This window comes from Peromyscus maniculatus, chromosome 15, assembly GCF_049852395.1.
Source record: "Peromyscus maniculatus bairdii isolate BWxNUB_F1_BW_parent chromosome 15, HU_Pman_BW_mat_3.1, whole genome shotgun sequence".
Lineage (NCBI taxonomy): Eukaryota > Metazoa > Chordata > Mammalia > Rodentia > Cricetidae > Peromyscus > Peromyscus maniculatus.
In genome coordinates this window covers 50,204,141-50,461,457 of record NC_134866.1, presented here as the reverse complement: position 1 = coordinate 50,461,457, position 257,317 = coordinate 50,204,141, and the positions used below count along the sequence as shown (strand labels likewise).

Here is a 257,317-nt window from a genome sequence, read left to right as displayed (position 1 = left end):
CAAGAAAAGATTATCTCCAGAAAGACGTGGGGTTAGGTCCTCAGCCAATCTGTTTTTCCCTGACCACTGACTTTGAAACAGTCCTCTTGGAAGGAAGAGGGAGTGGCAAGGTCCTTCAATTCTGATGCCCTGAACACTTGCTCCCAGGAGAGGAGGGCTAAGTGAACTTGTGATCCAGGGGAAGTAGTTATGTACTGAACAAACCTTGAAGAATGAATCAGAGGTTCCTGGTGACTATCTTAGGTGAATGCGGACAGTACACAAAGAGAGAAACTGGAAATGGCCAGGGAGGTGATATCGTAAATGGATCTTTGAAATACCTCCAAACTTTTTTCTTTAATTTTTTTTGAAATTAAAACATAATAACATCATTTTCATCCTTCCCTTTATTCCTTCCACCTCTTCCGATGCACACACCCCTCACCCTTAAATTCATGGCCTCTCTCTATTTTTCTTTTAATGGTCAGATTAACACATTGAGCTGGTGTGGGATAATAAAGAAGCATGTTTGGCTTTTGTCTCTGGTCCTGACACAGTGCTCCTAAAACCATTGTACTGTCTGAGTGAAAAGGGGTAGCAGGAATGTCTTGTTGCAAGGAAGACCAATCCTTAAGTAGCTCAGGACTTTCAACCCTATTCCCAGCTTCCAGAGAAGGAAGAGTGGTAAAGAGAGTTCACCATCAATGACCACTTCTTTATGTAGTCTTATAAAGAAACCTGTGAGAAACCCTTCACCCAGATGGCACTGGGAACTGCCATGTTGGGAACAACACCTAGGTGCTAGGAGGATGGCATGCCCAGCACAGATGTAAAAACAGCATCCTATACCTTGCCCTTCTAAAAATTATATATATATTATGTGTGTGTGTGTGTGTGTGCGCGCGCGCGTGCGTGCGTGCATGCATGTGTGTGTGTGTGTGTATGTATTTCAGAATTTCATATGTGCACAAAATGTTCCTCTATTACCTCATCTCTAGTTCCTCCCCATCCCCCCACTACTATTCCCTCTCACAAGTTCATGTGTTCTCTTTTTCTTTTTAAACCCAGAGTCCACTTGCTACTATCAGTATGTGTATGGGTATTAGAGCCATCTTCTGGATCATGGGTAGCCTCCTGGGGGCTACATCTTTGACAAAACTTACCCTCCCTTTTCCAGAAGCCATCAAGTGTCAATAGCTCTTGAGCTAGGGGTAGGGCTTCAGGACCCCTTTCTTGTCCACAAAGAGTTTTTTTTTTTTTTTTTAAATCTAGGCTGCTCTTGCTTGGGTCTTGGTCATGCCACTGCAATTGCTGTGAGTTTATATGTAGAATTGTCCTGTTGTTTCTGGAAGACACTGCTTCTCTGAAGTCATCTACTGTCTCTGCCTCTTATAATGTTTTCATTCCCTTCTTCCATGATGATCCCTTAGCCTTGGAGAGGAGAGTATGTGATATAGATGTCCCATTTAGAATTAAACACTCTGTGGTCTCTTATTCTTTGCCCATTGGCCAATGGTAGGTCTCTGTGTTAATTGAAGAAGGGATGAGCCAACCTGCCTCCATCTTAGATTTGAAAGCCATGTTGTAGTAAAGACAAACTAGGTTCATTCCTGTTTATGATTAAATATGTTTCTCAAGGATCAGGCTGTGCCCACCTGTAACCTTCTCTACAAATGGTTCTGTACCACATATTCCAGGATTTGGCAGCCATAACTGTGTCTCAAAAGGTGATTATGGTCACCTGCTGTTATGACCACCTTGTTATGACTACCTTGTTAGCACTACTCTGTTTTGACCACCTTGCAACCATGTCTTTCAGCCTTTCAGGAGGAGGATGTTATGACCAACTTGTTATGATTATGGTTTACTTCTGTAACCCCACCTATTTGCCTGCCAAATCTCACATTGGAAACCCCCTACTCCTGTTCTATAAAAGCCCTTATCTTAACCTATGTCCAATTCTGATCTCTTGAGCCCCATTTTTAAGGAGAGACAGCCCATGTACATGAATTTTAAAAAAAAAAACATGCTTTAACTAATTGGTTGCTTTAACTAATCTGGCTATGATGTGAGACAGTGGCCTTTGTCCTCAAATCTGTGGAGTTAACAGAAGTGTCTCTAATGAGCCTGAAAAATGCACTTATTTATGACTATAATGATAAGTCGTAAGCAGTTGGTTTAACACAATGTCCATTTGGCAAAATAATTGTAGTAGGTCCTTCCCTAGGGCCTATGACCTACTTAGCCATGGAATCTTGGCCTTTTAAATATCCAACATGAGTTCCATCTTGTGAAATTGTTGTAAAGTCCAATCAGAAAATGGCTGATTATTCCTATTACATTTACCCACTGTTACATATCTTACCAGGCTAGTCTTTATTATAGCTCATAAGGTTCACAGATAGTTAAGAATAATGATTATGTATCTTCTTTGGTACTTTGGATAGCGTCTTCCAGTACTATGAAGCTAGTTAGTAGGAATGAAGCTTCCAAGTAGGACACTAGTTTGATTTCACCATGTCTTATGACTCAAGAAGAGGTGTCATCTGCAATAGGCCCTTATGATCAAGTTCTGGAGGATAACCAAAATCAATGACAATAGCCTGCAGTGTTTGTGGGTCTAGGGGATCCCATTGACTAACAACTCTAAACGAAATAAGCCATTCCTAACACTGGGCATTTTATTTTATAGTCTATGCTATTTAGGAGAGGTACCCTATCCCATTTTAGGATGACTCCATTTAAACTCTTTTTATATATCTATGTGCATATAATATGGAAAACTTATACATCAGTAAGATTCCATATGGAGTTTTCTAAGGTCTCAGGTTACCTTGAATAACACTTAAGACTGTCAAAATTTAAAAAATTTATTTTATTTATTTATGAAGGGAGTGGGGTGCATGATACATGTGGAAGTCACAGGACAACATTTGTAGGAGTCATTTCTTCTCTTCTTCCACCATGTGGGTCCCAAGGATGGAAATCAGGTACTCAGGCATGATGACAGGTATCCATACTATACTTTCTGAGCCATCTTACTGACTCCAAATGTGTCCCTCTTCTATTTGATGTTCCAGGATGACATGCATGTTTCAGTAATAACTGGAAATCATTCCTGAGTTCTGTGAGTTCTTGCTGTGAATATAGGGTCAACTCTAGGTATTGAGTGCTATAATGATTTGAAAAGTATGGTACCTCATTGTTCTCAGTGGGAGTGGGATTGGAAAAGACATTATTTATTTGGTTGTGGAGGAAAACCAAAACCTAGCAGTTGGCTATCTGAATGAATACCCAGGTTCATTTTCATATTATTCCACAGAAGACAATCAGTTTTGCCACCGACACTAGAGAAAGGAGGTCTCAGTGATTCTTCCCCATCTCTGTGTACAGCTACCTCTAGGCACATCAGCGTATGTAAAAGGGCTCACTTGTCTCCAGTCTTTCCCCCAATACAAGAAGATATGTAAGGTTAACCTTCAGCCAGCCCCTGGACTTTTTCTCTAGCTGAAGTCTCAGTGTGCTGTCTGCTTCATGTGTGTAGGGAGGAAGGGCTGAAGAATTGACAAATCACATAATTGGGATTTGGTGGGTGATGAGGCTGAAGGTGGCGAGGGATAAGGCAACAGAGGGACCATGGAACTCTAAAAAGCCTCGGGCAATGCCCATTTGTTCATTCTTTAAGTAAACCCTACTTGTTACCATTAACTTATCATCATACAATCCCTCCACACACCGAAGAGACCCCGCTGTAGCCCAAGGTTGATAGGGTTGAGGAAAATAAAAGGAATGGAGGCGGCCTTTTCTGGCATGTGGCAAGAGGATGGAGAGCAGGGCACTGGCACTCAGTGTGCTGGTAGTCTTGCCACTCTTCTGGAATTTCACCCCCCTCTCTTTGCAGGAAAATAGTGACTTCCACCAGATTTGAGTACTTCAAGCTCCTCAGTAGTGTCTTTCTACTCCAGCTACAGCCATCTGGTTTTTACCCTCCCCATTCTGCCTAGAGATAATTTCAGCAGATTAAAAGGAAAAAAATAGGCAACATAATTGCATTACCCTGTTTCCATGCAGGAGGTGGGAAAAGGGGGGAAATGAGACGTTAAGGAGTCAAATGCAGTTGCCATATCTTAAGGATGGCAGACTTGCGCACCTGCTGAGGATTAGGCAGAAATTGTCACTTGCATGTGCCCTTTGCCTTTCCCTGATACAAGCCATTTTCCTAAAAGGGGGAAAAACAGCATCAATTCCAGAGCTGTCTCTCCCAGCTACAAATGCTGTAATCAGAATAGCAGCAGGCAGGCTTAGTTCCCTCACCTTCCCCCACACTCCAAACAGCAGGAATTTACATTCCTGGGGCTGTCTGACTTCCAAGCAGAAGGATAAAGTACAGTTGAAAATCTCAGTAAGAAGGACATGCTTTTCTAGTTACCTAAACCTAGGTTGGAAGGCTGTCTGATCACGAGTTCCCTACAGGTCATAAGGCTTTGACAAAGGTCACATCATAGAATCAAACAGCAAATGTCAATATAACAGACATTATATTTCATGTCCTCTCTATTGGAGTTTAAGGGGATTCATTTTGACTTGGGAGCCAGAAAAAAAGAGTATCAGAGAACATCAGCCTAGAGTAAATACGAACAACAGGTACATGTCTTCTGATTGATGCTTTAGGGAAACATGGATGGAGCTAGCTATGAATGGGCCTGGGCTTTCATGGAAGGAGATACTGAAGGCAGGTTTTACCTGGAAGTCAAAGGAAGTACAAAAGAGGTGAAGGGGAAAGCTTGTTTATCTGAGAGGGTCTGTGACAGAGACAGAGAAAAAGCACCAAGATGCGGATTCTAGGGGTTGGAAAGATATGGAGGGGATAATCATGTTATTATTATATTTTTTTTGGTAGTGCCCAATGATCTGATATTATCATTATGCTGAAAGTAATGAGTAAGTTACATGACAAATGGTTTATTTCTATGAAAAATAGGACTAACACAAAATAGTTGAGACATTTATCTATTGGTTTTATAAAATTTGTTTTTGACAGGGCAGATACAGATTTTCTTGGACCAGAAGCTTATAGGACCCCAGTTATTTTTTAACGTTTTAAAGAGAGAAAAAAAACCCTCAGAATTTGAATACAAAAATCACATGTCTGATCCTACAAGGAACTTTATGGTTAATTCCCATCTTTGGTGCATCTCATGTGCATAAAGGACATGCAGTGTTTGGCTTGTTGGTATAGTTGTTGCTTTCTCTTTTCTGATGGTAAAACCTTAAATTTCCATTGCACAACCTGTCTTCTCTTAATGTCCCCGTATGGCTTTGAGTGTGAACCCACATTTTCAGCTTGATCAACAAGAGTACTATATCCTAATGGCCACAGTGATTGGTTTAATGATAGGAGTGAGATTTCAGTTGAACCAATGAACTTGAGCCTTAAGGTCTCTTCTGTTCACTTTGGTTGACACACATGAAGTTGCAATTTGAAAACTGTTTTGGTGGGCTGGAGGATGGCCCGGTGGTTAAGAGAGAGGATTGCTTCTGCAGAGGACCTGAGTTTGGTTGCCAGCACCCACATTGGGAGGCTCATGATTACTGTATCAGCGCCAAGGGATTGGAATTCTCTTCTGGATTCCATGGATGTCTGTGCTCATGTGCACACATTCACAAATAGCTATATGAGTATCTGTATAATTAAAAATAAAAATTTGAAGATCCCATGTTTGGTTTATGTACGTGACAGCTTTATGTTTTTATTTTCCGTTGGAGTGGTTCACTGCCGAGTTGAAAGCTACAATTGCTGGTGGCTGCCTTTGTCATTCATGGTCCCACACTGCCTCATATTTAACCCAGGGGATCAAAGTGGAGAAATAGACAAAGACATCATGCTAAAATGTAATCTAACTGTGTAGCTCCAGCACCTTAGAGTTCAAATTGCACTTACAACCTCAGCTAGTTGAACAACAACATTTTAAATGAAGTTAGTTGGGTGTGAGATACTATCATGGACAATCAAAAGAGTCTGGGTTAATACAATATCTAAAGAACCATTAATCAAAGATATGGGATACCTCTGACTAACCCACTATAAAATACTTACTGAATGTTCAATGTGAGCAAGGAATGGTAGACATACAAAAGCAGGTCAAGTGAGAACAAGATAGAATTCTTCCTTGCAAGGAACATATACTTGAAAGAGAAAACAAATCCACAAGGCCATCAAGAGCAGGGAAATGTATAATAACATTACTCTGTGTTATGTATAAATACTACAGACATTTAGAGATGAGATAGATCTCTGGATGATGTCATTAAAAAAGACAACCCAAGATAGTTATCAAAGAAGAGGCAGATGAGGAGAGTTGCAGCCCTTAGAGAGCACATCTAATAGCAGAGAGTGGCTTAGAATAAGAAGAGCAATCTGAATAGAGATATAAAAGCTCATGTGGTAGCATTGTGAGCGAGGTAGCCCGAGCAGGATAGACTCTCTGGCTCCTACGCTTTGAGCAGCAGAGAAACTGTAATGATTTACTTTGGATGACAAAACACACATGATTTGAGGCCACACTGGGAAATTGACATACCCAAAGGACTAATCTTTCTTCCACCATTGACTTCCCACATGTCTGCAGAAGGGGTCTTGAAGGCTGAGCGATCAAGGACAGGACTTACACATAGATGGGAGTTGATGGCAGCTAAGAATGGAATAGTTCACAGTAGAACGTTCAGATCTGAACAGTTGGATCCTGACACTGGGTTGGGAAAGGTCATGAGCAAAAGAGGACTGTTGCCATTTTTCAACTAAGTGAATTAATAAGAGGCCGGTGTTATTTAGAGAAAATTAATTTGGCAGTGAGGGGTATCATACATCAGAAAAAAAAAAAAAAAAAAAACAAAACACCAGTGAAGCCAGTTATTAAGCTATATAATAACCCAAGTGGAGGAGATACCCAGCTGTGTTGAATAAGAGCCACTAAGAAATTAAGAGTTTTAAGGTCAGAGTATCATTTTGCATACAGAACTGACTAGAAAAAATATGAACTATCCAAGGTAACAGAAATTTCATTCTTTCTTTTTTTTTTGTTTTTACATTTTTTTATTTTTTGTATTTTATAATTTAATTTAATTTTACATATCAGAGAACACGGATTCCCTTGTCGTCCCCCCCCCTTCCCCCCAGCCCACTCCCCATTCCCATCTCCTTCAGGGCAAAGACTCCTCTGGGGATTGAGTTCAACCTGGTAGACTCAGTCCAGGCAGGTCCAGTCCCCTCCTCCCAGGCTGAACCAAGTGTCCCTGTATAAGCCCCAGGTTTCAAACAGCCAGCTCATGCAGTGAGGACAGGACCTGGACCCACTGCCTGGATGCCTCCCAAACAGATCAAGCCAATCAACTGTCTCACTTATCCAGAGGGCCTGATCCAGCTGGGGGCTCCTCAGCTATTGGTTCATAGTTCATGTGTTTCCATTCGTTTGGCTATTTGTCCCACGGAAACAGAAAAAGCCCACTGGCCATTCTCCCTGAGATTTGCATCTAGCTCTGGCTCTACAGAGCCTTTCCTGTTTGAAACGGACCCTGGATGTGTATCCATTAGTCAGCGTCTCCAGGATGCTTTGTCTGTGGGTTCTACTGAAACCTCCAATCCATTTGACTAAATGTTTTCTAGCCAACCGCAGCTCTGGCCTACGCCTTGTCTGCACCACACCGCGCTGGCCGTTTGTCAGCCACTACTTTGCTGATGCTCTTTTCTTCTCCTGGCCTCACTAACCTTGTCTGGAACAGCCACTTCTCCAACAAAACTGGGTTCCTTTAAGGACACTTCTGGGCCTGCCAAGTATGCTAACACATACTGGAGTAGTCCTGTAGGGGACAGGATGTCTACACCTCAGCCTCAGTTGTCCTTTGACCCATGTGTGTGCACCAACTCATGCTGGCTACCTGGCGATTTTGTTTACTACCCATATGCTATTCATCTCTCTTTCTCTCTCTCTCTCTCTCTCTCTCTCTCTCTCTCTCTCTCTCTCTCTCTCTCTCTCTCTCTCTCTCCTCTCTCTTCCTTTTTCATAGCCCACACAATAAGTCCTTACCATCCCAGACTCGATCTTGCATGTTTGATGCTTAGTCTTGTACATCTCCTGATAGGTAACTGTATACACGGACCTTCCCGAGAAACCACACAGTGCCTGGGTGTTTATGTGTATGTAGTTTTACATGGAAATGAGAGGCTGTTTATTATTCTGCAAACTGACTTTTTGCTTTCTCAACACTGTGTTCAAAGAAGCATCAGCATCAGTGTCCATCTCTCTCCATATTGTGATTCTGCATGATATTCTAGAGTAATAGACATAGTTATCTAAACCGTTTCCCCAATTGGGGTATTTAGATTATTTCTAGTGTTTTAAAACTATATTAATAATGCTTCAATGAAAATTTTAAGATGGTCTTCTTCATATGAGAACACATACAAAACTTTAGAAAGTTATAGGAAGAAATGAAGTTGCTGGTTGTAAAGTAGGTGGATTTACATTATTTATTTTTAATTTGAAATGCTGTGGATAGAACCTAGGGCCTTGCACATACTAAGCAAGCACTGCTCTTTATCACAGAGCTTCATTCCCAGCCCAAACTTACATATTAAAGATGCTTCAGAATGTCTGTCTGGAGTGGCTTTACCAAATTACACGCAGGCTGACTATTTATGAAAGTGCTTGTTTACCTAGGTCCTGGTCATTTTGACATCATTATGCATTTGGCTGTGTTCCAACATGACTTTCCCATTTCACTTCGGTATTCTTACTTTTCAGTCTTCAGTTTCTCTTTTCAGGCCTCAGACGGTTTTAACAGAGAATCTCTATGGATGAATATGTGCTAGACAGACAGACAGAGACAGACAGACAGATAGACAGACACACACACACACACACACACACACACACACACACACACACACACACCTCAGCTCTTGTGGTTCCAATACTTTGCTCAAGTTCATCATGAGTGGACGTAGCCCCTTTCTAAAAGAGCAGGCTTCTGATTGCTTACAGTGGGGCAGGAGAAAAATGGGGAGGATGATTCAAAGCTGGACCTGGTGGCTTAGGAGGCTGAGGCAGGAGAATTACAGGTTCAAGTGAATTCAAAGTCCCTGAGCAGCTTATTGAGCCCTTGTCTCAAACTAAAGAGTGAAAAAAGGATTAGAGATACAGCTCAGTGTTGAAACACTGCCAAGTGTGTGTTAAGTCCTTCCTTGTAGGTTCAGTTCCCAGTACCACAAAAGAAGAAAGAAAAAAAGAAAGATAGAAAAGCAGACAAGAAATGAAAGAAAGTGATGAATCCTAATTTATAAATCTGAGAGGTTTTTTTTTTAAATTTACCTTTCCCTGATAGAATTTAACCATTAGAAATATTAGACTAGTGATAGATCAGGGATAGAAGGAAAAATTTAGAAAGTTAGAAGTGAAAAATTGTTAATAAAGCCCTGAGAATGTACGAGTACCCAGGCAGGAGTAAGTGAACAGAAGACAAACACAGGAGAATGCAAACGACATGCTAATGCATGTTGGCAAATAAGGGGTGGGCTGGGGTGAAGTGAGCAGAGACATGGAGAGGGGCTTGTCAGAGGGCAGGAGGATGGCGGGGTATGTACTGCCTCAGAAGGGAAGGGCATGGTGACTTCTGGGGAGTGACCTGTGTGTTGTCTTTGAGGTATGAAGAGCGAAAGTACACATTTGCATTAAAAGCACTCATTGTGGAGTGTCATGTATTTATACTGCCAAGGTGCAAAACCTAAGTTATAAGTAGGCCGTAAGATGAAGCAGTACAAGGAGGGGCAAGGACCAAGTCTGAGGGCAAGGAGAGACTGAGTGAGAGCCATTGGAAGGAACTTCTCATCAATTATTTTTTTAAAAAAAGAACATGCTTGGCAAAGAAGGGAAGAGTTAAAGAAAAAGCTAAGACAAATGCCACTTTTATAAGAACTTATAATCATAGGAGAAAAGAAACATTAGAGATGAGGTAATGCGATCCCATGCACCAATGAGTGGAAATGTACTGATTTTTCCCCCCAAGCAGAAAAGTCTTGAATAACCTTCACAAGAATTATTTAAAGGAACACTGTCAATAAAATCTAGAGTTAATACGTTTAGGTCTTAGCAGACATTGTGGTGTAACCACAGCACTTAGGAGGCTAAGGCAGGAGGATTGCCAGTTCAGTGTTAATCTCTTCTTCAAACAGATTTTAAATGTCTAGGTCTTTAGAACATGCAAACAAAAGCATTATTGACTAAATAAAGGGGTAAAATGATAGCAGCAACTGACACTGAATTGAGGTGTAACTCTCAAACTTCTATTGAGTTATTGAAATCCTGATGCAGAGGGTGGTTTAGCAAGAATCTCTAAAGGTCTCATTATTAAAAACAAACCTGAAGCCAGGTATTGGGGTGAATGCTGGAAGATCAGAGAAGCAGAACAAGCCACAGCCACCTCACCTCGCCAATTCCTCAGCTGATCCTGTTTCCTAGACTGGAAGCCTCTGAGTCCTCATCAAAATGGATCTCAGCTGAACTGCTGCTAGAAGCCTAAAAGCTGAACCAGGCCAAAAACTTCTAGTTTCTGGTCTTTACACTTTATATACCTTTCTGCTTCCTGCCATCACTTCCTGGGATTAAAGGTGTGTGTCACCATGCCTGGCTCTTTCCAGTGTGGCTTTGAACTCACAGAGATCCAGATAGATCTCTGCCTTCGGAATGCTAGGATTAAAGGTGTGTGTGTGCCATCATCTTCTGGCCTCTATGTCTATCTAGTGGCTGTTCTGTTCTCTGACCCCAGATAAGTTTATTAGGGTGCACAGTATTTTGGGGAAACACAGTATCACCACAGGTGGTGAGAAAGGTTCTGAATCAGCCGGATGGTGCTGCTCCAAAACTGGCTTGTGCTGTTTCTTTGAAGTTGTTTCTAAGTAGCGATTCTACAACTTTTCTTGCTAACCTGTTGTAGCATCAAGAAAATGTAGCCAGTGAATTCACCTTTATGTATATTTAAAAGACTTGAAGAGAGGTAAGTTAAAAAAGTAAACTTTTTTTTTTTTTTTTTCCAAAATAGAAGTGTTGTATCTTAAACTCTGACAACAAAAAACAGACGAGAGTGGGAGAGTCCTCTTAACTCCATGGTAGGAAGGACTTTTGGCTTCTGTCTGAGGGAACTGGAAAACAAAAGGACCCTTCTTAGAGACTTCGAGATGCAGGGTTTGATACCAGAGTAGGATATGGTCCAAACGCTTCTCTTGGCTTGCTCTGGCCTCTCACCACTTCTGTGGAAGTTGGAAGGCATTATGGGATACCTAAGTTCCGGTAGTCTGGCAGAAGCAGAGGATGTCTACTTCCTCTTTGGCAACAAATGCAGCCTCAGGACTTCTTACTTTTTCAGATGCCACAGCGGAGTCCACCACCAGCCCCTCCGATTTGTTATATGTGACACAGTCATGGAGGCCCTGTCCTCATCATGTCATTTCTTGCATCTTCAAGTGTTCATATCAAGTCAGGTTTCTGATTTCAGCAGAGTGAACTCAGTACCTTTGTCCTTCTTCAAAGATGTGCAAAATACTTTCTGTCCTTTCCATACACCTGAGGGTCAATCTCCATGACAGGGTCTCTGATATTAACCCAGATGAAGTAAACGTGACTTTAGTGTACCTTCATAGCATATATAACTTACACCTCTAGTGTCTAATTTAAAGTCAAATGGCTGCTCTAATAATCAATTTTGCTTTTATTATCTGACTGAAGGAAACAAAATATTCTTTACACAGCAACATCAACAAGAGAAATGATGTAATAATATGCCTTTGATCAAGTCTAAGAAGAAATGCAAAATGGATAAGACAGAGTAAAAACTGAGGAACAGAAATGCTCAAAAGGAAATGCCTCTGGGGTATCAATACTTGACTACATTTTGTGTATGTTTAATGGAATAACTCTTCCTTTTTATACATTTAAGTCTTCAAGCGACTCTATACTTATAAATGCATGAAAATTATGAAAAATAACCTTGTTCATGTAAACTGAGAACTCTACACAGCTAGAAGAAATAACTGAATCTGACTCAATCCATGAACATGTTGAAGAACCACTTATTAATATTGGTAGCAAATAGATAATTCTTTGCTGTAAGGCTAAAGTAGATTACAGTGAATTTCAGTGCTGAAAGGTAATTTTTTTTTGTAACGAAGATAGGTTGTCATTGGTAAATCTTAACTGATAGCTGGCACTCTCTGGAGACTAGCTTATCTGATATAAACAAGCCCAAGAATTAGACTTGTTCTCCACTTGTGTAGATAAGGAAAATGCCAAACTAAGAGGGCAGTGTCATAATAAAGTAGGACTAGGGTGAGAAGAACTGACTCTCTTCATGGCAAACTGGCTACCTGCGATGCTTCTTGTGAAGAGACCAGGCACATTTTGACAGGTTTAGATTGGTCCAGATGCCCAAGGAGGCCTTATCATGTTTTGGGTTGTTTTGTTTGGGAGTTCCAAAAACATTGCTTCTGTTTTCAGGGGCTAAGTATTTGGCAAATGCTGGTCAAAGGATTCAAAATTTAGTTACACAGTAGAAGTAAATCCAAGAGATCCATTTACACTTATGTTGACTACAATTAATAACAATGTATTATATTTTTAAAGAAAGGATATTTTTAATAAATTTTTATTCCTTTAAACTTCTTATATATTTTACTCAGATGCACTCTCCACTGCTCTCAGATCCACTCCCACCTCCTCCCCTTCCCGTACTTCATGTCCTGTTTTGTTTTGTTTTTAATTACTCAGTTCAGTGGGTGCTGGCCATATATACTCATGGGTGTGGGACCATTACATGAGTGAGATCAACCATCCAGGGACCAGACCCTTAAAGAAAAGTGACACTCCCTCCCACAGAAGGCATCAACTGTCAATAACTCCTCAGTTAGAGGTGGGGGCTCATGAGCTCTTCTCTGCTTCAGGTTAGAATGTCATTTGTCTTGATTTTTGCAAGTCTTGTGTAGGCAACCATAGCTGCTCTGAGCTCATGACTGCAGTGCTTCTGCCATGTCCAGAATGCTGCTTGAGTACACTTCTCCCTGACTCTGACTCTTACAGCCTTTCTCCTTCCCCTTTCTTGATGGTCTCTGAGCCTTGTGTGTATGTGTAGGGTGATACAGATGTTCCATTTGTGGCTGAGGACTCCACTTATACTTATTCTCTGCCCTTTGATCTGTTGTTTCTTTTCTAACAGCTATCCATTACACAAAGAAAATTCTTTAATGAGGTCTGAGACCTCCACTAATCTGTGAGCACAAAGATATTAATTTAGAGGGCAACTTCAAACCATGTACATTTAGCAGAATAATAGTGGTAGGTTCACCTCTGGGGCCTGTGAGCTCCCAACTATAGTTCTTAAGCAGATTAACAGGACAAGGCATATATTTTCTCCTTTGGAGCCAGCCATAAATCTAATCAGAAAGCAGTTGGCTACCCTGTAATATTCTTGTCACTATTGTACCCATGGGCAGTTCTTGCCACACTGGTCATTATTGTAGTTCACAGGGGTCACAGTGGATAAGACTGTTGGTGACTCCTTTGACCTTCCGTAGCCTACATAGCACTTTTTGGTACTAAAAAAGAAAGCAGATTTTTAAGTGTTCTCACCATACAACAATAATAAAAATCTGAGATAATAATTTATGTTAATTAGCTTGGTTTAGGCATTTTGCAATGTTAAAAACATTATGTTAAACCGATAGAAATATACAACTTTTTGTTTTGTTTTGTTTTTTCGAGACAGGATTTCCCTGTGAAGCCTTGGCCATCCTGGAACTCACTATGTAGTCCAGGCTAGTCTTGAATTAAGATTCACCTGCCTCTGCCTCCTGAGGAAATATACAACTTTTATGCTGGGGGAGGGAGAGGAATTGTCTTCAGTAGTATAGCCACTGGTAAGTTGCCTATATTCCTATAAATAATGCTCCCATAAGTCCTAGTTAAACTCATATATACACAGAGAGAGAGGGGGAAGAGAGAGAGAGAGAGAGAGAGAGAGAGAGAGAGAGAGAGAGAGAGAGAGAGAGAGGAGAGAGAGAGAGAGAATCAAAAAAAGAAATAAAAATAAGAGGACTACTTGGAAAGAGGAAGGGGATCAGTGGAAATGGAAGAGGGACAAGAGACAGTAACAAGGGTCGAATGTGATTGAAATAAAGAATGCATACGTGAAAATGTCATAATGGAACCAATCATTATATGTAATTAGCATATGTCAATAGAAAACTTAAGAAAAGAAGTACAACTTCTATTTGTCAACAAAGAAAAATAGGAGAAGAAAAAAATATTAGACAAAACTAAGCTTAAGGAGCATTCTGCAAAATCCTTATTGATTTTCTTCCAAAATTCTGGAAAAGCAAGGAAAGACTGACAAACTATGAAGACCTATGGAGGCTACTGAGACACATCAATTGGACCCAGTGCAGCACTTCTGGATGAATCCTAGCTCAGAAAAGGAACCCGTCTGAATGATCTGTGAATTCCAAGTCTGCACTATTTGAATACTATTTTTTTTTCATTTAAACAAGACCACTATGGCTGTGTGAGAGGGTTGGACCAGGGCAAAAGGTTTACAAGGACTTTCTGTGCTATTATTATAAACTCTCTACTCATTTAAAGTTATTCGAAAATAAAAAGCTCTTTGCAAAACAAACAAACAAAAATCTGGCATGATTCATTTACCTACTATGTGCTAAGTGCTGAGGATGGAAAGACAAATAAAACAGGTCCTTGCTGAAGAGGACTCCAGTCCCAAAGTAGAAATAGCAACCAACATCATACACTATCTGTGAGAGAAGTCTATTGGGAGTGAATCTCCCAGCAGCCAGAAGACAGGGAAGCAGGCTGAGAAGAGCTCAAAAAGGTTCTGAGGTCAGAGAGGAGTTGATTACAATTTGAAGTGGGGCTTCATTTTCTAGAAGGATCTAAAGATCTGAAAAAACAAAAAACAAAAAACAAAAACAAAGACACAAGTTCAGTGACACAGACCATGCCAATTACTTTTGGGAACAGAGAACAGTTGCAATTCAATGACCTCATTGGTGTACAATTTTATCCACTCGAGGCTCGTGGTTTTGGGCAACAAGAGAGGTTTTAGGTCTGGAGTTCTTTGTGTGCTACGTCCTTTAGAGGATAGTGTCTAGGGAGGAATGAGTAAGAGTTGGGTTGGCTTGCAGCATGCACACTGACGTACTTGACTATGGATAGAAGAGAAAGGCGCATATTTTGCTACTGAATGAGTAGTGGATCAAAGTGATGTGAAGGCTTCAAAGGAGAGAGGTACCAAGTTGTTGAAGGTATAAAAATAAAATAGGGAAAGTTTAAGTGTTCTGGAGAATGGAGATTGGGCTCAGATAAGGAGAAAAGAATAAAGAAAACATTCAAGGTAAAAAAATTGGAAAGTACCACAGCACAAGAAGAGGGCTCAAACACACACACACACACACACACACTATGTATGGGGAATGGCAAATGTATTGTTTGTCTAGATAAGAGGCTTTACATAATCAAAGAATAATCAAGGAGATTGTAAAAGTGTTTTGGAGCCAGTTTGTAATTGATGTTGAAATATCAGGCCAAGTGTTTTGGATGACTGCCTTCCATAAACAATAGAGATAATTGATTGGAAATTTTAGAAGTGAAAATTTAGCAATATTTTGAGAAGGACCGTGTATAGAATGGATAGAGTAGAGTTTAAAATGGGAAGGATTGTTATCTTAGCACAAAGGAGTCTGGAATTAAAAAAATAATAATAACGGAAATGTATGTGGTAGGTGGTGGAGACTTTACAAAGGAAGACTTGATAGGGCTTTGATGGGGAAAAAGGATGTGTGAAGGTCTATGGAGTTCTATATTTAGGAGAGTGAATTTCATCTACAATATCTAAATCCAGAGAGGCTGGTTTAGTAGGAAAAATTAGCTGAGTGTAGATGTATCAATATGATATGATAATGAGACTTGAAGTTATACGAGACACATCTGAAATCTAGGGACGTGATGGGCTCAAACTGTATATCTGGGAATCTTCTTGGTGAAAGTACAGCTTCAGCTCCTTTAGGAGAGTGTATAGAGCAAGAATTCTCTGAGGAGTCTGTGCATCTCTGACCCAACATAACGATGGCTTTGCTTTTTCCGGCCTTCCCTCTTGCTGTAGGAACTGTCTTTCTTCCTCTTCATGGGATTCTGGTTAGAGGGAATAAAGTGATGGAGTGCCACTTTGCATATGATGGAGAAAGGTCTGAACACAGTCTGGACAATCAAGGCTTCCATCCCTTAGATATGGGGAGCAAGATGATTAAGCATCTTAACTCCTTACTCTAGAATTAATGACGAGGTAGGTGGGGGGAGCCAGAAAGGGCCTCATGTCCACAATATAGAGACAGCCTGCCTGACAATGAAGCCAAATGAAGTAGTGAAAGGATTCCAGTGATGTTAGCATTGTTTAAAGTGTTAGGATTGGACATTCCTGGATTTAGTCCTTCCATATAGCTGCCATGTACCATCAAGCCATACTAGGGTTGAGCTGGGGGAGGGAAGAGCTATGACTATTGCTGCCTGGCAAAATCAGCCTGAGTCATCATGTTCATCCAGATATTTAGATGATTTTTAAAGAAAAAGATTGATTCATTTTTATTTTATGTGTATAGGTGTTTTTGCCTGCATGTATGTATATGCACCATGTGCATGCAGTGCCCGTGGAGGCCAGAAGAGGGTGATGAATCCCCTGGAGCTGCCATGTGGGTGTTGGGAACCAAACCTGGTCCTCTGCAAGAGCAGAAAGTACTCTTAACTGCTGGGCTCTCTCTGGCCCAGGCTGTTTAGATCTTATACTGATGGTTACTGATGGGATTGTTTAGTTCCTTGAGTAAAGTATTGGCTACGTAGACTGCATGTGTGATAAAGTGACACCAGGCAGTAATTAACACAGTGAAAAGCAAACTAGCACTAGAAAGATAAATAAAGCAACGTTGTTGGGTTCTACATTCTTTATTGGTGTGTTTCATCACACACAGTTGGGTTTTATAATTAGGTGCACTTATTTCAAAACATCAAATAGGAAAAAGATGTTAATTTTTTTCACAAAGAGAAAAACTACAGATAAACCCTGATCTATTAACTAAAATATTTTATAGTGTAAAGCGATAGAAAAAGTTTAATTTTGTTTAAAAAAAAGCCTAAGAAAGTATAATTGTAGTTTGACATCACTTTTAAGCATATATACAAAACCCCTAAAAAACATGAACAAGGAAAATCTATATAGGGAAATACTGCTATGGCATTACCAATCTGGGTTTGTACCTTGTGTGAGAGGTAGCTTGTTTTGGAGCCATGGTCTTATTTGTAGTCCTGGCTGGCCTAGAACTAACCATACAGACCAGGCTTGCCTTGAAATTATTCTGAGATTACAAATACACACCACCATGTCTGGCATCTTTCTTTTATTTCCTTCCTTCCTTTATTTTATTCTTTTTTACAGAAACAGTGTGTATCACCTTGAAATTTATGTTCCCAGGTCAGACTTGAACTTGTAATCCTCCTGCGAAATCTTCCAGTGTGTCGATATTACAGACATGTATCATAATGCCTAGCTTTAAAGGTTGAGTTAATATAAGAAAGAAATCATTTTTCATATTATCAGCTGAAATATGTCAAGAATTGCATGGCAGAAAACTACAGTAAATACATTCAGAACGTGTTACTTTTTATTCTGTACTTCTGTGCTTTTCAACACACTTTTACATTTTGTTTCAAAGGTACTGGGAAACATTAAACTGTCACACGAATGCAGTGAGAGAAAAGCAATGATGGTGAGTGGAATCAGTGTGGCTCTTTTAGGATGCTAGCCCAGATGATGAAGATGTCCACATCTTCATCAATGTAGTGTGGTCATTACAAATGGAAGTGACCAATTAAGTGTCCCATCCCTCTGCCTTATCAATGGAACAGTCACTTTCCTGAGTGTGATATGGAGAGTGATACACATGAAGGAAGGGGGAACACCTTTTTTTTTTTTCTTTAGGAACCAAAATTCACATAAAGTAACAATTATTCTTGCAATGAATCAGCCTTAAAACAGTTTTTGTATACCAAAGGCAAGAATTTCTGTCATTTAGAGACAGAGGTAAAAGGAGTGTCAGATAATTCCCACCCACAACTTCAAGCAAGTTATTGTACCACCAAAGTCTTAGGAATTTCTTTAGTACAGGACTCTCAAAGCTGTCACCTACGCATGTGTATTGGAAAGGTCATCACATCCCAGGTAAATAAGATTGAACAGAATTCTATACCCACTCACATGCTGGCAAAATTGTTCAAATATTAGGATTATAAGAAAGACAGAAACCCTGTAAGCCCAACTATGGGAAAATTAGGCCAATTGCAAAATAACAAAAATATGGCTTTAGATTTCTCTCTTGCAACATAGAACACCAAAGGACAAGAGAAGTTATTGAGCCAAAATTTCAAATTTATCCTCATTTAAGCTGTCTTTTATATATGAAATAAAAGTCATTTAAATATAGTAACATATTCTTATTAATAAATTTTTTGATAAGCAAAGGAAGCATGAATTAGTGCAAAGATATGGAAAATATATCAAGAAGAAAGTGTATGTTTTAAAAATATGATCAGTAACAGAATTTAAAAGAACTTCCAGCTATGGGAAATTTTGAAGAAGAGGCCAAATTTCTAGTAAAATAGTTATATGACTCATATAATAAATGGTAATTAGAACTGGTCATTTTTAAATGCAATAAATTGAAAATATCAGAAAGCACTTGAAATAGAAAATAGAGGCAAGGTTTTTTTCCTTGAAAAAATATGTCAGGAAGGACTAAAGACTGTAAGATTGTGGCTTAATTTGAGAAGGGGGTTGGCCTGATGGGTTTCTCCAGATGCAGGGTCATTTAATTAGAAAGCCATAACTATAAGCCACAGCTTTATCAATTCAAGGTACCATATCACTTCATGGCTGCAAATGCAGTGGGAAATTTAAGAAGAAAGTTCTTATAAAGAGTAATATCCCAAGACTCCATATAAAGTGTTCTTAAATTTCTGAATTCCTCATATGTGGGAAAATTGTAATGGATAAGATAGGCAGTGTCTGAGGAGGATGGAGGATCTGGAAATCGATGATGTGTTCTTAGAGAAAGTCCAGTCTAGGATGGATCCTCGTGTATTAGTATAATGACTGCCCAAATCTTTAGATGACCTCTCTACCACACAGGTACAGGGTATGCACCAATACCAAGGCTAATGACTTGGTGGTAATCGCAAACCATAAAATTATGCACCAATAGTTATGTAACAGAGGGAAGATAGACTTTGCGATTTGAGCCCGAACAAATGGACTAGCCAATAAAACCAAAGGGCAATATTCACATAAACAGGGTGATTCTAAGTCACTGCAACACATAATAAAATCTCTAGTCCAGTCAAATATTATTAGACATGCAAAGCAACAGGAATGGACCATTTCTCTGGAAAAGATGGGAGTCAACCATAATACGACCCCAAGTGAGGTCAGGTGTTGATTATCAGAGATCAAGACTTTACAGAATTAGAGAAAATATGTCCAATGAACTAAAAGAAAAATGGTCTTGTTATTTTTTTTTCCAATTCTGGCCCTTTCTTAGAATCAGCTTTCCAATTTCTGCAAAAAGGCTTGCATCAGTCGATAGAGATAACATTGAATTTATAGGTCAGTTTAGATAAACTCTTAATAATAAATTATAATAAATAATACAATAATAAATAATAATAAATCTTTAAGTCCATCACACACGTGGACTAGCTCTCCTTTTACTTACAACTTCATTGTTTCTCAGCAGCAATACCCTGCAAATTTTGGCGTACAAAGCAGCCGCTTCTTTTAAAGTTATTTGTATATACTTTCGTTCTTTTGAATACTATGTTGACTTGAATTTTATTGCTCTGATTTTCAGGTTGACGGTGGGTAGTGTAAAGAACTGTGATAGGCCTCTGCAAACTGGTCTTGTATACTGTATACTTTACTAAACTACTCTATAAATTCAAACACATATAAGTATTTACTTTTCAAAACAAACTTTTAATTTAAAAGAATTTAGATTTGTAGAATTCGTATGAAGATAGAAAAGGGCCTTTCTACACACACCATTCATGTAGTTTATTTATTTGTACTTGGATACCCCAGACTTTTCTACATATGGAATTATACCATACTCAAACAACAAGAGTATTAATTCATTATGTTTTCAAAATCTGCACCGCACTATAGTCTCAGCAATAGTGTGTAAGAGTTACTTCCCCCACCTCAGCGACACTTGCTATCATTTGTTTCATGATGACAGTCCGGGGATGATAAGGAATTTAAAAATAGTTTTAATTTGTATTTCTTTTTATGTTGAACACTTTAAAAATGTTTATCGGCTATTTGAACTCTAGGTGAGGATTTAGCTTAATTAAAGTGATCGGTTTTCTTTTGACAACTTGGTTTAGTTCATTAGCCCCGTTTTTTGACAAGTTTCTTCTTTCTTTCTTTCTTTCTTTCTTTCTTTCTTTCTTTCTTTCTTTCTTTCTTTCTTTCTTTCTTTCTCTCTTTCTTTTTTTTTTGAGAATCTATGTTTGTGAATTCTAGATATCAACCCTTTGTTGGATATATAGATGGCAAAAGTTTTTTTCCATTCACTTAATTGTTTTTTTTTTTTTAAACCAACTATCTGTTAAAACAGTGGTGGTGATAAGGCCAGGCTTATTAATTTATTTCTGGTTTTATAGCGAATATATTTAAAGTTAGTTTAGTAGAATTTGTCTGTTGGCTTGTCAAAATAAGAAAGGTTCTTTCATTCCTTAGATAGTTACAAATTTTTAAATAATAACTGATTAACTTCATCAAATATTTCTTACACAATTTGCCACTAATAACTTGATTTTCTATTTTAAGATGTTTTATGCTGAATCACATTGATAGATTTTTGTTGTAAATCCTTATGATTTTGAGGTAAACTAAGCAATACCATTTTGACATGTACTGTTAGATTTAGTTTTTAAAAATTTTTTTTATACCCACGTTTATCATAAGTTTATAGGTTTATCTTTTCTGTTGCTTGGCTTTTGAATTTTGTTTATGCAAACTTTCCAGAAGACTGACCTGCTCTGTACAAATATTGCTGGCCTCTAGGTTTATAGGAGGGGTTGTAGCCACTTCCCCAATCTTTAATTTTATTTATTCGTTCAAGTTTTATTTTTCAAAGTTGGCACTTTGTATTCTAGATGTATCCATTTAATTCAAGTTCAATTGAGCAAATGTCTGGCTGGCAATATTCCAAGAGGTTGCCGCACTCTGGGGTACCTCATTGATCGCCTGGATGGACTCCATCAGGCCACAATAACTGCGTAAAATGTAATTCAATAAAAGCATTAGTTTTCGCTTGCTCTGTTTTTTCTCTCTCTCTCTCACACACACAGACACACAAAATGTCAGATCCCACAGAACAGTACTTCAGGGTCAGAATGTTAGATGTGTTAAAGAAAAGCTACAGATGAAGAATCTCGTGGTAAGTCAGAAAACTGGTTTGTGAAAATTGCCTGGATCTTAAATAAAACTGAAAAAAAGGAAATGGCATTTGGATTATGGGAGGCAGAAAAGGCCTCCAAAGATTCCCACAAGGTCTGGAAAGAACAGGGTAAGGGTAAGGTGAAATTATGCAGAGTCCCCCCCCAGGATGAGGACCGGGTTTGTTTTGCTGTTTTTGGAATCCGCACCAACCAGCATCAGTCTGGGATCAGTTATTAAATCAATGGATACCCAGGACCCCTCAGGCAGATAGAAATCAAAAATTTGGGTGTAGAAAAAAATGTATTTGAGGTCTTTAATAATTGTCCTATTTTCCTGTAAAAAAAAAGCGGGGGGGGGAAACGGACAGACGTGCATTTGAAAAATATTTACTCAGCAAGATGCAAAAGAAACGAGCGTTGACTATTTTCCTACAACTATGACCTCATTCTGCCAAAGAAGCAGCAAGAGGCATCAGGGCTTCCGTTGGGCTCTTAACGGCTGTCAGGTACAGGGCGGCCACCTCTTCTTGCCTTAGACACAGCCAGGCAAGTACAGAAGCCCGGGTCAGGAGCAGCACCGGCCTCAAACCCATGATCCAGGCCCAGCAAGCGCTGCTGCGCATGCTCCAGCTGCTATCCTGCGCATGCGTACAGGGTCGCTGTGCCTGGGAGATGGAGGCCTTGGAGGAGGAGGCGTCCACGCTGGCACCGTCTCAGCCCGCAGATGAAGAGCTCTGTCCTGGTACTCGGGGGAACCAGTCAGGAGGCATGGACTCCTATGACTTGACCATCCTTCATTTCAACGATGTGTACGATGTGGACCCGAGTGTTGAAGAGCCTGTAGGAGGCGCTGCTAGGTGTGGGCCGCCATCTTCCTTGTCTGACCCTGGACGAGGGGGAGTGGAGGGTGGTGACCCTGGAAACCTGCAAAAGAAGGCTTGGAAGCTGGCAGGGAGTCTTCTTGCATGCCAACCCTTTGGGGCCACTGTTTAAACTCCCTTCTGGATGTAGTTAGTAATGCCAGTAGTTTTAGGGGAAGAAAAACTGGGCCCGGAATCTGCACAAAAGGGGACTGGAAACTTTAGTGTGATTGTGGGGAATACTCTCGCAACACAAACCTGTATTCAGACTCAGCCATTTTTCCTAACCATTGTATGATCTTATCAAAGACTTAACCCTTCTTAACCCTCTTTAGGTAGTTTTTAAGTAGAGTTGGTCTGTCTCTTCCCCCCCCTCCCCCCCGCTATGAAATTTTAAATTTGCAGTGAGACATCTGTAACTATTAATTGTCAGCACTTAAATACTTTTTTTTAGGTTAGGAAGTTGTGCTCAATGCATCTGATTGCTCCCAGTTACTCAAGGTGGAAAATGTTTGGAAATGTGGAAATACAGCGGTGCAAAGGCAGGGTAATACGATGCCAGTGTAAAATATTAATTGGATATTAAGCCTGGTGTGCTGGAGTACATTGAATGCTTGTCTAGGAGTTACAGAAGTAGAATAAATTACTGCAGACTGTCAAAAAGGTGTCTGTGACATGACCCAAGAGGTGTTTGAGGAAAAGGTGGTTTTCAATAGAAGAGATTATAAATCAGAAGCAGAAATCAGTTGGAGACTCTTTGTATAAGTATAATTATAAGTTAATAGCATGGTGGAATAAGAACAGAAAGAACAACTAGATTCAGAAAACGAAATAATGTTTAAGAATTGGTTATTCAGTAGCATGTGAGAGAGTGTGTATGTACCTGTATATACAGGCTAAAAGGAAACATGGGGGGGGGGGGCAGGCAACTAGAAGATAAAGGACCTATAGTTGTTCTATTGCTTAATACTAAGGAGCAAGAGTTTTGAAGTGATCTCTGAAGGTGTAGTTGGTTTGGGGAATTGATGCTAGAAACACTATGTTAAGAAGGTTGATGCCTGTGTAGGTAGAAGTGACTATCAAATACTCGAGTGAATAACATCTCCCAGGTATTCTTTCATTTTCCAATATTTTAGTTCTTTTCCTCCTCTAAAATGTTTTGTACATAGATAGCTCTTCCCTAATTTTGGAAGAAAATCTCATTCTTTAAGTCCTGTGACTTCTTAGCAAAGCTCCTTGGTTATGGTAGTGGTCACTGGGGTAGATAGTTACTAAGTAGCACCTCATAGGTGTAGGCTACCATATACCTATGCTTATAATCTGCCCATATGTGTTCACTGACAAGTGTTTAAGTCCAAGATGCTGTGGGGTGTATAATTGATAACTGTGTGCAAAAGATCATGTCAGAAGTTTTGAAAACATCTGTGATGGTTATTTTCTATTGGTTTTTGCCATTTCTATGGTTATTGCCAGATTGACTGGATTCAGGAACACTCTGGGACATTAATGAAACATATTCGTGAGTGTCTGTGAGGGTTCTTCCAGGGAAATTTAACAGAGAAGGAAGGTTCCCACCGTGAGTGTGAGCAGCACTGTACCATGGGCTGGGGTTCTTGAATTAGTTAAAATGGGAAGAAGGACATACCAAGTTAAGCAATGGCTTTTCCATTTCCCTGCTTCTTGGTTGGCATCATGGACCAACTTGTTACCGCCATTCTTTCTTGGCCAAGATGAGCTATTTCTATGAACTGAAAGTCAAAATAACCCCCCCTTTAAGTTGTGTTTGGACAGATATTTGGTCATAGCAATGAGAAAAGAAACACATTTACATCAGAATAAAAAGTCACTAGGAACTTCATGTTTATTACCACTCTAAGCCCCTGTAATTGTGTGTGGTACAAAGTGGATGGTGAAAAGAAACACTCTGAAGAATGACTATGATAAACGGTATAATCTGAACTGATAGGATGGTCTTGAATGGGGATTTAACAACATGATCTGACTACAGTGGGAGTTGGGTTTTGGTCTTGATTTATTTTGAGTGAACTTTCAAGCGTATTTTAGACTTACATAAAGATGTGAAATACTGCAAAGGATTCACATATTCCCCCCATTATTTACATTAGTGTTGGAGTATTTATTACAATTAATAAACAGAAATGTGTACATTATTAGTCAACATCTGGATTCCACTTAGATACCCTTAGTATGTTCTTAGATTTTCTTTTTGTGTTTTAGGATTCCATGTAGGAGACTGCACTACATTTGGTCTTTTTCATTCCTTAGACTGCTTTTAATTATGGCATTTTCTCTAGATAACTCTTTGTTTTTAATTATCTTGATATTTAAAAAATCACATCTTTGCAGGTCTGCATATTGTCAAAACTGCAGACATTGACTTTTGTTAAATTTCTCCACTCTGAATTATGCTCCCCATCCTTCTTCACCCCCATCATGGCAAAGTAACTTCACAAATTTTTTGGATTATTCCCTGGTGGAAGATATGTCTTTCCTCATTTTATTTATTTCTTTGTTTATTTATTTATATCACTATTGCATTAGTTTTCCAGGATTGACAAAAGTATTGTAAAATGGGTGGCTTAAGTCAGTAAAAGAAAAGGTTTGTCTTGAAGGCCAGCAAATCAAAGGCCTGGCAGAGTTGGTTCTTTTGTGTCTCTCCAGGTTTCTGGTGAGGACAGCAGTCCCTGAAAATATGTATAAATGCATAACTCTAATTTATGGTTCTACTTCACATGGTGATTACTCTCCTCTCCTCCCTCTCCCTTTCCTTTCCCTGCCTTCCCACTCCTCCTGTGCCCTACAAGGATATAAGTCCCTGAATTATGGTCCACTCTGATCATCTCATTTAACTAAGCTTAGTTACATTTCCATTGAGCCTCTTTCCAAATAAGGCCATGCTCATAGGTACAGGGGGTGGAAAGAGTTAAAACTCAACAAAGATGGATTCATGGATTTCATTGCTTTTTGGTAGATTGCCTTTCAGAATTTTGTAAAATACCAAGGGAAAGCCGTGTGTTGGAGGATTTAAAACAGTATGTGTTGGACAGCAGGATGGTATTTGGGAAATGTAATTTTTTTTTTTTATGGATTGTGCAGCTTGATGGAGGCTCTTAGTGACTTTCCTGCAGCATTTCATCTTCTCGTGTTTCTTTTCAAACATACCACCCATATGCCTATCAGCCAGGTTAATGAAAATGCTCGTATTTTGGGGGAAGCTCCGGGGATTACCGAATTCTAATGCCATTGAAATGTTAGTTAATCTCAGATGGACAAGGTCAAGGAACACTAGTGACAGACCTTTGAAGGAGCAATGTATACCCATCTGATTTCTGGACTATTAAGGTGGTGGAGAAACACACACACAAAGAAAAAACCACTGACTGTTCTGTGATTGGCACCTCTGGGAATATATCCATTTAAAATGTTGCTCCTAGAAAGGTTGCTCAAATAATGATTATTTACGTCAGTGACAGCTCTAGATTACTTGAATATAAGATTCCTAAGAGAATATCTGGTTTGAAGAGGTCCTATTTCCTTTGTCCCTTAAATGTTATATTCTGAAGTTCATTGTCGACCCTGTGTTTGCATCTTTGCTTACTGGAGCAGATATGTACTCAGTACTCATGTGGTTCAACAAATACCATTTCTAAGCTGTGGAGTGCCTGGCATATAGTGTTCAATAAAAAACATGTGAATTATTAATGTAACCCATCTAAAACATGCCAAGTACAACACTAAACCCTGTTCTGAGCAGCAGGGGTGTAGTTGGGAATAGCAAAGGAAAAAAAAAAGGCCTTACCCTCAGGGGAGCTTGTGTTTTAGATAGAAAAACAGACTGTAAACAAAAAGGAAATACGTCATATGCTGGATGGTAACAAACACCGTGGAGAAAGATAATGCAGAATAAGGAGAGTAAAAGTGTTGAGAGTTGAAGTTGCGGTGCTTGTCATTTTCAAAGACGTTACTTGAATCAAACCTTACTTGGGCTGGTGAGAGGGCTCAGTGGGTAACAGGACTTGCTGCCAAGCCTGACAACCCGAGTTCATTCCGAGACTGGGGTGATGAAGAAGAGAATCCACTCCTGCAGTAGTCCCTCAGCTGTGCATGTGCCCTGCGGCATGGGCACCCCCATATGGACACACAAATAAAACATAATAAGAATAATAAGGCCCCAAGATCAAGTGATATTTGAGGAGACAGGAGAGAAATGAGGTGTAGTATGAGACATTTGACTGTTTTAGGCTGAGGAAGTCGCAAGAGCAGAGATTAGGAGGTGAAAATATGCACAGTGAGTTTCGTGGACACCAAGTAGCAAAATGGCTAATAGGGTTATGTCCTTAGTTGGCAGGGTCATAGGACTGAGTCTCTGGGGGGTGGGGGAGGGGAGGGGATAACTGTGGTGCAGATCAATGAATGGGCAAGAACAAATTAGACAAAATGTGTGCAGTGTGGGGTACATGCTTGTTTAGTTTTGGGGTTTGAACTATTGCCCTATTGCCTGTGTTGCAGATAAAAATTAGCAGTTTTCAAACCATAGCCTTAGCCCCTTAGAGATTTCCATAAGATCCCTATCTGTGATACCAATAGTCCCAGCCATTTTCCTTGCGGGCTTACTAGTTGTCAGTTGCTTTGTTCATTTTTAGTTTGTTATGTGTGTATAGAGTTTGATAAGTTAATTTGTATGCCTTTGAGATATCACGTTGAAAATCATTTTGCGAAACTGTCTTCCAGAGTTTTGGTATAGTAGCAAAGAAAAATATTCGCAATTTTCTAGAAAGTTTATTGAAATGTTTTTCTAGTTACTAACCTGTGAAAGACCAGATTTTAAAAATAAGTGTCATACAAAGCAGCCTATTCCAGTGAATTGTATGAAACGGGAGATAATATCTCACCATTCTTTGCTTAGCTAGGCATGAGGTTTGTACAAGTATGCCATCTGTGTTTGCAAATATATTCTTTATAAAAATACATGTACTCAGTCTTTGTTGCTTTTTAGTTAGTAGGTTCATATGTTAATTTCTTAGCTTTTAGGGGACTGGGAAAGGGAATCTTGAGATTGAAAATTTGAGACTGTCTCATCTATATTATAATTTTTTGATGCTAATATCAAACTTTGTTTTCATATATCTTTGTTTCTCTAAGACCTAGTAGTATAAAGCAGTTTGTAGATTCATTTGGCTTTAACTACTTTGTCTGTTCTATTTGTGGATCTATAATTTGGATCTAACCTCCTTTTTAGACCTATATTTCCATCTGCCTACTGAGGATATTCACTTTGATGTCTCCTTGAATAGGCCTAAAATCAGCTTACCGGCTTTTTCCTCAAGCAGCTCTTATAACTTTGATCCCTCATTTGATAGAATGACTTTTATTTCAGTGATTTATAAGACCTTTACAATGAATAAAATTGTAGTAATGGTATACATTTATAGACTCAAAATCTTCTACTTTCTTTTATAAAGTTGTTTCTCAAATATGTTTAATTAATTAATTAAATGTATATGGGTGTTTTATCTACACGTATGCTTATGTACCACATGCCAGAAGATGGTGCCAGATGCCCTAGGACTTGAGTTAGGCTGTTGTAAGACACCATGTGGGTGCTAGCAATCAAACCCAAGCCCTTTGAAAGAGCAGCCAGTGCTTTTAACTGCTGAGCCATCTCTCCAGTCTATTTCTCAAACTTTGTATGTATCAGAATTGTCCAAGGAGTTGTTAAACACAGATTTTTTTTTTTTTTGCCTTACCTTAGTGTTTCAGATTATGAAAGTCTCGGGTAGGACATGGGAAAAAATGAATTTCTACTAGACTGCTGCTGCTTCTAGTCTGAAAAAACGTTAGCAAGTGCTGATTCACACCATGTTAACAGGAATGCATGTCAATCATCACATCCACTTGGCAGGTTTTTAAAACTCTGTAGTTTTGCTCCTAAACTTTTTCTTGTTTGTTTACTTCCCCAAACTCAGATCAAATCTTGTGACATTTACTTTTTTTTTCTAGATACAGCTGTCATTTCACAGAATCCTTTGATCTCATATATTGCTTAGTTTTTGTATTTATAGGGTTACTGCCTATGCCTTGTCTTGCATAAGCATATGTATTATTTCCAGTTAAAAAAGGAAGTTATTAACCAAATGTACTGATGTATACAATTTTGATGTCTAGAGTTCTATATGATTTTTAAATAATCAAAATATGAACTATTTCTGGCACATTATAGGACCCTCATTCTCACCCCAATCGCTTACCCTGGCTTTCATCCATCACTCCCAATCATATAGCATGTACTCATTTGTGTGGGCTTTTTTTCCTTCACATATTTGAGATTCACTCAAATTGTTGTATGTAGCAATAATGTGTTATTTTTCTTACTTAATTGTGTTCTAATGTGTGACCTATAATAAAATTTGTTTATTCTAATGTTCAAGGACACTTCAATGGTTTCTAATATTTGTTATTATGAAATCACTATTAGCATTCTTACATAATTCTTTTGGTAGTTAGAAGTAATCATTTTTCTTGAGTGCATGCCCAGAAGTGAAATTTCTGTGTCATATACAGACATATGTGTAGCTTGACTAGGTGCTGCCAAACATTTTCTCAAAATAGTTGTACCAGCTATATATCCGTCAGAGTATATGAAAATGTTGATTATTCTGTTTTCTTGCTGCTCAGCACTATTTTTATCATACTGGTAGGTGTGTAGTAACATACCGTTGTAGGTTTAATTTGTATTTCTTGTTGAGTAATGATATTGAACATTTTCATATAATTATTGGCCAGTTGTATTTATTCTTCAGTTGATGTTCTTTCTATTTTACATTTAGATTTAATTTTTATTTCATTTGAGTCTCACTGAATTGCATAGGCTTATCTCAGTTTTCCTTACTGCTTGGATTACAGTGTGAACCACCATACCCAAGTCCATGGTATTTTTCCCCAACTAAAATTTTGAATTGTCTGTCTTTGTGAAATTGATTTGTAAGGGTTGTTAGCTAGTTTCAGATCCAATTCCACTGTTGAATATATGCCTTCCAGATATTTTATCTAGTCATTGTTTTTTTTTTCCTACTAGTATATTTTGATCAGTGGGAGATTTTAATTTAAACTAAGTTTAGTTGACCAGTTTTTTTTTTTCTTCGTGATTTGTACTTTTGCTGGTCTGCTTAAGAAGTCTTTGCTTCAAAGTCATGAAAATGTCCTTGTATGATTTCTTCTAAATTATTTATTATTTTAGTTTTTAAATTATATCTGTGATTCATATTAATTTTTATTGCATTCATGTATCATGTGTTTGTCCATGTGTGTATGTGTACGTGTGTGTGTGTGTGTACGTGTGTGTGTGTGTGTACGTGTGTGTGTGTGTGTGTGTGTGTGTGTGTGTGTTGTAGGTCAGAGGACAACTTGGGGAAGTAGTTTTTTACCTCCACCATGGAGGTAAAACAATTGAACTCAGATTGTTAGGCTTGGCAGCAAGCACTTTGACCTACTTGCCCCATTATTTTACTAATCCTTAAATGTCGGAATAAGGTCTAAAATGGAGTCATCATGTGAAAGGAATTCTGAATGCTTGTGAGGAAACTCCAAGAAAACAAGACTAGAGTTTTGTGATCTCAGTTTCTTCAAAAACACAGAATTGTTCTTGGAATGTGCTTCACGCCCTTGCCAGGTGCAGGAGTTAAAGAGTGAGTTTACTCTAGATTATTCGTTACAACTGTTTATTGTTGTTTGTTTAAATGCCTCCATGGAAAGAACATGTTTTTGCCCCATGTGGCTTGTCCTTGTGATAATACACTGTACTCATGTGATTCTTCTTAGCCCTCAGAATATAGATTGTCCAATGAATAAAGTTGGCTATTGCATGAGACTCTAGTCCACTTCATTTTTAGGTTCCATTCTCTAAGGTTCTACTACCTTTAGATTAGTAAACACTTAAATTAATTTTCATGTATGATTATGAAAGTATTCATCTTTTAATCTTGTATCACTTGTATAATTACATTAAAACTTATATATTTACATTTAGTGGCATCATTTAGTATATTTATCTAGTTCCATTGAAAAAGATTCCCTTTTTAATACAGAATTGCAGGTATGCATGTTAATTAATCAAGTGACTATGTATGTATGTGTTTGTTTCTGGATTATGCTTCCCCACTAATCTAAGAAAATCCTATACTATATTATTTTCCATAGTTTTATCATAAGTCTTGATGTTTAAAAATGAAAATCTTTTAATTGTTCTTCAGCATTTTATGTCTTCACATAAATTTTATATAGAAATCCATGTGGTTAATTTCTTACCTTAAGGTTTTCTAGACTAAAACATTACATTCCTAGTTTGTATATAATTTCAAAAATATGACTAGATGTTGAAAATTATCTGCACAATTTAAAAAAGAGCTATAGGACATCATAGTTTTTCTCTTTTATCTATATATTAATATAATAAATTTATATTTATGGTTGGCTGTTAAATAATTCTTGTTGTCATTGAATAAATCCTGTTTGTTCATGTGTCTTAATCTTTTTATATGTTACTAAATTTAATTTGTTATATTAAGTTTAAGAATTATGCCTGTATGTTTGTACAGAATATTGGCCTATAATTTCCTTTTAATGTCTTTCAGTTTTTGATGTGAAGATAATGCTGATATAATATGAATTGGAAGATACTGCTTTCTCTCTCTCTGAAAGAGTTTGTATAAGAGTAGCTTTATTTCTTTAAAAATCTTTGAGAGAACATCTAGGATTTAAATTTTTGTTGAAATGTTCTCAAGTATGGTTCAGTTTCTTTAATAGTGATAGGAAAAGTTTTTAAAGAATATTTCATGTCAGTTTTGGTAAGTTGCATTTTTTCAGATTTATTTTCAGAAAAGTATAATATATAGGCTCTGTAGTGGTGCTTCCCTTCTGTTTGGCTGTTGATAACTTATGATTTTTATCAACCAATCTTGCTAGGGTATATCAACTTCGTAAATTTTGCAGTAAATGAAAATGTAGCTTATTTGGCTTTACTTGTATATATTTTTTTTAATTTCTGCTTTATTTCAGTTTAGCTGCCATTTATTTTCTAACTTTCTACAAAATAGAAGCTTGAATGCATCATATAAATATGTCATTTTAAGTGATGTCGCTGGGTCTTTTATTTTCATTCTTTAAAACTGATTTATTGAAACTATCTTGCTGTGTAGCCCTGGCTGACATGAGACTTGTTATTTAAACCAGGCTGGTCTCAGACTCACAGAGGTCTTCTTGATTCTGCCTTCTGAGTACTGGGATTAAAGCCATGTGCTACCACAGCTTGGTTAAAAATTTTTTTTTGAGATTTTATTTGTTTAATTAACTTATTATTTTATGTGTATAGATGTTTTGCCTACATGTATATCTGTATACTGTAAGTGTTTAGCACCTTCAGAAGCTTGAAGAGGCTGTGAGATTCCCTAGAACTGGAGTTACATATGGTTATTAGCCACTTTGTGGGGTCTAGGAACTGAACCTGGGTCCTCTGAAAGAGTAGCCAGTGCTCTTAACTGCTTAGCCATTCTTCCATCTGCTTTTTAATAAAAAAATTATATACAAATATATAAAATAAAATATGGTAATATCTATCTTTCATTTTCTCCCTCCACCTCTACCCATCCATCAACATGTCCCCTCCCAACTTTGTCTTTTTAAAACATCTTTTTTCTTCTTTTTGAAATGGCCTTTTTTCTTTAATTGTACATACATAAAACTGATATGTATGTATGTTCTTAAATATATAAATATAGCCAGTTATTTATGTTTTCAGGACTGACCACTTGGTGATGGATAACAAATTCAAAAGTGCTCAATAAAATAATTGTAAACCCAATAGACAGACATCAGACAGATTATTCACAATGACCAAGTTGGCTTTATCTCTGAGATGCAGGGATGGTTCAACATATGCAAGTCAATAAATGTAATAAATGGTATAGACGGGCTTACTTAAAAAAATCACATGTCATCTCAATAGATGCAGAAAATGCCTTTAAACAACAACAACAACAACATGAATTTATGATAAAGTCCACGAGAAAGTAGGACTAGGAGGAACATACCTTAACATATTAGAAGCTATATCTGGGAAGACAACAGTCAGCATCATAAGTGGAGAAAAACTTGCAACAATCACACCAAAATCAGGAATGAGACAGGGCTGTCCATTATTACCAATTTTTTCCAATGGTGTGTTTGAAGCACTATTTGGAACAATAAGGCAAGAGAAGGAAATTAAAGGGATACAAATAGGGAAGAAAATTAACCTATTCCTATTTACAGATGGCATGATAGTATGCATAAAAGATCCTAAAAATTGTGCCAGAAAACTAGAAATGATAAATTCAGCAACATGGCAGGAAACAGAATCAACTTGCACAAATCAATAGCTTTTCTATACACTACCAACAAACGTACAGAGAAGGAAATCATGGACACACTCCTATTAATAAGAACCTCAACAAAAATAATTTGTAATAAGCCTAACCCAATGAGGCAAAAGACCTCTACAATCAAATCTTAAACCCCTGAAGAAAAAAATAAAGACACTAGAAAATGGAAAGGCATCTCATGCTCATGGGTTGGTAGAATAATATTGTGAAAATGATCATGCTACAAAAAGCCATTTACAGATTCTGTACAATCCCAATTAAAACCCCATCTCAGTTTTCATGGAAATAGATACTGTCCTAAAATTCATATGGAACCACAAAAGACCCTGCAGAGCCAAAACAATCTGGGACAAAAACAACAGTGTCACCATTCCAGATCTCAAGATAAATTATGAAGCCATAGTAATAAAAATAATATGATACTGGCAGAGAAGCAGAAAGCACTTCCTCTAAATTCAGGACTGAGTTGATACGCATAACAGCTATGTCATGTCCAGATACAGCCTTTCACAGAGGGCCTCTCTCATGGCTGATCATTGCCCAAAGGCCCTGATGTTAACAATCACTTGTACCCCCCAGTCTCGGTCTCTTACGTTCTTTATGCTTGCATCCCCGGTACGAAACCAAGTTGATTATGGTATCTATTGCTTCTTTAATGTGCTGTTGAACTAGACCTGCAGGTAATTTGAATTCTTTTTCATCTGTAGTTATCAGGAAAATTTTAGTGTATGCCTTTCTGTTTCTGTGGACTTCCTAGGTTTTGGTAGGCGACACTGGCTTTGTGGAGTAAAGCTCACAAGAATTCACTTAATATTTGGTAGAAGAATTTGAGGAGCTCTCGACATTCTTCTTTAAATGTCTGACAGAATTCAGCAGTCTATCCACCCTGTCCTTGGTTTTTGGTTTTATGTTTTAGATAAACTTGATCACTGCCATTGGTCTCACTGCTCACTATAGATCTGTCTTGCTTCTGCCTGCTTGGCTTGACTTCAGTAGGTCATCTACGTCTAAAAAAATTATCCATTTCCTCTAGGTTTTCCAATTTCTTTGAGCATGTCTTCATCACAGTCCCCAGTGATTTCTATATTTCGGTGGTATCTGTTGTAAATCCCCTCTTTCATCTCTGGTTTTATTAATTTGGATCCTCCATACTCTTTTCACTGGAGGCTTGACCTTTTTGTTCTTAAAGACCCTACTTTGTCTCACCTGTCCTTTGTAGTCTTGATATCTTCAGCAACCTCTCCACCACTCCAAAGTGCATCATTCAGTGCATAGTGTTTTTGACTTTTCTTGCTACTGATTTCTAATTTAATTTTGATATGATACAAGGGATTATTTTTTTTTGATTTGTTAAGACTTGCTTTATGGCATAAAATGTTATTTATTTTAGAGAGTTCCATGGGCTGTTGGTAAGAATCTGTAATAGTTGGAGGGTTCTATAGATACCTCTTATGTCCCTTTGATTTGTGATGAGGTTTTAACTCTGTAGTTTTTATTTCACTTTTAATACATTGTGTGTGTGGTTGTGTTCATGTATGCACATGTGTGTGTGGGTGGATGTATGCATCCATGCATGCCAGAGGTAGAGTTGCTGTCATTTTTGACCACTCGCCACCTCAGTTTTTCAGACAGTGTCTCTTACTAAACATTTCAGCTGTCCTGTCATTCAGACTGCCTGGCCAGCCAACTCCCAGGATCACCATTTCTGTACCTCCAGTTCTGGGGTTACAGATGTATACTGCCATGCTTGGCTTTCAGTGGGTGCTAGGGAACCCAACTAAGGTCAAGTGCAGCAAGCACTTTACCCACTGAGTTATCTCCTCACCCTCTTTATTTTATTTGTGTCTGGATGATCTATAAATGGGAGTAAACATTGAAGTCATTTACCATACTGTATCTGGATCTGTCCATTTCTATCCAGTAGTGTTTGTTTTATAAAATCAGTTAGAGCAACACTCAGTGCATAACATGTTTATAATTGTTATATCTCCTTGATGTATTCAGAGTTCCCCTTATTGATGGATGAGTAGTGACCGTATTTAGTCCTTTTGACTAAGTCTGGCTCACAGTCTGCTTTGCCAGATCCCAATGGTGCTCCCCTTACCTGCTTTAGATTCTATTTATCGGAATATTGTTTTCTCGCCTTTCACTGTCACTCTCTTTCCGTGTTTTGCCTATGAAAGGCATTTCTTTGTAGACAAGAAATGGTTGGTTGTATCTTATTTTAAACTTACTGGTACAGTCGGAATCTTACCTGGAGAGAGTTAAGACTGATAATATTTAATATTGGTAAATAACTAGTAACTTTATCTTTCATCTCAAAGATTTCGTAATTTACTGAGATAATAATTTTATTCTTTCCACTTATTTATCTTCTTCCTTATATGATATATTCTGTTTCACGATCTCATGGTTGTGGTATATCTTTCTTCTCTTCTGTGTCTAGGATTTTTTTTTTGGGAATGCTGTGCAGTCCAGGCTTAGGGTTCACGGATTATTTTAGTTTATGTCTATTGTGGAAGTTCTTTATTTCTCCTTCAGTATTAAAGGATATTTTTAATACAGTAACCTTTGTAGGTAGTTATTTTATTTTAGAGTTTGAAATACCACAGCCCATGATTTCTTGGTCTTTAATGTTTCTTCTGATTGATCTGTTGGTATTCTGATTGGTTTGTGAATTTGTAAGAAACTTGGCCCTTCCGTTTTAAGCTTTTAATATCATTTCTTTGTTCTGTACTTTTGGCACTTAGGTATGATAGCACATGGAACACTTCTGTTCTGAGCCTGCCTGTTTTCCTCGTGTACTTGAGTGTCCATTTGATTACCTAGAGCTGGAAAATGTTCTGTTCTGATTTCATCCAGTAAGTTTTTTAGCATTTACTCTCTATTTTATGACCATTTCTAACATTACATATTTTTGTTTGGTCTCTTAATTTCTCCTAAATGTAGGAAACCTTTAACTTATCCTCATTCTGATTTTAATTTTGTCCTATGTCTTTGTTGAATTTCTTATGCAAGTTGTTGAGTAGCTCATCTAACTTGTTGATGTTCTCAGCTCTTCTTCCTCTTCTTCTTCTTCTTTTTTTAAAATAGACTTGTTTGCTTTACCAGCTTATTTTAATCCTCATTGAGGCCAGTTATCATTTTTAAAACTAGGCTTTTGGATTCTTTGGTGCATTAGTCATTATTCTATGTTTGGATTCAGTTAATTGAAGAACTGAGATATTTTGGAAGAGTCATGTTGCTGCTTTGCCATATTTCTTGTGTTCTGAAGTAGTAATTTGTACATCTTTTGGAATGACTATCTCCTCCAGCTTTCTGTGAAGGGCTCAGTCTTGAGTACTGCTCAGGAGAAAACAAGCTGCCATAACAATAATGCTGAAACAAAGCAGATATAGAAACAGGACTAATTAAAACCAACTGCTATACCATCAATAACTGCAGAAAATAAAATTGCAAGAATACTATAAAATAAACTATGAAGTTAAAAATTAGGGAAAATGAATGAAATAAAGATGGGACAAAAACAGGACAAAGGAAAGTATGGTTAAGTAAAAAAGGAGGGAAAAAGAGAGTAATGTGACAGAGGAAAAGAGGAAGTGACAAACTGGAAAAAACCTGTAAGTTAGGTCACACCAAGAAGAGAGAAGACAAAACAAAAAACCAACTACAACTGAAAGTCAAGGGAACATAGAAGAGTAGAAGAGACTGTAGGGGGCTGAGAGGATTTGCTTAATATCAGACACTTAGTTAGAAGGCTGCAAAGAAGCATTATTGTACACCAGACTTAATGCAGTAAATTTACATAAAACAACTTAGTTCAACCTCATACATGTCCTTTCTTGATGCTCACAGAGCATCATTTTCTTGTATTTAAGAAATGGTTTCCCCTTTCCTGGGAGATCCAAGTGTCCCCCCTTGAGCCCTCCACGTTACCTAGGCTCTCTGGATCTGTGGATTGTAGCATGGTTATCCTTTACTTTACAGCTAATATATTCACTTATGAGTGAGTACAGACCATGTTTGTCTTTCTGGGTCTGGATTATCTCACCCAGCGTGGTTTTTTTTTTTGTTTTTTTGTTTGTTTGTTTGTTTTTTTGTAGTTCCATCCATTTGTCTGTTAATTTCATCATGTCATTTTCTCTGCCTACAAGATGTGCTAGGATAAAGGTGGCACAGAAATTGTGAGAATGGTCAACCAATGACTGGTTCAGCCTGAGACCCATGCCAGGAGAGGGTGCTCACCCTTGACATTGTTTGGAGCACCAGGACCCAGAGGATGGATAGTTCAGAGACCTAGGATAGAACCCAATGCAGCTAGCAAAAAAAAATCACTGTAATGATTCCTAATGATATTCTGCTGTACTCATAGACTGGTGCCTAGTCCAGTTGTCATCAGAGAGGCTTTACCCAGCAAACTGATGCAAACAAATGCAGACCCACAGCCAAACATTAGGAGTTCAGGGAATCCTGTGGAAGAGGAGGAGAAAGGATTGTAGGAGCCAGAAGGGTCAAGGACACCCCATGAAAATTCACAGAATCAACTCACTGAGACTCACAGAGACTGAACTGATAACCAGGGAACCTGCATGTTACTCTTGTGTAGCTTGTTTTTTCATGTGGGATTCCTAACTGTGGGTGCAGGGGCTGTCTCTGACTCTTTTGCTGACTGTTGGGACCCTATTCCTCATACTTGGTTGCCTTGACCAGCCTTAATACAAGGAGAGGTGCCTAGTCTTAGTGCAGCCTGGCTTATTTTTTTCAGAATGCAAATGTGCTAGTAAGATGTGTTGGCTATGGAAAGTGATCTTATTAAAAACATCTTTCTGGGCTTTCATATATTAGTTTTTCTGATTTTAAGGAAAAGTCATATTGCTATTTAAGACATTTCCTTTGTGTTTCATAAAGGCATTCAATGATAACACAGGATACTGTTCCCTTAGGTTTGCCACAGCTGTGAAAAAGTTCAGCCTCCTGAATCCACTCTTGATTTTCAGTGGTGACTGCTTAAATCCTTCAGTTCTAAGTACAATAACAAAAGGAAAGCATATGATTTCTATATTAAATGAATTGGGAGTACATTTTGCAGTTTTTGGTAAGTCATACTTTTTATCATATGTTTATAAAGCAATTTACATAAAACTAGAATATTTGATTTAAAATAATAATAGTCAAATAATTCTATTTATCAGCTATAGGTAACTCAGAAGCAATTATCAGGATTGTACAATGAACTTGAAAATTTGTACTCAACTAAACTTCATATAGTACTCAACTTGACTTCATATAGTAAGGTTTTTAGTTATGCCTGTGCAAAAGTAAGACATGTCAAAAGTAAGAGGAATTAAGACCATGGCTTTGAAGTTACCTGAGCCTGGGTCTGAACTGTGGTTCTCTAACATTGTCGTTGAGTGATGAAAAAGAAAGTGACTTCTGGGTTTAGTGGTTTACTCCTGTAATCCCATGACTCAGGAGGCTGAGGCAGGAGGATCACTCTAAGTCTGAGGCCAGTTGGGGCTACATAGTTGAGTTCCTAGTCATTCTGGGTTGTGGAGTGAGTCCCTATCTCACTACCACATACCCCCAAAGGCCCCCAAATTAAAAACAGCATGGCAACAATATTAACAAAATGAAGTGACTGATCTCTGAGTTGTTTTGTGATATAAAATTGGGAAAATAATGGCATACCATCCCAGAACATCTGTGAAGGCTGAAGAAGATAGTAACCATGTGCATGAGGCCCACAGTAAGCATTTTAGCTGTTTCGTTCTTAAGATAGACAGATCCTAGGTATTTTAGTTAGGGTTTCTATTGCTGTGAAGAGACACCATGACCACGGTGACTCTTATAAAGGAAAAAAATTGGGGTGGCGGCTCACTTATAGTTCGGAGATTCATTCTATTATCATCATGGTGGGGAGCATGGTGTTATGCAGGCAGACATGGTACTGAGAAGAAGCTGAAGTAGAGAAGTCCTACGTTTTGCAGGCAATAGGAAGTCACCTGAGACACTGGGCAGTATCCTGAGCATAGGAAACCTCAAAGCTCACCTCTACACTTCCTTTAACAAGGCCATACCCACTCTAACAAAGCCACACCTCCTAATAGTGCCACTCCCTGTGAGCTTATGGGGGCCAATTACATTCAAACTACTATACTAGGTAAGGAAAACAAGGTGTTCTGTTAGTAAAGTGTGAGGGTGTCTCACTTTACAATATAATATTGGCCATTTGATAATATTTTGGACATTAGTTGCTCATGCTCGCAAGATAATTAAAGAGTTGAAACTTACGGGATTCTGTCTATATATCTAACTACCATCCCATTTGGGGGATATTCAGTAGATATAGTGATTCTATTTGGATGTTTGGATAGTAGAAGAGAACTTTTTCTTTTGTATGTGAGTTTTTCTAGATTTTATACAGTGAATCATGGAAATTATTGATTCACAGCTTTTAAGCACCCCCCCCACTGGTTTGTCACACTGTAACATTTTTAACTTTTAAAAGTAAAGAATGCATTATGAACATTTTCTCATGTCTTTTTATCATAATAAATTTGTCATTTTACCATTTAAATGTTCAGTTCAGGGTCACTAATGTAATTCATTTACATTGCTGTGAATGAGATTTTAATTTTGTAACATCAGTAGTTACAAAGTGTTCTATTTAATGGATATTGCTTTATTTAACACATTTATTATTATATGTTTAGGTGGTTTCAATTAGTTTTTTTTACAGTAAAACTATGAGTGTGGAGAGGTTGACCTAGGAATTAGAACATTTTAGGTGGGTATATTGTGGATATTTATTGTGAACTACACCACACATTCTAACTTTTTCTCATTACTTTGTTAGAAAATAAGGAACTGTTGATAAAAAATTACAGCAGCGCCCTTTAACTGAGGACTATGGAGATTTCCTGGTTATGGTTTAACATGTAATGTCCTCTCCAGGCTCATGTATCTAAGTGCTTAGTTACTAGCTGCTGGTGGTATTTTGGAAGGTTCTGGAACCTTTTGTATGTCTTGCCACTCTTGATTCTCGAAAGAACCCTCTGCATCCTGATTGACTGTTTCTGCCATCACAGCTGGAACCCTGGCTGCAGTTTCTCGCCTGCTATTAAATTATGAACCAATAAATCAGTTGATTTGCCACTCTGTTTAGAGCAAAAAATCCTCCATTTGGTTGACTTCACATTTTCTTTTGAGTTTCTTCTCCCTTTCAACTCTACTGCAAGTGGGTTTCTGTTCTAAGAAAGTGAGAAGAAGTGGCCAATACCTGTTGGTTATATTAGACTTATCAGTTTTGCTCTTATATTGCATTTTTGTCATTTTGACATTTTAAAAGTCTTTTAAAGTAATTTAATGCAATTTCAGAAGTACAAAAATATGTAAAGAAATAGAAAGTAATCATAATGCCATTTATTGTAGTTTCTTTCTGTTGCTGTAATAAAATATTGACCAAAAGCAACATGGAGAGGAAAGGATTTACTTGTTTATACTTCCAGGTTACAGTCCATCATTGGGGGGAAGACATGGCAGGAACTCAGACAGGAATATGGAGCAGAGATGATGGAGAAACACTGCATTCTGGCTTTCTCACAGACTCATTATTTAGCTAACTTTGTTATACAACCGAAGACCCAGGGAATGGTGCTTCCCATGGTGGGCTGGATCCTTCTAGGGAACGGTGCTTCCCACAGTAGGCTGGATCCTTCTGTATTGATTAGCAATGAAAACAGTTCCCCACAGTCGTGCCTACCAGCCAATCTGATCTTCACAATCCCTCAGTTGGACTTTGAGACTCTCTTCTTAGGTGACATTAGGCTGTGACAAGTTGATAATTAAAACTAAATCAGACATCATCATTTAGGTTCACCTCTTGTGTTATTTCTTTCTCATTTCTTCCATGTACATTTCTTTATGTAGTTGGGATCACATAGTGACTATACCACTTTGTGTTCTGCTTTTTCTTGATCATTCTATAAAGCAATTCCCTTAGTATGTGAGTTTTATTCTTACACAAAATAGATTAGACATTCGTGTGAGAAATTTAGGGATAGTATAATAAAAAGACTTTAAAGATATGGGGGAAAGAAGAAAATACTTAAGAGGGGAATAAGATAGCTTTGAGCAGTTAAAAAGTGACTACTTTAAACTGAGATGTGCTATAAATTCCATATAGAGACTGGAATTTTAATACAGTATGAAAACAAGAATGTAAATTTCTTTTCGAAATGTGGTTCTATAAATATTAAAGTTATATGTGTTTCTGTATACTATTTCTATTAGCATTATTATGAGGATGGTGTAATGAGGCCTGAAAAGGTAAGGGAGGAATCCCATGGGAAGGTCAGCTGGTAGGATGGATACATGGTTTTCAGCACAGCACACAGCCAATCTACAATGACCTTTAAGAAGGGAGGAATCTGAATAATAAATACCTTTACCTTCTCCTTCATAACAACCAGTTCTCTTGCTTCCTGCCTATATGTACCATTGGCTTAGCCCAACAGGAAGCCAGCAGAACGAGTCAGCTAATGCAGTCCACTGAACTTGAAATATCCAAAGCCAGAGCAGCACAGACAAAGATGAGAGTGAGCTGGGGGGGAGGTCTACAAGGGTGCTTGGCAGACTATCTCATTAAAATGCGCCATAATAAAGTTAGGATATTTATAAATATGTGTTCAGATGATACAGTCATCAGGCTTAGTAACCAAAACATTTCATTGTAGAGCCAAACATTTTTTCTGTGTGTGGCCCTTTTCTGCCTGGTTCCCATACCCCTTAGTAATCTTAACTTTCTAGGGTTTTATCCAAAGTTATGTTGTATGTCCAAACAAATATGAATGTTGGTCATTGTTTCTTTCATTTCTTCCTGTTTCATCACCATCTCACCTTACATTTTTAAGAAAATCAGTTTACTTTGTTGAAATGGAGCAGGTTGTATTCATACATTTAGGAAAAAATATACATGAATATATGTATATACATATATGTATACATATATATTCCTAATATATATAACAATAACTAGAAAGAGACCATGAACTTGAGAGAGAACAAGGGAGTACATGGGAGGGTTTGCAAAGAAGAAAGGGAAGGGGAAATGATGGAATTATAATCTCAAAAGATAAAAAACTATATTAAAAGTTTTGAGTCTATTGCTCCTGGACTGGAAGTTTTGCTGCTTTTAAGAATATTCCTTTTGTTGGGGATGGAGGACACCAGGAGAAGAGGGCCCTCTGAGTCAACTCAGCAAGGCCCATATGAACTCAGAGACTATAGCAACCGGTAAGGACCTACAAGGGTGTGCACCAGGTTTTCTGTGTATATATCACAGCTATTAGCTTAGGGTTTTTTGTTGTTGTTGTTTTTTTTTTTTTTAAATGAAACTCCTATGTGAACAAGTGGGTCTCTGATTCTTGTGCCTGCTCTCGGGACTCTTTTTCTTCTGTTGGTTTGCCTTGTCCCACTTCGCTATGATGGCTTTTGCTTTATCTTATTATATTTTATCTTGTCATATTTGTTATCTCTTGGAAGCCTGTTTTTTTTTTTTTTGATTTTTTTTTTTTTAATGAGAGACAGAAAGGAAGTGGATCTGGAGTGGAGGAGAGATGGAGAGTAGAGGGAGGGGAAACTATAGTCAGGGCATATTGTATGAGAAAAGAATCTATTTTTCAATGAAAGGGAAAAATAAAGAACCTTTCTTTTTTGGTCTGTAGCATACTGTGTGTGACTCAGGGCAAGCTGATGATGGGGAGTTGTGGTTGGACCTGTTTTCTGGCTTGTGAGTTCCCAGGAAACTGAGTCATCCTCTGGGAAGCTAAAAGTATTTGTCATCACAGCATGTGTCTGTGGTCTGATGTGGTTTGTCCAAGCACCTATCACAGCATGTGTCTGTGGACTGATGCGGGTTTGTCTTCTTGTAGCAGGTTGCTCCAGAGTTGGCTTTGGTCTCATCCTCCTTTGGTCCAGTCAGATGTAGTTCTGGGTTTTAATGGCTACACAGAGGAATAAACTTCCGAGGTACAAATGGAAGAGTTGATCAAGTGTTTAGGAGCCTGGTCAGCTTATAAGAAATACTTTTAAAAGAAACCTCCAGGGTCTGGAGAGATGGCTTAACAGCTAAACATGTTCTGCACAAATGTGAGGACCAGAGTTCGGATCCCAGAACCCATGTAGCAAGTCTATAGCTCAGCCTCAGGTATCATGCACCCTCTTCTGGCCTTTGGGGTGCAAACATACATATACACATGCATAAATGAAATTAAAAAACCAAACAAAAGTAAGCAAAACAGAAAACAAACAGGTGAAAGCAGCTACTATCTTTTAAAAATGTAGCTAAAGTCATATTCATGAATCTCAGTTATGACCTTGGTATATGAATTCATGATGGCTGAATACTGATGTGTAGTCTTTAGCTTCATTATTAGTCTAATGTACAAATTAAAGGTAAAACAATTACATGCTAAATCTAGTTAGTTTTAGTGTTCTCATCATACAAGCCAAGTGTTTTTAATGCATATTTTGAGTAAAAATTACTATGTGTTTTATTTTTAAATTAGTATTTTAATTGGTGTTATTACTTACAAATATGAGTATGTGATGTTATAATTATACAATGAGGCATAAATTTACAATCTAGAATAAAAGTTAAAATGAACTGATGTATTCTTTACTTCACTCAGTACTTTTGGTGACATTTGATCTGAATTACTCTCCTGTCAGTCACTTGGGCTATCACATCATTATGGACTAGTGTTCACATGTGGCACAGCTCTCCTGTTCAGCTGTAACTTGGCTCTCTTGTTTTTGACAACTCCCTGTTCTATAGACTTTCCTTACTCCAGTCTCTGGTCTAACCATCATTCTATTCAATGCTCAAATAAATCCAGCTCTTTAAATACCTCACCTATAAGTAAGTGTATGCATAGTCTTTCTGAAAGGATATTCTAAATAGAGTGTGCTTTCTGGAATCATAGAATTTCATTCCTTTTAAAGACTGAGTAATAGTCCATTGTGCATATATACACTCAAGGAAGATTTCCATTGATGAACATGAGGTTGACTCCAAGTCTTTGCCATTGTGACTAACACTGCAATGAACACTGGGGAACAGGGATTGCTTTCACATACTGTTTTCAGTGTCTTTGGACAAATTCTTAGAAGTGGAATTTCTGGGTCTTATAATCGTTCTATTTTTAAGTTTCTTGATGAACCTTTTTACTGCTTTCCATAATAACTGTGCTAATTTACATTGTAACGGACAGCATGCAAAGCTCCCTCTTCGCCATATCCTTGAAAGTCATGCCAATACCCGAGAGGATGTACTTCATCTATTATCTTTCTCCCCCTCATTCTACAAGAACAGAAAGTCTCAGTCTGTTTTGTATCTGTGTATGTTTAAGTCCAAGAACAGTGTTGGACACAGAAAGGATGCTCTGTAGCATTTACATCTGTTGATAATATTTCAGTTACTTTTCTTCCGGTCATGACCAAATACTTGGACCAGAAGCCACACAGGGATGGAGGATTTACCTTGACTTCTGGTTTGAGGGGATATAGTCTGTAGCTAGAGTTTTCCTGCCTTGCCCACAGTCAGGACAAATCTTTGTCACCCGCCAGTCCCACAGCCGCTCAGACCCAACAAAGTAAACACAGAGACTTATATTGCATACAAACTGTATGGCCGTGGCAGGCTTCTTGCTAACTGTTCTTATAGCTTAAATTAATCCATTTCCATAAATCTATACCTTGCCACGTGGCTGGTGGCTTACCGGCGTCTTCACATGCTGCTGGTCATGGCGGCAGCTGGCAGTGTCTCTCCGCCTCAGCCTTCCACTTCCCAGAATTCTCCTCTCTCCTTGTCCCAGCTACTTCCTGCTTGGCCACCTACTTCCTGCCTGGCCACTGGCCAATCAGTGTTTTATTTATTGACCAATCAGAACAATTTGACATACAGACCATCCCACAGCAATAGTCCTTTATGGCAGAAAGGCATGGTGGCGGGCAGCTCCATGGCAACAGGAGTGTGCAGCCAATTGTTTGCATCTAGATGGATGAGGAAGAAGTGAAAGGGGGACCTTCAGCACTTTACCCCTACACCCTGTTTAGGTACCCAGCACATGATGTGATATACTCATATTTATGGTGTGACTTCCCCATTTGTAAATTATTTCTAGAAACAGCTTTATAGACATGCACAGAGGTGTATCTAACCATCGCCTAAAATGTTCCAAATCCAGTCAGGTTGACAACAGAGATTATCAATCACAGTAGTGGTTTGCCTGGTAATGTTTTTTAGATTACAAGATTTCCTGAATTGTTTTACAAAACATATGGTCTTTGTGTAGGTTCACTATTCAAGCCTCCAGGATGCCTTTGGAATGATGTGTAGGTTGCCAGGGTCGCTCAGTCAAGCCTAGAGGTCACCAGTATTGCCTAGTCTTTCTAGATTCATTTTTTAAAAATGTGGATATGAAGTTAAAACAACTTTGAGTACCATTTGGAGGAGATAATCTTTCTCCATTGGATTTTTAATTCTTAGTCAAAGATCAGACTGTGTAATTATGTGGATTTTCTTGAGAACTCTCCATCCTTCTGGTCGACTGATTTGGTCAGTTTGTCTGTTACTTCATTGCTGCTCCCCTGTCGTGAGCACTGTCCATTTTAGTAAGTCTTCAAGTTGAGTAACAGCCCTCTTATTTTTCTTCTCCGTGAACATCGTTATGTATTCTGGCTTTCCGTGTAAATCAGTCTGCTGATACCCATGAAATGACTTTCTTTAAATTAAGATCTTGGTTAGAAGGGGATTTGATCTGTACATCAGTTGAGAAGAATTAACTTTGAAAGTACTGAGTCTTTTTTTTTTTTTTTTTTTTTTTTTTTTTTTGGTCCATGAACATTTGTTCTCTTTCCATTTATTCAATTCTTTGATTTTTTTTCATAAGACTTCACTGTACTTTCCTGTGTGTGTGTATGTGTGTGTGTGTGTGTGTGTGTGTGTGTGTGTGTGTGTTCACAAGCTTCACTCCATTAAAACTGAACATTTCTGCTACTAAAGGAACATTTGTTACATTTATTCCTAGGTATTTTATTTAGAGAGGTACCAGTGTATATGGCAGATTGTTTTAAATTTCAAGTTCCTGGTGTTCATCCTAGTTTATAGAAAAAAAATGATTTCAGTATATTTTCTATATTATAACTTTATTATAATAACTTATTAATTTTATTGTCATAACATAGCTTCATAAGACTTGTGAGATCAAAAGTGTTACTGTAGGGAAATATACATGGTTATTTAGCTAATAGAGGTTGAACAGTTCATATTCAAAATGTTTGACACTGGAAGTGATTTGAATCACAGAGTTTTTTTTTTATTTTATAGTATTTACATTTTAATACAGAGATACCTTGGACATAGAATGTAAGTCCAAACAGAAATCATTTATATTTTGTGTATGCTTGATAATTGTCTGAAGGCAATTTTATGCAATGTTTTGCTTCTCTTTATTTTGAAAGTAACCTGTTACATAAAATCTGGTATGGAGTCATCTACCTACTTGTGATACATACTTTGGTGCTCAAAACTTTCAGATCTGGGAGTTTTAGATTAAGAATGCATGGTCTGTATCTGATCATTATCTATGAGAATTACAGCAAAGTAGTTCTCCAGAAATCATGTAGGAAGTAGATATGCCAGGGTTTCCAATTATAAAAACCTCCAACTAATTATAAAAGTCTCTAAAAGTATAAAAGGAAAATAAAACTGACATTGACCTATGATTTTTTTTCAAGGACAGATAAATTGCCATCAACTGTCAACATATTTTCCAGAGGAAAGGAGCCAGCTTGCATCTGAATTTTCTATTGAATTGTTAATTTCACATATCATACTGATTAATTCTATGCTATAGATACTTTACTGTATTCCTAAAATATCCTGCTTTATGTAAATCTGTTGCTTTTAAATATGAAATGATAAAATATAATCCGATGGAAAATTTTGTTACTTGAATTTTCCCTTACGAAGGGGTCTGCCACGGGGCTGATTTCAGGAGTAACTCCTGGTTACTACCTAAAGGGTCACTATGTTGAATTTTCCTTCGGTGTGCTGGACAGGTGCTGCACTGCTGTGCTGTATCCCGGCTAGCTTTTTGCTTCTTGAGACAGGGCATTCCTAAATTGCCCAGACTAGCGAGGAACTTTCTTTATAGCACAGTTAGGCTTTGAACTTGTGATTCTCCTGACTCAGCCTCTCACATAGCTGGGCCTGCAGCCCTGTACCACCAATCCTGGCTTTTATTTTCATAACGACTACTTCTTTACCCTTGTGACAGATACAGTGATTTTAGATAATACAGTAGAGATGTACCAGGACTTTCCTCCTTTCATAGTGTGGTTGAATTTTACGAAATTTTCAGTCAGGAATAAGAATGGGTATTTTTATAAAGTGTGGCTGCATGCACTAAAAGTGATCTTTAAATTAGTGTGTTATTCAGCAGCCATTAATCATGTCACTGCATTCCCCCATATTGTAAGGCTTCTATTCCAAACTTACGACTTTCTTTGAATTACAACACTATCTGAAGTGCTAGGAGACATTCTATGGCTAAAGGCTTCTAAAAAATCACTGTATTTCTAATTGAAAGTTGGGCTAATTAAACATATATGTGTTAGAAATGCTTGCTCTTAACATGCAGCCTTGCACCTATTGGAAGCTACCACATGGAGAACTGCAATGTTTGGGGCTGGAAAAATATTCTTGTGATTTAAACTTAAACTTTTATGATTTTTTATTTTATTTTAGGAAACCATGAGTTTGACTTTGGTGTTGATATTTTGGAAGACTACATGAAACAAATGCACTTCACGTGGTTTCTCAGTAATGTCCACGACCGATTTACTTCTGAGCCTCTTGGCCATGGTACAGTAAAGAAGATAGTTAGTTGGAACAACCTGAAGATTGGCTTAATGGGGCTAGTTGAAGAAGACTGGCTTGATACTCTGGCTACCGTGAACAAGTCTAACGTAAGCTATAAAGATTACGTCGAAGCGGCTAATGAGCTGGCAGTGGAGCTGAGAGAGGAAGGAGCCGACCTTGTGATTGCGATGACGCATATGAAGTGGGGGAACGACACAAGGCTCGCCCAGCGAGCAGAAGGGCTCGACTTGATTCTGGGAGGCCATGACCACGAATATGGGATCAGGAAAGTGAATGAGACTTGGATTGTCAAAAGTGGATCTGATTTTAAAAATCTGACCAAAATAAATATACGGCTATTTGATGCCTCTTTCCAATATGTGTTTGAGAAAGTGGATGTCGTGAGTTATTTGGAAGAAGATTCCTATATTAAAGCAATAGTAAGAGATTTTACTCAAAACATACAGGTGGGTGAGTATTCCATGTGTTCCTCAGCAAAATGTGGGGTGATCACATTTTAGACAGCGTTGTAGACCGCATCATAGCCCGTGATCGTGAATAAGCAACACCAAAAATATCATCTCCAATCACAATAAAATCATGGGAATTTGTGATAGTTTTCTATTTTTTAAATTTACATATCCCATTTATATTTTATTTTGACTTTGCAAATAAAAGGAATTTAGACCCACTGTAACATTTCTGTTTATTTTAACTGATATTATTAAAATGTTTTTCTATAATCAAATTCTGCAAGAATTTATGCCTTTAGTAAAGAGATTGATATTTACATTAAGCACTAGCTTAATACAAAAGCACAGGTGAATTTTACGTCAGTTTGTAATGAAAATATGGTTTTCCTCCCTTTCTTCTACATATATATGTTTCAAACCTTCAGTGATTTGTCGCCAGGCCACTTAGACTCTCACATGAATTTGAAAACTTAAGGACTGTCTTTTTACCAGGCCCTTAAGCATTTTGGGCAAAATGTAGTTGCTTAAAGGTTATGCATGTATGTTACTTTTATGAGAGATTTATGAAGTATAAGCCATGTTCTTTTGATATCGATGTATGTATTGTTTAATATAACTTTTGGCACCTGAGCTAATTCTATGGGAATAGAAGTTTCTATTCTGCTTCAGTTGGAAGTAATTAATTGTTTAATGTTGGATCAGTTTGATACCATGACTATGACATATTTTTATAACATGTTTCTGGCTCTAGAAGACTAGGATGAAGGCTTCAAAACTGTGTGATAACATGGCGTATTTCTTAGCTTTTAAAGTCAGTGGCTGTTGAGTGTTCAGGGTTTTGGTATCCTTTTAGTACTAATACAGAAAAAAAGAACTCCAGTAAATTCTTTGAATTTTTAACTTGAAGTGAAAATAAATGATCAAGTGGAGAAAATTAATTTAAGAAATCAATAGAAACACAAGGAATTTTGATTTTAGATAGCTATTTTTTCTTCTTTTAGTATATGTTAAAAGAAGTTCTCTGCCCAATCGATATGGAATTAGATGGCCGTGAAATTACAGTAAGAAGATGTGAGAGCAATCTTGGAAATCTGGTGACGAATGCCATGTTAGAGGCCACACGAGCTGATGTGGCACTGCTTAATTCAGGTGACTTCAGTGTTAAAAGGAACACGAAATGACTAAGTTCAGTTTGCCAGAACTTGTAGTAATAGTAGTTATTTTTAAGATTTGTGAAGTCCCACTTAGAAACTTGATTAATTCCATGAGTTCAGTTACCCATTTCCTGTCAGAATTAGGTATTTGGAAGCAGATTCTGGAGTTCAGTTTATCTGAGACTTAAAACATCTGGTTTGTAGAGTTTTGATTTGCCAATGAGATTTCTGTGAATAGATCGCTGTCTCTCATCTGTCTCAACACTGTGCTATTCTGTTCTGATGAAATAAAAAGCAAGAGATTGAAGTCTCTGGGCTGAAGTTCTTGCTCTGCCCAGTCTTGTCTTCTTACCTCTTTAATAAGGAGCTGGTAAGAGCTTCCTTCAGGACAGACAGCGACCAGCTCTTAGTCTTACTGCTTTTGTTGGAAGTTGGTAGACTTAGAGTTTAAAAATTTTAAGACAATAAAAAACAATCCTCCCCTAAAAACAACTTTAGGTAATATGCCGTTACCGACAGCTTCAGGTGTTGTCTGGGCACAGAGACTTGGTCTCGACTGCTTCCTGAGCTTAGACTGTGGGGTCGAGATGTCACGCAGTGAAAGAATTCTGGCCTGGTGTGTGCCAGGCCTTGGACTTGATCCCCAGTTCCAGCTTCTGTCTTCTGCTCTCCAAAATTTATGATGTAATACTGCTTAGCGTCCAAATGATAAACTTCTTAGAATTCTGTTTTTCATGGACGATACAAAAGCTCTTAACCTTACATCTGAGTGGTTTAGAATTGTCCATGAAAACATTTTCCAAGAATGAAATTTTTTGTAGTTGCTGCCTGTGAAGATCTGTTCTGGAATTCGTGGGCCTGGTTCTGCAGATGTAGGGGAGAGTAATGCTTTCCAGTTGTAATGTTACAACTTAATACTTAAGAAGAACATGGGAGTTGACATGAAATTAAGTCTTCTAAAATGAATATATTACATATAAGATTAAGCTGGAAGTAAATATGAGGAAGACATTAGAGGCCTGATTAGGGCCTTTTGTCCTAGGGATGGAAGGTTCTGAGTTAAAATGTAACTTTGAGTCATCAAAGTACTGTTTTATGGAGAAAACTAAAACACATTTTTCCCTCATTTTAAATCATTGTAGGCACTCTCAGATCTGATAGGATACACCCGCCAGGGAATTTCACTCTGTATGATCTTTTGGCTGTACTTCCCATAGTGGACCCAGTTTTGGTTATTAGAGTAACGGGGTCACAGCTACTTGAAGCACTGGAAAATGGGGTTTACAAGTACCCAGCTCTAGACGGGAGGTATGTTCATACGTTTCTACTAACTGATGTACTTAATTTTAAAATGGGACTGAAAAAAGACACATTTAAATATAGCTTATCATTATAAATTTTAAAATTAAAGTCTTAAAATATTAATGTTAATATGTAAGTATAGTTTAAAAAATCTCTAATTCTTATTTTTACTAAATAATGTTGAGAGTGACAAAATATTGGTATGTGAAAAATAAGTTGTTACTAAAATCAGTGTATTTTTAGCTATATGTAGGTATATTTTATGTAGGTATTGAATTTCAATATTTAAGTATGTAAACCCAGTTTTTCATTTCCTTTAAAATTTTTGAAAAATAAAGTACTGCTTTTCTGTCTAATTTTTATATCCAGCTTTCACTGGAATTTTTAGGTAGATGATGCTAAGATAGCACCCTTAGATGATGTAGATGTGTGGATGCTTCTCCTTTGTGTTCTAGCCTCAAATCAAATATCTGAAAATGTTATAAGGTATCATCATATTGTACCTGTAATAGGGCACCATAGTGACAAGAATTAGAAGCTGAAAAAAATATGAAAGAAATCCCCTGGAGAAAGAATTCAGCCGGGCGGTGGTGGCACACACCTTTAATCCCAGCACTCAGGAGGCAGAGGCAGGTGGATCTCTGTGAGTTCGAGGTCAGCCTGGTCTCCAAAGCGAGTTCCAGGAAAGGTGCAAAGCTACACAGAGACACCCTGTCTCAAAAAACCAAAAAAAAAAAAAAAAAAAAAAAAGAATTCAGAGAAATATTTTATGCTTTCATAAATTACTGTTTCAAATTGGGTTAAATATGTATAGAAATTGCATTAACATACTATATGATTCATCCATTTCTGTACAGTTGAGTGTTTTCTAGTTTTGCAGAGTTGTAAAGTTATCGTCAGAATCAATTCAAGAACAATTCTTCACTCTGCAAAGAAGCTGGGCATTGCCAGTCACTTCGCATTTCCTCCCAAACCCTCAGCTCTAGGCAAACAGAACCTGCTTTTAGTCTGTAGGTTTACCTGGTTTTTCAGTTGTAGGAGTCAATCCTGTAATGTGACCCCTTTCCTAGCTTCTTTCACTTAGCATGTTTTCAAGGTTCACCCATGTTATAGGGTGCGTCAGTACTTACTTTTTATTGGCGAGTACCACAACACTTATGGATAATGACACATTTATCTGTCCATCAGTTGATGGACATTTGGACAGTTTCCACCTTTCCACCATTATAAACAATGCTGCTGTGAAAATACATGTGCTGAGTGTTTTATTGGACTCTTGGACACAGTGCATACAGGATTTGAGGTGCTGACTCATGAAGAAACTGACTGCACTGCTTTCACATTCATCCAGCAGCAAGTCACCTAGAAGCTTCTCTGCCATCATGCGTTACCTTCCCCACCAGCTGTCCTCGTTAATGGGAATCAGCATCGTGTGATGCTGGTTGGCATCTCCTAGTGGCTATTGATGTTGAGCATCTCTTCATGTGCTTTTTGGCCACTTGTATATTTCCTTTTGAGATGTGTCTACGTCTTTATCCCTTTGAAAAGGTTGAGTTATATAGGAGTTCTTGTCTTCTAGCTAAGTCTCATGAGATTTATGATCGGCAAACGTTTTCCCCCATACTGACACCATTGTACTGTGCTGATGGCATTTGAAGATTGAGTTTAACTATTGAAAATAATCTATTTAGTTTCTTTTTGCGTGTGCTTTCATTGCCATTTCTGTGAAGCCAATGTCTAACAAGCTGTCATTGAGATTTATATTGGTTTATTTCAATAGTTACATAATTGCTAGTTTACCTTTATGCCTTGGTCTACTTTGAATTAATTTTCTGTGTGTGGCATATGATGGTGGTCCAACTTAACTTTTTCAATACTCTGTTGTTGGAGACCATTTATTGCAAAAAACCTTTTCCCCACTAGGTTGTCTTGGTACTCTAGCCACACATCATTTTTAGCACAAGTGTACAGGCTTATTCTAACTGTTCCCTCAAGTTCTGTTGAGCTGTGCATGTCTGTCCACACCATGTTGATTGCTCCACCTTTGTAGGAAGCTTTGAAACAACTTAGTCAATTTATTTAAGAATTGCTTTGGCTATTTGGGGGTCCTTATAGTTCAAAAATGAATGTTAGAATCAGGTTAATAATTTTTGCAGAAAGGCAGGATTTTTATGTGTATTGTGCTGAAATCTATGTACCAATTTGGCTAGAATTGCCATCTTAACTCTTTTATATATTCCAATCCAACAACATGGGGCACCATTCAATTAGTTCTTCTGTAATATTAACTGCTGATAAAGATGTAGAGAATATTTATGAATTATACATAGGGATATAAATTAGTATAGCCAATATGGAAAACACAATGGAAATTCCCAAATACATGAAAATAGACTTACTCTATAGTTCAACAGTGCCATTATTGGAATATATGCCCAAAGCAGTGAGTTCAGTATGTTAACGGGATATATGCATGCTCACACTCACTGCAACACTACCTACAGTACAGAAGATTGAGATCAATGAGGGATGGGTGGACAATGATGTATTCAGGGTGGAATGCTGTCAAGCCATCCAAGGGAAGGTCATCTTGTCATTTGAGACTGTGAATGAACCTGGGGACAGATATCATCTAAGTTAAATAAGCCAGGGACAAGAAGACAAGTACCACATGGTCTTACAAATGGAGCCCCAAAAGCTTATTTTATTTACAGAATAGAATGGAGATTACCAAAGCTGGAGTGCAGAAATGTTGCTCCAAAGATATAAAATTACAGTTGATAGGAGGAATAGTTCCTGAGATTTATTATCTAGCATGATGATTACAGTTTATTGGGACACATCATATTCTAAAAAAGTGGTGAGAGTTAGGTGTGCTTACTGCACAGTGATGTGTGTTAAATCTCCATGTTCTACAAAGGGCATTTACTTTAAAATATATAGTACATGATTAATATTTACACTTATTTTTATAATTTATTTTACAATAATTTTATAAATTATTAAAGTTTTATATATAAAACTTTAAACTATAAAATTTCAAGTTGAGCTATATTAATAAGAGGATAATTAGCATTATTAGAAAAGTTAATACAACTTTTTACTTACCTTCCTTCATCCTAACAATGCCCTTCCAGTGTTTCCTTTCTCAATTCAAGGCAGTTTAATTTACCCCCAAATTTGTCTTCAACTCCACCATGATTCTTACAATTGATATGTGTGTTAGAATTTCTTTTACCATGATAAAACATCATAACCAAAAGCAACTTGGGAAGGAAAGACTTCATTCATCTTATAGCCTTCCATCAATGAGGGAAGTCAGGGCAGGAACTCTAGGCAGGAACCAGAAGACAAACTATGGAGGAATACTGCTTACTGGCTTGCTCCTCAAGGCTTGCTTAGCCTACCTTCTTCTAGCACCCCTAGACACCAACTCAGAAGTGTTACTGTTCAAAGTAAGTTGGGTCCTCCCACACCCAACCATCAATCGAAAAAAAAAAAATGCCCTACATACTTGCTCACAGACCAATCTGGTGGGGACATTTTTTCAGTTGAGGTTCCCTCTTCCCAAATGACTGTGGTTTGTGTCAAGGTAACAAAAAATTAACCAGGACAGTGTGATAAAGCCTTGTCTAGGTGTGTGTGAATTTAGTGATGGAAACAATGATTTTTAGCCTGGTTATAAACAGAATTAGAGGTAGAAAAATGACTTTTCAGGGAAATAATTATATATAGAGATGACTATTAGGCCCAGGACAGGAAATCAATGTGAGCAGATAAGGCATGTAGAATAAGCAATACTAGTCAGTCTGTTGAGCCTGAATACATAATTAGGAGAGTGGTTTAATTAGTCCCAACTATCAGTATTTTTTCTCAATGCAATTTGAAGATATTTGAGAATACCTTTGCATCTATTTTTAATCAAATTTCTGACAATACCTCTGCATACAAACTAATCAACTTCCACCTGAAACTTGATTAGCTGATTATACTGTAGGAACATCTCTTGTGTCTCCAGCAGACCATCTACAGGACAGTATTTTCCACACATCACTTCACCAGTTATTTTTCTAAAACATAAATAGTTCATGTAATGCTTCTGTTTGAAATTACATAACAGTTCCCTTTAGCCCACAGCAAATGATCTCAAGTACTCTGGAGGCATATTCCCAAATTGGCTCAACATTGCCTTTTCAAACTCCAGCCACCTGTCATATGTGAACTGTACTTTTGCCATCTCACTCAATAAGAAATCCTCTCAACTCCTGATGCACAGGCTGTCTCCTGCCTGTGTCCCTAGCAGTCTGTGCCATCTGCCTAGAATGCCCTTTCCTTTCTCTGTTGCCTCAGATCAATTACCCCTTTTCTGTTGTTCTTGTGGTAGGAGCTTCAATTGCATTTTTGAGGTCATTCTTTTCTCATATAAACATTATATGTTACTTTAGTGGCATCATACACATTTTGATGTATTATGTTTATGTTACCTTTATTACCATGTTTATCTCAGAACACTTAAATTATTTTTGAGATGTTCTCCTTTATCTGTGGATTATTTATGAATAGATATTTCAGTTTCCAAGATTTCCTTGTTACCTTTGCCATTGGTTTCTAGATTCTACTCAGAAATCACATTTTGTAGGATTTCCATTCTTTAATATTGGAATATTTGTTTCATGTCCTGGCTATATATAGTCTACATTGATTAAATTTCAATGTATACACACACACACACACACACACACACACACACACACACACACACACACATATATATATATAATACACATACAGACACACATGTATATTTTATTGGTGGTTTTGTTCCTGTTCTTCTAAATCCTTACAACTTTTCTACCAACTGTAATATTTAGCAAGGAATGTTGAATCCTTCAGTTGGTTGAGATTTTTGTTTTCTCTTTCAGTTTGATTAGGTTTTGGTTGATGTATTTGAAGCTTTGTTGTTAGGTACATATATATTCAATGTTGTGCCATATTGACTAGTTGGCCATTTTATTATATAAGGTAAAGAGATTAAAAAGTTATCACTTTTTTATATAATTTGGTTGTTTATTATTATAAATAAAATTTGTTTCTTTTTAACCAAGCTTATTTATTTAGGTATTCTCCATAACTTAATTTATAATGAGTTAGAATTGTGTAACAAAGGCAGTATGATTTGTGAAGCCTAAAATTCTTATCTGCCTAAATTAAGAAAAAATATTGTTCCCTTTTGTCCTTTGTCTCTATCTTTTTGCTCTGTGGGCTTAATATACCCAGCCCAGTTTCCTTTTGATTTGGCTTTGCATTGTTTATTTTTGTCCATTCACTTTTTAAAAACTATTCATATCATTTTTTTTTAAATTAGAGACTTTTAAGACAGAATACAGTTGTATTTGTGGTTTATATTTAGTTTCATAATTTCTCTCTTTTTATTTGTGAGCTGAAAACTTTTGACTTATAAATTATTTTTTGTTCTGGCATGTTTAACTTTTAGTATTGATATTGTATTTGCTCTGTTTTTCATTCCTTAATTTTTCCTACCTCTTTCTGAGTTGCTCAACAAATGTTTAGTGTGACATGTATAGATTTTGAAACTATATGTGATTTCAAAATATAAATATATGTAGGACATTTAACTTACCATAGATGGCTTTCCGAAAAATACTTAGATTTTTTTTTTTTTTAATGTATGGCTGTGTGGATGTCTGTGCACCTCATGTATGCAGTGCTCACAGAGGCCAGAAGAGGGAGTTAGATCCTCTGGAACTGGCATTGTAGACAGTTGTTGGCTGATATGTGGGTGCTGGGAATAGAATCCAAGTCTTTTGGAAGAACTGTTAGTGCTTTTAACCACAGAGCTGCTTGTCACTCTAAGTACAATGTAGAGACTCATCGCTATGGTGCTCAGTGTTCTTTCTACCCTTTTTATGGTGTGGTTGTTTTATATAACACACCTCCCAATGTTATAAATTGCATATAGTAGTTTAAACTTTGCTTTCAAACATTAAAGAATTCAAGAGAATGGTTTATTTATCCAGATATTTTCTATTTCTATTGCTTTCTTTACATTTCTGTTTTTCCAAATTTATTTTTTGGTATCATTTCCCTTTGGTCTGAATAAATTCTGTCAAAATGTTTTTGAAAGCATTTCTGCTGGCAAAGAATTACCTTACTTTTATTCCAAGAACGCCTGTATTCCTGGAGGATATTTCAGCTGGATATGTAATTCATGGGATGGTTCTTTTCTTTTAGCTTTCTGAGTCATTTTTCTACCACCATTTGACTCCAAGAACTATGATGAAAAATTTCAGTCTTTCACATTATTTTTTGTTTATTCACAAAGCATTGTTTTTCTCTGCTTACTTACTTATTTATTTTTTATATTCAGAGGTGTGTTTCTGATGTGTCTGGTTCTGTGTTTCTCAGATTTTGTTCTCAGTGTTTATGTTTGCTTTTGCTTAGATTTTGTCTATATCTTTAATTGAATTTGTGAGACTTTCACTGTTTCATTAAATTTTATTTAATAGTATATCTTTACTTATGTTTTTCTGAAATTTAGATGACATAGTTAGACCTTGGGTTCTACTCTCATAGGTCCCTGAAGCTCAGTTTATTATTATTATTTTTTATTTTTTCTCTCGTATAAAGATTAAAATTTTTATTATATTTTTTTCTAGTTCATGACCTTTTTTTGAACATGTAATCCACATTCTGCTATAGAGGCCATCTAATGAATTTTACTTTTATTTTCAAGTCAAAATTAAGTAAGATTTATCCCCCTCAAGGTCGTGTGTGTGTGTGTGTGTGTGTGTGTGTGTGTGTGTGTGTGTGTCTGTGTGTGGGTATTTTGAACACATGTATGAATGCAGAAGCCAAAGGTCAATGCTGGATGTCTATCTTGGTCATTCTCCATCTCATTTTTTGAGGCAGGTTCACTCATTGATCAGTCAGTGAACTCTTGGGAATCTTATCTATCTCATCTCCCCAGTACTGGATTACGGATACCTGCTGCTCTGCCTGAATTTATTTTACATGGATTTTGAAGTTCTGAGGATAGAATTCAGGTCCTCAAGAGTGTGTGGCCCGAGTCACCCCCTCTGTTCCTTGATTCTCTTTTATATTATATTTCAGTGCAGGCACGTTCTACAATTCCATTGGATTCCAGAATGATTTTATTGCTGTCTACTTTTCTAATGGCTGCTTTCTATTTTTTGAAAATTTGATTTTCTGTGTCATCCCAGCTTTGGCTTTCTTCCTCACCACCCTCCCCCTCGAGCTTTGGTGTTTTTCTGGTTTGTCTTCTTTTCCTGAACATTTTTGGATTTTCTTCTGGGCATTTTGAATATTATTGTGTGAGTCTCTGATCCCGCTTTAGTTCCCTGACGAGTGTTACCAGTGTTGCTTCAGTAGGCAGTAACCTGCTTAGCCTCCGGCTGGTTCCAGCTCCTGTATAGCTGTGGTTTAGATGCTGGGCCTGTTTGTAGTCTTGTAGCCCTATGCATCTTTCCTCCGTGGTGCCTCCTGGCAGCCAGTCCTTGACTCTGGCTGAGGTCTGTCTGTTCCGGTTTTAGAATGGTTCTCACGTTAATTATTAATATAGGTAAAGGGGAGCATAGTTCGTCAGTGGCATTATGGGATTGCTTTCTTGAGCTTTAACAGTTTTGCTTCTCTTCTCTTTCCAGCTTCTCATATCCTTGGGCATCATCTTTCTGGTCATCTTGATGAAAAGGGCTTTAGTTACCATGCACTCCTATGGCCTTGTTAAAGTGCCCTGTGTTGAGGGTCAGGTGGGAGTTGGCAATGGACAGACCAAGCAATTCAACTCTGTTTCATTGTGGTTCTTCAGGGGCAAGTTGCCACCCCCACCATAGTGCCCTAGTGGAGAATAAGGCCCTTCCTTGACCTTCTGTGGTTACCTTTCCCTTCGTGGCACCCAGAAAAGGAGGACTTTTGAAGTTTCCTGCCTATATGATCCTTCCTACATCTGTTAGGATGGGTAGATGCCAGACTTCAAAAGATTAGTAAACATACTATCAGCTTAGTGATATCTTAAATTCTGATCCTTTTCTGGAACCCACATACAAAAGGTTCACTTTTCAAAAGCCTCACTCATTGTTTCCTTCATCCTGCCCAGGAGTAATTGAGTTCCTGGAATGGATGGGATGTGGTGTGCTTGTATCTGACCTATAACAGGCAGTTCCTCCCGTGGTGTGCAAACTGTGATTGTGTAAAGATCTATAGTGAACCTAAGGTGGTTTAGACTTTCTTTCTCTCCCTTCCTCCTGCCTTCCTTTCCTCTACTTCTTCCCCTCTTCCTTTTCCCCTCTTCTCCTTTCTTGCCCCTGTTTGCATCTTAAACTGATAGAAGATGGAAACAGATGTTTGGCTTTGTTTCTGATTCTTTGATCTCTTATCAAACTTGTATTCTTCTTTGCATCATTGGCCTCTTTCTGTTCAGCCAAACCTGTTCCTTGTCATCATCTGTCACCAGTACTGATTATAATGTCATATGCTGTGATCCAATACTATTTGGTTTTTTATAAAATTTGTTCTTTTTTCCATCTACTAATCACTTTTCTCACATTTCTCTGATTTTGTGAAAATCAATTTAGTTTTTCTTTTCTGCCAGTTAAACTATGAGGCTTTTTTTCTTCTCATTTTCTTTGTTGTTTTTCTGTAATCAGGGCATCTTGTGGTTTGGTGAGCCATGGATGTAGGTGGCAGTAAGATTATATTAGTTATTTAGAAACATAATGGAAGCCTGAGGTTTTTGTTTTTCAACCAAAAGTTTCTTTAACTGAAAATAAAAGATCCATAATAATGTTTTACTCGGCAACATTTTAAAGTACTGTAGTTGAGGAATTGAGAACCATAGTAAAAATACTCACCTGGCAGGTTTATAACTCTGATTTTTTTATTGTTTAATAGTCTTGATGCTTTGTTTAGCCATTTTCCACTAAGAGAACAGAAGGAAGAGTATTAGGGGATTTCTATCGAACTGTAATTCTCATCCTAGCAAGGCAATATTGAGTATTAACTGTGCTAATTCATTGTATTTTATATTTGAAGTGATGGCTGCCTAGAACCTGGTACAGATTGGTATGCCAGAACAGTCCAGGGGGTGCTTTTTAGTATGACACTTACAAGGAATGGTTAGATGCAGCAGGAGAAAGAGAGCAGGGGTAGGCCAGGCCAGGCAGGGGGACTGAATGTCACCAATGTTACCTCTGAGTTACCAGGAGGCAGAAGGGAGCAGCGGGACAGCTGTGGAGAAAGGTGGCCAAGGGTTGCTGAGGTTTCCTCTTGGGGCAGGGGCTTTGTTTCCCTCAGCATCTTTTTTTCCCAGAAAAATGCTCTCACAGCTAGTGGTTGCCTTTTTCTAAATTATCTGCTGGGTGAATCATGTTTCCGACTTATAACCATTTTGTAAACTAGAGGACAGTATTCTTCACTTGATCTTAGCCCAAAGGCTGATATGTAATAGATGACAGTATTCTCATTGGCAGGATTTGTATTAGAAAGAAAGATCTCATTAGCCCCATCTATTTAAGAAGAACAGTTTCGGCCGGGCGGTGGTGGCGCACGCCTTTAATCCCAGCACTCGGGAGGCAGAGCCAGGCGGATCTCTGTGAGTTCGAGGCCAGCCTGGGCTACCAAGTGAGTTCCAGGAAAGGCGCAAAGCTACACAGAGAAACCCTGTCTCGAAAAACCAAAAAAAAAAAAAAAAAAAAAAAACAAAAAAAACAAAAAAAAAAAAAAAAGAAGAACAGTTTCGCACTGAGTTATAGCCCCAGCTGCCCTCCTCATCTTTATTCTCACTGAGTTGCCCAGGATGACCTTAGATTCACTTTGTAATCCATGCTGAATCTGTGATCCTCTTGCCTTAGTCTCTCAAACAGCCAGAGCTGCAGGGCTGCATTACCAAGCCCAGCAAGTAGTAACATGGGAGCAATAATAAATATTAATAGGAGTCAGGCATTCCTAAAGTTTGTAAGGGGCTGTATAGGTACATATATATTGGTACATATATATTGTCTCTTTAATCATTGTATTCCTTTAGTAACTGGAAATTGAGACATCTTACAGTAGTTCAGTTGTAGAAGAGAAATTCTTTAAGTTTCTCTTTTCATAGAAGGAAATAAGGATAGAATTATTCAGAGTTGCTTTTATTAACTTTTGAAATCAAAGGTCACATGACAGCTTCTGTTCAGATGCACCCAGCTTGTGTGCACCTTGCCTATCAAGTAGCATAAAGAGATGTGCTCACTTCATTTCTAATATTTTCTCATTTATGATTAGTATTCTGCAGAATTATCTGACAGTATGTTTTTACATTTCAGATTTCCTCAAGTTGCTGGGATAGAATTTGGATTTGATCCAGATGCAGAACCAGGACACCGAGTCATAAGAGACACTGTGAAAGTTCAAGGACAGTACTTGCGGAGAAAAAAGGCCTATCTTCTGGCCATTAAGGAGTACATTGCAAATGTGAGATCAGTTTCTTTTGAAATGTTTTAAGCAAATTCCCTGATGCTATTCACATGCTCATGCCAACACATATTTGAGTTTCTTTTGATGATTTCAGACCCTCAGAAAATAATAAATGTTTTCACTGTTGTTTTGTGATTCATGAATTGAAATTAATTTTAACTCTCGGTATCCAAGCACAATTTCATTGTTTTGTACTGTCAGATTTAAAAATACAGGCCACCTAAAATCCATGCATACCTAAACAACAGGCAAATGTTGCCAGAAATGTGTAGCCCAAAGTGCTATAATGGATTTCTAAATTCAAATTTAGTGATCAACAGTCCTAAAACATGTAATATTTCTATTTTAGATATATTTTTCATTTATATCATATTTTGTTATCTAGAATGAAACAGATGACTGGGTTTTAAGGACTTTACATATGAATTTAGTGGGTTCTCCACTATATGATACAGAGTACAAGAGGCAAGGACACTTGATCGATGCATAGATTGTGTGCTCTAATGCTGAGAGCCCTTTAGTAAATTTCAGATTATATTCTACAATATTATTATAAACAGCCTCTCTTAGTTAACTTTATTTTACAACCCTCTTTAGAGATTGTCTGTGGCTTATTCTCAAGGCTGTTGAATAATAATAGAGCTGGGACAACAGGGTCACAGCTACCATTCTAGATCTATGGAGGAGGACAATAATTTAAAGTATAATAATTTAGATTTAGAAAATAATGTCTTTTTGCACATATAAAGGAATTACTTTAAATACAGGAGTAAATTTAAAATATATTTAATGTATCCATTATTTTTGGCTTGAAAAACGGAATTACATTTTGGCATTTCAGGGCAAAGATGGCTACAGTATGTTTAAAAGTTGCCCTCGAATGTTTGACACCGAAACCGCACAGGTGCTGTCTACAGTCGTCATGAATCACTTTGAATCAATCAAAATTTTGCAAGGAAGGAAGAAGTGTGTTTCAGGCCATCGAATGAGTTTGATTATGACAACGGACAAATCCCCGTCACTGACAGGTGACAGTATGGTTTTTGTTTCATGTGCTTCCTTTGGACTAACTTTGTCTTTGACTCTGCTCTCTAGGTGGGCATTCTGGTGTCGGAGGAAGTGTGAAGAAACTAGACTGAGCTTTATTTTGCAAGTGAAAGGCAGGCACAAGGGACTACAGCCACAAGGAGTGCAGAGGCGTCCAAAGCTAAGGAGAACAGAGGTGTTCTAGGAAATCATGTCCTTTTGAGCTTTTCTGCTTCACAATCTTCAACTGCTTCTACGATATTTATCTTCTAGTCTAGATGGAAAATTATAACCTGTCAAATTAGCTTACTTCTGTCCAATTAAACATTTTGTCTTTTCCTACCTGATAAACACTGGGCCTTGGCATATAGATCCCATTTATTGATTGAGTTTAGAAGCTTAATTCTTTTTATAACATTACTTTAACCACAATCCAAGGCCAAATGTGATCAAATTATAATTAGGTTTATAATTGGCTGATTCTTTGATAAATAATTATATTCCTAAATATATCCAAATTTTGATAGCTATAATTACACCTTTTGGAAGAAATTGAATTATCTTTTTTTAACCAAGAAAGTAGAGTTTTTAATGCACTGACTATACTTTTTGTCTAATTTTTTTCAAAAGTTAAAGTGGAAAACAAGACGACAGCTATCACATATGATCACGACTCAGTGGGCTGTATTTACACACACACACACACACACGCACACACACAGCAATAATTAAAAGGCATCATGAATTTGAGAGGGAATGGAAGGAATTGCAAGGGGGAAAGAGAAGAGTAGAAATGATGTAATTATGTAAATTTTATTTGTATAAAATCCTGAAAACATTAAAATATATAATCAAATTCTCTTGAGGTAATATGTAGTAATAGTTTAAAGGTTCTAAAAAATTGTCACATAAAATTGTATTGTGCTGTTATCGTGTGATGTTTCTATATGTGCATACATTGTACTATGTTCAAATCAAGGTAAGTATATCTATTTCTTTTAACATTGTTTGTTTAAGTATACAATACCTTAAAACCAAAATGAATTGATGCATTTTTGATTATCTATAAATTTCATAGTATTTTCAATGGAGTTTTACTCGTGGTTGAATAGTTGATTGTGAAGATGAAGAAATTCTGGTTAACATTTCATCATCAATTATAAATTTCAACTCATGTATCCTAATAAAGCTTTAGTTATGATCTTAGAATATTTGTTTTGGAGACCATCTATAGTTTAACTGGTTCTGTTGCATTTCTAGCCTTTGAGGAAGAAGCTGATGAACCATCAGGAGTAATTGCAGTGCCTGGCATAGAAGGAAGAATCTGTCATATTTCTCCAGACATGAAAGAACATTTGCACCAACTTAGAACTGCGAGGAAGCAAGGTCTAAGGACTTTCCCCACCATTAGTGATAATGCATCTGAAAATTCCGATTCTGACTAAATGTAATATTGTCAGTATGTTTTGTTAGTGCGCTAATGAGTTGGACCACTTTTAGCAGTGTTGAGCATAGTTACAGAATCTTGGTTATTTGTATCATTCTAGAATTGATGTTAATTCTAAGGATATTGTTCTAAATGTTCTTTTCATTTAATTTTTACCAAGTCATGTAACTTTTGACTCTTCATTGTCTTGTGCTAGAAACATTAGCAAACATTTGTGATTTAAGTATAGACAGTATGCTGTTTATTGTTAAATGAAATCCATGCTCACCTTTTCATAGTATTTATTTGTATATCAATTTTTCTCTTAATATTGCTTATTTTTTCTGTCCAAATGAAATATATATGCACATATTTCCTCTCATTATTGGTTTAATTATAATTCTTTCAACCTTGTTGGAACTCCATGATACAGCACATGAATCTATTTTCTTGTGAGGAGTCCTGAGCTTTCATGTTAGTGACTGGGAAGCATGGGCTTTATGGAGTATAGTTGCTATTATCATTTTTACTAAGTATGGTAGCTTTTCTTACCACAGTGAAACAAGGGTATTAGTACTCTAGTATTTACCAATAAACTGTGTTAAAAATTAGTTAAAACCAGACTGGACCAAATTCACAGTTGGTTTGTTATTGGTTAACTGGTGATAATTCCCAAATTTACTTTTCCTTTGGCAGTTTTAAAAATTATGTTTGTAAGGAAAAAGTTCCAACCCTTAAGTCTTCTGTCGTTTCCTCACTTAAGAGCTGCACACAATGCAACTAGGACAAAAATCACTTCCGGTTTTGGAAGACCATGTGTGCCTTCCTTTAATTTGTGGGAAACAAAAGGCATGTCCTGTTAGTGTTTCTTTCAGTGAACAGTGGTGAGCACAGGAGCTGTGCTCACTAACCTGGCTAAGGTAAGTGGACGTTTATCTAACAGAAGGAACTGGAACTCAGTGGTGTGGCTTTCATCTCATCTGCTTTACTATAACTGTCTTCAGAAGTGGATTTGCAGACATAATGCTGTTTTCTGAGTTATCATGGATGATAGAAGACAAAAGTAGAAAACTTTGCTTCCAATACAATGTATTAAATTATTTGCCTCATTTCGGTGATATAATACCCTGACAAAATTGGCTTAGGAAGGAAGGGTTTATTTGGGCTGATGGTTCCAGGGAACAGTTCATCATAGCAAAGGAGACGTGGGACAGGAGTTTGAGGTGGTTGTTGGTCACATTACTGCCACAGTCAGGAGGGAGGGAGGGAGGGAGGGAGGGAGGGAGGGAGGGAGGGAGGGAGAGAGAGAGAGAGAGAGAGAGAGAGAGAGAGAGAGAGAGAGAGAGAGAGAGAGAGATATGCTGTTTTGACCTTTTTCTCCTTTTTATTTTGTTTTGGAACTCCAGCCCATGGAATCATGCCACCTACATTTAGGGCAGATCTTCCCACTTCAGTAATCTAATATAGAAAATCCCTCATAGATAAGTCAAGAGATTTGCTTCTGTTGTGGTTTTAAATCCCATGTAATTGACAATGAAGATTAATTAATCATCACAGGTCATTTCAGTTTCACTTAAACAATAAGATACCAAGAAAATTTCTGAAATTGAACCTACTACTATTATCTATGAAATGGATTATCTATGGAGTATTAAACCACCTCCTAAGTACTTCCTTTATGATTAGATTAGTACATATCTCAACCTTCATCTGAGAAACTTCTTTTTGCAGTAGATAGTGCTTAATACTGAAACCTTCAAATGGTCAATTGTTGTGGAATATTATTTTAATGTGTTACATTCATTAATGATCTGGAATATTTGTTTATTGATGCAAAGATGTATTGCATTATTTTATGTTGCATTTGTTTAACTCTGTGAAGCTGTGTTACTTTGCTTGCCTAAAACACCTGATTGGTCTAATAAAGAGCTGAACGGCCAATAGCTGGTCAGGAGAAAGGATAGGTGGGGCTGCCAAGCAGGGAGAATAAATAGGAGGAGAAACCTGGGAAGAGAAGATTGAGTATTGAGAAGAGGAAAAGAGGACATAAGGGGCCAACTGCCCAGCTACACAGCAAACCACGTAGTAAGAAGTAAAGAAAGATATATAGAATAGAGAAAGATAAAAGCCCAGAGACAAAAGGTAGATAGAACAATTTAAGTTAATAAAAGTTGGCTAGAAACAAGCCAAGCTAAGGCCGGGCATTTATAAGTAATATTAAGTCTCTCTGTGTATTTATTTGTGTATGTATTTGGGCCCCCCCAAAAGAGCCAAAGAGGAAAAAAAAAACTATAGTTGATGTTCAGAGAGTAAGAGACCGCAGAGTGCTTAGTCCAAAGTGGGACATCTGTATCATACCCCTTCCTGTCGAGGCTCGGGCATCATCATAGAAGAGATGGTTGAAAGACTGGAAGGGACAGAGGTAGTGCATGTGTTCAGTGAAATGGTATTTTCCTGACAGGATGGGTCAGTTGCACATGTGAACTCACAGAGGCCATGACTGCACCAGTCCCATACTGAACTATTAAAACGCAATGTTGGCATTCTTACCCTAACTGAGGAAGTGCCGGCAATTAATGGCTTCTGGAAGAGAAGACTCAGTTTTCTTCAATGCAGGCCCCAAGAAGCTAGACACCATGCAGTACATGATGGCCCTACATTCATGCACATATAGGTGACACTAAATGGACTTGGTGTACTTAAAAAAAAATAAACACATGAAACTGGGATGGAAAAGCATTGAAGGGATGGAGGAAGAACTGGAAGAGGGGAGTGGGGATTAGAGTTGAACAAAATGCATTATATGTGTATAAGAAATTCCCAAAAGTTAAATTATTCAATTATAAGTATTTAGAAGTGTTGCTCAGTTCAAGTGTTTTTATGAATATCTAAACATGTTTAAAATTAATTTTGCACTATTAAGTTCTATAGAAACAAATTATTGTTAGTGATAGATCATAAAATTTAACTTTCAAAATAATATTACTGGGGACAAATACTGTATTTCATTAGATTTAGGATTTTTCCTCCCTTTGGTTCTTTATTGGAAAATGATTTTTTTTTGCAATTATATAAATGATGCTGAAGAGGCACACAATGACTTTTTGTGTTACTTTAAACTCATGGAGCTGAGCTGTTACGAGTACTTGCTGATCTTCCCAAGGACTGGAGTTTGATTCCCAGGACTGTGTCTTCCCAGCAGACACTGCCTCTGACTTCAGCTCCGTGGAATCCAATGCCCTCTTCTCCTTCCTCAGGCACACACATGCATGTGAGACAGACAGACACACATATACAAGCGCATACACACACTCCTACATATTAGAATATACTTTAAAGTTAATTCATGAATTTAAATATTACCTAGTTTCTGGTTACTGTGTGCTAGAATGCAGAAGGAAAATCATTTTATTACTGGATATGGAGTCACCTGGCCAAAGGTGTGGGATATAAGCTAGGCTTTAAGTGGGGCTGCTGGGGATGAAAAGGGAGCAAACACTGACCAAAGGGGAGCCTGGCGGCTCTCCCTCTAGACAAAGGGAAAGGCAGAAGTTGGGTGATTTCTGGGATGGATTAAGTGCCCATCATCTTGCCTGAAAGACTTCAGGGGCTCTGTCTTCTGTAGATGCTAAAATGCTTGAGCTGGGATAGAATGAAACACATGCCATGCTTTTATTTTTGTTTGTGTTCTCGTTCTCTCTCTCTCTCTCTCTCTCTCTCTCTCTCTCTCTCTCTCTCTCTCTCTCTCTCTCTCTCTCTCTCTCTCTCTCTGTCTCTCTCTCTCTGTCTCTCTCTCTCTCTCTCTCTTTCTCGACAGGGTTTCTCTGTGTAGCCTCGGCTGTCCTGGAACTCACTCTGTAGTCCAGGCTGGCCTTGAATTCACAAAGATCTGCCTGCCTCTGCTTCTGGAGTGCTGGGATTAAAGATGTGCACCACCACTGCCAGGCACAGGCCATGCTTTTAAAAGACAAACTAAAGACCCGGGAACATGTTTACATTCTGTCCTCTTGTGGCCCTTACCTGTCTCAATGTCTGGGCATCACAGATTTTGTTGGCTTCCTAGAAAGTGGTAGCTCTCAGAAAAAGTCCACTTAGTATTTTGTAGCTTTTAGCTCCAGTAGTATAAAATGTATATTTTGAAATAGAATTAGAGCTTTATAATTGCTTTCTAAATTTCACTGCTTTAGTGGTCTGATGGGTATATAGATGTTTGTTTTTAGGTTACAGGTACAGACAAATAACTAATATGTGCCAAAGATGAAATGAAGAATGTTTTCCATGAAATACATATCTACATTATTGTTTCTTGTTTCCTTAATTTACATATGATAAAAAACTTCTAAAGCAATTTAGGGACAAGTCAAGATATATTTTCTATGGCATATAAGCCAGGAATTGCCTGGAAAATGGCTGTAATTGGTTTCAAGGTTCTTTAAATATTGTCCTTGTTTAAGTTCTAATTGTTTGATCTGTACATGTATTGCGGGAGGACTAATGTTTTCCCTTTATTCACATCATTTTTATCCAGAACATAAGTTAATGGCTATAAATATTAATTTATAAACACAAATAGATATCTCTTTGTAAACTGCATTTAATTTTTTGTTTTCTGGATTTGATGAGTCTGATATATATGATTATATTTTTCACAGCTATAACTGTGAAAACAATAAGAATAGTATTAGAAAACATATTACCACCTCCATATCTCTTTGAAAATCACATAAATTCAACCTAATGTTTGTATTTGATATAGTCAGCAATTATGCTAAATATTAACTATTTACAGTCTAGATTGGTCCAGTATATCTGTTTTGAATGCTTGTAGATTAGAATGCTTGTGATAAGTCATACATTTTTTAAAACAGGTTATAACATGATAGGCCAAAAGATTAGATTAGTAGTTCATTACCAAAACTGGTTCTAGCTCTCACAAAACTTCCTAGTAAATACATAAGCTTATGTCTCTTTTTGTTTAGGTTTCTTTCACCTTTGAATCAGACTACCTTCTCCATTTCCTGCTCACATTGTAATGATTCAGATATTTTCTTCTTTTAAAGTGGAAAAACTAAACTATAAAAATTATTGTAATATAATTAAACACCAATCTTTATATCAATCCATAATCCTATTTTAGCAACTCTTTATTCCACATATTAAGTCAAATAACAACAGTAAAAAATGTAAAAGCCACTTTTTATTGCACATTGACAATCTTCTATTTAAATGAATCACCAGATTAATTACAGTTTGGACATGCATTGGTCATTTAGGTCACTAAAAGTCAGATTTGTCATTTCTCGAGTGATTCATTCTGAAATTGGAAAGTGTTAATATGGCTCTCTAACATAGCTATTGGATGTTAGTCTGACTGCATGTGATATCTTGTTCTTATCACAGTTAAAAATGTTGCACCAAAGCTATGAAGTCTGTACAAAAAGGATAGTCAGAGTTTTTGGTACTAGAAGGAGACAGAAGTAGAGATATTCAGAAATCAAAATGCAATATACCCTGCTTGATTAGTTCCCAGAGAATATGATTTGTCTTTAATGCACATCATTTGCCTAAGAATACATAGTGCTTGACTGAACATCTTAGTAATAATGATGCTATCCATTCAGATTATTCATTTCATATTTTTACTACTTTTAAATGGAGGTAAAACCTCAGTCTTTACAATCATAATAAGTATAAAAATGACATTGTAAAATTAGAACCCCAAGTCCTAAAGTAAAATCCATGGAATTAATAGTGCACTGTTCCTAATGGCTGGTAGATCTGCTCTCGAATAAAGTTTAGGTTGTTACATGAAAGACATGAATAAATAAATCCATTATTCTCAGAATTTCTATAAACACTAACAATTTTTATAATGCAACATTATAAAAACTAAAAAGCACACTCTCAAAATGTTTAAGTCATTGTTGTTCATATTTATGATAGTTCAATTATAGTGGAGTATGACGATTCCTAAAACGGAAAGAAAAAATAGCAAAGAAAGCAGAAAACAATGAATCCGATGACCCAGTTCACTGAATAAATGTAGATGATCACCATATCCATGTCAAACCACCATCCACGGCTGTCGTCCTCGAAGTGGAGGTAGTCCATCCTGTGTGCACCGTGTGGGAACTGCCTCCGTGTCACGGGAGCCGCGTGCCTGTGGAATCCTAGAAGATACAGGGGTCAGTTACTTTCCAGCCCTCTGAAGTCAGACAGACGATTATAACGGAAGCTGTATTATTATCACAGTGCCTTGAGCAAAGCTGACCTTGGCTCCACTGAGTGGTGTACGGTCGTGTCTAAGAGTTGCCTTTTCAATGATGAGCCATGTTGAGAAGTTCCAGTTTGGGATATAAAGGGAAGGGCAGCAGGTAAAGCTGGCTCGGTGACTTGAACCACATTATTGATGACTTCATTGGCATCATCTGACATGACTTCGGAAGACTCTTTTCACCTACACATTTTCCTAAGTTTAAATCCTAGTCATCACAACTGCAGCTAGAAGGACTCTGTGACCTTGGAACATCCACTGACCTTTTTATCTTTCACCTTGACAATTTTATTCAGTGCAGTTAATCGAGCAACATTCCACAAGAATGTATTTCTTGTTTTAGTCCTGAGTGAGTTGGACAGACATAATAGTAGTACTACAAAGAATATTACCTTTAATTTTCATGTTCTTCAAAGCCTGGGCCTACTTAGGGGACTGGCTGGTGGAGAAAAGCAAATCTCGGAAGCATAATCCCTTGTTATGTTTCTGAGGAATACTGCATTTTATAAAATTCTGGGTATACTTACTACCTGAGTGTCTGGAGCCTGAGTATAACTTGATCAACAGAAATGTGTTTTGTTGGTTGGCCAACGTGACGGCTAACTTTGGTTGGCAACCTGACACACCTGGGAAGAGGGACCCTCCATTGAGAACTGCCTACATCAATTGGTCTGTGGCCATCACTGGGAGGTATTTTCTTAATTGATAAAACTGATGTAGTAAGGTCCAACCCACGGTGGGTGGCATCACTTCTAGGCGGGTCCATCTAAGCTTTATAAGAAGGTAGCTGAGCAAGCCAGAGGGAGCAAGCCAGCAAATAGCATTCATCCATGATCTCTGCTTCAGTTCTAGCCTTCAGGTTCCTATTGGAGTTCCTGTCTGGGCTTCCCTCAGTGAGAGACTGTAATCTTAAGTCAATACAGCTTTTCCCTATCCATGTTGCTTTTGGTTACAGTGTTTACCACAGCAACAGAGATGCAAACTCAAACAGCCAATATGTAATATTTAAGGCTCATAAAAAACATTTTAAAAGATCTCTATATAGCCTCATTATTAACTTTATTTTTGCTTCTCTACTGCAAACTTTATTTATTTATTTTTTGCTTATTAGTGTGAGATGGCAGTAAAATATAGTATTTATTTGAACAGGAAAAAAAAAATGCTGGCACTCGCTAGTAGTGACTGGCGATAAAGGTCAGACAAGGCTCCAGCTCAAAGCAAATTCTGCTTCATCATCTGTAGCAACTGAGTGATGTGAAGTGGCCTGCTCCAGATTTGGCTGCCAATCCAGACAGCAAGGGTGAATTCACCTGGCTCTTGGCGTGGCTATTTAAAGCCCAACCTCTTCAGTAGCTTGCTGTTTGTGTTATATTTATTTGTATTAAGCAGGCTGAAAACACGAAGGGCGGGTTAAAAGGAAAATAGGGTGTGTTTCAGAGTAAGATGCAGAGCTATGTCTCAGGTAGGCTTTAGATAATTTGAAATTGTCTTTATCCAACCTCCTATCATTACATTTGATATTTTGATTATTAACTTTTGTAGATTACAAGGAGCTTAATTAGGATGATTTGTCAGGGTTTTGTTTTGTTTTGTTGTTGTTCATTTGCATTGCTAGTATTCCAACAGGCTTTTTAAAAATAGGACTCTGCTTTAAGTCCCTGTTTGCTACATGTTTAGCTGATATAATCTGATTAACTAGGCATTTGTCACATACCGTGTGCAGGTATTGGTTAAGTCCTTATTAAATATTAGTAACCTATTTTTTTCTCTACCAGCAACTCCTAGCTGATGGGAGAGGGAGAATCAATCTTCTTCCTCTTTTTTTTTGGGGGGGGGAGTTCAAGACAGGGTTTCTCTGTGTAGTTTTGGTGTCTGTCCTGGCTCTTGCTCTATAGACCAGGCTGGCCTTGAACTCACAGAGATCTGCCTGGCTCTGCCTCCCGAGTTCTGGGATCAAAGGCGTGCGCCACCACTGCCCGGCATCAATCTTCTTTAAGTGTAGTGATTTAGTCGGTCAGTCATGCTCCAGGAGGAGGCCCCATCCCCAGAATTATTTGGGCAAATGAATTGGAATTTACAGACTTCAAAAGAAAACAAACAACAACAACAACAACAAAAACAAGTGGTTGAGTGATTAGGGATGTGGGGGTGGGTCTATGAGGAGTTGGAGGTGACTATAATCAAACAACATTGTATGAAGTTCTCAAAGAATAAAATTTTCTAAACTTTTAAAAAATTTATTCTTTGTGTCTTTTATATCATGCATCCCAGCCCCACCCATCTCCAGTCCACTTGAATCTGCCTTCTGCCTCTGTACCCCACCCCCAGATAAAACAAAATAAAATTAAAAAGGAAAAGAAAAAGGAAGGGGAAATCTCTTCATGGAAGCTGCAGTGTGACACAGTGAATCATGCAGTGAACCCTTTATCCATACATCTTTTCATGCAGGTGTTAATCTCAAAGAATCATTGGTTTTGTTGCTCCTGGTCTCTGCTACACTATTGTCACTAGGCTCTCACTGGGACTTTCCCTGGACATCCCATTGCTGCCCTGTGTCATGAAGATCCTGTAGCCCTGGGTCCACAGGACAGCCCCCTCCTACCTGTGCTCCAACAGATCACAGGTGGGGTGGGCCAACACTTAACTCTGGTTCTGGGCCTAGGTAGTTGCAAGGTTGGTCAGCCTGCCAGCTCTCCCTGGTCTTCACCACCAGGGTGAGTTCTCTTGCACTACCCTGGCTAGTTCACCCCTTGCAGCGATGAGCAAGGTGTGGGGTCAATTCTTGTGCCTTCACATCCTCAGGGTCGGTTCTCCCACACCTACACCTTTAGGGGCAGTTCTACTGTGTTGCCCAGTCAAGGTGTAGGGGCCACTCTCCTGAGTTCTGCAGCTGATGAGGGGCAGGGACAGCTCTCCTGCTCTTTTGACCTCAGGGCCAGCTTTCCCACCCGAGGCTGGTGGCGGGGAGACTCTCTTTCCCACCCATGCTGCCGTGTGACAGATAATGGGGACAGCTCTCCCACCTACCTCAGGCATGGGGGGGTGGGGGCAATCTCTCCCCTGCAAATGCTACATGACAGAAGAGTGAAGGGGACAGCTCTCCCATGCTCACAACTTTGGGGCCTGCTCACCCACACCTCCGCCAATAGGGTTGGCTCTACTGTGCTCCCTGGCAAGGTGCAGGGCCTGTTCTCCCAAGTCTTGCAGCTGGTGGGAGGCAGGGGCAGCTCTCCTGCTCTTATGCCCACAGGGCCATTTCTCCCATCTGCCTCAGGTGTTAATGGGGGTGGGGAGAGGGCATCTTTCCCCTGCCCATGCCTCCATATGGCAGATGAAGGATGGGCCAGGTCTCCCACACTCACATTCTCAGCTCACCTGTGCCCTTGTCAACAGGGTCAGCTCCACTGTGCTGCCCGACAAGGCGCAGGGCCTGCTTTCCCAAATGTTGACGCTGGTAAAGGGATCACCTCCCTCACCAGCTGGAAGTGGTAAGGCAAGGGGGCCCTCTTCCCCTCACCCCCCCACCACAGTACAGACAAGGGAGGCGGTACCAGGCATGCCCTTCTTGAACTCTCAGGGCTGACCTACCCAAGTCGCTGTCTACTGGGTCAACTACTATGCTACCCAGAAGAGACACAGGGCCTCTTCTCCCAAGTGCTGCAGCTAGTGAGGGGTTGTTGGGTCAGGTCTCCTATGTGCTGCAGGTGTCCAGGAGTGAGGGTTTTGAGGGTCTCCTTCTCTCATCCATGCTATCACATGGGAGATGAGAGGGGTGTGACCCGCTCTCCCACCCTCACACCCCCAGCGCCAGCTCGCCTATGCCCCTGTGAACAGGATCAGTGAGGTGTAGGGCTATCTCTCCTGAGTGCTTCAGCTGGTGAGGGGCGGGACCAGTTCTCCCTAGTGTTGCAGCCAGTGAGGGGCAGGATCAACTCCGCACAGCCCTATCTTCTTAGCCTTTGGTGATATCAAGGACATTAGACATCAACACCGACTATGGCTGCATCAGGGCCACTGACCTAGGCATGGGTCTTGGCAGCAGCCCAGGCCCAGATATCACCATGTCACTGAGTGGCGATCAAGTCACCCACCCCAGCCCTCTGCTCACCACTTTCACCTCTTTAGATAGGCCTCTGTCCATAGTAAATGAACCATTCTGTCTGTTTCTCTCTCCCATAACACACCTTCCCCCACCTCACTATAACTGTGCCCAATCTGCCCATGTTTTCTCCTTGAAGCCCAGGTAGGCCTGAGAGGGGGTCTCCTTGTCCTGCTCAGTCTGTCATGGCACTGGGCAGGAACATGCTTCTTCCTAAAATATTATTTTTAAATGTATTTTTTTCTTTTCTTCAGATAAGCACAAATATGTTATCTTTCTTCATTCTGATGAGTTGGACTACTGTGAACTCAGCCTGTGGGCCTTCTCAATGTGAAGGCATCAGATAGGAGAGCCTCAATCTCAGCAGCTGCTTTCAAAACTGAAGTCATTACAGTCTTGGAGAAAGAGGACACGGGGAACATTTTTCTTCCACACTTAAATATTATCCAAATGCATCAAGAGAAACAATCTCAAAGTAGTTTACACACCTTAAAAATCTTCTTCACCCATGCAGGCTAGAGTTGATGGAACACTGCTGTTAGAAATTACTGTTAGTATTAAAAACATGGTTTTTCCTGGTTCAAAAGAATGATGTATAGGCTGGGATTACTCAGATTCCATGTAGATGGGTCAAAAGTAAAATCCATGGGTCCGGTAACTAATAGTATTAATATGCATTGCATTAGGGATATTCATGCCAGAAATAAGAGAGTTGATACAGAATAAGAGAACAAGAAATGATGCACTGTGAGTAGCGGTCCATGTTCTAGACTCCTAGAAAGCCTCGATCCACTCTTGGGCTGTAATAATGTATCCCACCCTGTCAGTATCACTATATAGTTGTGTACCTACGTCCTGTACTGGTGAAAGGTAACAAAGGGAGGCAGTGAGGGAGATACAGTTCATGATACCGGAGTGAAGGAAACAATTTTTTTATGTGTGAGGTAGATAATTATCATTGGCTGGCTTTTTTCACTTTCTCTGAATGCTTTTTAGGCAAGAGGGGAGTGAACAGGGATTTACAGAAAGCTTTGGGATTTCTAATGATATAAAATGCATAGGATAAAGGCAGTTTCTAAATTGAAGTTGGCCTAAAGACCACTTCACAAATAGTTATTTGGTAGGAATAAGTAAACCATGACATTGTATTAGAAAACACCAGAATACAAACTTCAGTGTTTACTGCAGACTCCACTGGAAGATGATGGCCATGCAAATACAAATTCTATGTCTAGTGTGAGGATGAAATAAATCAGCACATACAAAGCATAGGGCTGGCCTACAGAGAGCATCCAGTAAAAGTTAAATTCGCATGATTTTATTAGCGGAGAAACTTGTGTTGCCTTTCATATATCATTTTTTTTTCTGAATTAATCAGCAAGCTCACTATTCTTAGCTCAAATGGCTTCTACTTTCCTTCAGCCTCATTGATTTTTTTTAAGTCAGTTGCTGACCTTAAATAGATTGTCAGAACATCACACGGTAAAACTAATTTATTTTATCTTATGGAGAATATATGAACTATAATTTAGTAAAGATCTAAAGATACTTTGACATGGTGCCTGCCATAAAGAAATACAGTCTAGAACACTGTCAATTTCTTAAAAATTATCATCCTCATAGGAGACAGGTTTTATTTATTTTGCATTAATTTAATCAGTAAATTAAATTAATTTAAATTTAACTTAATCTTAGTTTCTTTTTAGCAAGATGAATTAAACAGTAAGGCTGATGAGTTCATCTGATGAGGTTTGGTTTCTGAGGGCCACTAAACCACGGTAATAGCTACAAGTCCTTTCTGATCCCCAGGAGCCATGCTTTGTCCCCATAGAAACTACATCATCTGGGAGTCAGTGTATCTAAGAGCATGATGATGGCAACATTTTACTATCTGCAACCCTGTTGTTCTAGAAATAGATCTGGATTGGTGTCAGTGGAGTGAGAATATCCTGAACCTGGAGTTCACTTTTATAAACAACACAAATTTGTTCACTAATTTGTGAGACACATGGATGAGAATTACTTGGTCCTAATGCATGGTTTGCACTAGGATCCAATATGTGTAGTGTGTTTCAACCACGCTGTATTAAAGTGTAAACACAATGGAAACATGTACTCCATGCATTCTGGAGGGCTTTAGCCGTCTATTCTAGCCAGGGAGGATGAGACACTGTATTAGAGTGAAAACTATACTCTTCAAAGAACCTCAAATTCTGCATTTTACACCAATATTCTGCATACTCTATCAACTCAGAATAACTTCTCTATGTCTATTAGGATGTCTACATAGTACCCCGCTCCCCCTCCCTGACTCTCACTCTGCTAGATTTGTCTAATGTGGAATAATTTTGAAAGCATTTAATGTCTGTATATATTGCAAATGGGTTTCACTGTGGCATTTTCATACACTGTGTTTTCATCAAATCTTCCTCCTTCACTCTCCCCCCACAAGCTTTGGGCCCCCTTCAGTGGTTCCCTTCCTTCTGCCCACAGCCCGCTCTGTTTGCATGTTACTCATATTCTATTACCCTCCTCTTCACTTCTCTCAGTTAAGACTTCTTTGAATGTTGACCATATTCTTTCATGTGTATGTATGAGTGCATGTCTGCGTGTGTGTGGGCACACATGTGCGGGTAGGCAAGTGAGTGACTGTGGAAGACTAAGGTTGCTGTTTAATATTTTCCCTGATGGCTCTCCTCTTCATTGGCTGAGTGAGTCAAGGTCTCTCCCTGAGCAGAGCAGGATACTTTTTTTGGGGGGGGGGGCTGCTATTCTGTTTGCACCAAGGACCCCGTCTCCTCCTCCCACGCACTGTGTATACAGTTGGTGCTGGGGACCAGAACTCTGATCCTTACACTTGTGTGGCAAGCGCTTTATCCACTAAGGCATCTCCCCAGCCTTAAGATCTTTTTCTCCTCTCATGGTCCTTTTTCTTGTTTCATTACTCACATCCCCCCATATATAAAAATCAAAACACAGGAGAATCATATGAAAAAAAAAAAAACATGGTATTTTGTCTTTCTGTGCCTGGGTTATTTTACTTACCAAGGCAATAGATCCCCCATTTTTAAAAATCACATCTTCCTACACAGTATAAATCTCACATGAATGTACTGACTTGTTTACAGGATCACATTGTTACTATTTCATATGACATTTTCTTCACGTTAAAGAGGGGGCAGGCCCGCTGGTTCTGCTTTACTCTGTCTTTGCCTGATTAGTGTATCATGTCTTCATTGATGTTTGCTGTTCGGTGAGATTTCTCCATCCATCTTTGTATGTCAACGAATTTTGAAAGCAGTGGTATTGTCTGCATTCTGGACTATCTCTTCAATGATGTTTGTATAGTAAACAGTTGTGGAAGATAAAGTGTTCCCACTGCAGCAGAGAGCTGGCTTGCACAGTTTGGGAACATAGTACACTTAGTGCTTTTAATCAAAGATAGTTTCATAAGCTCAGTGCTGTCCCATGTATCTCACCTCATGATATGTATAGACAATATCTGCTCCCATGTGAGATATCCTATGGGCAAGCGGCTCAGACAGCCATCACAAAGGCTGCCACTCTGGTTACCACTGTCACCATTCCAGAAATCTTGTATACTTCACGTTTACCCATGAGGCTAAATAACTTGTTAACTTGCAAATGGGTGAAATCTCTAAGGCTTAACAGTTCTGGCCACTGGAAAACGTGTAATATTTTTGCAGCTTCAGGAACAGTTTGCATAAAATTAGAATCCTTAAAGTTTAATAAATGGATTCCATAAAACTACTTGAGTCTGCAGTCTGCCCAGGTACAAATTAATGTCTTAATTTACTCTTTGAGAATTTCACACAACGTATTTTGATCGCATTCTCCCCCGCCCCCCGAACTCTTCCTAGGTTCTCCCCCACTGGACTACCCACTCAACTAATATTATTTCTCTCAACAAAATGGAGTCCGATTTGTGTTGGCCAACCCCTCCTGAGCACGAGGCCTGTGCTGCAGTGTGGCTGATGTCCCCAGTGTCACTGCATTGAAGACGGATGTTCTCTCTCCTAGCAGCTGTCGATTGCAGGTAACTTCTTGTGTTGGCCTGAGATGTCACACTTCTCTTCTTCTGTCCTGAGGCTTTAGAAACCATTTAATACCAGGTGACTTAACATCATGGTTTCTATCTAGTCGAGTCATATTTGTAATAATATTATTCTATATATATATATATGATTCAAATGAACTTAACTAAAATTCTCACGGCTATGCTACATCTTGGATCCTTCATGAATATTCCAGTCTTGTTCTGAGTTCGGGATTTGTTTGTACTTCCCTGCCACTGGAAGCCAGGCACCACTATGATACTTGACTTCTAAAATTACTTCAGTGAACAAATGTGTGCTTCTAGGTGGATTTTTTTTTATCAGTTTGAGATGCTGCAGGGATCTTTTCTTACATTACAGCAGCCAGTAAGTAATGTGCCAGGCAGAGGTTACTCTGTTGGGTCCATATGATCAGGCTGATGTGGAGCAGATAGGTTTGCAGTCTAGGGACAGGTGTTTTAGAGTTAATATGAATTTTAATAAAAAATAATGAACTAACCTATCAAAGTATTCAAGGGACAGGTGAATAAAGATGAAACTAGAATCTGACTAGTTTTATCTTGTGAGACAATCTCTTAATGAAATTAACTGCAGTGAAATCAAGGAGCAAGAAAGACGTTTAAAAATGTTCCCAAGTTGCTATTAGATTTAGAAGGAGTGTAAAAACTATTAGAATTCCAGAAGCCAAAGTGACTGTTTCTTCTAAAACTCTATTTTGTAAAAAGAATTTTAACCTGTGAATGATGACTTTCATATCTTACATAACAGGGCTGTGACCTTTTCCCATAGAAAATATGGTTCAATTTCATCTATTCCATCATGGGTTGTAGAAAGCTCTGCTATGTGAAGCTCATTTCAAGGCATTTCTGCAGTCTCAGCGGCCTGCAGAGAGTCAGTGACTTTCTGTACAGTGTGTTTGCTGTGTGAATGGGTGGGTGCCTGCCCATGAGCACAGATCTCAGAGAACAGGGAAGCAATTAGCACACCCCTGGAACATGTCCCAAATCAAGTCTTTCAAATGTATGTTCAGCAGAGATGGAATCTTACCATGAATAGACATTTTGTAGTTCTCACGAAAAATACTCTTTATAGAGCTCTCAAATTAGCATCCAGAAGGAGACACGCCCTCTTTTTCATATGTGAAGGGTCAGGCGAAAGGACAAAGTGCTGTGATTTCCCTGTTTTGCATTCTTCACATTATGTAAGAAGTTTCGTGTGTGGAAAGTTGACTGATATAAGTAGGTCTGAGTGGAGGTGGAGTGTGATATTTATAGTCACAAATAGGTATAGACTTGCCTGGCTAATACACTTGAAAAGTTAGTGCAGATGGATTTTAAATGCCATCTTCATCGTCAGTGTCTTTAGTCTTTAGGTCCCCAGAGTTAAATGTATTAACCCTGCAAAAGTTGGCATTTTATATTCGAGAAGTTAAATGTGATGACTTATCACTCTAGAAGAGCTAAAATATTTTCGACACTATCAGTTACCAGGTTGAATTATGCATTAAAAATGTTTTGGATCTATAACCAAGTAGGAAGTACTGTCCTAAAATAAAAGAAAATACAGGCTTGTCATTAACCATTTTAACAGTTCAGTTAATGATATTTGATGCACAAGGCTGTGTAACCATTACCACAGTATTCCACCATCCACATAACTCTGAAACAAAAATAGAGCCAATAAGCAGTAGTAGCTCTTTCTCCCCTTTCCCAGACTCTGTTAATCTCTAATCTACATTCCATTGCTATAACTTTGCCTATTTCTGGCATAACAGTGGGATCATAAGATATTTGTGCCTTAATTATCTTGGTGTGTCCACATGATGGTGGGTGCTGCCATGGATTTTATTTCTTTTTATCTGTTCTATGAGCATGCTATTTTTTGTTTACCCATTTAAGTGCAGATGGATACTTGGTTTGTTCCTATGATTTGGCTATCGGGGAAAATGGAATAATAAACACTGGCATTCAGCTATCCTCTGTTAGCTCTCTTGTTTTGAATCCTTTTGGTTGTATATACCCAGTATATACAGAAGTAGAACGGTAGAGTCATATGGTAATCCTATATTAAGTCTTCTGAGGATCCTCCAAACTGTTTTCATGGTGGGCTGCATCGTTTTATATTTTGCAAGCAAATTACAAGAATTTCAATTCTTCCTTGCCAAGGTTTCCTATTTTCTGTTATTGAAGTTGCCATCCTAGTATGCCCAAATCATCTTGTAATGTTAAATTTCATAATAATGAATTATTTTGAGAAGCTTTAAATGTCTTAGTCACTTGCATATCTCTGTTTGAAGAAATGTCTATTCAAATCCTTGGCCCATTTAAAAAGCTGGTTTTCTTACCTTCTTGTTACTGAGTTATACGTTTCTTTATACATTATGGATATTATCTGCTTGTGAGGTATGCAGATATTTTCTCTTATATTGCCTTTATTATTTTCTTGGTGTGCTTTGCACAGAATTTTAATTGTAACAAAGTCCAATTTACTTATTTTATTTTTTGCTGATTGTTTTTTGGTATATATCTAAGGAAACTATTGATCTTCAAGATCTACCCTTATCTTTATTTATAGAATTTTATGGTGTTTAGATCTTGTACTCGGGCCATTGTTGCACTTGAAGTTAAATTTTATTATGTTTAATATGTTTTTAATGGTCACACAGTAATTGTTCACACTTATTGGGTATTGGTGGTAACTCAAACACAATGCATAGTTGACTTTTTAAAATGTAGTATGATAGGGGTGATCTTGCATTCTTTTGCATTATTTGCCCAAAGGTTATTCTTCACTGAATGGCCTTACTCAGCACCCAGGCAAAACTAACTGTCCATAGATATATGTGTGTTTTGGGATGCTCTAATCCATTGGTGTATTTATCTTTACTTATGACCATACTGTACTGTTTCAATTACTATTCCTGTATAGTAAATGTTGAAATTGCTAATGTTGTATTTATTTACTTAAAATTTCTTATTTATTTATTTACTTACTTACTTATTTGTGTGTGTGTGTGTGTGTGTGTGTGTGTGTGTGTGTGTGTGTGTGTGAACACACGACCCTTAGCACTCCTGTGGAAGGCAGAGATAACTTGTGGGGCTTGGTTCTCTCCTTCCATCCTCTGGGTCCAGGGAATTGAACTCTGAATTGAGGTCATCAGGCTTGGCACCATGCACCCTTCTCTCTGAATCATTTCACCAGCTGAAGACTTTTTTCCTCTAATTTTATTATTCATGATTCCTTAAAATTTTGTGAATTTGTCTTTCAGTTCTTGAAAAAAGAGCTATTAATATTCTGATATACATTGCATTGAAATGGTAACTAGTTTTGGGTAGTATTTATATCTTACAATTGTTAAAATATTTAACCCATTTACCTGAGGGTTTTTTTTATTAATTTGTATTTTTCCCTTTCCTTTTTTTATGTGCATTGGTGTTTTACCACGGGTGTCGGGTCCCCTGGAACTGGAGTTACAGACAGTTGTGAGCTGCCCTGTGGGTGCTGGGAGTTGAACCTGGGTCCTCTGGGAGAACAGTCAGTGCTCTCAACCACTGAGCTTTTTCTCCAGCCCTAATTTGTATTTTTAATGTCTTTCAACAGCCTTGTAATTTTTATGTATTTTATTATTTTAGATACTATTGTAAACAGTATCTAAACTTCTTTTTAAATAATCTTTTTGGATTGCTCACACCTGGTTAGTTTTGGAGTAATATGATTCTTGTTCCCCTAGGTCACATAGCATGACAATATGTTTATATTTCTACCTAATAGGTTTAGATGATCTGTACAAAATTTACCTCAATTAGGCTTACCATAATTTATTTTATTTCTGTCTGTAAGAAATATTTTATGCCAGAAGTATAGAAAACAAGTGGAAATTATGAAAGCATTTAAGTGTCATGGTTCTCACCCTGTGGGTCATGACCCCTTTGGGGTCAAATGTCCTTTTTACAGGGACCACCTAAGACCATCAGAAATATCAGATATTTACATTACAAATCATAACAGTAGAAAAATTACAGTTATGAAGTAGTTACAAAGCAGCAACAAAAATAATCTTGTGGTTGAGAGAGCACTCATATACATAAAATAAATAACTGAATCTTTTTTTTAAAAAAATCAAGGTCTTAGGCTTCAGTCTGGCTAGCTTGCCATTGGTTATCTCCGAACTGTAGACCAGATGAACCAAAACTACAAAAAAGATATCAGTATTGTGTATTGTGGCATCTCATGCAAAAATAGGCCAAACATTGCTCTTTGGGAAAATAATTATTAATTATTTTTCAAATCATTATGTTTATCCTGTGTGTGTGCTCACACACGTGCATGCACACACACACACACACACACACACACACACACACACACACACTCAGGCTATATTTAAAAGTCCTTGTGGCATTTAAAGAACAAGCAATCTTAGTTCATACTCTAACCTATCTGTGGCCTTAGCTGCTCCCAAAGGTGTTGCCACAAACGTCTGGGACTACCCTGCGTGCTTCTGTGTGGTCGGATGTGTCAGTGTTCAGCAGTGCTGGCACCTCAGCAGCACTGGTGAGCAGTGACGATGAATAAGCAGACCTCTGGAAACACTGGAGTGGTCAGCTGTCTGCCAGTCCTTCCTCAACGAGATGAATAAATGGACGGAAAATGGCTCATGGGAGGTTAAATTATCACTAATGCTCCTCATTGGACAAAACCATCTTAGAGATCACGGCTTACAGAAGGCATCATCAAAGCAGTGAGATCTACTTTAAATAAAAATAATTTATGTAATCCTTCGTATATAAAATACTAGAACGGTGGAAAATTCACCCCAAGCATTACCATGTAACACATGGCTTTATAATCTACGTAGTTGGTCAGAAACAGTAAAGGAATATATTTTCAATTTTTTTGATGTGTGTAGTAATTTTTGGATACTAGTTCAGTGTTGTAAATTCCACACTAACAGGAAATATCAAGGAAAGTCAGACTCTGCTAATCAATGGTAACTTGGTCTATGAGGCCACATTTCCACTTGTGTGAGAGGTTGCTTTTCTTTTCATAGTTTGGGTAAAAGCTCTATTGCTTCGTTATGTCCTTGAGTTCTTGACAGAGTAGTGCTCAGTTGACAGATGTATCACCAACGGAAGCTTGAAAACCTCATACAGAGCTACTGGGTTTTGTATATAATTTTCTTTTAAAGTTAATTTACTTACCTACTGTCTTTTGACGTGTGTGAACTCCTAGGGCATACTATATAAAGATTATGGACTAAAATAAATAAAATAATAGCTATTCCAGAATGAATTCAAGATTTCAAGTAATTTCAATTCTTTGTGGAACATTTTGAGAAATTAGTCTTTTTTAGATTAGAAAAATTAATAAAAGAAAACCAGTCTTAATGGACTCTATCAATCTTTTCTTTGGTCAGGATGTGGTGTGTTTAAAGGTAGGATTGCAGATGAGATGGTACGTAAAGTAAATATTTTCAAATCATAACATAAAAAGCCAGGCGGTGGCGGCGCACGCCTTTAATCTCGGCACTTGGGAGGCAGAGGAAGGTGGATCTCTGTGAGTTCCAGGGCAGCCAGGGCTACACAGAGAAACTATGTCTTGAAAAATTTTTTAAAATTATAACATGAAACCTGTATTTACCCATAACCTTGCATTCTGCTCAGTCTACTTCTAAAATATTTCAGCACAACAGAAATGCAGAATATATACTTTAATTGGTAGCAGTACTGTAGCTTTTATATTACCCAAACAGTCATTTTCTCCAAATCATGCTATTTATTACTTGTTAATCTAATCATTGTTACAGTACAACCTTAGGAAACTTAAAAGCATAATGTAAGGGAATACTTTGCTAATAAAAAACCATTTTACTTCCAGAAAATCTGCAAAGACTTTCTGCACCTAACATTTTATTTTTGTGTGAATTAAACTGTAAGCTGTTAACACAAGGTAGATATAGGGCCAGGCAAAGAGTTTCAAAGTGTTTAGCTGTTTGAGTTTCACTGAGAAATTCCACTATGAATTTTAAAACATTTCCATACTATCCTGCACAATGTAATAAACTCGTACCCTAATAGGTGTTAAAATGTGTGAGTGTATGCCTCCTTTAGCATTCTGCTGTAGTCCAGAAGTCAGTGTCGCCGGCACTGTGGGATCAAGAGGAACAGCTGTAGCACAGCAGTGTAAAGCACGTTAGCAGCTCCATTAGCTGCACAGTGAGCTGAAATGCGCAAGCATCTGCAGCTGTGTGCATCTCTCACATCTGCAGAGGAAAAGAGTTGAGATTTCCCTTCCTCGAGACACTTGTGACTTTTCTTTTGGGCATTCTTTTTCTCTTCTGTGATTACCTTAATAGCATTTAACACACTTAGTTCCTTACTACAGATTTCAAAAGTGCAGTGTCTGCACCGAAGACAGCATTTCACACGCGTCCTCCTATCATCTGGCTCGTATGTAGGTCTTTCTACCTCCTTTTCTGCTATCTTCTGGACATGACATGGCGAATGCAGTCATGGACTCATAGCAGCTGGGCTGCTGGGCTTACTTAATACAAGGCCTGCCTTCATTCTGTGAACATGGTGGGCCGGGAGATCACGGGGAACTGTTGGGTGTGGGTGGATGCTGGAGGAGGAGTCAGGACTTTCCATGGTGGGGCCACTGGTGAGTCTCCTATGCCCCAGTGCAAGGCTCCATCCCAGGCTTATGTGGATGTCGCTGGTTAAAGTCAGTGGATCACAAAACAAGCAGAAAGTGGGAGAGAGATTTATGGAGAGATAGAAGGGCTGACGGGGGAGAAAGGTATGAGGGGATGGGGAGACAAAGCAATTAGAGGGCATTGCATACATACATGTAAGAAATGATCAAAGATTATGTTTAATAAAAATGCAAAAAATTCAAAACTTAAAAATACACAAAACATGATGTTTCATACAAAAAAGAAAAAGTAAAATTAATAACTTATAATAAGTTATAATATTAATAACATAATAATAATCATATAATGAACTTATATTTCTCAAATACCATGAAATTTTCTCTCAGTGTGATGTTTTCAGTATACACACTAAACTGTAATTTGGGAATTTACAAATTTCTCAAATTTGTACTGCAGTTTTAATTAAATTCCTGTTTTCTAATCAAAACAAATAGAAAACTCTCATATACTATAAAGTGCACCTACAGTGTGCCTCTTACAGCAGTCTAGAGTTAGCAACATCTTCATGTAAGATCAGTCGCTGATGACCTCTTTATAAATAACATCGCATTCCTGCTGATGAATTTCATCCTTCATAATAACTCACATGTTACCACCTGAAAGTCAGAGGATTAAAAAAGGATCTTCAAGGTCCTTTTCCACTCTGACTGCACAGTTCTGTTCTGTCTTACAGTCCCAAGTCCTGCATGCTTGGAGAGTAGTGTATACCAACCCTGCTGCGCTGCCTGACCCCTGGAGTCACTCAGGGAGCTTTAAACAATACTGATTTGGGGACCCGTGCTGGCTAGTGTTTTCTCAGCTTGACACAAGCTAGAGTCATCTGAGAGGTAGTAAACCTCAACTAAGAAAAAGCCTTCATAAGATGGCTGGTGAACAATCCTGTGGGATATTTTCTTGATTGATGATTGATGTGAAAAGGCTCTGCTCACTGTGGGGTGGTTCTATCCCTAGGGGGGTAGGTGTCCTAGACTGCATAAGAAAGCAGGCTGAGCAAGTCATGCAAACAGGCCAGTAAGAAGCACCCTTCCATTGCCTCTGTATCAGTTCCTGTCTCCAAGTTTCTGCCTTGCTTATGTTTTTGCCCTGATTTCCCCTCCAGGGATGAACTGTTACCTGGAAGTATAATAAACCATTTCTTCCCCAAGTTGCTTTAGATCATGCTGCTTTGCAACAGCAACAGGAACCTAATGAAGATGGGATTCATCTCCAGAGATTTTAAGTTAATTGGCCTGAGATATACCTAAGGCACTAGGATTCATTTAAAGTCTAAGGATGAAAGAATAAAAACACATCAGAGTTATTTTTTTCTTCAAAAAAGAAAACAATGAAACATTTAGCTTTTCAGTTCCTTTATGTGAAAAATAAAGTCTTTGGGGAAATAGGTCAGTTGTTGAGCTGCTGCATAAGCTTGAGTTCAGGAGTTTGAGCTCCATGTAGAGAGCTGGTTACAGTGCTGTAAACGCTATCACCATGGAGGCAGAGACAAGTGTCCACCTGGGGGCTTGCTGGCCAGGCAGCCTAGCCTAATGGGTAGCTCCAGTGAGACCCTGTCTCAAAAGGACAAGAAGGATGGTGCCTAGAAAAGGACCCTTGAGGTTGGCCTCCACATGTGCACACACACGGGAACCTGCATAAATGCAAACACACAAAGAAAACTTTCATTTTTCAAATAAAGGTAGTTGAGGATTCTGGAATTTTCCAAGGTGAGATTAAAAGTTCTGTTTCATATTAAGTCTTATTTTATGGCTGTTTTGTTTTGGGAAGCACAATTCCTGAGGTTCTGGCTTAATGCCGATGACTTTGTATCCTGGGAGGTTTTGTTTTTTTTAATCTGTGTCATTAAGCTAAATGCTCTCTATATTGATTTAAATGAGGCCAACTTTTTACTTTTCCTAAGGAATAAATGGCTGCAAACTGATTTCTTAGGAGCTGATTGTTTTATGGTATTTGAAAAATATTTTAACTATACAAATATAATCACACCCTACCTGAAAAAAATAGTAAAAATTCTCTTTAGATTTTATTGGCTCTCAAATTTATAACACATACATACATACACACATTCAAATATATCAAAAATGATGGCTCATGAACAGAAGTTGGCTTTTGGCAATAACATGAGTGGTATATCAAATAACAGCTCAAACTTTCACTTTGAAAGAAGAGAGCAAATTGTTTACAATGTGCTCTTTTCTTATTTTTTTGCATGTGTCATAAGAGGTCTCAGGAGTGTTTCAGGTTGAAAGTGTCCCAGGCTTTAAAAAGCAATTCTAATTTTCAAGTCATTAATTACATTTGTGAGTAGATTTTCCACTGATAAATAGCTTAAGAAATAGCAGGCTGCATCTTTTCCATCTATCTATAATAAACACATTTAAAATTCATTTTATTTAGCAGTTAGCTCGCAATTGCTTTACTTTCTCTTTACAGAAATGTTCAGGTTATCAGGATGCTTTGTGATATAACAGTGCATGGAGGCCCAGGAACACCCCTGTCGAAGGCACTTACCTTCCCTATTGGGGAGGCTTTCCTCAGGAACAAGGAGCTAATATGTAAGTATTATCAGAGAAAAGACAAAATAGACAGTGGCCATGTATGGAGAGTTCTGCAAGTGCCCCGACGTATTCTACACATCACCATCACAAAGACCACTGTCAAGAGTATCCCTGGAGATGGGCTGCGTGGTATGCCTGATGGCAAAACTCTCACTGCTTTGCTAACTTGAAAATGAGGCAGGCAAGCTCAGATAATTCTTTATGAAGACGCATCTTGATGCTTCTAGGCAGAGAACCAGTGTGGATTCCTTTCTTTTTTTCCCCTTTGTGTTTATTATTTTGGCAAACTACCAGAAGATGGCAGAAGGGAGGGTTATTTTCCCAGTAGTTATCTTAAAGTACTGGTTGGCTAGTTCCAACAAAGATGTAATCTAGGGATTTTTTTTTCTATTTTGTGCCTTCTGGTTTCTTAGTCATTTTCTCCCAACTCTTTTCTTGTTTTACTTATTGTAATAGGGACACCACGGTGATTGAAATTAGGATTATTTTTTTCCCCCAGAGAGGCCTGTACCTTTCTTCTGTCAGGCAGACGCAATGGAAGGACTCAACACTCTGGTTCAGTAGTTAATGAGCCAAGGTGTGTTTGAAGTTGGGATGCTTCGTAGGACTCAGGCAGCACCTGACTTCAAGTACCCCAAGGGCATGACCTTCACTGTGTTTCCTGTTGTTTCCCGGCTTTAATGTAGTTTTCTCCCGAGAGCACTGTATAACTCCTTGTGGGACAGCAGGGAATCTTCAGTTATGTTGTGCTTCACTGTTTTCTATGTTCTGTTTTGGTGTCCTGACCTCTTCCTGAGCATGGGTCTCTGGGCTGTTGAGTGACAGCTTAGGGGAAACTTTAAGGAGGATTCACACTGTGTTGCAGGTCCTTCACTATAGGATGACCTGATTCCTCAACAGTCCAACCGGAAGAAAGGCACTCTGCCTTTTGAGCAGGCTTCTTGAGCTGCTCTGGCTCTCCGCAGATGCCTTGTGAGGAAACACGCTCTACATCTGCTCTCCACTTAGAGGTGTAAGTCCACACAGCCATCAACAAGCTCCCCCCCCCCCCCCCCCCCCCCGATTTCTCTCACTGCTACAGAGTTCTCAACCAGTGGCAAGAATGATTATCAGGCAATTCCTAAACTCAGAAAATATACCCAGTGAGGCACAAAACCAGCAACACTAGCTTCTCTGGTATGGGGAGGCGTCCCTCAACGTACCAGAATTTTCACTCTTTATGCACTCCCCAGCTCTCAGATGTATTTATTTATGAATGTGAATTCTGGCATTTATCATTTACCCAGAATTGGCACTGAGATGATGGCTTGAAATCCCTTATCATATCCTACTTAAAAAAGAAGTTTCTGTGAGAGCAAAACAGGAACAATATACCTTGCAGGTTATGGTTTCTGTATGCAGTTAAGACAATTAAGAATAAGTTCCTTTTTGCCCTGTGTTAAGTCCTTGAAAATTAAGGCTTGCTATTTGTAATTGAAGATAAGCTCCTGTTTTTTTAGATCTGATGTAAACTGTAAAACAAGTTTTTCAGCCTACACTAAATCCTCCTCTTTGTTCCTTTCCTCTCATCGTATATTTCTAACAGTGTATAACAGCCAACTCTCTCGCCCCTGTGAACACCCATCTCTGCTCTAAAAGGGACCTCAAGAGGCCAGCACTGGCTGCTCTCTCAAATCCTGACTTAGGATGAGACAGCCGGCTGGCCAGTCCTGGTACACCTGAAAATACAGCTTGCTTTCATTGGGCACTTATGGATTTGGTCTTTCTTTTCATGATTCTCAGGTCTAACCGTTTCCATTGCTGTTGATGTCAGGAGCAAGAAGCTCAGCTTCTGCCCTGCTCTTCCCTGGGGCTTGCAGCTGTTCCCTGGTTTTGTGTTCAAAGGCTAGACCCATCCCTCTAGTCAACCTTACCATCCCTGTTCCTGGGGAAACAAGGGAGGCTGGTACTCTTCCAGTGCCGATGCAGGAGAGGGCAGGTCTCTCCATTCCCTTTTCATGGTGTGTCTCAAACATGTTACAGGTGCACAGCACACAAGAGGACTCCTGTACATTTGCTAACGATTGGGGACAAAAGCTTAAGACAACATCAGGAATAACTGGCAGCAACTACAGAGACCTATCTGTATCCTCACATTCCTTTCCCACTGCTTGCTATCTCCATACGCCAGGGCTGAGTACCCAGCACCACACATGTGTCTTCTACACACCATGACTGCAGCGTACAATAACGCACACTCTCCCAGAAAAGGTATACTGTCCCACCATCTCACTTAACACATCCAACAACTTTCTTTTAAAGGAGTATATATGGATGCAGGCCTTGCTACAGGGTTGGCTTCTGAAGAAAAATGTCCAATTTTAAGTGATACTGGTGAAAACAGAACCCCACTCTGCCAAAACAAAAAGAAAGAAAAAGACCCTCCAGAATTTATAGAATTTCCCCCCATTTATTCCCAGGAATAAAACTTGCTATTTAGGGTAACTGTAAAGGCAAATGTGTCTTTCAGCTAGAAGATAGTATTAAGTCTACAGAACATTTAAAAATGTCTCTGTTTTCCCTCTAACTTTCAGAGACGGTGATTTCTAGGCTATGTTCAAACTCATGCTTTTTGATTAAGCATATGTGTTCTTGTTACAGACAAGCATTCTTTTCCACATGGGTATTCTTTGCTTTATATGGAACACGTCTGAACTTGTAGATCCAATCTAACACCTCCAGAACAACTAATCGCCAAATAACATAGTTCCCCAGGCTTTGCTGAGAAATGGATGGCTCTGTCATACTTAGATCTCAGACATCTGCGTTTCAGGTGCACGTTTATTGTGACCAACTAAAGCAGGGCATAGGATTCTAAATTCTAACTTCTTGTTTTCAATTCTATCACAAGTATAGATAGGAAAAAAATTCAAAGTGGAGCTTCTTTATATTGTTCATTGTCAGAAGATTTTAATACAATTTCTTAGATGGTTTTGTTTACACAAATATGTGAGCATATGTTACATGGAAATAGATGCACCATTTTGAGTATTTCTCTCCCCGACATATATGAATGGTTTTTTGGGACTAATAATACAACTGAAAACCATGTCAGATGGACACTAATAAACTAGAGGGGGTTGTCTGGAAATGGAAGGTCCCTCAGGAGAAAATCGATGAATGTCATCCTGTCAGTGGAGCTAGACTTGATAAAGCAAACTTTTGTTTTACAGTTTACTGGACTATTTCCATTTCTTTTCTGAAAATATTATCAAACACACACACACACACACACACACACAGCATATGTTTGTGAGAAGAAAGTGATTAAAAGGCAGCTGCTTGCTCAGTGTATACTATTTCATAAGCTATAAATGGAATGTGTCAACATGAGCTGATTTTATGGCTGTATGAATTCAAAACAGTTGATGTAAGCTGCTGTGGAGAGGAAATTTGTAACAATGCCATATTTCCCTCCCAAAATTAATATCTGGATCTATAGGAATGTTTATTTTTTTCCCACAAGCTCTCTCTTCCGACTTCCCCCCCCACCCCTGCCTTTCTCTCTCACCAAATTCAGAAACCAAGCTGGAACATAACTTCTTAGGGGACCTCCTGACACAGCACGGTTGACAGATGCTGCCGAGTTCCATGATGCAGGGATGAAATCATACCCAGCGTGTCTAATATGAACCTGCTTTGTACACAATTTTAATTAAGAAGACTCAATTAACATGCAACTGTCTGTGATTTCAGGTGAAAGTAATTAGGAATCAAGGGTAAAATATTACACAAGAGGAAAATTTTTGTCCTTAAATAACACAGTAAAAAGGTTAAAAGTTAACAACGTGTGAATCACCTTAGTAGAGAACAAAAAGAAAAGAGCCATGCCAAAGGGAGTGAAGAAAAAGTTCAGAGGAGAGAATAAGAGACAAGGGGAGACACAGTAACTCAGTAGGAATTGGTCAAAGGAAGGAAACCGCTGGGGAGTCTGGGAGGCAGGGACAAGAACAATAAAGCAGGGCATTTGTAAAGAATGTGACACAAAGATAGCATTGTCTGCAGCTACCAGATAGAGTGAGATACATTAAAATACTAGAAACAACTTATCATAACCAATTTGAAAATAGAAAAAAATGAACATATCTAATGAAAAGATAAAAAGATACAATCTTACCAATACAAATGTCAGATTCTGAGATGTTAACCAAATCTAGCAGTGTGCAAAATGATCAAGCTAAATTTATCTCTAGAACAGAGCAGGAATTGAACATAAGAAAATCGATTGCAATCCACTAATGGAGCACAGTGCACTTGGAGACTGTGGGGGAGAGCTGTGTGTGTGACCCTGTGTGTGTGACCCTGTGTGTGTGACCCTGCACTCCCAGACTGTCAGGGAGAGCTGTGTGTGTGACCATGCACTCCCAGACTGTAGGAGAGAGCTGTGTGTGTGACCATGCACTCCCAGACTGTGGGGGAGAGCTGTGTTTGTGACCATGCACTCCCAGACTGTCAGGGAGAGCTGTGTGTGACCATGCACTCCCAGACTGTGGAGGAGAGCTGTGTGTGTGACCATGCACTCCCAGACTGTGGGGGAGAGCTGTGTGTGTGACCCTGCACTCCCAGACTGTGGAGGAGAGCTGTGTGTGTGACCATGCACTCCCAGACTGTCAGGGAGAGCTGTGTGTGACCATGCACTCCCAGACTGTGGAGGAGAGCTGTGTGTGTGACCATGCACTCCCAGACTGTGGGGGAGAGCTGTGTGTGTGATCCTGCACTCCCACACTGTGGGGGAGAGCTGTGTGTGTGACCATGTACTCCCAGACTGTGGGGGAGAGCTGTGTGTGTGACCATGCACTCCCAGACTGTAGGAGAGAGCTGTATGTGACCATGCACTCCCAGACTGTGGGGGAGAGCTGTGTGTGTGACCCTGCATTCCCAGACTATGGAGGAGAACTGTGTGTGACCATGTACTCCCAGACTGTGGAGGGAGAACTATGTGTGTGTTTCACAAGGATGTGAAGAAAACATCAGAATTAAAACCCCAAGAAAAATTATTAGCAAAGCAGTAAAGATGAGAACATTCCTAGCAAAGGGTGCGTGCTACAAACGAAACACTTAATATAAACTCTATGATAAATATTTAAAATGTTTCTTTAAAAATCTGGGAGGTGCTGGCTTATCTTGTTTTGTGGGGGACAGGTTTGATTTGTTTAAAATCAGACAGAAGTTCCAGCTCATAAAATTTGGCAAGAAAAGAGAAAAAAGCATGTGCATTAGATTTCAAGATGTTCTATCATTATTAAAGATAATAATAAAATTGTCTTATTGAAATTCCCAATGACTTAATTAGAAAATTTAGTCAAATTGTTATGTAGGAAGTAATTATCTCATATTCATTATGTTTCTCTAAAACAACAGTTCAGAAATAATCTTAAAAACCCAATGATACTGTAAAATAAATATTGGGGGAAAGTGGGTTATCACTTGAAAAGAAGATATGAACCCTTTGCAAATACAATGTAAGAGGGAGCTCTGGAATAAAACTTAACAAGAAAACTAAAAAGCAAAATATAAATGGGGGGGGAACCTAAGTGATGTTTTTTTTGTGATCTTGGCATGAGAAATAAGTTTTTAAATTAAAATCTATAGCATAAATGTTCAAACAAAATGGATTTAATTACATCAAAGTCAAGAATTTTTACAATGAAGGATACTACATACAAATTTTTTATATAGATGATAATATAGTTTAATAAATTTGTAGTGTCTATATCCAATGAGGAATATTAAAATTGATAATAAGTAAAATGCTAAATAAAAAGCATAAGAAATCCTGGAAAATTGAGGGTGGTAGAAGCCTGATTAGAAAGATAAACAAAATAGTTGTAAAGAGGTATCCAAAAGATGAAAGTACACTTTCACAGATCTCAAACTGTTAGAGGTCATAAAGTGCAAACACTAGTAACAAGAAGGCTGCATCTGTCAACAGCTGTCATCTGTCATAGTCCTCGGCTCTTCCAAATGCTAACGAGAATTGCCCAGCCTGGCCATTCAGGAGGACTGTGCACACAGTTTGCACAGGAAGATTCAAATGCTATGATCCAGACTGCTGCTCCTGAGTCCATACATGAGCAAATAAGCTCATGGACTACTTTAAAATATCCAGGCGAGTGTTATTTGTAGTGGCAGCAGGCTTCGAGTGTTAGCATCCCAGTGGGTGAACACACAGATAAAATCTGGCAGATGTACACTTTAACAGAGTCCTTACAAAAAGTCACACATTAGAAACCACACTAGGGAGGACCTAAACATCTACCAAAACATGCAATGACACACACTTTCTGTAAAATAACTGTGTAAGAAAAGAAAGAACTATTCTTCATATAAGACTATAAACAAAAATTGTGTCCAACGAGGGGGTATGTATTTCTACTTAGGACCCCAGAAAGCTTTAAAAATGTTCCCATAACACAAACACAGAGCCACATACAGCATCCGAGTCCCACAGTCTCTCAAGCAGGCCATGTTGCACACAGATATGGCTCCTGGCTGCTGAGTTAAGCTGAGCCATGCATGGTTGACATGGCAATTTAAGATTTGTCTCATGCAGCTAGAGACTACTGCAGGTGCTTAGTACAGCCAGGTCCAGACACAGAAAACCTCTAAAAAGGTACAATATGTTTAAAAATGTGATTAGATATTAAGGAAAGAAAAGAAAATAGGTTTAGACAGTCACAGAAAAAAGAGAGTTTAAAACTAATAAAATTTTTAAAGAGAGAGTAAAGTAATATAAAAAAAACTAAGCCATGTAAAGATGGGAAATACACAGGGTGTCTGGATCCTGTATGGTGCTTTGTTGACTTTGGATTTTTAAAATGCTAATGTACAAAAAAATAGCTGCTGAAAGACATTAGATTATAGAAACTGCTAAATTAAACCAACCTATATATTTTAAGAACATCTTAACTTCAAAATGGAAGTTAGAAAAAACATTGTGTTGGGGGAGAAGTTATGCTTTTGTTTTCACAGGAAAAAAGTTAATGGTTCTCTTCAAAATTAATAAAGATCAGATTTGATTGGGGGAGACCTTCTGAGGATCTTGGCTTCAGACATGAGGGAAAAGTCAAGAAAGACTACAGGACAGGTGATGTATGTGCTGATCTCTCTACTATGGGAACAGCTTTGAGACTGGATGAAACATGATAAATCTTGTTGGCTACAAATTCCTCATGACATAGAATTTCCTATGGCATGGATAGAGGTTTGGTTATACAGTCCAAACAGACTTATAAGGATGACAGATAATTTTTACCTGCTCAAACATAAAACAAAAACATCTTTAATTGACTTGTGCACACCACATATTCCATACTTGTGTGAATGCATATATGTTACATTTAAAAGTTTGTGTGTTTTCAGAAAGAAAAAAAGGACCAAACACCAATGACGACAAGTAGCCCAGATGAACCAGCCTCTCAGAATGCCTCTGTTGCAGTTTCCTGAAAATTCTGCATTCAGAACAACTTCAAAGTTGCTAGCTGAGACGGTCCAGCCTCACAGACTATCCAGCCAGAACTTCAGATAAGCCCTGCACTTTCCCATCACACTGGGACTGGACAAGAGCTACCTCTCCCAGGACTTGACCATTATCCCAATTTTCTCAGGGTCCTCCAAAGATGCTGTTGCCCCCAGACAACAGGAAGCAGTTTAGAGAACACAATACCCACATTCCCAAGAGGTGGAGTGGGTAGGTTTTGGTGGTTCAATGGATTATGGATGTTTATCATCATTTGAGGAGGGGGTTGGTTACAAGTTGTTGGTTATGGCCAGGAAAAAAAAACTAAACAAAGATTAGATTCAGGGATCTCTTTCTGAAGGGATAAGAAGGCTATAGAATGATGGGATAAAAGGATGGATTGTTGAGTCTACTTTTGAACAATCACTAGTCTCAAATATTTTACATTGATATGGCTCTTTATATACTGATAAAAATTTAAGGGTATTTTGTTACATTGTATATATGTTTCTATTCTTGTTTAAGGTATTGTACTTATGCAGCTCATTTAAAATGGTACTGTAAAGGCCTAGTAATAATTCTAGGATAATTAAGATATACAGGTTAGTAGTTATTCATCTATAGTAATCAAACTTAGAGTCATATTAGGTATGTTTTCAAGGTCAAACAGAGACATATTTTAATTATATAGATGGTCTCCAAACACTTCAAAGACCTACAGAATATGGTATTTAAAATGTTTTAATAACATAAGGCTTTTCATGACAGTGAGACATGTCTGCTCAGCACCAATTTACTTTTTTAAAAAAAGATGATGGGCACTGAAGAACCTCCATATGGAGTTTGCTTTCATTGTGGCAAAGTTAGCCATAGGGCAAGAAACTGCCCTTGCCTCAGCTGCTCACAATATGTTGTCCAAACTGGACAAGCAGGACACAAAAGAAGGCAACTGCTGAACTTTGCCAAGACAAGGTAGGACAGTCCTTCAAAAATTCTTGCTTCACCAAAAGTCTGTCAGATATTCTAGGTCTGTAGGCTGAAGATGGATGCCCCAATGTTGCAGAGGAACCTTGGGGTGACTGTCTAAGCAGCCAGATGTCTCTGCTGTTTCTTAGTTTTGGAAGTTGCTTGCTCTGCACTTCTTGTTTACTCAGGCAATATTATATCCTTCTCAGGTCTTTAATGGAGTTGAAGATGAGACAGTTAAAGTTAATTTTCCTTGTTATCAAATTCAAAAAAGAAACTCACAAAAGAAATATAAAGTGTATAAGGTTGAGAGACATAAAAGCTTAAATTGTTTAAGAAAGTGTTTTGAGGTCTAAAAAGATAGTTTTAGGATGGTAATACAAGTTATGATAGAAAATGGTTTAGGTATAAAACTTTAAATTCATCAAGATAAGATAGAGTATTTTCTCTGAATATGCCAAATACAAATGGACTGGACATTGTGAATGTAATTCTTACATGATAATTATTATTCTTATGCTATATCGCAGGAGGTATAGGCAGGACTTCTGTGCAGAGAAGGAGGAAGTGAGAGATGGACCGAGGTGTGTGAGAGATGCCAGGAGACATGGAAGAAGCAGAATGGTGGTAGGTGACAGAACATAGACTAATGGAACTAGGTTAATTTAAGTTATAAGAGCTAGTTAAAAACAAGTCTAAGCTAAGGCCAAGCTTTCATAATTAATAATAAGTTTCTGGGTCATTATTTGCAAGCTGGTGGCCCAAAGAAAAATCCACCTACACAGAAATGCATATTAAAGAAACCTAATGCAATGGGCTGGTTATGTGACAAGAAGGGGACAGGAAGCAGGGCAGAGGTCAACAGGAAGTGAGAGTGTGGCCTAGTGATGATGAGGTGCCAGACCTGGACGGAGTTGGGCAACTTTCTGCATGCAAGGCTCAAAAGTAGGGAAGAAGCCTGTAATAAAGCAAGTATAGAAGATCACACCTGGCCAAAGATGTGGGCATTCAGAAAGGAAGTTACAGAAAGATGAGTGAAATCAGTGAGGAGACAGGTCATATTATTAACGTGTAGGAAGTTATTGCTGTTACGTTTCAATTCTCCCCAAATTAATTTATGTCTATATGTTAATATGTATGTATGCATGTACATAAAAGTACATATCTATCTATCTATCTATCTATCTATCTATCTATCTATCTATCTATCTATCTATCTATCTATCTATCATACTGGGAATTAAACCTAGTGTGTTTTGTATGTAGATAAGTGCACCACCACAGCCTAAGCACAGTTTATATATTTAAAGGTACCTTATTCCTCCAATCTATTAAACTTTATCATCGAGCTTTACAAGATGATTGTAAAGTTCATTTGCATGAGCAAAAGGTAAAATATAGGCAATATACTCTTGAAGAGAAACAAGCTGAAATCGGGAGTATTAAGAAATAATAATTTTAGTATTTGAGACAATACAGTATTGGCACAGAGACAGACAGACAAATAAACACAATCAAACTCCAGAAATCAACCCAAACACATGGACATTTGTATGATAGACTGACATCCAATCAGTGTTGAAGTGATGAATTATTTTTAATAAGTGGAAGCATGAAGGATTAGCAAAAATCATAAAAAATTGGATCCCTATCTGAAAGAAAAAATGAATACATTAAAGAGTACCATAAATTCTATCGCTCTTTGAAACTATTTACAACATTCAAAGGAAAACATCTTAATGAATAGAGAATAATTTTAAAAACAGCATACACTAGAAAGGTAAGGGAAAAAATGAAGAAATCATAAGGTACTGAAAGATATCCATAAAGTGAAATACACAAATGAACTAGATTAAGATAGTAGCCATTCACATTATTAATGGAAGAAGTCAAAAAATAATATTATAAGGTTCAAAAATCACAATCAATAGCAAACAAGTTTGGAAATAAATCCTTCAAAGAAGAAACTCAAGGGCCAATATGAAAGAGCATAAAGCTGTATCAACCTCCATCAATAATCATAAGACTGGAAACCAGAACTGGTCAGACATGAGGATGTAGCTCAGGGGTAGGACACTTGCTGAGCATGCACAAGGCCCTGGGTTCCATCATCAGCACCCATGCATGCATGAAGTACTTGCTAGTCCGAGTTTCATCCCCAGCAGCTACATAGCGGCGCAAAACTGTCACTTCAGTCCAGGGAATCCAACTCTCTCTTCTGACTTCCATAGGCACCAAGCACACACATGGTACAAAGACATACACACAGATAAAACACTCACATCCATAAAATTCAAAAGTAAACACAACTGCAAAACTTCCTGTGGGATAATACTTTATAGCCATCAGATGAGCAAAATCCAAAAGATTGAAAATTCTAAAAGATGCCAACAGAGTTGGTGATAAGCCAGCTTAGCCATGTAGTGACACTGGTGTAGGTGATTAAGTGCAAGATGTGCTTTGCTGGGGCTCTCAAGTCTCTCTGGGCACATAATCCAGAGGAGATCCTACGACACAGGGGAATGGAGGCATTTATAACAGTGCTGCCTGTAACCACAAAACACCAGGCGCTCCACTGTTCCTTCACTAGAGGATGGATGCATTTGGTTTATTTGCAGAACTGGCCACAGTTCAGGAACAAAGCTCTTTTTACTGAAATGGATGGATTTCAGAAACCAAATATTGAGTGACAAAGCAATTTTAGAATACATATATTTGTTATCAATGCCAAAGTGTAACAACAAGCATAAATATCACTGATGTTGTATGCATATGTATTCTGGCATAAAAATGATAAACATGGGCCACTGAGATGGCTCAGCAGGTAAAGGAACCCAGAGACTGGTATTCCCAGAGTACTGTGCATCTCTGTGAAACTCTATGCATATAGCTCTGCCCCTTTCTACTTCTCCTTATCTTATGGTGCAATTGCAAGATATGAAAACTAATAAATTTAGTGTATGTTAGTAAGTGAATTATAAATCTCTTTTTCTGGTATGCTGTGCTTTTACCAAATACAGCTTTTGTCAAATTAAGGTACTTATTGAAAAGTCAATTGGTTTTCAATTGAACGTATTTTAACAGATAGGTAAAACATAAAAATTATACATATTAATGGGGCACCAAGTTATGTAATATTTAAATCAAGTTAAACATATTTTCACTTCAAATACCTGTCATTCCTTCATGGTTAAAGCATCAACAATTCTTCCTTGTACGTCCCTGAACCATATGGCGCCTTGGTGTGGTGCCTATGGGCACCACATGGGGGCTACTACTGTACAGCAGAACCTCTAGGTCTGGAACTGTAACCCAGCCTCACCCATCACCTTTCTCCACTGCTCTCCACAGGTAAAGTCAATTCAATCAGGATGTCTCTCCAATTTACTTTTCATAGATAATATTCCTTTTCTGCATATGTACTTGTAGCTTTCAGAGAGATTATCACCAAAATCCTTGAAATTGACCAATGTGGAAATAGGGTTGTAGCAACATCTCTAACGAGGAAGTAGCTGTGGGGACGGGTATGGATGGACCCATCATCTGCTTTTGTCTTGGGGTTCCTTTCCTTACCTCCAAAGAGATGGAATCCTTTTTTGCAGCTCGGCAAGGGCCACTTCGCAGAGCTGGATTTCTGGAAGCTTTGTTTTATTTTCAGATATTCCTTGGTAAAGAATGTCTTTGTGGCGTTGTTCAGTTCTAGAGTGAGAGGAAAGAAAGCAGCATTTTAAGCATTCATTTGAATAAAATGGCAAGAATGTGATAGCTTATCATAGGATTTTGATAATAAATTCAGATCTCCGAGTCTGTAAATATAAAAAATGTATTTAATTTTTAAAAACTCAAATATGTCACCCAGATTTCTATTTGATGCAGCTTTGAAACTATGCTTCCATACAGAATGTGTGTTTACTGAGAAGCATTTGCAACAGGAACCATGCCAAGTGATGAGATGGTGCTGCACACCACACAGGCGGTTGTCAAGAGGACCGCAGACTGAAGAACAGAAATAAACAGGTTTCGGAAAAGAACCAAGTCTCACCACTTCAGTATCAGTATCACCAGAGGGTGACCAGGGCTCGGGGATGAGAGTGAAAAGAAAATCCATTTCAGATCTTTTTACTTTATAATGTGTTTAATTCTTTATAAGGATGTATTGGGCATTTACAGTGTGTACTGCGGCAGATCAGAGCGACCTTTAAAAATGTAAAAATGCATCCTCAATATTTCAGAAGCTTTGCTAATGAGTTAAAAAGGGAATATTTATTTGCAGTACCCACAGGCCAACCAGAGGCTATACATGGCCTTTCCTTCAAACAGCAGACAGATTGAGAGTCACAGAGCCACACAAGGGCAGACAGGCATTGCTGGAGTCTGACTTCTCCATGCAGGAGATCTCCTTGGAGAGGGTAGTGCAGACCTGGTAGCTAGTGCTTTTGTGAGAAACGACCAGCATCTCCATCAACCCCTGCTCTTACCTCATCCCCAAATGATGCCATGTAGCACCGGCCCCTCTTTAGTTGCTCTTCTACCTCTGCCTCTGAGCCTCAGCCTACTCGAGTTTCATGGAATAGTCTGTTTCTATCTATCACTGCCCTAGGATGATTCTCAAGAAAGTCGTAAGAAAAACTAATTCACAAGTTTACATTAACCACTAACGGGCAGTGTCAAAAAAAAAAAAAAAAAAAAAGATTAGGTAAGTGAGGCTATGCATGAAAGTTCCCACTCCAGCCCCATCCCTGAATCTGTACATGTTGGCCAACAATCCAAGCACACAAGTTGGTAAAAAGGGAATGTTTAGTCTGTGTGCTTATGTAAGCTGGGCCTGTTATGGCTCCTGCATTCTTTGTCCCTTGTGTGTTTAAACACTTAAATGCTCTCAGGGTGGATACCCTTGTCCTGTCTTCTGCAGAAATGCAAGAATGCTTTTTACTAAAATCCACTCTGTCAACTGCCAACAAACAACCCCTTCAGTCAAGACAACTATCTCCTGGCTAAGAGGAATCATCACCATCTCACACCCTCTGTGCTATTCATACCCCTGGAAAGGAGAACTCAGAAGCCATAAAATGACTTGTAACATTACCCTCTAGGGCTAATGATTTTAATTTGCATAATTTTCCAATAAATCAAGTGTCTGATAAGTGATATTGTGTTACCACTGGGGAAAATAACACAACACTCTAAATGCCCTCATAAATAGACCAAGGTAGTAAGGTAATGAAGATTTCCTGTTAGAGACAATATAAACTAAGCAAAAACAGCACGTAACTCAAGAATTCTTATTATTCCTCCCTCTTCCTCCTGGGAACATTGTAACCAAGTTCTAAAATGGTGATGCAGCAAACAGAAACACCATCACACACTCTCTCTTATTTGAAAACTTATTTGGAAATATAACTGGACTCTGGTAAAACTGATTTAAGAAATGTAAAAGCCAGCAAGAGCTTTTTCTGGGAGAAGATGTAAAAAGTAACATCAATAATGGTGTTGATGTTACTCCTCTTCTGGGCCTTAAGGAGCTCAAAAGGCAGTGTGCTTTTTAAAAAGCAATGTAGTAAAATACGTAGATAACATATTCAGGGTAAACAAATGAAGAAAGTATGATTAGAGCAATTATTATAATTTGCAAGCTATATGGCAATTTTACCTGTACATGCACCTGCATGCCTACAGCATGATCTTGTGAGATTGATCATTTTGGATGATTTTTTTTTTGCTACACTTAATCAGAAAGACATGGACAAGAGAAGATCCAGAAACCATTGCTGCAATTATTGCTGGGCCATGTAAGATCTGGGCTTAATGCATTTTAACAGTGGGGCTCTCTATCAACCACTGAGCTGCTTTTAATATCCACTTCCCACCTAATCTCCAGCACAAATCTGGTCTGTGATCTGCTATGTGCCTGGTACTTTGATGATGTATTTAGGGATGGAGATTAATTGAATCTAATTCTGTCTAAAGGGCATTGTATTAGATCCATGCTTTCAAAATGCCTGGCTAGGTGTCAAAATCACTAAGACACTGCTAAAAAGGCACACTCATCTAGACAGTGTGGGTCAGCACTGCTGTGTATGTGGTCTGTAAGTCTGTTCTCTCTAACAAACTCCTTGAATGATTCTGAATCACAGCTAGAGTGGACAGCCACTGGGGGAAATGACCTTAAGTCTTTTTTGGTTGTAATACTATTTAGATGTAATAAGTCTTTATCTTACACTTCTATAAACCTGAGTAGTACCATTCCTTACCCAGAGAAGATATTCATGTGTGTGTGTGTGTGTGTGTGTGTGTGTGTGTGTGTGTGTGTGTGTGTGTGTGTGTGTGTGTGTGTATTGTTTCATCTCAGTGGCATTTAGGCTTGAAAATTCAGGCATCAGAAACAAACAGAACCTCCAGCATTACATCTCTTAAAATAACCTTCAAGAAGCACCAAGAACAAGCAGGAGGCAGGAGAGAGGGGAGGGAGAGGACAAGCCATCTGTATTCCTTTCAGTGGCTCCTACCTACTGGACAGCACATGCTTCTTTTTTTCTCACTTAAGCAGAATGGCATCTTATTTATTTATTGTGTGAGTTTCAGAGGGGTGTGATGCATTTATCTAAGTTATTCTTATATCAATAAAAACTCAAGACTCAGATATTGGGGCAAAAGCCTGATAGATCCAGAGAGTGGCAGAGGAATGATCAGCTGACCCTAATTCTCCACACTTACCAGATTGAGAGGGCCAAGGATTTCTCTAAGCCTCTGCCTGTATTTTCCTGTACCCCACTATGTGGGTTTTCCAAAACCTCTATGGCTAATTAGGGTCAGTCAATGACTGACTCTGCTCTCTGATTCAACATAAAATGTATTAACAACCTTGGATTGTTGCCAGGGGTCCGTGCCTGCCATAGCTTGGGTGTGAGGGTTAGGAGTAAGCTCTCTTCTTCTGCAACAGGGGTCCTGGAGACTGCACTCAAGGCATGAAGCTCTTTTACCTGGAGCTTGCTGGCCTGCCTGTCTGGCCAATCAGCCAGTCAGTGAACTCCAGGTTCAAGGAGAGACCCTGTCTCAAAAGCAAAGTGGGCAGCAATTGAAATCATGCAAAAATTAACCAGGAGCCTATCCGCACATACACACACACAAATGATAAATTTGACAGGTAAGATAAAGGAATTATCATTTCTTAGATATATTTGAGGCCTATATATAAACATAATTTACATTATTACAGGGCCATTACTATCAGGTTTCATTAACAATAAGGAAGGGACAATTATATGTGTAATAGAGTGATTTTGGAGTATAGATTATACCAATATGGCATTTTTTTTTTGAAACAGGGTCTTACTCTGGTAGACCTGTCTGGCCTGGAACTCACTGTATAGGCCAGGCTGGCCTCAAACTCACAAAGGTCTGCTACCTGCTGAGTGCTGGATTAAAGGCCTGTGCCATACAGCCAGCTTTTCACTTTGATTTCAGCTTTAGCCTTGGTATTTGGTCACTTTATATTTACGCACCTCATTATTGTTAAGCAAATATTTATTAAGCACATTTCTAGCATCCTGCTCACTGTAGAAGTGACAGCTATGCCACAGGCATGGAGCCTGTAATCAACTGTATCGAGTAAAAAGACAATTTCAATGCTACGAGCCAAGGGTTCTCACAGGGCTAATCCAGAGTAGTGCCCTGGAATATTATTAAGAAGTGGAAGAGGGTAAGATTATAAATACAAGGCAGAGTCCATTAGACACGCCCAGCAGTGTTAGAGTCTAATTTAAAATGCTGAAAGATAGGTGTCCAGGTATCTGGTTCAGATCATTAAAGTCCTTGTTAACCATTTCTAACCTCATTATTACAAACATAATAATTACAAAATAATCCAAATAGTTTTCTTTTACTGTTGAACAGTGGAAAAAGTACAGATGAGTTAAGATGCTATGCCAGGCACATCTGAGATCTCCCCTTCACACAGGAATGGAGAAGGGTTAACATGTTTGACATGAAGACACACTTTGTTGTTGAGCAGTGAACAGTCACCAACTGTTGCCAAGCTATTTTCAGGACTTCTGGGTAATAATTATTTGCACCTCTTCAAGAAGGGTGAGAAAGTTCCATTTGAAAATGGATTCCAACACTCCAACACTTTAAATGCATTTTGTATACATTCAAGACACTTCAAAATGTTCAGTGTGAACAAGGTAGAGAAAGCTGGTCTGTTGTTAAGATTTAAATTCAGTGGAAAGTTACCAGTTTCAATCACAAAAATACACAAGGTAAGAAAGAACAGTCTAATCGTGGGGCAGTTCTTCAGGCCTGGGGAATTCTTACTATGTGGTAATTGAAGATCTGCCACTAACTGGGAGTCCTAAGGGATTTGCATGCTGGGAAAAAAGCCAACCGGGACTCTCACTGAATTCTGACAAATCTTAACCTACACATGCTTGCCAAGTCACTCTGAATCTGATTTTCATACCTTTCCTTGTGAATCATTCACTCACAATTAAATCTACTGAGGGAAATACTATTCGGCAGCTCAATAATTTAGCCCAAAGACAAGACAGGGACAAAAATAAGCCCATACCTGCTTTATTTGTCATTTTGTCAAAATGGAGCTATAGAGTTTCTATCTTAGTCATCACTGAGGGCAACTTAAGCTCAGTGGATTTTTAATATTTAGAAGCTCTTGTTATTAGCAAGATAAACTTTTGTTGAAATTTTGTTCGGTTTGATTACATTTTTTCCCTTTAGCATTTGGTACCACAATATTTGGTTTTTATAATATAATTAAATATAATGGTGTGTCAGAATAAAGAAAGAGTTATGAAATTTTAACCCTTTAGTTAAGAGGCTAAAGGAATATGTTTTAAATTTAAATATATTTTGATCATATTCTTCTCCTTTCTTACCATCCAACTTTTAGTTTTCTCAAAAAAAAAAAAAAAAAAAAAAAAAAAACAGAAACCCAGTCAGTACAACAACCAACCCACCCCAATCAAGAAAACAGAACACTACCCAAACAACACCAACAAACCTTCTACACTGTAACTAAATAAAAGCACACAGAAAAACTGTGGAGTCCATTATATGTTGGTCAACTGCTCCTGAACGTGAGGCCTGCCCTGGAGTGTCATTGATGTACCCAGTGTTGCTCCATTGGAGACATTTGAGCTCCCCTCTCCCAGCAGGTATAAATGACAATTTCTTTGTTTACCTTTACCCTAGTGGCTAGGTTTTCTATTCATTCATTTAAAATATAACAAAAAAATACAATAAGATAAAACAAAAACTATCACGTTGAAGTTGAACAAGACAAATAAACAGAAGAAAAAAAATGCAAGAATAGGCTTAAGAGTCAGAGACCCACTCTTTGGCAAACTCAGGAACCTGATAAAAACCCTAAGCTGGAAGCCATAACATAAACACAGAGGACCCGGTGCAGACCCGCGCCGGCCCCAGTCATGCTGCCACAGTGTCTCTGAGTTCATATGAGTGAGGGCCTTGTTTTCTTGGTGTTCTCCATCCCCTCTAGGTCTTACACTCTTTCCCCCTCCTTTTCTGAGGGGTTCCCTGAGCCTGGAGGGGAGGGGGGGGGTTGACAGACACATCCATTTAGGGCTGAGTGTTCCAAGGTCTCTCACTCTCTGCATAATGTCTGGCTGTGGGGCTCTATATCTGTTTCCCATCTGCTGTTGGAGGAAGCTTCTCTGATGATGGCTGAACAAGACGCTAATCTTTGAGTAGAGCAGAATATATCAGGACACATTTTATCACTACATTCCACCCCCACCCCCGCTGTTTTTAAACCAGTATTATTTGGTTTTATCCTAGGTCCCTGGGCTATCTAGTCTCAGGTTCTTGGTCACCCAAGCATCTCATGGAGTGGGCCTTAAGTCAAATCTGTTATTGGCTGGTTATTTCCCCAAGTTTGTGTCATGCTGTCCTAGCATACATTGCAGGTAGGAAAGGCAGGCAGAGAAGGGTTTATGGCTGCCTTGGTGTTTATGTTTCTCTTTTGATAGTGTCTTTTAACAAATGGTGCTGGCCAAACTGGATGTCTGTATGTAGAAGAATCCAAATAGAATCCAAAAAGAATACTTATCAGCCTACACAAAACTCAACTCCAAGTGGATCAAAGACCTCAAACGTAAAACCAGATACATTGAAGCCAGCAGAAGAGACAATGGGGAAAAAGCTTGAACTCATTGACACAGGAAATGACTTTCTAAACAGAACACTCTTAGCACAGGCACTAAGATCAACAATTAATGAAATGGACTTCATGAAACTGAGAAGCTTCTGCACGGTAAAGGACACCATCATTCAAAGTGGAAGTCTACAGTGGGAAATGTTTTTACCAACTATATATCTGACAGAGAGTTAATATCCAAAATATATAAAGAACTCAAGAAACTAAATATCAAGAAAACAAATAATCCAATTAAAAAAGGGGTACAGATTTAAACATAATTCACAATAGAGGAAACTTAGATGGCTGAGAAACACTTAAAGAAAACACTCAACATCCTTAGTCATCAGGGAAATGCAAATAAAAACTTCTTTGAGATTCCATCTTACACCTGTCAGAATGGCTAAGATCAGTAACACTATTGACAATTTGCACTGGAGAGGATATGGAATAAAGGAAAACTCCTACACTGTAGGCGGGAGTGTAAACTCGTACAGCCACAAAGGACATCAGTGTGGCTGTTCTTTGAGAAGATGGGAACCAATCTGCCTTAAAATCCAGCTATACCACTCTTGGGCATATACCCAAAGGATACTTCATGTTACCAGACACTTGTTCAACTATGTTCATTGTTGCCCTCTTGATAATAGCCATAGACAAGAAACACCTGGATGTTCCCCACCAGAAGAATGGGTAAAGAAAATGTAGTATACTTACATAATGGAAAAATACTTTAATGCTACAACATTTAACCAAATATTTTACTTCAGACAATCATATTTATTTTGGATTACCAAATCTTTTGGTAGCTTTGAAAACTTATTTAAGCTTTATTCAGGAATGACCACTTTGCTCAAGATAGAAAAGCCAAAAGGGAATCCATCTAATTGAACCCATTTCAACACTAACATTTATTGAACTGTTAGAAATCTGCAGACAAGGGTGGTGGTGGCGCACGCCTTTAATCCCAGCACTTGGGAAGCAGAGGCAGGCAGATCTTTGTGAGTTTGAGGCCAGCCTGGTCTACAGAGCGAGATCCAGGAAAGGCGCAAAGCTACACAGAGAAACCCTGTCTCGAAAAACCAAAAAAAAAAAAGAAATCTGCAGACAAAATGCTAAGTATTCATAGTTTTTTTTTTTTATATTTTGCTGTAAGTTACATTTTAGGACAAGATTTTTGGAATCTATAGAAAGGGATACATTAGTGGTTCCTTGGAGGTGATTAATAGATAACCTTGGCTTAACAAAATCCAGAATTCTTTGTCCTCTATGTAAGAAGAAATACAACATTATTCTCCCTTTTTACTATTACATTCAGTACTACTAATTTGTTTAGGTTATTTAATTATTTTATGTGATTTAGACAAGGTTTCACTGTGTATCCCAGACTGGCCTGGAGCTTGCTATGTAGCCTAGACTGTCCTGAAACTCACAGTGGTCCTTCTGTCTCAGTCTCCCAAATTATGGGTAAAGGTATGACCCACAACCTTAGGCTACATTATTATGTAAAAATAGTCAAAGTAACACACCTCAATGGTTAGAAATATCAAGTGGTATAGTAGAGGTCAAGAAAAAATGGGAAAAATAAATAAAGGAAGGTGCTGGTGTGCATCAGTAGCTGCAGCTCCTTGGGAGCCTCAGGCTGGGTGTTTACTTGAGGTAGAGATAGCCTGGACAACACAGGAGACACCATCTAGAGCTGCGGTGGAAGGGCTGTTCTTTCTACCCAGCTCACTCCCGGGAACTGTGTTAAGTCGTTTCAGGGCTTTTCTTTTAGGGACGGATCTCCATAACTATGAGCCAATGTTTTTGAGAAATTGGTTTGTAAGCCATTAATAATATCTGAAGTGATTTGGATAAGACTGAATATTTTCCAGCTATCACTTATGGTAAAGGTAAAATAGAAGATATAAACTAGAACATCAAACCAAGAAACTCACAGACATATTGCTAAGGATAAGGCTAAAATAAATACTTAAAAATTATGTTGGTAAGAAAATTCCTTAAGCAGAAAAAAATATCTCTACTGATATGTGGACAAAGTAAAATTTATAAAGGTGGTGAAAAGATGATAGAGCTCTGAGAAACCGCACTTTAAATACTGTGACTATTTTGTTATTTCTTTTCATAATAAAAAATTCATTTCCATATATTAAAGTTTTAGAAGACAAATCAACAGTCAAGCAGCCTTCCTGATATAGAATCAATATGGGTTTCAGAGGTAGAGATTACTCTATATGGGATGAATCGGAAGAAATGAAAAAGTAGAGGCATGAATATAAGCAAACCGAGAGCCATATCAGCATAAGAATTAATAGAAGAGACTTCCTGGTGCAGAAGCAGAGAAACTATGAAATGACCTTCCTACAAACTTGGACACGACCAAGACAAATCACAGATGGTCACAGTAAAAAGAGAATATAAAATGTGTGATATTCTTGCTTATAAGCTGTATGTCCTGAATAGAGCTGCGTAGGACATTAGAAGGTCAGACAGAAACAGGATAATTCAGAACTATTTGGGACTGTCCCAAAAGCTGCAGGATGTCGCTGCCCTGCTGCCTAAATTCAAGTATCATCCTTCAATTACTGTGACAACCCAAACATCTCTGATGGAATATCACATTCCCCTTCAACGCTTAAAGTCTCAGGTTAGCTTAAATGTTATTTCCCCGCTTGTTGTGAGATTTCCACACACCAGGGAGATAATTAGCTACTTCTATTTCTTTGTATCCTACTTATCTTTTCTGAGTTCCACTGCGGTCCAGAGTACTGAAACAGAGGTCAGGGAGGCAGTCAATAGGGGAGGGTTGGTAGGGAAGAGAGACATATTAGGACAAGGGCAGGAACGCCCTTTAAGATCAAGAGTATTGTGAATAGGGAAGGGACGGGAATAGTGAGTTATTTTATAATAGATGTGCTGACTCTATGACCCCCTTCCAATACCTGAGACATTCCTACATTTTGTATAACTTACAGGCTTTCACAATGTGAACCTTGAGTCTATTAGTTGGAATGCTAGCAAGAAGAGCCTCATTTGCCCCCTTTTTGATGTATCTACTTTAAAGTAAGGCTGTTTTTAACTTTGATGAAGTCTAATTTATCTATTTCCTTTGAATGTGCATGCCCTAGGTGTTGTATCTAAGAAACCACTGTTAAATCAAAGTTCACAAAGATAAAGACAGGCTTTCTTCTAAGAATTTATTTTTAGTTTGCCCTACATTTATGGCTTTGTTCTAGAATTAACATATATATGCATATTGTGAGGCAGGAATCCGATTCAATCTTTTCCATATAGGTAAATAGTTGTATGAGAAGCATATGGAAACCATCATTAAAGACAATTTTGGGGACTCTTGCATTAATCACTTAACCATGGGTATGAAGGTTCTTCTTTTTCTTGGGTCTTGTTTTAGTGGTTGCCTACTTTTCAATTCTTTAGTGACTTGAATACACAGTTTAGAGAGGTCACTCTCCCAACACAATTCTTATCCTCCACTCTCTCACCTACGATCTGCTCCACTGTTTTGTTGTCAACACTGTGAGGCTAAACCTGCCCTAGTTTCAGACTGTGTGGTGCTCTACTACAGGGGCGACGTGTCCTTATCTTTCTTTGAGGCTCGCTCTATCTAGACCCTTCTTGGCTGTTTTTTTTTTCTTGACTGTCATCTATGGTTGTTTATGTATTTATGCATTTGTATGTATGTATTTGTATATATGTATGTATGTATTATAAATCCATTTTCTGGATGTAGCCATCTAGGACAGGGGTTTTGTCTTGCACACCTGATGCCCATGGATGTCATAAGAGGGTGCCTGATGACCTGGAACTGGACTTACAGTGCTTGTGAGCTACAGTGTGGGTGCTGGCGACTGAATCAAGGTCTTGTGCAAGAGCAACAAGTACTCTTAGCCCAATGAACCACCTCCCCAGTCCAACAGTGGTAAATTTTAGTAAATTTTTTTAATAAACCCTTCCCCATTTGCTCTATGAACTTAGGTTAATGTGATTTAGAGAAATATTTTCATTAGTTAAATGGTTATGCTGGTAGAGGTTATAGATACCAGTATCATATCACTACCTCACATGTCCACTTTACTATTCCTTTATTAACTTAAAATATTGTTGACTAGCTTTTATACTGTCTTCTAGCCTTCACATCTGTGAATTTTTATGTATCAACCATCATTTTTAGTCTCTTTATGTTATCTTTATAATTAGTATAATTTTATCAGTTAAGTTGCTTTTGTTTGTTTTTTGAGACAGAGTCCACTATGTAGCCTTTGTTGTCCTAGAACTTGTTCTGTAGACCAAGCTAGTCTTGAACTCCCAAGATCCGACTCTACCTCATGATTGCTGGGATTAAAAGGGTGCATTATCATGCCTGGTCTGTTAAGTTACTATTAGTTGAAACTTAACAGGAAATCTATAAAACTGCCCTATTTAATGAGCAAATTTATTATTTCATATAGAAGGAAATTTAAAGTTCTACTTCAGACTTGTTCTTCAAAATACTTCATGTATTTTTCTCAGCTCTGACATCCATATTAAAGTCTTCATACTAAGTCTGGTTCCTCACTTGCTCAGAAGATGTCTATCAGCAAGTAACACTGTTAGACACTTTTGTCCATGCCCAAAGAGAAAGAAAACAGTTCTTCCGATGTACTTTTTTCTCATCTCATTAGACAGACCACATGCTCGTTTGTGAACCAATGGCTGGTCAGTGGGACATATTACTAATGATCAGAGGATGGGATTGGCTACCAGGACCAGTCCGCCTTTGTTAAGAGGGCTCAATGCTTGGGGCTAAGTTAGGAAGAAAGGAGGTGCTTATGGATATTAAGTAGCAACTGATAGCATCCGTTACAAATGTGACTTTTTTCTTCCAACTTTTAACAGTCTATCTTGGTACCTATTTTTATAAGCAGATCTTGATGCCTCTGTCATTTCTTCTGTATATCCTATCTCATGTCTACTTTTCAACTTTTATCAGCATTAAGGAGTTAATACTATCAGCTAACACCAAGTAATTTAAACAAGAGCATAAAATTAGGGAAAGTTACAGTTCAAGTATAAGGACATTATTTCACTAAAGAACACTCCATGGGATAAATTTGGAATGAGTATAGTATCACTGTATTTCTACCTATGAAGCTAACGTAACAGAAATATGATACAAGGAACCCCTCAAATCATCACATAGTATCTTCACTTGCTATAAAGAAGGACAGCTTTTCCACTATAACCTTTGGCAATAACAGTCCCACAGTCAGAATGATGAAATTAGGTAATTTATATGATTAATTTATTCACTAACTAATCTCCAACACTCAGTCAGAGGACAAGGACAGAAGAACCGAAGACTAGGTGACCTTCCTAACATACAGAAATGGCAGAAACTGAAGGAAGAAAAAAAAATCAATGTTACAATAGTAACCACTGAATATAGAGACATAAAGTTAACATGAAATGTGCAGAACTCTTAGGAAGGGGACTGTAGAACGTTACTGGAAAGTGATAAACTATAATAATCACCATTAATAAAAATATCCACTAAAATGCCACTCATCCACAAATTAATTTAACCTTACTTTGTGAGTTATTCAACTACAAATACTAAAATGATAAGAAGTGAAGTATGTTCAGGACAAGGCCGTAGCTGAATGGAGTAGCTGCAAGAGAGGCATGTGTTAGGAGCTGCTGCTGCTTTTCAAAGGAAGACCGTTCAGTCAGCACAGAAAGAATGGCTTGTTAAATGTTGCTGGGGCATGTGCCTAAGGATTGCAAACTGGTACTTTATCCTTAGGTAAGTAACGCACCTCAGGAACTGTGGGAAAAAGATGACAAAATGTCACTTAAAAAATAGGTAAAAGGAAGGATTATAAACTTGTATAGTTAGTAGGGCCTTTAATACCTAAGTTTTAACAATAAAGATGAAGGTTAAACACCCTATACAAACACACCAAAACCAAACCAAACTAACAAACAAAAAACAAGATCTAGAAATTTGGCACATTCCATAAAATACTATAACCAAAAATAAGGTGTCAAGGACAAAAGTGGAAGATTGTTTTCCACTTAATGACAAAAATTGGCACTAAATAAACAAAACATCATCCTGGTCAGGAATTTAAAATGGAGAACTGGATGGCCAAGGCTGTAGAGACAAGCCCTCACACGCCATTGTCAATGATACTTCATGTACTACCTTAAAACACAGGCTTTAACTACTGTCTCTACTTCTGGAAGTTCATTAGAAGGAAACACTATATGATATGTTCAAATATTTATCCATGTGTACCACTAATGTATAAATAAAATTATAAATAAAAGTGTAAATATTCCATAAAAGTAAATGGGCTAAGTAGAACATGATGTCATTACAAGAAACACAAGGACTTTAGGTTAAACAAGGAAACGAGTTAGAAAATGTTTATGTGGACTGATAGTTTGGGTAACAAGGGCAAAAGCCTAGACATGCATCCGTGCACGCATACACTGTATTGTGGAAAGACATTCATTAGATGCTACTTTAAAATGGTAGGAATATGGGTGAGTCTGAGCTTACTACTTAAAATGATTTTAACAAGCAACCTGAGCCATATCGTATTAGCAATTAGCAATATGGCTTTATCTTACTCATACTGATATTTCCTCAGGTTTTATTTAAAATACCATGAGCAACAAAGAGAAATTTTGATGTTGCGATTTTCTCTGAGGATGCTTTTAAGGATATTGCTTCCTCTTGATATGTTCCAGAGAAGTCACACAAAATTTCTCATAGGGCTAAGTGCCAGAAACTCCTTTAGTTATCCTTGAGAATTTGTATTTTCTTCTAATGGAGAATACAAATAATGAAAATTGCTTCTTTAAAGATTTACTTCTATTTTTCCTTATATAGTGTGAACATTTAAAATTCGATCGAACTGTAGTTACAGTGTAGGACCCCACAGCTTACACATCTGCACCTCTATCCATATGTAGTTTGTGCTCCATTCAACTTCTATTTATCTTATCTTGGTATTGCATTGACACTTGGTCATGAGATGTGCAGTGATTCTGCACAGCAATATCCTTGCACTAGGCAGATCAGAGGGCCATAGCTTTCCTTTCTCTTCACTATCTGATTAGAGAGATTTACAAGCCTTTGTGTAGCTGACTGGATTGGGGTACCAACCCCACTGCTTCACCCAGACGGGTGATGGGTCTTGATTTCTTTCAAGGAATAAAACTGCTGTCTAAGCTCTTCAATTTTACCATCAATAAAGTACATACCTTGACCCCCATTTGACTCTATTGGTCTGAGGACAAAGCATGGAGACAGAAAGCCCCTCCCTCTGTACAGTACACAGTAGTGACCATGGCCACTTCTCTTAGTTTTCTATGTTCATGGTCATTAGTTTGGATCTCTTCACCGACGTGGGTGAAATACCATTAAGATGGCTACATACCATCTTTACACAAGTAGGTAAACTTGCTTAAAAACAAAAAAGAGCTTAGCCACATCAGGAATGATTGGGGGAGGTGCATCAGATCCATTGCTGGTGGCTGCATGCATCTCTGGATAGCTCTGAATGTCGCCCAACACATCTGTAACTAACAATACAGCAGTGTCAAAGACTGGACATTCCTGGCTTAGAGATTGGGAGTTTGGGTAACAGGTTTAATGGCTGTCCTGAGATATGAGGGCCACAGAACACCAGCAGCAGAAGGCAGATAAGAGGTGGTAAAAAGGCAACAGTGTTGCTTCAGATGGAATTTCCCTCACCAGACTGACCCACATCTGGCTAGAACGGAGTTCCGAGTTCGGGGTCAGTAACAAAGATCTACTTTAGCCTGTGGTGCTGGCATAGTTCCAGTAGTTAGGCGAGCACTGTTTTATAAACTAGAGCAAGAGCCACTTTGAGTATGCTTTTTTCACTAACTCCACAGTCACGTACATGCTACCTTCGGAGTTAAAACCAAAACAGCAATCGGAAAACATTAGGTGACTATGATATCGGAAGAGACCCTTTACCTGTCTGGAAGAACACTCTAGAAATAATGGTCCGGCAGAGCGGGCAGGGAGTGCTTGCAGGGTTGTCTTTGGCCAGAGTCCGCAGGCAGGGCTCGCAGAAGATGTGATGGCAGGGGTAGCACATGTAGGGGTTGAAGTACACGTCGAGGCACACTGCGCAGATGTAGCTGTCCTTTTCTTCTGTGTATTCATGCTCATCATCTGTACTCATCTCATTACTCAACGTCTGCAAAACACGAGGCAGACATGTTTCCTTGGGTTAGTGTAAGGCTGGATTCCCTGAGAGAGGGTGACTTTACAGTTTGTGAAAAATTAAAATATTTATGAGATGCGTATAGTATCTGTTTCTGTAACATATTCCAAGTGATAGAAATGGGATCTGTTCAAGTGAGAAGAAACAAAAAACACATGGAAATCCCAGAAGCCTCCATTATTCCCTAATATTTCTACATAAAACTAAGTGTTAAACTATACCTGAGCATATGAAGTATATCTGGGAATCTAAGCAGTACTAGTTAAGTGTTACATCTACCAGCAGTGGGATTACACATCTTCCTACCCCTATCCAAAATTGTGACTGGCATCGGTTATAGGATGTTACCATGGCATCTTCTCATGATGCCCATCAGGACCCTCCTCCTTCTCACATGGTACCTGGAGCACTTCACATTCTGTATCTTGCATCTTTCTGGGTCTCAATGCCAAGAATGTGTCAAAGTTAAAGGAATGTCCGGATGTAGACTTGGCAAAAGAATGTGGAGTAATTATGGGATTGGCTTTGTGGCTAGGACATATGAAGAACCGATTCTCTTCCCAAATATAATAGTTTGAGAAAGGCAGCTTGGAGTAGCATGAGGTATGGGGGAATGGTTCGTAGTAGTTAACCTCAGAGTTATCCAATCAGAGTTACCCAATCTGTGAAGGTGTGGGGATTAAAACAGGTGATCCACTTCAAACATTTAGCTCAATCCCTTAGCTCGAACATAGTTAGTAGATGTTAACCAGGGCCACCTTCTTCCTCATCTGCTCATCTCATCTTCTCTTACCCCAGTCCCTGTAGTTTCTGATAGTCTTGGGGAAAGTTTTCTCAAGCTAGGAGAATTTCAGGGAAAAGTAACCAGTTTACTTCCTTTTTTTTTTTTTTTTTTTTTTTTTTGGTTTTTGGTTTTTGGTTTTTGAAGACAGGATTTCTCTGTGTAGCTTTGCGCCTTTTCCTGGAACTCACTTGGTAGTCCAGGCTGGCCTTGAACTCACAGAGATCTGCCTGCCTCTGCCTCCCGAGTGCTGGGATTAAAGGCGTGCGCCACCACCGCCCAGCCCCAGTAGTTTACTTCTTTTCTCCTCATGGTGATGAGATCAGTGAATAATATTAGAATCGACCTTGGCTTATGAATAGCTGTAATATATAGAGATACAGATATATACAGAAGATAAAAGAAGCTTGAGATACAAGCAGAAACCATCAACAAACCCTCTATTATACTTTGAATGTTCATCTCTTCCAAAGCTCCTACTGAACCTTAACTCCTCAGTGCAACAGTATGAGGAGGTGAGGTGTAGGGATGATGATGTCCTTGGGCAGAACTCCCAAGAACAGGATTAGTAATCTTTGTAAAGGCTAAAGGGAGCAAAACTCATCCTATTCAGTGCACTCACCCACTACAAAGAAGCATTGCAGATTGGGCCATCATCTGACACTTGACTTTTCTGGGGCCTGAACAGGAACTTATCTGTCTCCAAAAAACTGTGAAAAATCCCTATTCTTATAAATTTCTCAGTCTGTGGTATTTTCTAGATGTGTTTATTTTTTCCATATTCATTATCATTTTATAAAAGATACAGTTGAGTTTGAGCCAATTTATTTTTAATTAAATGGTCATTTTTCTTATAGGCATGGGGACATTTTTATTTAGCTTAGTTATTTGTTGGTACTGGGTAAATGTGTTATGATTTTCTGTCTTCTATTTTGCCCTCTTCATTCTTCTTGTATCACCTGTTGATGGAATGAGTTCTTAATTTGATCACATTGTTATGTTATGGGGTTTCCCTTTTGTATTTATTTAAGAACTCTTGTCCTTGTCCAGGGTCACTAACTTAGCATTATTTTACACTTCATATTATTTCAAAGATGTCATGTATCTGAAACTGGTTCTCTCCTGTGGTTTACCTTATAGACAAATTTAATCCTCTTGCTTATTGGTCTTGTCTCTCTTTTTTTTTTTTTAACAGAGAATTTCCTTTTGTGCACTACTCTGAAGTGTTACCTTACCAGTAAGTGTCTGTTCGGGAGATTTTTTATCCCAGCCCATTAGTCTATTGTCTGCCCTGCGCTATAATCACAATTTGCATCCTCAGAAGGACTCAGTATCTGATTGCTGAAATCCTTCTATGTTACTGTTGCTCTTCAGCAGTGCTGTGGTCACTCCTGACCATCTCCATGACCATGTACAGCTTAGAATTATGTTGTCATGTTTTGATTTAAAAGCTAAAGTTTTTACTGGAACTACACTGAGTCTATGGATAAAATTATGATATATTAGGAGTCTTTATAATAAAAAGCTTTAAATCTTAGAGGCTGGTTTATTTCCCCATTTATTATAAAATCATTAAAAAATATCCTGGTACAATTCTGTTTTTAATGGAGCCGATACCTTGCCTCCAATACTACTGCTTATACCCTCTTTTTGGCCAGCCCATTCTCAGTGTGACATGCACGCTCTACAAACCTCATACCCAAACAAATATATAAAGGAAAACTGCTTCTTTAGCTCAGGCTGTCTTTCTCTTCTCTTTCAACAGTAAAACTTCCCAAGAGACTCACTGTGTTGTAGGTAATGGCTGCTTCTTACTTCCTACCATTTCTTCAACCTATTAACCTGCCTTCTCTTCTTAATATAATTCGAGGACTACTTACACAACCATTAACAGCCTTTGGTGTGCCATATCCAGAACACTTTCTGGATTGTTTTTCCTTGCTCTCTCAGCAGCATTTTCTGGGTAGACCACATCTGGCTGTCACAGCTGTCAGAGCTCTCACGCTGGAGTTATAGGCATTTATGAGCCAACTGCTGTGGGTGCTGGGAACTGGTCTGTAAGCGTTCTTAATAACTGCACTACATCTCCAGCTCTGTCAAATGTTAATTTCTAAACATGGTTTAGTTAGATCTTGTTAAGATATGGCTGTATCAGAAATGTTACACATTTCAAGTCAAATTAATTAAATAAGTAGTGACCATTATTCAACGAATAAAGACTATGTAAAATACTTGGAGTTTGGGTTGAGGCTTCTAACAGCTTGTTCCAGGCCAGATGGGAAAGGGCTGCAACCATCTTTTACTGCCAACAAATGGCATTGGGGGACAGGTAACAAGAACTATGTGAGATGTTTCCTATCCTCTGATTCAGGGTTGACAGTTTTTACAATGATTTATGTTTATTTTGGATTACATTATCTATTGACTGGTTAAACCTTTTCAGTGGAAACAAGGTAATACATGTTCTCTTATATATAGATCACTTTTTTGTGTGTGTTTATCACTACTGGTTTAAATTTACTTCATTTCCCAAAATGTCTCTTTCACTATGCTTGTAGACTCCACAGATTTTTCCTTCCATTAAAAAAAATAGACCCCTTGGGCTTGTGGGATGGCTCAGCTGGTGAGGGGGAAGACTTGAGTTTGATCCCTAAGACCCACATGGTGGGAGAGAGAATCAACTCCTACAAGTTGTCCCTTGGCCTTTATGTGCATGTGCACAACCAAATAAACAAAAGTTTAACAAACAAACAAAACCCTACAGTCATGTTAGCTTTTGCACAATTTCTGCAGTTAGAAAATGTTTAGGTTCTGATTTTAACATTCATGCGTTTCCTTGGTGAGCCTACTTTCCCACTGTGATAAACTAACCACTGCAATATCTTTTCCTCTCAAATAGCATTTAGGTTCCTAATGTTTTATTTTTCTTTTTCGTTAATTTATTTTGTGTATGCACGTGTAAGCCGCAGGCCGGAGACTAAGTTGAAGACATCGGTCCTCTCCTCCCATCATGTGGAGCCTGGCTCTAAAACACTATCATCAAGAGTGGCGGTGGGCTCTTTCACTTGTTGGGCAATTTCACTGACCCTCATTTCTAGATTTTTCAAACTGAGTAATAAACACATTACAATTTTGTGAATGAATGTAATAATCCCACAGAAAGGAGAGGATGACCTTTATGCACTCACTGTTAGGGAAAATGTACCTGGGCACGTTGCTGAGTTCTGCCCAACTCCTGTAACTACAGAACTTTATATGATAGGTGATGGAAATGCAGCATGGCTGGAGTAGATGAGGCTTCTCTGGATCCATTTATATGCTTTTAATCCCTACAAGGATAAATCTGCCCACTCACTGACATCAAGCTCACCTGTATACTTTGTCCCAAGAAAAATGAGCAAAGGTAGTGAAAATCGTATCTAAACAGGTTTCGTAAATAGTCATTTTTATGATTCTGCCAGGTCACCAACAGTGGCTGCTCTATCATTCTAGCAGAGGATGACAGGTAACCTAGGAACAGGTAACTCCACAAATTCTGCTGTGAATAGGCCACTGGGATTTAGGAGCAGTACATTATCTCACTGGCCAAGTGACTAACAGGAAGCAAGTTCAGGGACAGAAATACCTATATAACACAGCCAAAACTGTGGGGTACTGACTTAGTGAGTAAGCTGCCATTAGGTACCGGAAAAGTGACAACCCATGCCATGCACTGGTATACATTTAGGAGGAACTGTCACCTCTGATAAGCTGGAAGTGAGAGAGCGGGCACAGAAAGCTTAGGAAAAAGAACACAGTAACATGACTTGGTTACTGTTGGCCTCATTTGACACGGTAGATGCAAAAGGAAAAGATGAGTTTAGAAAAAGATGACCTCACTTTGAACATTAGGAAAGGAGGAAGAGAAGCAAACAGCATCGAAAGAGACAACTGTTCCTCATGCTCAATCAATAAAGTACTTCAAAAACATTTAAGGAACAAAAGCCAACCTGTAGTCAAAGATCAGTGGGGTGTCACTTGCGACACATGGTGGCTGTAGCTGAAAACTGTATACAGAGATTCAAGATGCTGAATAGATAAACCTCCTCTTTCACAAAAAAGAGATGGAGTGTCAGGCATACAGTAATATTCTGGAATGAGTGACTGGTGGAAACCACTAAAGATGACCAAGAAAGGGACTGAAATGTGTGCATATTCACTGACCTGTGCCAACAGCATAATAAGAGAAACAAAACACACAGTATTTGTTACTGTGGCTTTTTGGGTGAGGTAAAATGAGTGTCCTGTTTGAAGAGCTCTAAGTCAAAGAGAAAGCACCAGCACACTGCATCATTGTGGAGTTGGCAATATGCACTGAAGAAGTTCCACAATCCATATAGGCCTGTACCCACTCAGGTGGATAACCCAAAATCTGCACAGTAGCCTTGCTTTAAGAAAGGATATCATACTGTGTGACCCAGTAATTGCCCAGAATGCTGTACAGAGGCCATCTTGTAAGATGAGCTATTTGTCTGTACTTGGGCTGCTCAGAAATACCCGACTATTCCCATGGTATGCACAGTGCCCAAGACCATTAACCATAATAAAACTTACAGAAAGATTATAACAAGATACTCAGGTAGACTCCAGGGCAACATTGCATAACAGACGCCCTAAGGCATATCTTCAGAAGATGGTCATTTACCAAGTAGGAAACTCTTTAAGTACAGATATCCGAGTCCCTAGAAATTAAAATATAACCCGGGAGCACAAAGAATACACGAAGATTTCAGGTATCACAATGCTCTCCAAAGAACACAGAACTCTCTAGAAGCAGATCCCAAAGAAGTAGCTGCTTGAGGCACACATGAAATACTCAAAGGACTGAACACAACTAGGCGTGGTGACATCAAAGGGACTACAGACGGCCCCATGGCCAAGAATGTGTGTGGATCTTGCAGAAGGCCCAGGTTTGTTTGCCAGCACCAACATTGGGCAGCTCACAACCTCTTGTAATTACAGCTCCAGGAGGTCCAACAGCCTCTCCTGGACTGTGCAGGCACCTGTACTCACATGCACATACTCCATAAACACACACACACACACACACACACACACACACACACAGAGCTAAAAATAAATCTTTAAGAAAAAGAATGTGAGCACCAAGTGCAATAAAGTGCAGGAGATAATTTTCACATGAGCAAATGAATGTAACATTGGAAAAACTTTGATTTATTTCTTTAGAGTCTTAAATAATATATCTCTTGAGTTCACATTTTTCAGTTGAAGTATCCCATTTCTTATAAAGATCAATTAATCAATAAAAGACCCTACTGTCTGATTTCTAGGTAGGTAAGAAGTCTCATTGGGATCCTATTAGGAAAAACATTGCTCAGTATCATCTCCAACAAAAATTTATTAGTTGACTCCAGAGACACTAAATGCTCTCCTCCTAAGTCACATCATATAACACCATGCACAAACAATAAAGAGGTCTGTTAGTCTTGTCATTTTTCTTCTAAATCTTATGGGCTTTCCCCCCTGCCTTATTATTTCTTACCTGTAATTCTTTGCTGCAGAAAACCATGTATATATCAATATATCAACCAATTCTTTTTATTTGTTTGTTTTGTTGTTGTTGTTTATAGTTTTGTTTATCCATGTGCTGTGGGATGGACTGTATGTCAAATCTGATCTGATTGGTCAATAAATAAAACACTGATTGGCCAATGGCCAGGCAGGAAGTATAGGCAGGACTAACAGAGAGGAGAAATGAGAGAACAGGAAGGTGGAGGGAGACACTGCCAGCCACTACCATGACAAGCAGCATGTGAAGACGCCGGTAAGCCACAAGCCATGTGGCAAGGTCTAGATTTATAGAAATGGATTAATTTAAGATATAAGAACAGTTAGCAAGAAGCCTGCCACAGCCATACAGTTTGTAAGCAATATAAGTCTCTGTGTTTACTTGGTTGGGTCTGAGAGGCTGTGGGACTGGCAGGTGACAGAGATTTGTCCTGACTGTGGGCCAGGCAGGAAAACTCTACCTACATCCTTCTCTATTCAGGAAGAAGCAGATGAAGTTTTGCTGTCCCAAGGAATGAATAATACACAGTATGTAGAAAACAAAGGAAGTTAAATTTTCAATGTATATGATTCTCAGCACAAGTGAGGGATTTGGGGGACCTGTTAGGCTCCTTCTATCCTTGTTCTCTTGCACTCAACATACACTAGGCAAAGGTGCTACAGGGTTATTGTAAGACATTGGTAGCTCTCTACCTGACCATCATCCTTACACCAGTTCTAAGTTGACACTGCTGAGAATTGTGTAGGCAAAGAAAGCCCACATGGTGCCATCTTCAGAAGACAGAGAAGGCAAAACTTCAGAATCCTTTCATGCTTAGGGGAGTAAGGAACAACAGAAGATGGTACTGAGTCATCACTGAGTAGATAGTAAGGATTGTTGCACCAGCACAAGGAAGAAACTACACTGAACTGGGATAATGATTGTTCAATCAGCATCAGCCAGGGCAACTATTTACCTCTCCTACCAACATCCTGATACTTGGGAAGCACTAGAAATTTTCAAACACAGACCTAAAAAGATGGAGCATTGACCCTACATAGATTAAGATTCACTTTTTAGCCCACGTTAAAAAGTAGAATCAAACAGAAGTTAATTGATAAAAACAAATATGTATTTGCATATTTGCATTATTTGCATATAATGCATGGAGGGTAATATTTAATTAAAAAATGATAAAAATCCACTTCTTAAATACTCAGCTTAAATATAAATATATTTAATTTATTTAATAATAAAAATATAAATATATTTATAGAATATATTTAATACTCAGAGTAAATTCTTTTCTTTTCATTATATTATTTAACTTCTTCACAGAAACTAGAATTATGCCAACATTTCATTAACTCTTATTCTACTGTGTTTTCCTAAGACTGACACAGCAGTCACACTGTGCCATAGAAAGACCTTAGATATTAAACTTATCAGGAAATAGCAATGATTAAGAAAACAGCATATGGAAGTTATTTTAAATATACATCTTTCAGAATCCTTTAAATGTATGATTCTTAAAGAAATGTAAATTTTTACAAATGTCATTGTTGTGTCATAAGAATTTATATTTCTGTCTCAGAATATGACTTCAGATTTGCATAAATACATATTCCAAATTTGGCGGTTTGGGAGTTCTAACATATGCTAGCTTCCATAGCAGCCATCAAAAGTTACATATTTTAAGAAATAGCTAGAAAACTTTCTGTATCACCCCCAGACCCCCACTTTTGATCAATATGGAGAACCAAATCAACACAGGAGGTCATACTTCAGGGCTGGCTGAATGAAAATGCTAGATGAAGGGTTAACTAACACACACACACTCTCTCTCTGTCTCTCTCACTCACTCACACACACACACACACACATGCACACACTGCAGATATAAATCAAAGCTCTCATTTCTGTAAATAGCAACAAGTGAGAAAGGGTGTTGGTGGGTCAAAAGCCTCTGGCTTTGATAAAGAGGCTCTAGAATGATAACTGTGGTGTACATTATTTGTGGGTGTGGGGCAAAATTAGCACTTCTAACTCAGAAACTTTGAACTGAGAAAAAAAGTAACTTTAAACTAAGTCCTTTATTAGTCAAAACTATAATATTACAATGAAGGAAAATGTAAGTTAGCCTGGTAGTCTTGTGCCTACAGTTCAAAGCATTTAAGACTTACCCAGAAGCCACTCCCACTAAAGATGAGCTCACACTAAAAAAAATTACCAATTATACCAGAAAAGAGACGATAAGTGCCACATTGACAAGCAGATGCCTACCTGGAAGAATGTTTGGACTTCTAGCCTCCTGTTTCCACCTCCTAGATACTGTGATTACAGGCTGTGAGCACTACACCCACCAAGAATTTACTTTTGAACAACTACACTAACTGATGAATACAGAAGAAAATTTAAATGGTTTTTTAAATTAGATTCTCCAAAAGAGAATTTACAGGAGGAATATGTTCTCTTAAACAGGTTAAACAAAAGAGGCCTAAAGAAAGTAGATTTGAGATAAGAAGTCCGATGGAGGTTTTATATGTGAAAGGTTAAAGAAGAAAGGACTGGTATAGTAGAAACTATCACTGAGGAATAATTATCTTGTATGATTCTCAAAATAATTTTGTTTCATTGAATTTTACTTCTGCAACACTTCATTTCCTGTTGCTTTTAGACTCAACAGGTATTTTCTAGTCTTCATCTCTCTTGGACTCTAGATAACACGGCACTAATATCCTTCCAGACATTTCTAAGCACACTGAAATGAGAGGCTGTTCTTCATCTTAGGACATGATACTCCTTTCCCATCCCTTTCTTCTTGCTTCTAGGCATGCTTTCCTCTGTTTCCATACAGATGAGAGTCCTTAGTGTTTGGTCTGCCCCCTCACCTTCCCTCAAGATGCATGACTTCCCTGAGCAATGGACTCATGGCTTCTATTAACAGCTGCATTCAGATGATCTTCAAGGACAGAACCCTAGATCAATGCTTCCTCTCCTTTTCTATTTTTATATGGGGCCAGGGATCAAAGTCAGGGCCTTATACATTCTAGGCAATGGCTCCACCTCTGAACTACATTCCCATTTCACGGCAATTCTCTTTGGGTTCCAAACTCATACCTTGAAGTACCCTTGGCCTATTTTTATTGTGATGTTTTAAAGGTATCTGTTTATATTAAGCCTGTACTTAACACCCAAGCTTCTATTCACAACCAATCCACTTGTACTTGGCTTTGACTTGTTTAATCTATCTACATTTATAGCTCATGCTCTTGGTGTCACCTTGATACAGTTACCATTTTGTCAGTTAATCTTAATAATTTTAGTCCCCAAATGTCTCTTGAATCCATTCTCATCCTCCTTTTTATGAATACTTTTCTGTGCCCCCTCTCTCTCCCCATTTCCCTACTTCATTAGCTGTTAACTAGCCCTTACATCCTTCTTACATCACTGAACTATTTTTGCACACTTTGCCAACAGTTTTCTGTTCAAAGACCTATTTATCATGCTACTTTGCTTTAAAAATTTCTAAGGCCAATAGCCCATGAGCAAAAGGGCCAGCATGTGAATGGTGGTCCTTCTTTTCGTCCAGCCTCAACGGCTAGGCTACCTCCCTACTGCCTGAGCCCTGTTCTCTGAACCCCTGCATGCTGTTCTAATACTTCTTTCAGGATGCAGACATGTGGTCTGGTTATTTAGGGTTTTGCCTCCCATACCTCTTATCCTATATAGCTCTTGATCACTTAGTAGATCTTAGGAAAAGAGACATTAAAAAAAAAAAAAGGTCTTTCCTGACTCCTCAATCTAAAATAAGCCCTCTAGCACAATGCTCTCATAAAAAAATGGACACCTCCTCTTACAATGTTACCATAGCTTGAATTTCATGTTTGTGCATAAAAGCTTGATTTATATATGCCACTCACACTGGTCCTGAAGGACCACTCCTAATAACATATCCTGTTAGGTAGCACTTACACAATGTTGAATGAATTACAATAACACACACATAGATAATATTTAAGGATAACATACATTATACATGATTTTATATATACATGCAATCACCACTGTTTGCAAACTATTACCTTAAAATTCCTTATTTCTAGTCTATTTCGTGTACATACACTACATAATTTTGCAAGCTGACATTTCCCCCCTGTATTTATGTATTTATTTATTTATTTATTTTTGAGATATGGACTTTTTACATAGTCCCGGCTATCCTGGAACTCAATATGTAGCCCAGGCTGGCCTCAAACTTACAGAGATCCACCTGCTTCTGCCTCCTGGGTTTGGGATTAAATGTATCCATCACCACACCCAGCAATTTGACTTTCTTAATTAAAGGGCCACTGCACTGAGAAAAGTAGGAAGTGTTCAAACATGGGGTGCACACATGTGGGGATGTATATACGTGTGTGCATGTGCATCCGTGTGGAGGCCAGAAGTCAACCTCAAAGTTGTTCCGCAGGATTCATCCACATGAGTTTTTGAGACATAGTCTCTCCCCGGGACCTGGGACTCACAGATTCAGGTGGACTGTCTGGATAGGGAGCCCCAGAGATCCATCTATCTTCTCTTTAGTACTGGGACTGCCAGGCTGTCCTAGTGTGTCCGGCATTTTATGCTGGTGCTAGGGGCTGAACTCCGGTTCTCACGCTCGCACAGCAAGCTCGTCATTAACTGTGCTGTCTTTGCTGTCGTCCTTCATGATCTTATCTTTATATACAATTATCCAGCATCATGATTGGTGTTCACACCAAAGAGCAGTCTTTTTTTGTGTGTGTGTGTAATTTGTAGTTACTGATTTGCCTATTTATTCTTAGTTCCAACTGGGAAAGGTGATCAGTAATTATATGGTCTAATAATTACAACTAAGTACCTGAAGTTTCTGACTTTTTTACATTCATGTATTTATTTATACATGTATTTATTTGGTGTGTGTATGTGTGTGGGCACATGTTATCAGACAAGGTACAGAGTTGGTTCTCTCCTTCTACCAACTCTGTACCTTGTTGTGGGTCCTGGGGATAAATTTTAAGGTTGTCAGACTTGGTGCCAGCCCATATCTTACTCTTGGAAATTAAGTATTTTATGGTTCAATCCTGTCTTTGTCTGTTAAATCAAAGAAGAATAATTGCATTAAAAGAGGTTTACAGGTTGCTTTTTTTTTTTCCTTTAAAAATGTTTTGAGCCGGGTGGTAGTGGCGCATGCCTTTAATCCCAGCACTCGGAAGGCAGAGCCAGGCAGATCTCTGTGAGTTCAAGGCCAGCCTGGTCTACAGAGCGACATCCAGGACAGGCTCCAAAACTACACAGAGAAACCCTGTCTGGAAAACAAACAAAATGTTTTGAGACAGAGGTTCACTATGTAGCTCAGGCTGGTCTTGAACTTGCAATATACCCCAAGATACAGTCTCAAATACATGGCAATACTCTTGCCTCAGCTTCCTGGGAGTTGAGATGTGCACATGTAGTTAGTTACAAGCCAGTATCTTAGTGGAAAAAGTAAACAAAAATGCACCAGTGATTTTGTGGTTACAACTCGATAGCATCTTTATTTTCATCAAAATCACCTATATATACCCTCATATACATTTGCAGTATGAAAAAAGGATTTTGAAATTACATCCTTTCCTCAATTAATAAAAACCTAGTTGGGAGACAAAAACAAAACAAAAACAAAAACAAAATACTCCAGCAAGACATTAGAGGTAAGAAACAGAAATTAAAACTCTCAATATTTAAAAGTATATTGCTTCAGAAAGTCAAAAATGAGTTACAAGTTTTGTCATTTAAATGGACTGATCTTAGACAAATCATTTCATCTCCGAGTCCACTTACTTATTGGCACAGTTAGAATAATATCAATCTACCTTCTGGAGTTGTAGGAGTGGAACGGTCTCATTCAAACAGAGCCTGATGGAAGAGGAAAAAGAACAACCTCTTGAGGGTCATGGACAACTGGGGCCCATGTCACCTAGGAGAGTCTTTGTAGTTTGCTCCCCGTGGGGTGGCTACACAGGAAGGGGGCTCACCATGACTCACGTCAGCTCCCTTTCCCTCCCTGGGTTTACTGCCAAAGGGAAGGATAAGGACAAGGACCCACTACAGCAACTCTCCACAGGTCATCACAACAGCACTCCTGACTGAAAGGGCCATAAATGCAGACAGGGAAAGTTCAGTGGCTTACTCATGTATCCCTAAAGGGACTTGTATCTCCTTGGGTACCGCTGTGAAATACACAAATCCTTTGACAGCCCAGTAAGAGTGGGCTGCCTTTATTTTGTGCTACACTGAGAACTGAGGAGAGATGAGGTAACTCTTAGCAATAATTGTGCACAGAATTTATCTCACCTATGGATTTTAGCTAGGCAATAAATGCCTGAAGTGTTTCCTGTAGCAATGCCTGCAATAAATGAAAACTGTTACCACCTCTGTGTTCCAAATTGAATTTTTTTATATAGTAGGCCATTACTTCATATATATGCCAGTACCTGTGGCATTTCTATGGGAAAATCAACCTAACTCAGAAGTAAATGCTGAGGTTTGATAAGAAGTCAGGGATGGACTAGGGGCCAATCACAGTCTCTAAAGCAGCACTTCTCACCCTGTGGGTTGTGACCCCCTGGGTGGTTGCATATCAGACATCAGATATGCATATCACATATTTACATTACAATTCATAACAATTCAAATCAGGTATGAAGTGGCAATGAAAGAATTTTATGACTGAGGATCACCAGAGCACGAGGAACTGTATTAAAGGGTGGCAGCATCATGAAGGCTGAGAAGCACTGCTCTCTGGCTCATGTAATCTATTCTCCACTGCACAGCTCAGCACAGCAGAGCTTCCTTGACGCACAGTTCACTTCAGACAAACACTGGGAACCGCAGTGAGGGACTCTGAAAACTACTTACATTTCCATTACGGAAGAAACAAACCAGTTTCAGGTTTTTTTTGCCTGAGCACACAAGAATGCTTTAAAAGACACTGCAGTGCTCCACGAGTCATAAAGAGACAGAGGAGGTACATCAAATTTGCCACATGTGGGCTGCAGCTGGCATGACAGCCCATCACAGGAAATTTTAGGGAGAACAAAAGCATCACATATTTCCTCTTTAAAATTATGACAGAAAAGTGTGATCATTTTAAGTGGGGAATACATAAATTAAGACAGCGTAAAAATAGTATAGACGTGTCAAAAAAACTGAGTAGGGAAGGATGCAGCAAATTTGCCATTTAACGGGCTCTCTGTAACCACTCATCCAAGGAGGTGACGGGCCAGCAAGGAGGGAAACAGACCACAAGGAAGACAAGAATGGCCTGAACAAGACTGGACATGGGGAGCGATGCAGACAGGTGTGCCTCACACAGCACAGCTGTTATTATAGATGTTACCAAGAGGGAACGTGAACTGGCTATTCCCTCATAAGAGAACTGGGATGCTGTGCCATGTATGGACCCATTTATGAAGGATCGCTTGATGAAAAGGAACATTTAAGGAAGGATGTTTAAGGAGGAGCTGGCAGCTCTGTGAGTAAGTGACAGAAGTTAAGAGAGATGAAAAGCAGGCCACCTTCCCAAAGGCTCTTCATCTGCAGTCCAAATATAAGATGACAGGAGCTGGACCAAGTTTTTGGCTGCGGAATTGCAGAAAAAATGAGCATCAGCTATAGTAAATTTTGCTTTGGAAAGAAAAAACATTTGTTCTTTCTGTAATTCAAATATAGTTTCTTTGTGTCTTGTATATGGGTGTGTGTGCGTGCGTGTATGTTAATATACCCATATGTACAGGTATATGAGCCTATGAATGATCATGTAGAGGCCAGGGACACTGTGTATCTTCCTGCTTTCCACCTTACATTTTGAAACAGGGTATCAGAGTGAAGCTGGCATTCACCTTCTTGGGTAATGACTGGTTCGTGAGCTCTGGAGATGGCCCTGACTCAGCCTCCCCAGTGCTGGGCTTCCTGGCATGTGCATCATTCCTGGTTTTTGCATAAGTGCTGTGGATTTGATCTTGGGTCCTCTTGTTTCCACAGCAAGCATTCTTCCTTAATGAGTCACATCTCTAGCTCCTCAATCAGACAGTCTCAAGAGGGAAAACTTCTAAATCTCTGATACGATTTTCTCCATGTGTAAGAGGTACTGTGATTTTAAAAGTTAAAGATTCACTTAGATGGCAGGATCAGAAATGTCAATACAGAAATGTCAGTAGAGGACATACAGAGAGGCTTATGTTCCCCCCACACACATTCTCTGCAAGGTATTTGGAAAACTTTAATAGAAAAGGAGGTCCCACAATCTGAAACATCATGGGTATTAAAACGGGAGTAAAGGCTTGAGTGAAACATTTTATTGCTTCTTAAGTTTTAATCTGGCTGGATGAAGATACACTTTGAACACTAGTACCGTGGTTTGAATTCAACCTATAAATAATACTTAGATCCATTGTCTGTAGTGTAGGAAAACACAGAATAGGGTAGAAGCTAAAATCACAAACAGCTGAAATGACACCAGGCAACAGCAAAAATCTCAGCTTGAAGGTCAGCCTCACCACCTTGAGACTCTCAAAGAATCAGTGCAGAAAACTGATAATGGAGGCAAACATGGTGATCTTTAAAAACTAATATTTACATTTTCACTACCACGGTAAGTTTTACTTTAAAAGTCTCACTAGAGAGGACATGTTACATCTTTTCCTATAATTCAAAAATATCAGGTGATGAAAATTTTGTAACAGGAAATTGTTATGAGTGAGTAACATCCTTCTTGGTGAGGACTCAAATGTTTCTGTAATAGTGTATTTCATTTGCTAAGTAATAATTAATCTATCTGATCAGATAGTATCATGATATAAAAAGAGAAGCATGTATACCATAATTGTGCTACTTATAGCAACCCTGGAGTCGATCTGAGGTTAAAATAAGAACTCAGTGTTGCCTTTAAAGCTGTTCTACTAGGAACCATTTTCCTGGTGTCCACCAAAGAATCCTCCAGCACCATTTTCTGTGTGACACTGACATGTTACAACATTGACTTTTGACCTATCTTGTTGTTTGCCAAATAATGTGAACAACAGAAAAGGAGACAGGGATATTTTACAGTCCATCAAGTTGTGAGAGAGAGAACACAATTAAGCACAAGCCTGCTACACAAAGAAATTAACAGCAGCAACTGGTCTGCAAAGTCGGGCAGGAAATGAAGAGACTCTATCCCAAAACAACAGTAGAGCTGAATCTTAGTAACCAAAGATAAATGCGACTAATCCCAGAGCCTAAGCTGTGTACACAGAGTCCCAAAATAAAAAGAAACAATGTATTAACTGTACCCATGTGTATGATGCAACCCGAAATAAAGTATGCGATACACTTGATTAAGAATGTTTCAGATCTTGGGCCGGGCAGTGAGATGATAAAGAGTTCATCAAATGCTTCATAACTTAAAGTGAGTAAAACGTCCTCCAATCAAAGTGTCAATTGATGATGATATTTTATGACAAACCAGGACTATGAAAATTCCAGTTTGTACAGCTGAGTAAGAATTATTTTATATTTTTAAAAAGTTAGTTTTGTTTTTCATCTTTGTGAAGCTATTTTATCAATTACTTTTCCAGTTCATGGATACTGCCCCAAAGTTAAAGGGGGATAAATTAGGAAACATCCGTAGTTAAAACGGTCATTTTCTGTCGATTGTCTAAGTCCATATCATCCTTATCTAGTGATGAACTGAATACAGCAGGTGTGCACATCTCTTCCTAACTTTTCCTTCAGCGACTTTACATTAGGAGTTTGAAATCAGGCTTTGGGGGGTATTTACACCATGGAAATTGGCAAAGCTAGGAATTAGGAGACAACACTTCCCTTGGAGAGATGCTTATTAGCACACTGGTATTTTTATTGTAGTGTAACTTGCATAGAAATAATTCACAAATGCACAATGAATTCTCCAATGAGTGTCCATTATTAAGATGAAGAAAGAGATCCTCATTAGTACTCTGAAGATCTCTCCCATGTTCCTTGCCAGCAAACTGATTCTCAGGCGAGTGATTTATTCAGCATCCCAGATATAGAAATCTCAGACCCAGCACCATGTCGATCTAAATATAATTTTTTAAAAAAATTATACTTCATGTCCATCATATCTACACTCTAGTATTACATTGGCTGGGACCCTAGAGAATGAAATATTTGAAGTAGCAGCTTCTCAAGGCATACATATTTGACCGTGGGAGCTTTCCATTGGGTAGAAATATCAGCCATAGGCCACAAAAAGGCCCACAGAGAACTTGGAGCATGGCAGAGGGAAGATAACGTACAGAAGTGTTGGGGACTCCTGCCCATAGCCTTAATTCTCAACATAAATTACTTGATGCAAAGATGAATTTTCTACAAGAGAGCTATAAAATAAATGAAAATCTTCTATGGCTATACATCAATGTCATTGTGTTTCTGAAAATTAGTGTTGCCTACATATATCTCTGCTTAAACAATATGAGGAGGTAATATTAACTGAGGTGTTCTTATTGCTGTTATCATTTTGATATATGGTCTCCCCTCTATAGCCCAGGCTAGCCTTAACCTCACTATGTATCCTAGGCTGGCTTTGAACTTGTGGCAAACTTCCTGCTCAGCTGTCTAAGTGCTTGGATGATAGATACTGGATAAGTTTTTTTTTTTCTTTTATGATTAAAAAGCCTATTCCAGTAAACTATAGATTTAAAATTCACATTAATTGATTGTTTAGATTCTGAGACATAGTAACAGAAAAGTGATACATTTTTACAAATCCCATAGCAGGTGCACATGGAGGAAGGCAGATATTAATTTTTGGATAGTCAATTTTGAAGCGTGAGAAGAGCAATGTAAAATGAATGGGTGTATGTAAGCCACCCAGCACAAAGGCAGGGTACTGGTACCACTGCTGACTGATGATTTTGCTGTTCTAATTCTTCCTAACTATTTTTACTTATTTTTGTATATGATAAAAGGATGAAGGCAATGATTTTAAAGAATGGATGATTCAACAATTTTTCTCATCTCCCCATGTAGTTGATTAAAATTATTTCTAACCCCTTAGTAAATTATCTTAGTAAGAAATATCACAGAGGTCACTATCTCACATGTAAAATTTACCAAATGCATCACAGATGTAAGAAAAACATTTGGTATATATACTAATGACACTTAGGTGAAGTTTCTGAGAACAGAGATGATATTGGATGAGGTCAATAACAACATGGAAGCAGGCTTTCTCTTGGGCCACCAACCAGCTCCCAAATCATGACACAGAGATTTATTATTAGTTATGAATGCCAGGCCTTATCTTATAATTGTCCCACTGGCTCTTATAACATTTTAACCCATTTCTCTTCATCTGTGTTTGCCTCGGGGATTTTTACCTTTCTCCTTTTATATATCCTGCTCAGTGTCTGGCTGGCTGGTGGAACTAGCAAGGTGAAGTTGGCTATGGCTTGTTCTGCTTCTCTGACCTTCCAGCATTCACCCCAATAACTGGGCCTCCAGGTTCGTTCTTATTAATAAGACTCTTTAAGATTCATGCTACATCTGGCGCCCCACGTTGGTGGTATGAATTCATGAAAAAGCTGCTTGCCTGTGGCCTTGTGGGCCCCAGCTCAGGCCTGAGCTACACTTGGCTGGTTGTAGTGGCACACTGGTTGGATTTGCTGAAGGAGGCAGAGGCAGGAGGATCTGGAGTTTGAGGCCAGCCTAAAAGCCTTGCTAAGGAGAAGCTGCAACCAGGGTCGGACCTGGCCACAAAAGGTGTTGGTGGGACCATGGAGGCAGCGGATGCTGCTCCAAGTTGCTGGCTTCTTATCATGTTGGTGACGGCAGTGATGCTGCTTCCTAGCACAAAGAGCTTACTGCTGCTTGTTCAGAGAAGAATTGCCAGGACCATCGTGTTACAAGAAAACATCGGCAAAGGTCAGTTTGGACAAGTTTGGCAAGACAAATGGTGGGGAGAAATTGTTGTGAAGATTTTCTCTACTAGAGAAGAACATTCATGGTTCCAAGAGAAAGACATTTATCAGACTGTGATCACTCCAAACCACAGAGGAGGCACAAAAAAAAAAAAAAAAAAAAAAGTCTGCAGGGAACCATGACCATGCCTAACAGTGACTTTGATGACAAAAAGACGGCAGGACTCCACAATGATGATTCCACAAGGACTATGGTAAAGCCATTAAGCTGACTAACACCACCAAAAGATCGACTTTGGACTACAAACTACTCAGGCTACTCAGGACAAGTTTGAGAGGACTAGCTGAGATGATCCAGCCTGACAGACTACTTGAACAAGGACTTGAGACAAGCCCTGCACTTTCTCATGATGCAGAGACTGAACAAATGATACAGGCCTTGACAATTAACCCCAAAATTTTCTTTTCAGGATCCCCTAAAGATGTCTTCACCCCCAGAAAGCAGGAGGTAATTTTAAGAAAACAACGCCCACATTCCCAAGAGGTGGGATGGGAGGTTTTTGGTTGTTTAATGAGTTTTGGATAATTGTCATTGTTTATGATGGCTGGTTACAAGTTGTTAATTGTTAATGGTTAGGAAAAAAGCTGAACAAGGAGATTAGATTCAGAGTTTTTGTTTTAAAAGAAAGAAAAAGGAAAAGGAAAAAGAGAATATAGATATGAGATAGATCATTGAGTCTATTCTGAGAAAAAAGATAATGAAATAATAGGATAAATGGGTAGATCACCGAATTGACTCTAAAAAGAAAAATGGGGAAGATATAAAAATGACAAAAGATAGATTATTGAATCTATTATGAAAAGAAAAAAGAGAGAATATAGATATGATAAGATAAAAAGGGAGATTATGGAATCTACTTTTAAAAAGGAACTACTTGTTTTAAATAGGATAAGCAATGAAATTTTTTGGTCTGCATTTATCAAATGTTACAGGACTGGACATTGTTATATATTAATGTAGGTTTTGCCTGAATCTGTCAAATGTTAATGGACTAGACATCGTTAATATAATCTTGACTGTGTATATTGCATATAGTTATTGCATATAATTTTTCTTGTATTAGTTATAAGCTTTTTAAAATTTTAGACAAAAAAACGGGAAATGTGGTGGTATTGTGTTCCCTGAAATATTGTGCATGCTAATAAACTTATCCAGGGTCAGAGAACAGGACAGCCACAATATTAAACATAGAGGTTAGGCAGTGGTAGCACATGCCTTTAATCCTAGCATTCCAGAGGCAGAAATCCATCTGTTCAAGGATACAGCCAAACATAGTGACTCACGCCTTTAATCCCAGAAAGCGAGCCTTTAATCCCAGGGAGTGATGGTAGAAAGCAGAAAGATATATAAGGTGTAAGAACCAGAAACTAGAAGCATTTGGCTGGTTAAGATTTCAGGCTTTCAAGCAGCAATTCAGCTGAGACCCATTTGGATGAGGACACAGATGCTTCCAGTCTGAGGAAATAGGATCAGCTGAGGAACTAGCAAGGTGTGAGGTTGGCTATGGTTTGTTTTCCTTCTCTGACCTTCCAGCATTTACCCCAATAGCTGGCTCCCCAGGTTCATTCTTATTAATAAGACTCTTTAAGATTCCTGCTACACAGGCCGGGTGGTGGTGGTGGTGGTGGTGGTGGTGGTGGTGGTGGTGGTGGCGGCGGCGGCGGCGGCGGCGGCGGCAGCGGCGGCGCATGCCTTTAATCCCAGCACTCGGGAGGCAGAGCCAGGTGGATCTCTGTGAGTTCGAGGCCAGCCTGGTCTCCAAAGTGTGTTCCAGGAAAGGTGCAACACTACACAGAGAAACCCTGTCTCAAAAAAAAAAAAAAAAAAAAAAAAAAAAAAGAGAGAGCGATTCCTGCTACACATCTGAGATATCATCTTACACCCGTCAGAATGGCTAAGATCAAAAACACTGAAGACAGCTTATGTTGGAGAGGATGTGGAGCAAGGGGAACTCTCCTCCACTGTTGGTGGGAATGCAAACTTGTACAGCCACTTTGGAAATTAATATGATGCTTTTTTACAAAACTGGGAATCAACTTCCCTCAAGACCCAGCTATACCACTCTTGGGCATATATACCCAAGGAATGCTCAATCATACCACAAGGACACATGCTCAACTAGGTTCATAGCAGCATTATTTGTAATAGCCAGAACTTGGAAACAACCTAGATGACCTTCAACTGAAGAATGGATAAATAAAATGCGGTACATATACACTCAGTAGAGAAAAACAACGACATCATGAGGTTTGCAGGCAAATGGATGGAACTAGAAAATATAATCCTGAGTGAGGTAACCCAGACACAGAAAGACAAGCATAGTATGTACTCATAAGTGGATACTAGATGTAAAGCAAAGGATAACCAGACTGCAACTCACAACTCCAGGGAGGCTACCTAGTAAAGAGGACCCTAAGAAAGACACAGGGATTGCCCAGAGAGAGAGAAATGGATAAGATCTACATGAGCAAACTAGGGGGTGAGGGGAGGAGTAATGGAGGGCAAGGATTGGGGGAAAAAGAGCTTAGGGGAGCAAGAGGTCCTAGCTGAATTAGGAACAGAATGGGAGAACAAGGAAAGAGACACCACGATAAATGAAGACACCATGGGAATAGGAAGAATCAGAGTGCTAGTGAGGTCCCCAGGAATCCACAAAGATACCTCCACTATAGACTTCTGGCAAAGGTTGAGAGAGTGCCTGAGATGCCCTACTCTGGTGATCAGATGGCCGAACACCCTAACTGTCATGATAGAACTCTCATCCAGTGACTGATGGAAGCAGATGCAGAGATCCACAACCAAACCCCAGGTGGAGCTCCAGGAGTCCAACGGGGGGGGGGGGGAGAGAGGGAGGAGGGATTATATGAGCAATAGATATTGAGACCATAATTGGAAAAAGCACAGGGACAAATAGTCAAACTATCTGAAACACATGAACTGTGAACCAATAGCTGAGGAGCCCCCATGGAACCAGATTGGGCCCTCTGGATAAGTGAGACAGTTGGTGAGCCTGAACTATTTAGGAGGCCCCCAGGCAGTGGGAACAGGACCTGTCCTTGGTGCATGAGCTGGCATTTGGGAACCTAGGGCCTATGCTGAGACACTTTGCTCAGCCTTGGTGCAGGGAGGAGGGGACTGGACCTGCCTCAACTGAATCTACCAGGCTGGGCTAAATCCCCAGGGGAGACCTTGCCTTGGAGGAGGTGGGAATGGGGGGGGAGTTGGGGAGTGGGAGGAGGGAGGACAGGGGAATCCGTGGTTGATATGTTAAGTTAAATTAATTATAAAATAAAAATATTTATTAAAAAAACAGAAAAACCAATATAGTCAATTTTACTGTGCTCTGGAGTCACCAATGTATTGTGTTCTCTATTTCCCCTTCATGACCCATTCATGTCCCTGACTCAGAACAATGTATGTGTGCACAGATGTGCTAAGACCATTTTTTGGAAGCAGCAGGCATTGGAAGCAATGCTCCCTGACAAAAACAGTTGATAGCAACATGTGCGGATAGACTGATAACATCTGGTTGAGGCTTTGTGTGCTATTTTGAGTCAATAGGGCCAGAGAAACAATTTCCTCCCTTGTGAGACTCCTGAAAAAAAAAAAAAGACAAAAATCCCTCGTTCCCTTTCAATAGCATATTTGCTGTGCTGTTCAATAAATAGAAATGACTGCTTTGTTCAGGAGGAGAGATCAGAACGCTTCAGAACAAATAAGGACTGCTCTTGCGTAAACAACACCAGGGAATCAATTTCTGTTATTTTGTTTTATGTGACACCAGCGTAAACACTTACACACTTACTAAAATACTTCTAAAAACTATATTTCTATGATAAAAGAGTAACAATATATTTTTAAAGATGTATTTTTAAATTTTACTTATGTGAAATATTATCTGCCTATGTGTGTATGCTACATGTGTAGAAGTGCCCAAGCGGGTAAGAAGGTGCTAGATGCTCTGGAGCTGCCCAATGTGGATGCCAGAAACAAAACTTGGCTCTTCTGGAAAAGAGTCATGCTCTCTTAACCATCGAGCTATCTCTCCAGTCCCATGAGAACGTATTTACTATAAGTGAATGACTTAAAATGTCTTTTCCTTAATAATGTTTGCTGAACAATAAATCTTACAGAACTTTCATATCTGAAAGAGAATGGCTGACACACTGAAGACACAGACAGACAGACAACAGCCAGAAGCCATATCTCAACCTGCACCAGAAGCCCAAAAATCCAAACAGTAGTTGCTGTAATGACTGGCCTCAGATGGCCACGGGCTGAGTAATGACAGGCATTCCTAAATTTTGACCCCGATTCCAATTTAGGACCAACCCCAAAGCAGGCAGATGTGCATCCCTCACCCCTCACTCAGAATGTCCCTGCCCAGGGACAGTCCTCCCAGAGGTGTCCTCCAGGCAAGGTACACCTGCAGCCTCCACCCACGTGTTTGCTTTCCCACTCATCTGCCTTTGAGCAGCTGCCAAGCATGGTGATGTGCTGACTCCTCAGCTATAAAAAACTCTGAATAAACAGCCTTTGTTCTCATGTGGATGGTCTTCATTTCCAAATGGTAATCACCTATAAAAGGCTTAAGAGAAACTGCTATTTAAAGCATATGTTTACAACATTTAATCAGATAACAGTGTTTTCAGGGAGAAACAGGGTGGATGAAGAGGCCAACAAATTCAGTGAGTGTTTGACTGAGGCTTTTTTTCCCCCCTTTCTGGAAAAAAAGAAAATGCTCTAAATGTCACATAAATTATTTAAAATATTCTGAAATCTAATGGGTAAAATATACTGGTGTCATGAGATTTGTAAAATGATACGATTAGTGAGTAAGAGTTTGTTCTACCTAAGCTGTCTGTGGACAGAAGCCTGAGGTTAAGTGATCTGCGAAATGATTGGTGATTTGTAACAACCAGAAAGCTAAAGCTGCTATTTCTGCATATGCTTAAATGAATCTGTGTGACAGCGATGGGATACATCTTCTAAGTGGTCTTTCCTATTTGGCCCCTGCTAAACTTGTTTGCATTCAGTTTACAAGAAGAGGGTGTCTGAGCTCAATTCAGCCCATAACACAGTATGACGAGAGGAGACTGAACCAAGGAAGAGAGAAGAGTACAAGCATGCATGCTTATTATTTGGAACTGAATGCAGACCTCATACCACAGCCTTTTATGGGGGAATAGTCACTACCATTTTAAATCTGAAACTCTGATGTAGTCATCCAGTTAACCACATGATCAGTGTTCAATCCCGAACTGGTCTGATTCCAGAGCCTCTACTCTGTAACTATGTATCTTACCCTCTCAGAAGCTGTCAAGAAAGGACAGCAGTTAAATCTGTTGTTTCTTTGGAGCATCAGGATGGTCCTGGGAGCTCCATTCCCTCTCTCTCTCCAAACCCTGCCTGCTCAGAGTCTCCCAACAAAAGAAAGGCGCCAAAAAGCCCAGTTCTGCAATCTTGGAGACTATTGCAGCATCCTTCCCTGATGCCACCAGGAGCCCAAGTCCCCACCTAAGCACTCAGCTTTTGACCATACTTGGGCACAGACCCAGCTTATGGTGGACACCTCATCACCCCTCATCTACAACCTATAAAGTCTCCCTACTTTAGTCCCAGCATGGGACTTCTCTAGCCCACATCCCCAGAACCAGAGAACCCTCCCAGGAGTTGCTTTCCACAAGCAACTCCCTGTTGTTATATTTACCCGTTGTACTGGAGGGTTTTGTGTGTCAACTTGACACAAACTAGAGTCATCAGAGAGGAAGGAGCCTCAGTTGAGGAAATGCTTCCATGAGATCCAGCTGTAAGTCATTTTCTCATTTAGTGATCAATGGTGGAGGGCCCAGTCCATGGTCGGTGGGGCCATCACTGGGCTGGGTTCTATAAGAAAGCAGGCTGAGCAAGCCACGGGAAGCAAGCAAGTAAACAATACCCCTCCATGACCCCTGTATCAGTTCCTGCCTCAAGGATCCTGCCCTGTTTGAGTTCCTGTCTTGGCTTCCTTCAGTAATGAACAGTAATGCTGAAGTGTAAGCCTAATGAACCCTTTCCTCCCCAGCTTGCTCTTTGGTCATGGTGTTTCATCCTAGCAGTAGAAACTCCAACTGAGAAACCTGTTGCTATATTTTTTCAGTTTGGCTTGATCTGGCTTACAGGGTCAGTGGAGGAACTTATTATGGGGGTGAGGGCAGAAAATCTACTACCTGCATGATAAAACAACTTCACTGAAGGGAACTGCTATATTGACAATGATAAATTAAGATAATTTTCCAAAGTGGGAACTGAAGACAGAACTAACAAAGCCTACTTAGATATCACTTAGAGTGAGACCAAGACTCTTAACCAGATGTTAATTAATTTCTTAAATATAAAATAATTCACTTTTAAATTCTAAAGCAGATATAATATAAACTAGAGACAAAATTTAGATAGGGGGAGTTTTAAATAATTTCATAATCATAAAATGGGACAGTCCCAGTAAAAATCATGTCTTAGATCAGATACCTGGAAAAATTACCATAGGGTCCAAGAATGTGAGGGAGAGTATACAGAATTGGAAATCAGAACTTCTGGACAAAATGATCATTTGAATAAATATTTGTAATATATTGTGGATTACCTGTGTGCACATGGCCAAATGTACTACATTCATACATTTATTTCTGTGTGGATATAAATGATAGTAAGATTTTGATTCTAGTTACAGGATCACTGAAGGATTCCCTTCCTTCCAGTGCCAGGGTTTGACTTTTTTTACTTCCTTTTTTCCCTCCCCCAGTTGTTCAAGAGAGGGTTTATCTATGTAGCCCTAACTGTTCTGGAACTAGCTCTGTAGACTAGCCCTGAACAGTTCAATTGGCCTTGAACTCACAGAGGCCTGCTTGCCTCTACCTTCAAGTGCTAAGATCAAAGGCATGCACCAGCACTGCCTGGCCATTTTTTCGTTTCTAAAAGAATTTTTTTTCTTTTAGAAAAAAACCCTTGAGCTTCCCAAGGTTTGAGACTGCAAGCATGAAGCACTGTACCCAGCTTCTGTGCTTTCATAATGAGCTTATGAACAATCTCCAATCATAACGTGAAGTACAACAAAAAGCCAAAACAATTTTTAAAACACAAGTTACATTTGTGGCAAAATTCAGAGAATACTGAATGAGTTCTCTAAGAAGCCTTGATGAAAGAGAGCTCAGCTGGTGTAATTAAGGTAGATAGCTAAATCTAATCTTTTTCCCAGAATAACAATAGTCTCTAAGTCATTAGTCAATGTGTGTTTTTATTCTACTACCATGCTGTTTTTATTACTATAGCTCGGCAGTATAATTTGAAATCTAGGATGGTGATACCTACAGGCATTATTTTATTGTTTAGGATTGTTTGGGCTATTGTGAGACCTCTGTGTTACCATATCAAATTTAAGATTAGCTTTTTAATCTCTGTGAAGAACTGCATTGGAATTTTGCTAGGGTTACACTGAAATCTGTAAATTGCTTTTGTGGGATGGCTATTTTCACTATATTAATCCTATTAATCCATGAGTATGGTATTAATTAACTAATTAATTAATATCTTTCCATATTTTAAATCTCATTTTCTATTTCCTTTTCCAGTGTCTTAAAGTTTTTATCATATTGGTCTTTCAGTTCCTTAGTAAGATTTATTCCAATATATATTTTGATGCTATTGTGAATGGAATATAGTTTAGGACTCATATATAAGTCTACCTATGTATGGCCACCTAACTTTAAGAGAACAACAATGAAGAAAAACAGCATCTTCAACAACTGAACTTGGTCAAACAAGATTACATGCAGAAGAATAAAACTATAGTCTTAGCTTTCAACCAGGCACAAAACTCAACTCCACATGAATCAAATACCTCAAAATAAGAGTTGATAGAGAAAAGGGGGAATACTTTTGAACTCATTGATACAGTGAAGGCCTTTCTGAACAGTGCCCTGATAGCATAGATATTAAGACCAACAAATAATAAATGGGACCTCATGAAACTATAACGCTTCTGTACAGAAAAGGACACCATCATTCAAATGAAGAGACAGCGTACACAATAGCCAAAAAATCTTCACTAGCTATACATCTGACAGAGGGTTAATACTGAGAATAGTCCAAGAACTAAAAAAAACACACATGAAGAAAACAAGCAACCCAATTAAAACTTGAGGCATGGAACTAAACAGAGACATAAATAGACTCAAAAGACAAAATACAAATGGCTGAGAAAACTTTAAAAAAATGTCCACCAGCTATCAAGCAAATGCAACTCCCAACTAATTTAAGGTTTCACCCCACTCCAATCAGAATAGAAAAAAAAAGAAACAAATGACAGCAGAGCTGCTGGTGTGAGTGTGACAAAAGGACACTTACTTACTGCTGGTGGGAGTGCATATTGGCACACCCACTGTGGAAATAAATGTGGAAGCTCCTCAAAAATATAGAAATAGACCTAATACTTGATCCAGCTATATCATTCTTGAGCATATATCCAAAGAACTCTATCTCCTACTTTTAAGATACCTTCTCATCCATGTTTATTGCTATTCTATTCACAATAGCTAGGAAATGGAAACAGCCTAAATATCTATCAAATGAATAACTGATCATGAAAATGTGGTGCATTTACACAATGGAATATTATTCAGCTGTTAAGAAAAATGAAATTCACAGGTAAATGGGTAGAGCTGAAAACAATCACTCTGAGGGAGGAACACCAGACCCAGGAAGACAAATGTCACATGTTGTCTCTCATTTGTGGATATAAACTTTGATTATTCAGATATGTGAGTTTATTTCAAATACCCATCGAGGTCAGGAAATGACTAAGGGGCCATGGGGAGGGGAATTTAATGGAGGGGATAGAATGCAGTGATATAAAGGGTTAAATGCAACAGGGGAGGTTCAATGGGTAGTGGAAGGGTGAGGGATAAATAATACCAAAAGGTCTTTCAAGAAAAGTCAACTGGAATCCTACTAGTGTGGAAGCTTACACACACACACACACACACACACACACACACACACACACACACACACACTTGTATTACATATATGCAAAGAGTTAAAAGGGAATCCTATAATATGGTGGTACTACCTCTACCAGACACCACAAGTGAACAAATAAAAACCCCAGTGCCAGTAATGGGTTACTTCTTTTAGAGTTGTTGGTTAGTGAGGTCCCATAGGCCCCCAAATATTATAGGCTATCTCCAGTCATCTTGGTTACCCTCCAGAATGTGTCAGTAAAGACCCTATTACTGAAGATATCACATACTTGAATCAAAGAACGTGATGATATCAAGCTGGAATTGACCTAGAGGCTCCATCCCTGCTGGCTAGCTTTCATACTGCCGGAAGGCAAGATATATTCTGCCAGAGGAGAGAATCAGTCATCAGTATTACTCAGGAGCAAAACCTGAAAGCTACAGTAGTTACTGTCCTGATAAGACATGCACACATGCAATAGTGAAACACTGTAATAGTGGCATGGACGTCATGGAAACAAGAAACCACTTCCTGACTGGATTTTAGTCCTGCTCCAAAATCAAATCCACATCTGGCACAATTACCTGGCCAGGAACATATGTCTAGTCAGGTCACTGGCCCCAGAGGAGAACATATTAGTATTATTCTACAAAAAGAACATATTGTTAAGCTGACTCCTAATGACTTATCATTATTCCTATAGATTAATACATCTTTCAACCCTCATCAGAAAAGCTTCCATTAGTGGTAGACGGTGAATGACACAGGGACCCAGGAATGGAAAGTGCAGAGAAGAAGAGACTATGGAATATTCAACCTTGAATGGAACATGTATATTGCACCCCTTCATCACAGGCTCAGTGACCACTGTGGAAGTGGAGGGAGAGAAAATCTAAGTGCTGTAGACTGTGGATGACTACAAGTAAACAGTGTCTTTTTGACACACAGATCAGCAGTGCATATGAATTCATAAGATGGTGACAGCATGCCCAGAATCTGTGCAAGCCCAAGAAAGACAAAATTCCTGCACAGAGGGAATCTGGGTACACAGTCTTGTGCCCAGAAGCAGCCATTGGCAACTGGTAGCTGCTGGGAGAGGGAGAGTCTGTTTTCTCCATGATTAGAGCCCTGGTAAGCCGACCAGGCTCCACTGGAAGGCCCCATATCCAAGCATATTTGGGCAGCCCAAACTGAACTTGATGGGTTTAAAATAAAAGAACCCATAGGGAGTTTGGTAAGTAGGGAAGTTAGGGATGGGTCTGAGAGGAGTTAGGACACAGAAGTGAAAAATGACTAAAACGTGTTTTATGATATTCTCAAAGAACTACTAAAATATATGTTCAAAAGGAAAAAAAAAAAAACGCATCCCCAGACCTAGCAACACTCATCTGTAATGCCAGTTCTTGAATGCGAGAGCAGCAGGAAGGGAGTGAGTTTGAGGCCAGCCAAAGCTACACAGTAATACTCACAAAAAAAAAAAAATCAGAATCCACTTAAAGAGAACCCAGAGAGGCATTTGGCGCTTCTCCATGCTGGTCTCTTGTGTTCTCTCTCTACTCGTTCCCGGTGTCTCACAGACCCCCTTCCATCATGCCCTCTGATCCCACAGTAAGCATCTTCAGCTTCCTCCCAGCTCTCTCTCCCATTCCTTTTCTCCCATCTCCCTCTCCCTCTCTGGGTGTCTGGCCTGAAACCTTTCCCTCCCCGGACAGCACTTCCAAGCCTCCCCAGGAGACTCTGCTCCCACATCATCTCTGCCATGGAAAGAGGAGGTGGAGTGGTCAGCTCCCTCCACACTTATTTGTGAAGTCACAGCTCTTTCAGCTGCAAGAAAAACAAGCTGAAATAAAAAAGTAAAAACAAGAACACTTCCACTAACACACAGTCATTACATAAGCCCCTTCTCCTACCCGTGAAAAGAAACAAGGAAAAAAAAAAAAAAAAACACATACACCAAAAAAAACACCTTTTTTTTTCAGTTTTTTTTTTAAAAAAAATTTTCTTTATTAAGAAATTTCCTACTCACTCTTCATGCTATCCACAGACCCCCCTCTTCCCTTCTCCTACCCCCCAGCCCTCTTTCCAAGCCACCCAACATCCCTACATTCCCCAAATCGAGGTCTCCCATGGGGAGTCAGCAGAGTCCAGCACACTGAGCCTAGGCAGGTCCAAGCCCCTTCCCACTGCACCAAGGCTGTGCAAGGTGTCGCACCACAGGCACCGGATTCCCAGAAGCCTGCCCATGCACCAGGGACAGATACCGATCCCCCTGCCTGGGTGCCCCCCAAACACTTTTGTACTTTTGAGTTCATGTAGCCCACTCTGTCAAGCTCTGCCTTGTCTGTGTCCTCAAGCTGCATCTATATATAACTCTTCATTTTGCACATTACCCACACTCCTTCCATAGATCTCGTCACCGTGTTTAGTTCAGTGACTACCTGAAAGGTTTCTCTGAACTGCATCTGGTACACAAACATAAAACCACACTCTGTACACATCTCTGGACATGTCCCTCATCCACAAGTCCACTGGCTCCTTTACCTGCTTCTGTGATCCAAGAAGACAGCTCCTTAAACTGACTTATCAAAACCCCTTAATTCTCCATCCATCCACCATAGCAACTGTTTAGTTAGCGTGCCTTGTGGAGACACGCTCATTTGTCAGTGTTTCTGTCATTTTATTGGTTAGTCTCTCAAACTTCCTTACTAAAACATCTATAACCTTCTAAGCCAGTGGTTCTCAACCTGTGGGTTGCAACCCCTTTGGGGGTCGCGTACCAAACATCCTGCTTATTAGATATTTACAATTCACAACAGTAGCAAGATCACAATTATGAGGTAGCAATGAAATAATTTTATGGGTGGGGGGGGTCACCACAACATGAAGAACTGTATTAAAGGGTCGCAGCATTAGGAAGGTTGAGAACCACTGTTCTAAGTCATTTTTGTTTAAACTACACTCTAAACCTTATCTACGTCTTCTCTCCTCCATCCTACCCTTCACATTTCTGCCCGAGTAACTTAAAACAGCACAACTTTATTAAGTCATGCAATCTTATTTTAACTTTACTAAAAAAAAAAACCATAAAGTGGTCATTTAGTTTTGTTCTCTCTAAACCTTTCCGCTTTAATTGCCAGTCACAAGTGTCCCCACATCCATCTTTTGAATGATATTACAAGAAACTGTGGTCAATCCACAGTAGGCCGCAGGCTCCCCATTTCTCTTCTATGTGACTGCCTAATCGATCACCCACTGTTAAAAATTTCCTCCAGGATTCCGAGCAGAAGATCCCTGCTGAGCCGCCTTCCCTCTGTGCAAGCTGCTGTTCCTCCATCCTCCTTTTAACACTGACTAAATTGCTGTGTTCCGCAGCCTCTAGCCCCAGCTCGGCTATTGGCTGGTGAGTACCCAGAGGACAAACAGTGTGTCTTTTACTTTATTTCTCCAACCCTTGGTCAGAGCACCTTGTATGGAAAAAGTCTTCAGAAAACGCTGAATAAGTATGATATACCATGAGTTTTGAGCTTCGTTCAATGTCAACAATTTTTCTCTTTAAATAGATAAAGTTTAAGAATTTTCAAAAGTGTAAAGGACCCTAATTTACCTTAAAGCTGATTAATATTTAAAAGATGCTTTCAAAATGTTTTGATTAAGATAATCTTGACCTTTCTTTAGAAGTATGGAGAACATGATTTATTCATAGGAAAATGTACAACTGGAGCCAGCTGGTAAGTGGGTTCTCCTCCCCAAAGATCAAGATATCAAGTATCGTATCAAGAGGTTCAAGTATATTGGCCAAATGACTTTCTGTACACCCTGTGGGGCTCTGAATCCAGGAAATTATATTTAATTATTAATGGTTGGAGAAAAGCATAAGAATTAATGTTGAGCTTTGCTTTCTACATTTTGGGGGAATACTATGTTTTATGCTTGAAGGGCGACACACCCTATGATCAGTTACATCTATTTTGATTAAATACCCAAATAAAAAGATTACATAAGAAAAATGGGTGATATGGAAAACTATGCCTATAGGTTTATAATAGCTTGTCTTATGGCTTTGTCATTATAAAACTTAATTTTAGGTAAGTTCATTGATAAGTTCATTTTCTGTAGCTTGACTGTGATACATGCTTTCTATAATGTTTCTATAATGTTTATAACATTATAAAAAGATTATTGCAAAATGCCAGAGGCTTTCTCTGATTTCCCTAAAGCATGAAATGAGTATTTACACTTTAAACAAACATCAGGATATTAAGTAAACAGCTCCCGTATGAAGATCTGTACATTGCCAGAAACAAACCATCACTATGGGCCTGCCAGTCCCCGGAGGGAGTTACAGACACATATCACATCTACACTTTTCCCCTTCATCTTGTTACCAGGTCCCAGTCACCCCATCACTGCATTGCTTCCCAAAAGCAATGTCCTTGAAAAGAGCTAAAGGTCAATGCTCTAAGGTTTGGGCTCTCTACAAGTTACTTGTGATCTTGAAGCTGAAGAGTCTTTGTCCTTCCTAATCTTGATTTTTTTTCATCCTTTTATATAACTGAACAGAATTTAAAAAACATTCCATAAAGTGGAAAGTTTCGGGCTAGTCTTAAGCTCAGGATATCTCTAAATACTCAGTTATGCTTTTTATGTTAATATTAGTGAGATCATTAAGACCATGTGGAGGTCTGGAAAGAGAAAGCCCAACCAAGTGATAAGGGCAAAATTAATACAGAATAAATTTAATTTTAATTATAATAGCTATTTATCAGATGATTGCTGCACATAAGGTCTTTCTAAAATTAAAATGTATTATGTAATATAATTCCCCATATAATCCTAAGGAGTGGGTAATGTTATTTGTAATGTGCATATCAGGACACAGAACCCAGAGGTGTTGAGTTACTTGCCAGCTAATAACTGAAAAAGCCAGCCTTCAACAACACTGCTGATTCCCAAGTGGTGGCCCTTAGTAACTATGCTATCCTGCTGACCCTCTCAGGTTATTACCCAAGATTTATAAAGCAGACAAATACAAAGCCAGAAAATAGATCATGCTGACTCCTCTCAGGTCCAACCCCACCCACTCCCAACTTCATGTCTGTTTTAGAAATTTGTTTTTATTATTTGCTTGTTCTTAATTTTATAGGGTTTTACTAGTTGCCTTAATTTTACTTATTTTTATTTTTGATATTATAATTACAGCACTTCTCCAAAGATATTTTTATTTCCAATAGAGTCTAATTAGTATTCTCTATATGCACACATTTGTGGGGCAATTCACTGAAGCATGGTCGATCTACCGGAAACTATACACCAAAAGAAAACTGACCCTCCTTCCCCTTGCAGCCATCAAGTGTCAGGAGCTTCTCAGCTAGAGATAGGGGCTTGCGAGGTGTCTTTAACAAGTTTTCTCAAGGACTTAAAGGAAGCCTTTGAGGCCCATCATGTTGTCTCTGATGTACTGTCTCTAATGCTTTCCCAGGTCCAGGTCCAATGATGGCTCTCATGGCTATATGCCCTTCTCCCCGATAAAGTTCAGTTTTGAAGGGCAATTTTATGTTGGCTCCTTTCTGAAACTAACCCAACTATGCATTTCCCTCACTTGTTTATAAAGCTATGAGATAGGCGAGCAACTCTCATAAGAGACAGAAACTCTAAAAAGCAAGGTCAATGTAGGCAGGCTGGTTAGCCAGCTTCCGTGAGACCCCCTCCTAGAAGTATACGTTAGGCACCATTTCTCTGTTACATATATTCTTGCTTTCAATGGGACTAATTTTAACAGATTGCTTCTAAGAAAGCCTCCAAGTCTATAGACCATTCGCAGACAAGGAGTTAACTAAGGACAAATACTGCTACTTCTTAGGAACATGCTATCTCCTAAATGTGGGAACAAAGACAGCTTAGTCTAATTAACAGCACTTGAAACACATGCACACTTGGAGAATAGCAAGGTCAGCCAAGTGACCAATAGCAAACAATCAAGGTTGTGAGACAGATCTGACTGGGTGGCTAGCATATGAATAGTACATAACCATCTCCCTGGTTGGGTCAGGGAGACATGCATAGAGCATGTGGGCCCTCCACTGGCTCAGCCCATAATAGTCTAGAGAATCAACCAATCTCAATAGAGACAATCTCAATCTTTGTCCAGTTCCTGCTGTGGTCCTATAAAAACTCCAGACAAGGAAGTTGGATTTTTTTCCTCTCTTGGAACCTTCCCACTCTGGAGTTTCTCTCATTTTCCCTTAATTTCTCACCTGTCCTCAATTTCTCACTTAGAATACTCTGTAGTTTAACTGTCACACATGCTTTTTAATATTAAACATTATAAAAATATTGCAAAATGCCAGAGACTTTCTGATTTCCCTAAAGTACAAAGTAAGTATTTATAATTTAAACAACAATGAAGAAATTAAGTAAACAGTTCCTGCATAAAGATCTGTACATCATCAGAAACAAATAATCAACATGGGTCTGTCCATCTCTGAAGGGAAAGAAATACAGACAAAATTTCACTATATATCTATACATCTACATTTACACCTATCTCTCATCTATCTATCTATCTATCTATCTATCTATCTATCTATCTATCTATCTATCTATCTATCTATCTATCTATCTATCATCTGTCATCTATCAACTACATATCCATCTATCTATCTATCTATCTATCTATCTATCTATCTATCTATCTATCTATCTATCTATCTATCATCTATTTTTTAGAAATATTTTTTTTTGAGATACAGACTCTTGTAGCTCAGGCTGGCCTGGAACTTGTTATGTAGCTTAGGATGACCTTAGACTCCTGATCCACCTCCCTCCACTTAATTGCTAAGATTGCAAGTCTCAGCCTCTTTCATCTCAGTGGTCCTTAGGATGCTTGGATCAAACTATATTCTGACACTAACATTCAGCGTCCAGGAGAACTCAGGCCTGGTGGGTAAGTTCACACCATGACTTCATGAAGTGCTCACAGAGTCCAGGAAGTAGCACTCCTGATCACAAAGTAGACCAAGAAACAGACAGAATAAGTCTCAACATCTCTCCAGGTTGGCCCAAAGGGACCATAAACTCAATGAAGGCAGAGTCTACTTCAGTCATGGCCACAAATCCTGGAAGGGCTTGGGACAGAGTGGGCAAAGACCTCAGGAGACACTGTAGTAGTTATTTTGCATTTAAAAATAAGTGTATTAATATTATCAGGTGTGATAACTTTGTTACCCCCCAAAAACAGTCAAAGGTCCCTTTTGTAGTACTTGTTTAAAACTCGCCTAAGGTGACCTTGCAGCACTTTGTCATTGGGACCTGAAGCAGCTCTGCTGGGACCTTGCTTCTTACCTAGCCACTGATTTCTTTTCAAATGGGGAAAGAGGCCATTTCAGATGAAATGATGTGCTGCTTCTCCTCCTTCGTTATCTGGGGAGTTTTGGAGCCATGCTGCTGTTTCTCAGAACAGACCAAGCTGCTTTTGATTGTTTTATTTGTTTTTTACATCATGTTTTAAGTTTATTCTTTGATAATTTCATACACTACATATTTATGCATCATGTTATTTTCCCTCCCCCAATTCCTTCCAGACCTTTCCCCACTTCCCTACCCAGCCAACTTCCCTACCCAGCCAACTTCCTATTATTTCTCTCTTAAAACAAACAAACAAACAAACAAACAAACAAACAAACAAGCAAACCATGGAGTCAAACTGGTGTAGACTGACAGCACTGAGCCGGGGGTCTGCCCTGCCTGGAGTGCGACTGATACACCCAGGGTCACTAAATTGAGGAAAAGTGATTTTTCCCTTTACCAACAACTATCGATTGCAAATAGCTTCCTGGGTAGGGGTGGAAGTTCATGGCCACTTCCCTTCCTCTGAGCTGAGATTGTCTGCTTTGAGTGGGGCAGGTCTTCCGCCTGCTGTCACAGTATCTGTGAGTACACACATGCATCTTCCAAGTGCTGTTTCTTTAGTGTCCTTTGTCATCTCTGGCTCATAGAATCTTTCTGTCCTTTCTTCTGTATAGATCCCTGGAGCCTTAAGGGGAGGAGAGTGATGTCCCATTCAGGGTTGATCACTGTAACATCTCTTACCCTTTGCATTTTGACTAGTGGTAGCTCTTTGAGTTAAGAACCAGAGAAGCAAGAGGAAGCTTCTCTCGTGAGGGTTGAGCAATACTCTGATCTCGGTATAGCAACAAATCACCAGGAGTTGTTTTGTTGCTATGTTCATTTAGTAGAACGATAATAGTAGCATTCTGTTGTGGCCGCGGGTTCTTGGCCTCACTGTCAAAGTCTGTTATGGATTCTTTGTGGCAGTCAGCACAGATTTTCTTCTTTCTCTCTCCTTTTTCCATGATTGATCCCAGAGAGGATCTGGGGGAGGTACAGAGCTTACAGGAATGAGGTACAGAGCTTACATTTGGGGATAGTTGGAGGAGGCTGAATTCCTAGAAGTTGTCTATCAATACTGACTTGGCTGAGAACTAACTTGCCCATCTCTGTTCTCAAAATATGTCCTAGCGTCTAGAGATGAATGAAGCTTGCGTACCTATAAGGCCACTGGCCACCAGTCTACCACTTGGCAATATTGTGAAGCCCTTTTAGGTCCACTGTCATCCTCTCAGTTGTACATAAAACTTTCAAGTTTTCCACGTCAGAGCTACTCAACTCTGGAAAGATTTCCCACAACCATTAATTTGTACACGTCACTCTGCAGCTGGCACTAAAACAGATGGCTTTTCTACATATTTGCCATTTCCCCAAGCCCAATGTTTTAAAGCTGAGTTTCATTCTTTAAATTAAATTATGTGTATTTATTGTACACATGTTGGAAACCATATATACTTTGAGGAATGACTAAATCTAGCTAATTAACTCATGTAGTTACGAATTTTGTGGTGAGGGTAATTTACATCCACTCTAGTCTTCTTCAAGAACCCAGTCTGTTAACTACAGTGGCTGTGTTGTGCACTGGCTCTCTTCAGCTTATTCCTTCTACCTGAAATTCTGCACACACTGACTCCTTGACACCCTGCACCTGCAACAACTCAGATGTTACTAGTCAACACTTTCTAGGAGATCAGCCTTTCATGTGAAGCAACATGATTGAAATCACTCAGTATTTGTCTTTTCCTGTGCCTAGCTTATTTCACTGAACATAATAATTGCCACTTTTTAAAAAAGATGGCTGAATATATTTATATAAAACATATATTAAGATAATATAAATGGATATCTTACACTCTCCTTTTAAAATTATTTATTTTATGTGCATGGGTGTTTGGTCTGCATGGAAGTATATATACCATGTATGTGCCTGGTACCAATGTAGGTCAGAAGAGAGAGCTAGATTCCCTGAGCCTGGAGTTACACACAGCTGTGAACTCTCATGTGGGTACTGGGACTCAAACCCGGAGCAGCCAATGGTCTTAACTCCCGAGCCATCTCTCCACCATCCCCGTATTCTTTGTTCCTTACCCACTGACAAACAAGTTGATTGATGTGATATCCTAGCTACTATGAACAGTGCAGCAATAAATATGGGAACGCAGCAGCTGACGTGTCATGCTGAGTTATTTCCTGAGATAGACACACAACAGTAGGGCTGTATTTTATTTGTAATTGTTAGAGGGCTTCCATGCTGTTTCCCATAACAGATAAAACTATTTGCATTTCCACCAGCAGTTTGTAAGGGTCCTTTTTGTCCACTTCCTTGCCAATACTAAATATATTCATACCTAGGTATGAAGTAATATTTACTCTGGTTTAGTCTGATTCTGAAATAATTTCATTGAACAGTTCTCATATATCTGTTGTGTTTCATATTAGAAGTGTCTATTGTGGCAATTTTTAAAATGGGTAATTTTTTGCTAGTAAGTTGTTAGCATTCCTTACATACTTTAGATATCACCTCATCACATGGAGCTTGCAAACATTTTCTTCCGTTTCCAGGCTGTGTCTTCAGTCTACATATTGTTTCCTTCACAGTACTGATGTTTTCTTTCACAAGTTTGACATAAAGTAAATAATGATAAATATTGCCTGTAATTTGGCATTCCATCCGGAAGTTACACCTGGAAGAATATCAGGGTGACTTTACCTTACTTTTCCATCTTGCTCTGCAGCCTAGGCTGGTCTCAGTCTCACAATCTTCCTCTCTCCGTTTCCCAAATGCAGGTGTCTGCCATGATGCCTGGCTTTCTTCTGTTTCCTTTTGGCAGTTTCGTAATTGCAAGTTTGCCATTGAAGTCTTTTATCCTCTTGAGTTGAATCTGGTATATGTGAGGTTCAGGTCTAATTTTATTCTCCTGTATTTGGGACATACTACTGAGTATATAAACTTAGTGTTGTTTTCGGTTTTCATGGAGAATCACTGGCACTTCTAATTGAGCTACTTTGGTTAGTACAGACATATCAGTTATATTGATTATTCTAGTTCCTGAACACTGGCTAGCTTTCCGTTTGTTTTGTAGATCCCTCCATTTCTTTCTTCAGTGTAGAAATATTTGGTTCTGTTCACTAAAGTTATTCCAACTATTACACTTTGTTGTTTGCACCTATTTCAAAAGAGATTTTCTTGATGGTTTTTAGGTGATCTGTTACCAGTATACAGAAACACCCTTGAGTACTTAATGGTTGTGACCTACTATTTTACAAAATTCATGTCTTATTTCAAATTGGGAGGCTAGAATATAAGGATTTTCTATCAATAACATCATGAGGTCTGCAAACAGAATAATTTAATTTTGTCCTTTATAAACTTGGTGCTTTTAATTATTCTGGGCAAAACCTCTGGTGTTTTTTTGAACACAATGCTAGCTTAGTATTCATGTGGCCCTGGGATCAAACTCCAGTACCCTACAAAAACCATGATGTAAGCTGTGGGTGTCATAGAGCACTTGTTAGACTAAGGTACATCCTCTCCATATCTACTTTGTTGGGAGCGTTGTCAAAGAAGGATGCTTACTTTGCCATTTTTTCTGCATATAATGAAATAATAAGAATTTTGTCCTTCCTTATAGCATATCACATTTATTTTATTACATTTATAATTCTAAATCCATTGAGCCAATTGCATTTCTATGATAAATTCCTTTTGACCATGAAAAAAATTTTCAGAATGTTTTATTTGGGTTGCTAGTAGTAGTTTGAGTATTTCGCCTGTAGGTTTGTGAGAGCATTGTACTTCATTTTTCTTAATTGTACATTATTTTCTGATTTTAATGCCACCTAGCCTTGTAAAGTACATATATAATATTCTCTACTTTTTAGTAGGGAATTGAAAACGAAAACCATTTTGTCATTGGTTCTTCTTTAAGTGTTTGGGATAATTCAGCAGCAGGGCCAATCAGGTTCAAGTCTTGTCTTTGTCTGAGACATTTTACAGTCTTGGCAGGATATATATATATATATATATCTTGTAATGTATATATTATGCATGTAATATATATATATAATACATAGAAAAGTATACATTTCTTGTGAGTTGTCCAAATTGTTGGCATATACATGTTTATAAAGTGGTGGGCTCTGAAGTCGGATACAGACAAGCCACACTAAATGGACTCGGTAGGTTATATTTACAAATGAATGCAATATCTATGTAAAAATAATGATCAAAGAAGAGGCCATCAATCTGAGGAGTCGGGACATGGAAGAGGTTGGAGGGAGGAAAGGAAAGGGGCAAAGTGGGTTTATTACATGTTAACTAAAAACTAATAAAAAAGAAAACATGTAATAGTTCCTTCCAATGTTGTACTTACACTTTATCTGTTTGCCTTTGTTTCATTTAAATTTTGAGTATTATTTTTTCCTACTCAAATTTTGAGTATTTGCTTTAAGAAATCCCCTCTTCATTTTTTTTTAATTCTAACTAATCTTCTAGTCCAGTGGTTCTCAATCTTCCTAATGCTGTGATCCTTTAGTACAGTTCCTAATGTTGTGGTGAATCCCAACCATAAAATCATTTCATTTCTACTTCATAACTGGAAATTTTGCTACTGCTATGAAATCATAATGTAAACATCTGATGTGCAGGATATCTAATATGTGACCCCCAAAGGGGTCGAGACCCACCGATTGAGAACTGCTATTATTTTTCAATATTTTTTTTTCTCATCTTTATTACTTCTGACTTTGCACTCAGGGTTATCTTGTTGTTGTTTGCTTGCTTACCTACTTCCTTGAGTACAGAAAGAAGTGTCCTTTTTTTTACTTTTCTTCTGCATTGATTCAGGGTTTTTTTGTTTGTTTGTTTGTTTGTTTGTTTTTGGTTTTTTTTTTTTTTTTTGGTTTTTCGAGACAGGGTTCCTTTGTGTAGCTTTGTTCCTTTCCTGGATCTCGCTCTGTAGACCAGGCTGGCCTCGAACTCACAAAGATCCACCTGGCTCTGCCTCCAGAGTGCTGGGATTAAAGGCGTGCGCCACCACCGCCCGGCTGATTCAGGGTTTTATCTCAAGAAAGACTTGGTGATAGCCCGTTTCCCTGACTGCTTTTACCCCTTTTACTATGCATTAATTTCTGTTCATTTGAGAAGTCTGTAGCTACCAGTCTTCACAAACTAGCTTTTTCTGGAACAGTCCCATAGAAGGTAGCACTCACTGGGAGAGGTGAATGGCCCAGGCCTGTGGCCCACTGTGGACAGTATGCCACTGTGGACGGTCAGAAGTCTGATGATGCTGGGTACTGACTAGAGTTGAAGACCAGTGGATTTAGTCTAATAGAGGGGTGAGCTGGAAATCAAGTTTGATGGGAATCTGAAGTATAGGGTTGTGTGGTCCAAGTGGTATCACCTCAGGCCTAAAGGCTTAGTATAAAAAGGTACAAGACTGGAAAATGTGGCCATGGATATCTGCCTGTTCCTATCACAGTTGGAAGCCCAACATTGTGGTCTAAAGTAACATGTTACATACGTTTCCTGATCTTTCCACTACATAGATGTTAGCTCTCACCATACCACACTGCCACAGATTAGAACAGGGATGGTGCTGATGCAGCAGAGAACCAACACTAACTGTAGAATAGATCAGAAGAAGAATGTAAACTTGAAGACAGATGTGGGAAATGCAGTAAGTGTTGGAAAAAGGTTGCTCTACGCTTCAACACCTATCTTCTTACTGTGCTGAAGTCAGGCTGCACTGAATATTTCTTTCTCTTGGTTTCCTTGGTGGTTGGGAAGGTATCCATGGTTTCCTTGGCTTGGGAAGGGGAGAGAGACTGGGTTGACATTTCTGTGGGAGGAAGATGAGTGGGGAATCCTACTTCAGTATCTTGTTCCACAACCTTCTCTAGTCTTTTTAAAACGTTCTTTGGCTACACATGATGAATCTTGAGTATCAATGATAATATGACTATTTTTTTTTTGAGAAACTGAACCAAAACTACACAATTGAGGTGAAGCTATAATTCACATGCTTAATATATGAATCTTTTCTTTAGCAATTTCACAGACACTAATACTTTTTTCCTCTACCTGGAAATGGAGTAAACACAATCCCGTAATTTTCTGTTTAAATCTTGAGACTCTTTTCAGTCTGCATAAAATGGCATTTGGTGAGGTTGGGAAGGTAGTCATAAGCTACGCAGCCATACTAATTCTTGTTTAATTGCCTTTTCTCTATCTCTCATTAATTATGGATGCTTCAAAGGCTACATACAGTAGGCCATTTGCCTACTGGAGAACCAGAGAAGTCAGCACTGAGGCTCACGGTTGCCAAAACATTAGGATCAGGGAAATATGACACACTTGCAGTCTGAGGGTAAAATCCTGAGGGCCAGAGGAATGTGTATGCAAGCTTGGATCCAAGACGCCAAGCCTGAGTCTGAGGCAGGCCATAGCAGCTCAGCCCTGCTTTCATGGGGCTCACTGAACTGAAATAACTTTGGAGGCTTTCATGCATGAGTACAACACAATTTCGTGACATCTACCCTTTCTTCTTCAGCTCCTCCCACGACCAACATTAAACTAAGGATGTCTAGCTGTCATTCTACCTTCATTCTACCACTTTAGCATCAGTGACCAGTGTAAGCAGATACAGGCTTCCCATGCATGCCCATTCACTTGTTTCTTTTCTCAAACCCTGGGACAAGAGGACATAGAGAACATGCCTCTAGGTACAATAGATAGTAACTTCCACAATGCAATCAGACTACCTTTCCATCTCAATTAATTTGTGGGGAGAGTGGGGGAGAAGCAGGAAACAGGGTCTCACTATGTAGCTTTAACCAGCCTAAAACTTGCTATGTAGATCAGGCTGGCCTTGAACTCAGTTATCCTCCTGCCTCTGCCTCCTGAGTGCTGGGATTAAAAGTGTGCATGAACACACCCAGCTTCAATCAATTTTAATGGCATCAATTTTTAATGTCACAGCTTTGTCAGTGGACTCCCTCAGAACATCTTCTGTCAAAAAGCTGAGTTCAAGACCTTTCTTCAAGGGCTTTTCTTTAAAGAATATTATTTCTACAGGAAATTAAAACAATCACATTAAAAAAGCTATTCAAGCACTGGATGTGTGCCTGGGAAGTAGCTGAGTTGGTCAGTCTGGGACACTGCAGTCAGTCAGGTGAGGGGAAGAACCATCACTCTAACGCCTGTGGTGAGGGATGGGCCAGCTTTCCCAAGGGCAGGGGACAGCTCTTTTATGAGGGGCAGGACCAGCTCTCCCATGCCTGGGTCATCTGGGCAGTTGGCACTCCCCAACATCCACCCCATCTATGACCTGCTGGGGTGAGTGAAGAAACTGGTCCTGAGGAACCACAGCCAAAGGATCTCCATGACTCAGGGCAACAGCAGGAGATCCAAGAGGAGATTCGGTGAGTGTGGTAGTTTGAATGTAATTGGCCCCCATAAGCTCATAGGGAGTGGGACTATTAGCATGTGTGGCTTGGGAGAAGGTGTGGCCTTGTTGGAGGAAGTGTGTCACTGTGGGGGTGGGCTTTGAGGTCTCCTATATGCTCAAGCCATGCCCAGTGTCTCAGACTACTTCCTGTTGCCTGTGGATCAAGATGTAGGCCCTTCTCCACTCTCAGCTCCTTCTCCAGCACCAAGTCTGCCTGCATGTAACCATGTCCCACCATGAGGATAACGTACTAAACCTCTGAAACTGTAAGCCAGCCAATTAAATATTTTCCTTTATATAAGAGCTGCATGGTCATGGTCATGGTGTTTCTTCACAACAATAGAAATCCTAACTAAGATAGTGAGGGTCCAGTATTGATGGTGTACCAGAAGCCAGAGGTCTTAAACCTCACCAACAACACATTACACAATGAACATTTATTTGTAAGTAAAGGTGTTTGAATGAAAGGGTATACTGCATGATACTCAAAATCTCCCAGTGTCACTAAGACAAATGAAAAGGGATGCAAAGGTGGGAAAGACAGAGGAGAGACGTGATTTTTTTTTTTTGGTTTGATTTTTCATTTTTGTTTTTTAAATTAATATTTTTACTTTATTTATTGATCTTTATTTTATTCTTATTCTTTCTGTTTAAATGTTCCTTTGGGGGAAACACTACAAGGGGTAAGGGCAGATGTGGAGGGACTGGGAGATGGGTGAGATTGGGGTGCATGGTGGGAAATTACCAAAAAAAATCAATAAAAATTATGACTGTGGGAAAAAAAGTTATTCAGCAAATGAAAGACCAGAAGCACTCCCATATTGCCTTCATTTTTATGCAACTATGTTTGCTACCAGCAGACAATGTGTAGAAAATAGCTGGCTGAAGGCAGTGGAAAGGCAGGGGGGAGAAAACACGGGTAGAACATCTGTTAATGGTGTATAGGAGAATCCACAAGAACGCTTTGGCTCCTTCTACTGCATAACCAGTAGTCACTTCTAGGAAAACACAACCTTTTCTCATCCTTAACTATGGCTATATCACTACGATTTAAGATGAAACTCGTTAGGAAGTTTGAGTTGTTGTAAATGAGGTAGGAAGGGATATCCGAATAGCAAGGTAAATGAAGGGGAGACTCCAGGGGATATCAGAGGGCACGCATGGGAGGGAGAAGCCACAAGAAGTGTTTAGTGTGTTCAAGAAATGCTAAGGAGACCAGTGTAGGCACAGCATAGAGAGTGAGGGATGCCAGGTCAGGGATGGCACCAGAGAAGGCGGTGTATCATAATAAAGCTAACTTTTTTTTTTTTTTTTTTTTTTTTGGTTTTTCGAGACAGGGTTTCTCTGCGTAGCTTTGCGCCTTTCCTGGAGCTCACTTGGTAGCCCAGGCTGGCCTCGAACTCACAGAGATCCGCCTGGCTCTGCCTCCCGAGTGCTGGGATTAAAGGCGTGCGCCACCACCGCCCGGCAATAAAGCTAACTTTTAAAAGTAGGTACAGGCAGAAGCTGTGAACTAATGGTGTAGTGGCTTACTCCTATAATCCCAGCAAGTTCAGTGCTCCATAGCAAGTTCCAAGTTAACTTTGAGGTATCTCTGCCAGTTCCATGGGGAAGTTCAAACCAAGGAAGGACTTGTTCAGGCACACCAACCAAGGACAGCATGTGCGAAAACTCCGTTAGGAGTGAGGAGCCTCAAAGTCTATTATAAACAAAATACATTCTTACCAACAGGCATACAACTCACCAATGCTGGTCATATAACAGTGCTAGAAACGCTGGATAAATTAGATCTTACCGACTTTACTGAAGGCCACCAGCAGATACGTGCACCCTCTACCACTGTGACTTGACATAATCTACAAGGTTCACACTCAAACTCAAAATATCCAGTAACAACAACAACAACAACAAACACACACACACACACACACACACACACACACACACACACACAACCTCAAGATGTTTAAAAGTTCAATTTCGTGTTGCTTTGCATTCATAGCTACGCTCAGCTACATGCAGACACCAGACACCAAGACAGACATATCTGAGGAAGCTTTTGTTATACTGGTATGTTTTTCAGATCTCTAAAAACAGGATATCATTTGTACAGTATCCTTACATATGTCAAACTGTGCAAAATTGGTTACAGTTTGTAGAAAGCCAAGTCTGAAATGCTCCTGGTGTGTTGGTTTGTTGATGGTTAATGTAGAAGGATGTAATATCCCTTTTTATTCGAATCTCTCTTCCTACACGAGGAGAGGGGAGTGAGGAGAAAGAATTCACCCAAGACATGTATGCCTCTGAAAATGTATTCAAATCTACTGGGCTCCTGGGCATAAGCACTGGCAGACACCAGGATATGGGTGAATAGTACTCAAGCCATTTCCCCAAGGGTCTGAAACAGTGGTACCTAAGAAGGCATTTGTTATGGCTAGCAAACACTTATGATCCAAGCAGCACTTTCATTATGCTTTACATTTAGAGTACAGATTTGTTTTCCATGAAAGAAGAATGCACAAAATAAGCATTTTCAGAATGGGATATCTGTTTTTTAAAGATAGTAGTTACATATTTATATCAATGCAGGTAAATTATAAAACATTCATCAGCACTAGCATATCTTTAGGAGAAACATAAGAGATCTATGCCAGAAAGCAGTGTGTCATAAGATCTCTGATTTTAAAACTTTCCACCTGCCAAATGAAGCCAAATTAATAATTCAGTTAGCTATAAAACTCCGCAATCAATACAACAGCTTTTAACTCAATTGGGGCACAGTGCTTTAAGTCAATTGCCCTATAGACCACTCTGTTCTGGTTTTGGTGTGTGGGCAAGCATGCTTATGCGCGTGTGTGCATGCACCCCCCATTTCCCAACAAAAGATAGTATTTACACAGAAAAAAAATGTAGCATACAACAAAAACAATGACTACCAAACACAAAGTAAGCTGTCTACTGATTTCAAACAGTAGAAAACAAAGTAGCCCAAAGCAGCACACAGAAGATGAACCACCTGCAGGACATGTTATCATGCATGCTGCAACCTTGGGCAGAATAGGATAAAGATGGGCTATTTACAGCAAGTTCTCAAGCGCTTCCAGTGTCCTATGTCCATGGACTCCACTCTAGATAGCAGGCCATGAAGTAGCCCAGTAATGAAATTCCCGTAACTCCATGCTGCGGGACAACTGTGCTATACAGGTCAAAATAACCCTAAAGCATGCCCCACCCCATTCTGTTTAACTGGTAGAGGAAGCATAAAGCAAAATTAAATAAATACAACATCCATAAAACAGTCACCTCTGTAAAATTAGCCCATAAAAAATTTCTACTGTCAACTTTTTGAAAATGAGAAAAAGACATAACTTGAACAGTCAGAATTATGGGGGCTCATTGTTCATGATTTCATAGACATAACAACAACAAAAATAATAGTAAATAAGTGTGATTGATCAAAGAAAATATCCTATAACAGAGGAAATATTCAACAAACAAGCTGAGAAGCTGTGCAATAGGAAAAAAGTATCTGTAAAACACACATCTGGTTATAGGCAATCTACCAATTACACATGGAACTCTTACAATCAATAGTTCAAGATGCATACACACATTCTAGAAAGGCAGACACATGAGTGCCTAGTACATCATCACAGAAATTCAAATAAAAGCCGTAGGGGGGGGGGGGGCTGGAGAGATGGCTCAGTGGTTAAGAGCACCGACTGCTCTTCCGGAGGTCCTGAGTTCAATTCCCAGCAACCACATGGTGGCTCACAACCATCTGTAATGAGATCTGGTGCCCTCTTCTGGCGTGCAGGCATACATGCATGCAGAACATTGTATACATAATAAATAAATCTTAAAAAAAAAAAAAAGCCGCAGGAACAGTTTACCCCATTCCTGTTTGGGCAGTTATAAAAGAAAAAAAGCAAATGCTGATCAGCTGGTGGAGATAAATGAGCTTTGTACACTGCTGTGGGGTAGGGCTGGGAGACAAGCCAGGTCCTCCAAAAGTTTTATAAAGTGAAACTACCATACGATCCAGCAAGTCCACTTCTGGGTATTTATCCTCTCAAGAGTTAAACTCAACGTCTCAAAGAGGCCTCAAAGTTCACTGCAACACTATTCCTACTTGACATATTGCACAGACAACAGGAAAGTCCATCATGTCCATCGACATTCAACAAATGAACAAACCTTGAAGACATTATAGTAAGGGATGTAGGCTAATCAGAGAGGCCAATAGTATAATTTCACCAATACTCCAGCAAGTTCCCCAAATCAGAGCATAGAACGACAGCTGCTGGTAGCTTAGGGGAGAGGACAACACCCATTATGAATGTATTTTATTGCGATGGTGTTCCGTTAAGCAAGATGAGTCAGTGCTGAAGTATTTACTGTACAACCTTTTACTGCACTTCCAGTCAGTAAAAATGATTGTAGACTTAAAAACCTGTTATCAGAACAGACTTGTGTTCTTAGAAACTAAGCATAACAAAATTGTGTAAAAGTCGAGGAAAAGTTGTTTTAAAAAAGAATCTCACTGTCTCTTACCAAGGCTATGCCCACCTGGCTGCAAGCTAGGGTTGCACCTGAAGGGCCTATTTCTGAGGAGATGGTAACACCATGTGAAAAGATGGCAAGAGGAAGTTTCTACTTATGGACAGCATGTTTCTCTAAGAACAAAACAAACAATCGATTAATTATATCAAATTCCTTGAGAATTACAACAATCTGGGGCGCAGACAGTTCTCCTGGGAGTCTTGTGTATGTATGAACCCCACACACATCTGCTTCTAGCTTCCCGCACATTAAACTAGTATGGTTTAGGATAATTCAGGTTTGAAACAGGTGTCTTCAGTAGGCATTGCTCTAATCACTCTGGGTTAGTTCCACTAAGGGTTCTCTCTGCAAATACTGTTATTTAAGGGTCTCAGCAGATTGCCTTGGTATTCTATTTTCTGGTTTTCTAATCCCCAGAAAACTGGTCTCAGTATCTATACTGTGCCATGAATAGTAATTGCTCTAAAAATACAGCCAGCCTAAGCTACATGAAACCCTGGACCAGAAAAACAAACAAAAAATTGGAGAATGGCAAAGCACCTTCAAGGCCAGACAGACTCTTTTGTTTTAGCCAGTCTTAGACATACTGAATGTATGAACATCTCAGGCCCTAGAGTCAGAGCAACACTGATTTACATGAAAGAACATGAATTAATACATATAGTCAATGTAATACAGCTGTAACGGGCCATAGACCTCTTACCGCCATCTGGCCAGGTTCCCTAATGTGCTCCTTAAGCCCATTAGATGTCTGGTTCTGTCGTTCTCAGCAGTATTCTAGGGAAATGGAGCCCTACAGCTGTCACCCTGGTTCCCCTTCCAGGGCTCCAGTTTATATCTTGATTGTATTCTGCCCTCTGTGACAAGAGGGTTTGTGATGCTATTGTGTAACCCAATATATTGTGCACCCTGATAAACTTATCTGGGGTCAGAGAACAGAACAGCTACTAGACAGACACAGAGGCCAGAAAATGGTGGCACACACGCCTTTAATCCTATCACTTGGGAGGCAGAGATGCCTGTGGATCTCTGAGTTCAAGGCCACACTAGGAACAAAGCCAGGCATGGTGGCACACACCTTTAATCCCAGCACTTGAGATCTCATGTCTTTGCTTGGGAAAGACACATGCCTTTAATTCCAGAAAGTGATGGCAGGAAGCAGAAAGGTATATAAGGCGTGATAACCAGGAACTAGAGGCTTTTTTAAGCTTTTAGGCTTTTGAACATCAGTTCGGCTGAGATCCATTCGAGTGAGGACTTTCAGTTTAAAGAAACAAGAACAGCTGAGGAATTGGTGAGGTGAGGTTGGCTGTGGCTTGTTTTGTTTCTCTGATGTTTCAGCATTCACCCCAATATCTGGCTTCTGGGTTTGTTTTTATTAATAAGACATTTTAAGATTTGTGATACAAGGTTTTTCTGCTCCCATGCTCCCCATAACAATTGCTCCCTCTACAAAACTATTTTCTCCTTTTCTATGTCTTTTATTTCCCACAGAGTACATATGGGCTTGACCTACCACTAGACTTCCATGTTGAAGAGATGGTCCAAATGATCCAGTATTTGTTGGGTGTATGGTAGCCAGGTACAACAACCTATTCTTTCAGGTGTATTTTAACTTTTGTCTGTTAAATTCCAGATACATCGAAGACCAAGTTATATATTCATTTTTTGGGGGGGAGGGTCCTGAAGGTAGTATCAAAAGATCTGCAAGTGTTGGGATGGCTTTGTCGGATTGTACATGCTCTGTAAGCATGAGGGCCTAAGTTCAGATCTCCAGAATTCCCACAACCTGAGCACAGTTGTGTTGCCCCTTTTATAAGATTAGAGACAACAGAATTAGAGACAACAGAGTAGCTGAATCCCCAGAAACTAATGGACCAGCCATCCTGGTACACAGCTGCAAACAAGAGATCCTGTCTCAATAAAGGAATAAAACAAGGACTGACATGAGGTTGACCTCTGACCTCTACATGTACTGTGGCACACACATGCCCCTCCCCCCAATAGTAAAGCAATCTGCAAGTGTTTCAAAACCACAATTAGGTTTGCTGTCTTTAACAAAGCTGTACTTCAAGATTTTCAAGGATCCTGACTTTCTTTTAAAACCAAGTGGTTTGATACAAACCTGGGCTCATGTAACTGTGAGAGTCCTTGTGGAAGATGGCTCTTCCGTTAGTTGCATAAAGAAGTTACATTTATGAAAATACAAACGAATTCATGAATATTCTTATGTCTAATTTTATAATGACCTAGGTGGCCCTTACTTATACTTCTAGGCTTTGTTTCTGAATGACTTGTATTTAATACAATTTCACCTTCCTGAGACAGTTTTCCTTTTATACAGCATCACTGCATATTTTTACTTAGGGGCCATAAGCACCCTTTTCTCACTTAACAAATTGTTCAGTAATCAGAATATGACCTTTGTTTCTTCTGCTGTCTTGAAGTGTTTCAATAGCACATACATGCTCATCCAAAATCTTCCTTCTCCCTGTTCTTTTCTAATAAATGATAGAAAGGGAGTGGGGTCTGGGTGGGAGAGAAGCTGGGTAGAGAGAAGGGAAACTGTATTCAGATTACACTGTATGAGGGAAGAATCCATTTAATAAAAGGGGAAAAGTTTAAAAAATTTGAGAAAAAGTTTAAGACATTATACTTGGCTAGGTGTGGGGATTCACACCTGTAATTTCAGAACTTGGGAAGCTGAGGCAGGGGGATTACAAGTTTGAGGTCAGTGAGAGCCTGTCTCAAAACAACAACAAAAATAACTACAACGAAATCATGCTGACAATTTACCTAACCTTAAGTTTTGACTATATTTTTAAATGGTCAATTAGAAAGCTGAAAAGCCCAACCCATCTATCCTTGAAGTAGGTTCCTTTGGAAGTTCACACATCACGAGAATGCAGAAGTAAAAAATATCAGAGACAGAGCGGTAGATAAAAATCATTGGGGAGTGGTCCATGGTGAAGATAGTAAGGGATTTAAGTGGTGTCACAACACTTTTAGGACATTTAAATTATGTCACAACATTTTCAAGGAGGTTTGTGTGTGTGTGTGTGTGTGTGTGTGTGTGTGTGTGTGTGTGTGTGAGAGAGAGAGAGAGAGAGAGAGAGAGAGAGAGAGAGAGAGAGAGATGCATGTGTTCACATGTTCTGCGCAAGGAGGTGTACATGCACAAACAGGCACATGCATGGGGAGACCAGAGGTCAATACTGGGTGCCTTTCTCAATTGTTCCCCACCTTATTTCTTGAGACAGGGTCTCTTTTGAGACAGTGAACCTGGATTTCACTGATTTGCTAGGCTGAGTAGCCAGTGAGCACCAGGAACCCACCTGCCTGCTCCTCTCCCCTCTTCCTCTCTGCATCAGGGTTACAGATGGCCTGGCTTTTATGTAAGTGCTGGGAATCTGAACTAGATCCTCATGCTGTGCGGCAAGCACTCTATCAAATAAGCCATTCCCTGGCCATTCAAGGAGTCTCTTGGACAAAAATATGACTTATAATTAAAGTATATTAAGAAAAGGCAACTGCCATTTAGAAAGGGACAGCCATACAAGACTATGAGAAAGAGGGCCCAGCGAGACAAGCTCAGTGGGTAAAGAAACTCATCACCAAGCCTAAAAACCTGAGTTCAATCCCTGCATCCTGCATTGTGGAAGGAGAGAAACAATCCCTATGTATGCACTGTGGTGTCCTCTGCATGATAAATTAATGTGGAAAAAAGGAGTAAGATCACACTGTTGTAACTGATCATCCTAGAAAACCTTAGCCTTTAACTGAAAGGGAAACTTTCTATTAATTAATGACAAGTTGGAAGGAAGAGACATGTCAGAAGTCTCATCTAATTCTCAGTTTTTGTGGGGAAGGCACTGAACAGAGGAAACCAAGGTTCCCTTGACCTGTGTTCTTTGTATAAGCACCAGGGATGCCAAATTCCATCTGTTTGGGCTTTTTTCCCTAATATACTATTGCTTGCTCTCCCTGGATGTAGGCTGTACCAAGTAATTTTCCTGAAATAGTCCTGGGATTTTTTTTTTTTTTTTTTTTACTTATGAATGCCCGGCCTTAGCTTGTTTTAGTTTCTAGCCAGCTTTCCTTAAATTAACCTGTTTATCATTTGCCTCTGAGCTTTTTCCCGTTCTCTACGTTCTCTACCTTCTTTCTCTGTGGCTTGCTGTGGAGCTGGGTGGCTGGCCCCTGGAGTCCTCCTCCTTCTCTAGCTGCTAGATCTAGTTCTCCTCCCAGATTTTCCCTCTATACATTCTCTCTGGCTACTAGCCCCGCCCATCCTTTCTCTTGCCTTGCTATTGGCCAGTTCTTTATTAGACCATCAGGTGTTTTACACAGGCACAGTAACTCAGCTTCATAGAGTTAAACAAATGCAACATAAACAAAAGTAACACCCCTTAAAAATATTCTACTACAGCTCAAGACTCCTGGGATCCATCCTTTGCTTCTGCATTGCTCCGCAGCTGGCCTATGGCGACGCTGTGATCGGATCCTTGCTGTAGCCTCCTTAACACCTGCTGCCGCTAGAACTTCAGGACGTTCCTGACCACCTCAACCTGGTGGTCATCTGGAGGTGGCTTCCTCCGACTCCCAGGCTGCAGAAACTTTTTAATTGCAGGAATGTTGCTGATTCTTGTCTTACATGCCTGCGGCAGAGGGAAGTCGGACGGCACGGGAGGGCTGAGTTCTTCCACCATCAAAATGGCTTCTAACAGCTGTATGTCTGCCCAACTGAGCTGGCTGCCAACAAGAAAAGCTTCCCAGTGGTCTTTTAAAATCTTTTCAAAGACAGGGAAGTAACGGGTTTTAGCTCTCTTCACGATTAAAGCATAGTTCTCCTCTTTTTTCTCGGGGGGTTTAAATGGAATGTAGGCAATCATTATCATCAGGTCCACGGTGCCATTAGTATACATGTCAATCCTGGCTCTCTCCTTCAGGTCCTTCCCATACAAGTTGTACTAGGCAGCCAGGGAGCTGAGGATGGCTCTAGACTGTGTCAGCAGCATTCCATCAATTTCGACCAAAGGGACCTGGTCAAAAAGCAGGCGCCCATCCTTTTGTAACTTCCCATACTGTTCTCTTGTCTCGAGAAATTCTTCTTCAAACTCTCCTCCTGCTGCATCCAGCAGCCAGCACATGGACTTCATCCTGCCTCTGCCACAAAAGTAGTAGAGCTTGGGTTTGGCTTCCATGACTCCTGGTTCAGAGCTTCCTTATTCTTCTATGATCGGGTCTCCAGCTAGTCCTGGAAATTTTGTAACACTAGGAAATTATTCGGGTCACGGTTTCTATTCCAGTTGAAAGGGAACTTAGTATAATAGGTTATTATTCCTACTTTTTTCTTTTTGGGAAGGAGTTATAATAACATCATTTACTCCTTCCTTTTCCTCCCTCTAAACCCTCCTACATACTCCACCTGGCTCTTTTTCAAATCTATAACCTCTTGTTTCATTGGTTGCTGTTCAATGAATATATGTGCACGTATATACATTTATATTGCTAAATACAACCTTCCCAGTCTCTATAATGTTACTTGTATGTATATATTTTCAGTTGGTATTGGACAATCAATTGGTGTGCTCTTTCCTGGGGAAGACTATTTCTCCCAATCTCAGCATCCCTTAGTTGCCTGTAGTCCTTTGTGTAGGGTTGAGGCCTCATGGTCATTCCACTTAGGTCTACTGTAGTTGTCCTTATTCAGCTCATGTTTAGGCAGTCATGTTGGTGAGACTTTATGGGTACAGCTTCTGACATTAGACTCCCCAAATGGTCACAGGCTATTGCTATTGTCCTTGGTTGCCCCTAGAGGTGTAAGTAAGTCCCCATTGCTGAAGAAACTATTCACTTCAGACACAGGGCCCAGAAAATCTGAGTTGGAACTGACCTGCGTACCTCCTCCCTAAGGAGTAGCTTTTATGATAGCAGGAGGCTCCATGAAACCTTCCAAAGAAGGGAAGCAACCAATTACCCAGTTATGACACCTATGAATCACAGCAACCACCAGCATGGAATGATAACCCTCAGTGTGCAGGAGTGGTTGGTAGTAACCGACATCTCTCTAAATGGACTTCAGACCTGATCAATGAGAGAGAAATCATGCCTGGTAGTACATGCCTGGTGGTACAGTTTGTGTAGTCCTCACCCCTTATCAAGGAAAGGTCACTTTGAAACTGAGGGAAACAATCACAGAAAACTACAACCAATCAAAGTACAGAGTTGTGGAGCTCAGTCCCAATGGATACATCTGCAAAACGCCTAAGGTCAAGAAACATTTCTCAAGAAAGAGTGGGAAAGTTGATATCAACACTGTGAGCGGGACCAAGAGAAGGAATGACCAGTTTATGCTAGTCCCAACTACTGACCAATATGACAGGGAACAAACAAACCGTGGCTAAAGTAGATTAGGCCCATAGATGTCTGGAGAATATTCAGTCACATATAACCAATACAGTAGTCTTAAAGGACTGGGTAGAGGATAGAAACAAAGTAACAGTCTATGAACTTCAATAAGACAAGAAAAGAAACCAAATAAAATGAAGGGATAGCTATAAGAATCGTCATATCACCCAATAACTCACTATAAAAATATTTCCTAAACATTTTTCCATTTCAAAAATGTGAATTTTTTTCACTTGTCAGATGGCTCATGTTTTAAGAAACTTGCAGTTCTGAAAACTTTTGAAAGCTAGATTAACATAGTATATACTCCATGAATGAATTAGTCAAAACTCTACAGTCAGTATATTGCCTTCACACACATAGAAAATAGTTCCTACACTGTATCCACTCATGTAACAACTCTCTTTTGACTATCACAATCCAAAGCCTTGTGTCAGATGCCATCATGGAGGACTGAAAGATATCTAGTTTAATAATTTTCCTTACTTAACAGAAATAGGTAATAGAAGAAATAGGACATATTTGGGGAGTCATACCTAATAAAACGATAACTTACTGCTGTCTACACAGGTGATGGAAGATGGCATGAAAAAGTCGTTCTTTTCATTAATGCCTCAATGTGTGGTCAGGATTTAAAAAACATGCTCTGGGTGTGAAAGAATAACCCAGGCAAATAAGCATGAGAGAAAGCTAAGAGGTGGAAATATTCATTGTATAGAAAGGAGCCCAATTTGGCTAAACTCTAAATTATGCACAGAAATTCTGGGATACAAACAATACCGGACAAGCAGACTAATTAGCATTAGCATTGTGGAATATTTGTTAAACCATGTAAAGATGTGTTGCATTTGTTTAATTATGTAGAGGTGTGCTGCTGTTTTACCTTGCCTGACTAAGGCACCTGATTGATCTATTAAAAAGCTAACCGCCAATAAATAGCAAGGAAGGAGATACGGGCAGGATTTCCAGGCAGGGAGAGTAGGTAGAAGGAGGAATTTTGCCCTCAGGGAAGAAAGAAAAAGAGATGTCAAAGGCCAGTCAGTCAGGCAGGGAGGAAGCAGGAAAGTAGCACATACAGAAAGAAAGAAAGGTAAAAAGCCCAGAGGCAAAGTGTAGATGAATATAAACAGGTTAAATTAAGTTAAAAGAGCTAGTGGGACAAGCCTAAGCTAAGGCTGAGCATTTCATAATTAACAATAAGTCTCCCTGTCTTTATTTGGGAGCTGGTTGGCAGTCCAAAGAAAATTCCAACTACAACTTAGGGAAGCCAGGTGGGAGACATGAACAAGTACTGAAAAGAAGCCTATGTGCGGGGCTGGAGAGATAGCTCAGCGGTTAAGAACACTGGCTGTTCTTCCAGAGGTCCTGAGTTCAATTCCCAGCACCCATATGGTGGCTCACAACCATCTATGATATGTTCTAATGAGACCTGATGCCTTCTCCTGGCCTGTAGACATACATGCAGGCAGATCACTGTATATATAATGAATAAATAAATGTTAAATTAAAAAAAAAGAAGCCTATGTGCTATCACAGTAAGTCAGAGCCTTCCGAAGCATCAAGAGACAGAAATGGGCTCAGGAAGACCTGGAGGCGCTATGAAAGCACAAGGCTAAGTCTTTATGCAGGCAGTGGTGTGATGATGTCACACCTTCCCAAAAATCTCATCTCAGATGGACAACTATCTGTAAAAAGATGTTCAGATACTGGAAGCTTCCATTTTTGCTGTTAGAGATCAACATGACTTCACATAGGGTAAAGACATCAAGGACATCAAGAATTGCCCTAGAGCTACTTCCCAGGACATACTCTGTTTCTTGGGCATCCTCAGTGCTGGCCACTAAAGCCCCAAGAGACCCTTTTAGTTTTCCCCTGGTGTACTTTCCTGAGGACCTACCTCTTTGAACTCCCTTGAAGCAGAATGTTCTTAGAGATGACCCAGTGAGTATATATGTTATTTCAGTTTTGTAGCCAGCCATGGGTTCTACCTAAACTGCATCATTCAAAACATTGACATTACAAATTAATGTGTCTTTATGATTTCTTTGCAGTAAACCACAGGTTCCTATTGTCCCACTTGAGAGCATCTGGTTTATCACAGAAACCTACAGCTGATGGAATATACCTGCCAGTGCTTTCCAGAAAATCCTGTATGACAACATTTCTCGTTTTCTTTATAATGATAGTGACACCCCCAGTGATTGGGTATCCTATTATGTAAAGTGCCTGTTACATAAACATTTCTCAGTTTGGTCATACTAACAAGCCTAAAAGAAATATATATTTGGCATGGACCACATGGCAACCATTGCTACTTGTTCCAGCATTTTGATTTTTCAGATCACAATTCTCCACCACCCCTTTACTTTCATTTTTGATGATTCTACTATGTATTATGGGAGTTCCTTTATGCCTTTACTCCTTGGGAAATTTTATACAGGTTTTGGGAGAAAATGTATTAAATGGCAGCCTCTTTAAACAAAGTAATGCCAACCACTGTGGAACCGTATAGTGTGGATGACTCCACACACAGGAATCCCTATTGTGCGTTCTTGATGACAAGAACAGGAAACTTGGAGATTGACTAGCTGGACACACCTAACCCCAAGCATACAGTCCAGATCCAGAGCCTGAGGCCATTAAGGGCAACAGTTCAGTTAGTAACTATGGAGGAATAAGAATGGTATGGTATAATGGGGAAAGAGTAAGGCGTCAGGACCTTCCCTTTGGGAGTGTATGAGGGGAACAGGCCCACAGAGTAAGACTAAGACACAAAGGAATCCAGTTAGGGAACAGCTCAGTGCTTGTTATACTACATGGCGAAAATGCTGCATCATGCCCCTTGAGGAATGAAAGTTACCCTTAAACTGTCGTGGACTGTTGGTCCGCAGACTTAGTCGGGCATGTGGATAAGAGCCTCCATTCCCTCAGGGGCTTGAGGAAAGCTCCTGCTTGCTAAAAGCTGTCATTCTCCTTATCTCTGGCAGGAAGAACTTGCGGCCCTTCCACGCTGTAAGAGGGCACCTGGTGAAGTTACTGAGGACAATAAACATTTAGATACTTCGGAATCACTTCTGTCCCAGGAAAAATGCTGTAATGGAGTTAATGGCTGCTTTTGTCCTTGAATCACTGAGTCTGCAGGGGCCTATGGCTAACCTATTGTACAATGATAGACTATGTAGCCTTCCAGGAGGAGTGAAGAGGTGTTGGAGAGGTGAGAAAGAAGGAGAAGCGAAGAGGTGGTTTTTGTTTTGTTTTGTTTGTTTGTTTGCTTTGTTTTGGTGTGACTGTTAGAATTCCTAGCCACTCCCCGCCATCTACATGACCAAGCATGCACTGTCCAGCAGCCAGGCAACATACTTAGTCATCCTAGGACCTTATGTGATCATGTCATCAGATTACACGATCATGTGTGGCATACCTACGTATATGCGCATGTGCGTGGAGAGGGGACCTATAAAAGCAGGTTCCACCTACTCCTCCCGCCTCTTCCTGCACAGTCGTTCCTCACAGGCCTATGCACACCCTTTCTGTTCCCTTCCCTTAATTAAACTCTTAGAGTGGGTTTTGTTGTACCTCGTGGCTTTTCTCACACAGTAAACAGCAGCACTTAATGAATAACATTGCGTCATTTAATAAATAGCAGTGATTTTTAAAATTTTTCTTTTTAGGGGATGCTGGAGGGGTGAGGGGAGGATATGCAGGACAGGGAGGTGAGTGGAATTTGGGTGCATGATATGAAATTCTGAAAAAATCAATAAATAAATTATGTTAAATTTAAAAGAGATTTTAAAAGAAGGTGTAGCCTTTTTTTCAATAAACAGGTAGCCATCCTGAACACCCTCAGATCCTGTCAGTCCCCCTCCCCTCTCCCCATCCCAACCCCTGTGACTCAATATCTCCTATTTGAGACCTGAAACCCTCTGGAGTAGGTCTCTGGCAATATTAATATTTTTTTGAGGATTTAACCAAAACATAGAGGAAGTAGATAGTTCACTAAATGATGGGAAACAGCCAGAGCCATGCACAGTCTGTCCATACAGCCCATGTCTTTAAAACAATTTACCATGCTATTCTTGTTATATACTACCAGGCTCCAAATCAGACTCTAACAAAACCATGATATACAATGAAAGTACAGGACAGAGCACACTGATGGAAAACATGGCTTCTTAAGCCTCATAGCAGGAGTTTGAATCTTAGATCCAACTACTAAATGGGTGACTCTGGGCAAGACACTTAACTTCACCTCTAAAATAGCCATAATAAAGTAACAGTTTCATGGGGTATCCATGGAGATTATGTCCAGTAACATCACTAAAGGGACCATGCCAGTACCTGGTACCACATTTCTGTTGCTTTTGTTGCTACCACCATTGTTATTTATCAGCACCATTGTTGCCTTTCTATGGCTCCATATTTAAAGTATTAACTTTGAAATAAATCTTTAAACTTAAGAAGGTTCACACTTATTCATTAATTTTTGTTCTTTGACCTTTGTGTAACCTAGACTATTAACATCAAGAGATAAGTGATCTCCTGTGCTTCAACACTGATTTTAGAACAAACAACCCAACTGTTATGGGACTGGAGAGATCCCAGCAGGTAAGATCACTGGCTGCTCCAGAAAACCCTGGTTTGGTTCCTTGTATCATGTGGGAGCTCACAATCTTCTGTAACTCCAGTTCCAGGGGATCTGACACCCACTTTTGGTCTCTGCAGGCACTGCACACATGTGGCACACATATATACATGCAGACAAGTGTGGTGATATATTGTGTACCCTAATAAACTTGCCTGAGGATCAGAGGACAGAGCCAGCCACTAGAGCAGACATGGAGGTCAGGCCGTGGTGGCACACGCTTTAATCCCAGCACTTGAGATCTCACGCCTTTGCTTGGGAATCACACATACTTTTAATCCCAGGAAGTAATATGGCAGGGCTGAGAAAGGTATATAAGGCACGAGGAAACAGGAACTCACTCTCTTTAGGCTGAGGATTTTGTAGTGGTAAGAACTAGTGGCTGGCTGTTCTGCTTCTCTGATCTTTCAGCTTTCACCTTGATATCTGGCTCTGGGTTTTTTATTAAAAGACTATCTAAGATTTGAACAACAGACAAGACACCCACACACAAAAAATTTTAAAAGTTTTCAATCATGATTATACACTGGAATTAACTAGACTACTTCTAAAAATGAATTTATCTTTGGATTGAATTGTGTTATAATGTTTGATTTTGACATTGGTGTTTGAGTAGATGACTTGAATTTTATTTTAAAAAAAGTTAAGTCAATTTTGTGTTAGGATTTAGATAGTATTTGCTTGATTTCTGAAATGGCCCTAACCTTACTTCTGCTATTTTATATCAAGTATTTATGCAAAGTAGTGTTCTCAACACTGGCAACTCTCAAACTAAAATAATAATCAACTCTGGAAAATGTTAAGTACACTCTACATCCTCCAACATCAAATATTCAGTCAGGATTTTACTCAGTATGTTAAAATAAATAAGCACACCCACCTCATTTATACATTTTCTTTCATATTTAATAAATATTAAATTTATATGTACATAAATGGTTTAAATTTAATACCTTATATATAATTGAACACATCCAATTAATTCTATGAAAATTTACCTTGTCTTTAAAATGCTAAAATTATAGATATACCAAATAATTATTTTAAAATAAATTTATTTAGTATTTACTATTGGTAAATGTTTGCTTACATACTTATTTTATTCTTGATAACTTTAGTCCAGCAAGTGGATGAAATCTGAGAAGCCATGAACTAATAATGTATGAACAGGGAGATCTGGGCAGAAGTATTCAGATTTTTCTTGGCCTCTGTGAAACATTCCCTCCAACTGGACCTCTTTGAGGTGGGTCTTATGATCTTTTTATCAGATATGATGGGACACAGAATGTCTTTGGAGCACTCTAAGACAGAAAGACAGAGTGATTAGAACATCTCAAGCTGTTTAGCTTGTATTAATAAAGAGAAACTCTGTTACCTGGGGCCTGAGTTACCCAACATGATGGCAAAGGACCCTTAGCCTTCACTGCTCATAAACTGCTTCAAAGCTACTTCAAGAGCCAAGAACAAAAGGACAAAAACTAAAGAAAAGGGATACTTACTATTTTTAAAAACATTTATTTACTTTCATTTTATGATTTATGATTACATATCCTTGGAACTTACATGTGATTGTAAGCTGCCACATGGGTGCTGGGAACCAAATTTCAATCCTCTGTAAGAGCAGCATGTGCTCTTAAGTGTTGTGGAATATTATTTTAAGGTATGCTACATTTGTTTTTGCTGTGGAACATTTGTTTAACTATGGGAAGATGTGTTGCATTCTTTAATGTTGCATTTGTTTAACTCTGTGAAGATGTGTTGCATTGCTTGTCTAAAACACCTGATTGGTCTAATAAAGAGCTGTAAGGCAGGAGAAAGGACAGGTGGGGCTGGCAGGCAGAAAGAATACATAGAAGGAGAAATCTGTGAAGAGAGGATTGAGGAGAGAGAAAAAAGGAGGAGGAGGACATCAGGGACTAGCCACTCAGCTACACAGCAAGACACGGAGTATGAAGTTGAAGCCTTAACTAATTATTCCTTATCAATAAAAAGTTGGGAGTCAGATATCGGGTTAAGATCTGATCTGAAAGATCAGAGAAGCAGGAGAGCAGTCACAGTGGCTTTCTACCTCTTCCATTCCTTCCTCCAAAAGGCCTAAATCTTCTCTCAGCCCCACTTTACTACTTCCTGTCTCCTAGCTACAATCCTCCAAACCTTTATGGTTAATTTTGATCAGATAGTGGCTAGCTTGGCCCTATGACTCCAATGAAACTTTATTTGTCAGAATAAATCAAAATATCACACAACAGAAGGAAAGAAAGGTATACAGAAATAGAGAAAGATAAAAGCCCAGAGGCAAACGATAGATGGGATCATTTAAAGTTAAGAAAAACTGGTAAGAAACAAGCCAAGCTAAGGCCGGGCATTCACAAGAAAGAATAGCCTACAGTGTGATTTATTTGGGAGCTGGGTGGTGGACCAACAAAAGAGCAAAGAGAAAAAAAATAACCAACAACACTTAAGTCCTGAGCCATGTCTCCAGCTCATTTTAGCTTTTTAAAAACAATAACAAGGGTGGGGACTGGAGAGATGGCACAGCCATTAAGAGTATGTAGCATTCTTGTAGAGGAATGAAGATCTATTCACAGACCCATAATGAGCAGTTCACAACCATCTTTAACTCCAGTTCTAGAAGAATCAACATCCTCTCCTGGTCTCCATGGGCACCTGCACTCACATGTGAATAAAGACATAATTTAAAAATAAATCTTAAAAAAAATATAACAAGGACTCTAGGACATGTGATTCAGTAACCATGGATGAAAATGTATCATATATCTCTTCTCTCCTGCCCTGATTCCTCCTGAATGCTAATGATCACTTGTACGTTCAGCAGCTATAGCCTTTTGCTGGCAGAGGGTCTTGTCTACCTGCCATTCCTAAACAGGGTGGTAGTTACTGAAGATGTGGTTGTCAATAGTAATTTGGTAAAATGAAGCAATAATGAAAAAGGGAACGATGAAATTTGCCAGGGTGATTAACTGTTTCCTTCATATCACGTCTCACTGTGGCATGTGCTGATGCTTGACAACATTATGTCCATTTTTGATCATTTTACAATACTCTCAGACCTTGCCAGCACTTTACCAAGTTTATGTGATATTCCAAACCTTCTGTTGTGGATGGACTAGACACCAAGAGCAGACATCAGAAAAAACACTTTCTTTGCTCACTCATAAAAAAAAAAAAAAAAAAAAAAAAAAAGAATAACCCTTAGCAACTGAACTTTTACCTTGAGGTGGCAGTAACCAAGACACACAGGTTCCACTTCTAAGTCAAGTTGTCTTCCTTTTTATCTCATCTGCAGTGGGTTCTTCCACTTTTGTCTCGATGCCTTCAAAGTAATCTAAGAGGGTTGGAATCAACTTCTTCCAAGATCCTGTTACTGTTGTTATTTTTTACCTCCTCCCATGAATCACACAATGTTCTTCACAGAATCAAGAAGAGTGAATCATTTCCATAAGGTTTTCAATTTACTTTGCCCAGATTTCTCAAAGGAATCACTATCTAGGGCAGCTCCAGCCTTACAAAATGCCTGTCTTCAATAACACTTGAAAGTCAGAATGATTTCTTGATCCACGAGCTACAGAATGCTACACAGGGCAGGAGGCAGGAAATCTACACAACTTTCATTATGCATCTCCACCAGAGCTCTTGGATGACAAAATGAATTGTCAATGAGCAGGAGAGTAATGTTTGTAATGAATCTTTTTTTTTTCCAGAGCAGTTTCACAATTGGGAATAAAATATTCAACAAACCATGTTGTAAACAGATGCACTACCATCTAGGCTTGTTGGTTCACTTACAGAGAACCAGCAGAGTAAACCACTTGATTCTGGAGGGCCCTAGAGTAATGGTCAATGAGCCCTGGATTCAACTCCACAACAACCACAAGCTACTTTCACCCCAACAAGAGAATCAGCCTGTCTTTGAAGGTAGTGTGCAGAAGTCCATCTAGCCATGAAAGGCCTAAATTTCTAACACAAGGCTGTTCTGTCTCTATAGAAACATCATCACCAGTGATCTTAGTGGAGCTTCTGGGTAACTTGCTGCAGCTTCTACATCAGCATGTGCTACTTTTCTGCTTATATGTCAGGCACATGCTTTGGGTTCTCTCCTTAAGACTCATGAATCCTAAGCATTTTTTAAAAAAAAAAAAAATTCCCATATTTCTCAGGTACATCACAGGAAGAAGGAGAGCTAGGGCCTTGTTCTGAATTAGGCTTTAGCTAAAAGGAATTTGGTGGCTGTATAATGCTCTATATAGATGACCAAATATTCCTCCAGGTCAGATAAAACTATTTTTAACTCCCTTTAATTCTCTGTGGCAGCACTTTTTATTTCCTTCAAAAACTTGTAAAAAAGATTTTAGGAGGCAGTAAGCCCCGGCCCCCCCTCCCCCGGCCATGCTCACAGACTGGCAGAACTAATATTGTGAAAATATTGATATTATCATAAGCCATCATATAGAGTCTCCCATCAAAATGGCAATGACATTCTTCACCGAGATGAAAACAGACTTAAAGTTAGAACTGATACGGAAGCACAGAAGACCCCAGGGTCAAAGCAACCCTAAACAGGAAGGACAATGACGCTGCAACACAGTTCCTGATGCCCAAGTTTACTGCACTGAGCCACAGTGACAAGAGCATCACGGCACTGTCATAAAAACTGACACGCAGACCAATGGAACAGAACGGTGGACCCGGAAATAAACCTATACAGGTACAGGACTTTAATGACAATGGGATCTGGAACATACATTAGAGGGCAGACAGCTTCTTTAACAAATGATGCTAAGAAAACTAGATTTCCATACATAGAAAAAGGAAACTGGATTCTTATCTCTGACCCTGTTTTTTTTTAAAAAAGGTAAATTCAATATGTCTCAAAATATCCTAAGGTATGACCTAAAGCTTTAAAGCTACCAGAAGAAAGACAGGCAAACATTTTACAATGCAGACAGAGGCCAGGATTTTTTGAAAAGGACTTGAATAGCACATGGAATACTAACAAAAAAAAAAAATGTCTAATGGGATGAGAAAATAACTGAAAAGCTTCTGCATGGCAAAGAAAAATTCATCAGAGTAAAGGTCTTTGCCAATTATACACTAGATTACTATACAAGGGATTACTATCTAGGATACATAAAGAACCTTAGAAATGAATCATCACAAAACCCCCGAACTACCCAATCAATAATAGACCAATGAACTAAACAGACAGTCCTCAAATCCAAATGGCCAATAAATACTTTATGTTCACCATTCTTAGCAATCTGAGAAATGCAAATCAAAACTTGGTTGAAGCCCATCTTAACCTTGTCAGAAGGGAGCAAGGAGAGGAACAGAGGAAAGAGGGAGCTTTGCTCACTGCTGGCAAGGATGTGAAACTTGTGCAGCAGCTTCCTTGGGGATCAGTGAGGAGGTTTTTCAAAAACTAAAAATAAAGCACCATATGGCCCAGCTACCCCACTCTTGGGATTGCACTCAAACAACTTCAAGTCAGAGTATGGCAGGGATACATGCTTACTCATGTTCACTTCCATACCGTTCACAACAGCGAACCAGGAACCGATCTACACACATGTGCATCAACAGATGAGGAGATACTGATCAAATGATACACTGGACTTTTCAGAGGGCCTTTTTTTTAGTTTTATTGTTTCTACATGTTTTATTTTTTAATTTATTGAAGGTTTGTATCAATACTACAGGAACTACAATCATTTATAAATAAAAGATATCATAACCTTTTTAAGAAAATATATAGAAATAGAAATTGTTATGTTAAACAAAACAAACCAGTCTCAAATATTCTACATGATTTCATTTATATGTGAAACCAAGATTTGAGAGAGAAGAGAGAATGAATTTGTGTTTCTTCTTTGTATTCACAATGTGACTAAGTGGCAAAACCAGCCCATCTTTGGGCTATCTAAGTTTTCAACATGCCTTCCTCACTATTCTTCCTCATTTCTAGTCTTCTAGTTAAGCAAGAGATGAGGAGCTCTTCCTTTCACTTGAACTCATAGAGGCCACTGAGCCTATTAACTAGCGTAATTTCAATATTGTGTTTCAGGGAATAGGAGAAAGAAAAGGGAGAGAAACAAGGTCACAACCAGAACACACACAACTTTTACCAATTAAACTCACTGTTTTATGTGATGCTCCATACAATTATATTAACAACATTGAATATTACAACAATATAATGATGATAATGAAAAGGTTCAATGCTGCGAGAATCACAAGAAAATGCTGTTAAAATTTGGCTCAGAACCAGGTGGTAACACATGCCTTTAATCCAGCACTCGGGAGGCAGAGACAAGCAGATCTCTGAGTTTGAGGGCAGCCTGATCTACAAAGTGAGTTCCAGGATAGCCAGTACTACACTGAGGAACCCCACCTTGAAAAACCAAAATCTCTTTTAAAAAAATGGCTCATAGAGCCTTGTTCCTGTGGTATTGATACAAACCTTCAATAAGTTAAAAACTAAAACATGTAGAAACAATAAAACTAAAAAAAAAAAAAAAAGGCCTCTGAAAAGTCCAATACAATAAAGGTCAAGAAAAGGAGATATTCTTGCAGTGGTATAGGACTTTTGCTGTCTTGGTTGAGTTGGGGCACTGCTTTAGTTTTTGTCTTTACTCTTTATGATAATTCCAATAATTAGCAAATTTATTCCATGTAAACTAAATGATTTTAATGTAAGAAACTTTACAGAATTCTCCAGAACCTGCTAGTAGAGCATAATACAACAATTCACTTTCTGAGTAAACAGAAAAATTTGAATATATCACAACATATACCCTTCTCTAAACCATTACTGATGAGTTCAAAGGCTAATTCAAAGTTACGGCCTCTATAGTTAGCATGATGACTTAGAACCCGGGTAGCCAATGAAGTAAATGAATGAGATAGGTCTTCCTCAATAAACTCAGGTAAGTTTGTGGCACCTACTTCCTAGTTTGCTTTTTGTTGATGTGATAAAAGACTATGGCCAGAAGCCACTTGGGGAGGAAAGGGTTTATTTCATCTTATAACTCATCATCTGTCATGAAGGAGTCAGGATAGGAACACAAGGGAGGAACCTCGAGTGGAAACTGAAGGAGAGGCACAGAGGTGTGCTGCTTACGGGCTTGCTCTCCATGGCTTGCTTGGCCACTTTTTCTATAATGACACCACCCACAGTTGGCTGGGCCCTCTTACATCAGTCAGCAATCAAAAAAAGTGTCCCACGGGCTAGCTTACAGGCCAATCTGATGGAGGCAATGTCTCAACTGATGTCACTCTTCCCAGATTACTCTAACTTGTATCTAGTTAACAAACAACTAACCAGAACAATCGATTTCTTTTTACCTTTAGAGCATCTGAGTAGAGACTAAGAGTGTCTTTCCTATGCCATTGAGTTGGTTTAAAATATTGCATAGGAAAACTACTTCTATGGTACTGAGTTTATTAATCAACACAAAAATCAAAACCCCAAATAAACACAAGGCACAGCAGGTCAAAGACATCTTCTTTATCATTAATATGCCTCTTGACTGTGGATATTACAAGATTCAAATGGCTCTCTGGAGGACTTAACATAATCTAGAGCTCCCTCAAGTTATGCATGTGAATTTTTATCTAATTTAGTTTCTTCACTCATAGTCCCAGCTCCAGAACATACCACTAGATAAACCAGTCCTAAATCTGTTACCTGAGTAGCCTTCTTCTCATGGAGCTTTCTCTATAAAAGAGCCATGAAATCTTTCCAAAAAATGCCTTCTTCCTCTTGTCATTCTTGTTCTTGAGGGCCCCTGTCCAAATGTTATAGGCTTTGGGTGAGAACCGATGGACTAATGTGACCACTTCCATCATGGTGATGATAAAGATATACTTAAGGAAGTGTGACTTCTAGACACTCTTAGAAAATTTCTTCTTTAACATCAGAAAATACTGATTTGTCTAAAAGCCATCAAGCCTCACCATCAAGCCTCATCAAGCTCTTCTTTTTAATACTGGTTTTACTAAAAATTCTAACTGTGGAAGACAGAATAATGTCCTAGCCTATCCCTGTTCTTACCCTCAAAGAATGGCCACATCCTGACCTTTGAAACCTGTGAGTGCACTAAGTGGCAGTGAGGAATTAGGATTAATGTCAAGATTAAGTTTGCTAACCGCGTTGCCTTAAAGAGATTACCGTAGATTAATTGGAAGGGGCAAAGCAATCCTCAGGTCATTAAACAAGGAAGGGGGAAATGAAGAAACAAAACCAGAGAAAGACCAGACCAGCCATACTGGGTCTGGAGATGGTGATGGGCATGAGCAAAGACGAACAATTCTAGAAAGGTACAGAAGGTATCTATTTTCTACATGAGTTTCCTCTGGATCTAGATCTCTGTAAGGGAATATAATCCTGTTAATGCCTTGACTTTTGCCCAGTGAAACTAATTTTGAATACATCTGAGACTTCTGACTTCCGGAAGTCAAATTCATTTGTGTGTTTAAAGAATAAATTTGTGGTTATTCATTATAATGGTAACAAAAAATACATTCACCTTCAAAATATGTAGAAGGAACCAGTAATTTCATTTCCTTAAAATACATGTGCTGTATTTATTCTGCTAAATGATGATGATGCTTCATAGAATTTGCCCCCATTTGTGTCTACTAAAGATTAGAGAGTTTAAATATTGTGGCTGAAGATAAAAGGAGCATATAACCATCAGAACTAATTTAACATATGACATAAAAATAACATTAAATGTTTAATGGACAAAAATATGATTAATGGAAAGAAGTTATTGGCCAACATTATGGAAACTGATCTAACCACATTTTATTCAAGAATGGGGGAAGGATGGTTTGTCATATGCATGAATAAACAATGATTGAGCATCAAGGTATGAATGTCTCCTTGTGAAAGTTTGTCTTGTATCATTTCACTTTCTTCTCATACTCCACTATGCATTGAAGCACAGGGCTTGCCACTGATCTTATTCTGAATTTAGGGGCATGGCATGCCTACTTCCAAGAAACTGCAATGACACCTCAAACTTAAAACCACAGTGATGTATTTAAATATATGTAAAAGTATCCAAAATACTAACCCAAGGAAACTCTTCCCTCTGAACAAAGTTACAACAAATGTCCCTGCAGAGCTCGTGAACAAAGGCACTTACAGAATCTTAGCCGGTGGTACAAGAGGAACCTTGCCATTGATCCTGCAAGCTTTGTCTTACAAAGAATAAACCTCATAGGTTTTGATCATCAAGAGACTTAAATACAACGTTCCATAATGTACTCCATGCAAAGAAATGAGTCTGCTTTCCTCCAAGAGGAGACTTGGTGCCCTCTGGTGTTTGATTTCACCTTTACAAACTAGTCCTTCAGGATGATCACAGAAACACGGAGTTGAAAGGCTCCAGAGCAGCCAATAATGTAGCACGGATTCACAATTTTTAGTGGAAAAATTTTCATCATGGATTATTAAATAGTCTATTCTTATTCTGAGGACATATTAGAAAAAGAATTATTAGATAGTTTAGCCCTGATTGAGTGAGAGGGGCATAAAAGAGAGGAATGGGGAGTAATAGGATCTAAGTACATCATACGGAACTGCCAAGGAATAAATAAAAATGACTTTTTAAAGAAGTTGAGCTGCTTACGTAGAAGAGTCCTTGCCTGTATGATCTTTTCTTCCCCTTTAGCTTTGCAAGGGGAATAAAAGCAAGTGATCGAACATTTTGCAGCAAAGTAATGACTACATAGAACATGATGTCGTTAGAGTATACTATAATTTATTAATGTTTTATAAAATAGTGGAAACATTAAAGATGGAATAGGAAGATAATGTCTGTGATAATACTGCCAATCATAAGAAATAAAACATAATTAAAGAGTTTCAGCCCTCTACAAAGCAACCCAGACTATCTATCAGGGATAACTACTCTCCTAAATTTGGCATTTAAATGACTTATTTTTTAAACTTATTTCTTCAGTTTTTTTGTTTTTCAGTTTGTACAACATTGTTATATGCCTTTTAAGATTAAAATTAACTTTAAAATATGACTTTGTGCAGGGCAGTGGTAGTGCACACCTTTAGTCCCAGCATTCGGGAGGCAGAGGCATGTGGGTCTCTCTGAGTTCATGGCCAACCTGGTCTACAGAGCTAGTTCCAGGACAGCAAAGGCTACCCAGAGAAATTCTGTCTTAAAAAAACAAAAAAAGAAAAAAGAAAAGAAAAGAAAAAATATGACTTTATTTTAAAAAAAATACAGATGAGACCAATTAGAGTTATCACACCCAGACAATGTGGGGTGGTAGCTGTTACTATGTTGCCTTCGCATGTGAAAAGAGTTGACACAGTTTCAGGAGGTCTGAATGGGAGGGACAGTGCGGCACCATCAGCAAGTGGCTGTGCATCCCACAGGTGTCTAAGTGTTCTACAGCCACACCACCTGAACGCACCCAACCTTGCTAAAGGACGGAAGGGGAGAAACGGTTCGTTGAGGGAGAAACTCAAGTGGCCGTATTTCTGTCGGTATTTCTGTCGTGGATGATTTAGTAAGTGAAGCCATATGTGGAGATGTAGAATGGAGACACGTGGCAGTGTTCCCAGAGCCATGCAAGGTCAGAAGAGCTGAAGCCAGGAGCTTGTTCTGCTCATTAAGCAAAGCCCGAAGCTCCGACTTCTGGGGCTCACTGGCTAGCCATGCAAATAATCTAGTCTTAGTCTGTATGTATCTATCAAAGTATCTGAGACTGCATGATTTAGAAAGAATAAAAAGTTATTCTTCACAGGTCTGGGGTTGCGGGGAGGTCCAGGATCAAGGTACTGGCGTGTGTTCTGCTGAGGGCCTCCTGGCTTCATCCTCACTTGGCAGAAAGTAGGAGATTGAGAAAACAAGCTAACCAAATATTGAGAGAGAAACAAATTGTGTGTGTTTTCTTTTTATTGCTTCCTGAATTGTAAAGACATTTTTTTGTTTATTTTTGAGATTATAATTTCATAACAACATGTCTCCCTTCCCTTCCCTACCTCCAAAATTCCTATAAATCCTCCCTGCTCTCCTTCAAGTTCATGGCCTCTTTTTTCACCAATGCTTACTGTATGCATACATGTATCTGTATACACATTCATATTCCTGAATAGAATCTGTTGATCCCTATGATATTACTTGTATGTACGGTTTCAGATCTGACTGTGGACTGACAACCGATTAGTGTGCTCTTCCCCGGGGAAGGCCACCTCTCCTGTCCCCAGCTTTCCTCGGTTGAGGCCTCATGAGCTTTTCCCCATCCAGTCTGGCCAGTCCATTGGTGTCATCATTGTTCATCACATTTGGATGGTGATATTCAGGGGTGGGGGGGGGAATATTTTTAAGATCAGAGTCTAGATGTCTACCCCTGGTTAGCCCAGTGCTATCTATGTAGTTCAGGCTGGCCTCAAATGTGGAAAATCCTCCTGCCTCAGCCTCCTGACAATCAGGATTATTGGAGTGAGCCACCAGGCTTGGTTCAAATGTCTCATTCCCAAGAGCAGTTAGGTGACATAAATTAGGGGTTAAAAGGGAACAAAAATTTTTCCAGTTGGGTGGGTAGGGAGGTTAATGTAGACAGCGGGATCTGGGAGGAGTTGAGGAGATAAATACCAAAACACATTATATGAAATTCTCAGAATTAACAAAATGTTATTTTGATTATGAAAATCCTCTTTTATAAGGACTGTCACCTCAGGGGAGAAGCTCTCATGGCCTAGCCTCCTGCTAAAGCCTGACCTCTAACATCACTTCATCAGCAACAGCTGAATGTGGAGAGGGCACTTTATACATTAGCAACTGGGAAGACCATGCAGATCTCGGATGTTCATGCTTCCCACCCCAGTTTTTGAGTAGGATGATGCTCACTTTGATAACCCTACTCTTCTGAGAAATTCTGCTCTGGTGACCTAACAGTTCACAAAAATTAGCCCATACAGTCAATGCCTCATGCTGTGCCTACAGTAAAGCTTAATAAATGCCCACTGCTGATGTCGTCACTCACCATACTTTCCTATTGCCTCCTGTTCTGAATCAAAACTCATCCTCTTAATGCCAAGTGGAGGAAAGCAGCCTGAATATGCAAAGTGTTACTTGCAAATAAATATGTATACCAGTTTTTAATGCACACGCACAATCTAGGCTAACTGAAACACCATCTCTACATTAAAAAGTAACTGGTAATTTCTAAGGCTCCCAGTGGAAATCCAACTTGCATCCAGGGTTAAGAACCACTGTCAGTCTCTTCCCTTAAGTCATTCACCATGCCTGAGAGATACATGATTTGTTAGTTCAACTCATCCAGTGGGCATCCATTCACCAATCTCCAACTGTAAAGCTAGGATCAGTACTTCTGAGAATTGTCCAGCAGCTACCTGGGATCCACAGAACCAAGCACACTTCTCACACCTGGATTACAATCCACCAGCCGATCAACTCCTCCCTTTTCTCTGTAATTAATTTTCTTACATTTGCACATTTCTTCCCACTCGCTCTCTCCCAAACAGCCTTGGTATTTCGTCTATATGTGTTCTTGGATTTTCAGCTACATCCTAAGGTCTTGGCCCAAACTATATGATAAATAACCTATCAGTCACAATGGTCTGTGTATCTTCCCCTTTGGCTCAGACGTCTCCAAAGAAAGGATGGTATTCTAATCATCACTGCAGCCTCCATTCTGAGCACTGCTTCCACCAGAGCAAAACAGCAAATGAGCATTATTTAAAGGAAGGAAAAGATGAGTGAAGAATACAGGTATAGGATGATAAAGTGCTTTCCTCAGTCATCGAAAAAGATAAAATGCACCAGGCACGGGGGCACGTACCTTTAATCCCAACGGATGCAGGTGGATCTCTATGAGTTCAATGGCAGTCTAGTTTACATGGTTCAGACCAGCAGGGGATGAGGGGGGATAAAATAGATGGTGAAAAAAGCAAGAGAACCTTGTGATTTTGTTTAGTTGTGTGTGTTCATGCCACTGCACATGTGTGGAGGTCGGAGGATAGCTTGCCAGAGTCAGGTCACTCCTTCTGTTCTTTGAGTCAAAGGGACAGAACGCAGGTCAACAGGCTTAGTGGCCAGTGTCTGTACCCACTAGTTTAGCTCACTGGATGAACTTTTAGTTGGGGTGTGGGCTTATAGAACTTATTTAAGTGCTTTCAACCTCATTTTTTCTAGCCAAAGAATATGGTAACAGAAATTACCTCATAAAATGGTGCCAGGATTAAATGAAATGAAAGCACTCAGGAAAATATCTGTCCTGCAGGAAGGTGAAGTAGGCAGAACACTAACTAGCTACCAATATGGAGATGCCAAGTTTCTAATTCCTGCAAATTGTGATTATTATTGTTGTTGTTAATTGTTATTATTATCATTAAGCAATATATGTTTTTGTAGTAAGTTAAGGACCTCAAAATGGGGAGAGAGTCACTCTGGATGACCTGAAGCTTCCTCTGTAAAGACAGGGACTGTTCAAGTGTCAGAAAGTGGGCTGGACAGGTGGCTCAGCACTAAAGAATGCTGCTGCTCTTCCAGAGGACCCCAGTTCAGTTCCCAGCACCAGTATCAGCCAGCTCATCTCTGCATGTAACTCTATCTCCAGGCGATGAAACAGCCTCCTCTGGCCTCTGTGAGTACCCTCACACATGTGACAGACAGATGCACACACATACACATACATTTAACTGTTTTTAATTTTTTAAAAAGAAGCCTGCAAGAAGATGCAAATAAAAGACTAACGACTGCAGCACCACTGTCGCTCCATGCAACAGGCAAGGAACGAAAACATGCAGTTGTTTTGACAAGCAAGGAAGAGGGTCTGTGCCAGAACCCCACCAATACCTTGACTTTAGCAACAAAAGACCTGTTTTCGGACTTGGAGCCTGAGCATCGTCAGATGATAAAATCATGTTGTCTTGGGCTGCCACGGTTGTGGGGAATACTGAGAGCAGCAATGGGGAGCGGATGTAGGGATCTGGTTAGTATTTTCTCCTTTCTGTTGCAAAGCACTTCTGAGTCAACATTAAGAGGGGTGTATCACAATAGTACATATTTGTGTAGTGAAGGAGAAACACATTTTATATCTGTGAAATTCATCCCCAAACTCTAAGCCAATAACAGTTAACATAGCAGGTCAATATGCACTTATAAGGTTGACCTTGTTTGGTATGCAAGAGCGTGAAGTGTGATTTTGGGGGGCCTCCCAGCAAGCTGGTTGGGAAGAGTGGCGTTAGTGTTCCTTAACTGTGATTTAGGCCAAACACTTGCTACCATTTGGGAGTCTGAAACTTTTGTGAGGGCTAAGAGAAAGTTGTCTGCATGCCTACTCTCCTGTGAGAATCTCAGGTGCAAAGGTCTGAACTTGCCTGGAGCACAGCATTGCATATTTGTCACAGCTTACCCTGGGGGAATTAAGCATATCCTAAGACACTCAATGAGGACAGGCTCTTGAAAGCTATACCTGGCACTCTCAAGATTTTTGCCCCAACTACTTTTTCCCTTTCTTCTTTTTTGTTTCTGTTTTTACTTCTTTGTGCAACAGACAAAAAACTACAACCAATCAAAATGGTTGTGGAGCCCAGTCCCAACAGATACAACTACAATACAACTCCCCAACCTACGGCTCAGGGATCTTTGCGGAGGAGGAAGCAGAAGAATCCTAAGAGTCAGAGGATCAGGGAATTTACTGTGAGGTTGTGTCTCCTGGGATGGGTGGAAGTCGCGCCCTTCCTTACTTGTGTACGTTTTTTTTTGCCGTAATAAAACATAGCTGTGATATGTCAGTTCTTTGAATCCTTTTGGTAAATTACTGAATGTGAGATGGTATGGGGAACCTAAGGTATAACCATTACCCTAATCTAGTCCTGGAGAAAATATTAACAAATCCTAGGTAAGGGATATATTATAGGACTTTTCTAGGTTATCAAAAATAGGGAAAGACACAGAAGTCATTGCATCCAAAAGCATATAACAAGACATGACTAAATGTAATGCCCTGGAGAAGGCTTAGATTTTAAAAAGAAAGAAAGAAATAATATAAGAAAAAAAATTAAGCAAATCTGAATTAAGTATGATTTCAACTAATTATGACTAGTATACAATATTAACAGAATAAGCAACTGGGTATAAGTATATAGTAACTTTTTTATTATATTCAAACTTTTTACATAAAGATAAACTATCCTCAAGGTTAAAAAAAAAATGTAGGCGGGCGGTGGTGGCACATGCTTTTAATCCCAGCACTCGGGAGGCAGAGCCAAGAGTACAAGGCCAGCCTGGTCTACAAAGTGAGATCCAGGACAGGTACCAAAACTACACAGAGAAACCTTGTCTTGAAAAAACAGCAACAAAAAAACTTATATTTTAAAAATTCCTGCACATGTGTCACATACTGAGCATCATGTAAAGCATAGAAATTTTAGATCAATGCAATTATTTAAAGTAAAGGGATCAACTCTATGCAACATTTACCTAAAAATACAATTTTAAAATATAAATAGATAAATAAAATTTAAAGAAATACCAACCTATTGAGGATCTAAATGCTTCTGCATTCATAAATAGAGTGGCAAGCTTATACTAAAATAATAATCTGACACAAAGAAGACTTAATTTGACAAAAATAAATATTAGTTTGTCTCAATACATGACTGGTGGGCATGAGGTTTATTAACTTATTAGTTTTGTTCCTTCCTTAAAGATCTCTTCATTAATAAGCTTCTGTATTAATAAAACCATCAATAATCTGTGTCATCAAATTAAACTTGATACCTTGTCACTATAGAAAATGAACACAGCATAATTCCTCATCAACTGACTATTATAATTGTAAAGCACAACCAAATATATGTCTGAAGTATAATTTTTTATCTGATTTGAAGGTGATAAACATAATAATAAAAATTAAATTGACTTAAGAACCCCCCAAAAAACTCAAAATGATGCCTATGTACAAACCCACAAAAACAAAACAGGGCCTTTGTGGTAGGTACACTCGGTATGTTCTACATAAACCTGAACAAGCAGGTCTTTAATGTGATTTATTAGTCTCTATTTTCATCCAGTGCATTAGTCACACATTTTACAAAACAACACAATTAACCTGAACTCATTTAGATTGCTAAGAAAGAGGTATGAGAATTGCTGTAGTGAGTAGGTTGTTTATTGGAAATCACTACATACACACATGCACACAGTCAGTTATTTTAGAGTTTCATGCACAATACATACCACCCAGAAACAAGACAAACTATTTGTACATAGTTTTCTATGGCTTCTAAAGGAAGATTTTCTTGTTTGCTTTTAAATAGGTCCAGAAGGGCATAGCAGAACAAAACCTTTTTTACCTTTTCCAGTTCAAATAGAAGGACACACCAATATTATGTAGCTCACAAGTAGTAACTCTGGTTGATTTTTTTTTTTTTGTAAATTTCCTCAAAGTGCTGATTTTTTTAACTGAAAATAGATTTTTTTTCATATAACATGTCCTTATTATGGCTTCCCCTCCTGCTCCTCCAGCTTCCTCCCCGCCTCCCCATCCACACAGATCCACCGCTTTCTGTCTCTTCTTAGAAAACAAACAGGCATCTAAGAGATAATAATAAAATAAAACAAGATACAAACAAACAAATCAGAATAGTAGAAAAACAAACAAAAGGAAGAGAAGGGCCCAAGAAAAGGTACAAGAAGCAGACACAGACCCGGAGACCCACTGGTTCTCACACTCAGGAATCCTAGAAAAACACTAAACTAGAAGTCATAATAGATACGCAAAGGACCTGTGGAGCAAAATAAATAACAAACGGGGGAAAAACAAAAACAAACAAACAAACAAAAACAGCTTTGATACATTATGAGACAAGGAATGGCCAAAGATGCCATTGAGGTGTGGTTTTTTTGTTGTTGTTTTTTGGTTTGTTTGGTTTTTTTTTTTTACATCTACTCCTGGGCATGTGGCCTGCCCTTATGAGTAGTTTGTTTCCCCAGTGAGATTCCCTTGGAGAGAAAGAAATTTTCATTTGCAAGTGGTTATCAATTGGAGCTAAAAATGCTGTTATTGTTAACTTTGTAGTTTTACTTCCCAATCAGCAAACTAAGTGGGACAAAGAAATCTCAAATATTAGAAAATAGTTTGAATAAAATAATTAAAATACTAAATTAAAGTTAATTAAAATAACACAACACAATAAAATGTATATTATACAATTAACACAGTAAACTACAAGGAAGTTTGACATTAAATGCTTAGTAGTTGAAAAAAGAAAAGTGTCAAACTAGTAACTTCCTATTGCTTAGAAATGTAGAACGGATGAGCAAAATTTTAAAAAGTAAACAATAAACAACAGAAATTTTTAAAAAAATAAAAACACTAAAAAGTAAAAAGCTGCTTTTAAGAAGAATAAAATGAATAAATATTTGTTGGGGGAGAAAGAGAGGGAAGGTAGAGAGAGAGGAGAGGAAAACACACAGATTGTCAGATCCGGATAGAAAACTGGATACCCAGCAGAAAAGGACAGCACTACCATGTAATTTTGGCAACTTATTTACCATCTTGAAAACAAACTACTGAACTTAACACCAAATAGATAACCTGAACCATGGTTAAAATCCTTCTATCAAAGCAATATCTAGACACAGATAGTTTTATTACAAATATTTGAGTGAAGATAATATTAATTCTCCACTATATTTTTCAGAATCTAGAAAAGGAGGAAACTAACTCAATTCAAAATGTCATCACTACCTCAATATATTAACCAGACAATGACCAGTGTTAAAAGCACAGCACAGAAAACTTCAGACTTCTAACTTTTATGAGCAGAGACAAAATTTCCTCAGAAACAATTAGCAACTAGTTATAACAATACAGAGGGAAAAAAGATACAACATAATACCAAAAGTAAAGTTCACTGTGGGAATGTGAGACTTGCTCCATAATTGATAATCAATACCAACACTGAATATACAGAATCGTGAGATTAATGCAGAAAGCTTCTGACAAAATTCTACATGCATTCATGGTGAAGCTTTCTCCACCCTGTAAGAACTTCAGAGATAATGTACACAGAAATATCTAGATATGTAAGACTTCACACTTAGAGAAAAATGACTGAGTGTTTTCCTGCTAGCATCAAGAAAAATACAGGTGTGTCTCTCCTCCTTCTAGTCAGCATTATCCTGGGGCTCCACCAATGTATTGATAGGCAAAGGAAAGGGAAAGGGAGAGAGACTCCAGGTTAGAAAGGGAGAAGCATGGCTGTTTTGATCTGCAGACAAAGCATGGTGGTTTGAATAAGAATGGCCCCCACAGGCTCATATACTTGAAAACTTGGTCACTAGAGATTGGTGCTACTTGAGAGGGATTAGGAGGTGTGGCCTTGTTGGAGTGGGTGTGGCCATATTGGAGTGGGTGTGGCCTTGTTGGAGTGGGTGTGGCCTTGTTGGAGGAAGTGTGTGTGTGTGGGGGGGGGGGTGGGCCTTGGGGGTTTCAAATGTTCAAGTCAGGCCCAGTGTCTCTTTCTTCCTGCTAATCTGGATGTAGAATTCTCAGCCTTCTCCCCTGCACCATGTCTGCCTGTGTGTCTCCATGCTTCCCACCATGATGCTAGTGGACTAAACCTCAGAACTGTAAGCTAGCCCAATGAAATATTTTTCTTTATAAGAGTGTCTCTTCACGGCAACAGAACACTAAAATATCAAGTAATCCTCTAAGGAGAAAATACCAGTTTGGGCATCTACCAGGAGAAGAAGAGAAGAGTGGACTAGCATTACTAGTAGGTGACAGTTGAAAGAATATAGCACACCAGATCAACATAGAACATTGTATTTCTGGGCATTACAACTAATAACTAGAAATTGACATTTTAAAAATCTCTGAAAGTAGCATTAAATTATCAATTATTTAAGGATAAATTTGACAAGAGATGTCAAGTACCTGGGATTCAATTCCCTGAATCCCAAGACACAAAGTCAAAACCAAAATAGTATTAAACATTAAAAATGTATAATTTAAATCAAAATAAAAAATAACTTTTCCTTAAAAGATAGAGCACTCAGGCATAAGTGGGACCAACCATTTATATGTTCTGAATGCTAAAATCTGCAAATACTAATGAAAAACTTAAAAAGCTGTGTGTAGGAGGGACAGTCTATTATGTTCATGGAGTAGGAAAGACACAGCAAATACTGCATGGCCCTGCAAGTTGACCTCTAGATATGACACAATTTCAAAGTCCCAATAGAATTGTTTGTAGTTTTGTCCTAAATTTCCTATGAAAAACCACAGGAACCAAATTTAAAAAAAAAAAAAAAAAGCTAGTAGAGTCAGTCTTGCTTTATGGTTTACTATGGAGTTCTGACAGAAAAGGGTCTGCTTTCACAGGACAGAGATAAAGAGGAAATCCACAAATGGAAAGTTACATACATGCCCAACTGACTTTCAATTAAATCACAAAAACATTTCCAGGAGAAAGGGTGGTGTTTTCAATAAATGGTGTAGAAAAAAATTGCATACCACTATTAAAAATGACATTTTAACTTAAACCTCAGATTTTATTTTTAAAATGTCAGTTCAACATAAATCAAAATTCTCTATATGAGCATAAAGCTTTCAAAAAAAACCTTGGGGAAAAAATCTTTATAATCTAAAGCCATCTAGAGTTTTTAGATATGCTATTATACCACAATATGGAACATTTAAAAACAATATTTGAGAAGTTGGACTTTAAAACATTGACTTGGTTTTCCAGGGAAATATTATAACATGAGTAAAAGGAAAAACAGTCTGGGTAGAATAAAATATATTAGTGTACTATAAATCATACATCCAATGTAGGATTTGTACCCAAATATATGAGGAATTCTTAAACCTGAACGAGAAAGAAATAATCAAATATATATGCCAGAAATGTCCTTTGACTTCTTGGCAGCCCCATCTTTCCTAGAGGCCAGAGATGCCTGGTGTGTCTGGGGGCTCTGATCCACAACCTGGTTCCTTAACGATTTAGGGTTACTTCTCCGGATGAGCAATGGTTAGAGTAGCAATAAAGGAATAGAAGACAAAATTCCTTCTGGCTAATAGAACAGAATTTCTGGCCTGGATGGATCAACTTCACGGCCAAGGGACCACCCGCAGGGAGGAGTTCTATCCCTAGGGAGGTAGACTCATCTTAAACCCTGCCAAAATGATGGGTGGAATAACTATCCCTTTAATGAGATACTTTTCCTTCTCTACCCCAGCACAGTCTGTTCTAGAGCCAGAGACATGCAGCTTTCAAAAGTCGTGCCAGCTTTTCTGAATTACTCAGGAAAAAAAGGAGAGCTTCAATTCCTTTCTCCATCTACTTCTTTTCTAAGCAATGCTTCCCTAACACGTTAGGCTTTCCCGTCTGTCTTCCATTCTTCTCATCTGGACAGTGCTGAAATTTACGGCTTGCCTATCTGCAAGTGGTTTTCCTTTTTAACTCTAGTAAAACTGCCCTCAAACTTATAAAGAAGCACACAAAAAAATTGAACGCATTTGAAGATGACACTCAAGCTTTGTTAAATAGAATTACTAAAAATTACCTATAGTTTCCCTTTGATCACAATCTTATTTATATCTTCCAACTAAGAATTTTACCTATATATTAATACTATTAATAATTTCTAACATGGTTTATAAATGAAAACTAAGCACATGAAATTAGGGGCATGAGCATTAAAACCAAAGTAGGATACCAGTAAACGCAGTATTTGAGTAACTGGAACAGCAAGAATTAAAAAAACACCAGATGTCTGCCTTCATGGATGTACAGAAGTGAGAAATCTCATCCTTTGCATTGTGGTATACATAGTGGGTACAGCCACCCAGGGAAACAATTTGACAGTTTCTTGTATAACTAAATACATACTTACCATATGATCCAGCAATCCCACTCCTGAGTATTTACCCTATAAAAATAAAAAATATTAGTGTTATTCAAAATTACATTCATGAATGTTTATAGCAGTTTGATTCATAACTGTTAACACCAGAGACAATCTATTCATCTTATTATGCTGGAGAAATCATGATTCATCTACAGAATGGAATACTATTGAGCAGTTAAAAAGAACAAACACATTGCCGGGCGGTGGTGGCGCACGCCTTTAATCCTAGTACTCGGGAGGCAGAGCCAGGCGGATCTCTGTGAGTTCGAGGCCAGCCTGGGCTACCAAGTGAGCTCCAGGAAAGGCACCGCAAAGCTACGCAGAGAAACCCTGTCTCGAAAAACCAAAAAAAAAAAAAAAAAAAAGAACAAATACACTATAGATATAGATTCATGCAGTAAATGGATAAATGTCATAGAATTGCTTAGTAAACAATGTTAGTACCTAGAGTACATGCTTTAGGATTCTATTTCTATGTTGTTATTTTATAACATTATCAATAAGTAAAAAATAAAGTAACAGAGAACAGATTAGTGATTCTCAGGGGTTAAAGATGGACAAAACATGTCTTAAAGGCATGCAGGACAAGGGATTCTTCTAAATCCCCACTTTCTGGGCATAAGACAAACCTATACCAGCATTTAAATCATACAGCATATACCAGAAGTACATACATTTTAATATTTGACAATTAAGAAAAAAGGAATTATGTCTGAATGGAAAGAGATTTGGTGGTTGAATACAGCACAGTGCCATGCTTTCCCCAAAGATGATGCTCAATAAATCTTTGTTGAATAGAATTACTATCTATTCAATTGACAGTAATTTCTCTTTGGATAGCAATCTTGTATCTTTTCACTTTAAGCATTTTAGTAAAATATTAATACTATTTCTATCATGGTATACACCATGAAAATATTTCTAGCTTAAACAAAACTTCATTTAAAATGTCCAGTGATAATAATGTAGTACTCCTAACCAATTATTTGAAACTAAAACAAATATCAGTAAAAAGAATCAACAATAAAAGCTACAATACTGGTGAAGAAATTGAAAATGACAAGAAAAGTGGCAAGGCATTGTGTTCATAGACTAGAAGAGTGAACTGTCAGAATGCCTGTAACACCTAGAACAATGGAGAGTGACCTGTCAGAATGCCTGTAACACCTAGAACAATGGAGAGTGAATTGTCAAATGCCTGTAACACCTAGAACAATGGAGAGTGACCTGTCAGAATGTCTGTAATACCTAGAGCAATGGAGAGTGAACTGTCAGAATGCCTGTAACACCTAGAGCGATGGAGAGTGAATTGTCAAATGCCTGTAACACCTAGAACAATGGAGAGTGACCTGTCAGAATGCCTGTAACACCTAAAGCGATGGAGAGTATCAGAATGCCTGTAACACCTACAACAATGGAGAGTGACCTGTCAGAATGCCTGTAACACTTAGAGCAATGGAGAGTAAACTGTCAGAATGCCTGTAACTCCTAGAACAATGGAGAGTGAATTGTCAAATGCCTGTAACACCTACAATGATGGAGACTGACCTGTCCGAATGCCTGTAACACTTAGAGCAATGGAGAGTAAACTGTCAGAATGCCTGTAACTCCTAGAACAATGGGGAGGGAACTGTCAGAATGCCTGTAACATCTAGAGTGATCTACAGACTCAGTGCAATCCCAATCAAAGTGCCAGTGATAGTCTCCAAAACCTCAACAGCAAAACTAATAACCTGACTGAAAAATAAGTACTCTTTTGTCTCAATTAACAAAAACTTCTTTAAAATTGTAATTACTAACAATGGTAACATTACTTTGTGTATGTGATTATCTTTCTCATTAAAAAAAGGAAAGGGCAGAATGTGGGCCCAGGTCATAGTTCACACAGAGGTAGAAAGGTTACCTTGCCCAGCTAAGTCCCTGAGTTCCTTCCCCCTCACAACAATAAGTCACTAGCCAGGCCTCTGCTACCTCAAGCAGGTATCTACTCAATGTTCATGAAATGAATGTTGGTTAAACCCGGACAATGTGTCATATTACCCCATTATTTTATCTCAGACATAACTCTTGCTAGGATCTATCTTTCTGCTTAAATTAGCAAGACAGACTTTCTATAGTGATGAGGATTTCTAGCTCTAACAACAGTGTATACACATCACAAATTCACAGATTTCCTGCTGAAGATGTACTGGGCACGTGCCTTTCTGTAGCACCTGAGTAACCAGTTAAGCCTATTGGGATTTTGCTGTTATTCTCTACACGGACAGGTCCCAGGTCTGACTCAGATTGCTCAACTCTGATGAATCCGCTAAGCATACTAGCCAAGTTCTATGTATTTGAATGAATAAAAATAATTTCATCTATCAAAAAATTCAATACTTAACTCTGCACTTGCCCCTCTCTAAACTGTAACACTTTGCTATAAATAATTAATGACACAGCTGAGGTTTTCAGAAAGATCTAACCCAAGAATTAGATCACGTCTCAAAATGCAATATCATTTGCATATATCATCAGTATACAGCAAATATAATTTTCACGATTTTTTAAAACTTTATTTGCAAAAGAATTATTTCAGAGCCCTGAACATTGTTTTGAAGATATTCTTTCTGAATACCATTTAACATATAATCATCTCCAATTTACTTAGGCATAAATAAATTTCTCCACAAACATTTTTATTATAGCTTCATAGAATTTTACCATGAGCGATGATGCAAAAATTACTCATTTCTATAGCGTAATACTATCGTTTACAAATAATCCAAACTGGGATGTTCTTACTAGCAACAAGTCAAAAATGCAACAGAAAATACATGTAATTATGCTCTGTAACTAAAGAGGAAAATCCTGCTAATCTGGCTGGAGTACTCACTGCAGTAATTTTATTTTGTTGAGTCTATGAATAGGACCATAAATTATAATGAGTTCACCTAACAAATATACAAAGCAGCTTCAGCTTTATATTAATTCTTAGGATACTGTGAATATAGAACACTCTAATAAGAAGTACCATCCATTACTAATAAGCAAACGATACATGGAATCTTCAAAACATAGTTTTATACAGAAATATACTGGCTCCCAAACTTTCAAATTTCATAGCTTGTCCTCCGTTGACTTTAATTGGTTTCCACAGTAGATAAATCTTATTGTCTCCTTTCATCCACACAACCATGAAAATACTGTAAGGGGCACACAAGTAGTTCAAACACTAGGGAATCAAACTCTGCTACAAAATGTCAGTCTGAATAAATTCCCCTTCAGATATGTCTCCTCATTCAGCAGTTATTCATGTCTGGACCACACGAGCATATGAATACAGTTTCCTGAATATTAAATTAAAATACATGTGGTGAAAAGTGAATGAACTGTCACCACATTGGACTTGCAAAAACATTTTTTTAACTCAGCCTGAAATAAAACCATGGTAAAACCAATCTAAATGTGGCATAGATTTAAAATACTTGTGACAAACCATCCAACCTCAGTATCATAAGGTGAGTGGTCCTCTAATGCATTCACAGAATTGGGGTAAACTGTAAAAGACGCTTTCTCTGGACATATATGAAACACAGGGGCAGGGCTACACAGCACCAATGATAAGAGGGCTGCATAATTATTAAGTGTACATAGAGAGACATGTCATCTCAAAACTTAAAACAGATTTTTAGAATACAACCACTCTGAAAGCCCCGGTACTCAGAACACTGTTTTTATATTTGCTAAACTGATTTTCAAGCACTCACCTGCTTCTGCAGCCATCTTTCATGCCTCCTCCTCTGCCTTCTTAGAGTCCTCAACTTGCTCCTCTCTCTGTTATTCAGCCTGTGGTTAATGGTGCCCAAGGGAAAGCTGGCAGAGCGCAGGAAGTCCAGAGGGGAGAGGTGTTCTTCTTGGTCGGAGGCATCCAGCATGCTCCTCCCCGCGGAGGGCAGATCCATCAGGAATGTCAGGCTGTTAGCATTAGCATGATCTGAGTATATGGAGGAAGCTTCTAGGCCACACTGAAATTCTCTGCCTCTTTGTGCCTGGGTCTCATGCGGAGCCACTGAAAGTCTGTGCAGCAGCATGTCAGGATCAAAACTGGGTGGGCTTTGAAAGGAGCAGCTACTTTTACTACACGGCAGAGCTAAGCCCGAAAGGTCAACTGGCTGTGTTTCATTTAGCCTGGGATAGGCAGTAGTCTTACTGTGGATTTCATAGAAAGTGGGTAACAAAGTCAGCTTCTCCTGGATGTTCAGGTCCAAACTGTGTGACTTCCGGTGAGAGGCTCTTGAAGTGCACCTGCCTGTCCCGAGCTGAGGAACAAAAGGCTGGTATTTTGGATCCGATGCTTTGAAGAGCAGTTTTTCATTCTTCATCTCAAAATACGTTGCTCGCACCTCCAGGCAGAGAGCTTCTGTGAGTCTTCCGAGGCCATTATTGTTTCGGGCCATGTTTGAAAGCCCGTGGTTTCTGGTCTTGGAGCCACCGTGACCTGTCACCGGAGCCTCCTTATCACAACCTGACTGGACTCCGGGATGTGACAAGTATTTCAACGCCGGGCTCATTAGTTGGCCTGCCTGCGCTGGTTGGTGATCAGTCCGGCTCTTGCAGAGATGTACAGCTGCAAGCTGGCCACAGGAACATTTTGGAGTGCTGACAAAATTAAAGCCCCCTAATCGGGCCCCACAGAAAGGACAATTCAGTTTCCCAACTGTCCACTGGGCCTACAGGTAGTAAAGGAAATAAAGACAATGCTTTCATTGTAAAGTGACCAGAGAATGAGTTTAAAAGAAAAAAAAAAAAAAAAGCCGATCACATGAACATTTTCTATGTTACTGAAAAGGCCAGCTTTCTGTTTTCTGATTAGCAGACAGAACAGCAAGCGGGAACAAGCTTTCCAGTAAACAGAGATAAGCGAGCCGCTACAAACTACTAGAAGGATAACATATTGCGAATCATGCCTAGCTGAACGACCAAGAATTCCTAAAGAAAGTCTCTGAACAATAGGCTGAATACAGATACAGTGTGAACTAATGAAAAGAAAAATACTCCATGGAACCAGGAAGCAAATCAAGTCTACAGAGCTTCATTTGCAAGTGAAATCTCACAGAAAGTGTCTGTTCTGATTCACTTCTTGCATGCCAAGCATGGGGTGGGTGGGTGGTGGGGGGGATGGGGGAATGGACAGACTTTATCAGCCAACAGAATAAAGAGCTCCCGGGCTTCCTAGGCACAACCAAGAGGTACTGATCGTCTAGTGCCTATGCTATGTTTCCATACTCAGATTAGAAACTAACGAACTGCTTTTAAAATTGTCAAGAAAGACAGTGGGGCCTCTGTCGGGTTCTAATCTACTCTGTGAAGTTCAGGACACTTAGGAGCAGGACTCCAGCATGCTCCCAGGAAATCCTAATGTAGGCACAGGTTCAAGTAAGAGCCACCATGTGCCACTTTTTAAACAAAAACATAAGCTACTCAGTGGAGAAATTCAATCCTAGTTTTCCAAAGGTTAGATTATTTATACTCTTCCAAGACAAGTGTTTAACAATGGAAAATAAAATACCTAAAACATGCACTTAACAAGGGAGTTCTTTTTCTGATGAATATTTCATTAAATATTACTTATAGCAGAACATCTCCATTTTCATCCACTCAGTAAGAGACAATGATTATCCAGCTGTTTTTATATGTGTCTATAAATGATGGATGCACAAAGATGTTTCACTCACCAGATAGAACAGGTATGATTCTAGGCACCAAGGATATACTACCTAGCAAAGGATAAAATTTCCTGGTTCTATGGTTTTTATATTCTATTAGAGGACCTAAGAAATTAATGAGAAAATAGCAAGGTAAATGTTGGTATGTTTGAATGGATTGTGTATGATTATGTATTTGTGTGTCATTATATCCTTATGTATATTTACCAGTGATATGTAATATAGTGTGTGTGAGCCTGCATAATATAGACATATAAGGCAGAGGGGAGAGAAAGGCAGTGGGAAAATGGACAGTGGTGGGCAGCCAATAGGTTGCTAGGCAATGTCTCAATGAAAACAAGAAAGAGCAATGGAAATGGGGGAACAAACCAGGTTAGTATCTCTGAGCACATTGAGAGACTAGAAATACCAGGTACAAAGTCACACAGAAAAGCACTGAAATGCTCCAGGAAGAGGAGTAGAGCCAGTGAGTGCAATCAAGACAAATATAATCATTCACATGTTCTGAAACGACACATCTAAGAAAAAAAGAGCACAAAAATATTGTGAAGGCGATATATGCCTAACTTTACTCGGGAACCAAGAGACTTACTTTGTGTATTAGGCAGTTTATCCACTCCGGAAGGGCTTCTATATTCATGTGCCACAGACGACAAGTGTTTTGAGCATCAACTGATTCATGTCTGTCCTGTTATGGAAAAAAATGAATATTAGCAATTATCATTTCACAATTTATTTCACAATTTCTATCAAGGAAAACTAAAAAAAATAAATAAAAGCCCCATTTTAGTTAGCAATCAAATATACACAAATATATGCTCTCAGCAGCAAAAACTACGACCAAATTTCTTCTTCAGGAGATAATTACCTGTGATTCCAAAACTGTCAGTGAATGGCATATCCAGTGCCCCATTTTTATTTCTCTGTGTGAGATTAAATAGGGTTGTTTGTAGGAACTATCTTCGACCTTCAATATCTGATTTTATTTGGATTCTACTGCTGATAAATAAGAAAGTAGGCACATCCTCTAGCTGCCCACCAATAACCATGATGGACAGGAAGGGAAATGATGCTGAAGAATCTGACATGCTGAAAACCAGCAGAAGCAGGAGGTCTCTGGCTTTCTTCCTGCCTTTGCCCTGAAGTCTTCAGAACTTTGGGAAAGATTCCCTGATTCCCTCTAATGAGGCCATAAGACTTCCATGTGACAGGTGCCTTCCTTATGCAGGAAAGGAACACCCTTACCTGTGAGCACAAAGGGTCACAGAAGAATCACCACAAAAGCACATCCTGTACAAGGAGCAACAAAAATTTAAACAGAGGTCTAAAGTAGCCATGGAGAGTGTGATAAATAATTGAGACATAATGGCTTCCCATCATGTCAGAAAAATGGTGGGCAGTGCAGGGTGAGGATTTGTGTCTTGATGAGGTATGTGACTTCAGGCTAGTAAATGTATGTTTCTGAGCCCCAGCTTCCCTCCTGTAAATTACTGCTAGATGACTGTAAGGGATCTAAGAACTCTCCAGGGGCTATATCTCACTCTGAGAAAGGCCATGAGGGTGCTGGCTCAGAGGAACATAGAAAGTACAGGCTCCCATCCGCACACCGTTTCTCAGGGTCAGAGTTTGCACTGAATAGTAGTTCCACAATTACCAAATTGCAGTGCTCTCTCTCTTAGATTTCCCATGAAATAACACAACTGTCACTCTGGTCAGGTTAACAAAATAACAAACAAGGAAGTGTTTACCCACCTATTAACTGTATCATACCGATAGGTGAAAGTAGTGGGGTTGACTATCCCAAAATGCACTTCACTAAATCATCTACTTTAGGGTGTGACTTGGAACCAAGACCATCCAGAATAATTTATGTATAATTTCCCAAGCCGAACTCTCCGGGGCCCTACAATTACTTTTCTCTTCTACCACTGGATCTCGGTAGGTGTGGACAAAACACTGTGGTGCGGTTTATTTATACATTGGTAAGAGCTAGAAGGAAGACAGCTCAGTCTAATTTCCTTTAGATGAACAAACAAAACAATGACCTGACAATGTAAATTAAAAGGGAAAAGGGACACCAGGCGTTATCCATGTTAGACCACATTTCATTATTTTTAATGTTGTACACAACAGTATTTCATGTACTATCAATTACAATCAGTAATAATCCCTGATCAAGGAATACTCACAAATAGTAAAAGCAAGCAATTCTGGTGTGCTGTCACACAGTACAGAAAATAGGGGTTAACAGTAAAATACTATACATTTCAAAAAGGAAAAAAAATTGTGAAAGTTTTTACTATAATAAATAATGAAAGTTTGAGGGGCCAGATATATTTAACCTGATTTAAATATTATGCAACACACACATACATATATCAAAACATACCATTATCTCATTAAAATGTAAAATTTTAATATTACAGGTATTAGGTAAAAGACATAATAAAGAAATAACAAAAGATTTTGAACTATTTTCTATTCTAATATCTTAATCTTATAACAGAGGTTGAAAATAATTTCAATGGGAGCTAGAAAGTCTTCTGGAAAGTGTTTCAGCTGCCTAAGGAAACATCAACCCAGACGTCCAAACTTCAACTCAGCTAGCAGAAGACAATGTTCCCAGCTTTCCATGTCAATGATGAGAACACTGGAATAGTGTCAGTCAAGTGCATGAACTATGAAGAGGCCATTGCTAAGTGGAAGAAAAGTTAGGAAAGGGGAGGCCATGGTAGGGACAGTCTCCAGCTCTCTCCTTGTGGCTCCCTAGTATCACCTCAAAAGAATGCTAAGAAAACAGAAACTGGCTTACTGACTCCTTTTCTTGACACATGACATAGGGAAACACAGGCAGAAGAGAAGGTAATTATTGGTTGTAATACTGTACAGTTAGTACATGTCCCTATCTATCCTCCTACCATGCCACGCAATACATAAAAGGTAGAGCATTTCTTAAATTGATAACTAAACTAGAAGTATAGATGGAGGACTTCCAATGGACCTGAAAGTGGGGAGCACCCCCGAGACTAATACAGCACACTACAGTGATGTGCAACGCACATGGGAACAGGGGACGGTCCACCACAGCAGCGGAAATAAGTAAACAGGGGTCCTGACAGAACTATTCAGCGGAACTTTATCTGTCTCCAGGTAAGAAGAGCATTTAGGTCAGAAAGAAACAGGGCAGCATACAAGGAGAGAGAGCTGGAAAGGCCCTGAAGAAATGAGGAATAGTTTGCAGTCAGGCAAAAGAACAGCTGCCCAGGACTAAGCTCCGCCCTCACTGGGAACCACGCCCCCAGCAAATGAGACCCATGTGCAGATGTGTTTTATCTGTAAGAAAGACGGCCAATAAATACTGTTTGGCAAAAAGTAAAGACATGGTTAAAGAATGCCGAATATCTTGCAATGGGGGTGGTTATGTGAGTATGCATTGGTTAGGTTAACAGAAATGTTCATTTGAGTACAAACACTATACTGTAGTAAAAACTGATCAAAACAAGCAAAAAAGGTAAAATTATTCACCAAAAATAGTGACCAAAACATTTGCAAGCTGGGTGTGGTGGCTTGTGCCTGTAATCCCAGAATTCAGGAGGCAGAAGCAGCAGGGCTGAGTCTAAGACTAGCCTGGTTCCCAACAAGACTTATTAATTAAATTAACTACTTGATTAAATTTAAAAGCAAATTGTTCTCTAGCTTCCTCATTAGCTAAAATCAAAGTTAACCACTTTGCAGTTACTACAAAATAATTCTGATAGCCAAAAATAGCTGCTTTATGTACATGTACCTTAGGGAATAAGGAACTATTATTATCCAGGTGAAAATACATAATAATGAACAAACATTATTCAGACAAAAAAAAATGTTCGGAGAAATCAGGTTCTCTCAAGGATTCTGTCAAAACTATATTTGAGACCAATCCTCTAAACAAATTTACCAGTGGATCTGGAGACCTGGGCAGAAGGGTGTGTACTTTGGTGCGGGTCTGTACACAGATGAGTATATATGATAGACGAATATAGGTCTTTTCACTAGTGCCCATTAGGGGCCTGACCTAAACTACCCTTCTGAAAATTTTAGATTTTAAAATTAAAATCTGACAGAAATTTCAGATAATTATAGAAGGTTTCAGTAGAAGGAAGGAAAATACTTAGGACCTGGATACTGTATTTTCTAGCTTCAACAATGTTAAGAGGTAAGATTTTTCTCCCTCTTAAGTTACCAAGTCTCTGGGCTGGAGAGGTGGCTCCGCAGTGAGCAGTAGGTACAGCTCTTTCAGAGGGCTTGAGTTTGACTCCCAACACCCACGTCAGGCAGCTCACAACTGCCTGTAACTCTCGTTCCAGGGGAGTTGATGGCTTTGGCCTCAGTGGGCACCTACACTGGCATGCACATACTAATACTCAGACACATACGTACACATAATTAAAATACTAAAATCCTTTTTAAGATACTCCATCTCTGTGTTGTGTTTTATCTAATGGCACAAAACGGAGCAAGGTTGAAAACTGGCACCAGACAAGCATGGTGTAGCTATTAACAAACATAAACCGGTCTTTGTAGCTGGGCAATGGGTAGAGGCTGCAATGGCTTTCAAGGGCATGCTGGGAGAAGTCTAGATTGCTAAGAATGAACCGGTAAGGGCAGCTCTGGGGAAGGCACAGAAGGAGAGGAACTACAGGCAGGTCCAACACCTCTTAGGGTTAAGAGGCAGTAATCATACATGGGTAGAAATGCAGGTCTTGGGTCTCAGGCCGAAATGAGGAACAACAAGGAGTAAAAGTGATTGGAAATTGGGGCAATGGTTATTTTTTGGTCATTTAGGCTTGGTGGTAAGTGCCAGGAAACCCAGCACTAGGGAGTCTGAGGTAGGAGGATAGTACTTGAGGCTAAAATAGGCCTGTTTTTTTTTTAAAAAAATTAAAACCCAAACAAGTACTACCAAAAGCTTTCCTTGGGAAAAAAAAATGCCAAAGAATCTGGCTGACCTGAGTCCATCTTTAGGCAAGGCAGAATGTAAGTGTGACAAACTGGGATATTTGACAGGAGAAAATAAAGGTATGTAAGCAGCAAAGCATTCAAGATGCTGCAAGGTTTCTTTCCAACTGCATGCACTGAAAGGGAAATGACAGACAGGCAAGGAATCTCTGAGGTTAAGGGCCCAGAGAGAGTCTGAACATGAGCCCACCAACCCAGCTTCCTCTATTGCTTGAGCCTTGCCCTGTATTCCCAGCCACAGGGAGAAGAGTTGGTTAAAAATTAAGACAAGACACTAGCTGTGCCAAGAGCTGTGTTAAAACAACCACAGACTTGTGTAAGCAAGCTTCTACAAACCCCCGTTAAGCTTGAGAAAACACCTTGCTGTTATCACAAGTTGTAAATTCCCAGAATGTACCGTGGCCCAGGATTTAACCTCAAATTGTAAAAATTCCTTTTCTTATATCACCCCAGCCCTCCTCCCCGCCAGACACAGATATACTTGTGGCTTTTGCTTTTAAAAAGGACCTACTCCCTCTGCTTGGGGTCACAGTACAGATCCTGACCTGCCTGTGGCCCTAACTAGTTAGAAGCTCTGGTACCCCGTGGTGATGGAATGAAGTTGCTTCTGCTCAACTAACTCCAGTGGCCTCACCAATATTTGCGTGACTCCCAGACCCAACCAGTGAGACTAAGTGACCTTTTCTAAGGAAACTAATATGGAAGGATGGAAAATGGGCTTTCCTCTTGAGCACACAAAGAGAGAATGATGCTGAAGGCCGTTTCAGAGTTTTCAAGACAAGCTAGGACCTCGAGGAGCTATCCAGAATGACACCTGAAACCCCCAAGCTTCTGCCATTGTTCAGTCTCTGCTCCCTGCATTCTGGTACAAGGTCTCCAGTCTTTGTGCAGCCCAGATTGTTAGTCTAAAAGTTGTACATTTCGGTGGTATTTGTGTGCTACTCACAGAATCCAAGAGCTATGCAGCAAGGCTTTCTCCACCTAGATTCCAAAGGATGTAGCCTCTCCACCTAGATTCCAAGGGATGTAGCCAACGGCATAGGAGCATTCCAAGAATTTGGCATGGGGGGTGGGGGGTCATCGTAGACTGAATCTATGGGAGTGGGTTCATTCTTGAGACCACAGACACAAATATAGAAAAGCTATTAGCACACAACTCCAGGAGAGCTGCCGGCAGGAAGACTTGAATCCGAAAGAACCGCTGCACCGGCAAAACCTAGGCAAGTCATCAGGGCCAGGATTCGGAGGTTTCTGTATCTAACCCTGCAGACATGGAGTCATCCAGACAAGCCATCAGAGCAGGGCTGCGGAGGCTTCTGGATCCTCCCCTGCACAGAATAGGGTCAAAGAATGTAGTGTTCCCCTGTAAAATGCAGTACCCCCCAGGCCTGTTGGATTTCATACCTACTTGGGGCCAGGTATCCTGTTTTCTCCTTTTCAAATGAGTCTGTCTTCCCTATGCCTGCCTGGCCACTGTATTTTAGAAGCACAGAGTTTATTCTGATCTCACGGGCTCCCATCTGGAGGAGCTTGTGCTCTAATCTCATCTACATCTGATTTACCTGAGACTGGGCTTTCCAAGTTGGAAGTGGAGGTGAACTGCCTTAGGACTTTGGAGTTAATGGGAAGGAATGGTTGTATTGGATGTTTGAAAAGAGCCTGGATTGAGGTGGGCACAAAAAGCACCAAGGCTCCTATGTTGAACCTTGGCACCCAGCAGGTGGCGCTTTGGGGGGAGGCTCTGGAAACTTGAGGAGGAACTTCTGGAGGAAGTAGGTCCCTAGGGGCATAACTTTGAAGGTTCCAGCCAGTCCTTTTCTCTGTCTACTGTCTGCCATGATATGAGGAGCATCTGCTGAACACTCCCACTCACATGGCACACTTTGCTGTCACACTCAATAAATAAACAAACAATAAGCAAGTAACTTCTTCCTTCAACAATTAGAATGTTTCAAAGACAACCAAGAATTCAGCTACAAGAGAGCAGAACCTACAAAGCAATGAAATTAGGACAACTGAGAACTAATCTGAGAGATGATCTCATACACAGGAGGATAGAGACAGGTTATATGCAAATACTATGCCATTGTACACACAGACTATAAGTACCTGTAGAGCATGGTATCTATGTGGGATCCTGGAACCAACTTCTCATCCACAGCAAAGTGACAGAGGAGGAAATTTCACAGGCTGGGAGTAGCTGCCCCAGCCCCAAAGACAAGAATGTTGAGACATAATGGAGTTGGCAAAGTCCTCTAACTTGACAGCCCCTACGGTTTGCAGAACTGCAGTCTAGAACTGCCGCCCTTCCACACCAGGCTAGTGGGCCACAAGCTAAGACCACTGGGGGCAGAAAGCCCTGCAGGTTCTTTCAAATATCTCAAGAAAACACACCTTGAATTTTATTGAGAGAAACACTTCAAGTCACAGTGGGTCCCTTACTTGCTCATTCAATAGCAAGCAAACTACATAAAAATAAGAAAACACATTTGAATCCTTTTCCTTACACTCATAACATAATACAATTATAGATGTTACCAGTGTTGGTTTTAAGCACTTGGCACCGTTACCATGCGAGAAAGGTCAAGAGGTATCACAAAACCCAGTATCAGAGATTTATGGGGGGTGGGGGGCAGAAGGGAGTGGCCAGACCTGTGGAAGAGACATGTGAGGAGAAGGGAGAGAGAGGGGGGAGGAGCAGAGAGCAGAAGAGAGGGGAGGAGTCTGTGACGGGCTTTTTAAGGATTTCCCTGCACATGCACATGTGGGCTTATGGAGCTACGCCACGCATGTGCAGATTGGGTGACCACATGCACATTATGTAATCAGACAGTGCATGGATGATGTAAGATGTAAGACCCCTTGCTAAGCTACTGAACTGCACACATGCGGTCATGCAGCTGGAGGAGAAAACAGAATCCTAACAGCCAGGTGTACCACCCCACCCCCAGGAAAAAAATTGTAGCGTTGTTTAGTCACTGATAATTCTAGCGCTTAAAACTTTAATCCAAGATATCTGTGGGTGTGACGTTCTGTAGTCCTTGGACAACAACCTCCAGCAAATTCTGGAGAAAATACAAGTGGCACTCAGGAAATTAATTTGGGTTAAGATCAGGAGTCTGCTTAAGGGCTATCCCAGAACAGTGTTTCCCTGGACATAGTTCCCATGTCACCAACATCAGAGGCACCTGGATGCCTGAGCATTTATTCACTTCTTTCCAAACCTAGTGACTGTAAACTAAACGTGTTTGATGATTCTCAATGAAGGGAAGTTAAGAATCTTGAATAGTGTTTGAATCTGGTTTTGTGTGCCTGTATCCCGGCCTTTTATAGCACTTTAAATTCTGATCATGAACACTATGCAGTGATGATCCAGTCATAGTTAGCAGCATCTCTCTAAGTCACATGTCATTTAAGATGACTGAAGAAATCATAAATCTGAGAATCCTCTACAATTCCAAAATATTTCAGTCAGAAGTTTGAGAAAGCTACTGTCATAGGCGAAATACACAAGCAAAAACCAAAACAAAAAAACTACAAAAAAAACCCCAAAAAGAGGTTTGCAGTTGTTTAAATGTTTACTTTGTTCTACATTTTAAATACTCACAGTTTCCTGTTAGTATCTATAGGATTCCCTCATCATAAATACATTATTCCAGATAGAAAAATTCATCTCTAAGTACATTATTATTTTCTAAATATTCTCTGCATAGATGGTGTTCAAATATATAGATCCAATGAACCATAAAAATGCATCAACAAGTACATTATTTATTCCTTAAAATGTCATATGATGACTGTTTACATAGTTTAAATTATATTGGATATTAGAAGCAAGCCAGGGATGATTTAAAGTATACACGAAGATGCACAAGGTTATGTGCAAACAGGTATATGGGCTGTGAGCATCTGTACATTTTGATATGTGTATAGGGTCGAGAAACTAATCTCCCAGAGATATGAAAGATGACTGTAATTTTGTTTTCTCCATATCCTAACAACTGAGGAATAATTTTATTTTGTTCATGCTGGGAACAAAATTTTCCAGAAAATTCATAATATAAATGTTAAAGTAGCGCACTTTCTTTCTTTAGTTACGAGGTCCAAATCTCACTGAGTGGTAAACTGCATGGACTATGTACTTAGCAGTCATTGCACCCTCAGATCACACAACAGTACCTGAAACACAGTGGATACAAACATTATGAATGAATGAATGAATGAATGAATGAATGAATGAATGAATGAATGAATGAAGACACCTGCTTGGCACTGGTCTGTCGCTTTCTAACATTCACTGTCATCTTTACCAACCCCAGTCTCTTTGGTTTGGAAGTTTGTTTTGTTTTGTTTTTCCACTGAAGATTACCAAAATGTACACGGATAATGGTAAACATGCTTTCACTTTTCTACACTGTTAGAAAGTTTTCGTTTAAAAATTGAAATTATTAACGATTTGCTTCTGTATGGGCCATGATCCATTAAATAAAGTTTTAATCTGTTTATAAAAAATTCTGGAAAATCGATTGGAAGTGACCCAAAGAAGCCAACATCGTAGTTTCCCAAAAATACTTGGCCTTTGAAACAAAATGAAAGTATGAAGTATAGAGGCTTTGGAGAATGGAGTTAACTTTGAAAGACATCTGGGCTCTTGAGCTCTTCCCATTAGAAGGTGATACTTGCACAGATTAGTACAACTAATGAGTCTTCAGAGCCTCCTACAGATTAAAGCAAATTGGAATTGACAAATAACGTCACCTTTTCATTACAGAACCCAGAATTTGCTCCGACTTTTCAAGATTGTTTATATATTAGCAAAAAGGATAAAATGAAAGAAGGAACAAATGAAATAAAAATTCCACACTGGTAGAAATAAAAACAGACTATTGACTTTAAAGTTAGTTAATGGTAGTCAGCCTGAAAATATCTATGAATCACAGGATGAAGTGTTGACCACACACACTTGGTAAGGAGATTAATTAACGTGTCAGGAACTTTGCTGTGAAGCTCTCATGTGTCATTTCATTATACAAATGTCATTATTTCATCCAACCTTATAAATTGACAACAATATTCATCACATAACATCGATCATAATCCTAAGAAACTATCACCCACTGTTAAGTCTTTAGATGCTTCCTTAATGTTCCTATATGAACAAGTATCAATCCATGGCTGCACACAGATGAAGCTTTACAGTACACGTTCTGATGATTTTTATTAAGCAGCAGATAATTATGCTCACTATGCCCCAGGAATTGCTTTAAGCATTTTTCCATGTCATAGATAAGAATGCTGAAACAAGTAAAATTAAACAACTTTTCAGCAACTTGTCAAGGTCACATACTGATAATAATGCAAGGATTTCCAGCCAGCCAGTCCAGCTTCAGAATCTGTGTTCTTAGACAATGAGTTTCCTGCTGCTCTCTCCTGCAGCAGTAAACGCTGCAGATTCTAGGGCCATGTACTAACCTGTATTTCCTGTACTAACCTCTACCTCCTGTACTAACCTGTATTTCATGCACTAACCTGTACCTCCTGCCTGAGTACATTTAAAGCGCTGGCATTTTTTCCAACACTCTTAAAAAGCAAACCTAAAACTTACTTCTAAATTAGCCAAAATGACAGACTAATGTATATGGAAAGGTGCATTGGGGAGGAAGTTCCATTAGCTATTTCTGCTTCGTGGCATCCCTATGAAACCACTTTAATTTGGACTATTATTAAAATCAAACATGGTTTACCAGGACAGTTACTCTTCCATGCTAGTGCCCACGTGTGCCTGTGCGGGTGCATGTGCATTCCCATGTGACATGGAAGTTGGATGGGGAATGTCTGGAGGACAGGAAGCAGATTCCAGTGGGAAAAAGAGTTGGAAGCATAATGGTGTGGACAAGAACAAGGAAAAGACAGTGCTATGCACATGTTGGAAATGTCACAATGAAGCCCACCATTTTGTATTCCAAACTAAAAAAAAAAAAAAAAAATCAACTTAAAAGAATGATGGAATCAGAAGCAGCCTGACTAGAGGAATTTAAGGCCTTTTAAATAGCAAACATATTATCTCCTCAGTAATAAGGAACTTAAAGTCTAGAAAAGGCTATTTTCACTAAGATTCCAAACATTATAGTGAGATTTATTTTTTTTATCAAGTGAGATATGAAAGGAGAGAGAAGAAACAAAACAAAACAAAACATCAATAACAACAACAACAACAACAACAAAAGCCCCCAAACCCCAAGCTAATTTTGCATAAAGCTGGCAGGAAGATACAGAATGCTTATAAAGAAAATAATTTCTTCAGGCAGCAGGGGGCACTAGTGCACCTCATTTACATTTTATTTTCTGAGGAAGGAATGGCTTCAGTTGCTTATACACGATGTGTGTTAGTTTTCATCATTGAATGGGACTTAATTTTTAAAATTACATTGTATGGTTTCCATGTTTAAATGTTGATGATTTAATACCATCATCTCTGAAACGTGTTTACAAAACTTGGTTTTAAAGTTAAGCAGTAACACTATCTCATCAAATTCATTAAAAATGAGTAACCCATACTGATTAACTACTACAGCTGTGCAGACCCAGGGACAAACTCTGTAGCGAGACCATCATTTAGCATTGTTATTTGTTATTAATCAAATGTTAAAGGGCTACTAATTTAAGAGACCCAAAATTCTTTGGACTCTGTTTTTCAATGTGTATCCTGAAAGGTTATTTCAAGGGTGAGAAGCTCCGCTCCGATCAAAGGATCAGGAGAAGAGGCCAGGAGATGGAGCTGGAGGTGGAGTAGGGAGAGGGGAGAGAGGCACATGCAGCCATGCCTGCTTCCTTTCTTTACACACTCCTCACACTACGATCAAGAAGACCTTTGTAAAATTCAAAGGCCGTGTCATGCCCTATCAGTGACTTCTTGTCTCTTGTGACACAGATCAAACTCTTTAGTTTGACTTGAAAGCTGGCCACGGTCCATCTGTCTGGCTTCATGTCTTGGTAAGGCCCTGTTTAACCCTGAGCGCTAGTACAGCAAACACTTTTGGTGCTGGGGACTGACCACAGGGACTCTGAGCATGCTGGTGCCAAAGGTTTCCTCCATGCTCTGTGTCCTACCTACCTTCACTTACTCAGTTCCCGAGGAAGCCTTCTCTTGCAGACAGGTCTAGAACTCTGCCAATCTCCCATTCTTACCATGCCCTATACTTTTCCTTTTGCCAATTCTACAGGTAACTGAACACTTCTTTGATTGACTAATAGCTAATATTTCTATGATTGGTAAAGAATAAAAATTCAAAATTAAAACAGAAATTTAAACTATTGATGTTTATTATAGTGGATCTACAATTATAAAAGAATTGATTATATTAATATAGTATTCATACCATATTAATAGTGAGTGATAAATCCTGGAAACTTCACAAGGGCAGATAATCACTCTTGTGTTGGTCTCAAATTTCTGGTACCTATAATATGACCTGTGGTGGATCCACTCAGGCTGCTGTAATAAAATTCTATAAACTGAAGTAACTAAACAACAGAAACATACTTTTGTATTGTTTCAGAGGCTAAATGTCAAAAGTCAGGGCACCCAATTATCTCACCCTTAGGTGAGGGTTCTTCCTGTCTTGAGATAGCTAACTAAAACTACATTTTCCTTTCCCCTCCCATACTCTCTCTTGCTTTTATAAAGCCACAGACCTGCTGGATTAGTCTTATTTCCATGACTTATTTTCGCTTAATTACCCTACAAGTCCCACCTCCGGATACAGTACCATCGCAGCACCAACACAGGAACTCAGGAGGCTTACAATTCAGCCAAACTGACTAGGCCCAGGTGCTTGCACTGTGGGTTACTATGTGACCTTGACAAATTGCTAAATAGCTGTTTAATTTTGCTGGCACAGTGAGCACACATGTGACCGCTGTCTGTGTGTGGAGAGGAAGGGAGAGCAGGGCCCAGAATGTGCGTGAGCTCAATGTGCACAACACACGATCACAAATAGAAAAATGAGTGCTGGAAAGAGAGCCATGAAAGCCAGGATGCACCATCAGTGGAAACTGAGGGATAAACAACCCATACCCTGAAAAGGGGGCTGCTGATTAGTGATGAATGGGGTGATCCAGAAGACCAGATATTGCCTTTGGTGTGCATTTCAACATCGCATGACTCTAGAGGATTGGCTCCTGTGTGTGTGTGCAGAGATGACATAATACTGTTATGTCCTTATACATAGACCCTCTTCAGAGTTGAAGCTGTCCTTGGTTTTAACAAAGATACTGTTGATCAGTGATTGCGGCCTGATACCTGTAGAGGGGCAGGTATCAGAGTGTAGAGTTTAGGGAAGAGAACTAAGGACCATTCCAACACTCACTACAGAACTCTAATAAGTAAACGGGTTTTGACTCTTTTCCATCACCAGCCTGTGCTAATGCAGTGGCTACCATGAACACAACCAACAGATATTTGTTAAAATGATTGTTGGGTCATGTGATTCCTTTACTTTTTTGATGATTTTTTCATATTCTTTCTGGCCTGATTACCTGGGTGGTGGCTTTCATCCACTAGTATAATCTTAAAATGCGTTATTACTTATTTAGTACTTCTGAATATTTTGTGTTTCTCTAGTAACAGCATATCCAGATATATTTTAGTATATGAAAAATTAATGTAAAACCCCAATTTTTATATAAATATATCATTCTGTAAGATAGTTTTGATAGCTTACATATACTTTTATAAAGAATGCACATATACATTACACAAATAATCCATGGAGACAAAAGTCGGACTGGAGGCTGCTGGGACCCGCGGCAGGACAGATGGGCATGAGGAACTTCTGGATGTCATAAAGTTCCTAAACTATTTGGTGGTGGTAGTTGAACAACAAAACATTACAGGGTTATATTCTTTTTTTTTTTTTTTTTTTTTTTTTTGGTTTTTCGAGACAGGGTTTCTCTGCGTAGCTTTGCACCTTTCCTGGAACTCACTTGGTAGCCCAGGCTGGCCTCAAACTCACAGAGATCGGCCTGGCTCTGCCTCCCGAGTGCTGGGATTAAAGGCGTGCGCCACCACCGCCCGGCTACAGGGTTATATTCTTAAAAGGGGTAGATTTTCCAGTTCACCAATTGCATTTTTAAAATAGCTAAAAACCCATGTATATACGTATGCCTATGTATTTCCAGATTTTTCTGGGAAGCCTTTCACCAGGCACCGGTCCAGGCACCGGTCCAGGCACCAGGGCAGGTACTAGCCTGCTCCCCTCCCTACCACAGCTCTCTCAGGCCAGGCTGCACGGGCCTGCTTTAAACATTAAAGGTCTGCAAGCATTAGAACCTGCTTGATGTTCTGCATCCGTCCCTTCCACATCTTATCCCCCTGCATCCTACCGTCCTAGCACTGTCCAGACTCACTGCCTAGACACACTGTCAAGTTGAGCCAAATTACCTATCCTTGGGGTCTCAGTCTTCTTATATTTATGACAGATTATCTTCCTCAGAGAGCTATGCTAGTGAGTAAATAATGAAAATGTAAATAATATAAACATAAACAATGTAGCTCTAAAATGTCTTTGAATCAATTAAGTGTATGAAAAAAAGTAATTTCCATCATTAGCTAACAAAAAAAATGCAAAGCCAATCCTGATGGTATGCCCCTGCTCATCTGCCTGAATGGACAAACCACAATGATGAAAGTTCTAGAACAACTAGAGTTCTCTGTCACCGCTACTGACGGTGAATGCTCACTTGGGAAAACTAGCAGCAATTCGTTAAAAAAAAATTAAAAGTATACCTACCCTGTGGCTAAGATACTCATCTCCATGTACACATCTAAAATAATGACAACAAGAGAAAGACCTTTATACAAATTTCCATAGCATAAGACAATAAGCACATATAATCTCAAAGTGGAGGAAGTATAAAGGTCCCTCAGTAGAAAACAACGGTAACCGTCATACTCCTAAAAGGTAAATGTCACATTCACAAGTGACACAGAATTCAACAAACTGCTGCACACGGCACCTAAGTCAAACTGTCAAATCTGACGCTGGGCAAAATATGAGTCAAAAAGAACGCATGTGATTTTGTTTCATTTGAAGGAACGGCGAGGACGGCGATACCGGCTTCTGGAGACACATCACTACAGCAGGTGCCTTGGCGTGGGAGAACGTCTTGTCTGAAACGGGCAAAACAGACTGCTGGGGTCCTGGAAATGGATGTCGTGAATTGATTCCTATTAGAGCTAATTAAGTTATCAAGCTGGGAGCCGGGCGGTGGTGGCGCACGCCTTTAATCCCAGCACTTGGGAGGCAGAGGCAGGCGGATCTCTGTGAGTTCAAGGCCAGCCTGGTCTCCAAAGCGAGTTCCAGGAAAGGCGCAAAGCTACACAGAGAAACCCTGTCTCGAAAACCACCCCCCCCAAAAAAAAAAGTTATCAAGCTGGAAACAAGTTTTATTCTATACAGATTATATCCAATAAAACGCTGGAGTGAGAAAGTTTGGGTTTCTGCCCACTGAAATGCATCGGATTTTAAAGGTGTTTGTCATAGGTTCAGGAGTGGAGGAGTAGGTGTGCGTGTATGGGTGTGCCTCCAGTGTTTCTACACTCTGAAACTCTTGACGCCAGAGAAACTCACCTCTATCACATGAGTCTCAAGATAACTCATGAAGCACCCAGAACTGGCAATGCACTTTCTACATTTCCAACAGCGAAGACTACCTATTTGCTCGTCGCTGGCTTGTCTGCTGGCTGCCTCTTCACTTCTTTGCATCTGTGGGAACAGCGATAATTTTCAGAATGACAGGCTGCATCAGGGTGGTCTGATTTCGAAACCCGCACAGCAAAAGCGACAAGTTTAGAGAAGGAAAAACCATCTTTTACTAGAGACCCCAGCTCCCCTATGCTGTGTCCGGACCCAAAAATCGCTGTCTGGAGTCCTCTCTGATACAGCCAGCTACGGGACTGGACAGCAGGATTAAACCTGTGCGGGACTTTCAACACTCCCCACCAGCACTGATAAAGGTGTTTTGGTTGGCACCCAAAACACTTTAAAAAACTGGTCCTGGCTCTGAGCCAGAATTCCTTAAATCTTCCACAGATAAATTCCTTTCCTAGATCACTCGAGTGGCCATGCCTATCCCTCCAGTCTAGATACAACATGCTTTTCTCTCATTGCCCATTCTGAGCAAAGCTGTAGCATTCTGTAAGGTCCCAAATGGATGCTGTAGAGAGTACAGTACACCCTGGAGACTGGAGCTGCTTTCTCTGGAATCCCAATAGATGACATTGAGGGACACTCCTCTGTGGAAAAACCCTGCTGCAGCTTTTGGGACGACTTCAGCAGTGGGTTTAGTGAGATGAAACAGGTACCTATTTGCTAGTTAGCATGCTTTAGCAAGCAACACTTTATAAAATGCCTGACACAGAACATTCCATTTAATTTTGATCATAATGCATTATGTAGTGATTGCCAGCTTATTTTCTTTCTACAACGCTTTATGTCTCTCACTATTGATATTTTTTAAAGCCACAGCTCAAGAGAAAATCTAAGTCACTGCAGTGCTTTTAAGAAGTATGAGTGGATTGCTCAGTGGGTAGAGATGATTGCTGTTCAACACTGAAGACTACTTGATGCAAGAGACCCACACGATGGAAGAAGAGAATCAGTTCCTGCCAGTTGTTCTCTGAGCCCCACAAAAGCGCTGGTAGCTGTACCCTCCCTTTATACACATAAAATAAGGAAATAAATAAATGCAACTTTTCTTCAAAAAAGAATCATGACCAAGAATTATAAATATTCATTGTCCATCTTGATTTTCATTTTTTGTGGGGTTGTTTTGTGTGTTTTTTTTATTTGTTTCTTTTATTTTTGGTTTTAAAAAAGAACATGAAATTGCCGGGCGGTGGTGGCGCACGCCTTTAATCCCAGCACTCGGGAGGCAGAGCCAGGCGGATCTCTGTGAGTTCGAGGCCAGCCTGGGCTACCAAGTGAGCTCCAGGAAAGGCGCAAAGCTACACAGAGAAACCCTGTCTCGGAAAACCAAAAAAAAAAAAAAAAAAAAAAAAAAAAAAGAACATGAAATTGGATGGGTAGGAGATTGGAGAGGATCTGGGAGAAACTGGGATGGGGAAAACATGATCAAAAATATATTGCATAATTTTTTTCAATAAAATGCTTAAAAATAGGGTATTAAAATATAGGTTCAATATTAAATTTTAAGTATACATGCTTTACTTTTTAGTGAAATTGAATTTTACTTACTTTCAAGTGGTGGTGGACAGGAGAACATGGCCCATTGAATCAACTCAGTGGGGCTCACATGGGCTCACAGAGACTGGAATCGCAAGCACAGGGTCCTGCAAGGTTCTGCACCAGGGCCCCTGCGTATATGTTATGGCTGTCAGCTTGGTGGTTTTCTAGGACTCCTAACTGTGGGAGCAGATGTACCTCTGACTCTTTTGCCTTTTGGGGGGACTCTTTTCTTCCTATTGGGTAGCCCTGTCCAGCCTAGAGAGGAGGGCTTTTCCCTTGTCCTATTGTATCTTGTTTTATCCTGTTTGGCTATCCTCTCTTGGAGTCCTGCTCTTTTCTGAAGAGGAAATGAAGGGGAAGTGGCTCTGGGCAAGAAGGAAGTGGGGGAGGGAGATCTGGGAGGAGTGGAAGAAGGGGAAACTGTGGTGGGGTGTATTGTATGAGAAAATCTAGTCTTCCTTTTTCTTTCTCTCTCTCTCTCTCTCTCTCTCTCTCTCTCTTTTATTACAGTGTTCTGTCTGCAAGTATCCCTGCATGCCAGAAGAGGGCACCAGATCTCCGTACAGATGGTTGTAAGCCACCATGTGGGTGCTGGGAATTGAACTCAGGACCTCTGGAAGAGCAGTCAGTGCTCTTAACCTCTGAGCCACCTCTCCAGCCCCCGAGAATCTAGTTTCGATTTAAAAAGGAATACAAAGGATATTCTTTATCGGACTGCAGTGACTTCTTTAAATGACACCCAGGGGAGCGGTTTACTGCACCCTGTGATGATGTAAATGGTGGGGGTCAGAATAGGCGGCCCCTCAGTCGCGAGTCAATCTTGATACTTGAGATGTATGGTGATATTTTATTTGTGCTGAAATGTGATTTTTATTTGTATGCTAGTAAATAAAGTTGCCTGGGGGTCAGAGCTAATAGCAAGCCATTTAGCAGAAGTCTGCTGGTGGTAGCACACACCCTTAACCCCGATCACATGGCAGGTAGAGTCTGTGTGTTCAAGGACACAGCCAGTTTGGTGACACATGCCTTTAATCCAAGTACCAACCATAGAGACCTGGAGGTCTGTATAGACAGGCAGTGATGAGGAAGTCATGTAGTTGGGTTTAGAACCAATGAGAAGGCAGAACAGAAAGTCAATAAAATGACAGACACACGGGAAGTAGGTCTCTTTCTCAGGGGAAGGATGGCAGCGGCAGCGGGTGGTAAGAAGGTGGTCTTAGCTCTTGGCTACTGCTCTCTGATCTCTGGGCTTTGAACTCTTTATTTGGCTCTGTGTTTCTTATTTAATAAGACTGTTTAGAATTACATCTATGTTTCTGTCAATGCTTTTAGATCTTTTCATACACTATTTACTGAAAGCCTAATACATGCTGGGCTCTGAGAACATGAAGAGGAATTGTTTTACTTTCTGCCTTAGAGGTACCCACGGTGCTATAAACAGATCAGTAGGTCTCATCCTTGGCACATCAAAAGGGCATTAGGAACATTAAGTAATGATGTATGCAGGCCCTACTCATGGAAATCCTACCATTCTACAAGGAACCAAGAGCCTGGACTAGGTATACCTCTAATTCTAGAACATGGTTAAAACAAAAATGGCTATGTATGTATACATACAATATACAATTAGCTAAACCTCATAAGCTATGAGAGCCATAGGAGAAAGAACCTATAGATCAGCAATATACAAGTACAAAGGATTTAATTATAATAGTTACGCATGATGGGAATTTCATATCATCCTGCCACTTAGGGTGGGGGTTTAGCAAGATGGAGCACTTGAGGAGAGTCTAAGCAACACAGTGAGTGCTAAGCCATCCTGGGCAACATAAAAAGACCCTGCTTCCAAAGACAGAGAAAACAACAAAACCCATCCCTGGCTGGCAGGCTCAGCACGTCCGTCCCTCTACCAGTCAATCCAGCTCTGATCTTCCAGCAGCTAGGCCACAGTTCTGCCTCCATGAACTGACTCATCCTCAGAACCCACTGGAGCCCATGAGACATCAGTGACAATGAGTAGGCTCTGTAAAATCTCCCCCCCCTTCCTCCTGCATTGCTGGAGTACCCACTTTCCTTGTCTAATCCCCCCAAGCACTTCCCTTTCCCCTCAATACCCTTAACTTCCTTTATCCTCAACTCCTTTTACCTAGTGATCCTCAGCCAGGAGCCGAACCTTCAGGGAAGCCTCACACCAAACCAACTAGGAAGATACTCGCATGTGCTTGTGTGCCCCAGAGCCCAGATACTCAGGTCCCTCTCAAATGTTTGTCCGTGTCCCCTTAAGGTACAGTGACATATGACAAAAGATTTCAGTAAATCCTTGCTGACAACTACTGAAGGCTATATTGTGACAACTCTTCCCTATCGATGATTTTTAAATTTACAGATCTAGTTCTGATCTTGTTCCAAAGATCTAGACCAGTGTTTTCAATGTCCAGATGTCAAATGAACATCTCTTTAAGACTCTGTGCTGGGGCCTTTGTACTGGCAGTTCATTCAGAATAAATATGTGCAAATCTATAGATAATTACTATAGATTTGTTTTACAGCTGAGGTTACTTAGTACTTGAATGTAGCCAATCCAGACTGCATAACAATATATAATAGATTTTGAAGACTTTGTAGAAATAAGAATGAGAAATATACAAAAAATTTTTATATTAACTACGTAATTAAAATTTATTAGTGAAGTATATTACACAGATAATTTAACCTGTTTCTTTTTCACTATTTTATTTGGTATGTGTGCTTGAATGTGTAGTGTGCGCAGTATTGTGTATGTATGCGTATACATTTATATGTGTATGAACATGTAGAGGCCAGAGGTCAATATCAGGTATATTCTTCTATTGCTCTTTGACTAATTTTGTAAGCAGTATTCATCATGTGCATGTCTGTGTGGGCATATATGTGCCAGAGCACATGTAGGGGTCAAAGGACAACTTTGTACATCAGTTCTCTCATTCCATCATGTGGCTCTAAGGAATTTAACTCGGGTTGCCAGGCTTAGAGAGAGGTGCCCATTACCTAGTGACCCATCTCACCTGCCCCTTGCCTCATTTTTTTGAGACAGGGTCTCCCACTGAACTTGGAGCTTACTGATGAGAGGCCCCAGGATCTTCTTGTTTCTGTCTCCCCGGGGCTGGGATTACAAGCACATACTTCCAGGCCTGGCCTTTAACATGGGATCCAAACACAAGCTCCCGCCTTTGCATGGCCAACACTTTACCTAAGCGGATGTGGCTTCACTGATGTGACTGGTAGCACAGTCCTACTGGACAGACAGCACAACTCTAGCTCTCACCCCAGGTTTCTGAAGAGTTGTCTCTTTTCTTATTCTTGATATTTTAGTGTTACTTCCTCAAAGATACAATATAAGGAGAGTGTATTGAACTGCATGTCCCTGGGCCACAATGCAGGAGATTCTAATTTACTGTTCTAGGTAAAACATAGAAACTTGCATATTAGATTGGGCAGTGGTGATGCATGCCTTTAATCCCAGCACTTGGGAGGCAGAGGCAGGCAGATCTCTGTGAGTTCAAGGCTCACCTGGTCTACAAAGTGAGTTCCAGGACAGCCAAGGCTATTATACAGAGAAACCTTGTCTCGAAAAAAAAGGAAAGAAAGAGAGAGAGAGAGAGAGAGAGAGAGAGAGAGAGAGAGAGAGAGAGAGAGAGAGAGAGAAAGAGAGAGAAGGAAGGAAGGAAGGAAGGAAGGAAAGAGAGAAAGAAAGAAAGGAAGAAAGAGAGAGAGAGAGAGAGAGAAAGAAAGAAAGAAAGAAAGAAAGAAAGAAAGAAAGAAAGAAAGAAAGAAAGAAAGAAAGAAAGAAAGAAAGAAAGAAAGAAAAAAGGAACTTGCATATGGTTGGAGGAGGTGTGTTACTTGGGCTGGGCTTTGAGGTGCCAAGAGCCCATACCAGACCCATTCTCTTTTCTCCCTTTCTCTACTCCCTGCTTGTGAGTGACAATTAAGCTCTTACCTACTGCTCCAGTGCCATGCATGCTTGTGGCCACCATGCTCCCTGCCATGATGGACAAGGACTCATCCTCTGAAACTGTACACAAGCCCCCATTTGTATGCTTTGTTTTATAAGTTGCCTTGGTCATGGTGTCTCTTTGCAGCAATAGAACATTATCTACGACACCGACCTTCAGAATGTAAGTCAGGCCCCCTACTATGTAAAAACAAATAAATAAAAGAAAAGCAAACAAAACCCAACTATAACGGGCTCTTTTGGTAGAGCAAGAAATCCTTGCAACAGAACTCTTTAGAATCTGACTGTGATTGGTCACATGGCTTCTATCTATACATGTGATAAGATTACAAAGAGCTAAACATAACTGGTGAAATCTAATACCTAAAATGGTGTATGTGTGTCCACCCTGTGACCTATAGGCCACATGGAGCCACATATGGCTAAGAATGAGGGCCAACACAAAAATCACAAACTTAAACATTGTGAGATTATCTTCAGAATTTTTTTATATAACTGGATTACACAATTCTAGGGTTTGGACTTTGAAGATGATCATGTCACAATGTTAAAAGGCGGGACACAACTCTCCTGACAGCTATCACTTGCCAACAGTTCCTTGGGTAGGACTTCTTGTCTACCTCCCCTCTCTCTGAATCTACAATTTGCAATTCAAGCTTCAATTTAAAATTATCTTTAATCTAAACAATTACTGCAAAAACTACAAAGTCAAAATTACAGTCACCATATTTTTACCAATCAACTCTCCTGTCACACTTGTACGGTTCTCTCTTACTGTCCTCCTCATAACTTTGGCTGCACACTTCTTGTATACAGATATTTGCATAGTTCCCTAGAGACTATGCTTTTCTATCTTCTAATCTCTGCTCTGTCATTTCCTTTCTCTCTGGCATCTGTGAACCAGCAGTTCTCACCTTTAAGGATGATGTCAATTTTAATTATAGGACAGACTTTGAGGACATTCAGTTCCTTTACCTCTGTCTTCTGCACACATCTCCAAAGGAAGAACCAAGTGCTATCATTTCTGCTTTTCTTACCTATTTGAATTACTAAAAAGCATACTTATACTCATTCCAGAGTCACATAATTGAATGTAGTATATCTGATCCTGAAAATTCACAGCAAAAATCTATTGAAATCAGACAAATAATATGCAGGTGAGAGCTCCTCAAACTCCTGTATCTTTTCACAGAATCAAGATGATGTGTTTAATAAGTTATATAAACACACTGATGTGAAAGTGTCAAAATTTTAAAGGCCTATATTAAGTCTTGCTATCTTTTCATTAATTCTTTGAGAATCTCATACAGTATGTTCTGATACTTACTTCCCTCCCCCAATCCTCCCAGATCTATGTCCCCCTCCCTACTGCCTTTTATTTTTTTTTAATCCATGAAGTCCAATTTGTGCCGCCCATATACTTTTGTAGGTGTGGCCTTCCACTAAAGCCTGGTTGACCTATCAGGGACTGACTACCCCTTAAAGGAAACTGACCCTCTCTCTCCTAGCAGCTATCAGTTGCCAATAGCTCCTTAGGGAGGGGAGAACTTCATGTCTGCCTCAGCTTTCCGGGCTGGGATTTTGTCTGGTTTGGGCTTGCACTGGCCTCGTGCCTGCTACCACAACTGCTGTGGATTCCTAGGTGCAAAGAGCCCAGCTTTGTCTGGAAACCACTGACAACTTCCTTGTTGTCATCCCCCAGCCCCGGCTCTTCCAATCCTTCTCTCCCCTCTTCTATATGATCCCTTGGGAGTAAGGGTGTGATAAAAACATCCCATTTAGGGCTGAGCATTCCATGGTCTCTAATTCTCCTCAATTTGATGATTTCCTGGTTTTCATCATTACCTCCTTCTCCTGAAGAAAGCAAGCTTCTCTGACGAGGGCTGAGAGAGATTCGCTACTCTGGGTTGCCATCCCACATGGCTCCTTACATTTTTTCCCCCCGATGTTAATTACTAATTATGTTTCCCCAATCAGTGGGAAGAACTAAACTTAATTTCTGAAACTATGGACAAGGAAGCACAGTAGAAAGATGTACAGCTGTGTTTATACTAATTTGAACTTGAAAGGGGAAGCAACAGATGGTTATCTACTAGCAATCTATTTATAAAAGTGAGATGGCTTCTGGCCAGTACTTTACATTAAAAGGAAGGCTGAAACATTGAAACCCAACCTATTAACAAAGTGGGTAGCCTTTGAACAGACTTGAACAAGTTATGTGTTGGACACAAACTCAAATCCATCTCCAACTCAGCACCTGAGAAGCTAGTACTGGCTTAAGCGAGGCAGAGAACTAGGTCAAGAACTTGTCTAAACATTTTGGTAGCAGTCACATGGCTTTATGGTTTTCTTAATACAGAGTAGCCATACTCATACGTATCTTGGTACTTGTTTATTTCACTACCTGGCCTGATACTAGAATATTTGATACTTCTTGAATGCACTGCACATTTGGGAAACATTACTTCACTGAGTTACGTCTTTCAAATACTGAACATGTCAGTTGTATAATACTGAAAAATCATTTACGAAAATTACCATCAACCTCAGTAAAAATACCCTTCATTACAGGACAACCGTAAAGGCCATAAGGTGAGGAATTCTTGTTTTAACTTGAAGATCAAACTTTATCACATGTAACAAGTATGAAAACATTCATCTCTGAACACATGCCGCCTGCCAGTCCCTTCAGTAAACATGTTCCCGAGCGGGAAGGCTGCACAGCAGCTCTCCACTGAAACACAAGGCTCTCCGTGAAGGGTCTGATCAGCTTTCCACAGACTGCAGAGAGTCTTTGCAAGTTCTTCCTTCTTTTGTTCACAAAACTATTTAGGAATAAAGATAAAATAAAATCGGCAACATTGATGGTCTCGGTAAACTATTTCTAAGTGCATGCCTGTGGCAGTGAAGATCGAAAGGTCCACCAGCCCGGGGCTCTACTTACCCACCATTGCCTTCGTCTCCAGTGATAACGGCAACCGTGAAGAGGACAAACCACACCTTACCATTACCTGCTTTCTTAAGTGGGTCTTAGCAACGTGTTTGGAGAACTATACTTAACACAAAGCAGAGATCCCCAAAAGCTTCCCTAGGCACACTTCACTGCCCGATTAAATCCTGTAAAATGTTTAAGGAGGACAAATCAGCCCCTGTGAAAAACACGTCAGTTAACAGCTTAGGCCGTATTTCTCTGTAACAGTGTGCTCTGCAATTACAACCCCCATAAAGACCTTGCATCCTTAGTCTACCTTTGACTACTATTACTCTATGTGGTAAAATACCACCATTGGCACAGGTATAATTCCATATGAAGGAATTTGGAACTTCCTTATTATCAATATAGTTCTTTAAAAATAAGATTAAAGTCAAGTGAGGTAAGATTGGCATGTATGTGAAAAGAGTAATGCACATAAATTTATAAACAAAATGGGTAAGTGATCTATTCAGTTCAGAATTCTGCAGAGCAACACCATTTTCTATTTTTATTGTTGTTGTTGGGTTTGAAGTCTGTTTGTTTTGCTGTGATGCCCATGCTGGTCTTGAACTTCTGGACTCAAACAAGCCTCTAGCCTTAGTCGCCATTGTAGACATGGCTCTAAATGTACAAAACCATGGCTGATCAATTTTTGTTTTTAAGCAGCTCAATGTATTTATTTTTTCTTATAAACACTATGATATATTTGTAGGCATTATTCTGTAGGCTAGTCAATCACCTAAAGGTTATATTACTGGAAGGTCTCTATGAAATGAGAAGAGATATGCCCACAGCAGATATTGAAGAGTATCATTTTTTAATGCTAGTGAGATCTCACAATATGGGATGCACGAACCTAAGTGGTAGTCCACAACTGCTTTGCAAAATGGGCTCTGAACCAGTGGTTGTTTACTGGACAAGGTATCATACATAATAACTCTGTTGGAAATGGGCTTACAGATGAGGTCAATTTGTAAAATTAATAGTACGTCAGCTCAATCCAGTGCTCTTGAACCCTGGTATCTATTTTGATCACAGAAGACCTGCAATACAAAGCACCCCAACCTAAATAACCCATGGCCATGAATTAACAAAACTGAACTTGGTGATTGATCCATGATATATTACAAAGATGTACATCAATGAGTTTCCAAAGTTACAATCATAAATTGGTTTTTGAACCACAAAAACCATTCTCTACTAAATAGAACTGAAGGTAACTTCTCAGTTATGTCTAGCTTCTTTTGGAATTTTTGGCTCCTACTTAGTTCAATAAATAGTTTAGCCCGTGTGCTATTTAGGGTGAGCTGGCTTGTTACCTAAGCTCCCTTTACATTGGCTTCCACTAAGTCAAAGATATCAAATACTTCATCTGCACAAACAGGAGAAGGAATCGGGTTATTTCCAAACCACCAGCTTTACAATTCTAGGCACAGGAGCTGCAGTGACTAAAGCTTCTAATTTATTAACTCTACAACTGTCTAAATCCTGAATTAAATTACAGAGCCTTTAATCTTCAGTAATTGTTGAGGTTAAACACTTCTGGGTTTGAAACTGATGAAGTCAATCTTAACAGTTCCTTTGGTATCCACAGTCAAATATTTTCTTAGAAAGTACCCCAACTTCTGTTGAGGAAAAACCAAACTGAACCCAGCCTGCCATATTCCCTTAGAGCTACTTCTCCTAGTCCTCAGCTATCTCCCTGGAATTCCTTAGTTCTTAGGCATTTATACAATTCACAACTAACCTTAATGAATGTGGCACATTGGGTGTAAAATGCTCCTGATAGGCTCATGTGTTGAAACCTTGAGCACAGCTAATGGTGATATTTGGAAAGGTTGTGGACCTTTAAGGGGTGATCCTTGATGTAGGAAGTGGGCCGCTGGGGACAGGCCTTAAGGCCTTCCAGCATGAACCCACTTCCTTTTCTCCCTCTGCTTTCTGAATGTGGATGCGATGTGATCAGCCAGTTCCTGCTCCCATATGCTCCCTGCCTGCTGCCATGTTTTCCTTGACACAATAGACTGCATCTCTCTGGAACTGTACACCAAAATAAACCCTATCTCCTTCAAGTTGCTTCTGCCAGGGTGCTTGTCATAGCAACAAGAAATGAAACTAAGACAATGAAAAACAATTATATGAATCTGACACTTGTAACTCCCATGAATTTCCTACTCTGTCCAACAGGGTCTAAACTATATACTTCAACTGAAGTTGAACACCACTCTTTAATCCTTATAAATCACCCCCACTGCAGCTCAGGCACTTAAGTCTTGAAAGCCCCCTGCTATCTTTCAAACCAAGTGATAACTTTATGGATTATAAAAAAAAAAAAATCACTGAAGAAATGCAAATATTTTGCAAGTTTCACACCCTGACTAGTTTTATCCATTTTAAGTGCTGCTACACCTTGGTAAAAGAAATGGATCTCAAAGATGAGTGAAACTATTGAGTATAGACCACATTTTCACACTTCATAGACTGCATTTTATGGGGAAAGTAAGACATGTAAATATAAGCAAAATTAATAAAGTGCTGAAATATGTCTTTCAAACCAGTGTGTATTTACTTGTATTTATGTGCACTCCAGCTATACCTCATGCCTCTAAATGTCCACTATCTCTCCAAGCAGCAGCACCAGCCAGGGACCTAGTGTTTCATACATACGCCTAGGGGGGATGTTTCCCATTCAAACTGTAACACTACCGTATGGTAATTTCACAAGTTTCCTTTTTCAGGAATACATTCTAATGCAGTTGGTGCTATTTACTGATGATAGCTAACTAGCTTTTACAACTTTTTAAAAACTGAGGAGAATCTGTCTTACCATCTATTAAGTTTAGAGTCACACAAAAGGAAGACAATAAATGTCACATAGGGGAAAATGTGTATCTTTGGATTCTTAAATGTCTTTTCTGTAAATGAAGAAAATATTCCATGCCTAAGACCCTACAATGAAACACTACTATGCACAATTCTTGTACAGTTTCAAATGTTTTTTTTTTTATTGAAATGCTGTAATTCTAATGAATTCAGCCTTTTTCTTGTTCCCAATATTTAAATTTGTTCATTTATGAAATCCTGCCTTTGACTAAAGGGTAGTCAAAGAAATGTAAAACAAAGGACAGACTTGTTAAATGAATGAATAAGAAATATAAACATGGAATAATTAAGAAAATCAAAAAAATCTAAAGCAAAACAAAATAAAATGCTGTAGGAAGAAGTTAGTTTGAAAACTCAGAATCTTTAAGCCCATTCTCTGAAAGCATTGAATAAAACATATTAATTACCAGAGTATTTGTATTTCTGCTCAAGACACCAAGCTTCTGAAAAGAATGAATGGAGTTTGATTCTTGGATATTGGACTTATAGTGAATAAAACCTGAGTAGAGCGTTCTAGCTTTATTCCATATTGTTATTGGCATGAAAACATTTCTGTGTCCTTTACTGGACAAAATGAACTTCATTTTTTCATTAAAACTTCCTTATACAATATAGTTTGGCCATATGCTTTTTCCGCTCCCAACTCCTTTCACATCTTCCTCACCTCCCTTCCCACTCAACTGCATGTTGTTTTTCCCCTCCCCCCAAAATAAAAAAAAAAGCAACAAAAACACCAATAAGATAAAACAAAACAACAAAAACAAAAAGCACACAAAGTATCACAGGAGTCCATTTTTGTATTGGCATGAAGCCTGAGAAAACCAACTGCCCATTTCCTAGCAGGTTATCATTTGCAAATTGATTCTTGTTGAGGGTGGACTTTGTATCCATTCCCCCTTCTCAGTGCTGGGAATCTGTCTGGTTTGAGCCTGTGCAGGTCTTGAGTGTGCTGTCACAGTCTCTATGAGCTCATATGTCCACACAAATCATGTTGTGTCTGGAAGATGATGTCTCCTTGATGTCACTCACCATCTCTGATTCTTACAACCTTTTTACCTCCACTTTCTCATAGATCATTGAGCCTTGAGGGGAGGGGTTTAATAAAAACATCTCATTCAGAACTCAGTGCTCCATAGTCTCTCACTCTCCACACAACGTCCAGTTGCGGGTCTCTGTGTTAATTCCCATCTGCTGAAAGAAGCTTCTCTGAGGAAGGGGTAAGTGATATAATGATCTCTGGGTATAGCAATTCTCACTCAAGTCAGAATGGCTGAGATCAATAAACAAATGGCAGTACATGCAGGCAATGATCCGGAGAAACAAGAGCACATATTCACTGCTGGTGGACGGGCAAACTGGTACAGCCACTATGGAAATCAGCACGGGGGTCCTCAAAAAGCTGAAAATGGATAACTATAATCTATGCTTTTAGGCTACAAATAATTATCTATCCAATATATATGTCCTCAGCAACTATTGCCTTATCAAGGAATGCAAAGGATATCCAAGATGTGAACTCTGATAATACAAGTTGTAAGCTAGTTGACTTTGAGATAGTAGACAAACAATTTAAAGACTCTCGCAGGAAAACAACCAACTGAAGACCTGACAGTGAAATGAAATGCCCCTCTCTCAACATACACACATACACACACACACACACACACACACACACACACACACACACACACACACACATGCGCGCACACACACACACACACACACACACACACACACACACACACACACACCAGGTGACTTCTCAGGGAGATAAGGGCTAAGCATATTTACTCTATATTAAGTGTACAGAAATGATAGGAAGCATGGTTTTAGCCAAAAGTTAACAGCTATTTGAAATTTGCCACACTCACATTTGATGACTATATTATCTTTAATGGGTCAAAGAAATTCAGGTGAGAAGGGAGAAGCACAGAGAGGCACTGATCTGACTTTAGCATTCTTTTTCTTAGAACAAAGAAAATAGTTGTAAAGAGACTTCTTTTTGATAAACAGAACAAAAGCAAAAGTTTTTTTTTTTTTTGGTAGTTTGAATGTAATTGGCCCCCATAAACTCATAGAGAATGGTACTATTAGGAGGTGTGGCCTTGATGTAGTAGATGTGGCCTTGTTGGAAGTGTGTCACTGTGGGGGCAGGCTTTGAGGTCTCCTATGCTTAAGATATGGTGCAGTATCTCTGGCCACTTCCTGTTGCCTGTGAGTCAAGATGTAAGAACTCTCATCTCCTTCTCCAGCAACATGTCTGCCTGCATGCTGCCTTGCTTCTTGCCATGATGATAATGGACTAAATCTCTGAAATGTAAGTGAGCCATCACAATTAAATGTTTTCCTTTATAAGAATTGCTGCCCTGCTTAACCATCTCCCATGGCATCAGTGGACCCTCCAGAGACACAAGTACCACCTGCACCAATTGGAGGAAGAAGTAAGTAACTGCTCTCCGGCCTGGATAGCCCTTGCTCTCTAGACCCTATGCCCATCTCTCCCCCAATGCAGCCCCGGCAGCTGGTCAGCAGGTAAGAGGCCTGAGGGCAGGCTGTTCCACTACCCCTGCCACCCACTGGATCCAAGTGGATCAAAGACCTCAACATAAATCCAGTTACAGTGAATCTAACAGAAGAGAAAGTGGGAAGTAGCCTTGAACTCACTGGCATAGGAGACCACTTCCTAAATATAACACCAGTAGCATAGACACTGAGATTGATAATTAATAAATGGGACCTCCTGAAACTGAAAAGCTTCTGTTAAGGCAAAGAACATAGTAAATTAGACAGAATGACAGCCTAAAGAATGGGAAAAGATCTTCATCAACTCCACATCTGACAGAGGGCTGATCTCCAAAATATATAAAGAACTCAAGAAACTAGACATCAAAATAACAACTAATCCAATTAAAAATGGGGTACACATCTAAACAGATAGTTCACAACAGAAGAATCTCAAATGTCTGAAAGACATTAAAGGGATTGCTCAACATCCTTAGTCATCAGGGAAATGCAAATCAAAATAACTCTGAGATACCATCTTACATCTGTCAGAATGGCTAAGATCAAAAACACTGATGATAGCTTATGTTGGAGAAGATATGGAATAAGGGGAACACTCCTCCAATGTTGGTGGGAGTGTAAACTTGTACAGCCACTCTGGAAATCAGTATGGTAATTTCTCAGAAAATTGGCAATGTACCTCAAGACCCAAAGATATGTGGCTCTTGGGAATATACTCAAAGGATTCTCAATCATACCACAAGGACACATGTTCAACTATGTTCAAAGCAGCATTATTTGTAATAGCCAGAACCTGGAAATAACCTAGATGCCCTTCAACTGAAGACTGGATAAAGAAAATGTAGTACATTTATACAATGGAGTACTACTCAGCAGAGAAAAACAATGACATCATGAAATTTGCAGGCAAATGGATGGAACTAGAAAAAAATCATCCTGAGTGAGGTAACCCAGACTCAGAAAGACAAACATGGTATGTACTGACCCCTAAGTGGATATTAGATGAAAAGCAAAGAATAACCAGGCTACAATCCACAGCCCCAAAGAAGCTAGCTCACAAGGAGGATCCTAAGAGAGATGCAAGGATCACCCTAGGAAGGGGAAATAGGTGAGATCTCCTGGGTAAACTGGGCGGGCTGGGGGGTAGAGAGGAGGGGATGGGGGATGAGAACATAAGGGAACTGGATGGGTAAGTTGGGGGAGGGAGGGAGAGCAATGAAAGAGATATCTTGATAGAGGGAGTCATTATGGGGTTAGGGAGAAACTGGTGCTAGGGAAATTCAACAGGAATCCACAAGTAGGACCCTAGATAAGACTCTTAGCAATAGTGGAAAGTGTGTCTGAACTAGCCTTCTTCTGTAATCAGACTAGTGACTATCCTAATTGTCATCATAGAATCTCGATCCAGTAACTGATGGAAACAGATGCAGAGATCCACACCCAAGCACTGGGCTGAGCTCCGGGAATCCAGTCAAAGACAGGGAGGAGGGATTAAAGGAGCAATGGGGGTCAAGATCATAATGTGGAAACCCAGAGACAGCTGACCAGAGCTCCTGGGACCTCAGGGACTCTGGACCGACAGCTAGGGAGCCTGCATGGGACTGACCATGTGGGTGACAATTATGTGGCTTGGTCTGTTTGTGGGGCTCCTAGCAGTGGGACCAGAATCTGTCCTCGGTGCAAGAGTTGGCTTTTTGGAGTCCATTCCCTATGGTGGGATGCCTTGCTCAGCTTTGATGCAGGGGGGAGGGGCTAGGTCCTACCTCAACTTGATGTGCCAGTCTTTGCTGACTCCCCATGGGAGGCCACCCTTTCTGGAGAGTGAAAAGGGGTGGGGTGGGAAGGAGGTGAGGGGGAGCAGGAGGAAAAGAGGGAAGGGGAACTGTGATTGGTATGTAAAATGAATAAAATTTTAAAAAGTTGCCGTGGTCATGGTGTCTCTTCACAGCAATAGAAACCCTAACTAAGACAGAGTCTTCTTTTAAAAGGTAGATAAGCATACTGGTAAGGCAAGAAATCTGAGCTTGTTATCTATTAATTCCACCGTCCTCCCAAAAGAGAAAGTTCAAAGCTCCTGGCACTGCCATTGTTCCCTCTACTTTTCACTAAGCTTTAGCTTTGAGCAGATCTTCTGTGCCCTATGCTGCTAGCAGTTGCTCACATCACTGAGCCAACAGCTACTGCACTAATGTACACTGCTATTCCCTGTAACTCCCAACAAGGGAGTATGGGCAGTACCCCATGTGTTTAGTACCTTGCAATACAACAAGATGTCTGATACACATCTGGAGTTAGTTGTTGTTTTCTTTTGGGGCACTGAAAGGAGAGGCAAACATATCAGATATTATTCCATTTTAATGTACTGATGAGTTGAACTGATGTCTGTCTGGCGTCACATGGACTAGCTGTGTAAGTGGGTATCTATACTATCTGTTTAGGTACACAAATGTTGCTATAAAGATACTACTAGGCTGGAACAGGGCCACACTACAAAACAAATCTCAATGCCATCAACTTTCTAAAGGTCATTCATCCAAATAGTCATGTTCTAAGATAACAGGACTTGGATCTTCAACAGAGGGATAGTTTGGCCATAAAAAATCAATCATCATGTGCCTTCTGGTGCTGTGCAAAGGAAGGTTTCAGCACCATTCATGAAGAACCCTTAAAAAATTAAGAGTAAACAAATCTAAACCAACTTAATCATGTGCACGTATGTGAGAACCTATTTTCGTACTATATGAAGAACAGAGGAATGTGTTAAATGACACTACAACCCAAATCCAGAGTATAGGGAATTCTGCAGGATAAAAGATGTGGTTTTTGGGAAGGGGAGGGGGGCAGGAAGGGAGAGAACAAGGGAATCTGTGGCTATTATGTAGAACTGAATAGTATTATAAAATAAATAAATAAAAATAATGAATAGGAAAAAAAAGATTGTAGGAAAACACAGAACACCCAAAACAAATCTCAGTTTCCACTTCCTAGAGTGCAATGAGAATTCTGAACTTTTCTGAACATCTGTGTTGTATTAGTTGGCTCTCATTTCAACAATAAAGCAAAGGGTTTTATGCTATTATATGAATAGCTGTTTAAAAATTAATCTTTAATATTTTTTAAAAATAGAAAATAACAATATAATTATTACCCTCATTATCAGAGATGTAACATGAGGATAAAATAAACAAATGAAATCAGAAATGCCAGTTCAAAGATGATGAGCATTCCACTCTTACTTAGTTAAAATGCTATTTTAATGCATTTGTCTTATAAGTTTGTCTTGTATTTAATGGGTCATGTTCCTCAGCTTATATTTCAGATGAAGTAGAAAAATAAAAAACTACAAACTAAAAAAAAAAATGTGTTTTTTTTTCTCAAAAACACATTGTTTGAAAGGGAGGAAAAACTTGAGATGTAAGGTATCTATTGGTCAAGGGATACGGGCAAGAAGAATATTTTTTACAGTTGTTGCATAGCCCCGTGAATACAGTTAACAACAGGGTAAAGTGTTAATGTACATATATATATGTTATATATACTACATGTCATATGTACCATCTATAATATACACAATTATCATCATATCACTTTGTATTCCAAGAGTATATAATTATATTTCAACTTATAATGCACAAAATAAAAACAGAAGAGACAGAAGAATGCTTATATAAGACAGAGACAGAGAGAAGGGGATAAAGAGAACCGTCAAATTCAGTGTCTATATTCATTTGAATCTTTAATCAAACAAATATACTCTAAATATAGATATTTATATACAACTTGAGAATACCAATACATAAACTATGTAGTGGATCATAATAAAAACTGTTAATCTTGTTGGGTATAGCATACAACACTGTCACAGTGTTCATTAAAGATCTTCAGACTGGAGGTAAATAGTCAAGTATTTCCAGATGTAAGTAAATAATGTAGAAACAAACAATATACAGTGGGAAAAAAGAAACAGAAGGCTTATAACTATTAAAGATGGCTTATGGATACAGAACTCATAACACTTTTTAATGTGTACTTTAAATTTTATACAAGAAGTTTAAAAACAAACTTTATGCAGAGAATATTCAGATGAAACATTCCCTTAACTTCTGTTTGAAAACTAGGTCAACATAGACTTCTTTATAGTCCCTCTTGGTCTGTTGATTACTTTCCCACTCCAAATCTGCTGTTCAAATGAGAATGTTGCCCTGCAGCCTTGGTTTTACTTAGGAGTCTCAGCATAATGTATACCTCCAGCATCATTTTTTGTAGACATGGACACTAAAATGCAAGTCCTGGCTGGGCAGTGGTGACACACGCCTTTAATCCCAGCACTCAGGAGGCAGAGTCAGGCGGATCTCTGTGAATTCGAGGCCAGCCTTGTCTACAGAGCAAGATCTAGAACAGGCACCAAAACTACACAGAAAAACTCTGTCTTGAAAAAACAAACAACAACAACAAAAAATGCAAGTCCCTAGACAACCTCAGTCCCATATCAAGGTAGTTTTTTATGTCACGAATCTATGTTCCGTAAGTCCTCTCCCCTACACCTTGTTCTTTTTAACTCCCAGGGATCTTTCCTCCTCTATTGCAAATTAACTAGTGCATTGTCATGGTATTCAATCAAATATCTAGAGCAGTGGTAGTTGTTTGTAGTTTACTCTTTCATACCATCATATCCAGAAGCTTCTACTTCTGTTAACCTCTGCAAGAAAAATTAATTCCAATCACAGACAAAGTCACTCAGAGCTACAACCAACACTCTTAGGGCTTGGCCTGAAAACTTCAGTAAAAGGATTTTCAGAGTCCTGAAGGGAAAGGGTAGACAGGAGGAAAGGGATCAAGGTGGACAGAGGTCAGAGCTTCCTAGTTAGCTCTTTCTTTTTTTTTTTTTTTCTTTTTTTTATGGTCGGATGAAAAATTCACCCGACAAAGGCTTTACTGACAACTTTCCATACAGTTAGTCAAAAAAATAAAAATAAAAAAATACAGAATACAGCAGACAGTATCTCATACACAGGAAACATAATAGCTTCCTAGTTAGCTCTTTCAAAAAGGTACAATGGAGTAGATGTCTCTCTTTTGCCAGGTCAAAGAGCTTGCAGCCCATACATGCCATAAACAAGCAGATGCACACGCTCACAAGTTAAGGTTGCAGCCATTGAAGCTTTGTGTTATGAAACCTGAAGCACTTTAATTCTCCACACTGAACATGGCGTCCTTCTTTAAGGTGAAAAATGGATCGTATTCTTTTGCTCCTCTAGACACTTGCCAGTTCTCTGCTGACCAGGTAGGAGCCGCCCCTGGTTGGCAGCCACCTGCTCTGCCGTCCAGCAACTCAGCCTTCTGTCACTTCTTCCCTTGCCCGCTCCCTTCTGCTGCAAGCCCTGGGTCCCTGGAAGGCTTATACTCTGTCCAGGGTTCTGTCACAGCCTTCCAGTCTCATCTCAAACGCCCCCTTCTGTGAGGGGATGAATTTTCTCAAACTTAAGTCTCACCTTCTCTTGTTTTCTACAAACGCCTTTTCTGGTTTTCTTCCTGAATACTGATCACACTGCTAACTACTTCTTCCACGCTGTTTGCCTTTTCTGCTGAATGGCAAACTCCCTGCAGTGGTCCATTTTCACCTTTTGGTATCTTAAGAAAATTGATTCCAGTGCCCTGAGCAGGTACCAAACACTAAGAGGCTCTACTCACTCTGTACCACGCCACCCCATTTGTGTATAATCTACACACATACTCCTGTGCATGGTAAATAATCTACAGGTTACTTATAATATTGAAACAATGCAAACGTTATGTGAATAGTTGTGAAACTACATAGCTTAGTGAATAACAACAGGAAAAAGTTTGGACCAGTTCAGAACAGACACTTTTCCCCTAATACTTTGGATGAATCACAAGATACGAAACTCACTGAAACAGAGGGCTGGCTGTCATATAGGACGGTTTAGTGCTGGGCAACATAATTAATGAATGAATCAGAAAGTGAGCACATGCAGGAGAGAAACAAAGCCATCGTGTCCTCGGACTGCTCAAAGTACTTTATTACCACCATTTATTGGCATCACCAGAATAGTCAGCAAATATCACCAAAAGAAGCTGGTCTCATCTGCCTCATAAAGAACTACAGAAGACAGCTTTCTTAGAGACACCATTACAGAACAAAGTCTGGGTTTCATAACATTCTATACTTTGATGACTATATGCTTCTGGATATATTAAAATTTTTTACAATTCTATTAAACTATCCATCAGAAAATTCACTATTTTCCTCTTTTCAATTAGCCATGGCAGAGAGTAGTATGCCTTCCATAAGTTTTAAACTAAAACCTCAAAGATAAAAACAGGAAGAAGATAGTATTACTTTAAAAAAAAAAAAAAAAAACCAACTAGCTTTTTTTTTTTTTTTTAGTGTAGTACTTATTAAATGGTGCAAACTTCTGTTCTTATGAGGGAGGGACAAGGACTCAGTGGTTAAGAACATGTAGTTGCTGTGGATATCATTCTATATAAATAAAACACTGATGGCCAGTGACCAGGCAGGAAGTAGGCGGCCAGGCAGGAAGTAGGTGGGACAAGGAGAGAGGAGAATTCTGGGAAGCGGAAGGCTGAGGAGGAGACACTGCAGCCACCGCCAGGACAAGTAACATGTGAAGACGCCGGTAAGCCACCAGCCACATGGCAAGGTATAGATTTATAGAAATGGGTTAATTTAAGATAAAAGAACAGTTAGCAAGAAGCCTGCCATGGCCATACAGTTTATAAGTGATATAAGCGTCTGAGTGATTATTTTATAAGTGGATTGTGGGACTGTGGGGCTTGGGGAACCTGGAGAGAAGCCCTCCAGCAACATGTAGTGTTCTTATAAATCAGACTGATTTGTTTGCAAAACAAAGTTCTTTTTCAAAGTAAGCTTTTATTTCTTACAACAATATCAAATGTCTACCTTAGAAAGCAATGGAGAGGTTAAATGCTCTACTTTTTATGGAAATCCAGGAAGACTGAGCACTACTGACTTGCAGCACACCACTCCCAATCAAGTTATAAAATTAATGCCACATCACAATTCCTTTCAGTGATAATCTTTCTTTGTCCGGCAGTATTTCTGAGGCTCTTCTCTCTTGCCTAATTTCTCTGCCTTCTGATATATATATTTAAGTCCAGCCAGAGGGAGATCAGCCCAACTTGGTATCACACAATCAGTTCGAAGAAATCACAATCACTTTTCTACCCACCCGCCTAGCTCTGTGGTCAACAAGGTGCCCAATATACAAAGCGGTCAGACCATTCTCACTGTATCTCACAGGTCATTGCGACCTGGTTCTCCGCTCACCTGGCTCTCCGCTCTCTATTCTTTATCAACAGGAGACATCTCGTACCCTTTTGCTACCTACCCATTTCCACAGAGAAGAACTGATACAAGTTACAACAAGCAACAAAACACAAATTACAGCCACCAGAGCTCTTTCTGTACCTGGTCCCCAAACATCCTGCTACCCACCACAAAGGCCACTGCTCCCTGGCTGCTTCCTGGAACTTCCTGGGAGCACAGGAGATAAACAATAATCCAGCAGTTCCCACAGTACAGAGCAGTAGCTAAGAGACCAAGGGCTATCTGTCCAGTTTCCAGATAGGAAGAGGTCCTGTGTAAAGGAGAATGTCACTGCAGGGGCAGAATGGAGCCTCTGGGTCTCTATTTATCAGCAACTCCCTACTGTGTGGCAGGAGCTAATATAAGGAAATACCTCCCAGTTTACAACTTAAGAACCATCTGTTTTATATGCTCGCTTCCTTCTCGCTTCTGTGCTTTAGAAGATTTTTAATTTCCAAAGTTATGTTTTGTTAAAAAGACTGGCAGGGACTAGCTTAGGCCCCTTTCTATCCTTCCAACTTCAGCCAAGAATACAGCATTTCTTTAGAAGAAGAAGCAGCAGAGACCTGAACTCTCATCGTATGGCAAATCTGCCAGCTCCTGCTCTTGGCCTTCCCAATACTCACAAGTGTAAGAAATGAATTCCTACTCTTTGTAAATTACCTAGTTTCAGGCATTTTGTTATAGCTACACAAATGGACATATCTATATCTATATATATATATCACATAATATACTTATCTATAGTGTGGTATGTAATATAATACACATTATATATTATATATAATACAGTATATATTACATATAATATACTTATAACTATTTCAAACCTGGAAAATTGAAAAAAAACACAAATATCTATGCTAAGAGGTATTAAATAAAATGTAAAGGACACCACTGTCAAGATTGTGTGCCTGTGCTAGGCCCTAGGAGATAAAGCATTTTGTCCGTGTGTTAGACTGAAAATATAATATGGAACCAAACCCTGGCTCTAAGTTATTACAAGAACTTCTAGTTTCACTGATAGGAATTTCAAGCTTCTTCTACATGAAATACATTCTCAGCCTAACACTGTTCTGGTAAGATATGTGATCTGTGTAAACAAATTCTATTTTAATGTTAAAAACAAAGTCAGTGCCAGAAAGAGGCACCAATAGACTGCAAGGTAAATTAATTCTTCTCAAAATACTTGACAATATATAAATGTACCCACAGGTATAGAATGTAAGCTACAAGTAAGCATTTCTCCTCTTAAGGTAGCCTTCCAGGAAGGCTGCATTCTGATAATGTCATTATTTAAAATTTTGCATTTCGGCTGTTCTGGGGATTGAACTTGGAGAGCTCACACATGCCAAAGCATGCACCGATCTACTTCCCCAAGCCCAACTTGTTTTCCAAATTGTTCTTTTAAATTGCCTACATGGTCAGGAGCAGTAGAACACTGAAGGAAGAACTTCGTGAGATGGCCATGCCAAAAACCATTCTTCCAAATTCAACAAATAAAAGAGTTCTCAGGCCGAGTCTGTTTCTTGATTTAGCAAAACACAAAGGCAGATGCTTACAAAGGTAATGACACTTTTATGTTGACGGCAAAAGGACTCAAAAAGTCAAAATAATTTTGGATAGCAGCGGTCCTATTCCAGTAAACACTTGGCCTCCTTAGGTGACCGTCTCTTTGAAAACTTCAACCATACAACACGTTTAGGGGAGGAAAGAATTTACTAACTGCACAGTCACACTATGAAGACGAAAACCAGCACCCAGTTCAAATGATTTTCTAGGTATGACTTCATTCTCCAACTATTCCTCTTTTTTCCAGACAGCTGAGTGGAGGTGGCTAAAGGAAAGAGAACTGTTAAAACAGGCAAACTGTCCTGTAAAATTTGGGTGGTGTAGTTTCGAAATTTAAGTAAAAATGTTTAGCTTTATGCTCCTTGCTGAAAAGGCAATATATGAAATAAATAACACAAAGTATTATTACACATGTAGGAGTGTCCTAAAATATCACAGAGGCCTATTAAAAATGATTACCAATTCTCTGCATTACTTGCCTGGAAAAATTCCTGCGTGGTATATGGGACTTACTTATTAAATGGGACTTACCTCTTAAAAAGAGTTTGAGGACTGCCTTCAGATACATTCATAAATGTTCTAGCTAACAAAACACTACATAGAAAGCAAGTCTGACTTTTAGATGAGCAACTTCATTTTAAAAAACCAAATATAAATGAGAAGAAACCTGAGCAATAAAAGATCTATTTATAAAACAATTTAAAGGCAAACCCCAGGGAACCTGGTTAACTGTTGATAGCTGTGGGGAGATAAGAAACAACAATAGAATATGCATGCAATTACTGTGTAAGTTAATTTTCATCGAAAATGACATTTCTCCTAAATGTTCAATCCTTCATGAGTATGGTAAACTAGCAACCTGTCTCCATGCTACTCCTTTGTTAATGGTGGGGATCTCTGCCGTGATTATCACCAAGTGTCTCTGGGCTGCCAGGGGTACTATGCTTAAACAAGAGAGCAAAGACTGAACATAGGCACGATGGACGCTTTCTGCTCTATACCAGGACTCTCACGGTGCTTTTCAACCATGGAAACTACTCAGACTTTCAAGGACCTACTTTCCGAAACTGCAGGGAGACTACTGCAGGAGTCTCAACGGATCCTACTCTGTTTTTAAAGAAAGATCTTCAGCAACGAGCACAACAAAATAGAACCTGTCTTAGTTAGGGTTTCTATGGCTGTGATGAAACAGCATGACCAAAAGTAACTCGAGGAGAAAACGGTTTATTTCATCTTACAGCTTGCAGTACATCATCCAGGGAAGTCAGGGCAGGAACTCAAGGCTGGAACCTGGAGGCAGGAACTGAAGCAGAGGCCATGGAGGAGTGCTGTTGCCTGGTTTTTCTCCTCCTGGCTTGCTCAGTTTGTTTTCTTATAGTACCAGGACCACCAGCCTAGGGGTGGCACCACCCACAATGGGCTGGGACCTTTTACTTCAGTCCTCAATGGGGAAAATGCACCACAGCACTGCCCACAGGCCAATCTGGTGGTGTGGTATTTTCTCAACTGGGGGTTCTTCTTTCAAAAGGACTCGAGCTTGTGTCAAGTTGACATAAGACTAGCCAGCACAAAACCTCACCGGCACTCTCTCAGCACAAAATTTTGCTTGGAGCTGGGAGAGCATCTGGATCATTCAAAGCAAAGCTCTGTCAGGCAAGTTCTAATACCAGCTTCCACAAAGCCTGCTTCGTTTTGATAGGATCACTTTTCTTCTTGGGTGCCCCAGCTGTCTGGTCTGTAAAATGGGATAATAAGTAACCTGCCCACACTGTGCTCCTTTGAAGTTACCTAATAAATGCTATTATAGGTGCACTTAAAACTATTAGCTGCAACAAAAATATTGAGGGTTATCTGGAAAAGCACAGGGTAATAGCCACATGTTACCGCTAATTATCAAGCTCATAATAACTTCCCCCCCTGGGGACCGTGGGCTCCCCAGGGTCCAGATGCACTTCAGAGCTCGCTCATCAGATCCTCAGCCTGGCAGAAAGTCTGCATGGTCCCGACTCAGGGCTGCAACAAAAGCAGCTGGCACGCCAGGACTGAAATGCACCAGACAAAAGAAAGTGGGTCGGTGCGGAGCGGGGCGCCGAAGGGGGTGTGCGCCCTCGCCCTGGCGCTTGGAAACCGGCCGGGGACCCGCGGCGCGCAGCCCCCGCTCCCACCCCGCGGGCTCCTCGCCACGCCCCCGGCGCCGCCGCCCCACCCGGCTCCAGACCCGGGCCACCCCGGCCGCGCGGGCTGCCCAGGCCCCGCCATCAGGTGCGAAAGTTGAGCCTCTGCTTGTCACCTGAGGCCGGCGGGAGGCGACGGTGCGTCCAGCCCGGGGTCCCCGGGCCCACGCCAGGCCCAGACCGGCTCTTACCTGCGTCCGCGCCCCGCCCGGCTCCCAGCACCCACGGCGAGGCCGGCTCCGGAGACGGGAAGCGACAGGAGACAAACCCCGCGGAAAGCGCTGGAGCGGCTCCCGCAGCCCGACCCCGTGGCCTGGGATTCGGCGCCCAGCATCCGCCTGCGCGCCCGCTCCGCTTCTCCCACGAGCCGCGCGTGGGCGGCGCCGAGCCTGACCCCGCGTAGACCCGCCGGCCGCGCAGGCCCCGCTCGCACGGCCCAGGGGGGCCGTGGGAAAGTTTCCCCCCGCCTGTGCTCAGCCCCTTACCGGAGCAACCAAAGTCTGTGCTTTCTCCCCAGCCTTCACCTAGCGCCTCTGGAGTGCAAGACTCTAAGCCTTGTGCTGCATCTGTTCCCAGCTTAAAATCGGCAGACGTCCTGACGGCCACCCCTCCTCATCCCTGACTCTAAAGGTGGCACCGCTACCTGGGTTTAGTTTTCCCTCCTGATGTGTCTCTGTCGCTTACCTTCTGGTGACTGGGGTTCCACCCTTGCGCAACCGAGATTAACCGCTAAAGAGATCTGACTCTTGGCAAATTACAGTGGAGAGGTGAGTCGGTGACGAAGTAAATCAGGAGTGCTGTTCAGGAAGTGAAGGGGCCCTGTGGAGTAAATGTTTACTAGTCAGTCTATAAACTTTAGATTCGGAGCAATTAAAATAGCTGATCAAAAGACTAAGACTCCGAATCTTCAAAGCATGTGTGATAAGTTGGTTTCGGGAATAGGGATCGAAAGTAGAAGGAAATCCCCCAGTATATCTTGCTTTCACTGATAAATACAAAAGTTTACACTTGCCTGGAGTGTCTTATTTGAGCTTTCCAATGATTTCTCCTTCGGGAAGTGAAATAACAACCAAAAGAGTGCTGGGCACGGTGCTCACACTTGTGAACCTGGTACTGATTAGGGAGGACAAGAGAAGAGGATTGTTGGGAGTTAAAGACCCACAAATGCAACAACACAGTTGAAGGGCAGCCTGGGCTTCTGCATGAGACAGACCCTGGCTCCAGTGCCAAACAACAACAAACTTCAAAGTCAATGTCATCACACACACACACACACATACAAATTACAGATCAACATACCAATGTTTCGGTGGATGTTAGACAAAAGTCCTCGATAAAATACTAGCAAAGGAACCTAGCATACAGTATGACGAGGTGTGGTTTATCTCACAAATCCAAGGGTGGTATAACATACAAAAGTAATATAGTATCCCATTTTATGAACTAAAGGACAATAATGAAATGATCCTCAACAGATGAAGGGAAGGCTGGGGGTCACTAAAGAGTCAAAAGACAGGAAAACAGTAAACTGAACAATTATTATAGACTGCTTGGGTAGAGGCGGGCCTCTAGAGTTGGGGAGACCATCGACTCTAAGGGGGATTGAAGTTTTATTTGGATTTAGGGTGTCCTGTCCAGTGATTTCCCCTTCTTCAATTTTTCTGTTGTTCTGAAGGTGTCTCGATTGCAGTCAGGGATTGTATCTCTTCTGTGTAATTATTGATTTGCGAGGGTCAGAGTGAACTCCCCAACCTCCTCTCTCCTTCATGGCTTAACAGGTATGCAGAGGCCAGCCACATGTAGGGGAAATGAGTGACATTTGAGAGAAATGGAAATGCAATGCTGTGGACAAAAGCCACAAAGAAGTGGAGACTTACTGTCTATTGCTGGGGGCAGAAAGCCATTAACACACACACACACCTACCTAGACACCTAGACTTGGGTGTTTGATCTCCCCTTTCTCATATCCTGTAGGACCAATGCCAGCCTCAAAACATTTGACAAAATCCAACAACACCTTTCATGATCACGCACAAGGAACAGGTAGGAATTTCCTCAACCTAGGAAAGAATATCTGTGAGACAACCACTGTTCACACCATAACCACTTAGGACAGAATGGTTGCTATTAACTAAAATCAGGAAGAGGACAAGCACACCTATTCTTGCCACTCCTTTTCAGTATTGTACTGTAGGTTTTATCCAGGGGAGCTAAGCAAGGAATTTTCAAATAGCTAAAGCCAATAAATCAGAGAAAAATAATTGTCAAATACAGAACCTGGACAATAGTCCTCAGAACTGGAAGACAACCCACGCAAGCTCTCAGCTGGGTAGACAGAAGTGATCCAACCCAAACTGTATTAACTGTGAAATGGTAAATAACATACATCAAAATAAATCCAAATAGCGTCCAGCGGGGGAGAAAATAGAGCAGTAAGAAGATTCAGAAGCCAAAGTGACATTGAACTTCTAAAAACAAACAATACATGGTAAATTCTGTGGGAAATTGCAGTACTGAAATTCATCAAGTGGGAAGCTACAAATATTTCATCTATACAAGATCTTCAATGTTCATTTTATACTTTCTTGCCCATACTATAACAAAGATGTGTAAGGGTTCTAATAAGCGAACATTGAAGGTCACATTCCAAACAATTAAGGCAGGCAAAATAGACACACCCTCACTATTTGCTCATAGCTTAATCCCATGATCTTTAATGTCCTGTGTTATAAAGGAATTTACTCATTTAATTGAGGCTAGAGAGCTGAATAGGGAGGTTGTTGTGAATTACCCAGGTAGATCAAATCTGGCTTCAGAAACAAAACCATTCTCTGTGTGGAGTCAGAAAGGTGAGATAATAGGTGATTTCAAAGTGTTCTGAAGCCTGAGAGGGACTGACCTTCCACTGGAGGAAGTAGCCATGTAAAAAACAGAAGGTGGGCATGGGCACCTTCTAGAAGGAAAAAATGTATTATTTAGCGACAGTGGCAATGCCTACTTTTCAAAGAACTTTTAAAGGGCCTTGCGTTTCATAAACAGCCCTGAAAGAAGAAACAAGACCAACGTCTTGATGTTTCCTGATGAAGGAATGTAAATCCAGTTAGTTTCCCCCCATGAAGTCACAGAATAGTCAGAAAGGATAGCGGGACAGTTCGGCAAATCAAAGCACGGGATGCCCAGTGAAGATTGAACTTCGGAAGAATTGTTTCCTCTGAATTCCCACACTCCCTCCTGGAGGAAGAGGAAGGCTCAGAAGACCCTGGAGCTAATGAGACTCACCAGATGCAGGAAGACCAAGAAGACTGACTAGGGCTCCTCCCAGCTCTAGATGCACCCAACAATTGCTGGGAGAGGAGGCGCTGGGCAGGAAGCTCCAAGGATGTCACTATGCTGGGGTGAGTGTGTTTTGGTGAAGCACCTGCCTTCCTGGTTACCCCTGTTCCTCCTACAAATCCTCACCATTGGTGGTTAATGACTGACAACCAGACAGAGTAGAGTCTAGAATCACCAAGGAGACAAGCCTACAGGCATGTCCGTGAAGAATAACCTAGAGTGGGTTATGAGGAGAGGAGACCCTCCCTGAAGGCAGGCAGCACTGTTCCATGGGCTGGGGTTCCAGACTATAGATGAGAAAATTGGCTGAGCATTCACCCTCTCCGCTGCCTCACTGTGGGTACAATGTGAGCAGCGGCGTCAAAGGTATGCTACCAGGACTTCCCTGCCTTGATGGGCTCCATACTCTCATTGTCCACCGAGGATCCCCTTATAATGCCAAATGAAGAAATATTTTCCCCCAATAAATATCATAACAACTATCTTAACAAATTCACCATAGTCTGATTTTCCAATATTTTAGGGGAAACATCTTACTCTTTAGCAAAAGGGCAGAAATAACTTTATGACTACTAGACATGGGATAAGTAAATGTGGTTTAACTATTAGACTATTGAAATTAAATATTTGCCAACCCTACTTCTCATCTCATAGTAGCTAGCTGACTGCTTAAGCATTCTAAATTTTATATATGATAATAGTCTTTGTACAGTCATTCATCAGTATCCAGGATGGAGTGTTCCAGGGTTCCATCAAATACCCAAACCTGGGAAAACTCAAAATCCTTGGGCAAAATTGTGCAGTATCTCCATGTATTCCACACATATCCTCCTATACACTATTAATTTTTTCAGTTCTAGGGATTGGGTCCTATGCATGGTACACTAGCATTCTACCACTGAGCTACATCTCTTTTTTTCTTTCTTCACTTGTGTTATTTTGAGACAGTTTCACTAAACTGCTTAGGCAGGCCTATAACATGCAACCCTCCTGCCTCAATCTTCCAAGTAGTTGAGATTACAGGCTTATGCTACCAAGCCTGCCACCACAGACTTCTGTTTTAGATTTTATATAATTTTTTTATGGGGTAGTGTGCACTTGTGAGTCAAGGTTCCCAGGGAGTCCAGACAGATGTTGGATCCTCTGAAGATAGAGTTACAGCTAATTGTGAATCACCTGGTGGGGATGCTGGGAGCTTAATTTTCTCTGCAAAAGCAGGAAGCACTCACAACCACTGAATCATCTTTCCAGCCCCAATCCCACACAGATTTACAATGGTCTTTAGATTTGTTATAATTCTTAATACAATGTAAATGTAATGTAAGTAGCTGTTACATTGTTTAAGGACTTTTGACAAGAAAGGAAACCTTCCAGGATGAACACAGTTGTTGTTGTTGTTTAAATATTTTCTGGTTTAACTGCAGATTGAATTTCTTGGAGTGGGGTCTTGGTAGCTGATTTTGAAGATGATGTAATTGTGGACAGGGATGGGCAACCACAGTATCTGATTGTTAAGTTATATAACCTCTGTCTTTAGTTAAAATTCTCAGCCAAGGCCAGAAAAATATTCTTTATAAGCCTAACACTATGTGCCACAATCCATCTTATCTGAGTCCCAGCAGGATATTTACTTGCTTTGAAGACAGCAGGCAGTTCAAAATAAGAGGTTTGTTGTAATGGTATTGATGGATATGAAAGACAGATTTTTCTGAATGCCAAAGTTTGCAGTTGGGACAGATTCCTGCAACAAAAGATAGAGTAACAAAAGCAAAAACTGTTCACATACAGGTGCAGTGCACGTTTTGAAAGAAAGGCAGTTGCAGTTCAAGGCTGTGGTGTACAAATGTGCCTTAAACAGTGTCGCAGCAAAGAACAATACACTTTAGGGAGGTGATGAAGGAAAACAGCTCCAGGCTTTAATAGGTGAGCAACATAATGAACATTATGTTGGTAAATTGTCATGTGCTGTTCCAGCCTATTGAGAAAATGACTCAGGAAGCAGGGTTGCCACCACCCCCATTTCAGACCAAAGCATATTTGTCACAAAGTGTCTTCCAAGGCTCCTTGGCTTGGGATAAGATACCAACTAACTCTTTTAACAGGGAGGAGAGAGCAACCAACTGAAGAACACAAAAGTGAAACATTGTGCTCTTGAGAACAGCTAAAAGGTAAACCATTCCTGACAAGTGTTACTATTTATCCCTTGGGGTGAAAGAGTGAAAAAGAGAAGCTAGGAGTGTGGGCATGGAGGTTCAGCAGTGAGAAACTCAGCCATGGAACCACAGCCCAATCAAGAACTCCAGCTGCCTGCCCCAGCTTCCCCAGTCAGTTTCTGTGGGATGCAGTGAGTGAGCATCAAGTCTGATGGTGTTACCTTTGTCTGTTATTATTCATTCTTTTACTTGGAGGCGATACTTGAGGATACATTCTTGTGAACTCCAGTTGACTTCCTAGCTAACTTCTGTTAGATGTTTTAAGCACACAGTTTGATGATGCTCTGCTATCTATTATCTGTCTGTCTGTCTGTCTATCTATCACTTGCTCTTTATTCTTTAGATTTTGCTTGCTACATAGCAAACTCACTCATTCAAAACCACAAGCAGCTATCATAGATCATTCTCTGGATTGTGCAGAAGAAGGCAGTAAAAGTACGGGAAGGTAAATTTATGGAAATAAAATCGGCTGACAGAGTCATCTGGTGCTGCTTTCTCTGAGGGAGTAAGCAGGCATTGCATCTCTTGTATGGAACAGAATTCACATCCTGTTTGAAGGGAGTAAAGAGTGGAAAGGAAGATGTTCGCCCTGTGCTTGCTGCTTCAGTTTCTGTGAGTTCACATGACCTTGGCTCACTTGATTTAGATGGCCTTGTTCTCCTGGTGTCCTCCATCCCTCTGGCTCTTACCACCTCCTCTTTGGCATGGTTTCATGGGCTCTGAGGAGAGGGATTTGATGGAGACACTTAGAGCTGTGTGTTCCAAGGTCACTCTCTGTGAAATGTCTGGCTGTGGGTCTCTATATTTGTCCCCATATACTATAGGAAGAAACTTCTCTGATGATAGTTGAATAGGGCACTGAATTATGAGGATAGCAGAAAAAATTAGGAATAATTTTATTGATTTTTGCTTTTTAGACCAGTAATATTTTTTTTACCCTAGGTTTCTAGGCTATCTGGTCTCTCGTGCTTGTTCTCCTAAGCAGTGTTGGTTATGGGTTTCATCTTATGGAGCGGGCCTTAAGTCTAATCTGTTATTGGTTGGTTACTCCCACAAGTTTTATGCCACCATTGCCCAAGCATATTTTGCAGGCAGGACAGATTGTAGATCAAAGATTTTGTGGCTGGGTTGGTCTTGGTGTGTGTGTGTTTTTTTTTTAATATTTTTATTTTATTTTAGTAACTTGCAGAGTACTTTCCCATACCAAAGACACTAAAAGATGGAGTTGAAGGTGAAGGTTCTATGTAGGCATCAGATCAACCTCTTCATATTCAATGAGTTATGTGTGCTGTCTTCAGCAATGGGACCCAGCTATCTGTTTGCAGAGAGAAACCTATGATCTTGGCAACAGCCTAGGTTATTTGGGGATTTCCATGGGACTCCTTTGTCCAACAGCTCAATTGGATGTAACTCAGTCCTGGAACTGGAAGCCTTGTTCTGTAACAAGAGATGGCCAGTTGAGAATCTATATCTCCCATGATTAGAAGACTTCATTAGGATCACCTTCACATATTTTAGGAAGTTTTGACTGCACAATATTTTAATACCACCCATCAAATGTCCCTCAGTTCCAGCTGTCTCTCTCCACATTCCCTCCCTCACCCTGATATTCCCTCTGCCAACCCACCTGATTATCTCATTCCAGTTCCCACCTATCCCCAATCCACCTATAAAATATATTCTATTTCCCCTCCCCAGGGAGATCCATGTGCCCCTCCTAGTTCCTTCCTCTATACCTGACCTCTCTGGGATTATGAATTGTAGCTTGGCTATCATTTATTTAATAGCTAATATCCACATATAAGCAAATACATACCATATTTATCTTTCTGAGTCTGGGTTACCTCACTCAAGGATGAATTTTTCTAGTTGCATCCACCTGCCTGCAAATTTCATGATGTCAGTTTTTTAAACAGGTGAGCAACAATCCTGGGTAAGTGTATCACATTTGCTTTATCAATTCTTCTGTTGAGGGACATCTAGGTTGTTTCCAGTTTCTGGCTATTAAGGATAAGGCAGTAATAACATGGTTGAGCAAGCGTTCTTTGATAGGATGAAATATCCTTTAGGTATATGTTGAAGAATGATCCAGATCTTGAGGTACATCGATTCACAACTTTCTGAGGAACTGCCATACTGGTTTCCATTGGTCTGTACAAGTTTGTACTTCCACCAGCAATGGAGGAGTGTTCCCCTTATTCCACATCCTTGCCAACATAAGCTGTCATTTGTGATATTGATCTTAGCCATTCTGACAGGTGTAAAATGAAATCTCAAAGTAGTTTTGATTTGTATTTCCCTAATGGGCAAGGATGTTGAACATTTCTTTAAGTGGTTCTCAGTCATATGAGTTTCCTCTATTAAGAATTCTCTGTTTAGATTTGTACCCCATTTTAAAAAATTGGATTATTTGGGTTTTTGATATCTAGTTTCTTGAGTTCTTTATATGTTTTGGATATTAGTTCTCTACAGATGTGGAGTTGGTAAAAATATTTTTCCATCCTATAGTTTGCAGCTTTGAATGAATGATGGTATCCTTTGCATTACAGAAGCTTTATAAATAAATAGTGTTAGTGTTACTGAAACTGAAGCCAGAATACATTTATCAAGAATTGTCATTCTTCAATCCATAAAATACACTAATAGACAACATTTCTTGCAAAGGAAAAAAAGCATAATATTTTTAAACTACCAAATAATATTGAAATTTATGATTTTAAGCATCATGATCTTTGGCAAAAATCACATAATAACTTCGACACAGTATTTCTTCAATTCTAAATATGACTTACTGTAAATAATAAATTTTAATCAGCTGTTATAATTACTTAGTACATATAGTTTAAAAAGTTTTTTAAATAATATGGTCATTAAAATATTAATTTCCACTCCAATTGTTTATTATTATAGCATGTCAATTATCATAATGATCATTAAGTAGAATTAACATTAATTTAAGAATAACAGTCAAGGATTATATACTTTTGATACTAACCCTTCCTTTAGATAGTCTCCATTCAGATTATTGACACCCAATAATGAGAGTCTGATGCTCCTTACCTTACCTTGTTAAGTTAATAATTCAAAGTGATCTTACATAGAAAACTCATTCATTTAATACAGACTATTACTGGTTTCAAAGACACCACTTATCTCTTCCATCTTCAAATGCTGTGGGCTCCGTTCCACATGTTTGTTGTTTTATTTCAGAACATAAGGGATTGAAGCATTTTTTTTCATCAGAAAGAGGGAGAAGAAATAAAAACAGGGTAAAGCTTGGTTTGTATGTGCTGCCATTCTAAAGTAAACTTCATGATACTTCTTCCTCTAGCTCACTCTGCAAAGAGAGCAAGCACTGAATCTCAGACTGCTAACTACAAAAGACTAAACTCTCCCTACGGAAGACTAAACCTTCAGGGTGTCCTAGCATTTAAAGTCGTGGTCTTAAACACCATGAAAACACAATCTACAGATTCACCAAATGCACTTGCATTGTCTGAATTATTTCATGCAGCTCTTTGAGGATTTCAGTATTATGAATGGTTGTCTCTCCTGGCCTTTGTTGAAGTAATCCCAAGTTTTCAGCTTAATAATCTCATCTGCTAATTTTACTGCTAGCTTCTTGGTGAATAAAGAAACCTACATTATCAACTCCCCGAAGAAAAAGGTGTGAGACATGCTCAGTTGGAATACAAGTTGTATGGCAAAGTTCTCAATATATTGTACCCATGAAATTGGGCATTGGTATTTGACTGTTGTATCATTTTGAATATATACAATCGATTGGTATGAAAGACACTGATAATGGTATTAGTTTGATTCTTTCACTAAGTGCCTGTGCCTCTTTGGGAAAAAAAAATAGGTAAACTTGCCTGAACTTAACATGATGATTGAACTTAAAAGTCCAGATGGCGTCTGAGAAAGGAAGTATACAACAAAGATTAGGTCTATATTTTCCAGACAGTACCCACTATTCACTGGCCTGTTTGGTTTCAGCTTTGTTGGAAGAGGAAAATATCAAATGATTGCTAGTGCATTGTCATTTCTGATCATGTGAAGATAAGCTTTCTTTTTTTCATTTTAAGATCTGTACTACAGAAATACTATATTAAGGAAAAAAAACTCTTTCAAATTGTATGAAGTAATGAATAGAATGCACTTCCTTGCAAAACACTGTAGTGACTGTGAAAACAACAACAAAATAAAGGAGGAGTGTCCTGTTGCAGCCTGAGGCGTCAGTGTTTGGGATGGAGGCGGTACATGTCCACTCACCAATAGCAAATTGCAAAGCCACGTGGAAACATGAGCATGGGAGCAATCCAGGACCCAGGGGTACAAAGGCACGTAATACTGAATCACTTGGCAAGGTGTAGAGGAGTCCTCCATTTCCTGGACCAGTACCAAGCATTCATGTTATCAAAAGTTGTGATAGATTTTTTTCCCTGGTGGTCATACTCCTCAATCACACTGTACTTGCCATCTATGCAAAGAAAAATTATCTGAGTTATTAAGGTTTTCAACAGACGAAGGATTGTATTAATCCTTATAAAGTCACATTTTGATGTTAAACATATTTTTTTGTCAATAATCAGATATTGCACTGGTGCTGGAGAATGTAGGGGTTAATAGAACCAGAATGATTTCTACTCCCATGAAAGTCATACTGTATTATAGAAGCGAGTCAAACATGAAAGTAAAATCAAAGTAACATAAAGTAAGAGCACAAGACAACATATTGGGGTTTGAATGTGGGCGCTCAGTGAGTCTAAGGAAGTGATGATTGAGATGTGTCTGAAGTAGAGGATGGGTGTTTGGTGAATTGAAAGGCTACAGGTGACGTCAATGGATGACAGAGTCTATGCCAAGATCCTAGTGCTGGGTCATACGTGGTACGTTTAATAAACAAGGTGTGTGTGATACACACACAGCCAGAGTGAGAGTACTATAAAATGAGACGGGCAATGTATAAAGAGCTTCACTAGGTGTGCTAAATGTTTTGTTCTTTGGCTCTACAGTAGTAAGATTTCATTGAAGTGTCAAGCAACTGGGTGGACGCAGTAGGGTTTGTGTTTTCAAAATCTCACTCTGACAAAAGTGTGGAAAGCTACTAAGTGCGTTCAAGATAGACTCTGGCATACTGGGTAGGTGGCTACTCCAGTAGTCTGGAGAAAAAAAATGCTGGAGTGATGACAGGAAAGGAGTTACTTTCATATTTGAAAGACCCGAGGGAACAAATGGGCAGGTAGGGGAAGCTGATATCTATGATGGCCATGTTGCTTCTGGTTTGCATAACTGACTAGTTGGGAGATTAAAATTCAACTAAGGACACTGGAAGAGAACCAGATTTTAGAAAGGAAGATCAAGTATTAGATGGCAGATATGAAATCTGAGGTCCCATGGGGTAGTCAAGGGGGGGAGGGAGGGGAAGCCAAATAGGCAGGTGGAATTGTGAGTTTGTGCAGTCATTAGAGTTAATTGTCAACCTGATAGAATCTAGAATTACCTGGGTCTCTTGACATGCCTGTGGGGGTGTCTTGATTGCAGTCATTGCGGTGGGAAGACCCACCTCTTGTGGGTGGCACTGCTCCCTGGCTGGGATCCTGAATTGTGTGAATGGAGATGTGGAAGCGAGCCGCAGCACATTCGTTCATTTGCTCTCTGTTTCTTGACAGAGGATGCTCTGTGGCCAGCTGCATCAGGCTCCTTGCACCCTGAGCCAGAATAAACCTTCTCTTGTTTAGGTTTATTTCATTAGAGTGTTTCATCTCAGCTATAGGACAAGAAACTAAGGAAGGCTGGAATTCAAATGTGTGCCTGGCCATTTGCGCAGCTGCTCACCATTGTATTAGTTTTGTTTGGGGAACAAAATTAACACTATTTTAAGAACCCTGGTTCTGTCCATTTGGGAGCATTCGCTGCTATTTTTACATTTTCTGTTTCCTGGAGTTTGACAAGATGCTTTCAAGAGTTTATCCTATTTGGTTACTAATAGATAGGTGAAGATTAATCCTAACCAAGGGCCTTTGGAGCCAGATGTGGTAGCTCACCCCTGTGATTCCAATACTGAGGAATCTGAGGCAGGCAGGTTCTGCAAGTTCGAGGCCAGCCAAGGCTACATAGTGAGTTCCAGGCCAATCTTGGCTACAGGGTGAGCCCCTGTCTTTAGGTTATCTAAATATTTAACTTTTAGCAGCTCCCAATACCCTGTTATTTTCTTTAGTGTACGTGTGTTTCTTATTTCAGCTATGTGCTTGTGGTGGTGCGGCACACCTGGAAGATGAAACCGGGTAGCTAAAAATATAATTGAAAAAAAAAAGAAGAAATAACACATTTTCAAGGCACCAAATGTTTTAAATTTTACTGCAAAAACGACTAATGGGAGAAGACTGTAAGCCAACCATATGTTTTTAACACTCCTTAGACAAGCTAGTCAGTTCCTGTTGAGGATTATGTGTTTGCTCCATAAAGAACTGTGGTGTTTCTCATATAAAGCATGCAGCTCCCTCTCCTCCATTTCCCATTTAATATCTCAAATCTCCGTCTCTCCCAACTCAAAGCTGGATTTGTATGAACCTTTGTAAAACCCAAATGTCAACTCCCTTCTCTTCACTCAGTTTTCCTCTATTTTCACAAGAAATGAAGCATGCCAAGTGTTCTGCATTCTGCGGTTTTTATGGAACTCTTAATGCTACACATAGTAGTTTGCTTTAAAAATCTAGGGGATAAGGATGAAGAAATGGCTCAGCCGCAAAGGGCACTTACTACTTTTCCCAGAGGACCTGGTTTTAGTTCCCAGCATCCTCATCAGGCAACTGACTCACAGTTTCCCGGCTTCGGGAGATATGACATTCTCTTTTAGCTTCTATGCACACACTTAATAATAATAATAACAACAACAACACATATCAGAGAAATGACAAATCACAGCTGGTTATCCCATCATGAGTTGAGTCCTGTCTGTGCTCACTGGCTTCCCCTGTGTTCTTCCTTCTGTCACTTGCCTCAGCCGAACCTCTGACTGCTGTACTTCTAGCTCCCTCTTCCTACAGTCTTTTCATCTCTTGCCTTCTCTATCCACTACATAACAGTGTAATATTTACCTAGTTCTTTACATTTTCACATCTCACTTTTCTCACCAATGAAAACCCCTCTCCAGGACCAGTGCCTATCCTTCCAGGAGAATGGGAGATGATGATTTCTTTTTACCCTGGGATATTTAAAACTCGTTTTTATTATTTTTAAAAAATTTGGGCCATTTTCTCAGTGCTTCAGTGAGGAGTACATGAATGGACAGAAAGTTTGTTTTCCAGAGAGGCTGTTTCCTCAAGTAAAGACCAGGTAGGGGTGGAGATGGGAGCAGATGTGAAATATGAAAGTTTGAAGATCAAGAAAGCTAGAAGGAAGGATTTAGCTGACATGCTGTGAATAAACATTCTTCTGTTTTGACAGTTTTATTGCAGAGAATCGAGTATTTGAAAAGTGAGAAGAGGACTATCCAGTAACCAAGTAATTAGCAAGGAGAAAAAAATAGTGTGCTAGATATGTGTGTCGGTGTCTTAGTAAGTCTTACAGTTTAGAAGTACATATTACAGAGTAAAATGTTCATAAAGGTTAGAATTCTGTTTAGCATGTAGTTCTGGGGACTGGAAAGTTCAAGGGCATGCTGCTGGCATCTCCTCAACATATTGTGAGGGTCTTTCTGATGGGCCATGGTATAACAAAGGGCAAATTGTGGCAAGACAATGTAAGCATGCCAAAGAGATTTCACTTTTATAACAGAGCCACTTGTGCAATAAGTTAGCAATTAATGAGTGTTAATTCATTCATGAGGACAAGGCTATTACCATATAACTATTCCTCATAGATCTCATTTCTCAAATGCCATTTACATATAGGATTATGTCAATGCTTATTGACATCAAGGATTACATTTCTAACAACCAAAATTTAGAAGGTACGTTCAAACCATAGCAATTAGTTCTAATCTCTATTCTAGGACAATTGATTAATGATTTACATCATAGAGATGCTTTTTTTGTGTGCTGGAAAAACCAACCAGAATGACTAGCCTTACCATTGACTGAAACTGTGGTGTTTGGCTAGTAGAACATAGATGTGAGAATGATTCTTCATTGGTGTTGGTAGTGGTATTCAATGTATACAGATTATCAGAAAACATTTCACAGTATCCTTCATGAACCTGGACATTCCAGGAGATCGTGCTACCTAGAGTTACCTGACCCTAGATCTAAAGACTCCATCACCTCCTGCATAGAGGCAATTTTGGAGATAGTTATTTTCTGACATTATAAGATCATCAAAAGAGAATCGTAACTAGCATATTGTTTCACCTGCATTGTGTGAGTCTTTCTTTCCTGTCAAGAGCTTGAAAAGACAAAGAATGTGGTGGCACTGAGTTCACAGCACAGTCAGTCACGTTTGTTCCTGCCTACTGTCCTCTCCTGTGTGTAGTCATGGGGGACTTTGTTCTTAGTCTTGTCGTTGTGTTAGTATTCATTCCATCTACTAACAAGCTGTATGGTGGGAACTTGTGCTTGCACACCTGTTTTCAAGTGGATTCTTGCTGTTCACTGGAAAGAATGTAATAATCGTGAGTGGTTGGTTATGAGTCTCCAGTTTGTCATCAGCCTCTTTAACTGCTGATTTATTAAATCTCAGAATTAGAAACAAATTTTCAGAAATCAAAATAGACTCAAGTTTAGCGAACAGCTTATTGTTAAAAATAAGCGAAATTGTGGGTTGGAGAGACAAGTTTGGTGGAGAGCACTTGCTTTGCAAACATGAGGGCCATAATTCAAAGCCAAATACTGCGTATTAAAATGGGATCCCCACAAGGACCTGCAATTCCAGCTCTGAGGGATCTTATGCCCTCTTCTGGCCTCTACGTGTTTATAGACACACACACACACACACACACACACACACACACACACACACACATTCATGCATAGATAAAAGTAAAAAAAAATTTTAAAATAAACAAAATTCTAGCAATATGAGCTTAGTTGTTTAATTACCAATTTAATCATTTGAATACTTTTTTATGCTTTGAATATAAATCTTCTCCTATAACATCATGTGCTGAATGTTAGTCCCTAGCCAGTAATGGAGTGGTGCAACTGACGAAGTAGTTCACGGGAGAATGCCAACGAAAGGTGGTAGCATTCTACCCTGGCTTGTCTCCTTTCTCTTGGCCCATGTGACGTGGACACCCACTTCTGTGGCACACCCCCTACCATCATCGCAATGTTCTCCTCAAGTGCGTGGAGTCAGAGCACCAGGAAACAAAATCGATCCTCCCTCCCTTGTTTTTCACAGGTACTTATCTTGGCAGTGACAAGAGTGACTAATATATAAAGGAGTTCTAAATAATTCCATGGTGCTCGGACTTTTGTAAGTGGTTTCAGAATTGGAATTCAGAGTTTTAATTTTAAAGATTTGTTTATTTTTATTTTATGTTTATGGCTGGTTCACTTGCATGAATGTCTGTATACCACATGCATGCTGTGTCCACAGAGACTAGAAGACCTGGAATGGGAGCTACAGATGGTTATTAGGTGTCACGTGAGTGCTGGGAACCCAACCCAGGTCCTCTGCAAAGGCCGAACATGCTCATAACTTTTGAGCCATTTCTCCAGCTCCTGGAATACAATGTTTTAAAAACCTTACTGATAGTGATCTTCTTGTTCCAAATTAACATTTTACAGGTATTATCATAGTTTAGGGCAAAGAATAATCCGAAGGGGAATCCTCTTACAAATCCTCTGTGTGCTCCTGTGTGCATCTATGCGAGGAACTTTTCATTTCTGTATTACCATTGCAATTGAAGCAGAGCCCAAGGGGACCAAAGAGAAAGAGAGATAAAAGGAATCAAATAGAAAACCTCACCAAAAGGAAGAACATGTGATAGGAATTGAAGATGAGAGAAAACGGTCATGATCAACCTGAAAAGTTACTGCTCATTGTAGTAGAGAAAATGAATTGTGAAAATATAAATCTAATGATTTAAAAGTATTAGAAAAAAGTATTTTTTTTTATACTTTTTTCTTACTGGAAGGTATACTAACGTATATTGAGGATATTTACTGGGTATTACTGTGTGTTCTTTGAATAAACAATATCTCATGTTTTAACTCCATACTGTTCAGCTCAGCATTAAAGTAATAATTGTCTTTTTTTTAATTTTTTTATTGGTTTTTTGAGACAAGGTTTCTCTGTGTAGCTTTTGCGCCTTTTCCTGGAACTCACTTAGTAACCCAGGCTGGCCTCGAACTCATAGAGATCCACCTGGCTCTGCCTCCTGAGTGCTGGGATTAAAGGTGTGCGCCACCACTGCCCGGAGTTTTTTGGTTTTTGTTTTTTGTTTTTTTAAACACAAAGAGTCATCATAATGGTGTGATGGTATGATTAGGTGGTAAGAAAATACGCATGTTTAGGTGAGGTGTGGTAGTGTGTGCTTGTACTCCAACCATTGAGAGGCTGAGACCAGAGGATTCTGAGTTCAAGAGGCTTTAAGGAGGGTGGGTATGGTAGAACACAAGTACTATGAAAAAAGAGGAAGGAAATACTGGGTGTGGCAAGGCTTAAACATGTATGGGAGGAGGAGGTGGGAGGGCTGAAGAGGTGCAGGGTGAAGATGAACTAAAACTAGAGGCTCCTGAAAAAGTCATGGGGAAACCCAATAGTTCATAAGCTAATTAAAAGACATAATTGTGTGTGTGACTTTAAATGCAGTTGATGTGCATAATGTTGATCTCAGAAGCCACAGGCTATTATACAGAATCCCAGTGCCAGGTTCAGAGCACCTCCTTAGGAGTTCGTCAGAAAGTTGCAGGCAAAAATATAGAGATTATGGCCATTACCATTGATTACTCATCAGAGGTGAATGGTAAGATCCTGTCGCTGAAGATGCTACATTACTCAGATGCAGAATGCAGAGAAGCCATGCTAGAACAGAGCAAGAAGCTTCTTCTCTGCTGTCTAGCCTTTACAGGGCAGGAAGTTGTGGTGAAGGCAGCTGGGGTGGAAAAGTCAGCAGCAGTATCTATTGGTGAAATTATTAAGGCCACTCCACGTAGTTAAAAGAGAGATTTATTTAATGGCATAACTTACAAATGAAGGGATAGGTAGGTTGCAGGTTCTGTGAAAGATGCAGCGCAGTCCGATAGTGTTCTCTGGAGAACTCTCCTCAGTCTACCTCTAGTGTCCACGGTCCAAGAAAGAAGAGAGCACGCACATCCCAATCTCGGGTCTTCAGGGCCCTCCCTTCGCCCCACCATATAGGCGTGATAGTTACCGAAGCCTCAGTGGAGGTTGGAACTTCCAGACCAAAGCTGGAATGGCTACCCACTACAAGTATCCCTCAACTTGACCAGACAAGAGGTACATACGGTACCATAATGGCACAGCTGTTAGAGAGGTAACCAATAGATTTTTTTCCCTTCTTTTTATTGAATCTGAAGTCTGATCCATAGGAGGGATTTTGTGTCCATTACTGTAGACCTGGAGAAAGGCCATTGCTGGGGAGATCCTAAATACCTGGGGTGAACCTACTACTTTTGTTTTGCTAAATGGACATGTTGTCAAACTGCCTCCTAAATATCTATGTGCTTACCTATAGATTAATGATGTTCTCAGCCTTGATCAGAGATACTTCTCTTTACAGTGAAGGAGTTAGTACAAAGATTCCTGCCTTGTCTTGGTGTTGAGAACAAGTGACTGCTAAGTGCTTAGCATTAAATGAGACTCCCATAGTACCTCCTCCTAAGCTCTGGGAACATTGTAATGGAGGGAGAATAAAGAATCTAAGAACCAAATGATAGGGAGGTGATCCCTAAACCTCTGTTTTATGGGCATGGGGTGTCTGTGGCACCAAAGAACTTGCAATAGCTGCAGATGCTGCATAGAGCCTGCACGAGGCTCATCTGATAAACATCCAGTCCTAGACGAGAGAGGGGCTCATGGGATCTACCCATGAACTAATAGCAGTCCAGGGCTGCTAGAGGAGAGGAAGTCATTATCCGCCATGATGTAGCCACTGGTGATGAGTTACTCATACTTCGGTGGATAGTGTTATACCCAGGCCCACTCAAGTGGTCCTGGTTAAACCCAGTGGGTTACAAAGCAAAACAAAAAGATGTGAAACTGGGATGGGACTTAATGGGAAGAGGAAGTAGGGGGTGGTTGTAGAATCAGGAAAGGGATAAAAGTGGGTGGAGGCATAATTGTGACCAGAATATTCTAAATATGTATATGAAAATTTAAAAGAATAAATAAATAAAACATTGTTT

At 39.4% G+C, this 257,317-nt stretch overlaps 2 protein-coding genes and 1 pseudogene across 11 annotated transcripts; 1 reads left to right on the top strand and 2 right to left on the bottom strand.

The window, feature by feature from the left end:
- The first annotated feature begins 20,639 nt into the window (after nucleotides 1–20,639).
- LOC102924138 (trifunctional nucleotide phosphoesterase protein YfkN-like) lies at nucleotides 20,640–64,057 on the top strand. Of its 2 annotated transcripts, XM_076551943.1 has the most exons (9): nucleotides 20,640–22,437; nucleotides 35,625–35,735; nucleotides 37,818–37,969; nucleotides 47,687–48,267; nucleotides 49,275–49,422; nucleotides 50,570–50,735; nucleotides 61,070–61,217; nucleotides 62,062–62,248; nucleotides 63,507–64,057. In XM_076551943.1, exons 2-9 carry the CDS (start codon nucleotides 35,713–35,715, stop codon nucleotides 63,689–63,691), a joined length of 1,590 nt encoding a protein of 529 aa, XP_076408058.1. In that variant the 5' UTR covers nucleotides 20,640–22,437; nucleotides 35,625–35,712; the 3' UTR covers nucleotides 63,692–64,057. The 2 variants fall into 2 exon arrangements, with proteins under 2 accessions (XP_076408058.1, XP_006982758.2); XM_006982696.4 differs by lacking the exon at nucleotides 35,625–35,735 and having other exon boundaries at nucleotides 20,640–22,435.
- Nucleotides 64,058–68,851: 4,794 nt separating this feature from the next.
- On the bottom strand, nucleotides 68,852–240,374 carry Rnf180 (ring finger protein 180). 9 transcript variants are annotated; one of them, XM_042261583.2, is made up of 8 exons: nucleotides 240,145–240,374; nucleotides 214,355–214,489; nucleotides 199,318–199,413; nucleotides 196,767–197,729; nucleotides 193,003–193,038; nucleotides 114,044–114,269; nucleotides 99,429–99,554; nucleotides 68,852–69,842 (listed from the first exon to the last, which is right to left on the bottom strand). In XM_042261583.2, exons 2-8 carry the CDS (start codon nucleotides 214,487–214,489, stop codon nucleotides 69,643–69,645), a joined length of 1,782 nt encoding a protein of 593 aa, XP_042117517.1. In that variant the 5' UTR covers nucleotides 240,145–240,374; the 3' UTR covers nucleotides 68,852–69,642. The 9 variants fall into 9 exon arrangements, with proteins under 9 accessions (XP_042117517.1, XP_006982757.1, XP_042117519.1 ...); XM_006982695.4 differs by lacking the exon at nucleotides 240,145–240,374 and adding an exon at nucleotides 239,652–239,850; XM_042261585.2 differs by lacking the exon at nucleotides 240,145–240,374 and adding an exon at nucleotides 239,577–239,647.
- On the bottom strand, nucleotides 165,183–168,921 carry LOC143268685 (glutathione S-transferase A4 pseudogene; annotated as a pseudogene).
- Nucleotides 240,375–257,317: the final 16,943 nt, after the last annotated feature.

What these genes read in the sequence shown, in the direction of transcription:
- LOC102924138 (XM_006982696.4), top strand. Translation starts at nt 22,170, where the DNA reads ATGATCCAGGCCCAGCAAGCGCTGCTGCGCATGCTCCAGCTGCTATCC. An exon ending in AGTACATTTTGCAGTTTTTG is followed by an intron (nt 37,970 to 47,686) that starts GTAAGTCATACT and finishes ATTTTATTTTAG; the next exon opens with GAAACCATGAGTTTGACTTT. An exon ending in TACCCAGCTCTAGACGGGAG is followed by an intron (nt 50,736 to 61,069) that starts GTATGTTCATAC and finishes TTTACATTTCAG; the next exon opens with ATTTCCTCAAGTTGCTGGGA.
- Rnf180 (XM_042261583.2), bottom strand. Translation starts at nt 214,489, where the DNA reads ATGCAAAGAAGTGAAGAGGCAGCCAGCAGACAAGCCAGCGACGAGCAA. An exon ending in TGGGATTGCTGGATCATATG is followed by an intron (nt 114,270 to 193,002) that starts GTAAGTATGTAT and finishes CGTGTTTTGCAG; the next exon opens with ACGTTGAGTAATGAGATGAG. An exon ending in TAGAGTGTTCTTCCAGACAG is followed by an intron (nt 99,555 to 114,043) that starts GTAAAGGGTCTC and finishes CTCTCACTCTAG; the next exon opens with AACTGAACAACGCCACAAAG.